Source organism: Phyllobates terribilis, unplaced genomic scaffold (genome assembly GCF_046119375.1).
Source record: "Phyllobates terribilis strain yellow unplaced genomic scaffold, ASM4611937v1 Scaffold_7__3_contigs__length_470593459, whole genome shotgun sequence".
Taxonomy (NCBI): Eukaryota; Metazoa; Chordata; class Amphibia; order Anura; family Dendrobatidae; genus Phyllobates; species Phyllobates terribilis.
This window is the reverse complement of record NW_027362767.1, coordinates 132,730,366-133,018,723: the sequence shown is the minus strand read 5'-3', so window position 1 is coordinate 133,018,723 and position 288,358 is coordinate 132,730,366.

Here is a 288,358-nt window from a genome sequence, read left to right as displayed (position 1 = left end):
CACTGCCTAAAAGTGTGCCCATCAGAAGTCATCCTTGCCGCATCAGAAGATGCAGACTTGCAACTATCCCTGTGCAAGTTCTTGTCCCAGGGCACTGTTCAATTGTACCTCCCCCATTCCTTGCAATGCAAGCGCAAATATGCAGCCTGCCACCCACCCACCCCCAGGCTGCAATGCCATACTGCTAGCTTGCACTTGAAATGGGGCCTTTTAGTTTGGAGGAGGCCAAAGCTGGCCACTACCTCATGGCTGCTTCGGCAGCGAGGTATCCATACTCAGTCCCCAGCCGCCCCTATTTGTCCCGGTGTGCCTTATACATAAGATTAAGCGCGCATACCAAAACATTACCTGTGCCCTCCCCAGTGCATTTAGTGGGAAGGACAGCCTATTCCGCTGTAGTGTGTGCATGCCAAACCCCTGTTCATGATACATGCGAAGATGCCTCCCACCCTGCACCTGTCATTGCAGACTTGCAACTATCCTTGTTCAAGTCCTTGTCCCTGGGCAGTGTTCAATTGTACCTCTCCCATTCCTTGCAATGCAAGCGCAAGTATGCAGCCTGCCACCCACCCACCCACCCCCAGGCTGCAATACCATACTGCTTGCTTGCTTGCACTTGCAATTGGGCCTTTTAGGCATGTGGAGGCGGAATCTGGCCACCAAGTCATGGCTGCCTTGGCGGCCTGGTATCCATACTCAGTCCCCAGCTGACCGGCGGCCGGGTGTCCACACTCGGTCCCCAGCCACCAGGGGGCGGCCGGGTGTCCATACTCGGTCCCCAGCCGCCCCACGGCCAGGTGTCGACACACGGTCCCCTGCCGCCTGGGGGCGGCCGGGTGTCCACAAACGGTCCCCAGTCGCCCCTATTTTTCCTGTCAACTTCCCCCCACACACTTATCTTAGCCCGGCCTGCTTTAGGGCTGCATTGGACGAGCCCACCAGAGAACCAGACTCCTCCGGTGGGCCCTGGCTTCTCCATCAGGGGAGTTGAGAGTGCCAAGGTGAGGAGCATGATGATGATGATAGAAGTTAGCATCTGCTTTGTTTTCTTGGAATGCAAGCGCATGTATGTAGTAGCGGCTAGGCCCGAGGTGGTCAGCGTTTTGGCGCATATCCTACCTCCTCCGAGGATTGCTGGATGTTTTCCTGCTACTATCCCAGTTCTATGACTCCCGTTAAAACCAAGCTGCAGGTGATAAATGATGGATGAGGTAGTGGCAAAGGAGAAAGAGCAGGAGGAACAGGGACCATTCACATCAATATCAGGCCAGTCAACCACATATGTCTTGTAGGATATGTTTCTGTAACAAAAGCAACGGTTCGGCTACACAGTTATAGGGCATAAAGTGAGTGCAATGCCTACCAAAAATTTTGAGGCACTCCAATGCCCCTTGGAAATGACATGGAGGTCAGAGGGCCTTAACTAAACCGTTTTTTCCATTTATAGCAACTGGGTCTCCTGTACACTGTTGGCCTAAGCAGTGAATGGAAGGCTCTCCAAAAATTATGAGGAACTGCAATGCCCCTTGAAACAGACGTGGATTACAGAGTACTAAAAACCTTCTACCCATTATTGGGGAGTGGGTCTCCCTTAGTTTTCACCTTTGCATTGAAAAGCAAAAGCTGACTAAAATTAGGAGGAAATGCAATGCCCGTTGGAAGAGTCGTGGAGGTTAGAGGCAATTAAAAACAACATTTCAATGCCCCTTGGAAGAGCTGTGGAGTTCAGAGTGGCTTAAGAAGACGGTTTTAATGCCCCTCGGAAAAGACGTGGAGGTCCCAGTAGCTTAACAAGACAGTTTGAATGCCCCTTGGAAGAGACGTGGAGGTCACAGTAGCTTAACAAGACGGTTTTAATGCCCCTCGGAAAAGTGGTGGAGGTCGCAGTAGCTTAATAAGACGGTTTTAATGCACCTTACAAGAGCCATACAGTACAGCATCTTAAAAACATTATTCCCATTATTGGGGAGTGGGTCTCCCATAGTCTTTGTTTATGCCTTCCAAGCAAAAGCTGCCAAAAATTAGTACAGAGGAACTTGCAATGCCCCTTACAAGAGCCATGCAGTACAGCATATTACAAACATTATTCCCATCATTGGGGAGGGGGTCTCCCATAGTATTTGCTTATGCCTTCCAAGCAAAAGCTGCCAAAAATTAGGACGGAGGAACTTGCAATGCCCCTTACAAGAGCCATGCAGTACAGCATATTACAAACATTATTCCCATTATAGCTTAACAAGACGCTTTTAATGCCCCTCAGAAGAGACGTGGAGGTCCCAGTAGCTTAACAAGACGGTTTTAATGCCCCTCGGAAAAGTGGTGGAGGTCCCAGTAGCTTAACAAGATGCTTTTAATGCCCCTCAGAAGAGACGTGGAGGTCCCAGTAGCTTAACAAGACGCTTTTAATGCCCCTCGGAAAAGTGGTGGAGGTCACAGTAGCTTAACAAGAAGCTTTAAATGCCCCTTGGAAAAGTGGTGGAGGTCGCAGTAGCTTAACAAGACGCTTTTAATGCCCCTTACAAGAGCCATACAGTACACAGTACAGCATCTTAAAAATATTATTCCCATTATTGGGGAGTGGGTCTCCCACAGTCTTTGCTTATGCCTTCCAAGCAAAAGCTGACAAATATAAGGACGGAGGAACTTTCAATAATGACAACATGGACCACGGTCACCCTGGTGGTATAGTGGTGGTGGAGGCTGAGGATAAGGAGAAGAACATAGAACAGCCGAAATGAGGAAGAGTATACCCATGTGTGGGTGTGAAGCGGTGCATGTGAATACACCTCCCGAAATAACACAGTTGATTTGACTTTATGTTACTCTGCTGTCATTTGGTGGTGATGAGAAGTCTGGCCCAATCCAGCCCTTGTTCATTTTGATAAGGGTCAGCTTGTCAGCATTGTCAGTAGACAGGCGAGTGCGCTTATCAGTTATAATTCCCCCAGCGACACTAAAAACACGCTCCGATAACACGCTAGCGGGAGAGCAGGCCAGGACCTCCAAGGTGTACAGAGCGAGTTCATTCCAAGTGTCCAGCTTGGATACCCAATAATTAAAAGGCACAGAGGAATCACGGAGGATGCTGGTACGGTCGGCAAGGTACTCCCTCACCATCCTTTGAAACTTTCCACTCCTTGTGAGAGTACCCCGCGCCTCAGGGCCTGTAAGCTGGACGGGTGTCAGAAAACTGTCCGAGAACGTTGACAGTGTTCCCCTGACTCTGCTGGATTGAAGTTGCCTCTCTCTCACTTGTATGCCTTGGTTGGTCAACGAACTGTGACCTCTGCCGCTAGCGTGTTCAGATGGGAATTTTTTTAACAGTTCTGCAGCAAGGGCCTTCTGGTACTGCCCCATTTTTGTAGACCTCTCCACCTCAGGAATAAGAGAGTGAAAGTTCTCCTTGTAGCGGGGGTCTAAAAGTGTCACCAACCAGTAATGACTGTCACCCAACATTTTGACAATGCGAGGGTCACGGTTAAGGCAGCGTAACATAAAGTCAGCCATGCGTGCCAGACTGGTAACGGGCAAGACTTCCGTCTCCTCACCAAGATGAAGACTGACCATGCTCTCCTCCTCCTCCTCCCCCCTGTTCTCAGGCCACCCATGCTGAACCGACGGCATGACAGTTGTACAGGTACTACCGTCTACAGCGCATGATACAAGCTCCTGTTCTTCCTCCCCCTCCTGCTCCTCCTCTCCCACATTGTCCCCCAATGCATGTTGGGATGAGATGGGGCTGGGCTGTCTGTAATCGACCGCAACAGCTTCTTGATCCATCTCATCATACTCTGGCTGCAATGTCTCCTCTTTAATTCTCTGCAGAGAAAGTTGCAAAAGACAGACAAGTGGAATGCTGACGCTAATGATGGCGTCATCGCCACTCACCATCTTGGTGGACTCCTCAAAGTTTGTCAAGATGGTACATATGTCAGACATCCAGGTCCACTCCTGAGGTCTTATGTGTGGAGTCTGACCTGAATATCGACGGCTTTGTTGCAGCTGGTACTCCACAACTGCTCTCTTCTGCTCACAAATCCTTGTGTGATCTCGCCTCGCCTCAGAGCCGCCACCAGGTTACGGCCATTGTCACACGATCATGCCTGGATGTAGGTTCAGCGGTCTGATCCACAGATCTGCCTGCTCTTTAACAGCTGTCCACAACTCACAAGCAGTGTGAGGTTTTTCACCTAAGCTTATGAGTTTCAGCACAGCTTGTTGCCGCTTGGCGGAGGCAGTACTACAGTGCTTCCAGCTTGTAACTGATGTGGTGATATCTGAGATGGAGGCTGAACATGAGGAGGAGGAGGATGATGCGCAGGAGCTGTACACTGTGGGGGCAACTCTGACTGACATAGGGCCCGCAATCCTCGGTGTGGGGAGGATGTGTTCCGTCCCAAGGTCCGACTGGGTCCCGGCTTCCACTATGTTTACCCAGTGTGCCGTCAGGGAGATGTACCGTCCCTGGCACAAGCACTTGTCCACGTGTCCGTTGTCAGGTGGACTCTCCCAGTAACTGCGTTGTTGAGGGCTCGGCAGATGTTTTGGGACACGTGCTTGTGTAGTGCGGGGATGGCACACCGGGCAAAATAGTGTCGGCTGGGTACCGAGTACCGAGGGACGGCCACCGCCATAAGGTTGCGGAAGGATTCCGTCTCCACCAGCCTAAAAGGCAGCATTTCCAACGCAAGCAGTCATGAAATGTGAGAATTTAGGACTGTGGCCTCTGGGGCGTTAGCTGCGAATTTCCGCTTTCGTTCAAAAGTCTGGGATATGGACAACTGAACGCTGCGGTGGGACTTGGACCTGCACGTTGATGCTGTTTCTTGAGAAACTGCCATAACAAGTGAAGACTGAGAGGAGGGGGCATCTTTGCATGCAATATGGACAGGGGATTGCCTTGCACACACAACAGGGGGTTCTATTGCACGCACAACAGCGGAAGAAGCAGTGGTGACACCCGCTGACACTGGTCGTGGACCCTGGGGTTCGCCCCACAAAGTCAGGTGCTTTGCTGCCATGTGCCTGATCATGCTGGTGGTGGTCAGGCTGGTAGTTTTGTTACCCCTGCTGATGCTGGCATGGCAGGTGGTACAAATGGCCTTTTTGGGGTTATCAGCAGAGTCTTCAAAAATATTCCAGACCCTGGAAGACCTACAGGTTGTACTGGCAACGTCCCTCGTGTTGGTGTTACGGGGAACTGTTGCCCGCCTTCTGTGTGCGGCCACCACACTGCTTCTTCCTGCCTGTTGGGGTACTCTGCCTCCCTCATCCTGTGTACTGCTGGCCTCGCTCTGTATGTCCTCCTGCCACATTGGGTCAGTTACTAGATCATCCACCACCTCCTCCTCTTCCACTTGTGCACCACGATCCTCCTCCTCACTTCCTGGCAATTGTGTCTCGTCATCGTCCACCTCTTGTGACAAATTGCCAGCGTCAAATTCCTGAGGCCGTGGCTGTTCAAATATTTGGGCATCGCTACATGGGATATCCTCTTCCACCACTTCAAGCGGAGCAGGCAAGGGGCACAAATATGAAAATGGACCAGTGAACAGCTCTTCAGAGTGTCCAAGTGTGGGATCAGTTGCTGTCTGAAGACACTCAGCATGGTGGGAGGAAGGAGCATCAGGGTGAGGAGGAGTATGCGGTTGAGACTCACGGCTACTAAGAGTTGACCGTGTGGAAGACAGACCGGAGATGGTGGTGCCCAGGTAACTGGAAGTATTATCTGCTATCCAATTAATAACCTGTTCATACTGATTAGTTTGCAATACTGGTGTTGTTCTGTGCTTCCCTAGTAATTCGGTCAAGAAGTGGGAGCGAGAAGATGTGGCTGTTGGTTGTGGCACATTTTCACCTTGGCCACGGCCCCATTCTCTGCATGCACCATCACCAGAACGTCCACTTCCACGTCCCTTGCCACGCGCCTTGCCCATTGTAAAGGAAGTAAAATAGCTTACACTCGCACTATCAATGGAAAAAGGGTAATAAAAAGTAGATTAGAACCGTGGAAGAGGAAAACCACAGTTCTATTTCTCTGGCCTACACTCGACTCTTTTAAACAATGTGAACAATCAGGGAGAAACTGTTAGTGTTTTTCTTTACGGAAAAAATACCAAAAGCTGAAAAATAGAGATTTTTTACCATGGAATGGCAAAACCAGAGTTATAGTTTACTGGGGTATATCAGAAAAATTTAAATAGATATATTTGCGGCTGAACAGTGAGCGACACACTCAAACTGTTTTTATAGGTAAAAATGGCCCAAAAGTGGATAATACAGAGGTATGACCTGTGGAACTGCAAAACCACACTTGTAATTCTCGGGCCTACACCAGACTATTTTCAACAGATGTATTTGTGTCTGAGCAATCAGGAGACACTACTGTTTTTCTTTACGGCAAAAAATGCAAAAAAGCAGGATAATACAGAGATTCGACCCGTGGAACTGCAGAACCACACTTGTATTTCTCGGGCCTACACCAGACTATTTTCAACAGATATATTTGTGTCTGAACAATCAGGAGACACTACTGTTTTTCTTTACGGCAAAAAATGCCAAAAGAAGGATAATACAGATATTTGACCCGTGGAACTGCAAAACCACAGTTCTATTAATATGGCCTACACCAGACTATTTTCAACAGATATATTTGTGTCTGAAACATCAGGAGACACTACTGTTTCTCTTTACAGCAAAAAATGCAAAAAAGCAGGATAATACAGATATTCGACCCGTGGAACTGAAAAACCACACTTGTATTTCTCGGGCCTACACCAGACTATTTTCAACAGATATATTTGTGTCCAAACAATCAGGAAACAGTACTGTTTTTCCTTACAGCAAAAATGCAAAAAAGCAGGATAATACAGAAATTTGACCCGTGGAACTGCAAAACCACACTTGTATTTCTCGGGCGTACACCAGACTATTTTCAACAGATATATTTGTGTCTGAACAATCAGGAGACACTACTGTTTTTCTTCACGACAAAAAATGCAAAAAAGCAGGATAATACAGAGACCTTACCAGTGGAACTGCAAAACCATACTTGTATTTGTCAGGCCTACACCAGACTATTTTCAACAGATATATTTGTGTCTGAACAATCAGGAGACACTACTGTTTTTCTTTACAGTAAAAAATGCAAAAAAGCAGGATAATACAGAGATTTGACCCGTGGAACTGAAAAAGCACACTTGTATTTCTCGGGCCTACACCAGACTATTTTCAACAGATATATTTGTGTCTGAACAATCAGGAGACACTACTGTTATTCTTTATGGCAAAAAATGCAAAAAACCAGGATAATACAGAGATTTGACCCGTGGAACTGCAAAACCACACTTGTAATTCTTGGGCCTACACCACACTATTTTCAACAGATATATTTGTGTCTGAACAATCAGGAGACACAACTGTTTTTCTTTACGGCAAAAATTGCAAACAAGCAGGATAATACAGAGATTTGACCTGTGGAACTGCAAAACCACACTTGTATTTCTCAGGCCTACACCAGACTATTTTCAACAGATATATTTGTGTCTGAACCATCAGGAGACACTACTGTTATTCTTTACAGCAAAAAATGCAAAAAAGCAGGATAAAACAGAGATTTGACCCGTAGAACTGCAAAACCACACTTGTATTTATCGGGCCTACACCAGACTATTTTCAACAGATATATTTGTGTCTGAACAATCAGGAGACACTACTGTTTTTCTTTACAGCAAAAAATACAAAAAAGCAGGATAATAAAGAGATTCGACCCGTGGAACTGCAAAACCACATTTGTATTTCTCGGGCCTACCCCAGACTATTTTCAACAGATATATTTGTGTCTGAACAATCAGGAGACACTACTGTTTTTCTTTACGGCAAAAAATGATAAAAGAAGGATAATACAGAGATTTGACCCGTGGAACTGGAAAACCACAGTTCTATTAATATGGCCTACACAAGACTATTTTCAACAGATATATTTGTGTCTGAACAATCAGGAGACACTACTGTTTTTCTTTATGGCAAAAACGCAAAAAAGCAGGATAATACAGAGATTTGACCCGTGGAACTGAAAAACCACACTTGTATTTCTTGGGCCTACACCAGACTATTTTCAACAGATATTTGTGTCTGAACAATCAGGCAACACTACTGTTTTTCTTTACAGCAAAAAATGCAAAAAAGCAGGAAAATACAGAGATTTGACCCGTGGAACTGCAAAACCACACTTGTATTTCTCGGGCCTACACCAGACTATTTTCAACAGATATATTTGTGTCTGAACAATCAGGAGACACTACTGTTTTTCTTTACGGCAAAAAATGCAAAAAAGCAGGATAATACAGAGATTTGACCCGTGGAACTGAAAAACCACACTTGTATTTCTCGGGCCTACACCAGACTATTTTCAACAGATATATTTGTGTCTGAACAATCAGGAGACACTACTGTTTTTCTTCACGACAAAAAATGCAAAAAAGCAGGATAATACAGAGACTTTACCAGTGGAACTGCAAAACCATACTTGTATTTGTCAGGCCTACACCAGACTATTTTCAACAGATATATTTGTGTCTGAACAATCAGGAGACACTACTGTTTTTCTTTACAGTAAAAAATGCAAAAAAGCAGGATAATACAGAGATTTGACCCATGGAACTGCAAAAGCACACTTGTATTTCTCGGGCCTACACCAGACTATTTTCAACAGATATATTTGTGTCTGAACAATCAGGAGACACAACTGTTTTTCTTTACGGCAAAAATTGCAAACAAGCAGGATAATACAGAGATTTGACCTGTGGAACTGCAAAACCACACTTGTATTTCTCAGGCCTACACCGGACTATTTTCAACAGATATATTTGTGTCTGAACAATCAGGAGACACTCCTGTTTTTCTTTACAGCATAAAATGCAAAAAAGCAGGATAACACAGAGATTTGACCCATGGAACTGCAAAACCACACTTGTATTTCTCGAGCCTACACTAGACTATTTTCAACAGATATATTTGTGTCTGAACAATCAGGAGACTCTGCTGTTTTTCTTTATGGCAAAAAAATGCAAAAAAGCAGGATAATACAGAGATTTGAGCCGTGGAACTGCGAAACCACACTTGTATTTCTCAGGCCTACACCGGACTATTTTCAACAGATATATTTGTGTCTGAACAATCAGGAGACACTACTGTTTTTCTTTACAGCAAAAAAAATGCAAAAAAGCAGGATAATACAGAAATTTGACCCGTGGAACTGCAAAACCACATTTGTATTTCTCGGGCCTACACCAGACTATTTTCAACAGATATATTTGTGTCTGAACAATCAGGAGACACTACTGTTTTTCTTTACAGCAAAAAATGCAAAAAAAGCAGGATAAAACAGAGATTTGAACCGTAGAACTGCAAAACCACACTTGTATTTATCGGGCCTACACCAGACTATTTTCAACAGATATATTTGTGTCTGAACAATCAGGAGACACTACTGTTTTTCTTTGCAGCAAAAAATGCAAAAAAGCAGGATAATACAGAGATTCGACCCGTGGAACTGCAAAACCACACTTGTATTTCTCGGGTCTACACCAGACTATTTTCAACAGATATATTTGTGTCTGAACAATCAGGAGACTCTGCTGTTTTTCTTTATGGCAAAAAATGCAAAAAAGCAGGATAATACAGAGATTTGACCCGTGGAACTGCAAAACCACACTTGTATTTCTCCAGCCTACACCAGACTATTTTCAACAGATATATTTGTGTCTGAACCATCAGGAGACACTACTGTTTTTCTTTACAGCAAACAATGCAAAAAAGCAGGATAAAACAGAGATTTGACCCGTAGAACTGCAAAACCACACTTGTATTTACCGGGCCTACACCAGACTATTTTCAACAGATATATTTGTGTCTGAACAATCAGGAGACACTACTGTTTTTCTTTACGGCAAAAAATGCCAAAAGAAGGATAATACAGAGATTTGACCCGTGGATCTGCAAAACCACAGTTCTATTAATATGGCCTACACCAGACTATTTTCAACAGATATATTTGTGTCTGAACAATCAGGAGACACTACTGTTTTTCTTTACAGCAAAAAATGCAAAAAAGCAGGATAATACAGAGATTTGACCCATGGAACTGCAAAACCACATTTGTATTTCTCGGGCCTACACCAGACTATTTTCAACAGATATATTTGTGTCTGAACAATCAGGAGACACTACTGTTTTTCTTTACAGCAAAAAATGCAAAAAAAAGCAGGATAAAACAGAGATATGACCCGTAGATCTGCAAAACCACACTTGTATTTATCGGGCCTACACCAGACTATTTTCAACAGATATATTTGTGTCTGAACAATCAGGAGACACTACTGTTTTTCTTTGCAGCAAAAAATGCAAAAAAGCAGGATAATACAGAGATTCGACCAGTGGAACTGCAGAACCACACTTGTATTTGTCGGGCCTACACCAGACTATTTTCAACAGATATATTTGTGTCTGAAAAATCAGGAGACACTACTGTTTTTCTTTACGGCAAAAAATGCCAAAAGAAGGATAATACAGAGATTTGACCCGTGGAACTGCAAAACCACAGTTTTATTAATATGGCCTACACCAGACTATTTTCAACAGATATATTTGTGTCTGAAACATCAGGAGACACTACTGTTTCTCTTTACAGCAAAAAATGCAAAAAAGCAGGATAATACAGATATTCGACCCGTGGAACTGAAAAACCACACTTGTATTTCTCGGGCCTACACCAGACTATTTTCAACAGATATATTTGTGTCCAAACAATCAGGAAACAGTACTGTTTTTCCTTACAGCAAAAATGCAAAAAAGCAGGATAATACAGAAATTTGACCCGTGGAACTGCAAAACCACACTTGTATTTCTCGGGCGTACACCAGACTATTTTCAACAGATATATTTGTGTCTGAACAATCAGGAGACACTACTGTTTTTCTTTACGGCAAAAAATGCCAAAAGAAGGATAATACAGAGATTTGACCCGTGGAACTGCAAAACCACACTTGTATTTCTCGGGCCTACACCAGACTATTTTCAACAGATATATTTGTGTCTGAACAATCAGGAGACTCTGCTGTTTTTCCTTATGGCAAAAAATGCAAAAAAGCAGGATAATACAGAGATTTGACCCGTGGAACTGCAAAACCACACTTGTATTTCTCCAGCCTACACCAGACTATTTTCAACAGATATATTTGTGTATGAACCATCAGGAGACACTATTGTTATTCTTTACAGCAAAAAATGCAAAAAAGCAGGATAAAACAGAGATTTGACCCGTAGAACTGCAAAACCACACTTGTATTTATCGGGCCTACACCAGACTATTTTCAACAGATATATTTGTGTCTGAACAATCAGGAGACACTACTGTTTTTCTTCACGACAAAAAATGCAAAAAAGCAGGATAATACAGAGACTTTACCAGTGGAACTGCAAAACCATACTTGTATTTGTCAGGCCTACACCAGACTATTTTCAACAGATATATTTGTGTCTGAACAATCAGGAGACACTACTGTTTTTCTTTACAGTAAAAAATGCAAAAAAGCAGGATAATACAGAGATTTGACCCATGGAACTGCAAAAGCACACTTGTATTTCTCGGGCCTACACCAGACTATTTTCAACAGATATATTTGTGTCTGAACAATCAGGAGACACTACTGTTATTCTTTATGGCAAAAAATGCAAAAAACCAGGATAATACAGAGATTTGACCCGTGGAACTGCAAAACCACACTTGTAATTCTTGGGCCTACACCACACTATTTTCAACAGATATATTTGTGTCTGAACAATCAGGAGACACTACTGTTTTTCTTTACAGCATAAAATGCAAAAAAGCAGGATAACACAGAGATTTGACCCATGGAACTGCAAAACCATACTTGTATTTCTCGGGCCTACACCAGACTATTTTCAACAGATATATTTGTGTCTGAACAATCAGGAGACTCTGCTGTTTTTCTTTATGGCAAAAAAATGCAAAAAAGCAGGATAATACAGAGATTTGACCCGTGGAACTGCAAAACCACACTTGTATTTCTCCAGCCTACACCAGACTATTTTCAATAGATATATTTGTGTCTGAACCATCAGGAGACACTACTGTTTTTCTTTACAGCAAAAAATGCAAAAAAGCAGAATAAAACAGAGATTTGACCCGTAGAACTGCAAAACCACACTTGTATTTATCGGGCCTACACCAGACTATTTTCAACAGATATATTTGTGTCTGAACAATCAGGAGACACTACTGTTTTTCTTTACGGCAAAAAAAGCCAAAAGAAGGATAATACAGAGATTTGACCCGTGGAACTGCAAAACCACAGTTCTATTAATATGGCCTACACCAGACTATTTTAAACAGATATATTTGTGTCTGAACAATCAGGAGACACTACTGTTTCTCTTTACAGCAAAAAATGCAAAAAAGCAGGATAATACAGAAATTTGACCCGTGGAACTGCAAAACCACACTTGTATTTCTCGGGCGTACACGAGACTATTTTCAACAGATATATTTGTGTCTGAACAATCAGGAACCACTACTGTTTTTCTTTACAGCAAAATATGCAAAAAAGCAGGATAATACAGAGATTAGACCCGTGGAATTGCAAAACCACATTTCTATTAATATGGCCTACACCAGACTATTTTAAACAGATATATTTGTGTCTGAACAATCAGGAGACTCTGCTGTTTTTCTTTATGGCAAAAAATGCAAAAAAGCAGGATAATACAGAGATTTGACCCGTGGAACTGCAAAACCACACTTGTATTTCTCCAGCCTACACCAGACTATTTTCAACAGATATATTTGTGTCTGAACCATCAGGAGACACTACTGTTTTTCTTTACAGCAAAAAATGCAAAAAAGCAGGATAATACAGAGATTTGACCCGTAGAACTGCAAAACCACACTTGTATTTATCGGGCCTACACCAGACTATTTTCAATAGATATATTTGTGTCTGAACAATCAGGAGACACTACTGTTTTTCTTTACAGCAAAAAATGCAAAAAAGCAGGATAATACAGAGATTCGACCCGTGGAACTGCAAAACCACATTTGTATTTCTCGGGCCTACCCCAGACTATTTTCAACAGATATATTTGTGTCTGAACAATCAGGAGACACTACTGTTTTTCTTTACGGCAAAAAATGCTAAAAGAAGGATAATACAGAGATTTGATCCGTGGAACTGGAAAACCACAGTTCTATTAATATGGCCTACACAAGACTATTTTCAACAGATATATTTGTGTCTGAACAATCAGGAGACACTACTGTTTTTCTTTACGGCAAAAAATGCAAAAAAGCAGGATAATACAGAGTTTTGACCCGTGGAACTGCAAAACCACACTTGTATTTCTCGGGCCTACACCAGACTATTTTCAACAGATATATTTGTGTCTGAACAATCAGGAGACACTACTGTTTTTCTTCACGACAAATAATGCAAAAAAGCAGGATAATACAGAGACTTTACCAGTGGAACTGCAAAACCAAACTTGTATTTGTCAGGCCTACACCAGACTATTTTCAACAGATATTTTTGTGTCTGAACAATCAGGAGACACTACTGTTTTTCTTTACAGTAAAAAATGCAAAAAAGCAGGATAATACAGAGATTTGACCCATGGAATTGCAAAAGCACACTTGTATTTCTCGGGCCTACACCAGACTATTTTCAACAGATATATTTGTGTCTGAACCATCAAGAGACACTACTGTTTTTCTTTACAGCAAAAAATGCAAAAAAGCAGGATAAAACAGTGATTTGACCCGTAGAACTGCAAAACCACACTTGTATTTATCGGGCCTACACCAGACTATTTTCAACAGATATATTTGTGTCTGAACAATCAGGAGACACTACTGTTTTTCTTTATGGCAAAAAATGCCAAAAGAAGGATAATACAGAGATTTGACCCGTGGAACTGCAAAACCACAGTTCTATTAATATGGCCTACACCAGACTATTTTCAACAGATATATTTGTGTCTGAACAATCAGGAGACACTACTGTTTCTCTTTACAGCAAAAAATGCAAAAAAGCAGGATAATACAGAGATTCGACCCGTGGAACTGAAAAACCACACTTCTATTTCTCGAGCCTACACCAGATTATTTTCAACAGATATTATTGTGTCTGAACAATCAGGAGACACTACTGTTTTTCTTTACAGCAAAAAATGCAAAAAAGCAGAATAATACAGAGATTTGACCCGTGGAACTGCAAAACCACATTTGTATTTCTCGGGCCTACACCAGAATATTTTCAACAGATATATTTGTGTCTGAACCATCAGGAGACACTACTGTTTTTCTTTACAGCAAAAAATGCAAAAAAGCAGGATAAAACAGAGATTTGACCCGTAGAACTGCAAAACCACACTTGTATTTATTGGGCCTACACCAGACTATTTTCAACAGATATATTTGTGTCCAAACAATCAGGAAAAACTACTGTTTTTCCTTACAGCAAAAAAATGCAAAAAAGCAGGATAATACAGAAATTTGACCCGTGGAACTACAAAACCACACTTGTATTTCTCGGGCGTACACCAGACTATTTTCAACAGATATATTTGTGTCTGAACAACCAGGAGACACTACTGTTTTTCTTTACGGCAAAAAAAGCCAAAAGAAGGATAATACAGAGATTTGACCCGTGGAACTGCAAAACCACAGTTCTATTAATATGGCCTACACCAGACTATTTTAAACAGATATATTTGTGTCTGAACAATCAGGAGACACTACTGTTTCTCTTTACAGCAAAAAATGCAAAAAAGCAGGATAATACAGAGATTCGACCCGTGGAACTGAAAAACCACACTTGTATTTCTCGGGCCTACACCAGATTATTTACAACAGATATATTTGTGTCCAAACAATCAGGAGACACTACTGTTTCTCTTTACAGCAAAAAATGCAAAAAAGCAGGATAATACAGAAATTTGACCCGTGGAACTGCAAAACCACACTTGTATTTCTCGGGCGTACACGAGACTATTTTCAACAGATATATTTGTGTCTGAACAATCAGGAAACACTAATGTTTTTCTTTACAGCAAAATATGCAAAAAAGCAGGATAATACAGAGATTAGACCCGTGGAATTGCAAAACCACATTTCTATTAATATGGCCTACACCAGACTATTTTAAACAGATATATTTGTGTCTGAACAATCAGGAGACTCTGCTGTTTTTCTTTATGGCAAAAAACGCAAAAAAGCAGGATAATACAGAGATTTGACCCGTGGAACTGCAAAACCACACTTGTATTTCTCCAGCCTACACCAGACTATTTTCAACAGATATATTTGTGTCTGAACCATCAGGAGACACTACTGTTTTTCTTTACAGCAAAAAATGCAAAAAAGCAGGATAAAACAGAGATTTGACCCGTAGAACTGCAAAACCACACTTGTATTTATCGGGCCTACACCAGACTATTTTCAACAGATATATTTGTGTCTGAACAATCAGGAGACACTACTGTTTTTCTTTACAGCAAAAAATGCAAAAAAGCAGGATAATACAGAGATTCGACCCATGGAACTGCAAAACCACATTTGTATTTCTCGGGCCTACCCCAGACTATTTTCAACAGATATATTTGTGTCTGAACAATCAGGAGACACTACTGTTTTTCTTTACGGCAAAAAATGCTAAAAGAAGGATAATACAGAGATTTGATCCGTGGAACTGGAAAACCACAGTTCTATTAATATGGCCTACACAAGACTATTTTCAACAGATATATTTGTGTCTGAACAATCAGGAGACACTACTGTTTTTCTTTACGGCAAAAAACGCAAAAAATCAGGATAATACAGAGATTTGACCCGTGGAACTGAAAAACCACACTTGTATTTCTTGGGACTACACCAGACTATTTTCAACAGATATATTTGTGTCTGAACAATCAGGAGACACTACTGTTTTTCTTTACAGCAAAAAATGCAAAAAAGCAGGATAATACAGAAATTTGACCCGTGGAACTGCAAAACCACACTTGTATTTCTCGGGCCTACACCAGACTATTTTCATCAGATATATTTGTGTCTGAACAATCAGGCAACACTACTGTTTTTCTTTACAGCAAAAAATGCAAAAAAGCAGGATAATACAGAGATTTGACCCGAGGAACTGCAAAACCACACTTGTATTTCTCGGGCCTACACCAGACTATTTTCAACAGATATATTTGTGTCTGAACAATCAGGAGACACTACTGTTTTTCTTTACGGCAAAAAATGCAAAAAAGCAGGATAATACAGAGTTTTGACCCGTGGAACTGCAAAACCACACTTGTATTTCTCGGGCCTACACCAGACTATTTTCAACAGATATATTTGTGTCTGAACAATCAGGAGACACTACTGTTTTTCTTCACGACAAATAATGCAAAAAAGCAGGATAATACAGAGACTTTACCAGTGGAACTGCAAAACCAAACTTGTATTTGTCAGGCCTACACCAGACTATTTTCAACAGATATTTTTGTGTCTGAACAATCAGGAGACACTACTGTTTTTCTTTACAGTAAAAAATGCAAAAAAGCAGGATAATACAGAGATTTGACCCATGGAATTGCAAAAGCACACTTGTATTTCTCGCGCCTACACCAGACTATTTTCAACAGATATATTTGTGTCTGAACAATCAGGAGACACTACTGTTTTTCTTTATGGCATAAAATGCAAAAAAACAGGATAATACAGAGATTTGACCCGTGGAACTGCAAAACCACACTTGTAATTCTTGGGCCTACACCACACTATTTTCAACAGATATATTTGTGTCTGAACAATCAGGAGACACAACTGTTTTACTTTACGGCAAAAAATGCAAAAAAGCAGGATAATACAGAGATTTGACCTGTGGAACTGCAAAACCACACTTGTATTTCTCAGGCCTACACCAGACTATTTTCAACAGATATATTTGTGTCTGAACAATCAGGAGACACTACTGTTTTTCTTTACAGCATAAAATGCAAAAAAGCAGGATAACACAGAGATTTGACCCATGGAACTGCAAAACCACACTTGTATTTCTCGGGCCTACACCAGACTATTTTCAACAGATATATTTGTGTCTGAACCATCAGGAGACACTACTGTTTTTCTTTACAGCAAAAAATGCAAAAAAGCAGGATAAAACAGAGATTTGACCCATAGAACTGCAAAACCACACTTGTATTTATCGGGCCTACACCAGACTATTTTCAACAGATATATTTGTGTCTGAACAATCAGGAGACACTACTGTTTTTCTTTATGGCAAAAAATGCCAAAAGAAGGATAATACAGAGATTTGACCCGTGGAACTGCAAAACCACAGTTCTATTAATATGGCCTACACCAGACTATTTTCAACAGATATATTTGTGTCTGAACAATCAGGAGACACTACTGTTTCTCTTTACAGCAAAAAATGCAAAAAAGCAGGATAATACAGAGATTCGACCCGTGGAACTGAAAAACCACACTTCTATTTCTCGAGCCTACACCAGATTATTTTCAACAGATATTATTGTGTCTGAACAATCAGGAGACACTACTGTTTTTCTTTACAGCAAAAAATGCAAAAAAGCAGAATAATACAGAGATTTGACCCGTGGAACTGCAAAACCACATTTGTATTTCTCGGGCCTACACCAGAATATTTTCAACAGATATATTTGTGTCTGAACAATCAGGAGACACTACTGTTTTTCTTTACAGCAAAAAATGCAAAAAAGAAGGATAAAACAGAGATTTGACCCGTAGAACTGCAAAACCACACTTGTATTTATTGGGCCTACACCAGACTATTTTCAACAGATATATTTGTGTCCAAACAATCAGGAAAAACTACTGTTTTTCCTTACAGCAAAAAATGCAAAAAAGCAGGATAATACAGAAATTTGACCCGTGGAACTGCAAAACCACACTTGTATTTCTCTGGCGTACACCAGACTATTTTCAACAGATATATTTGTGTCTGAACAATCAGGAGACACTACTGTTTTTCTTTACGGCAAAAAATGCCAAAAGAAGGATAATACAGAGATTTGACCCGTGGAACTGCAAAACCACAGTTCTATTAATATGGCCTACACCAGACTATTTTCAACAGATATATTTGTGTCTGAACAATCAGGAGACACTACTGTTTCTCTTTACAGCAAAAAATGCAAAAAAGCAGGATAATACAGAGATTCGACCCATGGAACTGAAAAACCACACTTGTATTTCTCGGGCCTACACCAGTCTATTTTCAACAGATATATTTGTGTCTGAACAATCAGGCAACACTACTGTTTTTCTTTACAGCAAAATATGCAAAAAAGCAGGATAATACAGAGATTAGACCCGTGGAATTGCAAAACCACACATGTATTTCTCGGGCCTACACCAGACTATTTTCAACAGATATATTTGTGTCTGAACAATCAGGAGACTCTGCTGTTTTTCTTTATGGCAAAAAATGCAAAAAAGCAGGATAATACAGAGATTTGACCCGTGGAACTGCAAAACCACACTTGTATTTCTCCAGCCTACACCAGACTATTTTCAACAGATATATTTGTGTCTGAACCATCAGGAGACACTACTGTTTTTCTTTACAGCAAAAAATGCAAAAAAGCAGGATAAAACAGAGATTTGACCGTTAGAACTGCAAAACCACACTTGTATTTATCGGGCCTACACCAGACTATTTTCAACAGATATATTTGTGTCTGAACAATCAGGAGAGACTACTGTTTTTCTTTACAGCAAAAAATGCAAAAAAGCAGGATAATACAGAGATTCGACCCGTGGAACTGCAAAACCACATTTGTATTTCTTGGGCCTACACCAGACTATTTTCAACAGATATATTTGTGTCTGAACAATCAGGAGACACTACTGTTTTTCTTTACGGCAAAAAATGCTAAAAGAAGGATAATACAGAGATTTGACCCGTGGAACTGGAAAACCACAGTTCTATTAATATGGCCTACACAAGAATATTTTCAACAGATATATTTGTGTCTGAACAATCAGGAGACACTACTGTTTTTCTTTACGGCAAAAAATGCAAAAAAGCAGGATAATACAGAGATTTGACCCGTGGAACTGAAAAACCACACTTGTATTTCTTGGGCCTACACCAGACTATTTTCAACAGATATATTTGTGTCTGAACAATCAGGAGACACTACTGTTTTTCTTTACAGCAAAAAATGCAAAAAAGCAGGATAATACAGAAATTTGACCCGTGAAACTGCAAAACCACACTTGTATTTCTCGGGCCTACACCAGACTATTTTCATCAGATATATTTGTGTCTGAACAATCAGGCAACACTACTGTTTTTCTTTACGGCAAAAAATGCAAAAAAACAGGATAATACAGAGATTTGACCCGTGGAACTGCAAAACCACACTTGTATTTCTCGGGCCTACACCAGACTATTTTCAACAGATATATTTGTGTCTGAACAATCAGGAGACACTACTGTTTTTCTTCACGGCAAAAAATGCAAAAAAGCAGGATAATACAGAGACTTTACCAGTGGAACTGCAAAACCACACTTGTATTCCTCGGGCCTACACCAGACTATTTTCAACAGATATATTTGTGTCTGAACAATCAGGAGACACTACTGTTTTTCTTCACGGCAAAAAATGCAAAAAAGCAGGATAATACAGAGACTTTACCAGTGGAACTGCAAAACCACACTTGTATTCCTCGGGCCTACACCAGACTATTTTCAACAGATATATTTGTGTCTGAACAATCAGGAGACACTACTGTTTTTCTTTATGGCAAAAAAGTGCCAAAAGAAGGATAATACAGAGATTTGACCCGTGGAACTGTAAAACCACAGTTCCATTAATATGGCCTACACCAGACTATTTTCAACAGATATATTTGTGTCTGAACAATCAGGAGACACTACTGTTTTTCTTTACGGCAAAAAATGCAAAAAAGCAGGATAATACAGAGATTTGACCCGTGGAACTGAAAAACCACACTTGTATTTCTTGGGCCTACACCAGACTATTTTCAACAGATATATTTGTGTCTGAACAATCAGGAGACACTACTGTTTTTCTTTACAGCAAAAAATGCAAAAAAGCAGGATAATACAGAAATTTGACCCGTGAAACTGCAAAACCACACTTGTATTTCTCGGGCCTACACCAGACTATTTTCATCAGATATATTTGTGTCTGAACAATCAGGCAACACTACTGTTTTTCTTTACAGCAAAAAATGCAAAAAAGCAGGATAATACAGAGATTTGACCGGTGGAACTGCAAAACCACACTTGTATTTCTCGGGCCTACACCAGACTATTTTCAACAGATATATTTGTGTCTGAACAATCAGGAGACACTACTGTTTTTCTTTACGGCAAAAAATGCAAAAAAGCAATATAATACAGAGATTTGACCCGTGGAACTGCAAAACCACACTTGTATTTCTCGGGCCTACACCAGACTATTTTCAACAGATATATTTGTGTCTGAACAATCAGGAGACACTACTGTTTTTCTTTACGGCAAAAAAGCGCCAAAAGAAGGATAATACAGAGATTTGACCCATGGAACTGTAAAACCACAGTTCCATTAATATGGCCTACACCAGACTATTTTCAAGAGATATATTTCTGTCTGAACAATCAGGAGACACTACTGTTTTTCTTTACGGCAAAAAATGCAAAAAAGCAGGATAATGCAGAGATTTGACCCGTGGAACTGAAAAACCACACTTGTATTTCTCGGGCTTACACCAGACTATTTTCAACAGATATATTTGTGTCTGAACAATCAGGGGACACTACTGTTTTTCTTTACCGGAAAAAATGCAAAAAAGCAGGATAATACAGTAGTTTGACCCGTGGAACTGCAAAACCACACTTGTATTTCTTGGGCCTACACCATACTATTTTCAACAGATATATTTGTGTCTGAACAATCAGGAAACACTACTGTTTTTCTTTACAGCAAAAAATGCAAAAAAACAGGTTAATACAGAGATTTGACCTTTGGAACTGCAAAACCACACTTGTATTTCTCGGGCCTACACCAGACTATTTTCAACAGATATATTTGTGTCTGAAAAATCAAGAGACACTACTGTTTTTCTTTACAGCAAAAAATGCAAAAAAGCAGGATAAAACAGAGATTTGACCCGTAGAACTGCAAAACCACACTTGTATTTCTCGGGCCTACACCAGACTATTTTCAACAGATATATTTGTGTCTGAACAATCAGGAGACACTACTGTTTTTCTTTACGGCCAAAAATGCCAAAAGAAGGATAATACAGAGATTTGACCCGTGGAACTGCAAAACCACAGTTCTATTAATATGGCCTACACCAGACTTTTTTCAGCAGATATATTTGTGTCTGAACAATCAGGAGACACTACTGTTTCTCTTTACAGCAAAAAATGCAAAAAAGCAGGATAATACAGAGATTCGACCAGTGGAACTGAAAAACCACACTTGTATTTCTCGAGCCTACACCAGATTATTTTCAACAGATATAATTGTGTCTGAAAAATCAGGAGACACTACTGTTTTTCTTTACAGCAAAAAATGCAAAAAAGCAGGATAACACAGAGATTTGACCCGTGAAACTGCAAAACCACATTTGTATTTCTCGGGCCTACACCAGACTATTTTCAACAGATATATTTGTGTCTGAACAACCAGGAAACACTACTGTTTTTCTTTACAGCAAAAAATGCAAAAAAACAGGTTAATACAGAGATTTGACCTGTGGAACTGCAAAACCACACTTGTATTTCTCGGGCCCACACCAGACTATTTTCAACAGATATATTTGTGTCTGAAAAATCAAGAGACACTACTGTTTTTCTTTACAGCAAAAAATGCAAAAATGCAGGATAATACAGAGATTTGACCCGTGGAACTGCAAAACCACACTTGTATTTCTCGAGCCTACACCAGAATATTTTGAACAGATATAATTGTGTCTGAACAATCAGGAGACACTACTGTTTTTCTTTACAGCAAAAAATGCAAAAAAGCAGGATAATACAGAGATTTGACCCGTGGAACTGCAAAACCACATTTGTATTTCTCGGGCCTACACCAGACTATTTTCAACAGATATATTTGTGTCTGAACAATCAGGAGACACTACTGTTTTTCTTTACGGCAAAAAATGCCAAAAGAAGGATAATACAGAGATTTGACCCGTGGAACTGCAAAACCACAGTTCTATTAATATGGCCTACACCAGACTATTTTCAACAGATATATTTGTGTCTGAACAATCAGGAGACACTACTGTTTTTCTTTACAGCAAAAAATGCAAAAAAATCAGAATAAAACAGAGATTTGACCCGTAGAAATGCAAAACCACACTTGTATTTATCGGGCCTACACCAGACTATTTTCAACAGATATATTTGTGTCTGAACAATCAGGAGACACTACTGTTTTTCTTTACAGCAAAAAATGCAAAAAAGCAGGATAATACAGAGATTCGACCCGTGGAACTGCAAAACCACATTTGTATTTCTCGGGCCTACCCCAGACTATTTTCAACAGATATATTTGTGTCTGAACAATCAGGAGACACTACTGTTTTTCTTTACGGCAAAAAATGCTAAAAGAAGGATCATACAGAGATTTGATCGGTGGAACTGGAAAACCAGAGTTCTATTAATATGGCCTACACAAGACTATTTTCAACAGATATATTTGTGTCTGAACAATCAGGAGACACTACTGTTTTTCTTTACGGCAAAAAACGCAAAAAATCAGGATAATACAGAGATTTGACCCGTGGAACTGAAAAACCACACTTGTATTTCTTGGGACTACACCAGACTATTTTCAACAGATATATTTGTGTCTGAACAATCAGGAGACACTACTGTTTTTCTTTACAGCAAAAAATGCAAAAAAGCAGGATAATACTGAAATTTGACCCGTGGAACTGCAAAACCACACTTGTATTTCTCGGGCCTACACCAGACTATTTTCAACAGATATATTTGTGTCTGAACAATCAGGAGACACTACTGTTTTTCTTCACGACAAATAATGCAAAAAAGCAGGATAATACAGAGACTTTACCAGTGGAACTGCAAAACCAAACTTGTATTTGTCAGGCCTACACCAGACTATTTTCAACAGATATTTTTGTGTCTGAACAATCAGGAGACACTACTGTTTTTCTTTACAGTAAAAAATGCAAAAAAGCAGGATAATACAGAGATTTGACCCATGGAATTGCAAAAGCACACTTGTATTTCTCGGGCCTACACCAGACTATTTTCAACAGATATATTTGTGTCTGAACAATCAGGAGACACTACTGTTTTTCTTTATGGCATAAAATGCAAAAAAACAGGATAATACAGAGATTTGACCCGTGGAACTGCAAAACCACACTTGTAATTCTTGGGCCTACACCACACTATTTTCAACAGATATATTTGTGTCTGAACAATCAGGAGACACAACTGTTTTACTTTACGGCAAAAAATGCAAAAAAGCAGGATAATACAGAGATTTGACCTGTGGAACTGCAAAACCACAATTGTATTTCTCAGGCCTACACCAGACTATTTTCAACAGATATATTTGTGTCTGAACAATCAGGAGACACTACTGTTTTTCTTTACAGCAAAAAATGCAAAAAAGCAGGATAAAACAGAGATTTGACCCGTAGAACTGCAAAACCACACTTGTATTTATCGGGCCTACACCAGACTATTTTCAACAGATATATTTGTGTCTGAACAATCAGGAGACACTACTGTTTTTCTTTATGGCAAAAAATGCCAAAAGAAGGATAATACAGAGATTTGACCCGTGGAACTGCAAAACCACAGTTCTATTAATATGGCCTACACCAGACTATTTTCAACAGATATATTTGTATCTGAACAATCAGGAGACACTACTGTTTCTCTTTACAGCAAAAAATGCAAAAAAGCAGGATAATACAGAGATTCGACCCGTGGAACTGAAAAACCACACTTCTATTTCTCGAGCCTACACCAGATTATTTTCAACAGATATTATTGTGTCTGAACAATCAGGAGACACTACTGTTTTTCTTTACAGCAAAAAATGCAAAAAAGCAGAATAATACAGAGATTTGACCCGTGGAACTGCAAAACCACATTTGTATTTCTCGGGCCTACACCAGAATATTTTCAACAGATATATTTGTGTCTGAACAATCAGGAGACACTACTGTTTTTCTTTACAGCAAAAAATGCAAAAAAGCAGGATAAAACAGAGATTTGACCCGTAGAACTGCAAAACCACACTTGTATTTATTGGGCCTACACCAGACTATTTTCAACAGATATATTTGTGTCCAAACAATCAGGAAAAACTACTGTTTTTCCTTACAGCAAAAAATGCAAAAAAGCAGGATAATACAGAAATTTGACCCGTGGAACTGCAAAACCACACTTGTATTTCTCGGGCGTACACCAGACTATTTTCAACAGATATATTTGTGTCTGAACAATCAGGAGACACTACTGTTTTTCTTTACGGCAAAAAATGCCAAAAGAAGGATAATACAGAGATTTGACCTGTGGAACTGCAAAACCACAGTTCTATTAATATGGCCTACACCAGAATATTTTCAACAGATATATTTGTGTCTGAACAATCAGGAGACACTACTGTTTCTCTTTACAGCAAAAAATGCAAAAAAGCAGGATAATACAGAGATTCCACCCATGGAACTGAAAAACCACACTTGTATTTCTCGGGCCTACACCAGTCTATTTTCAACAGATATATTTGTGTCTGAACAATCAGGCAACACTACTGTTTTTCTTTACAGCAAAATATGCAAAAAAGCAGGATAATACAGAGATTAGACCCGTGGAATTGCGAAACCACGCATGTATTTCTCGGGCCTACACCAGACTATTTTCAACAGATATATTTGTGTCTGAACAATCAGGAGACTCTGCTGTTTTTCTTTATGGCAAAAAATGCAAAAAAGCAGGATAATACAGAGATTTGACCCGTGGAACTGCAAAACCACACTTGTATTTCTCCAGCCTACACCAGACTATTTTCAACAGATATATTTGTGTCTGAACAATCAGGAGACACTACTGTTTTTCTTCACGACAAATAATGCAAAAAAGCAGGATAATACAGAGACTTTACCAGTGGAACTGCAAAACCAAACTTGTATTTGTCAGGCCTACACCAGACTATTTTCAACAGATATTTTTGTGTCTGAACAATCAGGAGACACTACTGTTTTTCTTTACAGTAAAAAATGCAAAAAAGCAGGAAAATACAGAGATTTGACCCATGGAATTGCAAAAGCACACTTGTATTTCTCGGGCCTACACCAGACTATTTTCAACAGATATATTTGTGTCTGAACAATCAGGAGACACTACTGTTTTTCTTTACGGCAAAAAATGCTAAAAGAAGGATAATACAGAGATTTGATCCGTGGAACTGGAAAACCACAGTTCTATTAATATAGCCTACACAAGACTATTTTCAACAGATATATTTGTGTCTGAACAATCAGGAGACACTACTGTTTTTCTTTACGGCAAAAAACGCAAAAAATCAGGATAATACAGAGATTTGACCCGTGGAACTGAAAAACCACACTTGTATTTCTTGGGCCTACACCAGACTATTTTCAACAGATATATTTGTGTCTGAACAATCAGGAGACACTACTGTTTTTCTTCACGACAAATAATGCAAAAAAGCAGGATAATACAGAGACTTTACCAGTGGAACTGCAAAACCAAACTTGTATTTGTCAGGCCTACACCAGACTATTTTCAACAGATATTTTTGTGTCTGAACAATCAGGAGACACTACTGTTTTTCTTTACAGTAAAAAATGCAAAAAAGCAGGAAAATACAGAGATTTGACCCATGGAATTGCAAAAGCACACTTGTATTTCTCGGGCCTACACCAGACTATTTTCAACAGATATATTTGTGTCTGAACAATCAGGAGACACTACTGTTTTTCTTTATGGCATAAAATGCAAAAAAACAGGATAATACAGAGATTTGACCCGTGGAACTGCAAAACCACACTTGTAATTCTTGGGCCTACACCACACTATTTTCAACAGATATATTTGTGTCTGAACAATCAGGAGACACAACTGTTTTACTTTACGGCAAAAAATGCAAAAAAGCAGGATAATACAGAGATTTGACCTGTGGAACTGCAAAACCACACTTGTATTTCTCAGGCCTACACCAGACTATTTTCAACAGATATATTTGTGTCTGAACAATCAGGAGACACTACTGTTTTTCTTTACAGCATAAAATGCAAAAAAGCAGGATAACACAGAGATTTGACCCATGGAACTGCAAAACCACACTGGTATTTCTCGGGCCTACACCAGACTATTTTCAACAGATATATTTGTGTCTGAACCATCAGGAGACACTACTGTTTTTCTTTACAGCAAAAAATGCAAAAAAGCAGGATAATACAGAGATTTGACCCGTAGAACTGCAAAACCACACTTGTATTTATCGGGCCTACACCAGACTATTTTCAACAGATATATTTGTGTCTGAACAATCAGGAGACACTACTGTTTTTCTTTATGGCAAAAAATGCCAAAAGAAGGATAATACAGAGATTTGACCCGTGGAACTGCAAAACCACAGTTCTATTAATATGGCCTACACCAGACTATTTTCAACAGATATATTTGTGTCTGAACAATCAGGAGACACTACTGTTTCTCTTTACAGCAAAAAATGCAAAAAAGCAGGATAATACAGAGATTCGACCCGTGGAACTGAAAAACCACACTTCTATTTCTCGAGCCTACACCAGATTATTTTCAACAGATATTATTGTGTCTGAACAATCAGGAGACACTACTGTTTTTCTTTACAGCAAAAAATGCAAAAAAGCAGAATAATACAGAGATTTGACCCGTGGAACTGCAAAACCACATTTGTATTTCTCGGGCCTACACCAGAATATTTTCAACAGATATATTTGTGTCTGAACAATCAGGAGACACTACTGTTTTTCTTTACAGCAAAAAATGCAAAAAAGCAGGATAAAACAGAGATTTGACCCGTAGAACTGCAAAACCACACTTGTATTTATTGGGCCTACACCAGACTATTTTCAACAGATATATTTGTGTCCAAACAATCAGGAAAAACTACTGTTTTTCCTTACAGCAAAAAATGCAAAAAAGCAGGATAATACAGAAATTTGACCCGTGGAACTGCAAAACCACACTTGTATTTCTCGGGCGTACACCAGACTATTTTCAACAGATATATTTGTGTCTGAACAATCAGGAGACACTACTGTTTTTCTTTACGGCAAAAAATGCCAAAAGAAGGATAATACAGAGATTTGACCCGTGGAACTGCAAAACCACAGTTCTATTAATATGGCCTACACCAGACTATTTTCAACAGATATATTTGTGTCTGAACAATCAGGAGACACTACTGTTTCTCTTTACAGCAAAAAATGCAAAAAAGCAGGATAATACAGAGATTCGACCCATGGAACTGAAAAACCACACTTGTATTTCTCGGGCCTACACCAGTCTATTTTCAACAGATATATTTGTGTCTGAACAATCAGGCAACACTACTGTTTTTCTTTACAGCAAAATATGCAAAAAAGCAGGATAATACAGAGATTAGACCCGTGGAATTGCGAAACCACGCATGTATTTCTCGGGCCTACACCAGACTATTTTCAACAGATATATTTGTGTCTGAACAATCAGGAGACTCTGCTGTTTTTCTTTATGGCAAAAAATGCAAAAAAGCAGGATAATACAGAGATTTGACCCGTGGAACTGCAAAACCACACTTGTATTTCTCCAGCCTACACCAGACTATTTTCAACAGATATATTTGTGTCTGAACCATCAGGAGACACTACTGTTTTTCTTTACAGCAAAAAATGCAAAAAAGCAGGATAAAACAGAGATTTGACCGTTAGAACTGCAAAACCACACTTGTATTTATCGGGCCTACACCAGACTATTTTCAACAGATATATTTGTGTCTGAACAATCAGGAGACACTACTGTTTTTCTTTACGGCAAAAAATGCTAAAAGAAGGATAATACAGAGATTTGACCCGTGGAACTGGAAAACCACAGTTCTATTAATATGGCCTACACAAGAATATTTTCAACAGATATATTTGTGTCTGAACAATCAGGAGACACTACTGTTTTTCTTTACGGCAAAAAATGCAAAAAAGCAGGATAATACAGAGATTTGACCCGTGGAACTGAAAAACCACACTTGTATTTCTTGGGCCTACACCAGACTATTTTCAACAGATATATTTGTGTCTGAACAATCAGGAGACACTACTGTTTTTCTTCACGACAAATAATGCAAAAAAGCAGGATAATACAGAGACTTTACCAGTGGAACTGCAAAACCAAACTTGTATTTGTCAGGCCTACACCAGACTATTTTCAACAGATATTTTTGTGTCTGAACAATCAGGAGACACTACTGTTTTTCTTTACAGTAAAAAATGCAAAAAAGCAGGAAAATACAGAGATTTGACCCATGGAATTGCAAAAGCACACTTGTATTTCTCGGGCCTACACCAGACTATTTTCAACAGATATATTTGTGTCTGAACAATCAGGAGACACTACTGTTTTTCTTTATGGCATAAAATGCAAAAAAACAGGATAATACAGAGATTTGACCCGTGGAACTGCAAAACCACACTTGTAATTCTTGGGCCTACACCACACTATTTTCAACAGATATATTTGTGTCTGAACAATCAGGAGACACAACTGTTTTACTTTACGGCAAAAAATGCAAAAAAGCAGGATAATACAGAGATTTGACCTGTGGAACTGCAAAACCACACTTGTATTTCTCAGGCCTACACCAGACTATTTTCAACAGATATATTTGTGTCTGAACAATCAGGAGACACTACTGTTTTTCTTTACAGCATAAAATGCAAAAAAGCAGGATAACACAGAGATTTGACCCATGGAACTGCAAAACCACACTTGTATTTCTCGGGCCTACACCAGACTATTTTCAACAGATATATTTGTATCTGAACCATCAGGAGACACTACTGTTTTTCTTTACAGCAAAAAATGCAAAAAAGCAGGATAAAACAGAGATTTGACCCGTAGAACTGCAAAACCACACTTGTATTTATCGGGCCTACACCAGACTATTTTCAACAGATATATTTGTGTCTGAACAATCAGGAGACACTACTGTTTTTCTTTATGGCAAAAAATGCCAAAATAAGGATAATACAGAGATTTGACCCGTGGAACTGCAAAACCACAGTTCTATTAATATGGCCTACACCAGACTATTTTCAACAGATATATTTGTGTCTGAACAATCAGGAGACACTACTGTTTCTCTTTACAGCAAAAAATGCAAAAAAGCAGGATAATACAGAAATTCGACCCGTGGAACTGAAAAACCACACTTCTATTTCTCGAGCCTACACCAGATTATTTTCAACAGATATTATTGTGTCTGAACAATCAGGAGACACTACTGTTTTTCTTTACAGCAAAAAATGCAAAAAAGCAGAATAATACAGAGATTTGACCCGTGGAACTGCAAAACCACATTTGTATTTCTCGGGCCTACACCAGAATATTTTCAACAGATATATTTGTGTCTGAACAATCAGGAGACACTACTGTTTTTCTTTACAGCAAAAAATGCAAAAAAGCAGGATAAAACAGAGATTTGACCCGTAGAACTGCAAAACCACACTTGTATTTATTGGGCCTACACCAGACTATTTTCAACAGATATATTTGTGTCCAAACAATCAGGAAAAACTACTGTTTTTCCTTACAGCAAAAAATGCAAAAAAGCAGGATAATACAGAAATTTGACCCGTGGAACTGCAAAACCACACTTGTATTTCTCGGGCGTACACCAGACTATTTTCAACAGATATATTTGTGTCTGAACAATCAGGAGACACTACTGTTTCTCTTTACAGCAAAAAATGCAATAAAGCAGGATAATACAGAGATTCGACCCATGGAACTGAAAAACCACACTTGTATTTCTCGGGCCTACACCAGTCTATTTTCAACAGATATATTTGTGTCTGAACAATCAGGCAACACTACTGTTTTTCTTTACAGCAAAATATGCAAAAAAGCAGGATAATACAGAGATTAGACCCGTGGAATTGCGAAACCACGCATGTATTTCTCGGGCCTACACCAGACTATTTTCAACAGATATATTTGTGTCTGAACAATCAGGAGACTCTGCTGTTTTTCTTTATGGCAAAAAATGCAAAAAAGCAGGATAATACAGAGATTTGACCCGTGGAACTGCAAAACCACACTTGTATTTCTCCAGCCTACACCAGACTATTTTCAACAGATATATTTGTGTCTGAACCATCAGGAGACACTACTGTTTTTCTTTACAGCAAAAAATGCAAAAAAGCAGGATAAAACAGAGATTTGACCGTTAGAACTGCAAAACCACACTTGTATTTATCGGGCCTACACCAGACTATTTTCAACAGATATATTTGTGTCTGAACAATCAGGAGAGACTACTGTTTTTCTTTACAGCAAAAAATGCAAAAAAGCAGGATAATACAGAGATTCGACCCGTGGAACTGCAAAACCACATTTGTATTTCTTGGGCCTACACCAGACTATTTTCAACAGATATATTTGTGTCTGAACAATCAGGAGACACTACTGTTTTTCTTTACGGCAAAAAATGCTAAAAGAAGGATAATACAGAGATTTGACCCGTGGAACTGGAAAACCACAGTTCTATTAATATGGCCTACACAAGAATATTTTCAACAGATATATTTGTGTCTGAACAATCAGGAGACACTACTGTTTTTCTTTACTTCAAAAAATGCAAAAAAGCAGGATAATACAGAGATTTGACCCGTGGAACTGAAAAACCACACTTGTATTTCTTGGGCCTACACCAGACTATTTTCAACAGATATATTTGTGTCTGAACAATCAGGAGACACTACTGTTTTTCTTTACAGCAAAAAATGCAAAAAAGCAGGATAATACAGAAATTTGACCCGTGAAACTGCAAAACCACACTTGTATTTCTCGGGCCTACACCAGACTATTTTCATCAGATATATTTGTGTCTGAACAATCAGGCAACACTACTGTTTTTCTTTACAGCAAAAAATGCAAAAAAGCAGGATAATACAGAGATTTGACCCGTGGAACTGCAAAACCACACTTGTATTTCTCGGGCCTACACCAGACTATTTTCAACAGATATATTTGTGTCTGAACAATCAGGAGACACTACTGTTTTTCTTTACGGCAAAAAATGCAAAAAAACAGGATAATACAGAGATTTGACCCGTGGAACTGCAAAACCACACTTGTATTTCTCGGGCCTACACCAGACTATTTTCAACAGATATATTTGTGTCTGAACAATCAGGAGACACTACTGTTTTTCTTCACGGCAAAAAATGCAAAAAAGCAGGATAATACAGAGACTTTACCAGTGGAACTGCAAAACCACACTTGTATTCCTCGGGCCTACACCAGACTATTTTCAACAGATATATTTGTGTCTGAACAATCAGGAGACACTACTGTTTTTCTTCACGGCAAAAAATGCAAAAAAGCAGGATAATACAGAGACTTTACCAGTGGAACTGCAAAACCACACTTGTATTCCTCGGGCCTACACCAGACTATTTTCAACAGATATATTTGTGTCTGAACAATCAGGAGACACTACTGTTTTTCTTTATGGCAAAAAAGTGCCAAAAGAAGGATAATACAGAGATTTGACCCGTGGAACTGTAAAACCACAGTTCCATTAATATGGCCTACACCAGACTATTTTCAACAGATATATTTGTGTCTGAACAATCAGGAGACACTACTGTTTTTCTTTACGGCAAAAAATGCAAAAAAGCAGGATAATACAGAGATTTGACCCGTGGAACTGAAAAACCACACTTGTATTTCTTGGGCCTACACCAGACTATTTTCAACAGATATATTTGTGTCTGAACAATCAGGAGACACTACTGTTTTTCTTTACAGCAAAAAATGCAAAAAAGCAGGATAATACAGAAATTTGACCCGTGAAACTGCAAAACCACACTTGTATTTCTCGGGCCTACACCAGACTATTTTCATCAGATATATTTGTGTCTGAACAATCAGGCAACACTACTGTTTTTCTTTACAGCAAAAAATGCAAAAAAGCAGGATAATACAGAGATTTGACCGGTGGAACTGCAAAACCACACTTGTATTTCTCGGGCCTACACCAGACTATTTTCAACAGATATATTTGTGTCTGAACAATCAGGAGACACTACTGTTTTTCTTTACGGCAAAAAATGCAAAAAAGCAATATAATACAGAGATTTGACCCGTGGAACTGCAAAACCACACTTGTATTTCTCGGGCCTACACCAGACTATTTTCAACAGATATATTTGTGTCTGAACAATCAGGAGACACTACGGTTTTTCTTCACGGCAAAAAATGCAAAAAAGCAGGATAATATTGAGACTTTACCAGTGGAACTGCAAAACCACACTTGTATTTCTCGGGCCTACACCAGACTATTTTCAACAGATATATTTGTGTCTGAACAATCAGGAGACACTACTGTTTTTCTTTACGGCAAAAAAGCGCCAAAAGAAGGATAATACAGAGATTTGACCCGTGGAACTGTAAAACCACAGTTCCATTAATATGGCCTACACCAGACTATTTTCAACAGATATATTTCTGTCTGAACAATCAGGAGACACTACTGTTTTTCTTTACCGGAAAAAATGCAAAAAAGCAGGATAATACAGTAGTTTGACCCGTGGAACTGCAAAACCACACTTGTATTTCTTGGGCCTACACCATACTATTTTCAACAGATATATTTGTGTCTGAACAATCAGGAAACACTACTGTTTTTCTTTACAGCAAAAAATGCAAAAAAACAGGTTAATACAGAGATTTGACCTGTGGAACTGCAAAACCACACTTGTATTTCTCGGGCCTACACCAGACTATTTTCAACAGATATATTTGTGTCTGAAAAATCAAGAGACACTACTGTTTTTCTTTACAGCAAAAAATGCAAAAAAGCAGGATAAAACAGAGATTTGACCCGTAGAACTGCAAAACCACACTTGTATTTCTCGGGCCTACACCAGACTATTTTCAACAGATATATTTGTGTCTGAACAATCAGGAGACAGTACTGTTTTTCTTTACGGCCAAAAATGCCAAAAGAAGGATAATACAGAGATTTGACCCGTGGAACTGCAAAACCACAGTTCTATTAATATGGCCTACACCAGACTATTTTCAACAGATATATTTGTGTCTGAACAATCAGGAGACACTACTGTTTCTCTTTACAGCAAAAAATGCAAAAAAGCAGGATAATACAGAGATTCGACCAGTGGAACTGAAAAACCACACTTGTATTTCTCGAGCCTACACCAGATTATTTTCAACAGATATAATTGTGTCTGAACAATCAGGAGACACTACTGTTTTTCTTTACAGCAAAAAATGCAAAAAAGCAGGATAACACAGAGATTTGACCCGTGAAACTGCAAAACCACATTTGTATTTCTCGGGCCTACACCAGACTATTTTCAACAGATATATTTGTGTCTGAACAACCAGGAAACACTACTGTTTTTCTTTACAGCAAAAAATGCAAAAAAACAGGTTAATACAGAGATTTGACCTGTGGAACTGCAAAACCACACTTGTATTTCTCGGGCCCACACCAGACTATTTTCAACAGATATATTTGTGTCTGAAAAATCAAGAGACACTACTGTTTTTCTTTACAGCAAAAAATGCAAAAATGCAGGATAATACAGAGATTTGACCCGTGGAACTGCAAAACCACACTTGTATTTCTCGAGCCTACACCAGATTATTTTCAACAGATATAATTGTGTCTGAACAATCAGGAGACACTACTGTTTTTCTTTACAGCAAAAAATGCAAAAAAGCAGGATAATACAGAGATTTGACCCGTGGAACTGCAAAACCACATTTGTATTTCTCGGGCCTACACCAGACTATTTTCAACAGATATATTTGTGTCTGAACAATCAGGGGACACTGCTGTTTTTCTTTACCGGAAAAAATGCAAAAAAGCAGGATAATACAGTAGTTTGACCCGTGGAACTGCAAAACCACACTTGTATTTCTTGGGCCTACACCAGACTATTTTCAACAGATATATTTGTGTCTGAACAATCAGGAAACACTACTGTTTTTCTTTACAGCAAAAAATGCAAAAAAACAGGTTAATACAGAGATTTGACCTGTGGAACTGCAAAACCACACTTGTATTTCTCGGGCCTACACCAGACTATTTTCAACAGATATATTTGTGTCTGAAAAATCAAGAGACACTACTGTTTTTCTTTACAGCAAAAAATGCAAAAAAGCAGGATAATACAGAGATTTGACCCGTGGAACTGCAAAACCACACTTGTATTTCTCCAGCCTACACCAGACTATTTTCAATAGATATATTTGTGTCTGCACCATCAGGAGACACTACTGTTTTTCTTTACAGCAAAAAATGCAAAAAAGCAGGATAAAACAGAGATTTGACCCGTAGAACTGCAAAACCACACTTGTATTTCTCGGGCCTACACCAGACTATTTTCAACAGATATATTTGTGTCTGAACAATCAGAAGACACTACTGTTTTTCTTTACGGCAAAAAATGCCAAAAGAAGGATAATACAGAGATTTGACCCGTGGAACTGCAAAACCACAGTTCTATTAATATGGCCTACACCAGACTATTTTCAACAGATATATTTGTGTCTGAACAATCAGGAGACACTACTGTTTCTCTTTACAGCAAAAAATGCAAAAAAGCAGGATAATACAGAGATTCGACCAGTGGAACTGAAAAACCACACTTGTATTTCTCGAGCCTACACCAGATTATTTTCAACAGATATAATTGTGTCTGAACAATCAGGAGACACTACTGTTTTTCTTTACGGCAAAAAATGCCAAAAGAAGGATAATACAGAGATTTGACCCGTGGAACTGCAAAACCACAGTTCTATTAATATGGCCTACACCAGACTATTTTCAACAGATATATTTGTGTCTGAACAATCAGGAGACACTACTGTTTTTCTTTACAGCAAAAAATGCAAAAAAATCAGAATAAAACAGAGATTTGACCCGTAGAACTGCAAAACCACACTTGTATTTATCGGGCCTACACCAGACTATTTTCAACAGATATATTTGTGTCTGAACAATCAGGAGACACTACTGTTTTTCTTTGCAGCAAAAAATGCAAAAAAGCAGGATAATACAGAGATTCGACCCGTGGAACTGCAAAACCACACGTGTATTTCTCGGGCCTACACCAGACTATTTTTAACAGATATATTTGTGTCTGAACAATCAGGAGACACTACTGTTTTTCTTTACGGCAAAAAATGCCAAAAGAAGGATAATACAGAGATTTGACCCGTGGAACTGCAAAACCACAGTTCTATTAATATGGCCTACACCAGACTATTTTCAACAGATATATTTGTGTCTGAACAATCAGGAGACACTACTGTTTCTCTTTACAGCAAAAAATGCAAAAAAGCAGGATAATACAGAGATTCGACCCGTGGAACTGAAAAACCACACTTGTATTTCTCGGGCCTACACCAGACTATTTTCAACAGATATATTTCTGTCTGAACAATCAGGAGACACTACTGTTTTTCTTTACGGCAAAAAATGCAAAAAAAGCAGGATAATACAGAGATTTGACCCGTGGAACTGCAAAACCACACTTGTATTTCTCGGGCCTACACCAGACTATTTTCAACAGATATATTTGTGTCTGAACAATCAGGAGACACTACTGTTTTTCTTCACGGCAAAAAATGCAAAAAAGCAGGATAATACAGAGACTTTACCAGTGGAACTGCAAAACCACACTTGTATTTCTCGGGCCTACACCAGACTATTTTCAACAGATATATTTGTGTCTGAACAATCAGGAGACACTACTGTTTTTCTTTACGGCAAAAAAGTGCCAAAAGAAGGATAATACAGAGATTTGACCCGTGGAACTGAAAACCACAGTTCCATTAATATGGCCTACACCAGACTATTTTCAACAGATATATTTGTGTCTGAACAATCAGGAGACACTACTGTTTTTCTTTACGGCAAAAAATGCAAAAAGCAGGATAATACAGAGATTTGACCCGTGGAACTGAAAAACCACACTTGTATTTCTCGGGCTTACACCAGACTATTTTCAACAGATATATTTGTGTCTGAACAATCAGGGGACACTGCTGTTTTTCTTTACCGGAAAAAATGCAAAAAAGCAGGATAATACAGTAGTTTGACCCGTGGAACTGCAAAACCACACTTGTATTTCTTGGGCCTACACCAGACTATTTTCAACAGATATATTTGTGTCTGAACAATCAGGAAACACTACTGTTTTTCTTTACAGCAAAAAATGCAAAAAAACAGGTTAATACAGAGATTTGACCTGTGGAACTGCAAAACCACACTTGTATTTCTCGGGCCTACACCAGACTATTTTCAACAGATATATTTGTGTCTGAAAAATCAAGAGACACTACTGTTTTTCTTTACAGCAAAAAATGCAAAAAAGCAGGATAATACAGAGATTTGACCCGTGGAACTGCAAAACCACACTTGTATTTCTCCAGCCTACACCAGACTATTTTCAATAGATATATTTGTGTCTGAACCATCAGGAGACACTACTGTTTTTCTTTACGGCAAAAAATGCCAAAAGAAGGATAATACAGAGATTTGACCCGTGGAACTGCAAAACCACAGTTCTATTAATATGGCCTACACCAGACTATTTTCAACAGATATATTTGTGTCTGAACAATCAGGAGACACTACTGTTTCTCTTTACAGCAAAAAATGCAAAAAAGCAGGATAATACAGAGATTCGACCCGTGGAACTGAAAAACCACACTTGTATTTCTCGGGCCTACACCAGACTATTTTCAACAGATATATTTGTGTCCAAACAATCAGGAAACACTACTGTTTTTCCTTACAGCAAAAAATGCAAAAAAGCAGGATAATACAGAAATTTGACCAGTGGAACTGCAAAACCACACTTGTATTTCTCGGGCGTACACCAGACTATTTTCAACAGATATATTTGTGTCTGAACAATCAGGAAACACTACTGTTTTTCTTTACAGCAAAATATGCAAAAAAGCAGGATAATACAGAGATTAGACCCGTGGAATTGCAAAACCACACTTGTATTTCTTGGGCCTACACCAGACTATTTTCAACAGATATATTTGTGTCTGAACAATCAGGAGACACTACTGTTTTTCTTTACAGCATAAAATGCAAAAAAGCAGGATAACGCAGAGATTTGACCCATGGAACTGCAAAACCACACTTGTATTTCTCGGGCCTACACCAGACTATTTTCAACAGATATATTTATGTCTGAACAATCAGGAGACTGCTGTTTTTCTTTATGGCAAAAAATGCAAAAAAGCAGGATAATACAGAGATTTGACCCGTGGAACTGCAAAAAACCACACTTGTATTTCTCCAGCCTACACCAGACTATTTTCAACAGATATATTTGTGTCTGAACCATCAGGAGACACTACTGTTTTTCTTTACAGCAAAAAATGCAAAAAAGCAGGTTAAAACAGAGATTTGACCCGTAGAACTGCAAAACCACACTTGTGTTTATCGGGCCTACACCAGACTATTTTCAACAGATATATTTGTGTCTGAACAATCAGGAGACACTACTGTTTTTCTTTACAGCAAAAAATGCAAAAAAGCAGGATAATACAGAGATTCGACCCGTGGAACTGCAAAACCACATTTGTATTTCTCGGGCCTACACCAGACTATTTTCAACAGATATATTTGTGTCTGAACAATCAGGAGACACTACTGTTTTTCTTTACGGCAAAAAATGCTAAAAGAAGGATAATACAGAGATTTGACCCGTGGAACTGGAAAACCACAGTTCTATTAATATGGCCTACACAAGACTATTTTCAACAGATATATTTGTGTCTGAACAATCAGGAGACACTATGTAATGGGTCTGGGAGGCGGAACCTCTGAGCTACTATACAAGGGGGCGGTCCTTGTAAGGAAGCGGGTGGTGACCAGGGAAGACGGGCAGGTAGTCACAGCAGGTGACCGGGACAGTCTCCGGGTAAACGGGCAGGTGGTCACGGCAAGTGACCGGGACAGTCTCTGGGTAAACGGGCAGGAGGTCACAGCAAGTGACCGGGGCAGTCTCTGGGTGAACGGGCAGGAGGTCACAGTAAGTGAACGGGGCAGTCTCTGGGTGAATGGGCAGGAGGTCACAGCAAGTGACCGGGACAGTCTCTGGGTATAGGGTAGGTACGACCTGTGACGGCTGAGCCTCCAGGTAGGCTAGCAGGCGGATGACAGATGAGTGCTCCCAGGTGAGCAGGCGAGAGTCTCTGGAAAAGCAGGTGGTCACAGCATGTGACGGCGGAGCCTCCAGGTAGGCAAACAGACAGGTAGCAGATGAGCGCTCCCAGGTGAGCGGGCAAGCTGGTCCATAGACAGACTGACAGGGGTCGGAAGGCAGACCGTCGGACCTCAGGCTAGCAAGCAGGTAGGAGGAATGTCAGGCAGGAAACAGACAGCAAACTGGCAGGTTTCTGGCAGGTAACTGGCAACGGGACCTGAGGGCTGAAGCAGAGTAGTGAACAGTGCAACAATATTGCTCGGGCACCTCCATTTTGGAGGAGGTGCCTTATATATGGTGAAGTCCTCCGGCCATTGGCCGGGGACTCCTTAGGATGGCGCGCGCGGCCCCTTTAAGAGGGAGGGAGCGCGCGCGCGCCCTAAGCACAGTGGCCGGGAAGGAGCGCGCGCTGCCAGCAGAGCGGGAGGAGGACGCCGGGCTCGGAGCAGAAGGATGAGGGGAACAGCGTCCCTGCCTAGCAGAGGGCAGGGACGCCGGCGCTACAGTACCCCCCCCTTTAGGCCCCCCCTTTTTTAGGCCAGAGAGAAATTTAGCTAGGATGAGAGGGGCATGGATGTTCTCCCGGGGCTCCCACGTTCTCTCTTCAGGACCAAACCCCTTCCAATCTACCAGAAAAAAGGTCTTCCCTCTTACCCTTTTGGTGGCCAGAATGTTCTCTACCTCAAATTCGTTTTCAGCGGAAACCGGAGCAGGAGGCGTACCTGTAGACTTGGAAAAAGAGTTAAGAACCACAGGTTTGAGGAGAGATACATGGAAGGAGTTAGGGATCCGCAAGTTGGCCGGGAGTTTTAATTTATAGGCCACCGGGTTGATCTGACTGATGACCTCCAGAGGACCGATGAACCGAGGCCCTAACTTATAGAAAGGAATCTTGAGCCGGACATATTTGGACGAGAGCCAGACCTTATCCCCTGGACGGAATTGAGGAGGATCCAGACGTTTTTTGTCAGCATGTCTTTTCATACGCTCGGATGACAGAAGGAGTGCGGACCGGGTGCTCTCCCATATGGAGGAAAATTTGTTAACAAGAGATTCCGCAGCCGGATTGTCCACCGAGGTGGAGACGGGAAATGGGATCCGAGGATGCTGACCGAAGACAACAAAAAACGGGGATTTGGAGGAAGATTCGCTCTCGTGATTGTTGTAAGAAAATTCGGCCCATGGCAGGAGATCCACCCAGTCTGAATGGTGGGCATTAACGAAGTGCCGGAGGTAACTGGTCAGGTTCTGATTGATCCGCTCCACTTGACCATTAGACTGTGGGTGGTAAGCGGAGGAGAAGTCCAGGGTGACATCTAGCAGTTTACAAGTGGCTCTCCAGAAGCGTGAGGTGAACTGTACCCCACGATCCGACACTATGTGGAGGGGCAGTCCATGAAGACGGAAGATGTGGCGGATAAAGTCTTTAGCCAGCTCGGGTGCAGACGGGAGGCCTGGCAGGGGAACGAAATGAGCCATCTTGGAAAAGCGGTCAGCGACCACCCAAATGACCGTACAACCGGCAGAGACGGGGAGATCAGTTATAAAGTCCATTGCTATATGCTGCCAGGGGGCAGCAGGTACTGGGAGAGGAAGGAGGCGACCGGCTGGCAGATGTCTCGGAACCTTGTTGCGGGCGCAGGACACACAGGCAGAAACAAAGTCTATTACGTCCTTGTGCAGGGTAGGCCACCAGTAGTGCCGGGTAATAAGCTGGAGGGTCTTTTTCTGACCGGCGTGGCCAGCTAGTTTAGACGAGTGACCCCAGTGTAGGATCTTCTCCCGATCAGGTACTGATACGAACGTCTTACCGGGAGGGAGACGATTTAGACTCACGGGAGCCACCTGCATTACTCTGGCGGGATCGATGATGTGTTTCGGTTCTTCCTCGAGATCAGACACCATAAAGGATCGGGATAAGGCGTCCGCCTTGATGTTTTTGTCAGCCGGGCGAAAATGAAGAACAAAATCAAAGCGAGCAAAAAACAAGGACCACCGGGCTTGGCGCGGGTTAAGTCTCTGGGCATGCTGGAGGTAAGCCAAGTTCTTGTGGTCAGTGTAAATTATTACCGGGTGAAGAGCCCCTTCGAGCAGGTAACGCCACTCCTCCAATGCCAGCTTGATGGCCAATAACTCTCGATCTCCTATGGAATAGTTGCGCTCAGAAGAGGAGAAGAGTTTGGAGAAGAAGCCACAAGTTACCATTCTCCCGGAAGTCGATTTTTGGGTAAGTACCGCTCCGGCTCCAGAGGAGGAGGCGTCAACCTCCAGGAAGAACTGCTTGTTGCAATCAGGGCGATGCAGCACCGGGGCGGAAGAGAAGGCCTGTTTTAAGGAAAGAAAGGCCTCCTCTGCTTCGGGCGGCCACTCTCTGGGATTAGTGCCCTTACGGGTGAGCGCGGAAATTGGGGCAGTCCGGGAAGAGAAGTGCGGTATGAAGAGGCGGTAGTAGTTGGCGAAGCCCAGGAACCGCTGAATGGCCTTCAACCCCTCCGGTCGAGGCCACTTCTCGATGGCAGACAGTTTCTCAGGATCCATTCGTAGGCCGGTCTGAGAAATTATGTAGCCCAAAAACGGAAGCGAGGTCTGCTCAAAGAGGCACTTCTCATATTTAGCGAAGAGGTGGTTCTGCCTGAGCCTGAGCAGGACCTGACGAACATCCCTCCGGTGAGTCTGGAGATCCGGAGAGAAGACCAAGATGTCGTCCAGGTACACCACCACGCAGGAGTAGAGAAGGTCCCGGAAGATGTCATTGACCAACTCTTGAAAGACGGCGGGAGCGTTACAGAGACCGAAGGGCATTACCAGATATTCGTAGTGGCCGTCCCGGGTGTTGAACGCCGTCTTCCATTCATCCCCCTGACGGATACGGACCAGGTTGTACGCCCCACGAAGGTCCAGTTTGGTGAAGATTCTAGCCCCCCTCAGACGATCAAATAATTCCGGAATGAGCGGAAGGGGGTACTTATTCTTCACCGTGATCTGGTTTAGGCCTCTATAGTCTATGCAGGGACGGAGAGAGCCGTCCTTCTTTTTAACAAAGAAGAAGCCTGCTCCCGCCGGGGAGGTAGATTTCCGGATAAATCCCCGGGCCAGATTCTCCTCAATATATTCCGACATAGACCGGGTCTCAGCAGCGGACAATGGGTAAATACGCCCACGGGGAGGAGTAGTACCGGGTAACAGGTCGATAGGGCAGTCGTATGGTCTATGAGGGGGTAGTGTCTCTGCCTCCTTTTTATTAAAGACATCAGCATATGACCAATAAGGAATCGGAAGTCCAGGTAGATTAGCTGGGGTAGGAGAAGGACGGACGGGATGGACGGGAACCAGACAAGACTTATGACAGTCCTGTCCCCAGCGAAGGACTTCTCCGGTCTGCCAGTCAAGCACGGGTGCATGTCTCTGGAGCCAAGGTAGGCCTAGCAAGAGGGCGTGAGAGAGTCCAGGCAGAACATGAAAGGAGATACTCTCAGAATGCAGCATTCCCACCTGTAGAGTAATGGATTCGGTGATGAGTTGGATGGGATGTGGTAAGAGGCCCCCATCCACGGCAGCAACAGACAAGGGTACAGCCAGAGGTTTGGTGGGGATGCGGTATTTCTCTACCAGGGACTGTGAAATAAGATTCCCGGCTGCTCCAGAGTCAAGTTGGGCTAGTTCGAAATAACGGTTCTCCCCGCAGACGATTGAGACTGACAGCAGCAGAGATGGAGAGGATTTATTCTTGTCTAGGTCGACCTCTCTGAGCGAACCTAGACACAGGCGTTTCCCGACCTCTCCGGGCAGGTACGGATCCGGTGCTCCTGACTGCCACAGTAGAAGCAGCTCCCCTCGGCACGGCGTAAGTCCTGACGGGTTTTGACCATCTTGGTCTGGTCGACCTGCATAGGCTCAGGAGGGTGTTCCTGGGGAGAAACGGAGGGAGTGACGGGTTTCTGGAAGGAAGGAGCTAGACGTGGAAACCTCCTCTCACGGGTGACCTCTTTGGCACGCTCCTGGAACCGTAGGTCAATCCGGGTGGCAAGAGTTATTAAATCATCGAGAGTGGTAGGAATGTCCCGACCAGCGAGTTCATCTTTAATACGGCCGGACAGACCCTCCCAGAAGACAGATACCAGAGCGTCGTTATCCCAGGCCAGCTCCGAGGCAAGGGTACGGAACCGTATGGCATATTGGCCCACGGTGAGACTTCCCTGACGGAGGCGTAGCAGAGACGATGCGGATGAGGTCTTCCGTCCAGGTTCGTCGAAGACTTTCCGGAAAGCAGTGAGAAAGGCAGGCAAGTCGGACACCAGGGGGTCTCCTCTCTCCCATAGAGGATTCAGCCAAGCCAGTGCCTCCCCCGTGAGATGGGACATGATGAAGGCTACTTTGGCCCGGTCGGAATTAAACTGGTGGGACAGGAGTTCAAAGTGCAGGGTGCACTGGTTTATGAAGCCGCGAGCCTGAGCAGAGTCGCCTCCGAAGCGAGGAGGTGCAGAAAGCCGGGGTCCGGAGCAGGATACCATGGTATTGGTGGGCAGCGGCGCTGCCGGGTTGCGAGTCATGACTCTAGCGGTGGTTGCTGGTGGAGCAGTCAGAGTGTCCAGGCGTGAGTTGACATTCCGCAGGTGACCCAGTATGGACTCCTGTTGGGACCTCTGACGGGACAGTTCATGACATAGGTCCGAGAGCGAGGGAGCTTGGGTACCACCGGGTTCCATGGCCCGAGCAAACTGTAACGGGGCTGGGAGGCGGAACCTCTGAGCTACTATACAAGGGGGCGGTCCTTGTAAGGAAGCGGGTGGTGACCAGGGAAGACGGGCAGGTAGTCACAGCAGGTGACCGGGACAGTCTCCGGGTAAACGGGCAGGTGGTCACGGCAAGTGACCGGGACAGTCTCTGGGTAAACGGGCAGGAGGTCACAGCAAGTGACCGGGGCAGTCTCTGGGTGAACGGGCAGGAGGTCACAGCAAGTGACCGGGGCAGTCTCTGGGTGAACGGGCAGGAGGTCACAGCAAGTGACCGGGACAGTCTCTGGGTATAGGGTAGGTACGACCTGTGACGGCTGAGCCTCCAGGTAGGCTAGCAGGCGGATGACAGATGAGTGCTCCCAGGTGAGCAGGCGAGAGTCTCTGGAAAAGCAGGTGGTCACAGCATGTGACGGCGGAGCCTCCAGGTAGGCTAACAGGCGGATGCAGATGAGTGCTCCCAGGTGAGCAGGCGAGAGTCTCTGGATAAGCAGGTGGTCACAGCATGTGACGGCGGAGCCTCCAGGTAGGCTAACAGGCGGATGCAGATGAGTGCTCCCAGGTGAGCAGGCGAGAGTCTCTGGATAAGCAGGTGGTCACAGCATGTGACGGCGGAGCCTCCAGGTAGGCAAACAGACAGGTAGCAGATGAGCGCTCCCAGGTGAGCGGGCAAGCTGGTCCATAGACAGACTGACAGGGGTAGGAAGGCAGACCGTCGGACCTCAGGCTAGCAAGCAGGTAGGAGGAATGTCAGGCAGGAAACAGACAGCAAACTGGCAGGTTTCTGGCAGGTAACTGGCAGGTAACTGGCAACGGGACCTGAGGGCTGAAGCAGAGTAGTGAACAGTGCAACAATATTGCTCGGGCACCTCCATTTTGGAGGAGGTGCCTTATATATGGTAAAGTCCTCCGGCCATTGGCCGGGGACTCCTTAGGACGACGCGCGCGGCCCCTTTAAGAGGGAGGGAGCGCGCGCGCGCGCCCTAAGCACAGTGGCCGGGAAGGAGCGCGCGCTGCCAGCAGAGCGGGAGGAGGACGCCGGGCTCGGAGCAGAGGGGTGAGGGGAACAGCGTCCCTGCCTAGCAGAGGGCAGGGACGCCGGCGCTACACACTACTGTTTTTCTTTACGGCAAAAAATACAAAAAAGCAGGATAATACAGAGATTTGACCCATGGAACTGAAAAACCACACTTGTATTTCTTGGGCCTACACCAGACTATTTTCAACAGATATATTTGTGTCTGAACAATCAGGAGACACTACTGCTTTTCTTTACAGCAAAAAATGCAAAAAAGCAGGATAATACAGAAATTTGACCCGTGGAACTGCAAAACCACACTTGTATTTCTCGGGCCTACACCAGACTATTTTCATCAGATATATTTGTGTCTGAACAATCAGGCAACACTACTGTTTTTCTTTACAGCAAAAAATGCAAAAAAGCAGGATAATACAGAGATTTGACCCGTGGAACTGCAAAACCACAGTTCTATTAATATGGCCTACACCAGACTATTTTCAACAGATATATTTGTGTCTGAACAATCAGGAGACACTACTGTTTCTCTTTACAGCAAAAAATGCAAAAAAGCAGGATAATACAGAGATTCGACCCGTGGAACTGAAAAACCACACTTGTATTTCTCGGGCCTACACCAGACTATTTTCAACAGATATACTTGTGTCCAAACAATCAGGAAATACTACTGTTTTTCCTTACAGCAAAAAATGCAAAAAAGCAGGACAATACAAAAATTTGACCCGTGGAACTGCAAAACCACACTTGTATTTCTCGGGCGTACACCAGACTATTTTCAACAGATATATTTGTGTCTGAACAATCAGGAGACACTACTGTTTTTCTTTACAGCAAAAAATGCAAATAAATCAGAATAAAACAGAGATTTGACCCGTAGAACTGCAAAACCACACTTGTATTTATCGGGCCTGCACCAGACTATTTTCAACAGATATATTTGTGTCTGAACAATCAGGAGACACTACTGTTTTTCTTTGCAGCAAAAAATGCAAAAAAGCAGGATAATACAGAGATTCGACCCGTGGAACTGCAAAACCACACGTGTATTTCTCGGGCCTACACCAGACTATATTTAACAGATATATTTGTGTCTGAACAATCAGGAGACACTACTGTTTTTCTTTGCGGCAAAAAATGCCAAAAGAAGGATAATACAGAGATTTGACCCGTGGAACTGCAAAACCACAGTTCTATTAATATGGCCTACACCAGACTATTTTCAACAGATATATTTGTGTCTGAACAATCAGGAGACACTACTGTTTCTCTTTACAGCAAAAAATGCAAAAAAGCAGGATAATACAGAGATTCGACCCGTGGAACTGAAAAACCACACTTGTATTTCTCGGGCCTACACCAGACTATTTTCAACAGATATATTTGTGTCCAAACAATCAGGAAACACTACTGTTTTTCCTTATAGCAAAAAATGCAAAAAAGCAGGATAATACAGAAATTTGACCCGTGGAACTGCAAAACCACACTTGTATTTCTCGGGCGTACACCAGATTATTTTCAACAGATATATTTGTGTCTGAACAATCAGGAAACACTACTGTTTTTCTTTACAGCAAAATATCCAAAAAAGCAGGATAATACAGAGATTAGACCCGTGGAATTGCAAAACCACACTTGTATTTCTTGGGCCTACACCAGACTATTTTCAACAGATATATTTGTGTCTGAACAATCAGGAAACACTACTGTTTTTCTTTACAGCAAAATATGCAAAAAAGCAGGATAATACAGAGACTTTACCAGTGGAACTGCAAAACCATACTTGTATTTGTCAGGCCTACACCAGACTATTTTCAACAGATATATTTGTGTCTGAACAATCAGGAGACACTACTGTTTTTCTTTACAGTAAAAAATGCAAAAAAAGCAGGATAATACAGAGATTTGACCCATGAAACTGCAAAAGCACACTTGTATTTCTCGGGCCTACACCAGACTATTTTCAACAGATATATTTGTGTCTGAACAATCAGGAGACACTACTGTTTTTCTTTATGGCAAAAAATGCAAAAAAGCAGGATAATACAGAGATTTGACCCGTGGAACTGCAAAACCACACTTGTATTTCTTGGGCCTACACCAGACTATTTTCAACAGATATATTTGTGTCTGAACAATCAGGAGACACTACTGTTTTTCTTCATGGCAAAAAATGCAAAAAAGCAGGATAATACAGAGACTTTACCAGTGGAACTGCAAAACCACACTTGTATTTCTCGGGCCTACACCAGACTATTTTCAACAGATATATTTGTGTCTGAACAATCAGGAGACACTACTGTTTTTCTTTACGGCAAAAAAGTGCCAAAAGAAGGATAATACAGAGATTTGACCCGTGGAACTGTAAAACCACAGTTCCATTAATATGGCCTACACCAGACTATTTTCAACAGATATATTTGTGTCTGAACAATCAGGAGACACCACTGTTTTTCTTTATGGCAAAAAATGCAAAAAAGCAGGATAATACAGAGATTTGACCCGTGGAACTGAAAAACCACACTTGTATTTCTCGGGCTTACACCAGACTATTTTCAACAGATATATTTGTGTCTGAACAATCAGGAGACACTATTGTTTTTCTTTACAGGAAAAAATGCAAAAAAGCAGGATAATACAGTAGTTTGACCCGTGGAACTGCAAAACCACACTTGTATTTCTCGGGCCTACACCAGACTATTTTCAACAGATATATTTGTGTCTGAACAACCAGGAAACACTACTGTTTTTCTTTACAGCAAAAAATGCAAAAAAGCAGGTTAATACAGAGATTTGACCCGTGGAACTGCAAAACCACACTTGTATTTCTCGGGCCTACACCAGACTATTTTCAACAGATATATTTGTGTCTGAACAATCAAGAGACACTACTGTTTTTCTTTACAGCAAAAAATTCAAAAAAGCAGGATAATACAGAGATTTGACCCGTGGAACTGCAAAACCACACTAGTATTTCTCTGGCCTACACCAGACTATTTTCAACAGATATATTTGTGTCTGAACAATCAAGAGACACTACTGTTTTTCTTTACAGCAAAAAATGCAAAAAAGCAGGATAATACAGAAATTTGACCCGTGGAACTGCAAAACCACATTTGTATTTCTCGGGCCTACACCAGACTATTTTCAACAGATATATTTGTGTCTGAACAATCAGGAGACACTACTGTTTTTCTTTACGGCAAAAAATGCAAAAAAGCAGGATAATACAGAGATTTGACCCGTGGAACTGCAAAACCACACTTGTATTTCTCGGGCCTACACCAGACTATTTTCAACAGATATATTTGTGTCTGAACAATCAGGAACACTACTGTTTTTCTTTACGGCAAAAAATGCCAAAAAAAGGATAATACAGAGATTTGACCCGTGGAACTGTAAAACCACAGTTCCATTAATATGGCCTACACCAGACTATTTTCAACAGATATATTTGTGTCTGAACAATCAGGAGACACTACTGTTTTTCTTTACAGGAAAAAATGCAAAAAAGCAGGATAATACAGAAATTTGACCTGTGGAACTGCAAAACCACACTTGTATTTCTCGTGCCTACACCAGACTATTTTCAACAGATATATTTGTGTCTGAACAACCAGGAAACACTACTGTTTTACTTTACAGCAAAAAATGCAAAAAAGCAGGTTAATACAGAGATTTGACCTGTGGAACTGCAAAACCACACTTGTATTTCTCAGGCCTACACCAGACTATTTTCAACAGATATATTTGTGTCTGAACAATCAAGAGACACTACTGTTTTTCTTTACAGCAAAAAATGCAAAAAAGCAGGATAATACAGAGATTTGACCCGTGGAACTGCAAAACCACACTTTTATTTCTCGGGCCTACACCAGACTATTTTCAACAGATATATTTGTGTCTGAACAATCAGGAGACACTACTGTTTTTCTTTATGGCAAAAGATGCAAAAAAGCAGGATAATACAGAGATTTGACCCTTGGAACTGCAAAACCACACTTGTATTTCTCGGGCCTACACCAGACTATTTTCAACAGATATATTTGTGTCTGAACAATCAGGAGACACTACTGTTTTTCTTCACGGCAAAAAATGCAAAAAAGCAGGATAATACAGAGACTTTACCAGTGGAACTGCAAAACCATACTTGTATTTCTCGGGCCTACACCATACTATTTTCAACAGATATATTTGTGTCTGAACAATCAGGAGACACTACTGTTTTTCTTTACAGCAAAAAATGCAAAAAAGCAGGATAATACAGAGATTTGACCCATGGAACTGCAAAAGCACACTTGTATTTCTCGGGCCTACACCAGACTACTTTCAACAGATATATTTGTGTCTGAACAATCAGGAGACACTACTGTTTTTCTTTATGGCAAAAAATGCAAAAAAGCAGGATAATACAGAGATTTGACGAGTGGAAATGCAAAACCAAACTTGTAATTCTTGGGCCTACACCAGACTATTTTCAAAAGATATATTTGTGTCTGAACAGTCAGGAGACACTACTGTTTTTCTTTACGGCAAAAAATGCAAAAAAGCAGGATAATACAGAGATTTGACCCGTGGAACTGCAAAACCACACTTGTATTTCTCGGGCCTACACCAGACTATTTTCAACAGAAATATTTGTGTCTGAACAATCAGGAGACACTACTGTTTTTCTTCACGGCAAAAAATGCAAAAAAGCAGGATAATACAGAGACTTTACCAGTGGAACTGCAAAACCACACTTGTATTTCTCGGGCCTACACCAGACTATTTTCAACAGATATATTTGTGTCTGAACAATCAGGAGGCACTACTGTTTTTCTTTACGGCAAAAAATGCAAAAAAGCAGGATAATACAGAGATTTGACCCGTGGAACTGTAAAACCACAGTTCCATTAATATGGCCTACACCAGACTATTTTCAACAGATATATTTGTGTCTGAACAATCAGGAGACACTACTGTTTTTCTTTACGGCAAAAAATGCAAAAAAGCAGGATAATACAGAGATTTGACCCGTGGAACTGCAAAACCACACTTGTATTTCTCGGGCCTACACCAGACTATTTTCAACAGATATATTTGTGTCTGAACAATCAGGAGACACTATTGTTTTTCTTTACAGGAAAAAATGCAAAAAAGCAGGATAATACAGCAGTTTGACCCGTGGAACTGCAAAACCACACTTGTATTTCTCGGGCCTACACCGGACTATTTTCAACAGATATATTTGTGTCTGAACAACCAGGAAACACTACTGTTTTTCTTTACAGCAAAAAATGCAAAAAAGCAGGTTAATACAGAGATTTGACCCGTGGAACTGCAAAACCACACTTGTATTTCTCGGGCCTACACCAGACTATTTTCAATAGATATATTTGTGTCTGAACAATCAAGAGACACTACTGTTTTTCTTTACAGCAAAAAATTCAAAAAAGCAGGATAATACAGAGATTTGACCCGTGGAACTGCAAAACCACACTTGTATTTCTCGGGCGTACACCAGATTATTTTCAACGGATATATTTGTGTCTGAACAATCAGGAAACACTACTGTTTTTCTTTACAGCAAAATATGCAAAAAAGCAGGATAATACAGAGATTAGACCCGTGGAATTGCAAAACCACACTTGTATTTCTTGGGCCTACACCAGACTATTTTCAACAGATATATTTGTGTCTGAACAATCAGGAAACACTCCTGTTTTTCTTTGCAGCAAAATATGCAAAAAAGCAGGATAATACAGAGACTTTACCAGTGGAACTGCAAAACCATACTTGTATTTGTCAGGCCTACACCAGACTATTTTCAACAGATATATTTGTGTCTGAACAATCAGGAGACACTACTGTTTTTCTTTACAGTAAAAAATGCAAAAAAAGCAGGATAATACAGAGATTTGACCCATGGAACTGCAAAAGCACACTTGTATTTCTCGGGCCTACACCAGACTATTTTCAACAGATATATTTGTGTCTGAACAATCAGGAGACACTACTGTTTTTCTTTATGGCAAAAAATGCAAAAAAGCAGGATAATACAGAGATTTGACCCGTGGAACTGCAAAACCACACTTGTATTTCTCGGGCCTACACCAGACTATTTTCAACAGATATATTTGTGTCTGAACAATCAGGAGACACTACTGTTTTTCTTCATGGCAAAAAATGCAAAAAAGCAGGATAATACAGAGACTTTACCAGTGGAACTGCAAAACCACACTTGTATTTCTCGGGCCTACACCAGACTATTTTCAACAGATATATTTGTGTCTGAACAATCAGGAGACACTACTGTTTTTCTTTACGGCAAAAAAGTGCCAAAAGAAGGATAATACAGAGATTTGACCCGTGGAACTGTAAAACCACAGTTCCATTAATATGGCCTACACCAGACTATTTTCAACAGATATATTTGTGTCTGAACAATCAGGAGACACCACTGTTTTTCTTTATGGCAAAAAATGCAAAAAAGCAGGATAATACAGAGATTTGACCCGTGGAACTGAAAAACCACACTTGTATTTCTCGGGCTTACACCAGACTATTTTCAACAGATATATTTGTGTCTGAACAATCAGGAGACACTATTGTTTTTCTTTACAGGAAAAAATGCAAAAAAGCAGGATAATACAGTAGTTTGACCCGTGGAACTGCAAAACCACACTTGTATTTCTCGGGCCTACACCAGACTATTTTCAACAGATATATTTGTGTCTGAACAACCAGGAAACACTACTGTTTTTCTTTACAGCAAAAAATGCAAAAAAGCAGGTTAATACAGAGATTTGACCCGTGGAACTGCAAAACCACACTTGTATTTCTCGGGCCTACACCAGACTATTTTCAACAGATATATTTGTGTCTGAACAATCAAGAGACACTACTGTTTTTCTTTACAGCAAAAAATTCAAAAAAGCAGGATAATACAGAGATTTGACCCGTGGAACTGCAAAACCACACTTGTATTTCTCTGGCCTACACCAGACTATTTTCAACAGATATATTTGTGTCTGAACAATCAAGAGACACTACTGTTTTTCCTTACGGCAAAAAATGCAAAAAAGCAGGATAATACAGAGATTTGACCCGTGGAACTGTAAAACCACAGTTCCATTAATATGGCCTACACCAGACTATTTTCAACAGATATATTTGTGTCTGAACAATCAGGAGACACTACTGTTTTTCTTTACGGCAAAAAATGCAAAAAAGCAGGATAATACAGAGATTTGACCCGTGGAACTGCAAAACCACACTTGTATTTCTCGGGCCTACACCAGACTATTTTCAACAGATATATTTGTGTCTGAACAATTAGGAACACTACTGTTTTTCTTTACGGCAAAAAATGCCAATAGAAGGATAATACAGAGATTTGACCCGTGGAACTGTAAAACCACAGTTCCATTAATATGGCCTACACCAGACTATTTTCAACAGAAATATTTGTGTCTGAACAATCAGGAGACACTATTGTTTTTCTTTACGGCAAAAAATGCAAAAAAGCAGGATAATGCAGAGATTTGACCCGTGGAACTGAAAAACCACACTTGTATTTCTCGGGCTTAAACCAGACTATTTTCAACAGATATATTTGTGTCTGAACAATCTGGAGACACTACTGTTTTTCTTTACAGGAAAAAATGCAAAAAAGCAGGATAATACAGAAATTTGACCTGTGGAACTGCAAAACCACACTTGTATTTCTCGTGCCTACACCAGACTATTTTCAACAGATATATTTGTGTCTGAACAACCAGGAAACACTACTGTTTTACTTTACAGCAAAAAATGCAAAAAAGCAGGTTAATACAGAGATTTCACCTGTGGAACTGCAAAACCACACTTGTATTTCTCAGGCCTACACCAGACTATTTTCAACAGATATATTTGTGTCTGAACAATCAAGAGACACTACTGTTTTTCTTTACAGCAAAAAATGCAAAAAAGCAGGATAATACAGAGATTTGACCCGTGGAACTGCAAAACCACACTTTTATTTCTCGGGCCTACACCAGACTATTTTCAACAGATATATTTGTGTCTGAACAATCAGGAGACACTACTGTTTTTCTTTATGGCAAAAAATGCAAAAAAGCAGGATAATACAGAGATTTGACCCTTGGAACTGCAAAACCACACTTGTATTTCTCGGGCCTACACCAGACTATTTTCAACAGATATATTTGTGTCTGAACAATCAGGAGACACTACTGTTTTTCTTCACGGCAAAAAATGCAAAAAAGCAGGATAATACAGAGACTTTACCAGTGGAACTGCAAAACCATACTTGTATTTCTCGGGCCTACACCATACTATTTTCAACAGATATATTTGTGTCTGAACAATCAGGAGACACTACTGTTTTTCTTTACAGCAAAAAATGCAAAAAAGCAGGATAATACAGAGATTTGACCCATGGAACTGCAAAAGCACACTTGTATTTCTCGGGCCTACACCAGACTATTTTCAACAGATATATTTGTGTCTGAACAATCAGGAGACACTACTGTTTTTCTTTATGGCAAAAAATGCAAAAAAGCAGGATAATACAGAGATTTGACGCGTGGAAATGCAAAACCAAACTTGTAATTCTTGGGCCTACACCAGACTATTTTCAACAGATATATTTGTGTCTGAACAATCAGGAGACACTACTGTTTTTCTTTACGGCAAAAAATGCAAAAAAGCAGGATAATACAGAGATTTGACCCGTGGAACTGCAAAACCACACTTGTATTTCTCGGGCCTACACCAGACTATTTTCAACAGATATATTTGTGTCTGAACAATCAGGAACACTACTGTTTTTCTTTACGGCAAAAAATGCCAAAAGAAGGATAATACAGAGATTTGACCCGTGGAACTGTAAAACCACAGTTCCATTAATATGGCCTACACCAGACTATTTTCAACAGATATATTTGTGTCTGAACAATCAGGAGACACGACTGTTACTGTTTTTCTTTACGGCAAAAAATGCAAAAAAGCAGGATAATACAGAGATTTGACCCATGGAACTGAAAAACCACACTTGTATTTCTCGGGCTTACACCAGACTATTTTCAACAGATATATTTGTGTCTGAACAATCTGGAGACACTACTGTTTTTCTTTACAGGAAAACATGCAAAAAAGCAGGATATTACAGAAATTTGACCCGTGGAACTGCAAAACCACACTTGTATTTCTCGGGCCTACACCAGACTATTTTCAACAGATATATTTGTGTCTGAACAACCAGGAAACACTACTGTTTTTCTTTACAGCAAAAAATGCAAAAAAGCAGGTTAATACAGAGATTTGACCTGTGGAACTGCAAAACCACACTTGTATTTCTCGGGCCTACACCAGACTATTTTCAACAGATATATTTGTGTCTGAACAATCAAGAGACACTACTGCTTTTCTTTACAGCAAAAAATGCAAAAAAGCAGGATAATACAGAGATTTGTCCCGTGGAACTGCAAAACCACACTTGTATTTCTCAGGCCTACACCAGACTATTTTCAACAGATATATTTGTGTCTGAACAATCAGGAGACACTACTGTTTTTCTTCACGGCAAAAAATGCAAAAAAGCAGGATAATACAGAGACTTTACCAGTGGAACTGCAAAACCACACTTGTATTTCTTGGGCCTACACCGGACTATTTTCAACAGATATATTTGTGTCTGAACAATCAGGACACACTACTGTTTTTCTTTACAGCAAAAAATGCAAAAAAGCAGGATATTACAGAGATTTGACCCGTGGAACTGCAAAAGCACACTTGTATTTCTCGGGCCTACACCAGACTACTTTCAACAGATATATTTGTGTCTGAACAATCAGGAGACACTACTGTTTTTCTTTATGGCAAAAAATGCAAAAAAGCAGGATAATACAGAGATTTGACGAGTGGAAATGCAAAACCAAACTTGTAATTCTTGGGCCTACACCAGACTATTTTCAACAGATATATTTGTGTCTGAACAATCAGGAGACACTACTGTTTTTCTTTACGGCAAAAAATGCAAAAAAGCAGGATAATACAGAGATTTGACCCGTGGAACTGCAAAACCACACTTGTATTTCTCGGGCCTACACCAGACTATTTTCAACAGAAATATTTGTGTCTGAACAATCAGGAGACACTACTGTTTTTCTTCACGGCAAAAAATGCAAAAAAGCAGGATAATACAGAGACTTTACCAGTGGAACTGCAAAACCACACTTGTATTTCTCGGGCCTACACCAGACTATTTTCAACAGATATATTTGTGTCTGAACAATCAGGAGGCACTACTGTTTTTCTTTACGGCAAAAAATGCAAAAAAGCAGGATAATACAGAGATTTGACCCGTGGAACTGTAAAACCACAGTTCCATTAATATGGCCTACACCAGACTATTTTCAACAGATATATTTGTGTCTGAACAATCAGGAGACACTACTGTTTTTCTTTACGGCAAAAAATGCAAAAAAGCAGGATAATACAGAGATTTGACCCGTGGAACTGCAAAACCACACTTGTATTTCTCGGGCCTACACCAGACTATTTTCAACAGATATATTTGTGTCTGAACAATCAGGAGACACTATTGTTTTTCTTTACAGGAAAAAATGCAAAAAAGCAGGATAATACAGTAGTTTGACCCGTGGAACTGCAAAACCACACTTGTATTTCTCGGGCCTACACCAGACTATTTTCAACAGATATATTTGTGTCTGAACAACCAGGAAACACTACTGTTTTTCTTTACAGCAAAAAATGCAAAAAAGCAGGTTAATACAGAGATTTGACCCGTGGAACTGCAAAACCACACTTGTATTTCTCGGGCCTACACCAGACTATTTTCAACAGATATATTTGTGTCTGAACAATCAAGAGACACTACTGTTTTTCTTTACAGCAAAAAATTCAAAAAAGCAGGATAATACAGAAATTTGACCCGTGGAACTGCAAAACCACATTTGTATTTCTCGGGCCTACACCAGACTATTTTCAACAGATATATTTGTGTCTGAACAATCAGGAGACACTACTGTTTTTCTTTACGGCAAAAAATGCAAAAAAGCAGGATAATACAGAGATTTGACCCGTGGAACTGCAAAACCACACTTGTATTTCTCGGGCCTACACCAGACTATTTTCAACAGATATATTTGTGTCTGAACAATCAGGAACACTACTGTTTTTCTTTACGGCAAAAAATGCCAAAAAAAGGATAATACAGAGATTTGACCCGTGGAACTGTAAAACCACAGTTCCATTAATATGGCCTACACCAGACTATTTTCAACAGATATATTTGTGTCTGAACAATCAGGAGACACTACTGTTTTTCTTTACGGCAAAAAATGCAAAAAAGCAGGATAATACAGAGATTTGACCCGTGGAACTGCAAAACCACACTTGTATTTCTCGGGCCTACACCAGACTATTTTCAACAGATATATTTGTGTCTGAACAATTAGGAACACTACTGTTTTTCTTTACGGCAAAAAATGCCAATAGAAGGATAATATAGAGATTTGACCCGTGGAACTGTAAAACCACAGTTCCATTAATATGGCCTACACCAGACTATTTTCAACAGAAATATTTGTGTCTGAACAATCAGGAGACACTATTGTTTTTCTTTACGGCAAAAAATGCAAAAAAGCAGGATAATACAGAGATTTGACCCGTGGAACTGAAAAACCACACTTGTATTTCTCGGGCTTAAACCAGACTATTTTCAACAGATATATTTGTGTCTGAACAATCTGGAGACACTACTGTTTTTCTTTACAGGAAAAAAATGCAAAAAAGCAGGATAATACAGAAATTTGACCTGTGGAACTGCAAAACCACACTTGTATTTCTCGTGCCTACACCAGACTATTTTCAACAGATATATTTGTGTCTGAACAACCAGGAAACACTACTGTTTTACTTTACAGCAAAAAATGCAAAAAAGCAGGTTAATACAGAGATTTGACCTGTGGAACTGCAAAACCACACTTGTATTTCTCAGGCCTACACCAGACTATTTTCAACAGATATATTTGTGTCTGAACAATCAAGAGACACTACTGTTTTTCTTTACAGCAAAAAATGCAAAAAAGCAGGATAATACAGAGATTTGACCCGTGGAACTGCAAAACCACACTTTTATTTCTCGGGCCTACACCAGACTATTTTCAACAGATATATTTGTGTCTGAACAATCAGGAGACACTACTGTTTTTCTTTATGGCAAAAAATGCAAAAAAGCAGGATAATACAGAGATTTGACCCTTGGAACTGCAAAACCACACTTGTATTTCTCGGGCCTACACCAGACTATTTTCAACAGATATATTTGTGTCTGAAAAATCAGGAGACACTACTGTTTTTCTTCACGGCAAAAAATGCAAAAAAGCAGGATAATACAGAGATTTGACCCGTGGAACTGCAAAACCATACTTGTATTTCTCGGGCCTACACCATACTATTTTCAACAGATATATTTGTGTCTGAACAATCAGGAGACACTACTGTTTTTCTTTACAGCAAAAAATGCAAATAGCAGGATAATACAGAGATTTGACCCATGGAACTGCAAAAGCACACTTGTATTTCTCGGGCCTACACCAGACTATTTTCAACAGATATATTTGTGTCTGAACAATCAGGAGACACTACTGTTTTTCTTTATGGCAAAAAATGCAAAAAAGCAGGATAATACAGAGATTTGACGCGTGGAAATGCAAAACCAAACTTGTAATTCTTGGGCCTACACCAGACTATTTTCAACAGATATATTTGTGTCTGAACAATCAGGAGACACTACTGTTTTTCTTTACGGCAAAAAATGCAAAAAAGCAGGATAATACAGAGATTTGACCCGTGGAACTGCAAAACCACACTTGTATTTCTCGGGCCTACACCAGACTATTTTCAACAGATATATTTGTGTCTGAACAATCAGGAACACTACTGTTTTTCTTTACGGCAAAAAATGCCAAAAGAAGGATAATACAGAGATTTGACCCGTGGAACTGTAAAACCACAGTTCCATTAATATGGCCTACACCAGACTATTTTCAACAGATATATTTGTGTCTGAACAATCAGGAGACACGACTGTTACTGTTTTTCTTTACGGCAAAAAATGCAAAAAAGCAGGATAATACAGAGATTTGACCCATGGAACTGAAAAACCACACTTGTATTTCTCGGGCTTACACCAGACTATTTTCAACAGATATATTTGTGTCTGAACAATCTGGAGACACTACTGTTTTTCTTTACAGGAAAAAATGCAAAAAAGCAGGATATTACAGAAATTTGACCCGTGGAACTGCAAAACCACACTTGTATTTCTCGGGCCTACACCAGACTATTTTCAACAGATATATTTGTGTCTGAACAACCAGGAAACACTACTGTTTTTCTTTACAGCAAAAAATGCAAAAAAGCAGGTTAATACAGAGATTTGACCTGTGGAACTGCAAAACCACACTTGTATTTCTCGGGCCTACACCAGTCTATTTTCAACAGATATATTTGTGTCTGAACAATCAAGAGACACTACTGTTTTTCTTTACAGCAAAAAATGCAAAAAAGCAGGATAATACAGAGATTTGTCCCGTGGAACTGCAAAACCACACTTGTATTTCTCGGGCCTACACCAGACTATTTTCAACAGATATATTTGTGTCTGAACAATCAGGAGACACTACTGTTTTTCTTTACGGCAAAAAATGCAAAAAAGCAGGATAATACAGAGATTTGACCCGTGGAACTTCAAAACCACACTTGTATTTCTCAGGCCTACACCAGACTATTTTCAACAGATATATTTGTGTCTGAACAATCAGGAGACACTACTGTTTTTCTTCACGGCAAAAAATGCAAAAAAGCAGGATAATACAGAGACTTTACCAGTGGAACTGCAAAACCACACTTGTATTTCTTGGGCCTACACCGGACTATTTTCAACAGATATATTTGTGTCTGAACAATCAGGACACACTACTGTTTTTCTTTACAGCAAAAAATGCAAAAAAGCAGGATATTACAGAGATTTGACCCATGGAACTGCAAAAGCACACTTGTATTTCTCGGGCCTACACCAGACTACTTTCAACAGATATATTTGTGTCTGAACAATCAGGAGACACTACTGTTTTTCTTTATGGCAAAAAATACAAAAAAGCAGGATAATACAGAGATTTGACGAGTGGAAATGCAAAACCAAACTTGTAATTCTTGGGCCTACACCAGACTATTTTCAACAGATATATTTGTGTCTGAACAATCAGGAGACACTACTGTTTTTCTTTACGGCAAAAAATGCAAAAAAGCAGGATAATACAGAGATTTGACCCGTGGAACTGCAAAACCACACTTGTATTTCTCGGGCCTACACCAGACTATTTTCAACAGAAATATTTGTGTCTGAACAATCAGGAGACACTACTGTTTTTCTTCACGGCAAAAAATGCAAAAAAGCAGGATAATACAGAGACTTTACCAGTGGAACTGCAAAACCACACTTGTATTTCTCGGGCCTACACCAGACTATTTTCAACAGATATATTTGTGTCTGAACAATCAGGAGGCACTACTGTTTTTCTTTACGGCAAAAAATGCAAAAAAGCAGGATAATACAGAGATTTGACCCGTGGAACTGTAAAACCACAGTTCCATTAATATGGCCTACACCAGACTATTTTCAACAGATATATTTGTGTCTGAACAATCAGGAGACACTACTGTTTTTCTTTACGGCAAAAAATGCAAAAAAGCAGGATAATACAGAGATTTGACCCGTGGAACTGCAAAACCACACTTGCATTTCTCGGGCCTACACCAGACTATTTTCAACAGATATATTTGTGTCTGAACAATCAGGAGACACTACTGTTTTTCTTTATGGCAAAAAATGCAAAAAAGCAGGATAATACAGAGATTTGACCCTTGGAACTGCAAAACCACACTTGTATTTCTCGGGCCTACACCAGACTATTTTCAACAGATATATTTGTGTCTGAACAATCAGGAGACACTACTGATTTTCTTCACGGCAAAAAATGCAAAAAAGCAGGATAATACAGAGACTTTACCAGTGAAACTGCAAAACCATACTTGTATTTCTCGGGCCTACACCATACTATTTTCAACAGATATATTTGTGTCTGAACAATCAGGAGACACTACTGTTTTTCTTTACAGCAAAAAATGCAAAAAAGCAGGATAATACAGAGATTTGACCCATGGAACTGCAAAAGCACACTTGTATTTCTCGGGCCTACACCAGACTATTTTCAACAGATATATTTGTGTCTGAACAATCAGGAGACACTACTGTTTTTCTTTATGGCAAAAAATGCAAAAAAGCAGGATAATACAGAGATTTGACGCGTGGAAATGCAAAACCAAACTTGTAATTCTTGGGCCTACACCAGACTATTTTCAACAGATATATTTGTGTCTGAACAATCAAGAGACACTACTGTTTTTCTTTACGGCAAAAAATGCAAAAAAGCAGGATAATACAGAGATTTGACCCGTGGAACTGCAAAACCACACTTGTATTTCTCGGGCCTACACCAGACTATTTTCAACAGATATATTTGTGTCTGAACAATCAGGAACACTACTGTTTTTCTTTACGGCAAAAAATGCCAAAAGAAGGATAATACAGAGATTTGACCCGTGGAACTGTAAAACCACAGTTCCATTAATATGGCCTACACCAGACTATTTTCAACAGATATATTTGTGTCTGAACAATCAGGAGACATGACTGTTACTGTTTTTCTTTACGGCAAAAAATGCAAAAAAGCAGGATAATACAGAGATTTGACCCATGGAACTGAAAAACCACACTTGTATTTCTCGGGCTTACACCAGACTATTTTCAACAAATATATTTGTGTCTGAACAATCTGGAGACACTACTGTTTTTCTTTACAGGAAAAAATGCAAAAAAGCAGGATATTACAGAAATTTGACCCGTGGAACTGCAAAACCACACTTGTATTTCTCGGGCCTACACCAGACTATTTTCAACAGATATATTTGTGTCTGAACAACCAGGAAACACTACTGTTTTTCTTTACAGCAAAAAATGCAAAAAAGCAGGTTAATACAGAGATTTGACCTGTGGAACTGCAAAACCACACTTGTATTTCTCGGGCCTACACCAGACTATTTTCAACAGATATATTTGTGTCTGAACAATCAAGAGACACTACTGTTTTTCTTTACAGCAAAAAATGCAAAAAAGCAGGATAATACAGAGATTTGTCCCGTGGAACTGCAAAACCACACTTGTATTTCTCGGGCCAACACCAGACTATTTTCAACAGATATATTTGTGTCTGAACAAGCAGGAGACACTACTGTTTTTCTTTACGGCAAAAAATGCAAAAAAGCAGGATAATACAGAGATTTGACCCGTGGAACTGCAAAACCACACTTGTATTTATTGGGCCTACACCAGACTATTTTCAACAGATATATTTGTGTCTGAACAATCAGGAGACACTACTGTTTTTCTTCACGGCAAAAAATGCAAAAAAGCAGGATAATACAGAGACTTTACCAGTGGAACTGCAAAACCACACTTGTATTTCTTGGGCCTACACCGGACTATTTTCAACAGATATATTTGTGTCTGAACAATCAGGACACACTACTGTTTTTCTTTACAGCAAAAAATGCAAAAAAGCAGGATATTACAGAGATTTGACCCATGGAACTGCAAAAGCACACTTGTATTTCTCGGGCCTACACCAGACTACTTTCAACAGATATATTTGTGTCTGAACAATCAGGAGACACTACTGTTTTTCTTTATGGCAAAAAATGCAAAAAAGCAGGATAATACAGAGATTTGACGAGTGGAAATGCAAAACCAAACTTGTAATTCTTGGGCCTACACCAGACTATTTTCAACAGATATATTTGTGTCTGAACAATCAGGAGACACTACTGTTTTTCTTTACGGCAAAAAATGCAAAAAAGCAGGATAATACAGAGATTTGACCCGTGGAACTGCAAAACCACACTTGTATTTCTCGGGCCTACACCAGACTATTTTCAACAGAAATATTTGTGTCTGAACAATCAGGAGACACTACTGTTTTTCTTCACGGCAAAAAATGCAAAAAAGCAGGATAATACAGAGACTTTACCAGTGGAACTGCAAAACCACACTTGTATTTCTCGGGCCTACACCAGACTATTTTCAACAGATATATTTGTGTCTGAACAATCAGGAGGCACTACTGTTTTTCTTTACGGCAAAAAATGCAAAAAAGCAGGATAATACAGAGATTTGACCCGTGGAACTGTAAAACCACACTTGTATTTCTCGGGCCTACACCAGACTATTTTCAACAGATATATTTGTGTCTGAACAATCAGGAACACTACTGTTTTTCTTTACGGCAAAAAATGCCAAAAGAAGGATAATACAGAGATTTTACCCGTGGAACTGTAAAACCACAGTTCCATTAATATGGCCTACACCAGACTATTTTCAACAGATATATTTGTGTCTGAACAATGAGGAGACATGACTGTTACTGTTTTTCTTTACGGCAAAAAATGCAAAAAAGCAGGATAATACAGAGATTTGACCCGTGGAACTGAAAAACCACACTTGTATTTCTCGGGCTTACACCAGACTATTTTCAACAGATATATTTGTGTCTGAACAATCTGGAGACACTACTGTTTTTCTTTACAGGAAAAAATGCAAAAAAGCAGGATATTACAGAAATTTGACCCGAGGAACTGCAAAACCACACTTGTATTTCTCGGGCCTACACCAGACTATTTTCAACAGATATATTTGTGTCTGAACAATCAGGAGGCACTACTGTTTTTCTTTACAGCAAAAATGCAAAAAAGCAGGTTAATACAGAGATTTGACCTGTGGTACTGCAAAACCACACATCTATTTCTCGGGCCTACACCAGACTATTTTCAACAGATATATTTGTGTCTGAACAATCAGGACACACTACTGTTTTTCTTTACAGCAAAAAATGCAAAAAAGCAGGATATTACAGAGATTTGACCCATGGAACTGCAAAAGCACACTTGTATTTCTCGGGCCTACACCAGACTACTTTCAACAGATATATTTGTGTCTGAACAATCAGGAGACACTACTGTTTTTCTTTATGGCAAAAAATGCAAAAAAGCAGGATAATACAGAGATTTGACGCGTGGAAATGCAAAACCAAACTTGTAATTCTTGGGCCTACACCAGACTATTTTCAACAGATATATTTGTGTCTGAACAATCAGGAGACACTACTGTTTTTGTTTACGGCAAAAAATGCAAAAAAGCAGGATAATACAGAGATTTGACCCCTGGAAATGCAAAACCAAACTTTTAATTCTTGGGCCTACACCAGACTATTTTCAACAGATATATTTGTGTCTGAACAATCAGGAGACACTACTGTTTTTCTTTACGGCAAAAAATGCAAAAAAGCAGGATAATACAGAGATTTGACCCGTGGAACTGCAAAACCACACTTGTATTTCTCGGGCCTACACCAGACTATTTTCAACAGATATATTTGTGTCTGAACAATCAGGAGACACTAATGTTTTTCTTCATGGCAAAAAATGCATAAAAGCAGGATAATACAGAGACTTTGCCAGTGGAACTGCAAAACCACACTTGTATTTCTCGGGCCTACACCAGACTATTTTCAACACATATATTTGTGTCTGAACAATCAGGAGACACTACTGTTTTTCTTTACGGCAAAAAATGCAAAAAAGCAGGATAATACAGAGATTTGACCCGTGGAACTGCAAAACCACACTTGTATTTCTCGGGCCTACACCAGACTATTTTCAACAGATATATTTGTGTCTGAACAATCAGGAGACACTACTGTTTTTCTTCACGGCAAATAATGCAAAAAAGCAGGATAATACAGAGACTTTACCAGTGGAACTGCAAAACCACACTTGTATTTCTCGGGCCTACACCAGGCTATTTTCAACAGATATATTTGTGTCTGAACAATCAGGAGACACTACTGTTTTTCGTTACGGCAAAAAATGCAAAAAAGCAGGATAATACAGAGATTTGACCCGTGGAACTGTAAAACCACAGTTCCATTAATATGGCCTACACCAGACTATTTTCAACAGATATATTTGTGTCTGAACAATCAGGAGACACTACTGTTTTTCTTTATGGCAAAAAATGCAAGAAAGCAGGATAATACAGAGATTTGACCCGTGGAACTGAAAAACCACACTTGTATCTCTTGGGCTTACACCAGACTATTTTCAACAGATATATTTGTGTCTGAACAACCAGGAAACACTACTGTTTTTCTTTACAGCAAAAAATGCAAAAAAGCAGGTTAATACAGAGATTTGACCTGTGGAACTGCAAAACCACACTTGCATTTCTCGGGCCTACACCAGACTATTTTCAACAGATATATTTGTGTCTGAACAATCAAGAGACACTACTGTTTTTCTTTACAGCAAAAAAGCAGGATAAAACAGAGATTTGACCCGTGGAACTGCAAAACCACACTTGTATCTCTTGGGCTTACACCAGACTATTTTCAACAGATATATTTGTGTCTGAACAACCAGGAAACACTACTGTTTTTCTTTACAGCAAAAAATGCAAAAAAGCAGGATAATACAGAAATTTGACCCGTGGAACTGTAAAACCACATTTGTATTTCATGGGCCTACACCAGACTATTTTCAACAGATATATTTGTGTCTGAACACTCAGGAGACACTACTGTTTTTCTTTACGGCAAAAAATGCAAAAAAGCAGGATAATACAGACATTTGACCCGTGGAACTGTAAAACCACACTTGTATTTCTCGGGCCTACACCAGACTATTTTCAACAGATATATTTGTGTCTGAACAATCAGGAACACTACTGTTTTTCTTTACGGCAAAAAATGCCAAAAGAAGGATAATACAGAGATTTTACCCGTGGAACTGTAAAACCACAGTTCCATTAATATGGCCTACACCAGACTATTTTCAACAGATATATTTGTGTCTGAACAATCAGGAGACACTACTGTTTTTCTTTACGGCAAAAAATGCAAAAAAGCAGGATAATACAGAGATTTGACCCGTGGAACTGAAAAACCACACTTGTATTTCTCGGGCTTACACCAGACTATTTTCAACAGATATATTTGTGTCTGAACAATCTGGAGACACTACTGTTTTTCTTTACAGCAAAAAATGCAAAAAAGCAGGATAATACAGAAATTTGATCTGTGGAACTGCAAAACCACACTTGTATTTCTCGGGCCTACAGCAGACTATTTTCAACAGATATATTTGTGTCTGAACAACCAGGAAACACTACTGTTTTTCTTTACAGCAAAAAATGCAAAAAAGCAGGTTAATACAGAGATTTGACCTGTGGAACTGCAAAACCACACTTGTATTTCTCGGGCCTACACCAGACTATTTTCAACAGATATATTTGTGTCTGAACAATCAAGAGACACTACTGTTTTTCTTTACAGCAAAAAATGCAAGAAAGCAGGATAATACAGAGATTTGACCCGTGGAACTGCAAAACCACACTTGTATTTCTCGGGCCTACACCAGACTATTTTCAACAGATATATTTGTGTCTGAACAATCAGGAGACACTACTGTTTTTCTTTACGGCAAAAAAAGCAAAAAAGCAGGATAATACAGAGATTTGACCTGTGGAACTGCAAAACCACACTTGTATTTCTCGGGCCTACACCAGACTATTTTCAACAGATATATTTGTGTCTGAACAATCAGGAGACACTACTGTTTTTATTCACGGCAAAAAATGCAAAAAAGCAGGATAATACAGAGACTTTACCAGTGGAACTGCAAAACCACACTTGTATTTCTCGGGCCTACACCAGACTATTTTCAACAGATATATTTGTGTCTGAACAATCAGGAGACACTACTGTTTTTCTTTACAGCAAAAAATGCAAAAAAGCAGGATAATACAGAGATTTGACCCATGGAACTGCAAAAGCACACTTGTATTTCTCGGGCCTACACCAGACTATTTTCAACAGATATATTTGTGTCTGAACAATCAGGAGACACTACTGTTTTTCTTTACGGCAAAAAATGCAAAAAAGCAGGATAATACAGAGATTTGACCCGTGGAACTGCAAAACCACACTTGTATTTCACGGGCCTACACCAGACTATTTTCAACAGAAATATTTGTGTCTGAACAATCAGGAGACACTACTGTTTTTCTTCACGGCAAAAAATGCAAAAAAGCAGGATAATACAGAGACTTTACCAGTGGAACTGCAAAACCACACTTGTATTTCTCGGGCCTACACCAGACTATTTTCAACAGATATATTTGTGTCTGAACAATCAGGAGGCACTACTGTTTTTCTTTACGGCAAAAAATGCAAAAAAGCAGGATAATACAGAGATTTGACCCGTGGAACTGTAAAACCACAGTTCCATTAATATGGCCTACACCAGACTATTTTCAACAGATATATTTGTGTCTGAACAACCAGGAGACACTACTGTTTTTCTTTACGGCAAAAAATGCAAAAAAGCAGGATAATACAGAGATTTGACCCGTGGAACTGCAAAACCACACTTGTATTTCTCGGGCCTACACCAGACTCTTTTCAACAGATATATTTGTGTCTGAACAATCAGGAACACTACTGTTTTTCTTTACGGCAAAAAATGCCAAAAGAAGGATAATACAGAGATTTTACCCGTGGAACTGTAAAACCACAGTTCCATTAATATGGCCTACACCAGACTATTTTCAACAGATATATTTGTGTCTGAACAATGAGGAGACATGACTGTTACTGTTTTTCTTTACGGCAAAAAATGCAAAAAAGCAGGATAATACAGAGATTTGACCCGTGGAACTGAAAAACCACACTTGTATTTCTCGGGCTTACACCAGACTATTTTCAACAGATATATTTGTGTCTGAACAATCTGGAGACACTACTGTTTTTCTTTACAGGAAAAAATGCAAAAAAGCAGGATATTACAGAAATTTGACCCGAGGAACTGCAAAACCACACTTGTATTTCTCGGGCCTACACCAGACTATTTTGAACAGATATATTTGTGTCTGAACAACCAGGAAACACTACTGTTTTTCTTTACAGCAAAAAATGCAAAAAAGCAGGTTAATACAGAGATTTGACCTGTGGTACTGCAAAACCACACTTCTATTTCTCGGGCCTACACCAGACTATTTTCAACAGATATATTTGTGTCTGAACAATCAGGAGACACTACTGTTTTTGCTTACGGCAAAAAATGCAAAAAAGCAGGATAATACAGAGATTTGACCCCTGGAAATGCAAAACCAAACTTTTAATTCTTGGGCCTACACCAGACTATTTTCAACAGATATATTTGTGTCTGAACAATCAGGAGACACTACTGTTTTTCTTCACGGCAAATAATGCAAAAAAGCAGGATAATACAGAGACTTTACCAGTGGAACTGCAAAACCACACTTGTATTTCTCGGGCCTACACCAGGCTATTTTCAACAGATATATTTGTGTCTGAACAATCAGGAGACACTACTGTTTTTCTTTACGGCAAAAAATGCAAAAAAGCAGGATAATACAGAGATTTGACCCGTGGAACTGTAAAACCACAGTTCCATTAATATGGCCTACACCAGACTATTTTCAACAGATATATTTGTGTCTGAACAATCAGGAGACACTACTGTTTTTCTTTACGGCAAAAAATGCAAAAAAGCAGGATAATACAGAGATTTGACCCGTGGAACTGAAAAACCACACTTGTATCTCTTGGGCTTACACCAGACTATTTTCAACAGATATATTTGTGTCTGAACAACCAGGAAACACTACTGTTTTTCTTTACAGCAAAAAATGCAAAAAAGCAGGTTAATACAGAGATTTGACCTGTGGAACTGCAAAACCACACTTGCATTTCTCGGGCCTACACCAGACTATTTTCAACAGATATATTTGTGTCTGAACAATCAAGAGACACTACTGTTTTTCTTTACAGCAAAAAAGCAGGATAAAACAGAGATTTGACCCGTGGAACTGCAAAACCACACTTGTATTTCTCGGGCCTACACCAGACTATTTTCAACAGATATATTTGTGTCTGAACAATCAGGAGACACTACTGTTTTTCTTTACAGCAAAAAATGCAAAAAAGCAGGATAATACAGAAATTTGACCCGTGGAACTGCAAAACCACATTTGTATTTCATGGGCCTACACCAGACTATTTTCAACAGATATATTTGTGTCTGAACACTCAGGAGACACTACTGTTTTTCTTTACGGCAAAAAATGCAAAAAAGCAGGATAATACAGAGATTTGACCCGTGGAACTGTAAAACCACACTTGTATTTCTCGGGCCTACACCAGACTATTTTCAACAGATATATTTGTGTCTGAACAATCAGGAACACTACTGTTTTTCTTTACGGCAAAAAATGCCAAAAGAAGGATAATACAGAGATTTGACCCGTGGAACTGTAAAACCACAGTTCCATTAATATGGCCTACACCAGACTATTTTCAACAGATATATTTGTGTCTGAACAATCAGGAGACACTACTGTTTTTCTTTACGGCAAAAAATGCAAAAAAGCAGGATAATACAGAGATTTGACCCGTGGAACTGAAAAACCACACTTGTATTTCTCGGGCTTACACCAGACTATTTTCAACAGATATATTTGTGTCTGAACAATCTGGAGACACTACTGTTTTTCTTTACAGCAAAAAATGCAAAAAAGCAGGATAATACAGAAATTTGATCTGTGGAACTGCGAAACCACACTTGTATTTCTCGGGCCTACAGCAGACTATTTTCAACAGATATATTTGTGTCTGAACAACCAGGAAACACTACTGTTTTTCTTTACAGCAAAAAATGCAAAAAAGCAGGTTAATACAGAGATTTGACCTGTGGAACTGCAAAACCACACTTGTATTTCTCGGGCCTACACCAGACTATTTTCAACAGATATATTTGTGTCTGAACAATCAAGAGACACTACTGTTTTTCTTTACAGCAAAAAATGCAAGAAAGCAGGATAATACAGAGATTTGACCCGTGGAACTGCAAAACCACACTTGTATTTCTCGGGCCTACACCAGACTATTTTCAACAGATATATTTGTGTCTGAACAATCAGGAGACACTACTGCTTTTCTTTACGGCAAAAAAAGCAAAAAAGCAGGATAATACAGAGATTTGACCCGTGGAACTGCAAAACCACACTTGTATTTCTCGGGCCTACACCAGACTATTTTCAACAGATATATTTGTGTCTGAACAATCAGGAGACACTACTGTTTTTATTCACGGCAAAAAATGCAAAAAAGCAGGATAATACAGAGACTTTACCAGTGGAACTGCAAAACCACACTTGTATTTCTCGGGCCTACACCAGACTATTTTCAACAGATATATTTGTGTCTGAAAAATCAGGAGACACTACTGTTTTTCTTTACAGCAAAAAATGCAAAAAAGCAGGATAATACAGAGATTTCACCCATGGAACTGCAAAAGCACACTTGTATTTCTCGGGCCTACACCAGACTATTTTCAACAGATATATTTGTGTCTGAACAATCAGGAGACACTACTGTTTTTCTTTATGGCAAAAAATGCAAAAAAGCAGGATAATACAGAGATTTGACCCGTGGAACTGTAAAACCACAGTTCCATTAATATGGCCTACACCAGACTATTTTCAACAGATATATTTGTGTCTGAACAATCAGGAACACTACTGTTTTTCTTTACGGCAAAAAATGCCAAAAGAAGGATAATACAGAGATTTGACCCGTGGAACTGTAAAACCACAGTTCCATTAATATGGCCTACACCAGACTATTTTCAACAGATATATTTGTGTCTGAACAATCAGGAGACACTACTGTTTTTCTTTACGGCAAAAAATGCAAAAAAGCAGGATAATACAGAGATTTGACCCGTGGAACTGAAAAACCACACTTGTATTTCTCGGGCCTACACCAGACTATTTTCAACAGATATATTTGTGTCTGAACAATCAAGAGACACTACTGTTTTTCTTTACAGGAAAAAATGCAAAAAAGCAGGATAATACAGAAATTTGATCTGTGGAACTGCAAAACCACACTTGTATTTCTCGGACCTACACCAGACTATTTTCAACAGATATATTTGTGTCTGAACAATCAAGAGACACTACTGTTTTTCTTTACAGTAAAAAATGCAAAAAAGCAGGATAATACAGAAATTTGATCTGTGGAACTGCAAAACCACACTTGTATTTCTCGGGCCTACACCAGACTATTTTCAACAGATATATTTGTGTCTGAACAATCAGGAGACACTACTGTTTTTCTTTACGGCAAAAAAAGCAAAAAAGCAGGATAATACAGAGATTTGACCCGTGGAACTGCAAAACCACACTTGTATTTCTCGGGCCTACACCAGACTATTTTCAACAGATATATTTGTGTCTGAACAATCAGGAGACACTACTGTTTTTCTTTATGGCAAAAAATGCAAAAAAGCAGGATAATACAGAGATTTGACCCGTGGAACTGTAAAACCACAGTTCCATTAATATGGCCTACACCAGACTATTTTCAACAGATATATTTGTGTCTGAACAATCAGGAGACACTACTGTTTTTCTTTACAGCAAAAAATGCAAAAAAGCAGGTTAATACAGAGATTTGACCTGTGGAACTGCAAAACCACACTTGTATTTCTCGGGCCTACACCAGACTATTTTCAACAGATATATTTGTGTCTGAACAATCAAGAGACACTACTGTTTTTCTTTACAGCAAAAAATGCAAAAAAGCAGGATAATACAGAGATTTGACCCGTGGAACTGCAAAACCACACTTGTATTTCTCGGGCCTACACCAGACTATTTTCAACAGATATATTTGTGTCTGAACAATCAGGAGACACTACTGTTTTTCTTTACGGCAAAAAATGCAAAAAAGCAGGATAATACAGAGACTTTACCAGTGGAACTGCAAAACCACACTTGTATTTCTTGGGTCTACACCGGACTATTTTCAACAGATATATTTGTGTCTGAACAATCAGGACACACTACTGTTTTTCTTTACATTAAAAAATGCAAAAAAGCAGGATACTACAGAGATTTGACCCATGGAACTGCAAAAGCACACTTGTATTTCTCGGGCCTACACCAGACTACTTTCAACAGATATATTTGTGTCTGAACAATCATGAGACACTACTGTTTTTCTTTATGGCAAAAAATGCAAAAAAGCAGGATAATACAGAGATTTGACGAGTGGAAATGCAAAACCAAACTTGTAATTTCTTGGGCCTACACCAGACTATATTCAACAGATATATTTGTGTCTGAACAATCAGGAGACACTACTGTTTTTCTTTACGGCAAAAAATGCAAAAAAGCAGGATAATACAGAGATTTGACCCGTGTAACTGCAAAACCACACTTGTATTTCTCGGGCCTACACCAGACTATTTTCAACAGATATATTTGTGTCTGAACAATCAGGAGACACTACTGTTTTTCTTCACGGCAAAAAATGCATAAAAGCAGGATAATAGAGAGACTTTACCAGTGGAACTGCAAAACCACACTTGTATTTCTCGGGCCTACACCAGACTATTTTCAACAGATATATTTGTGTCTGAACAATCAGGAGACACTACTGTTGTTCTTTACGGCAAAAAATGCAAAAAAGCAGGATAATACAGAGATTTGACCCGTGGAACTGCAAAACCACACTTGTATTTCTCGGGCCTACACCAGACTATTTTCAACAGATATATTTGTGTCTGAACAATCAGGAACACTACTGTTTTTCTTTACGGCAAAAAATGCCAAAAGAAGGATAATACAGAGATTTTACCCGTGGAACTGTAAAACCACAGTTCCATTAATATGGCCTACACCAGACTATTTTCAACAGATATATTTGTGTCTGAACAATGAGGAGACATGACTGTTACTGTTTTTCTTTACGGCAAAAAATGCAAAAAAGCAGGATAATACAGAGATTTGACCCGTGGAACTGAAAAACCACACTTGTATTTCTCGGGCTTACACCAGACTATTTTCAACAGATATATTTGTGTCTGAACAATCTGGAGACACTACTGTTTTTCTTTACAGGAAAAAATGCAAAAAAGCAGGATATTACAGAAATTTGACCCGAGGAACTGCAAAACCACACTTGTATTTCTCGGGCCTACACCAGACTATTTTGAACAGATATATTTGTGTCTGAACAACCAGGAAACACTACTGTTTTTCTTTACAGCAAAAAATGCAAAAAAGCAGGTTAATACAGAGATTTGACCTGTGGTACTGCAAAACCACACTTCTATTTCTCGGGCCTACACCAGACTATTTTCAACAGATATATTTGTGTCTGAACAATCAGGAGACACTACTGTTTTTGCTTACGGCAAAAAATGCAAAAAAGCAGGATAATACAGAGATTTGACCCCTGGAAATGCAAAACCAAACTTTTAATTCTTGGGCCTACACCAGACTATTTTCAACAGATATATTTGTGTCTGAACAATCAGGAGACACTACTGTTTTTCTTCACGGCAAATAATGCAAAAAAGCAGGATAATACAGAGACTTTACCAGTGGAACTGCAAAACCACACTTGTATTTCTCGGGCCTACACCAGGCTATTTTCAACAGATATATTTGTGTCTGAACAATCAGGAGACACTACTGTTTTTCTTTACGGCAAAAAATGCAAAAAAGCAGGATAATACAGAGATTTGACCCGTGGAACTGTAAAACCACAGTTCCATTAATATGGCCTACACCAGACTATTTTCAACAGATATATTTGTGTCTGAACAATCAGGAGACACTACTGTTTTTCTTTACGGCAAAAAATGCAAAAAAGCAGGATAATACAGAGATTTGACCCGTGGAACTGAAAAACCACACTTGTATCTCTTGGGCTTACACCAGACTATTTTCAACAGATATATTTGTGTCTGAACAACCAGGAAACACTACTGTTTTTCTTTACAGCAAAAAATGCAAAAAAGCAGGTTAATACAGAGATTTGACCTGTGGAACTGCAAAACCACACTTGCATTTCTCGGGCCTACACCAGACTATTTTCAACAGATATATTTGTGTCTGAACAATCAAGAGACACTACTGTTTTTCTTTACAGCAAAAAAGCAGGATAAAACAGAGATTTGACCCGTGGAACTGCAAAACCACACTTGTATTTCTCGGGCCTACACCAGACTATTTTCAACAGATATATTTGTGTCTGAACAATCAGGAGACACTACTGTTTTTCTTTACAGCAAAAAATGCAAAAAAGCAGGATAATACAGAAATTTGACCCGTGGAACTGCAAAACCACATTTGTATTTCATGGGCCTACACCAGACTATTTTCAACAGATATATTTGTGTCTGAACACTCAGGAGACACTACTGTTTTTCTTTACGGCAAAAAATGCAAAAAAGCAGGATAATACAGAGATTTGACCCGTGGAACTGTAAAACCACACTTGTATTTCTCGGGCCTACACCAGACTATTTTCAACAGATATATTTGTGTCTGAACAATCAGGAACACTACTGTTTTTCTTTACGGCAAAAAATGCCAAAAGAAGGATAATACAGAGATTTGACCCGTGGAACTGTAAAACCACAGTTCCATTAATATGGCCTACACCAGACTATTTTCAACAGATATATTTGTGTCTGAACAATCAGGAGACACTACTGTTTTTCTTTACGGCAAAAAATGCAAAAAAGCAGGATAATACAGAGATTTGACCCGTGGAACTGAAAAACCACACTTGTATTTCTCGGGCTTACACCAGACTATTTTCAACAGATATATTTGTGTCTGAACAATCTGGAGACACTACTGTTTTTCTTTACAGCAAAAAATGCAAAAAAGCAGGATAATACAGAAATTTGATCTGTGGAACTGCGAAACCACACTTGTATTTCTCGGGCCTACAGCAGACTATTTTCAACAGATATATTTGTGTCTGAACAACCAGGAAACACTACTGTTTTTCTTTACAGCAAAAAATGCAAAAAAGCAGGTTAATACAGAGATTTGACCTGTGGAACTGCAAAACCACACTTGTATTTCTCGGGCCTACACCAGACTATTTTCAACAGATATATTTGTGTCTGAACAATCAAGAGACACTACTGTTTTTCTTTACAGCAAAAAATGCAAGAAAGCAGGATAATACAGAGATTTGACCCGTGGAACTGCAAAACCACACTTGTATTTCTCGGGCCTACACCAGACTATTTTCAACAGATATATTTGTGTCTGAACAATCAGGAGACACTACTGCTTTTCTTTACGGCAAAAAAAGCAAAAAAGCAGGATAATACAGAGATTTGACCCGTGGAACTGCAAAACCACACTTGTATTTCTCGGGCCTACACCAGACTATTTTCAACAGATATATTTGTGTCTGAACAATCAGGAGACACTACTGTTTTTATTCACGGCAAAAAATGCAAAAAAGCAGGATAATACAGAGACTTTACCAGTGGAACTGCAAAACCACACTTGTATTTCTCGGGCCTACACCAGACTATTTTCAACAGATATATTTGTGTCTGAAAAATCAGGAGACACTACTGTTTTTCTTTACAGCAAAAAATGCAAAAAAGCAGGATAATACAGAGATTTCACCCATGGAACTGCAAAAGCACACTTGTATTTCTCGGGCCTACACCAGACTATTTTCAACAGATATATTTGTGTCTGAACAATCAGGAGACACTACTGTTTTTCTTTATGGCAAAAAATGCAAAAAAGCAGGATAATACAGAGATTTGACCCGTGGAACTGTAAAACCACAGTTCCATTAATATGGCCTACACCAGACTATTTTCAACAGATATATTTGTGTCTGAACAATCAGGAACACTACTGTTTTTCTTTACGGCAAAAAATGCCAAAAGAAGGATAATACAGAGATTTGACCCGTGGAACTGTAAAACCACAGTTCCATTAATATGGCCTACACCAGACTATTTTCAACAGATATATTTGTGTCTGAACAATCAGGAGACACTACTGTTTTTCTTTACGGCAAAAAATGCAAAAAAGCAGGATAATACAGAGATTTGACCCGTGGAACTGAAAAACCACACTTGTATTTCTCGGGCCTACACCAGACTATTTTCAACAGATATATTTGTGTCTGAACAATCAAGAGACACTACTGTTTTTCTTTACAGGAAAAAATGCAAAAAAGCAGGATAATACAGAAATTTGATCTGTGGAACTGCAAAACCACACTTGTATTTCTCGGACCTACACCAGACTATTTTCAACAGATATATTTGTGTCTGAACAATCAAGAGACACTACTGTTTTTCTTTACAGTAAAAAATGCAAAAAAGCAGGATAATACAGAAATTTGATCTGTGGAACTGCAAAACCACACTTGTATTTCTCGGGCCTACACCAGACTATTTTCAACAGATATATTTGTGTCTGAACAATCAGGAGACACTACTGTTTTTCTTTACGGCAAAAAAAGCAAAAAAGCAGGATAATACAGAGATTTGACCCGTGGAACTGTAAAACCACACTTGTATTTCTCGGGCCTACACCAGACTATTTTCAACAGATATATTTGTGTCTGAACAATCAGGAGACACTACTGTTTTTCTTTATGGCAAAAAATGCAAAAAAGCAGGATAATACAGAGATTTGACCCGTGGAACTGTAAAACCACAGTTCCATTAATATGGCCTACACCAGACTATTTTCAACAGATATATTTGTGTCTGAACAATCAGGAGACACTACTGTTTTTCTTTACAGCAAAAAATGCAAAAAAGCAGGTTAATACAGAGATTTGACCTGTGGAACTGCAAAACCACACTTGTATTTCTCGGGCCTACACCAGACTATTTTCAACAGATATATTTGTGTCTGAACAATCAAGAGACACTACTGTTTTTCTTTACAGCAAAAAATGCAAAAAAGCAGGATAATACAGAGATTTGACCCGTGGAACTGCAAAACCACACTTGTATTTCTCGGGCCTACACCAGACTATTTTCAACAGATATATTTGTGTCTGAACAATCAGGAGACACTACTGTTTTTCTTTACGGCAAAAAATGCAAAAAAGCAGGATAATACAGAGACTTTACCAGTGGAACTGCAAAACCACACTTGTATTTCTTGGGCCTACACCGGACTATTTTCAACAGATATATTTGTGTCTGAACAATCAGGACACACTACTGTTTTTCTTTACATTAAAAAATGCAAAAAAGCAGGATACTACAGAGATTTGACCCATGGAACTGCAAAAGCACACTTGTATTTCTCGGGCCTACACCATACTACTTTCAACAGATATATTTGTGTCTGAACAATCATGAGACACTACTGTTTTTCTTTATGGCAAAAAATGCAAAAAAGCAGGATAATACAGAGATTTGACGAGTGGAAATGCAATACCAAACTTGTAATTTCTTGGGCCTACACCAGACTATTTTCAACAGATATATTTGTGTCTGAACAATCAGGAGACACTACTGTTTTTCTTCACGGCAAAAAATGCATAAAAGCAGGATAATACAGAGACTTTACCAGTGGAACTGCAAAACCACACTTGTATTTCTCGGGCCTACACCAGACTATTTTCAACAGATATATTTGTGTCTGAACAATCAGGAGACACTACTGTTTTTCTTCACGGCAAAAAATGCATAAAAGCAGGATAATACAGAGACTTTACCAGTGGAACTGCAAAACCACACTTGTATTTCTCGGGCCTACACCAGACTATTTTCAACAGATATATTTGTGTCTGAACAATCAGGAGACACTACTGTTTTTCTTTACGGCAAAAAATGCAAAAAAGCAGGATAATACAGAGATTTGACCCGTGGAACTGTAAAACCACAGTTCCATTAATATGGCCTACACCAGACTATATTCAAGAGATATATTTGTGTCTGAACAATCAGGAGACACTACTGTTTTTCTTTACGGCAAAAAATGCAAAAAAGCAGGATAATACAGAGATTTGACCCGTGGAACTGAAAAACCACACTTGTATTTCTCGGGCTTACACCAGACTATTTTCAACAGATATATTTGTGTCTGAACAATCAAGAGACACTACTGTTTTTCTTTACAGCAAAAAACCCAAAAAAGCAGGATAAAACAGAGATTTGACCCGTGGAACTGCAAAACCACACTTGTATTTCTCGGGCCTACACCAGACTATTTTCAACAGATATATTTGTGTCTGAACAATCAGGAGACACTATTGTTTTTCTTTACAGCAAAAAATGCAAAAAAGCAGGATAATACAGAAATTTGACCCGTGGAACTCCAAAACCACATTTGTATTTCTCGGGCCTACACCAGACTATTTTCAACAGATATATTTGTGTCTGAACAATCAGGAGACACTACTGTTGTTCTTTACGGCAAAAAATGCAAAAAAGCAGGATAATATAGAGATTTGACCCGTGGAACTGCAAAACCACACTTGTATTTCTCGGGCCTACACCAGACTATTTTCAACAGATATATTTGTGTCTGAACAATCAGGAGACACTACTGTTTTTCTTTACGGCAAAAAATGCAAAAAAGCAGGATAATACAGAGATTTGACCCGTCGAACTGAAAAACCACACTTGTATTTCTCGGGCCTACACCAGACTATTTTCAACAGATATATTTGTGTCTGAACAATCAAGAGACACTACTGTTTTTCTTTACAGGAAAAAATGCAAAAAAGCAGGATAATACAGAAATTTGATCTGTGGAACTGCAAAACCACACTTGTATTTCTCGGGCCTACACCAGACTATTTTCAACAGATATATTTGTGTCTGAACAATCAGGAGACACTACTGTTTTTCTTTACGGCAAAAAAAGCAAAAAAGCAGGATAATACAGAGATTTGACCCGTGGAACTGCAAAACCACACTTGTATTTCTCGGGCCTACACCAGACTATTTTCAACAGATATATTTGTGTCTGAACATTCAGGAGACACCACTGTTTTTATTCACGGCAAAAAATGCAAAAAAGCAGGATAATACAGAGACTTTACCAGTGGAACTGCAAAACCACACTTGTATTTCTCGGGCCTACACCAGACTATTTTCAACAGATATATTTGTGTCTGAACAATCAGGAGACACTACTGTTTTTCTTTACAGCAAAAAATGCAAAAAAGCAGGATAATACAGAAATTTCACCCATGGAACTGCAAAAGCACACTTGTATTTCTAGGGCCTACACCAGACTATTTTCAACAGATATATTTGTGTCTGAACAATCAGGAGACACTACTGTTTTTCTTTATGGCAAAAATGCAAAAAAGCAGGATAATACAGAGATTTGACCCGTGGAACTGTAAAACCACAGTTCCATTAATATGGCCTACACCAGACTATTTTCAACAGATATATTTGTGTCTGAACAATCAGGAGACACTACTGTTTTTCTTTACAGCAAAAAATGCAAAAAAGCAGGTTAATACAGAGATTTGACCTGTGGAACTGCAAAACCACACTTGTATTTCTCGGGCCTACACCAGACTATTTTCAACAGATATATTTGTGTCTGAACAATCAAGAGACACTACTGTTTTTCTTTACAGCAAAAAATGCAAAAAAGCAGGATAATACAGAGATTTGACCCGTGGAACTGCAAAACCACACTTGTATTTCTCGGGCCTACACCAGACTATTTTCAACAGATATATTTGTGTCTGAACAATCAGGAGACACTACTGTTTTTCTTTACGGCAAAAAATGCAAAAAAGCAGGATAATACAGAGACTTTACCAGTGGAACTGCAAAACCACACTTGTATTTCTTGGGCCTACACCGGACTATTTTCAACAGATATATTTGTGTCTGAACAATCAGGACACACTACTGTTTTTCTTTACATTAAAAAATGCAAAAAAGCAGGATACTACAGAGATTTGACCCATGGAACTGCAAAAGCACACTTGTATTTCTCGGGCCTACACCATACTACTTTCAACAGATATATTTGTGTCTGAACAATCATGAGACACTACTGTTTTTCTTTATGGCAAAAAATGCAAAAAAGCAGGATAATACAGAGATTTGACGAGTGGAAATGCAATACCAAACTTGTAATTTCTTGGGCCTACACCAGACTATTTTCAACAGATATATTTGTGTCTGAACAATCAGGAGACACTACTGTTTTTCTTCACGGCAAAAAATGCATAAAAGCAGGATAATACAGAGACTTTACCAGTGGAACTGCAAAACCACACTTGTATTTCTCGGGCCTACACCAGACTATTTTCAACAGATATATTTGTGTCTGAACAATCAGGAGACACTACTGTTTTTCTTCACGGCAAAAAATGCATAAAAGCAGGATAATACAGAGACTTTACCAGTGGAACTGCAAAACCACACTTGTATTTCTCGGGCCTACACCAGACTATTTTCAACAGATATATTTGTGTCTGAACAATCAGGAGACACTACTGTTTTTCTTTACGGCAAAAAATGCAAAAAAGCAGGATAATACAGAGATTTGACCCGTGGAACTGTAAAACCACAGTTCCATTAATATGGCCTACACCAGACTATATTCAAGAGATATATTTGTGTCTGAACAATCAGGAGACACTACTGTTTTTCTTTACGGCAAAAAATGCAAAAAAGCAGGATAATACAGAGATTTGACCCGTGGAACTGAAAAACCACACTTGTATTTCTCGGGCCTACACCAGACTATTTTCAACAGATATATTTGTGTCTGAACAATCAGGAGACACTATTGTTTTTCTTTACAGCAAAAAATGCAAAAAAGCAGGCTAATACAGAGATTTGACCTGTGGAACTGCAAAACCACACTTGCATTTCTTGGGCCTACACCAGACTATTTTCAACACATATATTTGTGTCTGAACAATCAAGAGACACTACTGTTTTTCTTTACAGCAAAAAACGCAAAAAAGCAGGATAAAACAGAGATTTGACCCGTGGAACTGCAAAACCACACTTGTATTTCTCGGGCCTACACCAGACTATTTTCAACAGATATATTTGTGTCTGAACAATCAGGAGACACTACTGTTTTTCTTTACGGCAAAAAATGCAAAAAAGCAGGATAATACAGAGATTTGACCCGTGGAACTGTAAAACCACACTTGTATTTCTCGGGCCTACACCAGACTATTTTCAACAGATATATTTGTGTCTGAACAATCAGGAGACACTACTGTTTTACTTTACGGCAAAAAATGCCAAAAGAAGGATAATACAGAGATTTGACCCGTGGAACTGTAAAACCACAGTTCCATTAATATGGCCTACACCAGACTATTTTCAACAGATATATTTGTGTCTGAACAATCAGGAGACACTACTGTTTTTCTTTAAGGCAAAAAATGCAAAAAAGCAGGATAATACAGAGATTTGACCCGTGGAACTGTAAAACCACAGTTCCATTAATATGGCCTACACCAGACTATTTTCAACAGATATATTTGTGTCTGAACAATCAGGAGACACTACTGTTTTTCTTTACAGCAAAAAATGCAAAAAAGCAGGTTAATACAGAGATTTGACCTGTGGAACTGCAAAACCACACTTGTATTTCTCGGGCCTACACCAGACTATTTTCAACAGATATATTTGTGTCTGAACAATCAAGAGACACTACTGTTTTTCTTTACAGCAAAAAATGCAAAAAAGCAGGATAATACAGAGATTTGACCCGTGGAACTGCAAAACCACACTTGTATTTCTCGGGTCCTACACCAGACTATTTTCAACAGATATATTTGTGTCTGAACAATCAGGAGACACTACTGTTTTTCTTTACGGCAAAAAATGCAAAAAAGCAGGATAATACAGAGACTTTACCAGTGGAACTGCAAAACCACACTTGTATTTCTTGGGCCTACACCGGACTATTTTCAACAGATATATTTGTGTCTGAACAATCAGGACACACTACTGTTTTTCTTTACATTAAAAAATGCAAAAAAGCAGGATACTACAGAGATTTGACCCATGGAACTGCAAAAGCACACTTGTATTTCTCGGGCCTACACCAGACTACTTTCAACAGATATATTTGTGTCTGAACAATCATGAGACACTACTGTTTTTCTTTATGGCAAAAAATGCAAAAAAGCAGGATAATACAGAGATTTGACGAGTGGAAATGCAAAACCAAACTTGTAATTTCTTGGGCCTACACCAGACTATATTCAACAGATATATTTGTGTCTGAACAGTCAGGAGACACTACTGTTTTTCTTTACGGCAAAAAATGCAAAAAAGCAGGATAATACAGAGATTTGACCCGTGGAACTGCAAAACCACACTTGTATTTCTCGGGCCTACACCAGACTATTTTCAACAGATATATTTGTGTCTGAACAATCAGGAGACACTACTGTTTTTCTTCACGGCAAAAAATGCATAAAAGCAGGATAATACAGAGACTTTACCAGTGGAACTGCAAAACCACACTTGTATTTCTCGGGCCTACACCAGACTATTTTCAACAGTTATATTTGTGTCTGAACAATCAGGAGACACTACTGTTTTTCTTTACGGCAAAAAATGCAAAAAAGCAGGATAATACAGAGATTTGACCCGTGGAACTGCAAAACCACACTTGTATTTCTCGGGCCTACACCAGACTATTTTCAACAGATATATTTGTGTCTGAACAATCAGGAGGCACTACTGTTTTTCTTTACGGCAAAAAATGCAAAAAAGCAGGATAATACAGAGATTTGACCCGTGGAACTGTAAAACCACAGTTCCATTAATATGGCCTACACCAGACTATATTCAAGAGATATATTTGTGTCTGAACAATCAGGAGACACTACTGTTTTTCTTTACGGCAAAAAATGCAAAAAAGCAGGATAATACAGAGATTTGACCCGTGGAACTGAAAAACCACACTTGTATTTCTCGGGCTTACACCAGACTATTTTCAACAGATATATTTGTGTCTGAACAATCAAGAGACACTACTGTTTTTCTTTACAGCAAAAAACCCAAAAAAGCAGGATAAAACAGAGATTTGACCCGTGGAACTGCAAAACCACACTTGTATTTCTCGGGCCTACACCAGACTATTTTCAACAGATATATTTGTGTCTGAACAATCAGGAGACACTATTGTTTTTCTTTACAGCAAAAAATGCAAAAAAGCAGGATAATACAGAAATTTGACCCGTGGAACTCCAAAACCACATTTGTATTTCTCGGGCCTACACCAGACTATTTTCAACAGATATATTTGTGTCTGAACAATCAGGAGACACTACTGTTTTTCTTTACGGCAAAAAATGCAAAAAAGCAGGATAATACAGAGATTTGACCCGTGGAACTGTAAAACCACACTTGTATTTCTCGGGCCTACACCAGACTATTTTCAACAGATATATTTGTGTCTGAACAATCAGGAACACTACTGTTTTTCTTTACGGCAAAAAATGCCAAAAGAAGGATAATACAGAGATTTGACCCGTGGAACTGTAAAACCACAGTTCCATTAATATGGCCTACACCAGACTATTTTCAACAGATATATTTGTGTCTGAACAATCAGGAGACACTACTGTTTTTCTTTACGGCAAAAAATGCAAAAAAGCAGGATAATACAGAGATTTGACCCGTGGAACTGAAAAACCACACTTGTATTTCTCGGGCTTACACCAGACCATTTTCAACAGATATATTTGTGTCTGAACAATCTGGAGACACTACTGTTTTTCTTTACAGCAAAAAATGCAAAAAAGCAGGTTAATACAGAGATTTGACCCGTGGAACTGTAAAACCACACTTGTATTTCTCGGGCCTACACCAGACTATTTTCAACAGATATATTTGTGTCTGAACAATCAGGAGACACTACTGTTTTTCTTTACGGCAAAAAATGCAAAAAAGCAGGATAATACAGAGATTTGACCCGTGGAACTGTAAAACCACACTTGTATTTCTCGGGCCTACACCAGACTATTTTCAACAGATATATTTGTGTCTGAACAATCAGGAGACACTACTGTTTTTCTTTACGGCAAAAAATGCAAAAAAGCAGGATAATACAGAGATTTGACCCATGGAACTGAAAAACCACACTTGTATTTCTCGGGCTTACACCAGACTATTTTCAACAGATATATTTGTGTCTGAACAATCTGGAGACACTACTGTTTTTCTTTACAGGAAAAAATGCAAAAAAGCAGGATAATACAGAGATTTGACCTGTGGAACTGCAAAACCACACTTGTATTTCTCGGGCCTACACCAGACTATTTTCAACAGATATATTTGTGTCTGAACAACCAGGAAACACTACTATTTTTATTTACAGCAAAAAATGCAAAAAAGCAGGTTAATACAGAGATTTGACCTGTGGAACTGCAAAACCACACTTGTATTTCTCGGGCCTACACCAGACTATTTTCAACAGATATATTTGTGTCTGAACAATCAGGAGACACTACTGTTTTTCTTTACGGAAAAAAATGCAAAAAAGCAGGATAATACAGAGATTTGACCCGTGGAACTGCAAAACCACACTTGTATTTCTCGGGCCTACACCAGACTATTTTCAACAGATATATTTGTGTCTGAACAATCAGGAGACACTACTGTTTTTATTCACGGCAAAAAATGCAAAAAAGCAGGATAATACAGAGACTTTACCAGTGGAACTGCAAAACCACACTTGTATTTCTCGGGCCTACACCAGACTATTTTCAACAGATATATTTGTGTCTGAACAATCAGGAGACACTATTGTTTTTCTTTACAGCAAAAAATGCAAAAAAGCAGGATAATACAGAGATTTCACCCATGGAACTGCAAAAGCACACTTGTATTTCTCGGGCCTACACCAGACTATTTTCAACAGATATATTTGTGTCTGAACAATCAGGAGACACTACTGTTTTTCTTTATGGCAAAAAATGCAAAAAAGCAGGATAATACAGAGATTTGACCCGTGGAACTGTAAAACCACAGTTCCATTAATATGGCCTACACCAGACTATTTTCAACAGATATATTTGTGTCTGAACAATCAGGAGACACTACTGTTTTTCTTTACAGCAAAAAATGCAAAAAAGCAGGTTAATACAGAGATTTGACCTGTGGAACTGCAAAACCACACTTGTATTTCTCGGGCCTACACCAGACTATTTTCAACAGATATATTTCTGTCTGAAAAATCAAGAGACACTACTGTTTTTCTTTACAGCAAAAAATGCAAAAAAGCAGGATAATACAGAAATTTGACCCGTGGAACTGCAAAACCACATTTGTAGTTCTTGGGCCTACACCAGACTATTTTCAACAGATATATTTGTGTCTGAACAATCAGGAGACACTACTGTTTTTCTTTACGGCAAAAAATGCAAAAAAGCAGGATAATACAGAGATTTGACCCGTGGAACTGAAAAACCACACTTGTATTTCTCGGGCTTACACCAGACTATTTTCAACAGATATATTTGTGTCTGAACAATCAGGAGACACTACTGTTTTTCTTTACCGCAAAAAATGCAAAAAAGCAGGATAATACAGAGATTTGACCCGTGGAACTGCAAAACCACACTTGTATTTCTCAGGCCTACACCAGACTATTTTCAACAGATATATTTGTGTCTGAACAATCAGGAGACACTACTGTTTTTCTTCACGGCAAAAAATGCAAAAAAGCAGGATAATACAGAGACTTTACCAGTGGAACTGCAAAACCACACTTGTATTTCTTGGGCCTACACCGGACTATTTTCAACAGATATATTTGTGTCTGAACAATCAGGACACACTACTGTTTTTCTTTACAGCAAAAAATGCAAAAAAGCAGGATACTACAGAGATTTGACCCATGGAACTGCAAAAGCACACTTGTATTTCTCGGGCCTACACCAGACTACTTTCAACAGATATATTTGTGTCTGAACAATCAGGAGACACTACTGTTTTTCTTTATGGCAAAAAATGCAAAAAAGCAGGATAATACAGAGATTTGACGAGTGGAAATGCAAAACCAAACTTGTAATTCTTGGGCCTACACCAGACTATTTTCAACAGATATATTTGTGTCTGAACAATCAGGAGACACTACTGTTTTTCTTTACGGCAAAAAATGCAAAAAAGCAGGATAATACAGAGATTTGACCCGTGGAACTGCAAAACCACACTTGTATTTCTCGGGCCTACACCAGACTATTTTCAACAGATATATTTGTGTCTGAACAATCAGGAGACACTACTGTTTTTCTTCACGGCAAAAAATGCATAAAAGCAGGATAATACAGAGACTTTACCAGTGGAACTGCAAAACCACACTTGTATTTCTCGGGCCTACACCAGACTATTTTCAACAGATATATTTGTGTCTGAACAATCAGGAGGCACTACTGTTTTTCTTTACGGCAAAAAATGCAAAAAAGCAGGATAATACAGAGATTTGACCCGTGGAACTGTAAAACCACAGTTCCATTAATATGGCCTACACCAGACTATATTCAACAGATATATTTGTGTCTGAACAATCAGGAGACACTACTGTTTTTCTTTACGGCAAAAAATGCAAAAAAGCAGGATAATACAGAGATTTGACCCGTGGAACTGAAAAACCACACTTGTATTTCTCGGGCTTACACCAGACTATTTTCAACAGATATATTTGTGTCTGAACAATCAAGAGACACTACTGTTTTTCTTTACAGCAAAAAACCCAAAAAAGCAGGATAAAACAGAGATTTGACCCGTGGAACTGCAAAACCACATTTGTATTTCTCGGGCCTACACCAGACTATTTTCAACAATTATATTTGTGTCTGAACAATCAGGAGACACTACTGTTTTTCTTTACGGCAAAAAATGCAAAAAAGCAGGATAATACAGAGATTTGACCCGTGGAACTGTAAAACGACACTTGTATTTCTCGGGCCTACACCAGACTATTTTCAACAGATATATTTGTGTCTGAACAATCAGGAACACTACTGTTTTTCTTTACGGCAAAAAATGCCAAAAGAAGGATAATACAGAGATTTGACCCGTGGAACTGTAAAACCACAGTTCCATTAATATGGCCTACACCAGACTATTTTCAACAGATATATTTGTGTCTGAACAATCAGGAGACACTACTGTTTTTCTTTACGGCAAAAAATGCAAAAAAGCAGGATAATACAGAGATTTGACCCGTGGAACTGAAAAACAACACTTGTATTTCTCGGGCTTACACCAGACTATTTTCAACAGATATATTTGTGTCTGAACAATCTGGAGACACTACTGTTTTTCTTTACAGCAAAAAATGCAAAAAAGCAGGTTAATACAGAGATTTGACCTGTGGAACTGCAAAACCACACTTGCATTTCTCGGGCCTACACCAGACTATTTTCAACAGATATATTTGTGTCTGAACAATCAAGAGACACTACTGTTTTTCTTTACAGCAAAAAACGCAAAAAAGCAGGATAAAACAGAGATTTGACCCGTGGAACTGCAAAACCACACTTGTATTTCTCGGGCCTACACCAGACTATTTTCAACAGATATATTTGTGTCTGAACAATCAGGAGACACTACTGTTTTTCTTTACAGCAAAAAATGCAAAAAAGCAGGATAATACAGAAATTTGACCCGTGGAACTGCAAAACCACATTTGTAGTTCTTGGGCCTACACCAGACTATTTTCAACAGATATATTTGTGTCTGAACAATCAGGAACACTACTGTTTTTCTTTACGGCAAAAAATGCCAAAAGAAGGATAATACAGAGATTTGACCCGTGGAACTGTAAAACCACAGTTCCATTAATATGGCCTACACCAGACTATTTTCAACAGATATATTTGTGTCTGAACAATCAGGAGACACTACTGTTTTTCTTTACGGCAAAAAATGCAAAAAAGCAGGATAATACAGAGATTTTACCCGTGGAACTGAAAAACCACACTTGTATTTCTCGGGCTTACACCAGACTATTTTCAACAGATATATTTGTGTCTGAACAATCTGGAGACACTACTGTTTTTCTTTACAGCAAAAAATGCAAAAAAGCAGGTTAATACAGAGATTTGACCTGTGTAACTGCAAAACCACACTTGCATTTCTCGGGCCTACACCAGACTATTTTCAACAGATATATTTGTGTCTGAACAATCAAGAGACACTACTGTTTTTCTTTACAGCAAAAAACGCAAAAAAGCAGGATAAAACAGAGATTTGACCCGTGGAACTGCAAAACCACACTTGTATTTCTCGGGCCTACACCAGACTATTTTCAACAGATATATTTGTGTCTGAACAATCAGGAGACACTACTGTTTTTCTTTACAGCAAAAAATGCAAAAAAGCAGGATAATACAGAAATTTGACCCGTGGAACTGCAAAACCACATTTGTAGTTCTTGGGCCTACACCAGACTATTTTCAACAGATATATTTGTGTCTGAACAATCAGGAGACACTACTGTTTTTCTTTACAGCAAAAAATGCAAAAAAGCAGGATAATACAGAGATTTGACCCGTGGAACTGTAAAACCACACTTGTATTTCTCGGGCCTACACCAGACTATTTTCAACAGATATATTTGTGTCTGAACAATCAGGAACACTACTGTTTTTCTTTATGGCAAAAAATGCCAAAAGAAGGATAATACAGAGATTTGACCCGTGGAACTGTAAAACCACAGTTCCATTAATATGGCCTACACCAGACTATTTTCAACAGATATATTTGTGTCTGAACAATCAGGAGACACTACTGTTTTTCTTTACGGCAAAAAATGCAAAAAAGCAGGATAATACAGAGATTTGACCCGTGGAACTGAAAAACCACACTTGTATTTCTCGGGCTTACACCAGACTATTTTCAACAGATATATTTGTGTCTGAACAATCAGGAGACACTACTGTTTTTCTTCACGGCAAAAAATGCATAAAAGCAGGATAATACAGAGACTTTACCAGTGGAACTGCAAAACCACACTTGTATTTCTCGGGCCTACACCAGACTATTTTCAACAGATATATTTGTGTCTGAACAATCAGGAGGCACTACTGTTTTTCTTTACGGCAAAAAATGCAAAAAAGCAGGATAATACAGAGATTTGACCCGTGGAACTGTAAAACCACAGTTCCATTAATATGGCCTACACCAGACTATATTCAACAGATATATTTGTGTCTGAACAATCAGGAGACACTACTGTTTTTCTTTACGGCAAAAAATGCAAAAAAGCAGGATAATACAGAGATTTGACCCGTGGAACTGAAAAACCACACTTGTATTTCTCGGGCTTACACCAGACTATTTTCAACAGATATATTTGTGTCTGAACAATCAAGAGACACTACTGTTTTTCTTTACAGCAAAAAACCCAAAAAAGCAGGATAAAACAGAGATTTGACCCGTGGAACTGCAAAACCACATTTGTATTTCTCGGGCCTACACCAGACTATTTTCAACAATTATATTTGTGTCTGAACAATCAGGAGACACTACTGTTTTTCTTTACGGCAAAAAATGCAAAAAAGCAGGATAATACAGAGATTTGACCCGTGGAACTGTAAAACGACACTTGTATTTCTCGGGCCTACACCAGACTATTTTCAACAGATATATTTGTGTCTGAACAATCAGGAACACTACTGTTTTTCTTTACGGCAAAAAATGCCAAAAGAAGGATAATACAGAGATTTGACCCGTGGAACTGTAAAACCACAGTTCCATTAATATGGCCTACACCAGACTATTTTCAACAGATATATTTGTGTCTGAACAATCAGGAGACACTACTGTTTTTCTTTACGGCAAAAAATGCAAAAAAGCAGGATAATACAGAGATTTGACCCGTGGAACTGAAAAACCACACTTGTATTTCTCGGGCTTACACCAGACTATTTTCAACAGATATATTTGTGTCTGAACAATCTGGAGACACTACTGTTTTTCTTTACAGCAAAAAATGCAAAAAAGCAGGTTAATACAGAGATTTGACCTGTGGAACTGCGAAACCACACTTGCATTTCTCGGGCCTACACCAGACTATTTTCAACAGATATATTTGTGTCTGAACAATCAAGAGACACTACTGTTTTTCTTTACAGCAAAAAACGCAAAAAAGCAGGATAAAACAGAGATTTGACCCGTGGAACTGCAAAACCACACTTGTATTTCTCGGGCCTACACCAGACTATTTTCAACAGATATATTTGTGTCTGAACAATCAGGAGACACTACTGTTTTTCTTTACAGCAAAAAATGCAAAAAAGCAGGATAATACAGAAATTTGGCCCGTGGAACTGCAAAACCACATTTGTAGTTCTTGGGCCTACACCAGACTATTTTCAACAGATATATTTGTGTCTGAACAATCAGGAACACTACTGTTTTTCTTTACGGCAAAAAATGCCAAAAGAAGGATAATACAGAGATTTGACCCGTGGAACTGTAAAACCACAGTTCCATTAATATGGCCTACACCAGACTATTTTCAACAGATATATTTGTGTCTGAACAATCAGGAGACACTACTGTTTTTCTTTACGGCAAAAAATGCAAAAAAGTAGGATAATACAGAGATTTGACCCGTGGAACTGAAAAACCACACTTGTATTTCTCGGGCTTACACCAGACTATTTTCAACAGATATATTTGTGTCTGAACAATCTGGAGACACTACTGTTTTTCTTTACAGCAAAAAATGCAAAAAAGCAGGTTAATACAGAGATTTGACCTGTGTAACTGCAAAACCACACTTGCATTTCTCGGGCCTACACCAGACTATTTTCAACAGATATATTTGTGTCTGAACAATCAAGAGACACTACTGTTTTTCTTTACAGCAAAAAACGCAAAAAAGCAGGATAAAACAGAGATTTGACCCGTGGAACTGCAAAACCACACTTGTATTTCTCGGGCCTACACCAGACTATTTTCAACAGATATATTTGTGTCTGAACAATCAGGAGACACTACTGTTTTTCTTTACAGCAAAAAATGCAAAAAAGCAGGATAATACAGAAATTTGACCCGTGGAACTGCAAAACCACATTTGTAGTTCTTGGGCCTACACCAGACTATTTTCAACAGATATATTTGTGTCTGAACAATCAGGAGACACTACTGTTTTTCTTTACAGCAAAAAATGCAAAAAAGCAGGATAATACAGAGATTTGACCCGTGGAACTGTAAAACCACACTTGTATTTCTCGGGCCTACACCAGACTATTTTCAACAGATATATTTGTGTCTGAACAATCAGGAACACTACTGTTTTTCTTTATGGCAAAAAATGCCAAAAGAAGGATAATACAGAGATTTGACCCGTGGAACTGTAAAACCACAGTTCCATTAATATGGCCTACACCAGACTATTTTCAACAGATATATTTGTGTCTGAACAATCAGGAGACACTACTGTTTTTCTTTACGGCAAAAAATGCAAAAAAGCAGGATAATACAGAGATTTGACCCGTGGAACTGAAAAACCACACTTGTATTTCTCGGGCCTACACCAGACTATTTTCAACAGATATATTTGTGTCTGAACAATCAGGAGACACTACTGTTTTCTTTACGGCAAAAAATGCAAAAAAGCAGGATAATACAGAGATTTGACCCGTGGAACTGCAAAACCACACTTGTATTTCTCGGGCCTACACCAGACTATTTTCAACAGATATATTTGTGTCTGAACAATCAGGAGACACTACTGTTTTTATTCACGGCAAAAAATGCAAAAAAGCAGGATAATACAGAGACTTTACCAGTGGAACTGCAAAACCACACTTGTATTTCTCGGGCCTACACCAGACTATTTTCAACAGATATATTTGTGTCTGAACAATCAGGAGACACTACTGTTTTTCTTTACAGCAAAAAATGCAAAAAAGCAGGATAATACAGAGATTTCACCCATGGAACTGCAAAAGCACACTTGTATTTCTCGGGCCTACACCAGACTATTTTCAACAGATATATTTGTGTCTGAACAATCAGGAGACACTACTTTTTTTCTTTATGGCAAAAAATGCAAAAAAGCAGGATAATACAGAGATTTGACCCGTGGAACTGCAAAACCACACTTGTATTTCTCGGGCCTACACCAGACTATTTTCAACAGATATATTTGTGTCTGAACAATCAGGAGACACTACTGTTTTTCTTCACGGCAAAAAATGCAAAAAAGCAGGATAATACAGAGACTTTACCAGTGGAACTGCAAAACCACACTTGTATTTCTCGGGCCTACACCAGACTATTTTCAACAGATATATTTGTGTCTGAACAATCAGGAGGCACTACTGTTTTTCTTTACGGCAAAAAATGCAAAAAAACAGGATAATACAGAGATTTGACCCGTGGAACTGTAAAACCACAGTTCCATTAATATGGCCTACACCAGACTATATTCAACAGATATATTTGTGTCTGAACAATCAGGAGACACTACTGTTTTTCTTTACGGCAAAAAATGCAAAAAAGCAGGATAATACAGAGATTTGACCCGTGGAACTGAAAAACCACACTTGTATTTCTCGGGCTTACACCAGACTATTTTCAACAGATATATTTGTGTCTGAACAACCAGGAAACACTACTGTTTTTCTTTACAGCAAAAAATGCAAAAAAGCAGGTTAATACAGAGATTTGACCTGTGGAACTGCAAAACCACACTTGTATTTCTCGGGCCTACACCAGACTATTTTCAACAGATATATTTGTGTCTGAACAATCAAGAGACACTACTGTTTTTCTTTACAGCAAAAAATGCAAAAAAGCAGGATAATACAGAGATTTGACACGTGGAACTGCAAAACCACACTTGTATTTCTCGGGCCTACACCAGACTATTTTCAACAGATATATTTGTGTCTGAACAATCAGGAGACACTACTGTTTTTCTTTACGGCAAAAAATGCAAAAAAGCAGGATAATACAGAGATTTGACCCGTGGAACTGCAAAACCACACTTGTATTTCTCGGGCCTACACCAGACTATTTTCAACAGATATATTTGTGTCTGAACAATCAGGAGACACTACTGTTTTTCTTTATGGCAAAAAATGCAAAAAAGCAGGATAATACAGAGATTTGACGCGTGGAAATGCAAAACCAAACTTGTAATTCTTGGGCCTACACCAGACTATTTTCAACAGATATATTTGTGTCTGAACAATCAGGAGACACAACTGTTTTTCTTTACAGCAAAAAATGCAAAAAAGCAGGATAATACAGAGATTTGACCTGTGGAACTGCAAAACCACACTTGTATTTCTCGGGCCTACATCAGACTATTTTCAACAGATATATTTGTGTCTGAACAATCAGGAGACACTACTGTTTTTCTTTATGGCAAAAAATGCTAAAAAGCAGGATAAGACAGAGATTTGACCCGTGGAAATGCAAAACCAAATTTGTAATTCTTGGGCCTACACCAGACTATTTTCAACAGATATATTTGTGTCTGAACAATCAGGAGACACTACTGTTTTTCTTTACGGCAAAATATGCAAAAAAGCAGGATAATACAGAGATTTGACCCGTGGAACTGCAAAACCACACTTGTATTTCTCGGGCCTACACCAGACTATTTTCAACAGATATATTTGTGTCTGAACAATCAGGAACACTACTGTTTTTCTTTACTGCAAAAAATGCCAAAAGAAGGATAATACAGAGATTTGACCCGTGGAACTGTAAAACCACAGTTCCATTAGTATGGCCTACACCAGACTATTTTCAACAGATATATTTGTGTCTGAACAATCAGTAGACATGACTGTTACTGTTTTTCTTTTTGGCAAAAAATGCAAAAAAGCAGGATAATACAGAGATTTGACCCGTGGAACTGCAAAACCACACTTGTATTTCTCGGGCCTACACCAGACTATTATCAACAGATATATTTGTGTCTGAACAATCAGGAACACTACTGTTTTTCTTTACGGCAAAAAATACCAAAAGAAGGATAATACAGAGATTTGACCCGTGGAACTGTAAAACCACAGTTCCATTAATATGGCCTACACCAGACTATTTTCAACAGATATATTTGTGTCTGAACAATCTGGAGACACTACTGTTTTTCTTTACAGGAAAAAATGCAAAAAAGCAGGATATTACAGAAATTTGACCCGTGGAACTGCAAAACCACACTTGTATTTCTCGGGCCTACACCAGACTATTTTCAACAGATATATTTGTGTCTGAACATTCAGGAGGCACTACTGTTATTCTTTACGGCAAAAAATGCAAAAAAGCAGGATAATACAGAGATTTGACCGGTGGAACTGCAAAACCACACTTGTATTTCTCAGGCCTACACCAGACTATTTTCAACAGATATATTTGTGTCTGAACAATCAGGAGACACTACTGTTTTTCTTAACGGCAAAAAATGCAAAAAAGCAGGATAATACAGAGACTTTACCAGTGGAACTGCAAAACCACACTTGTATTTCTTGGGCCTACACTGGACTATTTTCAACAGATATATTTGTGTCTGAACAATCAGGACACACTACTGTTTTTCTTTACAGCAAAAAATGCAAAAAAGCAGGATATTACAGAGATTTGACCCATGGAACTGCAAAAGCACACTTGTATTTCTCGGGCCTACACCAGACTACTTTCAACAGATATATTTGTGTCTGAACAATCAGGAGACACTACTGTTTTTCTTTATGGCAAAAAATGCTAAAAAGCAGGATAAGACAGAGATTTGACCCGTGGAAATGCAAAACCAAATTTGTAATTCTTGGGCCTACACCAGACTATTTTCAACAGATATATTTGTGTCTGAACAATCAGGAGACACTACTGTTTTTCTTTACGGCAAAATATGCAAAAAAGCAGGATAATACAGAGATTTGACCCGTGGAACTGCAAAACCACACTTGTATTTCTCGGGCCTACACCAGACTATTTTCAACAGATATATTTGTGTCTGAACAATCAGGAACACTACTGTTTTTCTTTACTGCAAAAAATGCCAAAAGAAGGATAATACAGAGATTTGACCCGTGGAACTGTAAAACCACAGTTCCATTAGTATGGCCTACACCAGACTATTTTCAACAGATATATTTGTGTCTGAACAATCAGTAGACATGACTGTTACTGTTTTTCTTTTTGGCAAAAAATGCAAAAAAGCAGGATAATACAGAGATTTGACCCGTGGAACTGCAAAACCACACTTGTATTTCTCGGGCCTACACCAGACTATTATCAACAGATATATTTGTGTCTGAACAATCAGGAACACTACTGTTTTTCTTTACGGCAAAAAATACCAAAAGAAGGATAATACAGAGATTTGACCCGTGGAACTGTAAAACCACAGTTCCATTAATATGGCCTACACCAGACTATTTTCAACAGATATATTTGTGTCTGAACAATCTGGAGACACTACTGTTTTTCTTTACAGGAAAAAATGCAAAAAAGCAGGATATTACAGAAATTTGACCCGTGGAACTGCAAAACCACACTTGTATTTCTCGGGCCTACACCAGACTATTTTCAACAGATATATTTGTGTCTGAACATTCAGGAGGCACTACTGTTATTCTTTACGGCAAAAAATGCAAAAAAGCAGGATAATACAGAGATTTGACCGGTGGAACTGCAAAACCACACTTGTATTTCTCAGGCCTACACCAGACTATTTTCAACAGATATATTTGTGTCTGAACAATCAGGAGACACTACTGTTTTTCTTAACGGCAAAAAATGCAAAAAAGCAGGATAATACAGAGACTTTACCAGTGGAACTGCAAAACCACACTTGTATTTCTTGGGCCTACACTGGACTATTTTCAACAGATATATTTGTGTCTGAACAATCAGGACACACTACTGTTTTTCTTTACAGCAAAAAATGCAAAAAAGCAGGATATTACAGAGATTTGACCCATGGAACTGCAAAAGCACACTTGTATTTCTCGGGCCTACACCAGACTACTTTCAACAGATATATTTGTGTCTGAACAATCAGGAGACACTACTGTTTTTCTTTATGGCAAAAAATGCAAAAAAGCAGGATAATACAGAGATTTGACGCGTGGAAATGCAAAACCAACCTTGTAATTCTTGGGCCTACACGAGACTATTTTCAACAGATATATTTGTGTCTGAACAATCAGGAGACACTACTGTTTTTCTTTACGGCAAAAAATGCAAAAAAGCAGGATAATACAGAGATTTGACCCCTGGAAATGCAAAACCAAACTTGTAATTCTTGGGCCTACACCAGACTATTTTCAACAGATATATTTGTGTCTGAACAATCAGGAGACACTACTGTTTTTCTTCACGGCAAAAAATGCATAAAAGCAGGATGATACAGAGACTTTACCAGTGGAACTGCAAAACCACACTTGTATTTCTCGGGCTTACACGAGAATATTTTCAACAGATATATTTGTGTCTGAACAACCAGGAAACACTACTGTTTTTCTTTACAGCAAAAAATGCAAAAAAGCAGGTTAATACAGAGGTTTGACCTGTGGAACTGCAAAACCACACTTGTATTTCTCGGGCCTACACCAGACTATTTTCAACAGATATATTTGTGTCTGAACAATCAAGAGACACTACTGTTTTTCTTTACAGCAAAAAATGCAAAAAAGCAGGATAATACAGAGATTTGACCCGTGGAACTGCAAAACCACACTTGTATTTCTCGGGCCTACACCAGACTATTTTCAACAGATATATTTGTGTCTGAACAATCAGGAGACACTACTGTTTTTCTTTACGGCAAAAAATGCAAAAAAGCAGGATAATACAGAGATTTGACCCGTGGAACTGCAAAACCACACTTGTATTTCTCGGGCCTACACCAGACTATTTTCAACAGATATATTTGTGTCTGAACAATCAGGAGACACTACTGTTTTTCTTCACGGCAAAAAATGCAAAAAAGCAGGATAATACAGAGACTTTACCAGTGGAACTGCAAAACCACACTTGTATTTCTCGGGCCTACACCAGACTATTTTCAACAGATATATTTGTGTCTGAACAATCAGGAGACACTACTGTTTTTCTTTACAGCAAAAAATGCAAAAAAGCAGGATAATACAGAGATTTGACCCATGGAACTGCAAAAGCACACTTGTATTTCTCGGGCCTACACCAGACTATTTTCAACAGATATATTTGTGTCTGAACAATCAGGAGACACTACTGTTTTTCTTTATGGCAAAAAATGCAAAAAAGCAGGTTAATACAGAGATTTGACCTGTGGAACTGCAAAACCACACTTGTATTTCTCGGGCCTACACCAGACTATTTTCAACAGATATATTTGTGTCTGAACAATCAAGAGACACTACTGTTTTTCTTTACAGCAAAAAACGCAAAAAAGCAGGATAAAACAGAGATTTGACCCGTGGAACTGCAAAACCACACTTGTATTTCTCGGGCCTACACCAGACTATTTTCAACAGATATATTTGTGTCTGAACAATCAGGAGACACTACTGTTTTTCTTTACGGCAAAAAATGCAAAAAAGCAGGATAATACAGAAATTTGACCCGTGGAACTGCAAAACCACATTTGTATTTCTTGGGCCTACACCAGACTATTTTCAACAGATATATTTGTGTCTGAACAATCAGGAGACACTACTGTTTTTCTTTACGGCAAAAAATGCAAAAAAGCAGGATAATACAGAGATTTGACCCGTGGAACTGCAAAACCACACTTGTATTTCTCGGGCCTACACCAGACTATTTTCAACAGATATATTTGTGTCTGAACAATCAGGAACACTACTGTTTTTCTTTACGGCAAAAAATGCCAAAAGAAGGATAATACAGAGATTTGACCCGTGGAACTGTAAAACCACAGTTCCATTAATATGGCCTACACCAGACTATTTTCAACAGATATATTTGTGTCTGAACAATCAGGAGACACTACTGTTTTTCTTTACGGCAAAAAATGCAAAAAAGCAGGATAATACAGAGATTTGACCCGTGGAACTGCAAAACCACACTTGTATTTCTCGGGCCTACACCAGACTATTATCAACAGATATATTTGTGTCTGAACAATCAGGAACACTACTGTTTTTCTTTACGGAAAAAAATGCCAAAAGAAGGATAATACAGAGATTTGACCCGTGGAACTGTAAAACCACAGTTCCATTAATATGGCCTACACCAGACTATTTTCAACAGATATATTTGTGTCTGAACAATCTAGAGACACTACTGTTTTTCTTTACAGGAAAAAATGCAAAAAAGCAGGATATTACAGAAATTTGACCCGTGGAACTGCAAAATCACACTTGTATTTCTCGGGCCTACACCAGACTATTTTCAACAGATATATTTGTGTCTGAACAACCAGGAAACACTACGGTTTTTCTTTACAGCAAAAAAGCAGGTTAATACAGAGATTTGACCCGTGGAACTGCAAAACCACACTTGTATTTCTCGGGCCTACACCAGACTATTTTCAACAGATACATTTGTGTCTGAACAATCAAGAGACACTACTGTTTTTCTTTACAGCAAAAAATGCAAAAAAGCAGGATAATACAGAGATTTGACCCGTGGAACTGCAAAACCACACTTGTATTTCTCGGGCCTACACCAGACTATTTTCAACAGATATATTTGTGTCTGAACAATCAGGAGACACTACTGTTTTTCTTTACGGCAAAAAATGCAAAAAAGCAGGATAATACAGAGATTTGACCCGTGGAACTGTAAAACCACACTTGTATTTCTCGGGCCTACACCAGACTATTTTCAACAGATATATTTGTGTCTGAACAATCAGGAGACACTACTGTTTTTCTTTACGGCAAAAAATGCAAAAAAGCAGGATAATACAGAGATTTGACCCGTGGAACTGTAAAACCACACTTGTATTTCTCGGGCCTACACCAGACTATTTTCAACAGATATATTTGTGTCTGAACAATCAGGAGACACTACTGTTTTTCTTTACGGCAAAAAATGCAAAAAAGCAGGATAATACAGAGATTTGACCCGTGGAACTGAAAAACCACACTTGTATTTCTCGGGCTTACACCAGACTATTTTCAACAGATATATTTGTGTCTGAACAATCTGGAGACACTACTGTTTTTCTTTACAGGAAAAAATGCAAAAAAGCAGGATAATACAGAGATTTGACCTGTGGAACTGCAAAACCACACTTGTATTTCTCGGGCCTACACCAGACTATTTTCAACAGATATATTTGTGTCTGAACAACCAGGAAACACTACTATTTTTATTTACAGCAAAAAATGCAAAAAAGCAGGTTAATACAGAGATTTGACCTGTGGAACTGCAAAACCACACTTGTATTTCTCGGGCCTACACCAGACTATTTTCAACAGATATATTTGTGTCTGAACAATCAGGAGACACTACTGTTTTTCTTTACGGAAAAAAATGCAAAAAAGCAGGATAATACAGAGATTTGACCCGTGGAACTGCAAAACCACACTTGTATTTCTCGGGCCTACACCAGACTATTTTCAACAGATATATTTGTGTCTGAACAATCAGGAGACACTACTGTTTTTATTCACGGCAAAAAATGCAAAAAAGCAGGATAATACAGAGACTTTACCAGTGGAACTGCAAAACCACACTTGTATTTCTCGGGCCTACACCAGACTATTTTCAACAGATATATTTGTGTCTGAACAATCTGGAGACACTACTGTTTTTCTTTACAGGAAAAAATGCAAAAAAGCAGGATAATACAGAGATTTGACCTGTGGAACTGCAAAACCACACTTGTATTTCTCGGGCCTACACCAGACTATTTTCAACAGATATATTTGTGTCTGAACAACCAGGAAACACTACTATTTTTATTTACAGCAAAAAATGCAAAAAAGCAGGTTAATACAGAGATTTGACCTGTGGAACTGCAAAACCACACTTGTATTTCTCGGGCCTACACCAGACTATTTTCAACAGATATATTTGTGTCTGAACAATCAGGAGACACTACTGTTTTTCTTTACGGAAAAAAATGCAAAAAAGCAGGATAATACAGAGATTTGACCCGTGGAACTGCAAAACCACACTTGTATTTCTCGGGCCTACACCAGACTATTTTCAACAGATATATTTGTGTCTGAACAATCAGGAGACACTACTGTTTTTATTCACGGCAAAAAATGCAAAAAAGCAGGATAATACAGAGACTTTACCAGTGGAACTGCAAAACCACACTTGTATTTCTCGGGCCTACACCAGACTATTTTCAACAGATATATTTGTGTCTGAACAATCAGGAGACACTATTGTTTTTCTTTACAGCAAAAAATGCAAAAAAGCAGGATAATACAGAGATTTCACCCATGGAACTGCAAAAGCACACTTGTATTTCTCGGGCCTACACCAGACTATTTTCAACAGATATATTTGTGTCTGAACAATCAGGAGACACTACTGTTTTTCTTTATGGCAAAAAATTCAAAAAAGCAGGATAATACAGAGATTTGACCCGTGGAACTGTAAAACCACAGTTCCATTAATATGGCCTACACCAGACTATTTTCAACAGATATATTTGTGTCTGAACAATCAGGAGACACTACTGTTTTTCTTTACAGCAAAAAATGCAAAAAAGCAGGTTAATACAGAGATTTGACCTGTGGAACTGCAAAACCACACTTGTATTTCTCGGGCCTACACCAGACTATTTTCAACAGATATATTTGTGTCTGAAAAATCAAGAGACACTACTGTTTTTCTTTACAGCAAAAAATGCAAAAAAGCAGGATAATACAGAAATTTGACCCGTGGAACTGCAAAACCACATTTGTAGTTCTTGGGCCTACACCAGACTATTTTCAACAGATATATTTGTGTCTGAACAATCAGGAGACACTACTGTTTTTCTTTACGGCAAAAAATGCAAAAAAGCAGGATAATACAGAGATTTGACCCGTGGAACTGAAAAACCACACTTGTATTTCTCGGGCTTACACCAGACTATTTTCAACAGATATATTTGTGTCTGAACAATCAAGAGACACTACTGTTTTTCTTTACCGCAAAAAATGCAAAAAAGCAGGATAATACAGAGATTTGACCCGTGGAACTGCAAAACCACACTTGTATTTCTCAGGCCTACACCAGACTATTTTCAACAGATATATTTGTGTCTGAACAATCAGGAGACACTACTGTTTTTCTTCACGGCAAAAAATGCAAAAAAGCAGGATAATACAGCGACTTTACCAGTGGAACTGCAAAACCACACTTGTATTTCTTGGGCCTACACCGGACTATTTTCAACAGATATATTTGTGTCTGAACAATCAGGACACACTACTGTTTTTCTTTACAGCAAAAAATGCAAAAAAGCAGGATACTACAGAGATTTGACCCATGGAACTGCAAAAGCACACTTGTATTTCTCGGGCCTACACCAGACTACTTTCAACAGATATATTTGTGTCTGAACAATCAGGAGACACTACTGTTTTTCTTTATGGCAAAAAATGCAAAAAAGCAGGATAATACAGAGATTTGACGAGTGGAAATGCAAAACCAAACTTGTAATTCTTGGGCCTACACCAGACTATTTTCAACAGATATATTTGTGTCTGAACAATCAGGAGACACTACTGTTTTTCTTTTCGGCAAAAAATGCAAAAAAGCAGGATAATACAGAGATTTGACCCGTGGAACTGCAAAACCACACTTGTATTTCTCGGGCCTACACCAGACTATTTTCAACAGATATATTTGTGTCTGAACAATCAGGAGACACTACTGTTTTTCTTCACGGCAAAAAATGCATAAAAGCAGGATATTACAGAGACTTTACCAGTGGAACTGCAAAACCACACTTGTATTTCTCGGGCCTACACCAGACTATTTTCAACAGATATATTTGTGTCTGAACAATCAGGAGGCACTACTGTTTTTCTTTACGGCAAAAAATGCAAAAAAGCAGGATAATACAGAGATTTGACCCGTGGAACTGTAAAACCACAGTTCCATTAATATGGCCTACACCAGACTATATTCAACAGATATATTTGTGTCTGAACAATCAGGAGACACTACTGTTTTTCTTTACGGCAAAAAATGCAAAAAAGCAGGATAATACAGAGATTTGACCCGTGGAACTGAAAAACCACACTTGTATTTCTCGGGCTTACACCAGACTATTTTCAACAGATATATTTGTGTCTGAACAATCAAGAGACACTACTGTTTTTCTTTACAGCAAAAAACCCAAAAAAGCAGGATAAAACAGAGATTTGACCCGTGGAACTGCAAAACCACATTTGTATTTCTCGGGCCTACACCAGACTATTTTCAACAAATATATTTGTGTCTGAACAATCAGGAGACACTACTGTTTTTCTTTACGGCAAAAAATGCAAAAAAGCAGGATAATACAGAGATTTGACCCGTGGAACTGTAAAACGACACTTGTATTTCTCGGGCCTACACCAGACTATTTTCAACAGATATATTTGTGTCTGAACAATCAGGAACACTACTGTTTTTCTTTACGGCAAAAAATGCCAAAAGAAGGATAATACAGAGATTTGACCCGTGGAACTGTAAAACCACAGTTCCATTAATATGGCCTACACCAGACTATTTTCAACAGATATATTTGTGTCTGAACAATCAGGAGACACTACTGTTTTTCTTTACGGCAAAAAATGCAAAAAAGCAGGATAATACAGAGATTTGACCCGTGGAACTGAAAAACCACACTTGTATTTCTCGGGCTTACACCAGACTATTTTCAACAGATATATTTGTGTCTGAACAATCTGGAGACACTACTGTTTTTCTTTACAGCAAAAAATGCAAAAAAGCAGGTTAATACAGAGATTTGACCTGTGGAACTGCAAAACCACACTTGCATTTCTCGGGCCTACACCAGACTATTTTCAACAGATATATTTGTGTCTGAACAATCAAGAGACACTACTGTTTTTCTTTACAGCAAAAAACGCAAAAAAGCAGGATAAAACAGAGATTTGACCCGTGGAACTGCAAAACCACACTTGTATTTCTCGGGCCTACACCAGACTATTTTCAACAGATATATTTGTGTCTGAACAATCAGGAGACACTACTGTTTTTCTTTACAGCAAAAAATGCAAAAAAGCAGGATAATACAGAAATTTGACCCGTGGAACTGCAAAACCACATTTGTAGTTCTTGGGCCTACACCAGACTATTTTCAACAGATATATTTGTGTCTGAACAATCAGGAACACTACTGTTTTTCTTTACGGCAAAAAATGCCAAAAGAAGGATAATACAGAGATTTGACCCGTGGAACTGTAAAACCACAGTTCCATTAATATGGCCTACACCAGACTATTTTCAACAGATATATTTGTGTCTGAACAATCAGGAGACACTACTGTTTTTCTTTACGGCAAAAAATGCAAAAAAGCAGGATAATACAGAGATTTGACCCGTGGAACTGAAAAACCACACTTGTATTTCTCGGGCTTACACCAGACTATTTTCAACAGATATATTTGTGTCTGAACAATCTGGAGACACTACTGTTTTTCTTTACAGCAAAAAATGCAAAAAAGCAGGTTAATACAGAGATTTGACCTGTGGAACTGCAAAACCACACTTGCATTTCTCGGGCCTACACCAGACTATTTTCAACAGATATATTTGTGTCTGAACAATCAAGAGACACTACTGTTTTTCTTTACAGCAAAAAATGCAAAAAAGCAGGATAAAACAGAGATTTGACCCGTGGAACTGCAAAACCACACTTGTATTTCTCGGGCCTACACCAGACTATTTTCAACAGATATATTTGTGTCTGAACAATCAGGAGACACTACTGTTTTTCTTTACAGCAAAAAATGCAAAAAAGCAGGATAATACAGAAATTTGACCCGTGGAACTGCAAAACCACATTTGTAGTTCTTGGGCCTACACCAGACTATTTTCAACAGATATATTTGTGTCTGAACAATCAGGAGACACTACTGTTTTTCTTTACGGCAAAAAATGCAAAAAAGCAGGATAATACAGAGATTTGACCCGTGGAACTGTAAAACCACACTTGTATTTGTCGGGCCTACACCAGACTATTTTCAACAGATATATTTGTGTCTGAACAATCAGGAACACTACTGTTTTTCTTTATGGCAAAAAATGCCAAAAGAAGGATAATACAGAGATTTGACCCGTGGAACTGTAAAACCACAGTTCCATTAATATGGCCTACACCAGACTATTTTCAACAGATATATTTGTGTCTGAACAATCAGGAGACACTACTGTTTTTCTTTACGGCAAAAAATGCAAAAAAGCAGGATAATACAGAGATTTGACCCGTGGAACTGAAAAACCACACTTGTATTTCTCGGGCTTACACCAGACTATTTTCAACAGATATATTTGTGTCTGAACAATCTGGAGACACTACTGTTTTTCTTTACAGGAAAAAATGCAAAAAAGCAGGATAATACAGAAATTTGATCTGTGGAACTGCAAAACCACACTTGTATTTCTCGGGCCTACACCAGACTATTTTCAACAGATATATTTGTGTCTGAACAACCAGGAAACACTACTGTTTTTCTTTACAGCAAAAAATGCAAAAAAGCAGGTTAATACAGAGATTTGACCTGTGCAACTGCAAAACCACACTTGTATTTCTCGGGCCTACACCAGACTATTTTCAACAGATATATTTGTGTCTGAACAATCAAGAGACACTACTGTTTTTCTTTACAGCAACAAATGCAAAAAAGCAGGATAATACAGAGATTTGACCCGTGGAACTGCAAAACCACACTTGTATTTCTCGGGCCTACACCAGACTATTTTCAACAGATATATTTGTGTCTGAACAATCAGGAGACACTACTGTTTTTCTTTACGGCAAAAAATGCAAAAAAGCAGGATAATACAGAGATTTGACCCGTGGAACTGCAAAACCACACTTGTATTTCTCGGGCCTACACCAGACTATTTTCAACAGATATATTTGTGTCTGAACAATCAGGAGACACTACTGTTTTTATTCACGGCAAAAAATGCAAAAAAGCAGGATAATACAGAGACTTTACCAGTGGAACTGCAAAACCACACTTGTATTTCTCGGGCCTACACCAGACTATTTTCAACAGATATATTTGTGTCTGAACAATCAGGAGACACTACTGTTTTTCTTTACAGCAAAAAATACAAAAAAGCAGGATAATACAGAGATTTCACCCATGGAACTGCAAAAGCACACTTTTATTTCTCGGGCCTACACCAGACTATTTTCAACAGATATATTTGTGTCTGAACAATCAGGAGACACTACTTTTTTTCTTTATGGCAAAAAATGCAAAAAAGCAGGATAATACAGAGATTTGACCCGTGGAACTGCAAAACCACACTTGTATTTCTCGGGCCTACACCAGACTATTTTCAACAGATATATTTGTGTCTGAACAATCAGGAGACACTACTGTTTTTCTTCACGGCAAAAAATGCAAAAAAGCAGGATAATACAGAGACTTTACCAGTGGAACTGCAAAACCACACTTGTATTTCTCGGGCCTACACCAGACTATTTTCAACAGATATATTTGTGTCTGAACAATCAGGAGGCACTACTGTTTTTCTTTACGGCAAAAAATGCAAAAAAGCAGGATAATACAGAGATTTGACCCGTGGAACTGTAAAACCACAGTTCCATTAATATGGCCTACACCAGACTATATTCAACAGATATATTTGTGTCTGAACAATCAGGAGACACTACTGTTTTTCTTTACGGCAAAAAATGCAAAAAAGCAGGATAATACAGAGATTTGACCCGTGGAACTGAAAAACCACACTTGTATTTCTCGGGCTTACACCAGACTATTTTCAACAGATTTATTTGGGTCTGAACAACCAGGAAACACTACTGTTTTTCTTTACAGCAAAAAATGCAAAAAAGCAGGTTAATACAGAGATTTGACCTGTGGAACTGCAAAACCACACTTGTATTTCTCGGGCCTACACCAGACTATTTTCAACAGATATATTTGTGTCTGAACAATCAAGAGACACTACTGTTTTTCTTTACAGCAAAAAATGCAAAAAAGCAGGATAATACAGAGATTTGACACGTGGAACTGCAAAACCACACTTGTATTTCTCGGGCCTACACCAGACTATTTTCAACAGATATATTTGTGTCTGAACAATCAGGAGACACTACTGTTTTTCTTTACGGCAAAAAATGCAAAAAAGCAGGATAATACAGAGATTTGACCCGTGGAACTGCAAAACCACACTTGTATTTCTCGGGCCTACACCAGACTATTTTCAACAGATATATTTGTGTCTGAACAATCAGGAGACACTACTGTTTTTCTTTATGGCAAAAAATGCAAAAAAGCAGGATAATACAGAGATTTGACGCGTGGAAATGCAAAACCAAACTTGTAATTCTTGGGCCTACACCAGACTATTTTTAACAGATATATTTGTGTCTGAACAATCAGGAGACACAACTGTTTTTCTTTACAGCAAAAAATGCAAAAAAGCAGGATAATACAGAGATTTGACCTGTGGAACTGCAAAACCACACTTGTATTTCTCGGGCCTACATCAGACTATTTTCAACAGATATATTTGTGTCTGAACAATCAGGAGACACTACTGTTTTTCTTTATGGCAAAAAATGCTAAAAAGCAGGATAAGACAGAGATTTGACCCTTGGAAATGCAAAACCAAATTTGTAATTCTTGGGCCTACACCAGACTATTTTCAACAGATATATTTGTGTCTGAACAATCAGGAGACACTACTTTTTTTCTTTACGGCAAAATATGCAAAAAAGCAGGATAATACAGAGATTTGACCCGTGGAACTGCAAAACCACACTTGTATTTCTCGGGCCTACACCAGACTATTTTCAACAGATATATTTGTGTCTGAACAATCAGGAACACTACTGTTTTTCTTTACGGCAAAAAATGCCAAAAGAAGGATAATACAGAGATTTGACCCGTGGAACTGTAAAACCACAGTTCCATTAGTATGGCCTACACCAGACTATTTTCAACAGATATATTTGTGTCTGAACAATCAGTAGACATGACTGTTACTGTTTTTCTTTTTGGCAAAAAATGCAAAAAAGCAGGATAATACAGAGATTTGACCCGTGGAACTGCAAAACCACACTTGTATTTCTCGGGCCTACACCAGACTATTATCAACAGATATATTTGTGTCTGAACAATCAGGAACACTACTGTTTTTCTTTACGGCAAAAAATACCAGAAGAAGGATAATACAGAGATTTGACCCGTGGAACTGTAAAACCACAGTTCCATTAATATGGCCTACACCAGACTATTTTCAACAGATATATTTGTGTCTGAACAATCTGGAGACACTACTGTTTTTCTTTACAGGAAAAAATGCAAAAAAGCAGGATATTACAGAAATTTGACCCGTGGAACTGCAAAACCACACTTGTATTTCTCGGGCCTACACCAGACTATTTTCAACAGATATATTTGTGTCTGAACATTCAGGAGGCACTACTGTTATTCTTTACGGCAAAAAATGCAAAAAAGCAGGATAATACAGAGATTTGACCGGTGGAACTGCAAAACCACACTTGTATTTCTCAGGCCTACACCAGACTATTTTCAACAGATATATTTGTGTCTGAACAATCAGGAGACACTACTGTTTTTCTTAACGGCAAAAAATGCAAAAAAGCAGGATAATACAGAGACTTTACCAGTGGAACTGCAAAACCACACTTGTATTTCTTGGGCCTACACTGGACTATTTTCAACAGATATATTTGTGTCTGAACAATCAGGACACACTACTGTTTTTCTTTACAGCAAAAAATGCAAAAAAGCAGGATATTACAGAGATTTGACCCATGGAACTGCAAAAGCACACTTGTATTTCTCGGGCCTACACCAGACTACTTTCAACAGATATATTTGTGTCTGAACAATCAGGAGACACTACTGTTTTTCTTTATGGCAAAAAATGCAAAAAAGCAGGATAATACAGAGATTTGACGCGTGGAAATGCAAAACCAACCTTGTAATTCTTGGGCCTACACGAGACTATTTTCAACAGATATATTTGTGTCTGAACAATCCGGAGACACTACTGTTTTTCTTTACGGCAAAAAATGCAAAAAAGCAGGATAATACAGAGATTTGACCCCTGGAAATGCAAAACCAAACTTGTAATTCTTGGGCCTACACCAGACTATTTTCAACAGATATATTTGTGTCTGAACAATCAGGAGACACTACTGTTTTTCTTTACGGCAAAAAATGCAAAAAAGCAGGATAATACAGAGATTTGACCCGTGGAACTGCAAAACCACACTTGTATTTCTCGGGCCTACACCAGACTATTTTCAACAGATATATTTGTGTCTGAACAATCAGGAGACACTACTGTTTTTCTTCACGGCAAAAAATGCATAAAAGCAGGATGATACAGAGACTTTACCAGTGGAACTGCAAAACCACACTTGTATTTCTCGGGCTTACACGAGAATATTTTCAACAGATATATTTGTGTCTGAACAACCAGGAAACACTACTGTTTTTCTTTACAGCAAAAAATGCAAAAAAGCAGGTTAATACAGAGGTTTGACCTGTGGAACTGCAAAACCACACTTGTATTTCTCGGGCCTACACCAGACTATTTTCAACAGATATATTTGTGTCTGAACAATCAAGAGACACTACTGTTTTTCTTTACAGCAAAAAATGCAAAAAAGCAGGATAATACAGAGATTTGACCCGTGGAACTGCAAAACCACACTTGTATTTCTCGGGCCTACACCAGACTATTTTCAACAGATATATTTGTGTCTGAACAATCAGGAGACACTACTGTTTTTCTTTACGGCAAAAAATGCAAAAAAGCAGGATAATACAGAGATTTGACCCGTGGAACTGCAAAACCACACTTGTATTTCTCGGGCCTACACCAGACTATTTTCAACAGATATATTTGTGTCTGAACAATCAGGAGACACTACTGTTTTTCTTCACGGCAAAAAATGCAAAAAAGCAGGATAATACAGAGACTTTACCAGTGGAACTGCAAAACCACACTTGTATTTCTCGGGCCTACACCAGACTATTTTCAACAGATATATTTGTGTCTGAACAATCAGGAGACACTACTGTTTTTCTTTACAGCAAAAAATGCAAAAAAGCAGGATAATACAGAGATTTGACCCATGGAACTGCAAAAGCACACTTGTATTTCTCGGGCCTACACCAGACTATTTTCAACAGATATATTTGTGTCTGAACAATCAGGAGACACTACTGTTTTTCTTTATGGCAAAAAATGCAAAAAAGCAGGTTAATACAGAGGTTTGACCTGTGGAACTGCAAAACCACACTTGTATTTCTCGGGCCTACACCAGACTATTTTCAACAGATATATTTGTGTCTGAACAATCAAGAGACACTACTGTTTTTCTTTACAGCAAAAAATGCAAAAAAGCAGGATAAAACAGAGATTTGACCCGTGGAACTGCAAAACCACACTTGTATTTCTCGGGCCTACACCAGACTATTTTCAACAGATATATTTGTGTCTGAACAATCAGGAGACACTACTGTTTTTCTTTACGGCAAAAAATGCAAAAAAGCAGGATAATACAGAAATTTGACCCGTGGAACTGCAAAACCACATTTGTATTTCTTGGGCCTACACCAGACTATTTTCAACAGATATATTTGTGTCTGAACAATCAGGAGACACTACTGTTTTTCTTTACAGCAAAAATGCAAAAAAGCAGGATAATACAGAGATTTGACCCGTGGAACTGCAAAACCACACTTGTATTTCTCGGGCCTACACCAGACTATTTTCAACAGATATATTTGTGTCTGAACAATCAGGAACACTACTGTTTTTCTTTACGGCAAAAAATGCCAAAAGAAGGATAATACAGAGATTTGACCCGTGGAACTGTAAAACCACAGTTCCATTAATATGGCCTACACCAGACTATTTTCAACAGATATATTTGTGTCTGAACAATCAGGAGACACTACTGTTTTTCTTTACGGCAAAAAATGCAAAAAAGCAGGATAATACAGAGATTTGACCCGTGGAACTGCAAAACCACACTTGTATTTCTCGGGCCTACACCAGACTATTATCAACAGATATATTTGTGTCTGAACAATCAGGAACACTACTGTTTTTCTTTACGGAAAAAAATGCCAAAAGAAGGATAATACAGAGATTTGACCCGTGGAACTGTAAAACCACAGTTCCATTAATATGGCCTACACCAGACTATTTTCAACAGATATATTTGTGTCTGAACAATCTAGAGACACTACTGTTTTTCTTTACAGGAAAAAATGCAAAAAAGCAGGATATTACAGAAATTTGACCCGTGGAACTGCAAAATCACACTTGTATTTCTCGGGCCTACACCAGACTATTTTCAACAGATATATTTGTGTCTGAACAACCAGGAAACACTACGGTTTTTCTTTACAGCAAAAAAGCAGGTTAATACAGAGATTTGACCCGTGGAACTGCAAAACCACACTTGTATTTCTCGGGCCTACACCAGACTATTTTCAACAGATACATTTGTGTCTGAACAATCAAGAGACACTACTGTTTTTCTTTACAGCAAAAAATGCAAAAAAGCAGGATAATACAGAGATTTGACCCGTGGAACTGCAAAACCACACTTGTATTTCTCGGGCCTACACCAGACTATTTTAAACAGATATATTTGTGTCTGAACAATCAGGAGACACTACTGTTTTTCTTTACGGCAAAAAATGCAAAAAAGCAGGATAATACAGAGATTTGACCCCTGGAAATGCAAAACCAAACTTGTAATTCTTGGGCCTACACCAGACTATTTTCAACAGATATATTTGTGTCTGAACAATCAGGAGACACTACTGTTTTTCTTTACGGCAAAAAATGCAAAAAAGCAGGATAATACAGAGATTTGACCCGTGGAACTGCAAAACCACACTTGTATTTCTCGGGCCTACACCAGACTATTTTCAACAGATATATTTGTGTCTGAACAATCAGGAGACACTACTGTTTTTCTTCACGGCAAAAAATGCATAAAAGCAGGATAATACAGAGACTTTACCAGTGGAACTGCAAAACCACACTTGTATTTCTCGGGCTTACACCAGACTATTTTCAACAGATATATTTGTGTCTGAACAACCAGGAAACACTACTGTTTTTCTTTACAGCAAAAAATGCAAAAAAGCAGGTTAATACAGAGGTTTGACCTGTGGAACTGCAAAACCACACTTGTATTTCTCGGGCCTACACCAGACTATTTTCAACAGATATATTTGTGTCTGAACAATCAAGAGACACTACTGTTTTTCTTTACAGGAAAAAATGCAAAAAAGCAGGATAATACAGAGATTTGACCCGTGGAACTGCAAAACCACACTTGTATTTCTCGGGCCTACACCAGACTATTTTCAACAGATATATTTGTGTCTGAACAATCAGGAGACACTACTGTTTTTCTTTATGGCAAAAAATGCAAAAAAGCAGGATAATACAGAGATTTGACCAGTGGAACTGCAAAACCACACTTGTAATTCTTGGGCCTACACCAGACTATTTTCAACAAATATATTTGTGTCTGAACAATCAGGAGACACAACTGTTTTTCTTTACAGCAAAAAATGCAAAAAAGCAGGATAATACAGAGATTTGACCTGTGGAACTGCAAAACCACAATTGTATTTCTCGGGCCTACATCAGACTATTTTCAACAGATATATTTGTGTCTGAACAATCAGGAGACACTACTGTTTTTCTTTATGGCAAAAAATGCTAAAAAGCAGGATAATACAGAGATTTGACCCCTGGAAATGCAAAACCAAACTTGTAATTCTTGGGCCTACACCAGACTATTTTCAACAGATATATTTGTGTCTGAACAATCAGGAGACACTACTGTTTTTCTTTACGGCAAAAAATGCAAAAAAGCAGGATAATACAGAGATTTGACCCGTGGAACTGTAAAACCACAGTTCCATTAATATGGCCTACACCAGACTATTTTCAACAGATATATTTGTGTCTGAACAATCAGGAGACAATACTGTTTTTCTTTACGGCAAAAAATGCCAAAAGAAGGATAATACAGAGATTTGACCCGTGGAACTGAAAAACCACACTTGTATTTCTCGGGCTTACACCAGACTATTTTCAACAGATATATTTGTGTCTGAACAATCTGGAGACACTACTGTTTTTCTTTACAGGAAAAAATGCAAAAAAGCAGGATATTACAGAAATTTGACCCGTGGAACTGCAAAACCACACTTGTATTTCTCGGGCCTACACCAGACTATTTTCAACAGATATATTTGTGTCTGAACAACCAGGAAACACTACTGTTTTTCTTTACAGAAAAAAATGCAAAAAAGCAGGATAATACAGAGATTTGACCCCTGGAAATGCAAAACCAAACTTGTAATTCTTGGGCCTACACCAGACTATTTTCAACAGATATATTTGTGTCTGAACAATCAGGAGACACTACTGTTTTTCTTTACGGCAAAAAATGCAAAAAAGCAGGATAATACAGAGATTTGACCCGTGGAACTGCAAAACCACACTTGTATTTCTCGGGCCTACACCAGACTATTTTCAACAGATATATTTGTGTCTGAACAATCAGGAGACACTAATGTTTTTCTTCACGGCAAAAAATGCATAAAAGCAGGATAATACAGAGACTTTACCAGTGGAACTGCAAAACCACACTTGTATTTCTCGGGCCTACACCAGACTATTTTCAACAGATATATTTGTGTCTGAACAATCAGGAGACACTACTGTTTTTCTTTACGGCAAAAAATGCAAAAAAGCAGGATAATACAGAGATTTGACCTGTGGAACTGTAAAACCACAGTTCCATTAATATGGCCTACACCAGACTATTTTCAACAGATATATTTGTGTCTGAACAATCAGGAGACACTACTGCTTTTCTTTACGGCAAAAAATGCAAAAAAGCAGGATAATACAGAGATTTGACCCCTGGAAATGCAAAACCAAACTTGTAATTCTTGGCCCTACACCAGACTATTTTCAACAGATATATTTGTGTCTGAACAATCAGGAGACACTACTGTTTTTCTTTACGGCAAAAAATGCAAAAAAGCAGGATAATACAGAGATTTGACCCGTGGAACTGCAAAACCACACTTGTATTTCTCGGGCCTACACCAGACTATTTTCAACAGATATATTTGTGTCTGAACAATCAGGAGACACTACTGTTTTTCTTCACGGCAAAAAATGCATAAAAGCAGGATAATACAGAGACTTTACCAGTGGAACTGCAAAACCACACTTGTATTTCTCGGGCCTACACCAGATTATTTTCAACAGATATATTTGTGTCTGAACAATCAGGAGACACTACTGTTTTTCTTTACGGCAAAAAATGCAAAAAAGCAGGATAATACAGAGATTTGACCCGTGGAACTGCAAAACCACACTTGTATTTCTCGGGCCTACACCAGACTATTTTCAACAGATATATTTGTGTCTGAACAATCAGGAGACACTACTGTTTTTCTTCACGGCAAAAAATGCATAAAAGCAGGATAATACAGAGACTTTACCAGTGGAACTGCAAAACCACACTTGTATTTCTCGGGCTTACACCAGATTATTTTCAACAGATATATTTGTGTCTGAAAAATCAGGAGACACTACTGTTTTTCTTTACGGCAAAAAATGCAAAAAAGCACGATAATACAGAGATTTGACCCGTGGAACTGCAAAACCACACTTGTATTTCTCGGGCCTACACCAGACTATTTTCAACAGATATATTTGTGTCTGAACAATCAGGAGACACTACTGTTTTTCTTCACGGCAAAAAATGCAAAAAAGCAGGATAATACAGAGATTTGACCAGTGGAACTGCAAAACCACACTTGTAATTCTTGGGCCTACACCAGACTATTTTCAACAAATATATTTGTGTCTGAACAATCAGGAGACACAACTGTTTTTCTTTACAGCAAAAAATGCAAAAAAGCAGGATAATACAGAGATTTGACCTGTGGAACTGCAAAACCACAATTGTATTTCTCGGGCCTACATCAGACTATTTTCAACAGATATATTTGTGTCTGAACAATCAGGAGACACTACTGTTTTTCTTTATGGCAAAAAATGCTAAAAAGCAGGATAATACAGAGATTTGACCCCTGGAAATGCAAAACCAAACTTGTAATTCTTGGGCCTACACCAGACTATTTTCAACAGATATATTTGTGTCTGAACAATCAGGAGACACTACTGTTTTTCTTTACGGCAAAAAATGCAAAAAAGCAGGATAATACAGAGATTTGACCCGTGGAACTGTAAAACCACAGTTCCATTAATATGGCCTACACCAGACTATTTTCAACAGATATATTTGTGTCTGAACAATCAGGAGACAATACTGTTTTTCTTTACGGCAAAAAATGCCAAAAGAAGGATAATACAGAGATTTGACCCGTGGAACTGAAAAACCACACTTGTATTTCTCGGGCTTACACCAGACTATTTTCAACAGATATATTTGTGTCTGAACAATCTGGAGACACTACTGTTTTTCTTTACAGGAAAAAATGCAAAAAAGCAGGATATTACAGAAATTTGACCCGTGGAACTGCAAAACCACACTTGTATTTCTCGGGCCTACACCAGACTATTTTCAACAGATATATTTGTGTCTGAACAACCAGGAAACACTACTGTTTTTCTTTACAGAAAAAAATGCAAAAAAGCAGGATAATACAGAGATTTGACCCCTGGAAATGCAAAACCAAACTTGTAATTCTTGGGCCTACACCAGACTATTTTCAACAGATATATTTGTGTCTGAACAATCAGGAGACACTACTGTTTTTCTTTACGGCAAAAAATGCAAAAAAGCAGGATAATACAGAGATTTGACCCGTGGAACTGCAAAACCACACTTGTATTTCTCGGGCCTACACCAGACTATTTTCAACAGATATATTTGTGTCTGAACAATCAGGAGACACTAATGTTTTTCTTCACGGCAAAAAATGCATAAAAGCAGGATAATACAGAGACTTTACCAGTGGAACTGCAAAACCACACTTGTATTTCTCGGGCCTACACCAGACTATTTTCAACAGATATATTTGTGTCTGAACAATCAGGAGACACTACTGTTTTTCTTTACGGCAAAAAATGCAAAAAAGCAGGATAATACAGAGATTTGACCTGTGGAACTGTAAAACCACAGTTCCATTAATATGGCCTACACCAGACTATTTTCAACAGATATATTTGTGTCTGAACAATCAGGAGACACTACTGCTTTTCTTTACGGCAAAAAATGCAAAAAAGCAGGATAATACAGAGATTTGACCCCTGGAAATGCAAAACCAAACTTGTAATTCTTGGCCCTACACCAGACTATTTTCAACAGATATATTTGTGTCTGAACAATCAGGAGACACTACTGTTTTTCTTTACGGCAAAAAATGCAAAAAAGCAGGATAATACAGAGATTTGACCCGTGGAACTGCAAAACCACACTTGTATTTCTCGGGCCTACACCAGACTATTTTCAACAGATATATTTGTGTCTGAACAATCAGGAGACACTACTGTTTTTCTTCACGGCAAAAAATGCATAAAAGCAGGATAATACAGAGACTTTACCAGTGGAACTGCAAAACCACACTTGTATTTCTCGGGCCTACACCAGATTATTTTCAACAGATATATTTGTGTCTGAACAATCAGGAGACACTACTGTTTTTCTTTACGGCAAAAAATGCAAAAAAGCAGGATAATACAGAGATTTGACCCGTGGAACTGCAAAACCACACTTGTATTTCTCGGGCCTACACCAGACTATTTTCAACAGATATATTTGTGTCTGAACAATCAGGAGACACTACTGTTTTTCTTCACGGCAAAAAATGCATAAAAGCAGGATAATACAGAGACTTTACCAGTGGAACTGCAAAACCACACTTGTATTTCTCGGGCTTACACCAGATTATTTTCAACAGATATATTTGTGTCTGAAAAATCAGGAGACACTACTGTTTTTCTTTACGGCAAAAAATGCAAAAAAGCACGATAATACAGAGATTTGACCCGTGGAACTGCAAAACCACACTTGTATTTCTCGGGCCTACACCAGACTATTTTCAACAGATATATTTGTGTCTGAACAATCAGGAGACACTACTGTTTTTCTTCACGGCAAAAAATGCAAAAAAGCAGGATAATACAGAGACTTTACCAGTGGAACTGCAAAACCACACTTGTATTTCTCGGGCCTACAGCAGACTATTTTCAACAGATATATTTGTGTCTGAACAATCAGGAGACACTACTGTTTTTCTTTACGGCAAAAAATGCAAAAAAGCAGGATAATACAGAAATTTGACCCGTGGAACTGCAAAACCACACTTGTATTTCTCGGGCCTACACCAGACTATTTTCAACAGATATATTTGTGTCTGAACAACCAGGAAACACTTCTGTTTTTCTTTACAGCAAAAAATGCAAAAAAGCAGGTTAATGCAGAGATTTGACCTGTGGAACTGCAAAACCACACTTGTATTTCTCGGGCCTACACCAGACTATTTTCAACAGATATATTTGTGTCTGAACAATCAGGAGACACTACTGTTTTTCTTTACAGCAAAAAATGCAAAAAAGCAGGATAATACAGAAATTTGACCCATGGTACTGCAAAACCACATTTGTATTTCTTGGGCCTACACCAGACTATTTTCAACAGATATATTTGTGTCTGAACAATCAGGAGACACTACTGTTTTTCTTTACGGCAAAAAATGCAAAAAAGCAGGATAATACAGAGATTTGACCCGTGGAACTGCAAAACCACATTTGTATTTCTTGGGCCTACACCAGACTATTTTCAACAGATATATTTGTGTCTGAACAATCAGGAACACTACTGTTTTTCTTTACGACAAAAAATCCCAAAAGAAGGATAATACAGAGATTTCACCCGTGGAACTGTAAAACCACAGTTCCATTAATATGGCCTACACCAGACTATTTTCAACAGATATATTTGTGTCTGAACAATCAGGAGACACTACTGTTTTTCTTTACAGCAAAAAATGCAAAAAAGCAGGATAATACAGAGATTTGACCCATGGAACTGAAAAACCACACTTGTATTTCTCGGGCTTACACCAGACTATTTTCAACAGATATATTTGTGTCTGAACAATCAGGAGACACTACTGTTTTTATTTACAGGAAAAAATGCAAAAAAGCAGGATAATACAGAAATTTGACCCGTGGAACTGAAAAACCACACTTGTATTTCTCGGGCCTACACCAGACTATTTTCAACAGATATATTTGTGTCTGAACAACCAGGAAACACTACTGTTTTTCTTTACAGCAAAAAATGCAAAAAAGCAGGTTAATACAGAGATTTGACCTGTGGAACTGCAAAACCACACTTGTATTTCTCGGGCCTACATCAGACTATTTTCAACAGATATATTTGTGTCTGAACAATCAAGAGACACTACTGTTTTTCTTTACAGCAAAAAATGCAAAAAAGCAGGATAATACAGAGGTTTGACCCGTGGAACTGCAAAACCACACTTGTATTTCTCGGGCCTACACCAGACTATTTTCAACAGATATATTTGTGTCTGAACAATCAGGAGACACTACTGTTTTTCTTTACGGCAAAAAATGCAAAAAAGCAGGATAATACAGAGATTTGACCCGTGGAACTGCAAAACCACACTTGTATTTCTCGGGCCTACACCAGACTATTTTCAACAGATATATTTGTGTCTGAACAATCAGGAGACACTACGGTTTTTCTTCACGGCAAAAAATGCAAAAAAGCAGGATAATACAGAGATTTGACCTGTGGAACTGTAAAACCACAGTTCCATTAATATGGCCTACACCAGACTATTTTCAACAGATATATTTGTGTCTGAACAATCAGGAGACACTACTGCTTTTCTTTACGGCAAAAAATGCAAAAAAGCAGGATAATACAGAGATTTGACCCCTGGAAATGCAAAACCAAACTTGTAATTCTTGGCCCTACACCAGACTATTTTCAACAGATATATTTGTGTCTGAACAATCAGGAGACACTACTGTTTTTCTTTACGGCAAAAAATGCAAAAAAGCAGGATAATACAGAGATTTGACCCGTGGAACTGCAAAACCACACTTGTATTTTTCGGGCCTACACCAGACTATTTTCAACAGATATATTTGTGTCTGAACAATCAGGAGACACTACTGTTTTTCTTCACGGCAAAAAATGCATAAAAGCAGGATAATACAGAGACTTTACCAGTGGAACTGCAAAACCACACTTGTATTTCTCGGGCCTACACCAGATTATTTTCAACAGATATATTTGTGTCTGAACAATCAGGAGACACTACTGTTTTTCTTTACGGCAAAAAATGCAAAAAAGCAGGATAATACAGAGATTTGACCCGTGGAACTGCAAAACCACACTTGTATTTCTCGGGCCTACACCAGACTATTTTCAACAGATATATTTGTGTCTGAACAATCAGGAGACACTACTGTTTTTCTTCACGGCAAAAAATGCATAAAAGCAGGATAATACAGAGACTTTACCAGTGGAACTGCAAAACCACACTTGTATTTCTCGGGCCTACACCAGACTATTTTCAACAGATATATTTGTGTCTGAACAACCAGGAAACACTACTGTTTTTCTTTACAGCAAAAAATGCAAAAAAGCAGGTTAATACAGAGATTTGACCTGTGGAACTGCAAAACCACACTTGTATTTCTCGGGCCTACACCAGACTATTTTCAACAGATATATTTGTGTCTGAACAATCAGGAGACACTACTGTTTTTCTTTACAGCAAAAAATGCAAAAAAGCAGGATAATACAGAAATTTGACCCATGGTACTGCAAAACCACATTTGTATTTCTTGGGCCTACACCAGACTATTTTCAACAGATATATTTGTGTCTGAACAATCAGGAGACACTACTGTTTTTCTTTACGGCAAAAAATGCAAAAAAGCAGGATAATACAGAGATTTGACCCGTGGAACTGCAAAACCACATTTGTATTTCTTGGGCCTACACCAGACTATTTTCAACAGATATATTTGTGTCTGAACAATCAGGAACACTACTGTTTTTCTTTACGACAAAAAATCCCAAAAGAAGGATAATACAGAGATTTGACCCGTGGAACTGTAAAACCACAGTTCCATTAATATGGCCTACACCAGACTATTTTCAACAGATATATTTGTGTCTGAACAATCAGGAGACACTACTGTTTTTCTTTACGGCAAAAAATGCAAAAAAGCAGGATAATACAGAGATTTGACCCATGGAACTGAAAAACCACACTTGTATTTCTCGGGCTTACACCAGACTATTTTCAACAGATATATTTGTGTCTGAACAATCAGGAGACACTACTGTTTTTATTTACAGGAAAAAATGCAAAAAAGCAGGATAATACAGAAATTTGACCCGTGGAACTGAAAAACCACACTTGTATTTCTCGGGCCTACACCAGACTATTTTCAACAGATATATTTGTGTCTGAACAACCAAGAAACACTACTGTTATTCTTTACAGTAAAAAATGCAAAAAAGCAGGTTAATACAGAGATTTGACCTGTGGAACTGCAAAACCACACTTGTATTTCTTGGGCCTACATCAGACTATTTTCAACAGATATATTTGTGTCTGAACAATCAAGAGACACTACTGTTTTTCTTTACAGCAAAAAATGCAAAAAAGCAGGATAATACAGAGGTTTGACCCGTGGAACTGCAAAACCACACTTGTATTTCTCGGGCCTACACCAGACTATTTTCAACAGATATATTTGTGTCTGAACAATCAGGAGACACTACTGTTTTTCTTTACGGCAAAAAATGCAAAAAAGCAGGATAATACAGAGATTTGACCCGTGGAACTGCAAAACCACACTTGTATTTCTCGGGCCTACACCAGACTATTTTCAACAGATATATTTGTGTCTGAACAATCAGGAGACACTACGGTTTTTCTTCACGGCAAAAAATGCAAAAAAGCAGGATAATACAGAGACTTTACCAGTGGAACTGCAAAACCACACTTGTATTTCTCGGGCCTACACCAGACTATTTTCAACAGATATATTTGTGTCTGAACACTCAGGAGACACTACTGTTTTTCTTTACAGCAAAAAATGCAAAAAAGCAGGATAATACAGAGATTTGACTCATGGAACTGCAAAAGCACATTTGTATTTCTCGGGCCTACACCAGACTATTTTCAACAGATATATTTGTGTCTGAACAATCAGGAGACACTACTGTTTTTCTTTACGGCAAAAAATGCAAAAAAGCAGGATAATACAGAGATTTGAGCCGTGGAACTGCAAAACCACACTTGTATTTCTCGGGCCTACACCAGACTATTTTCAACAGATATATTTGTATCTGAACAATCAGGAGACACTACTGTTTTTCTTCACGGCAAAAAATGCAAAAAAGCAGGATAATACAGAGACTTTACCAGTGGAACTGCAAAACCACACTTGTATTTCTCGGGCCTACACCAGACTATTTTCAACAGATATATTTGTGTCTGAACAATCAGGAGACACTACTGTTTTTCTTTACAGCAAAAAATGCAAAAAAGCAGGATATTACAGAGATTTGACCCGTGGAACTGCAAAACCACACTTGTATTTCTCGGGCCTACACCAGACTATTTTCAACAGATATATTTGTGTCTGAACAATCAGGAGACACTACTGTTTTTCTTCACAGCAAAAAATGCAAAAAAGCAGGATAATACAGAGATTCGACCAGTGGAACTGCAAAGCCACACTTGTATTTCTTGGGCCTACACCAGACTATTTTCAACAGATATATTTGTGTCTGAACAATCAGGAGACACTACTGTTTTTCTTTACGGCAAACAATGCCAAAAGAAGGATAATACAGAGATTTGACCCGTGGAACTGCAAAACCACAGTTCTATTAATATGGCCTACACCAGACTATTTTCAACAGATATATTTGTGTCTGAACAATCATGAGACACTACTGTTTTTCTTTACAGCAAAATATGCAAAAAAGCAGGATAATACAGAAATTTGACCCATGGAACTACAAAACCACATTTGTATTTCTTGGGCCTACACCAGACTATTTTCAACAGATATATTTGTGTCTGAACAATCAGGAGACACTACTGTTTTTCTTTACGGCAAAAAATGCAAAAAAGCAGGATAATACAGAGATTTGACCCGTGGAACTGCAAAACCACACTTCTATTTCTCGGGCCTACACCAGACTATTTTCAACAGATACATTTGTGTCTGAACAATCAGGAACACTACTGTTTTTCTTTACGACAAAAAATGTCAAAAGAAGGATAATACAGAGATTTGACACGTGGAACTGTAAAACCACAGTTCCATTAATATGGCCTACACCAGACTATTTTCAACAGATATATTTGTGTCTGAACAATCAGGAGACACAACTGTTTTTCTTTATGGCAAAAAATGCAAAAAAGCAGGATAATACAGAGATTTGATGCGTGGAAATGCAAAACCAAACTTGTAAATCTTGGGCCTACACCAGACTATTTTCAACAGATATATTTGTGTCTGAACAATCAGGAGACACAACTGTTTTTCTTTACAGCAAAAAATGCAAAAAAGCAGGATAATACAGAGATTTGACCTGTGGAACAGCAAAACCACACTTGTATTTCTCGGGCCTACACCAGACTATTTTCAACAGATATATTTGTGTCTGAACAATCAGGAGGCACTACTGTTTTTCTTTATGGCAAAAAACGCAAAAAAGCAGGATAATACAGAGATTTGACCCGTGGAAATGCAAAACCAAACTTGTAATTCTTGGGCCTACACTAGACTATTTTCAACAGATATATTTGTGTCTGAACAATCAGGAGACACTACTGTTTTTCTTTACGGCAAAAAATGCAAAAAAGCAGGATAATACAGAGATTTGAGCCGTGGAACTGCAAAACCACACTTGTATTTCTCGGGTCTACACCAGACTATTTTCAACAGATATATTTGTGTCTGAACAATCAGGAGACACTACTGTTTTTCTTCACGGCAAAAAATGCAAAAAAGAAGGATAATACAGAGACTTTACCAGTGGAACTGCAAAACCACACTTGTATTTCTCGGGCCTACACCAGACTATTTTCAACAGATATATTTGTGTCTGAACAATCAGGAGACACTATTGTTTTTCTTTACAGCAAAAAATGCAAAAAAGCAGGATAATACAGAGATTTGACCCGTGGAACTGCAAAATCACACTTGTATTTCTCGGGCCTACACCAGACTATTTTCAACAGATATATTTGTGTCTGAAAAATCAGGAGACACTACTGTTTTTCTTCACGGCAAAAAGTGCAAATAAGCAGGATAATACAGAGACTTTACTAGTGGAACTGCAAAACCACACTTGTATTTCTTGGGCCTACACCAGACTATTTTCAACAGATATATTTGTGTCTGAACAATCAGGAGACACTATTGTTTTTCTTTACGGTAAAAAATGCAAAAAATCAAGATAATATAGAGATTTGACCCGTAGAACTGCAAAACCACACATGTGTTTCTCGGGCCTACACCAGACTATTTTCTTCAAATATAATTGTGTCTGAACAATCAGGAGACACTACTGTTTTTCTTTACAGCAAAAAATGCAAAAAAGCAGGCTAATACAGAGATTTGACCAGTGGAACTGCAAAAACACACTTTTATTTCTTGGGCCTACACCAGACTATTTTCAACAGATATATTTGTGTCTGAACAATCAGGAGACACTACTGTTTTTCTTTACGGCAAACAATGCCAAAAGAAGGATAATACAGAGATTTGACCCGTGGAACTGCAAAACCACAGTTCTATTAACATGGCCTACACCAGACTATTTTCAACAGATATATTTGTGTCTGAACAATCAGGAGACACTACTGTTTTTCTTTACAGCAAAAAATGCAGAAAAGCAGGATAATACAGAGATTCGACCCGTGGAACTGCAAAACCACACTTGTATTTCTCGGGCCTACACCAGACTATTTTCAACAGATATATTTGTGTCTGAACAATCAGGAGACACTACTGTTTTTCTTTACGGCAAAAAATGCCAAAAGAAGGATAATACAGAGATTTGACCCGTTGAACTGCAAAACCACAGTTCTATTAATATGGCCTACACCAGACTATTTTCAACAGATATATTTGTGTCTGAACAATCAGGAGACACTACTGTTTTTCTTTACAGCAAAAAATGCAAAAAAGCAGGATAATACAGAGATTCGACCCATGGAACTGAAAAACCACACTTGTATTTCTCGGGCCTACACCAGACTATTTTCAACAGATATATTTGTGTCCGAACAATCAGGAAACACTACTGTTTTTCTTTACGGCAAAAAATGCAAAAAAGCAGGATAAAACAGAGATTTGACCCGTGGAACTGCAAAACCACACTTGTATTTCTCCAGCCTACACCAGATTATTTTCAACAGATATATTTGTGTCTGAACAATCAGAAGACACGACTGTTTTTCTTTACAGCACAAAATGCAAAAAAGCAGGATAAAACAGAGATTTGATCCGTGGAACTGCAAAACCACACTTGTATTTCTCGGGCCTACACCAGACTATTTTCAACAGATATATTTGTGTCTGAACAATCAGGAGACACTACTGTTTTTTTTTACAGCAAAAAAGCAGGATAATACAGAGATTTGACCTGTGGAACTGCAAAACCACACTTGTATATCTCGGGCCTACACCAGACAATTTTCAACAGATATATTTGTGTCTGAACAATCAGGAGACACTACTGTTTTTCTTTATGGCAAAAAATGCAAAAAAGCAGGATAATACAGAGATTTGACCCGTGGAAATGCAAAACCAAACTTGTAATTCTTGGGCCTACACTAGACTATTTTCAACAGATATATTTGTGTCTGAACAATCAGGAACACTACTGTTTTTCTTTATGACAAAAAATGCCAAAAGAAGGATAATACAGAGATTTGACCCGTGGAACTGTAAAACCACAGTTCCATTAATATGGCCTACACCAGACTATTTTCAACAGATATATTTGTGTCTGAACAATCAGGAGACACAACTGTTTTTCTTTATGGCAAAAAATGCAAAAAAGCAGGATAATACAGAGATTTGACCCGTGGAACTGCAAAACCACACTTGTATTTCTCGGGCCTACACCAGACTATTTTCAACAGATATATTTGTGTCTGAACAATCAGGAGACACTACTGTTTTTCTTCACGGCAAAAAATGCAAAAAAGCAGGATAATACAGAGACTTTACCAGTGGAACTGCAAAACCACACTTGTATTTCTCGGGCCTACACCAGACTATTTTCAACAGATATATTTGTGTCTGAACAATCAGGAGACACTACTGTTTTTCTTTACGGCAAAAAATGCAAAAAAGCAGGATAATACAGAAATTTGACCCGTGGAACTGCAAAACCACACTTGTATTTCTCGGGCCTACACCAGACTATTTTCAACAGATATATTTGTGTCTGAACAACCAGGAAACACTACTGTTTTTCTTTACAGCAAAAAATGCAAAAAAGCAGGTTAATACAGAGATTTGACCTGTGGAACTGCAAAACCACACTTGTATTTCTCGGGCCTACACCAGACTATTTTCAACAGATATATTTGTGTCTGAACAATCAGGAGACACTACTGTTTTTCTTTACAGCAAAAAATGCAAAAAAGCAGGATAATACAGAAATTTGACCCATGGTACTGCAAAACCACATTTGTATTTCTTGGGCCTACACCAGACTATTTTCAACAGATATATTTGTGTCTGAACAATCAGGAGACACTACTGTTTTTCTTTACGGCAAAAAATGCAAAAAAGCAGGATAATACAGAGATTTGACCCGTGGAACTGCAAAACCACATTTGTATTTCTTGGGCCTACACCAGACTATTTTCAACAGATATATTTGTGTCTGAACAATCAGGAACACTACTGTTTTTCTTTACGACAAAAAATCCCAAAAGAAGGATAATACAGAGATTTGACCCGTGGAACTGTAAAACCACAGTTCCATTAATATGGCCTACACCAGACTATTTTCAACAGATATATTTGTGTCTGAACAATCAGGAGACACTACTGTTTTTCTTTACGGCAAAAAATGCAAAAAAGCAGGATAATACAGAGATTTGACCCATGGAACTGAAAAACCACACTTGTATTTCTCGGGCTTACACCAGACTATTTTCAACAGATATATTTGTGTCTGAACAATCAGGAGACACTACTGTTTTTATTTACAGGAAAAAATGCAAAAAAGCAGGATAATACAGAAATTTGACCCGTGGAACTGAAAAACCACACTTGTATTTCTCGGGCCTACACCAGACTATTTTCAACAGATATATTTGTGTCTGAACAACCAAGAAACACTACTGTTTTTCTTTACAGTAAAAAATGCAAAAAAGCAGGTTAATACAGAGATTTGACCTGTGGAACTGCAAAACCACACTTGTATTTCTTGGGCCTACATCAGACTATTTTCAACAGATATATTTGTGTCTGAACAATCAAGAGACACTACTGTTTTTCTTTACAGCAAAAAATGCAAAAAAGCAGGATAATACAGAGGTTTGACCCGTGGAACTGCAAAACCACACTTGTATTTCTCGGGCCTACACCAGACTATTTTCAACAGATATATTTGTGTCTGAACAATCAGGAGACACTACTGTTTTTCTTTACGGCAAAAAATGCAAAAAAGCAGGATAATACAGAGATTTGAGCCGTGGAACTGCAAAACCACACTTGTATTTCTCGGGCCTACACCAGACTATTTTCAACAGATATATTTGTATCTGAACAATCAGGAGACACTACGGTTTTTCTTCACGGCAAAAAATGCAAAAAAGCAGGATAATACAGAGACTTTACCAGTGGAACTGCAAAACCACACTTGTATTTCTCGGGCCTACACCAGACTATTTTCAACAGATATATTTGTGTCTGAACAATCAGGAGACACTACTGTTTTTCTTTACAGCAAAAAATGCAAAAAAGCAGGATATTACAGAGATTTGACCCGTGGAACTGCAAAACCACACTTGTATTTCTCGGGCCTACACCAGACTATTTTCAACAGATATATTTGTGTCTGAACAATCAGGAGACACTACTGTTTTTCTTCACAGCAAAAAATGCAAAAAAGCAGGATAATACAGAGATTCGACCAGTGGAACTGCAAAGCCACACTTGTATTTCTTGGGCCTACACCAGACTATTTTCAACAGATATATTTGTGTCTGAACAATCAGGAGACACTACTGTTTTTCTTTACGGCAAACAATGCCAAAAGAAGGATAATACAGAGATTTGACCCGTGGAACTGCAAACCACAGTTCTATTAATATGGCCTACACCAGACTATTTTCAACAGATATATTTGTGTCTGAACAATCATGAGACACTACTGTTTTTCTTTACAGCAAAATATGCAAAAAAGCAGGATAATACAGAAATTTGACCCATGGAACTACAAAACCACATTTGTATTTCTTGGGCCTACACCAGACTATTTTCAACAGATATATTTGTGTCTGAACAATCAGGAGACACTACTGTTTTTCTTTACGGCAAAAAATGCAAAAAAGCAGGATAATACAGAGATTTGACCCGTGGAACTGCAAAACCACACTTCTATTTCTCGGGCCTACACCAGACTATTTTCAACAGATACATTTGTGTCTGAACAATCAGGAACACTACTGTTTTTCTTTACGACAAAAAATGTCAAAAGAAGGATAATACAGAGATTTGACCCGTGGAACTGTAAAACCACAGTTCCATTAATATGGCCTACACCAGACTATTTTCAACAGATATATTTGTGTCTGAACAATCAGGAGACACAACTGTTTTTCTTTATGGCAAAAAATGCAAAAAAGCAGGATAATACAGAGATTTGATGCGTGGAAATGCAAAACCAAACTTGTAAATCTTGGGCCTACACCAGACTATTTTCAACAGATATATTTGTGTCTGAACAATCAGGAGACACAACTGTTTTTCTTTACAGCAAAAAATGCAAAAAAGCAGGATAATACAGAGATTTGACCTGTGGAACAGCAAAACCACACTTGTATTTCTCGGGCCTACACCAGACTATTTTCAACAGATATATTTGTGTCTGAACAATCAGGAGGCACTACTGTTTTTCTTTATGGCAAAAAACGCAAAAAAGCAGGATAATACAGAGATTTGACCCGTGGAAATGCAAAACCAAACTTGTAATTCTTGGGCCTACACTAGACTATTTTCAACAGATATATTTGTGTCTGAACAATCAGGAGACACTACTGTTTTTCTTTACGGCAAAAAATGCAAAAAAGCAGGATAATACAGAGATTTGAGCCGTGGAACTGCAAAACCACACTTGTATTTCTCGGGTCTACACCAGACTATTTTCAACAGATATATTTGTGTCTGAACAATCAGGAGACACTACTGTTTTTCTTCACGGCAAAAAATGCAAAAAAGAAGGATAATACAGAGACTTTACCAGTGGAACTGCAAAACCACACTTGTATTTCTCGGGCCTACACCAGACTATTTTCAACAGATATATTTGTGTCTGAACAATCAGGAGACACTATTGTTTTTCTTTACAGCAAAAAATGCAAAAAAGCAGGATAATACAGAGATTTGACCCGTGGAACTGCAAAATCACACTTGTATTTCTCGGGCCTACACCAGACTATTTTCAACAGATATATTTGTGTCTGAAAAATCAGGAGACACTACTGTTTTTCTTCACGGCAAAAAGTGCAAATAAGCAGGATAATACAGAGACTTTACTAGTGGAACTGCAAAACCACACTTGTATTTCTTGGGCCTACACCAGACTATTTTCAACAGATATATTTGTGTCTGAACAATCAGGAGACACTATTGTTTTTCTTTACGGTAAAAAATGCAAAAAATCAAGATAATATAGAGATTTGACCCGTAGAACTGCAAAACCACACATGTGTTTCTCGGGCCTACACCAGACTATTTTCTTCAAATATAATTGTGTCTGAACAATCAGGAGACACTACTGTTTTTCTTTACAGCAAAAAATGCAAAAAAGCAGGCTAATACAGAGATTTGACCAGTGGAACTGCAAAAACACACTTTTATTTCTTGGGCCTACACCAGACTATTTTCAACAGATATATTTGTGTCTGAACAATCAGGAGACACTACTGTTTTTCTTTACGGCAAACAATGCCAAAAGAAGGATAATACAGAGATTTGACCCGTGGAACTGCAAAACCACAGTTCTATTAACATGGCCTACACCAGACTATTTTCAACAGATATATTTGTGTCTGAACAATCAGGAGACACTACTGTTTTTCTTTACAGCAAAAAATGCAGAAAAGCAGGATAATACAGAGATTCGACCCGTGGAACTGCAAAACCACACTTGTATTTCTCGGGCCTACACCAGACTATTTTCAACAGATATATTTGTGTCTGAACAATCAGGAGACACTACTGTTTTTCTTTACGGCAAAAAATGCCAAAAGAAGGATAATACAGAGATTTGACCCGTTGAACTGCAAAACCACAGTTCTATTAATATGGCCTACACCAGACTATTTTCAACAGATATATTTGTGTCTGAACAATCAGGAGACACTACTGTTTTTCTTTACAGCAAAAAATGCAAAAAAGCAGGATAATACAGAGATTTGAGCCGTGGAACTGCAAAACCACACTTGTATTTCTCGGGCCTACACCAGACTATTTTCAACAGATATATTTGTATCTGAACAATCAGGAGACACTACGGTTTTTCTTCACGGCAAAAAATGCAAAAAAGCAGGATAATACAGAGACTTTACCAGTGGAACTGCAAAACCACACTTGTATTTCTCGGGCCTACACCAGACTATTTTCAACAGATATATTTGTGTCTGAACAATCAGGAGACACTACTGTTTTTCTTTACAGCAAAAAATGCAAAAAAGCAGGATATTACAGAGATTTGACCCGTGGAACTGCAAAACCACACTTGTATTTCTCGGGCCTACACCAGACTATTTTCAACAGATATATTTGTGTCTGAACAATCAGGAGACACTACTGTTTTTCTTCACAGCAAAAAATGCAAAAAAGCAGGATAATACAGAGATTCGACCAGTGGAACTGCAAAGCCACACTTGTATTTCTTGGGCCTACACCAGACTATTTTCAACAGATATATTTGTGTCTGAACAATCAGGAGACACTACTGTTTTTCTTTACGGCAAACAATGCCAAAAGAAGGATAATACAGAGATTTGACCCGTGGAACTGCAAACCACAGTTCTATTAATATGGCCTACACCAGACTATTTTCAACAGATATATTTGTGTCTGAACAATCATGAGACACTACTGTTTTTCTTTACAGCAAAATATGCAAAAAAGCAGGATAATACAGAAATTTGACCCATGGAACTACAAAACCACATTTGTATTTCTTGGGCCTACACCAGACTATTTTCAACAGATATATTTGTGTCTGAACAATCAGGAGACACTACTGTTTTTCTTTACGGCAAAAAATGCAAAAAAGCAGGATAATACAGAGATTTGACCCGTGGAACTGCAAAACCACACTTCTATTTCTCGGGCCTACACCAGACTATTTTCAACAGATACATTTGTGTCTGAACAATCAGGAACACTACTGTTTTTCTTTACGACAAAAAATGTCAAAAGAAGGATAATACAGAGATTTGACCCGTGGAACTGTAAAACCACAGTTCCATTAATATGGCCTACACCAGACTATTTTCAACAGATATATTTGTGTCTGAACAATCAGGAGACACAACTGTTTTTCTTTATGGCAAAAAATGCAAAAAAGCAGGATAATACAGAGATTTGATGCGTGGAAATGCAAAACCAAACTTGTAAATCTTGGGCCTACACCAGACTATTTTCAACAGATATATTTGTGTCTGAACAATCAGGAGACACAACTGTTTTTCTTTACAGCAAAAAATGCAAAAAAGCAGGATAATACAGAGATTTGACCTGTGGAACAGCAAAACCACACTTGTATTTCTCGGGCCTACACCAGACTATTTTCAACAGATATATTTGTGTCTGAACAATCAGGAGGCACTACTGTTTTTCTTTATGGCAAAAAACGCAAAAAAGCAGGATAATACAGAGATTTGACCCGTGGAAATGCAAAACCAAACTTGTAATTCTTGGGCCTACACTAGACTATTTTCAACAGATATATTTGTGTCTGAACAATCAGGAGACACTACTGTTTTTCTTTACGGCAAAAAATGCAAAAAAGCAGGATAATACAGAGATTTGAGCCGTGGAACTGCAAAACCACACTTGTATTTCTCGGGTCTACACCAGACTATTTTCAACAGATATATTTGTGTCTGAACAATCAGGAGACACTACTGTTTTTCTTCACGGCAAAAAATGCAAAAAAGAAGGATAATACAGAGACTTTACCAGTGGAACTGCAAAACCACACTTGTATTTCTCGGGCCTACACCAGACTATTTTCAACAGATATATTTGTGTCTGAACAATCAGGAGACACTATTGTTTTTCTTTACAGCAAAAAATGCAAAAAAGCAGGATAATACAGAGATTTGACCCGTGGAACTGCAAAATCACACTTGTATTTCTCGGGCCTACACCAGACTATTTTCAACAGATATATTTGTGTCTGAAAAATCAGGAGACACTACTGTTTTTCTTCACGGCAAAAAGTGCAAATAAGCAGGATAATACAGAGACTTTACTAGTGGAACTGCAAAACCACACTTGTATTTCTTGGGCCTACACCAGACTATTTTCAACAGATATATTTGTGTCTGAACAATCAGGAGACACTATTGTTTTTCTTTACGGTAAAAAATGCAAAAAATCAAGATAATATAGAGATTTGACCCGTAGAACTGCAAAACCACACATGTGTTTCTCGGGCCTACACCAGACTATTTTCTTCAAATATAATTGTGTCTGAACAATCAGGAGACACTACTGTTTTTCTTTACAGCAAAAAATGCAAAAAAGCAGGCTAATACAGAGATTTGACCAGTGGAACTGCAAAAACACACTTTTATTTCTTGGGCCTACACCAGACTATTTTCAACAGATATATTTGTGTCTGAACAATCAGGAGACACTACTGTTTTTCTTTACGGCAAACAATGCCAAAAGAAGGATAATACAGAGATTTGACCCGTGGAACTGCAAAACCACAGTTCTATTAACATGGCCTACACCAGACTATTTTCAACAGATATATTTGTGTCTGAACAATCAGGAGACACTACTGTTTTTCTTTACAGCAAAAAATGCAGAAAAGCAGGATAATACAGAGATTCGACCCGTGGAACTGCAAAACCACACTTGTATTTCTCGGGCCTACACCAGACTATTTTCAACAGATATATTTGTGTCTGAACAATCAGGAGACACTACTGTTTTTCTTTACGGCAAAAAATGCCAAAAGAAGGATAATACAGAGATTTGACCCGTTGAACTGCAAAACCACAGTTCTATTAATATGGCCTACACCAGACTATTTTCAACAGATATATTTGTGTCTGAACAATCAGGAGACACTACTGTTTTTCTTTACAGCAAAAAATGCAAAAAAGCAGGATAATACAGAGATTCGACCCATGGAACTGAAAAACCACACTTGTATTTCTCGGGCCTACACCAGACTATTTTCAACAGATATATTTGTGTCCGAACAATCAGGAAACACTACTGTTTTTCTTTACGGCAAAAAATGCAAAAAAGCAGGATAAAACAGAGATTTGACCCGTGGAACTGCAAAACCACACTTGTATTTCTCCAGCCTACACCAGATTATTTTCAACAGATATATTTGTGTCTGAACAATCAGAAGACACGACTGTTTTTCTTTACAGCACAAAATGCAAAAAAGCAGGATAAAACAGAGATTTGATCCGTGGAACTGCAAAACCACACGTGTATTTCTCGGGCCTACACCAGACTATTTTCAACAGATATATTTGTGTCTGAACAATCAGGAGACACTACTGTTTTTTTTTACAGCAAAAAAGCAGGATAATACAGAGATTTGACCTGTGGAACTGCAAAACCACACTTGTATATCTCGGGCCTACGCCAGACAATTTTCAACAGATATATTTGTGTCTGAACAATCAGGAGACACTACTGTTTTTCTTTATGGCAAAAAATGCAAAAAAGCAGGATAATACAGAGATTTGACCCGTGGAAATGCAAAACCAAACTTGTAATTCTTGGGCCTACACTAGACTATTTTCAACAGATATATTTGTGTCTGAACAATCAGGAACACTACTGTTTTTCTTTATGACAAAAAATGCCAAAAGAAGGATAATACAGAGATTTGACCCGTGGAACTGTAAAACCACAGTTCCATTAATATGGCCTACACCAGACTATTTTCAACAGATATATTTGTGTCTGAACAATCAGGAGACACAACTGTTTTTCTTTATGGCAAAAAATGCAAAAAAGTAGGATAATACAGAGATTTGATGCGTGGAAATGCAAAACCAAACTTGTAAATCTTGGGCCTACACCAGACTATTTTCAACAGATATATTTGTGTCTGAACAATCAGGAGACACAACTGTTTTTCTTTACAGCAAAAAATGCAAAAAAGCAGGATAATACAGAGATTTGACCTGTGGAACAGCAAAACCACACTTGTATTTCTCGGGCCTACACCAGACTATTTTCAACAGATATATTTGTGTCTGAACAATCAGGAGACACTACTGTTTTTCTTTATGGCAAAAAATGCAAAAAAGCAGGATAATACAGAGATTTGACCCGTGGAAATGCAAAACCAAACTTGTAATTCTTGGGCCTACACTAGACTATTTTCAACAGATATATTTGTGTCTGAACAATCAGGAGACACTACTGTTTTTCTTTACGGCAAAAAATACAAAAAAGCAGGATAATACAGAGATTTGAGCCGTGGAACTGCAAAACCACACTTGTATTTCTCGGGCCTACACCAGACTATTTTCAACAGATATATTTGTGTCTGAACAATCAGGAGACACTACTGTTTTTCTTCACGGCAAAAAATGCAAAAAAGCAGGATAATACAGAGACTTTACCAGTGGAACTGCAAAACCACACTTGTATTTCTCGGGCCTACACCAGACTATTTTCAACAGATATATTTGTGTCTGAACAATCAGGAGACACTATTGTTTTTCTTTACGGTAAAAAATGCAAAAAATCAAGATAATATAGAGATTTGACCCGTAGAACTGCAAAACCACACATGTGTTTCTCGGGCCTACACCAGACTATTTTCTTCAAATATAATTGTGTCTGAACAATCAGGAGACACTACTGTTTTTCTTTACAGCAAAAAATGCAAAAAAGCAGGCTAATACAGAGATTTGACCAGTGGAAGTGCAAAAACACACTTTTATTTCTTGGGCCTACACCAGACTATTTTCAACAGATATATTTGTGTCTGAACAATCAGGAGACACTACTGTTTTTCTTTACGGCAAACAATGCCAAAAGAAGGATAATACAGAGATTTTACCCGTGGAACTGCAAAACCACAGTTCTATTAACATGGCCTACACCAGACTATTTTCAACAGATATATTTGTGTCTGAACAATCAGGAGACACTACTGTTTTTCTTTACAGCAAAAAATGCAGAAAAGCAGGATAATACAGAGATTCGACCCGTGGAACTGCAAAACCACACTTGTATTTCTCGGGCCTACACCAGACTATTTTCAACAGATATATTTGTGTCTGAACAATCAGGAGACACTACTGTTTTTCTTTACGGCAAAAAATGCCAAAAGAAGGATAATACAGAGATTTGACCCGTTGAACTGCAAAACCACAGTTCTATTAATATGGCCTACACCAGACTATTTTCAACAGATATATTTGTGTCTGAACAATCAGGAGACACGACTGTTTTTCTTTACGGCAAAAAATGCAAAAAAGCAGGATAAAACAGAGATTTGACCCGTGGAACTGCAAAACCACACTTGTATTTCTCCAGCCTACACCAGATTATTTTCAACAGATATATTTGTGTCTGAACAATCAGGAGACACGACTGTTTTTCTTTACAGCACAAAATGCAAAAAAACAGGATAAAACAGAGATTTGATCCGTGGAACTGCAAAACCACACTTGTATTTCTCGGGCCTACACCAGACTATTTTCAACAGATATATTTGTGTCTGAACAATCAGGAGACACTACTGTTTTTCTTTACAGCAAAAAATGCAAAAAAGCAGGATAATACAGAGATTTGACCTGTGGAACTGCAAAACCACACTTGTATATTTCGGGCCTACACCAGACTATTTTCAACAGATATATTTGTGTCTGAACAATCAGGAGACACTACTGTTTTTCTTTATGGCAAAAAATGCAAAAAAGCAGGATAATACAGAGATTTGACCCATGGAAATGCAAAACCAAACTTGTAATTCTTGGGCCTACACTAGACTATTTTCAACAGATATATTTGTGTCTGAACAATCAGGAGACACTACTGTTTTTCTTTACGGCAAAAAATGCAAAAAAGCAGGATAATACAGAGATTTGAGCCGTGGAACTGCAAAACCACACTTGTATTTCTCGGGCCTACACCAGACTATTTTCAACAGATATATTTGTGTCTGAACAATCAGGAGACACTACTGTTTTTCTTCACGGCAAAAAATGCAAAAAAGCAGGATAATACAGAGACTTTACCAGTGGAACTGCAAAACCACACTTGTATTTCTCGGGCCTACACCAGACTATTTTCAACAGATATATTTGTGTCTGAACAATCAGGAGACACTATTGTTTTTCTTTACAGCAAAAAATGCAAAAAAGCAGGATAATACAGAGATTTGACCCGTGGAACTGCAAAACCACACTTGTATTTCTCGGGCCTACACCAGACTATTTTCAACAGATATATTTGTGTCTGAACAATCAGGAGACACTACTGTTTTTCTTCACGGCAAAAAGTGCAAAAAAGCAGGATAATACAGAGACTTTACTAGTGAAACTGCAAAACCACACTTGTATTTCTTGGGCCTACACCAGACTATTTTCAACAGATATATTTGTGTCTGAACAATCAGGAGACACTATTGTTTTTCTTTACGGTAAAAAATGCAAAAAATCAAGATAATATAGAGATTTGACCCGTAGAACTGCAAAACCACACATGTGTTTCTCGGGCCTACACCAGACTATTTTCTTCAAATATAATTGTGTCTGAACAATCAGGAGACACTACTGTTTTTCTTTACAGCAAAAAATGCAAAAAAGCAGGATAATACAGAGATTTGACCAGTGGAACTGCAAAACCACACTTGTATTTCTTGGGCCTACACCAGACTATTTTCAACAGATATATTTGTGTCTGAACAATCAGGAGACACTACTGTTTTTCTTTACGGCAAACAATGCCAAAAGCAGGATAATACAGAGATTTGACCCGTGGAACTGCAAAACCACAGTTCTATTAACATGGCCTACACCAGACTATTTTCAACAGATATATTTGTGTCTGAACAATCAGGAGACACTACTGTTTTTCTTTACAGCAAAAAATGCAGAAAAGCAGGATAATACAGAGATTCGACCCGTGGAACTGCAAAACCACACTTGTATTTCTCGGGCCTACACCAGACTATTTTCAACAGATATATTTGTGTCTGAACAATCAGGAGACACTACTGTTTTTCTTTATGGCAAAAAATGCCAAAAGAAGGATAATACAGAGATTTGACCCGTTGAACTGCAAAACCACAGTTCTATTAATATGGCCTACACCAGACTATTTTCAACAGATATATTTGTGTCTGAACAATCAGGAGACACTACTGTTTTTCTTTACAGCAAAAAATGCAGAAAAGCAGGATAATACAGAGATTCGAACCGTGGAACTGCAAAACCACACTTGTATTTCTCGGGCCTACACCAGACTATTTTCAACAGATATATTTGTGTCTGAACAATCAGGAGACACTACTGTTTTTCTTTACGGCAAAAAATGCCAAAAGAAGGATAATACAGAGATTTGACCCGTTGAACTGCAAAACCACAGTTCTATTAATATGGCCTACACCAGACTATTTTCAACAGATATATTTGTGTCTGAACAATCAGGAGACACGACTGTTTTTCTTTACGGCAAAAAATGCAAAAAAGCAGGATAAAACAGAGATTTGACCCGTGGAACTGCAAAACCACACTTGTATTTCTCCAGCCTACACCAGATTATTTTCAACAGATATATTTGTGTCTGAACAATCAGGAGACACGACTGTTTTTCTTTACAGCACAAAATGCAAAAAAACAGGATAAAACAGAGATTTGATCCGTGGAACTGCAAAACCACACTTGTATTTCTCGGGCCTACACCAGACTATTTTCAACAGATATATTTGTGTCTGAACAATCAGGAGACACTACTGTTTTTCTTTACAGCAAAAAATGCAAAAAAGCAGGATAATACAGAGATTTGACCTGTGGAACTGCAAAACCACACTTGTATATTTCGGGCCTACACCAGACTATTTTCAACAGATATATTTGTGTCTGAACAATCAGGAGACACTACTGTTTTTCTTTATGGCAAAAAATGCAAAAAAGCAGGATAATACAGAGATTTGACCCATGGAAATGCAAAACCAAACTTGTAATTCTTGGGCCTACACTAGACTATTTTCAACAGATATATTTGTGTCTGAACAATCAGGAGACACTACTGTTTTTCTTTACGGCAAAAAATGCAAAAAAGCAGGATAATACAGAGATTTGAGCCGTGGAACTGCAAAACCACACTTGTATTTCTCGGGCCTACACCAGACTATTTTCAACAGATATATTTGTGTCTGAACAATCAGGAGACACTACTGTTTTTCTTCACGGCAAAAAATGCAAAAAAGCAGGATAATACAGAGACTTTACCAGTGGAACTGCAAAACCACACTTGTATTTCTCGGGCCTACACCAGACTATTTTCAACAGATATATTTGTGTCTGAACAATCAGGAGACACTATTGTTTTTCTTTACAGCAAAAAATGCAAAAAAGCAGGATAATACAGAGATTTGACCCGTGGAACTGCAAAACCACACTTGTATTTCTCGGGCCTACACCAGACTATTTTCAACAGATATATTTGTGTCTGAACAATCAGGAGACACTACTGTTTTTCTTCACGGCAAAAAGTGCAAAAAAGCAGGATAATACAGAGACTTTACTAGTGAAACTGCAAAACCACACTTGTATTTCTTGGGCCTACACCAGACTATTTTCAACAGATATATTTGTGTCTGAACAATCAGGAGACACTATTGTTTTTCTTTACGGTAAAAAATGCAAAAAATCAAGATAATATAGAGATTTGACCCGTAGAACTGCAAAACCACACATGTGTTTCTCGGGCCTACACCAGACTATTTTCTTCAAATATAATTGTGTCTGAACAATCAGGAGACACTACTGTTTTTCTTTACAGCAAAAAATGCAAAAAAGCAGGATAATACAGAGATTTGACCAGTGGAACTGCAAAACCACACTTGTATTTCTTGGGCCTACACCAGACTATTTTCAACAGATATATTTGTGTCTGAACAATCAGGAGACACTACTGTTTTTCTTTACGGCAAACAATGCCAAAAGCAGGATAATACAGAGATTTGACCCGTGGAACTGCAAAACCACAGTTCTATTAACATGGCCTACACCAGACTATTTTCAACAGATATATTTGTGTCTGAACAATCAGGAGACACTACTGTTTTTCTTTACAGCAAAAAATGCAGAAAAGCAGGATAATACAGAGATTCGACCCGTGGAACTGCAAAACCACACTTGTATTTCTCGGGCCTACACCAGACTATTTTCAACAGATATATTTGTGTCTGAACAATCAGGAGACACTACTGTTTTTCTTTATGGCAAAAAATGCCAAAAGAAGGATAATACAGAGATTTGACCCGTTGAACTGCAAAACCACAGTTCTATTAATATGGCCTACACCAGACTATTTTCAACAGATATATTTGTGTCTGAACAATCAGGAGACACTACTGTTTTTCTTTACAGCAAAAAATGCAGAAAAGCAGGATAATACAGAGATTCGAACCGTGGAACTGCAAAACCACACTTGTATTTCTCGGGCCTACACCAGACTATTTTCAACAGATATATTTGTGTCTGAACAATCAGGAGACACTACTGTTTTTCTTTACGGCAAAAAATGCCAAAAGAAGGATAATACAGAGATTTGACCCGTTGAACTGCAAAACCACAGTTCTATTAATATGGCCTACACCAGACTATTTTCAACAGATATATTTGTGTCTGAACAATCAGGAGACACGACTGTTTTTCTTTACGGCAAAAAATGCAAAAAAGCAGGATAAAACAGAGATTTGACCCGTGGAACTGCAAAACCACACTTGTATTTCTCCAGCCTACACCAGATTATTTTCAACAGATATATTTGTGTCTGAACAATCAGGAGACACGACTGTTTTTCTTTACAGCACAAAATGCAAAAAAGCAGGATAAAACAGAGATTTGATCCGTGGAACTGCAAAACCACACTTGTATTTCTCGGGCCTACACCAGACTATTTTCAACAGATATATTTGTGTCTGAACAATCAGGAGACACTACTGTTTTTCTTTACAGCAAAAAATGCAAAAAAGCAGGATAATACAGAGATTTGACCTGTGGAACTGCAAAACCACACTTGTATATCTCGGGCCTACACCAGACTATTTTCAACAGATATATTTGTGTCTGAACAATCAGGAGACACTACTGTTTTTCTTTATGGCAAAAAATGCAAAAAAGCAGGATAATACAGAGATTTGACCCATGGAAATGCAAAACCAAACTTGTAATTCTTGGGCCTACACTAGACTATTTTCAACAGATATATTTGTGTCTGAACAATCAGGAGACACTACTGTTTTTCTTTACGGCAAAAAATGCAAAAAAGCAGGATAATACAGAGATTTGAGCCGTGGAACTGCAAAACCACACTTGTATTTCTCGGGCCTACACCAGACTATTTTCAACAGATATATTTGTGTCTGAACAATCAGGAGACACTACTGTTTTTCTTCACGGCAAAAAATGCAAAAAAGCAGGATAATACAGAGACTTTACCAGTGGAACTGCAAAACCACACTTGTATTTCTCGGGCCTACACCAGACTATTTTCAACAGATATATTTGTGTCTGAACAATCAGGAGACACTATTGTTTTTCTTTACAGCAAAAAATGCAAAAAAGCAGGATAATACAGAGATTTGACCCGTGGAACTGCAAAACCACACTTGTATTTCTCGAGCCTACACCAGACTATTTTCAACAGATATATTTGTGTCTGAACAATCAGGAGACACTACTGTTTTTCTTCACGGCAAAAAGTGCAAAAAAGCAGGATAATACAGAGACTTTACTAGTGAAACTGCAAAACCACACTTGTATTTCTTGGGCCTACACCAGACTATTTTCAACAGATATATTTGTGTCTGAACAATCAGGAGACACTATTGTTTTTCTTTACGGTAAAAAATGCAAAAAATCAAGATAATATAGAGATTTGACCCGTAGAACTGCAAAACCACACATGTGTTTCTCGGGCCTACACCAGACTATTTTCTTCAAATATAATTGTGTCTGAACAATCAGGAGACACTACTGTTTTTCTTTACAGCAAAAAATGCAAAAAAGCAGGATAATACAGAGATTTGACCAGTGGAACTGCAAAACCACACTTGTATTTCTTGGGCCTACACCAGACTATTTTCAACAGATATATTTGTGTCTGAACAATCAGGAGACACTACTGTTTTTCTTTACGGCAAACAATGCCAAAAGCAGGATAATACAGAGATTTGACCCGTGGAACTGCAAAACCACAGTTCTATTAACATGGCCTACACCAGACTATTTTCAACAGATATATTTGTGTCTGAACAATCAGGAGACACTACTGTTTTTCTTTACAGCAAAAAATGCAGAAAAGCAGGATAATACAGAGATTCGACCCGTGGAACTGCAAAACCACACTTGTATTTCTTGGGCCTACACCAGACTATTTTCAACAGATATATTTGTGTCTGAACAATCAGGAGACACTACTGTTTTTCTTTATGGCAAAAAATGCCAAAAGAAGGATAATACAGAGATTTGACCCGTTGAACTGCAAAACCACAGTTCTATTAATATGGCCTACACCAGACTATTTTCAACAGATATATTTGTGTCTGAACAATCAGGAGACACTACTGTTTTTCTTTACAGCAAAAAATGCAGAAAAGCAGGATAATACAGAGATTCGACCCGTGGAACTGCAAAACCACACTTGTATTTCTCGGGCCTACACCAGACTATTTTCAACAGATATATTTGTGTCTGAACAATCAGGAGACACTACTGTTTTTCTTTACGGCAAAAAATGCCAAAAGAAGGATAATACAGAGATTTGACCCGTTGAACTGCAAAACCACAGTTCTATTAATATGGCCTACACCAGACTATTTTCAACAGATATATTTGTGTCTGAACAATCAGGAGACACGACTGTTTTTCTTTACGGCAAAAAATGCAAAAAAGCAGGATAAAACAGAGATTTGACCCGTGGAACTGCAAAACCACACTTGTATTTCTCCAGCCTACACCAGATTATTTTCAACAGATATATTTGTGTCTGAACAATCAGGAGACACGACTGTTTTTCTTTACAGCACAAAATGCAAAAAAGCAGGATAAAACAGAGATTTGATCCGTGGAACTGCAAAACCACACTTGTATTTCTCGGGCCTACACCAGACTATTTTCAACAGATATATTTGTGTCTGAACAATCAGGAGACACTACTGTTTTTCTTTACAGCAAAAAATGCAAAAAAGCAGGATAATACAGAGATTTGACCTGTGGAACTGCAAAACCACACTTGTATATCTCGGGCCTACACCAGACTATTTTCAACAGATATATTTGTGTCTGAACAATCAGGAGACACTACTGTTTTTCTTTATGGCAAAAAATGCAAAAAAGCAGGATAATACAGAGATTTGACCCATGGAAATGCAAAACCAAACTTGTAATTCTTGGGCCTACACTAGACTATTTTCAACAGATATATTTGTGTCTGAACAATCAGGAGACACTACTGTTTTTCTTTACGGCAAAAAATGCAAAAAAGCAGGATAATACAGAGATTTGAGCCGTGGAACTGCAAAACCACACTTGTATTTCTCGGGCCTACACCAGACTATTTTCAACAGATATATTTGTGTCTGAACAATCAGGAGACACTACTGTTTTTCTTCACGGCAAAAAATGCAAAAAAGCAGGATAATACAGAGACTTTACCAGTGGAACTGCAAAACCACACTTGTATTTCTCGGGCCTACACCAGACTATTTTCAACAGATATATTTGTGTCTGAACAATCAGGAGACACTATTGTTTTTCTTTACAGCAAAAAATGCAAAAAAGCAGGATAATACAGAGATTTGACCCGTGGAACTGCAAAACCACACTTGTATTTCTCGAGCCTACACCAGACTATTTTCAACAGATATATTTGTGTCTGAACAATCAGGAGACACTACTGTTTTTCTTCACGGCAAAAAGTGCAAAAAAGCAGGATAATACAGAGACTTTACTAGTGAAACTGCAAAACCACACTTGTATTTCTTGGGCCTACACCAGACTATTTTCAACAGATATATTTGTGTCTGAACAATCAGGAGACACTATTGTTTTTCTTTACGGTAAAAAATGCAAAAAATCAAGATAATATAGAGATTTGACCCGTAGAACTGCAAAACCACACATGTGTTTCTCGGGCCTACACCAGACTATTTTCTTCAAATATAATTGTGTCTGAACAATCAGGAGACACTACTGTTTTTCTTTACAGCAAAAAATGCAAAAAAGCAGGATAATACAGAGATTTGACCAGTGGAACTGCAAAACCACACTTGTATTTCTTGGGCCTACACCAGACTATTTTCAACAGATATATTTGTGTCTGAACAATCAGGAGACACTACTGTTTTTCTTTACGGCAAACAATGCCAAAAGCAGGATAATACAGAGATTTGACCCGTGGAACTGCAAAACCACAGTTCTATTAACATGGCCTACACCAGACTATTTTCAACAGATATATTTGTGTCTGAACAATCAGGAGACACTACTGTTTTTCTTTACAGCAAAAAATGCAGAAAAGCAGGATAATACAGAGATTCGACCCGTGGAACTGCAAAACCACACTTGTATTTCTTGGGCCTACACCAGACTATTTTCAACAGATATATTTGTGTCTGAACAATCAGGAGACACTACTGTTTTTCTTTATGGCAAAAAATGCCAAAAGAAGGATAATACAGAGATTTGACCCGTTGAACTGCAAAACCACACTTGTATTTCTCCAGCCTACACCAGATTATTTTCAACAGATATATTTGTGTCTGAACAATCAGGAGACACTACTGTTTTTCTTTACAGCACAAAATGCAAAAAAGCAGGATAAAACAGAGATTTGATCCGTGGAACTGCAAAACCACACTTGTATTTCTCGGGCCTACACCAGACTATTTTCAACAGATATATTTGTGTCTGAACAATCAGGAGACACTACTGTTTTTCTTCACGGCAAAAAGTGCAAAAAAGCAGGATAAAACAGAGATTTGACCCGTAGAACTGCAAAACCACACATGCATTTATCGGGCCTACACCAGACTATTTTCAACAGATATATTTGTGTCTGAACAATCAGGAGACACTACTGTTTTTCTTTACGGCAAAAAATGCAAAAAGAAGGATAATACAGAGATTTGACCCGTGGAACTGCAAAACCACAGTTCTATTAATATGGCCTACACCAGTCTATTTTCAACAGATATATTTGTGTCTGAACAATCAGGAGACACTACTGTTTTCATTTACAGCAAAAAATGCAAAAAAGCAGGATAATACAGAAATTTGACCCGTGGAACTGCAAAACCACATTTGTATTTCTCGGGCCTACACCAGACTATTTTCAACAGATATGTTTGTGTCTGAACAATCAGGAAACACTATTGTTTTTCTTTACAGCAAAAAATGCAAAAATGCAGGATAATACAGAGATTCGACCTGTGGAATTGCAAAACCACACTTGTATTTCTCGGGCCTACACCAGACTATTTTCAACAGATATATTTGTGTCTGAACAATCAGGAGACACTACTGTTTTTCTTTACAGCAAAAAATGCAAAAAAGCAGGATAACACAGAGATTTGACCCGTGGAACTGCAAAACCACACTTGTATTTCTCGGGCCTACACCAGACTATTTTCAACAGATATATTTGTGTCTGAACAATAAGGAGACACTGCTGTTTTTCTTTACGGCAAAAAATGCAAAAAAGCAGGATAAAACAGAGATTTGACCTGTGGAACTGCAAAACCACACTTGTATATCTCGGGCCTACACCAGACTATTTTCAACAGATATATTTGTGTCTGAACAATCAGGAGACACTACTGTTTTTCTTCACGGCAAAAAATGCAAAAAAGCAGGATAATACAGAGACTTTACCAGTGGAACTGCAAAACCACACTTGTATTTCTCGGGCCTACACCAGACTATTTTCAACAGATATATTTGTGTCTGAACAATCAGGAGACACTATTGTTTTTCTTTACAGCAAAAAATGCAAAAAAGCAGGATAATACAGAGATTTGACCCGTGGAACTGCAAAACCACACTTGTATTTCTCGAGCCTACACCAGACTATTTTCAACAGATATATTTGTGTCTGAACAATCAGGAGACACTACTGTTTTTCTTCACGGCAAAAAGTGCAAAAAAGCAGGATAATACAGAGACTTTACTAGTGAAACTGCAAAACCACACTTGTATTTCTTGGGCCTACACCAGACTATTTTCAACAGATATATTTGTGTCTGAACAATCAGGAGACACTATTGTTTTTCTTTACGGTAAAAAATGCAAAAAATCAAGATAATATAGAGATTTGACCCGTAGAACTGCAAAACCACACATGTGTTTCTCGGGCCTACACCAGACTATTTTCTTCAAATATAATTGTGTCTGAACAATCAGGAGACACTACTGTTTTTCTTTACAGCAAAAAATGCAAAAAAGCAGGATAATACAGAGATTTGACCAGTGGAACTGCAAAACCACACTTGTATTTCTTGGGCCTACACCAGACTATTTTCAACAGATATATTTGTGTCTGAACAATCAGGAGACACTACTGTTTTTCTTTACGGCAAACAATGCCAAAAGCAGGATAATACAGAGATTTGACCCGTGGAACTGCAAAACCACAGTTCTATTAACATGGCCTACACCAGACTATTTTCAACAGATATATTTGTGTCTGAACAATCAGGAGACACTACTGTTTTTCTTTACAGCAAAAAATGCAGAAAAGCAGGATAATACAGAGATTCGACCCGTGGAACTGCAAAACCACACTTGTATTTCTTGGGCCTACACCAGACTATTTTCAACAGATATATTTGTGTCTGAACAATCAGGAGACACTACTGTTTTTCTTTATGGCAAAAAATGCCAAAAGAAGGATAATACAGAGATTTGACCCGTTGAACTGCAAAACCACACTTGTATTTCTCCAGCCTACACCAGATTATTTTCAACAGATATATTTGTGTCTGAACAATCAGGAGACACTACTGTTTTTCTTTACAGCACAAAATGCAAAAAAGCAGGATAAAACAGAGATTTGATCCGTGGAACTGCAAAACCACACTTGTATTTCTCGGGCCTACACCAGACTATTTTCAACAGATATATTTGTGTCTGAACAATCAGGAGACACTACTGTTTTTCTTCACGGCAAAAAGTGCAAAAAAGCAGGATAAAACAGAGATTTGACCCGTAGAACTGCAAAACCACACATGCATTTATCGGGCCTACACCAGACTATTTTCAACAGATATATTTGTGTCTGAACAATCAGGAGACACTACTGTTTTTCTTTACGGCAAAAAATGCAAAAAGAAGGATAATACAGAGATTTGACCCGTGGAACTGCAAAACCACAGTTCTATTAATATGGCCTACACCAGTCTATTTTCAACAGATATATTTGTGTCTGAACAATCAGGAGACACTACTGTTTTCATTTACAGCAAAAAATGCAAAAAAGCAGGATAATACAGAAATTTGACCCGTGGAACTGCAAAACCACATTTGTATTTCTCGGGCCTACACCAGACTATTTTCAACAGATATGTTTGTGTCTGAACAATCAGGAAACACTATTGTTTTTCTTTACAGCAAAAAATGCAAAAATGCAGGATAATACAGAGATTCGACCTGTGGAATTGCAAAACCACACTTGTATTTCTCGGGCCTACACCAGACTATTTTCAACAGATATATTTGTGTCTGAACAATCAGGAGACACTACTGTTTTTCTTTACAGCAAAAAATGCAAAAAAGCAGGATAACACAGAGATTTGACCCGTGGAACTGCAAAACCACACTTGTATTTCTCGGGCCTACACCAGACTATTTTCAACAGATATATTTGTGTCTGAACAATAAGGAGACACTGCTGTTTTTCTTTACGGCAAAAAATGCAAAAAAGCAGGATAAAACAGAGATTTGACCCATGGAACTGCAAAACCACACTTTTATTTCTCCAGCCTACACCAGATTATTTTCAACAGATATATTTGTGTCTGAACAATCAGGAGACACTACTGTTTTTCTTTACGGCAAAAAAGCAGGATAATACAGAGATTTGACCCGTGGAACTGCAAAACCACATTTGTATTTCTCGGGCCTACACCAGACTATTTTCAACAGATATATTTGTGTCTGAACAATCAGGAACACTACTGTTTTTCTTTACGACAAAAAATGCCAAAAGAAGGATAATACAGAGATTTGACCCGTGGAACTGTAAAACCACAGTTCCATTAATATGGCCTACACCAGACTATTTTCAACAGATATATTTGTGTCTGAACAATCAGGAGACACTACTGTTTTTCTTTACAGCAAAAAATGCAAAAAAGCAGGATAATACAGAGATTTGACCAGTGGAACTGCAAAACCACACTTGTATTTCTTGGGCCTACACCAGACTATTTTCAACAGATATATTTGTGTCTGAACAATCAGGAGACACTACTGTTTTTCTTTACAGCAAACAATGCCAAAAGAAGGATAATACAGAGATTTGACCCGTGGAACTGCAAAACCACCGTTCTATTAATATGGCCTACACCAGACTATTTTCAACAGATATATTTGTGTCTGAACAATCAGGAGACACTACTGTTTTTCTTTACAGCAAAAAATGCAAAAAAGCAGGATAATACAGAAATTTGACCTGTGGAACTGAAAAACCACATTTGTATTTCTTGGGCCTACACCAGACTATTTTCAACAGATATATTTGTGTCTGAACAATCAGGAGACACTACTGTTTTTCTTTACGGCAAAAAATGCAAAAAAGCAGGATAATACAGAGATTTGACCCGTGGAACTGCAAAACCACACTTGTATTTCTCGGGCCTACACCAGACTATTTTCAACAGATATATTTGTGTCTGAACAATCAGGAACACTACTGTTTTTCTTTACGACAAAAAATGCCAAAAGAAGGATAATACAGAGATTTGACCCGTGGAACTGTAAAACCACAGTTCCATTAATATGGCCTACACCAGACTATTTTCAACAGATATATTTGTGTCTGAACAACCAGGAAACACTACTGTTTTTCTTTACAGCAAAAAATGCAAAAAAGCACTATAATACAGAGATTTGATGCGTGGAACTGCAAAACCAAACTTGTAAATCTTGGGCCTACACCAGACTATTTTCAACAGATATATTTGTGTCTGAACAATCAGGAGACACAACTGTTTTTCTTTACAGCAAAAAATGCAAAAAAGCAGGATAATACAGAGATTTGACTTGTGGAACAGCAAAACCACACTTGTATTTCTCGGGCCTACACCAGACTATTTTCAACAGATATATTTGTGTCTGAACAATCAGGAGACACTATTGTTTTTCTTTACAGCAAAAAATGCAAAAAAGCAGGATAATACAGAGATTTGACCCGTGGAACTGCAAAACCACACTTGTATTTCTCGGGCCTACACCAGACTATTTTCAACAGATATATTTGTGTCTGAACAATCAGGAGACACTACTGTTTTTCTTCACGGCAAAAAGTGCAAAAAAGCAGGATAATACAGAGACTTTACTAGTGGAACTGCAAAACCACACTTTTATTTCTTGGGCCTACACCAGACTATTTTCAACAGATATATTTGTGTCTGAACAATCAGGAGACACTATTGTTTTTCTTTACGGTAAAAAATGCAAAAAATCAAGATAATATAGAGATTTGACCCGTAGAACTGCAAAACCACAGTTCTAATAACATGGCCTACACCAGACTATTTTCAACAGATATATTTGTGTCTGAACAATCAGGAGACACTACTGTTTTTCTTTACAGCAAAAAATGCAGAAAAGCAGGATAATACAGAGATTCGACCCGTGGAACTGCAAAACCACACTTGTATTTCTCGGGCCTACACCAGACTATTTTCAACAGATATATTTGTGTCTGAACAATCAGGAGACACTACTGTTTTTCTTTACGGCAAAAAATGCCAAAAGAAGGATAATACAGAGATTTGACCCGTTGAACTGCAAAACCACAGTTCTATTAATATGGCCTACACCAGACTATTTTCAACAGATATATTTGTGTCTGAACAATCAGGAGACACTACTGTTTTTCTTTACAGCAAAAAATGCAAAAAAGCAGGATAATACAGAGATTCGACCCGTGGAACTGAAAAACCACACTTGTATTTCTCGGGCCTACACCAGACTATTTTCAACAGATATATTTGTGTCCGAACAATCAGGAAACACTACTGTTTTTCTTTACGGCAAAAAATGCAAAAAAGCAGGATAAAACAGAGATTTGACCCGTGGAACTGCAAAACCACACTTGTATTTCTCCAGCCTACACCAGATTATTTTCAACAGATATATTTGTGTCTGAACAATCAGGAGACACTACTGTTTTTCTTTACAGCAAAAAATGCAAAAAAGCAGGATAACACAGAGATTTGACCCGTGGAACTGCAAAACCACACTTGTATTTCTCGGGCCTACACCAGACTATTTTCAACAGATATATTTGTGTCTGAACAATCAGGAGACTCTGCTGTTTTTCTTTACGGCAAAAAATGCAAAAAAGCAGGATAATACAGAGATTTGACCCGTGGAACTGCAAAACCACATTTGTATTTCTCGGGCCTACACCAGACTATTTTCAACAGATATATTTGTGTCTGAACAATCAGGAACACTACTGTTTTTCTTTACGACAAAAAATGCCAAAAGAAGGATAATACAGAGATTTGACCCGTGGAACTGTAAAACCACAGTTCCATTAATATGGCCTACACCAGACTATTTTCAACAGATATATTTGTGTCTGAACAATCAGGAGACACTACTGTTTTTCTTTACAGCAAAAAATGCAAAAAAGCAGGATAATACAGAGATTTGACCCGTGGAACTGAAAAACCACACTTGTATTTCTCGGGCTTACACCAGACTATTTTCAACAGATATATTTGTGTCTGAGCAATTAGGAGACACTACTGTTTTTCTTTACAGGAAAAAATGCAAAAAAGCAGGAAAATACAGAAATTTGACCCGTGGAACTGCAAAACCACACTTGTATTTCTCGGGCCTACACCAGACTATTTTCAACAGATATATTTGTGTCTGAACAACCAGGAAACACTACTGTTTTTCTTTACAACAAAAAATGCAAAAAAGCAGGTTAATACAGAGATTTGACCTGTGGAACTGCAAAACCACACTTGTATTTCTTGGGCCTACACCAGACTATTTTCAACAGATATATTTGTGTCTGAACAATCAAGAGACACTACTGTTTTTCTTTACAGCAAAAAATGCAAAAAAGCAGGATAATACAGAGATTTGACCCGTGGAACTGCAAAACCACACTTGTATTTCTCGGGCCTACACCAGACTATTTTCAACAGATATATTTGTGTCTGAACAATCAGGAGACACTACTGTTTTTCTTTACGGCAAAAAATGCAAAAAAGCAGGATAATACAGAGACTTTACCAGTGGAACTGCAAAACCACACTTGTATTTCTCGGGCCTACACCAGACTATTTTCAACAGATATATTTGTGTCTGAACAATCAGGAGACACTACTGTTTTTCTTTACAGCAAAAAATGCAAAAAAGCAGGATAATACAGAGATTTGACTCATGGAACTGCAAAAGCACATTTGTATTTCTCGGGCCTACACCAGACTATTTTCAACAGATATATTTGTGTCTGAACAATCAGGAGACACTACTGTTTTTCTTTACGGCAAAAAATGCAAAAAAGCAGGATAATACAGAGATTTGACCCGTGGAAATGCAAAACCAAACTTGTAATTCTTGGACCTACACTAGACTATTTTCAACAGATATATTTGTGTCTGAACAATCAGGAGACACTACTGTTTTTCTTTACGGCAAAAAATGCAAAAAAGCAGGATAATACAGAGAATTGAGCCGTGGAACTGCAAAACCACACTTGTATTTCTCGGGCCTACACCAGACTATTTTCAACAGATATATTTGTGTCTGAACAATCAGGAGACACTACTGTTTTTCTTCACGGCAAAAAATGCAAAAAAGCAGGATAATACAGAGACTTTACCAGTGGAACTGCAAAACCACACTTGTATTTCTCGGGCCTACACCAGACTATTTTCAACAGATATATTTGTGTCTGAACAATCAGGAGACACTACTGTTTTTCTTTACAGCAAAAAATGCAAAAAAGCAGGATAATACAGAAATTTGACCCGTGGAACTGCAAAACCACATTTGTATTTCTTGGGCCTACACCAGACTATTTTCAACAGATATATTTGTGTCTGAACAATCAAGAGACACTACTGTTTTTCTTTACAGCAAAAAATGCAAAAAAGCAGGATAATACAGAGATTTGACCCGTGGAACTGCAAAACCACACTTGTATTTCTCGGGCCTACACCAGACTATTTTCAACAGATATATTTGTGTCTGAACAATCAGGAACACTACTGTTTTTCTTTACGACAAAAAATGCCAAAAGAAGGATAATACAGAGATTTGACCCGTGGAACTGTAAAACCACAGTTCCATTAATATGGCCTACACCAGACTATTTTCAACAGATATATTTGTGTCTGAACAACCAGGAAACACTACTGTTTTTCTTTACAGCAAAAAATGCAAAAAAGCAGGTTAATACAGAGATTTGACCTCTGGAACTGCAAAACCACACTTGTATTTCTCGGGCCTACACCAGACTATTTTCAACAGATATATTTGTGTCTGAACAATCAGGAGACACTACTGTTTTTCTTTACGGCAAAAAATGCAAAAAAGCAGGATAATACAGAGATTTGACCCGTGGAACTGCAAAACCACACTTGTATTTCTCGGGACTACACCAGACTCTTTTCAACAGATATATTTGTGTCTGAACAATCAGGAGACACTACTGTTTTTCTTCACGGCAAAAAATGCAAAAAAGCAGGATAATACAGAGACTTTACCAGTGGAACTGCAAAACCACACTTGTATTTCTCGGGCCTACACCAGACTATTTTCAACAGATATATTTGTGTCTGAACAATCAGGAGACACTACTGTTTTTCTTTATGGCAAAAAATGCAAAAAAGCAGGATAATACAGAGATTTGACCCGTGGAAATGCAAAACCAAACTTGTAATTCTTGGGCCTACACTAGACTATTTTCAACAGATATATTTGTGTCTGAACAATCAGGAGACACTACTGTTTTTCTTTACAGCAAAAAATGCAAAAAAGCAGGATAACACAGAGATTTGACCCGTGGAACTGCAAAACCACACTTGTATTTCTCGGGCCTACACCAGACTATTTTCAACAGATATATTTGTGTCTGAACAATAAGGAGACACTGCTGTTTTTCTTTACGGCAAAAAATGCAAAAAACCAGGAAAAAACAGAGATTTGACCCATGGAACTGCAAAACCACACTTTTATTTCTCCAGCCTACACCAGATTATTTTCAACAGATATATTTGTGTCTGAACAATCAGGAGACACTACTGTTTTTCTTTACGGCAAAAAAGCAGGATAATACAGAGATTTGACCCGTGGAACTGCAAAACCACATTTGTATTTCTCGGGCCTACACCAGACTATTTTCAACAGATATATTTGTGTCTGAACAATCAGGAACACTACTGTTTTTCTTTACGACAAAAAATGCCAAAAGAAGGATAATACAGAGATTTGACCCGTGGAACTGTAAAACCACAGTTCCATTAATATGGCCTACACCAGACTATTTTCAACAGATATATTTGTGTCTGAACAATCAGGAGACACTACTGTTTTTCTTTACAGCAAAAAATGCAAAAAAGCAGGATAATACAGAGATTTGACCAGTGGAACTGCAAAACCACACTTGTATTTCTTGGGCCTACACCAGACTATTTTCAACAGATATATTTGTGTCTGAACAATCAGGAGACACTACTGTTTTTCTTTACAGCAAACAATGCCAAAAGAAGGATAATACAGAGATTTGACCCGTGGAACTGCAAAACCACAGTTCTATTAATATGGCCTACACCAGACTATTTTCAACTGATATATTTGTGTCTGAACAATCAGGAGACACTACTGTTTTTCTTTACAGCAAAAAATGCAAAAAAGCAGGATAATACAGAAATTTGACCCGTGGAACTGAAAAACCACATTTGTATTTCTTGGGCCTACACCAGACTATTTTCAACAGATATATTTGTGTCTGAACAATCAGGAGACACTACTGTTTTTCTTTACGGCAAAAAATGCAAAAAAGCAGGATAATACAGAGATTTGACCCGTGGAACTGCAAAACCACACTTGTATTTCTCGGGCCTACACCAGACTATTTTCAACAGATATATTTGTGTCTGAACAATCAGGAACACTACTGTTTTTCTTTACGACAAAAAATGCCAAAAGAAGGATAATACAGAGATTTGACCCGTGGAACTGTAAAACCACAGTTCCATTAATATGGCCTACACCAGACTATTTTCAACAGATATATTTGTGTCTGAACAACCAGGAAACACTACTGTTTTTCTTTACAGCAAAAAATGCAAAAAAGCACTATAATACAGAGATTTGATGCGTGGAAATGCAAAACCAAACTTGTAAATCTTGGGCCTACACCAGACTATTTTCAACAGATATATTTGTGTCTGAACAATCAGGAGACACAACTGTTTTTCTTTACAGCAAAAAATGCAAAAAAGCAGGATAATACAGAGATTTGACTTGTGGAACAGCAAAACCACACTTGTATTTCTCGGGCCTACACCAGACTATTTTCAACAGATATATTTGTGTCTGAACAATCAGGAGACACTACTGTTTTTCTTTATGGCAAAAAATGCAAAAAAGCAGGATAATACAGAGATTTGACCCGTGGAAATGCAAAACCAAACTTGTAATTCTTGGGCCTACACTAGACTATTTTCAACAGATATATTTGTGTCTGAACAATCAGGAGACACTACTGTTTTTCTTTACGGCAAAAAATGCAAAAAAGCAGGATAATACAGAGATTTGAGCCGTGGAACTGCAAAACCACACTTGTATTTCTCGGGCCTACACTAGACTATTTTCAACAGATATATTTGTGTCTGAACAATCAGGAGACACTACTGTTTTTCTTCACGGCAAAAAATTCCAAAAAAGCAGGATAATACAGAGACTTTACCAGTGGAACTGCAAAACCACACTTGTATTTCTCGGGCCTACACCAGACTATTTTCATTAGATATATTTGTGTCTGAACAATCAGGAGACACTATTGTTTTTCTTTACAGCAAAAAATGCAAAAAAGCAGGATAATACAGAGATTTGACCCGTGGAACTGCAAAACCACACTTGTATTTCTCGGGCCTACACCAGACTATTTTCAACAGATATATTTGTGTCTGAACAATCAGGAGACACTACTGTTTTTCTTCACGGCAAAAAGTGCAAAAAAGCAGGATAATACAGAGACTTTACTAGTGGAACTGCAAAACCACACTTTTATTTCTTGGGCCTACACCAGACTATTTTCAACAGATATATTTGTGTCTGAACAATCAGGAGACACTATTGTTTTTCTTTACGGTAAAAAATGCAAAAAATCAAGATAATATAGAGATTTGACCCGTAGAACTGCAAAACCACAGTTCTAATAACATGGCCTACACCAGACTATTTTCAACAGATATATTTGTGTCTGAACAATCAGGAGACACTACTGTTTTTCTTTACAGCAAAAAATGCAGAAAAGCAGGATAATACAGAGATTCGACCCGTGGTACTGCAAAACCACACTTGTATTTCTCGGGCCTACACCAGACTATTTTCAACAGATATATTTGTGTCTGAACAATCAGGAGACACTACTGTTTTTCTTTACGGCAAAAAATGCCAAAAGAAGGATAATACAGAGATTTGACCCGTTGAACTGCAAAACCACAGTTCTATTAATATGGCCTACACCAGACTATTTTCAACAGATATATTTGTGTCTGAACAATCAGGAGACACTACTGTTTTTCTTTACAGCAAAAAATGCAAAAAAGCAGGATAATACAGAGATTCGACCCGTGGAACTGAAAAACCACACTTGTATTTCTCGGGCCTACACCAGACTATTTTCAACAGATATATTTGTGTCCGAACAATCAGGAAACACTACTGTTTTTCTTTACGGCAAAAAATGCAAAAAAGCAGGATAAAACAGAGATTTGACCCGTGGAACTGCAAAACCACACTTGTATTTCTCCAGCCTACACCAGATTATTTTCAACAGATATATTTGTGTCTGAACAATCAGGAGACACTACTGTTTTTCTTTACAGCACAAAATGCAAAAAAGCAGGATAAAACAGAGATTTGATCCGTGGAACTGCAAAACCACACTTGTATTTCTCGGGCCTACACCAGACTATTTTCAACAGATATATTTGTGTCTGAACAATCAGGAGACACTACTGTTTTTCTTTACAGCAAAAAATGCAAAAAAGCAGGATAAAACAGAGATTTGACCCGTAGAACTGCAAAACCACACTTGCATTTTTCGGGCCTACACCAGACTATTTTCAACAGATATATTTGTGTCTGAACAATCAGGAGACACTACTGTTTTTCTTTACGGCAAAAAATGCCAAAAGAAGGATAATACAGAGATTTGACCCATGGAACTGCAATACCACAGTTCTATTAATATGGCCTACACCAGACTATTTTCAACAGATATATTTGTGTCTGAACAATCAGGAGCCACTACTGTTTTTCTTTACAGCAAAAAATGCTAAAAAGCAGGATAATACAGAAATTTGACCCGTGGAACTGCAAAACCACATTTGTATTTCTCGGGCCTACACCAGACTATTTTCAACAGATATGTTTGTGTCTGAACAATCAGGAAACACTATTGTTTTTCTTTACAGCAAAAAATGCAAAAAAGCAGGATAATACAGAGATTCGACCTGTGGAATTGCAAAATCACACTTGTATTTCTCAGGCCTACACCAGACTATTTTCAACAGATATATCTGTGTCTGAACAATCAGGAGACACTACTGTTTTTCTTTACAGCAAAAAATGCAAAAAAGCAGGATAACACAGAGATTTGACCCGTGGAACTGCAAAACCACACTTGTATTTCTCGGGCCTACACCAGACTATTTTCAACAGATATATTTGTGTCTGAACAATCAGGAGACTCTGCTGTTTTTCTTTACGGCAAAAAATGCAAAAAAGCAGGATAATACAGAGATTTGACCCGTGGAACTGCAAAACCACATTTGTATTTCTCGGGCCTACACCAGACTATTTTCAACAGATATATTTGTGTCTGAACAATCAGGAACACTACTGTTTTTCTTTACGACAAAAAATGCCAAAAGAAGGATAATACAGAGATTTGACCCGTGGAACTGTAAAACCACAGTTCCATTAATATGGCCTACACCAGACTATTTTCAACAGATATATTTGTGTCTGAACAATCAGGAGACACTACTGTTTTTCTTTACAGCAAAAAATGCAAAAAAGCAGGATAATACAGAGATTTGACCCGTGGAACTGAAAAACCACACTTGTATTTCTCGGGCTTACACCAGACTATTTTCAACAGATATATTTGTGTCTGAACAATTAGGAGACACTACTGTTTTTCTTTACAGGAAAAAATGCAAAAAAGCAGGAAAATACAGAAATTTGACCCGTGGAACTGCAAAACCACACTTGTATTTCTCGGGCCTACACCAGACTATTTTCAACAGATATATTTGTGTCTGAACAACCAGGAAACACTACTGTTTTTCTTTACAACAAAAAATGCAAAAAAGCAGGTTAATACAGAGATTTGACCTGTGGAACTGCAAAACCACACTTGTATTTCTTGGGCCTACACCAGACTATTTTCAACAGATATATTTGTGTCTGAACAATCAAGAGACACTACTGTTTTTCTTTACAGCAAAAAATGCAAAAAAGCAGGATAATACAGAGATTTGACCCGTGGAACTGCAAAACCACACTTGTATTTCTCGGGCCTACACCAGACTATTTTCAACAGATATATTTGTGTCTGAACAATCAGGAGACACTACTGTTTTTCTTTACGGCAAAAAATGCAAAAAAGCAGGATAATACAGAGACTTTACCAGTGGAACTGCAAAACCACACTTGTATTTCTCGGGCCTACACCAGACTATTTTCAACAGATATATTTGTGTCTGAACAATCAGGAGACACTACTGTTTTTCTTTACAGCAAAAAATGCAAAAAAGCAGGATAATACAGAGATTTGACTCATGGAACTGCAAAAGCACATTTGTATTTCTCGGGCCTACACCAGACTATTTTCAACAGATATATTTCTGTCTGAACAATCAGGAGACACTACTGTTTTTCTTTACGGCAAAAAATGCAAAAAAGCAGGATAATACAGAGATTTGACCCGTGGAAATGCAAAACCAAACTTGTAATTCTTGGGCCTACACTAGACTATTTTCAACAGATATATTTGTGTCTGAACAATCAGGAGACACTACTGTTTTTCTTTACGGCAAAAAATGCAAAAAAGCAGGATAATACAGAGAATTGAGCCGTGGAACTGCAAAACCACACTTGTATTTCTCGGGCCTACACCAGACTATTTTCAACAGATATATTTGTGTCTGAACAATCAGGAGACACTACTGTTTTTCTTCACGGCAAAAAATGCAAAAAAGCAGGATAATACAGAGACTTTACCAGTGGAACTGCAAAACCACACTTGTATTTCTCGGGCCTACACCAGACTATTTTCAACAGATATATTTGTGTCTGAACAATCAGGAGACACTACTGTTTTTCTTTACATCAAAAAATGCAAAAAAGCAGGATAATACAGAAATTTGACCCGTGGAACTGCAAAACCACATTTGTATTTCTTGGGCCTACACCAGACTATTTTCAACAGATATATTTGTGTCTGAACAATCAAGAGACACTACTGTTTTTCTTTACAGCAAAAAATGCAAAAAAGCAGGATAATACAGAGATTTGACCCGTGGAACTGCAAAACCACACTTGTATTTCTCGGGCCTACACCAGACTATTTTCAACAGATATATTTGTGTCTGAACAATCAGGAACACTACTGTTTTTCTTTACGACAAAAAATGCCAAAAGAAGGATAATACAGAGATTTGACCCGTGGAACTGTAAAACCACAGTTCCATTAATATGGCCTACACCAGACTATTTTCAACAGATATATTTGTGTCTGAACAACCAGGAAACACTACTGTTTTTCTTTACAGCAAAAAATGCAAAAAAGCAGGTTAATACAGAGATTTGACCTCTGGAACTGCAAAACCACACTTGTATTTCTCGGGCCTACACCAGACTATTTTCAACAGATATATTTGTGTCTGAACAATCAGGAGACACTACTGTTTTTCTTTACGGCAAAAAATGCAAAAAAGCAGGATAATACAGAGATTTGACCCGTGGAACTGCAAAACCACACTTGTATTTCTCGGGACTACACCAGACTCTTTTCAACAGATATATTTGTGTCTGAACAATCAGGAGACACTACTGTTTTTCTTCACGGCAAAAAATGCAAAAAAGCAGGATAATACAGAGACTTTACCAGTGGAACTGCAAAACCACACTTGTATTTCTCGGGCCTACACCAGACTATTTTCAACAGATATATTTGTGTCTGAACAATCAGGAGACACTACTGTTTTTCTTTATGGCAAAAAATGCAAAAAAGCAGGATAATACAGAGATTTGACCCGTGGAAATGCAAAACCAAACTTGTAATTCTTGGGCCTACACTAGACTATTTTCAACAGATATATTTGTGTCTGAACAATCAGGAGACACTATTGTTTTTCTTTACGGCAAAAAATACAAAAAAGCAGGATAATACAGAGATTTGAGCCGTGGAACTGCAAAACCCCACTTGTATTTCTCGGGCCTACACCAGACTATTTTCAACAGATATATTTGTGTCTGAACAATCAGGAGACACTACTGTTTTTCTTCACGGCAAAAAATGCAAAAAAGCAGGATAATACAGAGACTTTACCAGTTGAACTGCAAAACCACACTTGTATTTCTCGGGCCTACACCAGACTATTTTCAACAGATATATTTGTGTCTGAACAATCAGGAGACAATACTGTTTTTCTTTACAGCAAAAAATGCAAAAAAGCAGGATAATACAGAGATTTGACCCGTGGAACTGCAAAACCACACTTGTATTTCTCGGGCCTACACCAGACTATTTTCAACAGATATATTTGTGTCTGAACAATCAGGAGACACTACTGTTTTTCTTCACGGCAAAAAGTGCAAAAAAGCAGGATAATACAGAGACTTTACTAGTGGAACTGCAAAACCACACTTGTATTTCTTGGGCCCACACCAGACTATTTTCAACAGATAAATTTGTGTCTGAACAATCAGGAGACACTACTGTTTTTCTTTACAGCAAAAATTGCAAAAAAGCAGGATAATACAGAGATTTAACCAGTGGAACTGCAAAACCACACTTGTATTTCTTGGGCCTACACCAGACTATTTTCAACAGATATATTTGTGTCTGAACAATCAGGAGACACTACTGTTTTTCTTTACGGCAAACAATGCCAAAAGAAGGATAATACAGAGATTTGACCAGTGGAACTGCAAAACCACAGTTCTATTAACATGGCCTACACCAGACTATTTTCAACAGATATATTTGTGTCTGAACAATCAGGAGACACTACTGTTTTTCTTTACAGCAAAAAATGCAGAAAAGCAGGATAATACAGAGATTCGACCCGTGGAACTGCAAAACCACACTTGTATTTCTCGGGCCTACACCAGACTATTTTCAACAGATATATTTGTGTCTGAACAATCAGGAGACACTACTGTTTTTCTTTACGGCAAAAAATGCCAAAAGAAGGATAATACAGAGATTTGACCCGTTGAACTGCAAAACCACAGTTCTATTAATATGGCCTACACCAGACTATTTTCAACAGATATATTTGTGTCTGAACAATCAGGAGACACTACTGTTTTTCTTTACAGCAAAAAATGCAAAAAAGCAGGATAATACAGAGATTCGACCCGTGGAACTGCAAAACCACACTTGTATTTCTCGGGCCTACACCAGACTATTTTCAACAGATATATTTGTGTCTGAACAATCAGGAAACACTACTGTTTTTCTTTACGGCAAAAAATGCAAAAAAGCAGGATAAAACAGAGATTTGACCCGTGGAACTGCAAAACCACACTTGTATTTCTCCAGCCTACACCAGATTATTTTCAACAGATATATTTGTGTCTGAACAATCAGGAGACACTACTGTTTTTCTTTACAGCACAAAATGCAAAAAAGCAGGATAAAACAGAGATTTGATCCGTGGAACTGCAAAACCACACTTGTATTTCTCGGGCCTACACCAGATTATTTTCAACAGATATATTTGTGTCTGAACAATCAGAAGACACTACTGTTTTTCTTTACAGCACAAAATGCAAAAAAGCAGGATAAAACAGAGATTTGATCCGTGGAACTGCAAAACCACACTTGTATTTCTCGGGCCTACACCAGACTATTTTCAACAGATATGTTTGTGTCTGAACAATCAGGAAACACTATTGTTTTTCTTTACAGCAAAAAATGCAAAAAAGCAGGATAACACAGAGATTTGACCCGTGGAACTGCAAAACCACACTTGTATTTCTCGGGCCTACACCAGACTATTTTCAACAGATATATTTGTGTCTGAACAATCAGGAGACTCTGCTGTTTTTCTTTACGGCAAAAAATGCAAAAAAGCAGGATAAAACAGAGATTTGACCCGTGGAACTGCAAAACCACACTTTTATTTCTCCAGCCTACACCAGATTATTTTCAACAGATATATTTGTGTCTGAACAATCAGGAGACACTACTGTTTTTCTTTACGGCAAAAAATGCAAAAAAGCAGGATAATACAGAGATTTGACCCGTGGAACTGCAAAACCACATTTGTATTTCTCGGGCCTACACCAGACTATTTTCAACAGATATATTTGTGTCTGAACAATCAGGAACACTACTGTTTTTCTTTACGACAAAAAATGCCAAAAGAAGGATAATACAGAGATTTGACCCGTGGAACTGTAAAACCACAGTTCCATTAATATGGCCTACACCAGACTATTTTCAACAGATATATTTGTGTCTGAACAATCAGGAGACACTACTGTTTTTCTTTACGGCAAAAAATGCAAAAAAGCAGGATAATACAGAGATTTGACCCGTGGAACTGAAAAACCACACTTGTATTTCTCGGGCTTACACCAGACTATTTTCAACAGATATATTTGTGTCTGAACAATTAGGAGACACTACTGTTTTTCTTTACAGGAAAAAATGCAAAAAAGCAGGAAAATACAGAAATTTGACCCGTGGAACTGCAAAACCACACTTGTATTTCTCGGGCCTACACCAGACTATTTTCAACAGATATATTTGTGTCTGAACAACCAGGAAACACTACTGTTTTTCTTTACAACAAAAAATGCAAAAAAGCAGGTTAATACAGAGATTTGACCTGTGGAACTGCAAAACCACACTTGTATTTCTTGGGCCTACACCAGACTATTTTCAACAGATATATTTGTGTCTGAACAATCAAGAGACACTACTGTTTTTCTTTACAGCAAAAAATGCAAAAAAGCAGGATAATACAGAGATTTGACCCGTGGAACTGCAAAACCACACTTGTATTTCTCGGGCCTACACCAGACTATTTTCAACAGATATATTTGTGTCTGAACAATCAGGAGACACTACTGTTTTTCTTTACGGCAAAAAATGCAAAAAAGCAGGATAATACAGAGACTTTACCAGTGGAACTGCAAAACCACACTTGTATTTCTCGGGCCTACACCAGACTATTTTCAACAGATATATTTGTGTCTGAACAATCAGGAGACACTACTGTTTTTCTTTACAGCAAAAAATGCAAAAAAGCAGGATAATACAGAGATTTGACTCATGGAACTGCAAAAGCACATTTGTATTTCTCGGGCCTACACCAGACTATTTTCAACAGATATATTTGTGTCTGAACAATCAGGAGACACTACTGTTTTTCTTTACGGCAAAAAATGCAAAAAAGCAGGATAATACAGAGATTTGACCCGTGGAAATGCAAAACCAAACTTGTAATTCTTGGGCCTACACTAGACTATTTTCAACAGATATATTTGTGTCTGAACAATCAGGAGACACTACTGTTTTTCTTTACGGCAAAAAATGCAAAAAAGCAGGATAATACAGAGAATTGAGCCGTGGAACTGCAAAACCACACTTGTATTTCTCGGGCCTACACCAGACTATTTTCAACAGATATATTTGTGTCTGAACAATCAGGAGACACTACTGTTTTTCTTCACGGCAAAAAATGCAAAAAAGCAGGATAATACAGAGACTTTACCAGTGGAACTGCAAAACCACACTTGTATTTCTCGGGCCTACACCAGACTATTTTCAACAGATATATTTGTGTCTGAACAATCAGGAGACACTACTGTTTTTCTTTACAGCAAAAAATGCAAAAAAGCAGGATAATACAGAAATTTGACCCGTGGAACTGCAAAACCACATTTGTATTTCTTGGGCCTACACCAGACTATTTTCAACAGATATATTTGTGTCTGAACAATCAAGAGACACTACTGTTTTTCTTTACAGCAAAAAATGCAAAAAAGCAGGATAATACAGAGATTTGACCCGTAGAACTGCAAAACCACACTTGTATTTCTCGGGCCTACACCAGACTATTTTCAACAGATATATTTGTGTCTGAACAATCAGGAACACTACTGTTTTTCTTTACGACAAAAAATGCCAAAAGAAGGATAATACAGAGATTTGACCCGTGGAACTGTAAAACCACAGTTCCATTAATATGGCCTACACCAGACTATTTTCAACAGATATATTTGTGTCTGAACAACCAGGAAACACTACTGTTTTTCTTTACAGCAAAAAATGCAAAAAAGCAGGTTAATACAGAGATTTGACCTCTGGAACTGCAAAACCACACTTGTATTTCTCGGGCCTACACCAGACTATTTTCAACAGATATATTTGTGTCTGAACAATCAGGAGACACTACTGTTTTTCTTTACGGCAAAAAATGCAAAAAAGCAGGATAATACAGAGATTTGACCCGTGGAACTGCAAAACCACACTTGTATTTCTCGGGACTACACCAGACTATTTTCAACAGATATATTTGTGTCTGAACAATCAGGAGACACTACTGTTTTTCTTCACGGCAAAAAATGCAAAAAAGCAGGATAATACAGAGACTTTACCAGTGGAACTGCAAAACCACACTTGTATTTCTCGGGCCTACACCAGACTATTTTCAACAGATATATTTGTGTCTGAACAATCAGGAGACACTACTGTTTTTCTTTATGGCAAAAAATGCAAAAAAGCAGGATAATACAGAGATTTGACCCGTGGAAATGCAAAACCAAACTTGTAATTCTTGGGCCTACACTAGACTATTTTCAACAGATATATTTGTGTCTGAACAATCAGGAGACACTACTGTTTTTCTTTACGGCAAAAAATGCAAAAAAGCAGGATAATACAGAGATTTGAGCCGTGGAACTGCAAAACCCCACTTGTATTTCTCGGGCCTACACCAGACTATTTTCAACAGATATATTTGTGTCTGAACAATCAGGAGACACTACTGTTTTTCTTCACGGCAAAAAATGCAAAAAAGCAGGATAATACAGAGACTTTACCAGTTGAACTGCAAAACCACACTTGTATTTCTCGGGCCTACACCAGACTATTTTCAACAGATATATTTGTGTCTGAACAATCAGGAGACAATACTGTTTTTCTTTACAGCAAAAAATGCAAAAAAGCAGGATAATACAGAGATTTGACCCGTGGAACTGCAAAACCACACTTGTATTTCTCGGGCCTACACCAGACTATTTTCAACAGATATATTTGTGTCTGAACAATCAGGAGACACTACTGTTTTTCTTCACGGCAAAAAGTGCAAAAAAGCAGGATAATACAGAGACTTCACTAGTGGAACTGCAAAACCACACTTGTATTTCTTGGGCCCACACCAGACTATTTTCAACAGATAAATTTGTGTCTGAACAATCAGGAGACACTACTGTTTTTCTTTACAGCAAAAATTGCAAAAAAGCAGGATAATACAGAGATTTAACCAGTGGAACTGCAAAACCACACTTGTATTTCTTGGGCCTACACCAGACTATTTTCAACAGATATATTTCTGTCTGAACAATCAGGAGACACTACTGTTTTTCTTTACGGCAAACAATGCCAAAAGAAGGATAATACAGAGATTTGACCAGTGGAACTGCAAAACCACAGTTCTATTAACATGGCCTACACCAGACTATTTTCAACAGATATATTTGTGTCTGAACAATCAGGAGACACTACTGTTTTTCTTTACAGCAAAAAATGCAGAAAAGCAGGATAATACAGAGATTCGACCCGTGGAACTGCAAAACCACACTTGTATTTCTCGGGCCTACACCAGACTATTTTCAACAGATATATTTGTGTCTGAACAATCAGGAGACACTACTGTTTTTCTTTACGGCAAAAAATGCCAAAAGAAGGATAATACAGAGATTTGACCCGTTGAACTGCAAAACCACAGTTCTATTAATATGGCCTACACCAGACTATTTTCAACAGATATATTTGTGTCTGAACAATCAGGAGACACTACTGTTTTTCTTTACAGCAAAAAATGCAAAAAAGCAGGATAATACAGAGATTCGACCCGTGGAACTGCAAAACCACACTTGTATTTCTCGGGCCTACACCAGACTATTTTCAACAGATATATTTGTGTCCGAACAATCAGGAAACACTACTGTTTTTCTTTACGGCAAAAAATGCAAAAAAGCAGGATAAAACGGAGATTTGACCCGTGGAACTGCAAAACCACACTTGTATTTCTCCAGCCTACACCAGATTATTTTCAACAGATATATTTGTGTCTGAACAATCAGGAGACACTACTGTTTTTCTTTACAGCACAAAATGCAAAAAAGCAGGATAAAACAGAGATTTGATCCGTGGAACTGCAAAACCACACTTGTATTTCTCGGGCCTACACCAGACTATTTTCAACAGATATATTTGTGTCTGAACAATCAGGAGACACTACTGTTTTTCTTTACAGCAAAAAATGCAAAAAAGCAGGATAAAACAGAGATTTGACCCGTAGAACTGCAAAACCACACTTGCATTTATGGGGCCTACACCAGACTATTTTCAACAGATATATTTGTGTTTGAACAATCAGGAGACACTACTGTTTTTCTTTACGGCAAAAGATGCCAAAAGAAGGATAATACAGAGATTTGACCCGTGGAACTGCAAAACCACAGTTCTATTAATATGGCCTACACCAGACTATTTTCAACAGATATATTTGTGTCTGAACAATCAGGAGACACTACTGTTTTTCTTTACAGCAAAAAATGCAAAAAAGCAGGATAATACAGAAATTTGACCCGTGGAACTGCAAAACCACATTTCCATTTCTCGGGCCTACACCAGACTATTTTCAACAGATATGTTTGTGTCTGAACAATCAGGAAACACTATTGTTTTTCTTTACAGCAAAAAATGCAAAAAAGCAGGATAATACAGAGATTCGACCTGTGGAATTGCAAAACCACACTTGTATTTCTCGGGCCTACACCAGACTATTTTCAACAGATATATTTGTGTCTGAACAATCAGGAGACACTACTGTTTTTCTTTACAGCAAAAAATGCAAAAAAGCAGGATAACACAGAGATTTGACCCGTGGAACTGCAAAACCACACTTGTATTTCTCGGGCCTACACCAGACTATTTTCAACAGATATATTTGTGTCTGAACAATCAGGAGACACTGCTGTTCTTCTTTACGGCAAAAAATGCAAAAAAGCAGGATAAAACAGAGATTTGACCAGTGAAACTGCAAAACCACACTTGTATTTCTCAGGCCTACACCAGACTATTTTCAACAGATATATCTGTGTCTGAACAATCAGGAGACACTACTGTTTTTCTTTACAGCAAAAAATGCAAAAAAGCAGGATAACACAGAGATTTGACCCGTGGAACTGCAAAACCACACTTGTATTTCTCGGGCCTACACCAGACTATTTTCAACAGATATATTTGTGTCTGAACAATCAGGAGACTCTGCTGTTTTTCTTTACGGCAAAAAATGCAAAAAAGCAGGATAAAACAGAGATTTGACCCGTGGAACTGCAAAACCACACTTTTATTTCTCCAGCCTACACCAGATTATTTTCAACAGATATATTTGTGTCTGAACAATCAGGAGACACTACTGTTTTTCTTTACGGCAAAAAATGCAAAAAAGCAGGATAATACAGAGATTTGACCCGTGGAACTGCAAAACCACATTTGTATTTCTCGGGCCTACACCAGACTATTTTCAACAGATATATTTGTGTCTGAACAATCAGGAACACTACTGTTTTTCTTTACGACAAAAAATGCCAAAAGAAGGATAATACAGAGATTTGACCCGTGGAACTGTAAAACCACAGTTCCATTAATATGGCCTACACCAGACTATTTTCAACAGATATATTTGTGTCTGAACAATCAGGAGACACTACTGTTTTTCTTTACGGCAAAAAATGCAAAAAAGCAGGATAATACAGAGATTTGACCCGTGGAACTGAAAAACCACACTTGTATTTCTCGGGCTTACACCAGACTATTTTCAACAGATATATTTGTGTCTGAACAATTAGGAGACACTACTGTTTTTCTTTACAGGAAAAAATGCAAAAAAGCAGGAAAATACAGAAATTTGACCCGTGGAACTGCAAAACCACACTTGTATTTCTCGGGCCTACACCAGACTATTTTCAACAGATATATTTGTGTCTGAACAACCAGGAAACACTACTGTTTTTCTTTACAACAAAAAATGCAAAAAAGCAGGTTAATACAGAGATTTGACCTGTGGAACTGCAAAACCACACTTGTATTTCTTGGGCCTACACCAGACTATTTTCAACAGATATATTTGTGTCTGAACAATCAAGAGACACTACTGTTTTTCTTTACAGCAAAAAATGCAAAAAAGCAGGATAATACAGAGATTTGACCCGTGGAACTGCAAAACCACACTTGTATTTCTCGGGCCTACACCAGACTATTTTCAACAGATATATTTGTGTCTGAACAATCAGGAGACACTACTGTTTTTCTTTACGGCAAAAAATGCAAAAAAGCAGGATAATACAGAGACTTTACCAGTGGAACTGCAAAACCACACTTGTATTTCTCGGGCCTACACCAGACTATTTTCAACAGATATATTTGTGTCTGAACAATCAGGAGACACTACTGTTTTTCTTTACAGCAAAAAATGCAAAAAAGCAGGATAATACAGAGATTTGACTCATGGAACTGCAAAAGCACATTTGTATTTCTCGGGCCTACACCAGACTATTTTCAACAGATATATTTGTGTCTGAACAATCAGGAGACACTACTGTTTTTCTTTACGGCAAAAAATGCAAAAAAGCAGGATAATACAGAGATTTGACCCGTGGAAATGCAAAACCAAACTTGTAATTCTTGGGCCTACACTAGACTATTTTCAACAGATATATTTGTGTCTGAACAATCAGGAGACACTACTGTTTTTCTTTACGGCAAAAAATGCAAAAAAGCAGGATAATACAGAGAATTGAGCCGTGGAACTGCAAAACCACACTTGTATTTCTCGGGCCTACACCAGACTATTTTCAACAGATATATTTGTGTCTGAACAATCAGGAGACACTACTGTTTTTCTTCACGGCAAAAAATGCAAAAAAGCAGGATAATACAGAGACTTTACCAGTGGAACTGCAAAACCACACTTGTATTTCTCGGGCCTACACCAGACTATTTTCAACAGATATATTTGTGTCTGAACAATCAGGAGACACTACTGTTTTTCTTTACAGCAAAAAATGCAAAAAAGCAGGATAATACAGAAATTTGACCCGTGGAACTGCAAAACCACATTTGTATTTCTTGGGCCTACACCAGACTATTTTCAACAGATATATTTGTGTCTGAACAATCAAGAGACACTACTGTTTTTCTTTACAGCAAAAAATGCAAAAAAGCAGGATAATACAGAGATTTGACCCGTAGAACTGCAAAACCACACTTGTATTTCTCGGGCCTACACCAGACTATTTTCAACAGATATATTTGTGTCTGAACAATCAGGAACACTACTGTTTTTCTTTACGACAAAAAATGCCAAAAGAAGGATAATACAGAGATTTGACCCGTGGAACTGTAAAACCACAGTTCCATTAATATGGCCTACACCAGACTATTTTCAACAGATATATTTGTGTCTGAACAACCAGGAAACACTACTGTTTTTCTTTACAGCAAAAAATGCAAAAAAGCAGGTTAATACAGAGATTTGACCTCTGGAACTGCAAAACCACACTTGTATTTCTCGGGCCTACACCAGACTATTTTCAACAGATATATTTGTGTCTGAACAATCAGGAGACACTACTGTTTTTCTTTACGGCAAAAAATGCAAAAAAGCAGGATAATACAGAGATTTGACCCGTGGAACTGCAAAACCACACTTGTATTTCTCGGGACTACACCAGACTATTTTCAACAGATATATTTGTGTCTGAACAATCAGGAGACACTACTGTTTTTCTTCACGGCAAAAAATGCAAAAAAGCAGGATAATACAGAGACTTTACCAGTGGAACTGCAAAACCACACTTGTATTTCTCGGGCCTACACCAGACTATTTTCAACAGATATATTTGTGTCTGAACAATCAGGAGACACTACTGTTTTTCTTTATGGCAAAAAATGCAAAAAAGCAGGATAATACAGAGATTTGACCCGTGGAAATGCAAAACCAAACTTGTAATTCTTGGGCCTACACTAGACTATTTTCAACAGATATATTTGTGTCTGAACAATCAGGAGACACTACTGTTTTTCTTTACGGCAAAAAATGCAAAAAAGCAGGATAATACAGAGATTTGAGCCGTGGAACTGCAAAACCCCACTTGTATTTCTCGGGCCTACACCAGACTATTTTCAACAGATATATTTGTGTCTGAACAATCAGGAGACACTACTGTTTTTCTTCACGGCAAAAAATGCAAAAAAGCAGGATAATACAGAGACTTTACCAGTTGAACTGCAAAACCACACTTGTATTTCTCGGGCCTACACCAGACTATTTTCAACAGATATATTTGTGTCTGAACAATCAGGAGACAATACTGTTTTTCTTTACAGCAAAAAATGCAAAAAAGCAGGATAATACAGAGATTTGACCCGTGGAACTGCAAAACCACACTTGTATTTCTCGGGCCTACACCAGACTATTTTCAACAGATATATTTGTGTCTGAACAATCAGGAGACACTACTGTTTTTCTTCACAGCAAAAAGTGCAAAAAAGCAGGATAATACAGAGACTTCACTAGTGGAACTGCAAAACCACACTTGTATTTCTTGGGCCCACACCAGACTATTTTCAACAGATAAATTTGTGTCTGAACAATCAGGAGACACTACTGTTTTTCTTTACAGCAAAAATTGCAAAAAAGCAGGATAATACAGAGATTTAACCAGTGGAACTGCAAAACCACACTTGTATTTCTTGGGCCTACACCAGACTATTTTCAACAGATATATTTGTGTCTGAACAATCAGGAGACACTACTGTTTTTCTTTACGGCAAACAATGCCAAAAGAAGGATAATACAGAGATTTGACCAGTGGAACTGCAAAACCACAGTTCTATTAACATGGCCTACACCAGACTATTTTCAACAGATATATTTGTGTCTGAACAATCAGGAGACACTACTGTTTTTCTTTACAGCAAAAAATGCAGAAAAGCAGGATAATACAGAGATTCGACCCGTGGAACTGCAAAACCACACTTGTATTTCTCGGGCCTACACCAGACTATTTTCAACAGATATATTTGTGTCTGAACAATCAGGAGACACTACTGTTTTTCTTTACGGCAAAAAATGCCAAAAGAAGGATAATACAGAGATTTGACCCGTTGAACTGCAAAACCACAGTTCTATTAATATGGCCTACACCAGACTATTTTCAACAGATATATTTGTGTCTGAACAATCAGGAGACACTACTGTTTTTCTTTACAGCAAAAAATGCAAAAAAGCAGGATAATACAGAGATTCGACCCGTGGAACTGCAAAACCACACTTGTATTTCTCGGGCCTACACCAGACTATTTTCAACAGATATATTTGTGTCCGAACAATCAGGAAACACTACTGTTTTTCTTTACGGCAAAAAATGCAAAAAAGCTGGATAAAACGGAGATTTGACCCGTGGAACTGCAAAACCACACTTGTATTTCTCCAGCCTACACCAGATTATTTTCAACAGATATATTTGTGTCTGAACAATCAGGAGACACTACTGTTTTTCTTTACAGCACAAAATGCAAAAAAGCAGGATAAAACAGAGATTTGATCCGTGGAACTGCAAAACCACACTTGTATTTCTCGGGCCTACACCAGACTATTTTCAACAGATATATTTGTGTCTGAACAATCAGGAGACACTACTGTTTTTCTTTACAGCAAAAAATGCAAAAAAGCAGGATAAAACAGAGATTTGACCCGTAGAACTGCAAAACCACACTTGCATTTATGGGGCCTACACCAGACTATTTTCAACAGATATATTTGTGTTTGAACAATCAGGAGACACTACTGTTTTTCTTTACGGCAAAAGATGCCAAAAGAAGGATAATACAGAGATTTGACCCGTGGAACTGCAAAACCACAGTTCTATTAATATGGCCTACACCAGACTATTTTCAACAGATATATTTGTGTCTGAACAATCAGGAGACACTACTGTTTTTCTTTACAGCAAAAAATGCAAAAAAGCAGGATAATACAGAAATTTGACCCGTGGAACTGCAAAACCACATTTCCATTTCTCGGGCCTACACCAGACTATTTTCAACAGATATGTTTGTGTCTGAACAATCAGGAAACACTATTGTTTTTCTTTACAGCAAAAAATGCAAAAAAGCAGGATAATACAGAGATTCGACCTGTGGAATTGCAAAACCACACTTGTATTTCTCGGGCCTACACCAGACTATTTTCAACAGATATATTTGTGTCTGAACAATCAGGAGACACTACTGTTTTTCTTTACAGCAAAAAATGCAAAAAAGCAGGATAACACAGAGATTTGACCCGTGGAACTGCAAAACCACACTTGTATTTCTCGGGCCTACACCAGACTATTTTCAACAGATATATTTGTGTCTGAACAATCAGGAGACACTGCTGTTCTTCTTTACGGCAAAAAATGCAAAAAAGCAGGATAAAACAGAGATTTGACCAGTGAAACTGCAAAACCACACTTGTATTTCTTGGGCCTACACCAGACTATTTTCAACAGATATATTTGTGTCTGAACAATCAGGAAACACTATTGTTTTTCTTTACAGCAAAAAATGCAAAAAAGCAGGATAATACAGAGATTCGACCTGTGGAATTGCAAAACCACACTTGTATTTCTCGGGCCTACACCAGACTATTTTCAACAGATATATTTGTGTCTGAACAATCAGGAGACAATACTGTTTTTCTTTACAGCAGAAAATGCAAAAAAGCAGGATAACACAGAGATTTGACCCGTGGAACTGCAAAACCACACTTGTATTTCTCGGGCCTACACCAGACTATTTTCAACAGATATATTTGTGTCTGAACAATCAGGAGACACTGCTGTTTTTCTTTACGACAAAAAATGCAAAAAAGCAGGATAAAACAGAGATTTGACCCGTAGAACTGCAAAACCACACTTGCATTTATCGGGCCTACACCAGACTATTTTCAACAGATATATTTGTGTTTGAACAATCAGGAGACACTACTGTTTTTCTTTACAGCAAAAAATGCAAAAAAGCAGGATAATACAGAGATTCGACCCGTGGAACTGCAAAACCACACTTGTATTTCTCGGGCCCACACCAGACTATTTTCAATAGATATATTTGTGTCTGAATAATCAGGAGACACTACTGTTTTTCTTTACGGCAAAAAATGCCAAAAGAAGGATAATACAGAGATTTGACCCGTGGAACTGCAAAACCACAGTTCTATTAATATGGCCTACACCAGACTATTTTCAACAGATATATTTGTGTCTGAACAATCAGGAGACACTACTGTTTTTCTTTACAGCAAAAAATGCAAAAAAGCAGGATAATACAGAAATTTGACCCGTGGAACTGCAAAACCACATTTGTATTTCTCGGGCCTACACCAGACTATTTTCAACAGATATATTTGTGTCTGAACAATCAGGAAACACTACTGTTTTTCTTTACAGCAAAAAATGCAAAAAAGCAGGATAATACAGAGATTTGACCTGTGGAACTGCAAAACCACACTTGTATTTCTCGGGCCTACACCAGACTATTTTCAACAGATATATTTGTGTCTGAACAATCAGGAGACACTACTGTTTTCCTTTACAGCAAAAAATGCAAAACAGCAAGATAATACAGAGATTTGACCCGTGGAACTGCAAAACCACACTTAGAATCAAAGAATCATAGAATGGTAGAGTTGGAAGGGACCTCCTGTGTCATCTGGTCCAACCCCCTGCTCAAAGCAGGATTCACTAAATCATCTCAGACAGATGTCTGTCCAGCCTCTGTTTGAAGACGTCCATTGAAGGGGAACTCACCACCTCTCGTGGCAGCCTGTTCCACTCATTAATCACCCTAACTGTCAAAAAGTTTTTTCTAATATCTAATCTGTCTCTCCTCCCATTTAGTTTCATCCCATTGCTTCTAGTCTTTCCTTTTGCAAATGAGAATAAAGATGATCCTTCTACAATGTGACAGCCCTTGACATATTTGTATACAGCTATTAAGTCTCCTCTCAGTCTTCTTTTTTGCAAGCTAAACATTCCCAAATCCTGCAACTGTTCCTCATAGGACATGGTTTGCAGACCAGTCACCATTCTGGTCGCTCTTCTCTGAACTTGCTCCAGTTTGTCTATGTCTTTTTTAAAATGTGGTGCCCAAAACTGTACACAGTATTCCCGATGAGGTCTGACCAAAGAGGAGTAAAGACCGATAATGACTTCACGTGATCTAGACTGTATGCTTCTGTTAATACATCCCAGAATTGTATTTGCCTTTTTTGCTGCTGCATCACACTGTTGACTCATGTTCAGTCTATGATCTATTAGTATACCTAAGTCTTTTTCACATGTACTGTTGCTTAGCTCTATTCCTCTCATTCTGTATATGCTTTTTTCATTTTTATTGCCCAGATGTGGTACTTTGCATTTTTCCCTGTTATAAACCATTCTGTTGGTTGCTGCCCACTGCTCCAGTTTATTTAGGTCTTTTTGAATCCTCTCTCTCTCTTCTCTAGTATTAGCTATCCCTCCTAGCTTTGTGTCATCAGCAAATTTAATCAGTTTACCCTCAATTCCTACATCTAAGTCATTGATAAAGATGTTGAACAATACAGGTCCCAGGATGGAGCCCTGTGGTACCCCACTTGAGACATTCATCCAGCTGGATGTGAAGCCATTTACAACCACCCTTTGAGTCCGATCACTAAGCCAGTTATGAATCCACCTAACAGTTGCCTGGTCCATTGCATTCTTGGTCATTTTTTCAATAAGGATGGTGTGAGATACTTTGTCAAATGCTTTGCTGAAGTCAAGATATACTATATCTACAGCATTTCCCTGATCCACCCAGTCAGTGATTCTGTCATAGAAGAAAATTAAGTTAGTCTGACATGACTTGTTAGTTACAAACCCACTTCATTCTTATCCAGGTACTTACATACATGTTGTTTAATAATTTGTTCAAAGATCTTTCCTGGTATAGAAGTCAGACTCACCGGCCTATAGTTCCCTGGGTCCACCTTCTTCCCCTTTTTGAAGATAGGAACAACATTTGCTCTTCTCCAGTCTTCTGGGACTTCTCCTGTTCTCCAAGAATTTTCAAAGATTATGGAGAGTGGTTCTAAAATTTCTTCTACGATCTCCTTCAGTACTCTGGGGTGTAATTCATCTGGACCTGGAGACTTGAACTGATTTATGTTAGCTAAATATTCCCTCACAATCTTTCTGTTTACAGATAACTTGGATTCCTCTATTCCTTTAAAAGGACAGTGAAGATCAGTTGATGTTCCATTTTTTTTCTGAGAGAAAACAGATGCAAAATAGGAATTAAAAAGTTCGGCCTTCTCAACATCCTCTCTTACCATTTCTCCATTTTCATCCTGTAAAAATCCTATAGCATCTTTGACTTTTCTTTTACTTTTGACATACCCCCAAAATCCTTTTTTATTGCTTTTGACATCTCTTGCAAGCCTTAATTCATTGTCAGCTTTAGCTAACCTGATACGTGCCCTACAGGATCTGCAGACTGCATTATAATCTTCTTTAGATATGCCTTTCTCTTTCCATTTAATAAACATTTCTTTCTTTCTTTTTAGCATGTGTTTAAGTTCTGTGTTCATCCATCCTGGTTTCCTTAAATGCTTCCCATTCTTCCTACTTTTCGGGATTGTTAACGATTGTGCTTTGAATATCTCATTTTTAAAAATTTCCCATCCTTCCTGGACATTTTTGTCCTTAAGGACATCCAGCCATTGGATCCCTCCTATTCTCTTTCTGAGTCTCTTAAAATCTGCCTTTCTAAAATCTAACCTTGAAGTTTGAGTCTTCACATGTCTTCCTCCTCTAGTTATCCAAAATTCTATAATAGCATGATCCCTGCCTCCTAGGGTCCCAGCCACCTTTACCTCCTCAACCATTTCCTCCCTGTTTATAAGGATTAGATCCAAAGTAGCAGATCCCCTTGTTTTCTCCCCTACCTTTTTGAAGATAAAGTTGTCAGCAAGAGAGGATAAGAATTTGCTTGACCTGTTAGTTTTACTTGAGAGAGATTCCCAACAAATGTCTGGATAGTTGAAATCTCCCATGACCACTACGTCATATTTTTTGGAGAACTTGGTCATTTGATACATAAAGAGTTCATCCATATCTTCAGCTTGCCCAGGTGGCCTGTAGTAAATGCCTACAATGGTGTCCTTTCCGTTGTTCTCTCCTTGTATTCTTACCCAAACAGTTTCCACAGAACTCCCAGTCTCTGAAGCTTCAATCTCTGTGCAGATATACGCTTTTCTAACATACAATGCAACACCTCCTCCTCGTTTATCAAGTCTGTTTCTTGCAAATAAGTTGTATCCTTTTAGCCTTTTATTCCAATCATGTGTATCGTCCCACCAAGTTTCAGTGATTCCAATGACATCATATTTCTTTTCCTGCATTAGTAGTTCCAATTCTCCTTGTTTGTTGCCCATGCTTTGTGCATTTGTATAAAAACATTTTAGTTTGTGATTGGTTTCTCTTCCTCCCATATTTTTATTATTTAAATTGTTTTGTCTTTGTTCTTCCTTTCCACTTCCAGTAGCAGAGATCTCAATGGTATTTGTCAGCTGTATGGCTTTTTCTGGCCTTTTGCTTCCCTTCCCACATTGTTCTAGTTTAAAGCTCTCCGATTGAGTGTAGCAAGGCGACTTCCAAATACATGTTTTCCAGTCTTCGTAAGGTGCACCCCATCTCTAGCAAGTAGTCCATCGTATAGGTAATTCATTCCGTGATCCAGAAATCCAAATCCTTGTTGACGGCACCATCGACGTAGCCAGTTGTTCACCTGTAGAATCTTATTTCACCTCATTGTTCCATGGCCATCCACTGGGAGGATGGATGAGAAGACCACCTGCGCTCCCAATTCTTTCACTTTCTTGCCTAAGTCTTCAAAGTCACTGCAGATGGTTTCCAGGTCCTTTCTTGCGGTGTCATTTGTCCCCACATGTATTAGCAGGAATGGGTAGTGATCTGTAGGTCTGAAGAGTCTTGATATCCTGTCAGACACATCTTTAATTTTTGCTCCTGGAAGACAGCACATTTCTCTTGAGGTTATGTCTGGTCTGCAGATAGCGGCCTCAGTTCCTCTTAACAGGGAATCCCCCATGACCACCACTCTCCGTTTTTTCTTCACAACATTCTTCTTTCTCCATCCAGGAGAATTCTGAGGGCTTACAAGGTTATTCATTGCTGGCAAAGTCTTATTTTGCTGTATTTCTTCATGGTTCTCCTGCGTGATAGCCTGGTACTGGTTCCTGAGCAGTATGGGTGCTGACTGCCTCTCGATCCTCCTGCTTCTGTGGGTCACATGCTTCCATTCCTCTGTTTCCTCAGGTGCAGCGAGAATTTCTTGTCTTTCTGAATCATGAAGAGATAATTCTGCTCTGTCTAAGAACTCTTCACCTTCCTTAATGATTTTCAAGGTAGTTAACCTCTCTTCTAGATTTCGCAACTTTTCCTCCAACAGGGACACAAGCTTGCATTTCTGGCATGTGAAGTTTGGCTTTTCCACTGGCAAGTCTGTGAACATGTAGCAGGATACGCAGCTCACCAAATGGCTCCTGGACTCTTCCATGTTCTTACTGTTAATGTTCTGAAAACAGTGAAACAAAGCTTCAAAAAAAAGTTTCAAAATGCGCGTGCCGGTAGGCGCACGGTTTACTTGTATTTCTCGGGCCTACACCAGACTATTTTCAACAGATATATTTGTGTCTGAACAATCAGGAGACACTACTGTTTTTCTTTACAGCAAAAAATGCAAAAAAGCAGGATAACACAGAGATTTGACCCATGGAACTGCAAAACCACACTTGTATTTCTCGGGCCTACACCAGATTATTTTCAACAGATATAACTGTGTCTGAACAATCAGGAGACACTACTGTTTTTCTTTACAGCAAAAAATGCAAAAAAGCAGGATAATACAGAGATTTGACCAGTGGAACTGCAAAACCACATTTGTATTTCTCAGTCTACACCAGACTATTTTCAACAGATATATTTGTGTCTCAACAATCAGGAGACACTACTGTTTTTCTTTACAGCAAAAAATGCAAAAAAGCAGGATAATACAGAGATTCGACCCGTGGAACTGCAAAACCACAGTTCTATTAACATGGCCTACACCAGACTATTTTCAACAGATATATTTGTGTCTGAACAATCAGGAGACACTACTGTTTTTCTTTACAGCAAAAAATGCAAAAAGGCAGGATAATACAGAGATTCGACCCGTGGAACTGCAAAACCACACTTGTATTTCTCGGGTCTACACCAGACTATTTTCAACAGATATATTTGTGTCTGAACAATCAGGAGACACTACTGTTTTTCTTTACGTCAAAAAATGCAAAAAGGCAGGATAATACAGAGATTCGACCCGTGGAACTGCAAAACCACACTTGTATTTCTCGGGTCTACACCAGACTATTTTCAACAGATATATTTGTGTCTGAACAATCAGGAGACACTACTGTTTTTCTTTACGTCAAAAAATGCCAAAAGAAGGATAATACAGAGATTTGACCCGTGGAACTGCAAAACCACAGTTCTATTAATATGGCCTACACCAGACTATTTTCAACAGATATATTTGTCTCTGAACAATCAGGAGACACTACTGTTTTTCTTTACAGCAAAAAATGCAAAAAAGCAGGATAATACAGAGATTCGACCCGTGGAACTGAAAAACCACACTTGTATTTCTCGGGCCTACACCAGACTATTTTCAACAAATATATTTGTGTCCGAACAATCAGGAAACACTACTGTTTTTACTTACAGCAAAAAATGCAAAACAGCAGGATAATACAGAAATTTGACAAGTGGAACTGCAAAACCACACTTGTATTTCTCGGGCCTACACCAGACTATTTTCAACAGATATATTTGAGTCTGAACAATCAGGAGACACTGCTGTTTTTCTTTACAGCAAAAAATGCAAAAAAGCAGGATAAAACAGAGATTTGACCCGTGGAACTGCAAAACCACACTTGTATTTCTCGGGCCTACACCAGACTATTTTCAACAGATATATTTGTGTCTGAACAATCAGGAGACACTACTGTTTTTCTTTACAGCAAAAAATGCAAAAAAGCAGGATAATACAGAGATTCGACCCGTGGAACTGAAAAACCACACTTGTATTTCTCGGGCCTACACCAGACTATTTTCAACAGATATATTTGTGTCCGAACAATCAGGAAACACTACTATTTTTCCTTACAGCAAAAAAGCAGGATAATACAGAAATTTGACCCGTGGAACTGCAAAACCACACTTGTACTTCTTGGGCCTACACCAGACTATTTTCAACAGATATATTTGTGTCTGAACAATCAGGAGACACTACTGTTTTTCTTTACGGCAAAAAATGCCAAAAGAAGGATAATACAGAGATTTGAGCCATGGAACTGCAAAACCACAGTTCTATTAACATGGCCTACACCAGACTATTTTCAACAGATATATTTGTGTCTGAACAATCAGGAGACACTACTGTTTTTCCTTACAGCAAAAAATGCAAAAAAGCAGGATAATACAGAAATTTGACAAGTGGAACTGCAAAACCACACTTTTATTTCTCCAGTCTACGCCAGATTATTTTCAACAGATATATTTGTGTCTGAACAATCAGGAGACACTACTGTTTTTCTTTACAGCAAAAAATGCAAAACAGCAGAATAAAACAGAGATTTGACCCGTGGAACTGCAAAACCACACTTGTATTTCTCGGGCCTACACCAGACTATTTTCAACAGATATATTTGTGTCTGAACAATCAGGAGACACTACTGTTTTTCTTTACAGCAAAAAATGCAAAAAAGCAGGATAAAACAGAGATTTGACCCATAGAACTGCAAAACCACACTTGCATTTATCGGGCCTACACCAGACTATTTTCAACAGATATATTTGTGTCTGAACAATCAGGAGACACTACTGTTTTTCTTTACAGCAAAAAATGCAAAAAAGCAGGATAAAACAGAGATTTGACCCGTAGAACTGCAAAACCACACTTGTATTTATCGGGCCTACACCAGACTATTTTCAACAGATATATTTGTGTCTGAACAATCAGGAGACACTACTGTTTTTCTTTACAGCAAAAAATGCAAAAAAGCAGGATAATACAGAGATTCGACCCGTGGAACTGCAAAACCACACTTGTATTTCTCGGGCCTACACCAGACTATTTTCAACAGATATATTTGTGTCTGAACAATCAGGAGACACTACTGTTTTTCTTTACGGCAAAAAATGCCAAAAGAAGGATAATACAGAGATTTGAGCCGTGGAACTGCAAAACCACAGTTCTATTAACATGGCCTACACCAGACTATTTTCAACAGATATATTTGTGTCTGAACAATCAGGAGACACTGCTGTTTTTCTTTACTTCAAAAAATGCAAAAAAGCAGGATAATACAGAGATTTGACCCGTGGAACTGCAAAACCACACGTGTATTTCTCGGGCCTACACCAGATTATTTTCAACAGATATATTTGTGTCTGAACAATCAGGAGACACTACTGTTTTTCTTTACAGCAAAAAATGCAAAAAAGCAGGATAATACAGAGATTCGACCCGTGGAACTGCAAAACCACACTTGTATTTCTCGGGCCTACCCCAGACCATTTTCAACAGATATATTTGTGTCTGAACAATCAGGAGACACTACTGTTTTTCTTTACGGCAAAAAATCCCAAAAGAAGGATAATACAGAGATTTGACCCGTGGAACTGCAAAACCACAGTTCTATTAATATGGCATACACCAGACTATTTTCAACAGATATATTTGTGTCTGAACAATCAGGAGACACTACTGTTTTTCTTTAGAGCAAAAAATGCAAAAAAGCAGGATAAAACAGAGATTTGACCCGTAGAACTGCAAAACCACACTTGTATTTATCGGGCCAACACCAGACTATTTTCAACAGAGATATTTGTGTCTGAACAATCAGGAGACACTGCTGTTTTTCTTTACAGCAAAAAATGCAAAAAAGCAGGATAATACAGAGATTCGACCCGTGGAACTGCAAAACCACACTTGTGTTTCTCGGGCCTACACCAGACTATTTTCATCAGATATATTTGTGTCCGAACAATCAGGAGACACTACTGTTTTTGTTTATGGCAAAAAATGCCAAAAGAAGGATAATACAGAGAATTGACCTGTGGAACTGGAAAACCACAGTTCTATTAATATGGCCTACACCAGACTATTTTCAACAAATATATTTGTGTCTGAACAATCAGGAGACACTATTGTTTTTCTTTACGGCAAAAAATGCAAAAAAGCAGGATAATACAGAGATTTGACCCGTGGAACTGCAAAACCACACTTGTATTTCTCGGGCCTACACCAGACTATTTTCAACAGATATATTTGTGTCTGAACAATAAGGAGACACAACTGTTTTTCTTTACAGCAAAAAATACAAAAAAGCAGGATAATACAGAAATTTGACCCGTGGAACTGCAAAACCACACTTTTATTTCTCGGGCCTACACCAGACTATTTTCAACAGATATATTTGTGTCTGAACAATCATGAAACACTACTGCTTTTCTTTACAGCAAAAAATGCAAAAAAGCAGGATAATACAGAGATTTGACCCGTGGAACTGCAAAACCACACTTGTATTTCTCGGGCTTACACCAGACTATTTTCAACAGATATATTTGTGTCTGAACAATCAGCAGACACTACTGTTTTTCTTTACAGCAAAAAATGCCAAAAAGCAGGATAATACAGAAATTTGACCCGTGGAACTGCAAAACCACACTTGTATTTCTCGGGCCTACACCCGACTATTTTCAACAGATATATTTGTGTCTGAACAATCAGGAAACACTACTGTTTTTCTTTACAGCAAAAAATGCAAAAAAAGGCAGGATAATACAGAGATTCGACCCGTGGAACTGCAAAACCACACTTGTATTTCTCGGGCCTACACCAGACTATTTTCAACAGATATATTTGTGTCTGAACAATCAGGAGACACTGCTGTTTTTCTTTACGTCAAAAAATGCAAAAAAGCAGGATAATACAGAGATTTGACCCGTGGAACTGCAAAACCACACGTGTATTTCTCGGGCCTACACCAGATTATTTTCAACAGATATATTTGTGTCTGAACAATCAGGAGACACTACTGTTTTTCTTTACAGCAAAAAATGCAAAAAAGCAGGATAACACAGGGATATGACCAGTGGAACTGCAAAACCACACTTGTATTTCTCGGGCCTACCCGGGACCATTTTCAACAGATATATTTGTGTCTGAACAATCAGGAGGCACTACTGTTTTTCTTTACGGCAAAAAATCCCAAAAGAAGGATAATACAGAGATTTGACCCGTGGAACTGCAAAACCACAGTTCTATTAATATGGCATACACCAGACTATTTTCAACAGATATATTTGTGTCTGAACAATCAGGAGACACTGCTGTTTTTCTTTACAGCAAAAAATGCAAAAAAGCAGGATAATACAGAGATTCAACCCGTGGAACTGCAAAACCACACTTGTATTTCTCGGGCCTACACCAGACTATTTTCATCAGATATATTTGTGTCTGAACAATCAGGAGACACTACTGTTTTTCTTTACGGCAAAAAATGCCAAAAGAAGGATAATACAGAGAATTGACCTGTGGAACTGGAAAACCACAGTTCTATTAATATGGCCTACACCAGACTATTTTCAACAGATATATTTGTGTCTGAACAATCAGGAGACACTATTGTTTTTCTTTACAGCAAAAAATGCAAAAAAGCAGGATAATACAGAGATTTGACCCGTGGAACTGAAAAACCACACTTGTATTTCTCGGGCCTACACCAGACTATTTTCAACAGATATATTTGTGTCTGAACAATAAGGAGACACTGCTGTTTTTCTTTACAGCAAAAAATGCAAAAAAGCAGGATAATACAGAAATTTGACCCGTGGAACTGCAAAACCACACTTTTATTTCTCGGGCCTACACCAGACTATTTTCAACACATATATTTGTGTCTGAACAATCATGAAACACTACTGCTTTTCTTTACAGCAAAAAATGCAAAAAAGCAGGATAATACAGAGATTTGACCCGTGGAACTGCAAAACCACACTTGTATTTCTCGGGCTTACACCAGACTATTTTCAACAGATATATTTGTGTCTGAACAATCAGGAGACAAAACTGTTTTTCTTTATGGCGAAAAAATGCAGAAAAGCAGGATAATACAGAGATTTGACCCGTGGAACTGCAAAACCACACTTGTATTTCTCGGGCCTACACCAGACTATTTTCAACAGATATATTTGTGTTTGAACAATCAGGAGACACTACTGTTTTTCTTTACGGCAAAAAATGCAAAAAAGCAGGATAATACAGAGATTTGACCCGTGGAACTGCAAAACCACACTTGTATTTCTCGGGCCTACACCAGATTATTTTCAACAGATATATTTGTGTCTGAACAATCAGGAGACACTACTGTTTTTCTTTACAGCAAAAAATGCAAAAAAGCAGGATAATACAGAGATTTGACCCGTGGAACTGCAAAACCACACTTGTATTTCTCGGGCCTACACCAGACTATTTTCAAATGATATATTTGAGTCTGAACAATTAGGAGACACTGCTGTTTTTCTTTACGGCAAAAAAAGCAAAAAAGCAGGATAATACAGAGATTTGACCCGTGAAACTGCAAAACCACACTTGTATTTCTCGGGCCTATACCAGATTATTTTCAACAGATATATTTGTGTCTGAACAATCTGGAGACACTACTGTTTTTCTTTAAAGCAAAAAATGCAAAAAGCAGGATAATACAGAGATTCGACCCGTGGAACTGCAAAACCACACTTGTGTTTCTCGGGCCTACACCAGACTATTTTCAACAGATATATTTGTGTCTGAACAATCAGGAGACACTACTGTTTTTCTTTACAGCAAAAATGCAAAAAAGCAGGATAACACAGAGATTTGACCCGTGGAACTGCAAAACCACACTTGTATTTCTCGGGCCTACACAAGAATATTTTCAACAGATATTTTTGTGTCTGAACAATCAGGAGACACTGCTGTTTTTCTTTACGGTAAAAAATGCAAAAAAGCAGGATAATACAGAGATTTGACCCGTGGAACTGCAAAACCACACTTGTATTTCTCGGGCCTACACCAGACTATTTTCAACAGATATATTTGTGTCTGAACATTCAGGAGACACTACTGTTTTTCTTTACAGCAAAAAATGCAAAAAAGCAGGATAAAACAGAGATTTGACCCGTAGAACTGCAAAACCACACTTGTTTTTCTCGGGCCTACACCAGACTATTTTCAACAGATATTTTTGTGTCTGAAAAATCTGGAGACACTACTGTTTTTCTTTACAGCAAAAAATGCAAAATAGCAGGATAATATAGAGATTTGACCCGTGGAACTGCAAAACCACACTTGTATTTCTCGGGCTTACACCAGACTATTTTCAACAGATATATTTGTGTCTGAACAATCAGGAGACACTACTGTTTTTCTTTACAGCAAAAAAAAAGGATAATACAGAGATTTGACCCGTGGAACTGCAAAACCACACTTGAATTTCAATGGCCTAAACCAGACTATTTTCAACAGATATATTTGTGTCTGAACAATCAAGAGACGCTAATATTTTTCTTTACAGCAAAAAATGCAAAAAAGCAGAATAATACAGAGATTTGACCCGTGGAACTGCAAAACCACACTTGTATTTCTCGAGCCTACACCAGACAATTTTAAACAGATATATTTGTCTGAACAATCAGGAGTCACTACTGTTTTTCTTTGCGGCAAAAAATACAAAAAAGCAGGAAAATACAGAGATTTGACCCGTGGAACTGCAAAACCACACTTGTATTTCTCGGGCCTACACCAGACTATTTTCAACAGATATATATATATCTGAACAATCAGGAGACACTACTGTTTTTCTTTACAGCAAAAAATGCCAAAAGAAGGATAATACAGAGATTTGACCCATGGAACTGCAAAACAACAGTTCTATTAATCTGGCCTGCACCAGACTATTTTCAACAGATATATATGCGTCTGAACAGTCAGTAGACACTACTATTTTTCTTTACGGCAAAAAAGCAGGATAATACAGAGATTTGACCCGTGGAACTCCAAAACCACACTTGTATTTCTCGGGCCTACACCAGTCTATTTTCAACAGATCTATTTGTGTCTGAACAATCAGGAGACATTACAGTATTTCTTTACAGCAAAAAATGCAAAAAAGCAGGATAATACAGAGATTTGACCCGTAGAACTGCAAAACCACACTTGTATTTCTTGGTCCTACACCAGACTATTTTCAACAGATATATTTGTGTCTGAACAATCAGGAGACACTACTGTTTTTCTGTACAGCAAAAAATGCTAAAAGAAGGATAATACAGAGATTTGACCCATGGAACTGCAAAACCACAGTTCTATTAATCTGGCCTACACCAGACTATTTTCAACAGATATATTTGTGTCTGAACAATCAGGAGACACTACTGTTTTTCTTTACGGCAAAAAATGCCAAAAGAAGGATAATACAGAGATTTGACCCATGGAACTGCAAAACCACAGTTCTATTAATATGGCCTACTGTACACCAGACTATTTTCAACAGATATATTTATGTCTGAACAATCAGGAGACACTACTGTTTTTCTTTATGGCAAAAAATGCAAAAAAGCAGGATAATACAGAGATTTGACCCGTGGAACTGCAAAACCACACTTGTATTTCTCGAGCCTACACCAGACAATTTTCAACAGATATATTTGTCTGAACAATCAGGAGACACTACTGTTTTTCTTTACAGCAAAAAATGCAAAAGAGCAGGCTAATACAGAGATTTGACCCGTGGAACTGCAAAACCACACATGTATTTCTCGGGCCTACACCAGACTATATTCAACAGCTATATTTGTGTCTGAACAATCAGGAGTCACTACTGTTTTTCTTTGCGGCAAAAAATACAAAAAAGCAGGAAAATACAGAGATTTGACCCGTGGAACTGCAAAACCACACTTGTATTTCTCGGGCCTACACCAGACTATTTTCAACAGATATATATATATCTGAACAATCAGGAGACACTACTGTTTTTCTTTACAGCAAAAAATGCCAAAAGAAGGATAATACAGAGATTTGACCCATGGAACTGCAAAACAACAGTTCTATTAATCTGGCCTGCACCAGACTATTTTCAACAGATATATTTGCGTCTGAACAGTCAGGAGACACTACTATTTTTCTTTACGGCAAAAAAGCAGGATAATACAGAGATTTGACCCGTGGAACTCCAAAACCACACTTGTATTTCTCGGGCCTACACCAGTCTATTTTCAACAGATCTATTTGTGTCTGAACAATCAGGAGACACTACAGTATTTCTTTACAGCAAAAAATGCAAAAAAGCAGGATAATACAGAGATTTGACCCGTAGAACTGCAAAACCACACTTGTATTTCTTGGTCCTACACCAGACTATTTTCAACAGATATATTTGTGTCTGAACAATCAGGAGACACTACTGTTTTTCTGTACAGCAAAAAATGCTAAAAGAAGGATAATACAGAGATTTGACCCATGGAACTGCAAAACCACAGTTCTATTAATCTGGCCTACACCAGACTATTTTCAACAGATATATTTGTGTCTGAACAATCAGGAGACACTACTGTTTTTCTTTACGGCAAAAAATGCCAAAAGAAGGATAATACAGAGATTTGACCCATGGAACTGCAAAACCACAGTTCTATAAATATGGCCTACAGTCATGGCCAAAAGAATTGAGAATGACACCAAAATTATATTTTCACATGATCTGCTGGCCTCTGGTTTTTATTAGTGTTTGTCTGATGTTTATATCACATACAGAAATATAATTGCAATCATATTATGAGTACCAATAGGTTATATTGACAGTTAGAATGAGTTAATGCAGCAAGTCAATATTTGTAGTGTTGCCCCTTCTTCTTCAAGACCTCTGTAATTCTCCCTGGCATGCTCTCAATCAACTTTTGGACCAAATCCTGACTGATAGCAGTCCATTCTTGCATAATCAATGCTTGCATTTTGCCAGAATTTGTTGGTTTTTGTTTGTCCACCTGCCTCTTGATGATTGACCACAAGTTCTCAATGGGATTAAGATCTGGGGAGTTTCCAGGCCATGGACTCAAAATCTCTATGTTTTGTTCCATGAGCCATTTAGTTATCACCTTTGCTTTATGGCAAGGTGCTCCATCATGCTGGAAAAGGCATTGTTGGGCGCCAAACTGCTCTTGGACGGTTGGGAGAAGTTGCTCTTGGAGGATATTCTGGTACCATTCTTTATTCATGGCTGTGTTTTTAGGCAAGACTGTGAGTGAGCCGATTCCCTTGGCTGAGAAGCAACCCCACACATGAATGGTTTCAGGATGCTTTACAGTTGGCATGAGACAAGACTGGTGGTAGCGCTCACCTCTTCTTCTCCGAATAAGCTGTTTTCCAGATGTCCCAAACAATCGAAAAGGGGATTCATCAGAGAAAATGACTTTGCCCCAGTCCTCAGCAGTCCACTCCCTGTACCTTTTGCAGAATATCAGTCGGTCCCTGATGTTTTTTCTGGAGAGAAGTGGCTTCTTTGCTGCCCTCCTTGAAACCAGCCCTTGCTCAAAGAGTCTCCGCCTCACAGTGCGTGCAGAAGCACTCACACCAGCCTGCTGCCATTCCTGAGCAAGCTCAGAACTGCTGGTAGTCCGATCCCGAAGCTGAAACAGTTTTAGGATACGGTCCTGGCGCTTGCTGGTCTTTCTTGGGCGCCCTGGAGCCTTTTTGACAACAATGGAAGCTCTCTCCTTGAAGTTCTTGATGATGCGATAGATTGTTGACTGAGGTGCAATCTTTGTAGCTGCAATACTCTTCCCTGTTAGGCCATTTTTGTGCAGTGCAATGATGGCTGCACGTGTTTCTTTAGAGATAACCATGGTTAACTGAAGAGAAACAATGATACAAAGAACCAGCCTCCTTTTAAAGTGTCCAGTGATGTCATTCTTACTTAATCATGACTGATTGATCGCCAGCCCTGTCCTCATCAACACCCACACCTGTGTTAATGGATCAATCACTAAAATGATGTTAGCTGCTCCTTTAAAGGCAGGACTGCAATGATGTTGAAATGTGATTTGGGGGTTAAAGTTCATTTTCTGGGCAAATATTGACTTTGCAAGTACAGTAATTGCTGTTAAGATGATCACTCTTTGACATTCAGGAGTATATGCAAATTGCCATTACAAAAAATGAAACAGTAAACTTTGGAAAAATTACTATTTGTCTCATTCTCAATACTTTTGGCCATGACTGTACACCAGACTATTTTCAACAGATATATTTATGTCTGAACAATCAGGAGACACTACTGTTTTGCTTTATGGCAAAAAATGCAAAAAAGCAGGATAATACAGAGATTTGACCCGTGGAACTGAAAAACCACACTTGTATTTCTCGGGCCTACACCAGACTATTTTCAACAGATATATTTGTGTCTGAACAATCAGGAGACACTACTGTTTTTCTTTACAGCAAAAAATGCAAAAAAGCAGGATGATACAGAAATTTGACGAGTGGAGCTGCAAAACCACACATGTATTTCTCGGGCCTACACCAGACTATTTTCAACAGATATATTTGTGTCTGAAAAATCTGGAGACACTACTGTTTTTCTTTACGGCAAAAAATGCAAAATAGCAGGATAATACAGAGATTAGACCCGTGGAACTGCAAAACCACACTTGTATTTCTCGGGCTTACACCAAACTATTTTCAACAGATATATTTGTGTCTGAACAATCAGGAGACACTACTGTTTTTCTTTACAGCAAAAAAAAGGATAATACAGAGATTTGACCCGTGGAACTGCAAAACCACACTTGAATTTCAATGGCCTAAACCAGACTATTTTCAATAGATATATTTGTGTCTGAACAATCAAGAGACACTAATATTTTTCTTTACAGCAAAAAATGCAAAAAAGCAGGATAATACAGAGATTTGACCCGTGGAACTGCAAAACCACACTTGTATTTCTCGAGCCTACACCAGACAATTTTCAACAGATATATTTGTCTGAACAATCAGGAGACACTACTGTTTTTCTTTACAGCAAAAAATGCAAAAGAGCAGGCTAATACAGAGATTTGACCCGTGGAACTGCAAAACCACACATGTATTTCTCGGGCCTACACCAGACTATATTCAACAGCTATATTTGTGTCTGAACAATCAGGAGTCACTACTGTTTTTCTTTGCGGCAAAAAATACAAAAAAGAAGGATAATACAGAGATTTGACCCGTAGAACTGCAAAACCACACTTGTATTTCTCGGGCCTACACCAGACTATTTTCAACAGATATATTTGTGTCTGAACAATCAGGAGACACTACTGTTTTTCTGTACAGCAAAAAATGCTAAAAGAAGGATAATAAAGAGATTTGACCCATGGAACTGCAAAACCACAGTTCTATTAATCTGGCCTACACCAGACTATTTTCAACAGATATATTTGTGTCTGAACAATCAGGAGACACTACTGTTTTTCTTTACGGCAAAAAATGCCAAAAGAAGGATAATACAGAGATTTGACCCATGGAACTGCAAAACCACAGTTCTATTAATATGGCCTACAGTCATGGCCAAAAGTATTGAGAATGACACCAAAATTATATTTTCACATGATCTGCTGGCCTCTGGTTTTTATTAGTGTTTGTCTGATGTTTATATCTCATACAGAAATATAATTGCAATCATATTATGAGTACCAATAGGTTATATTGACAGTTAGAATGAGTTAATGCAGCAAGTCAATATTTGTAGTGTTGCCCCTTCTTCTTCAAGACCTCTGTAATTCTCCCTGGCATGCTCTCAATCAACTTTTGGACCAAATCCTGACTGATAGCAGTCCATTCTTGCATAATCAATGCTTGCATTTTGCCAGAATTTGTTGGTTTTTGTTTGTCCACCTGCCTCTTGATGATTGACCACAAGTTCTCAATGGGATTAAGATCTGGGGAGTTTCCAGGCCATGGACTCAAAATCTCTATGTTTTGTTCCATGAGCCATTTAGTTATCACCTTTGCTTTATGGCAAGGTGCTCCATCATGCTGGAAAAGGCATTGTTGGGCGCCAAACTGCTCTTGGACGGTTGGGAGAAGTTGCTCTTGGAGGATATTCTGGTACCATTCTTTATTCATGGCTGTGTTTTTAGGCAAGACTGTGAGTGAGCCGATTCCCTTGGCTGAGAAGCAACCCCACACATGAATGGTTTCAGGATGCTTTACAGTTGGCATGAGACAAGACTGGTGGTAGCGCTCACCTCTTCTTCTCCGAATAAGCTGTTTTCCAGATGTCCCAAACAATCGAAAAGGGGATTCATCAGAGAAAATGACTTTGCCCCAGTCCTCAGCAGTCCACTCCCTGTACCTTTTGCAGAATATCAGTCGGTCCCTGATGTTTTTTCTGGAGAGAAGTGGCTTCTTTGCTGCCCTCCTTGAAACCAGCCCTTGCTCAAAGAGTCTCCGCCTCACAGTGCATGCAGAAGCACTCACACCAGCCTGCTGCCATTCCTGAGCAAGCTCAGAACTGCTGGTAGTCCGATCCCGAAGCTGAAACAGTTTTAGGATACGGTCCTGGCGCTTGCTGGTCTTTCTTGGGCGCCCTGGAGCCTTTTTGACAACAATGGAAGCTCTCTCCTTGAAGTTCTTGATGATGCGATAGATTGTTGACTGAGGTGCAATCTTTGTAGCTGCAATACTCTTCCCTGTTAGGCCATTTTTGTGCAGTGCAATGATGGCTGCACGTGTTTCTTTAGAGATAACCATGGTTAACTGAAGAGAAACAATGATACAAAGAACCAGCCTCCTTTTAAAGTGTCCAGTGATGTCATTCTTACTTAATCATGACTGATTGATCGCCAGCCCTGTCCTCATCAACACCCACACCTGTGTTAATGGATCAATCGCTAAAATGATGTTAGCTGCTCCTTTTAAGGCAGGACTGCAATGATGTTGAAATGTGATTTGGGGGTTAAAGTTCATTTTCTGGGCAAATATTGACTTTGCAAGTACAGTAATTGCTGTAAAGATGATCACTCTTTGACATTCAGGAGTATATGCAAATTGCCATTACAAAAAATGAAACAGTAAACTTTGGAAAAATTACTATTTGTCTCATTCTCAATACTTTTGGCCATGACTGTACACCAGACTATTTTCAACAGATATATTTATGTCTGAACAATCAGGAGACACTACTGTTTTTCTTTACAGCAAAAAATGCAAAAAAGCAGGATAATACAGAGATTTGACCCGTGGAACTGAAAAACCACACTTGTATTTCTCGGACCTACACCAGACGATTTTCAACAGATATATTTGTGTCTGAACAATCAGGAGACACTGCTGTTTTTCTTTACGGCAAAAAAGAAAGATAATACAGAGATTTGACCCGTGGAACTGCAAAACCACACTTGTATTTTTCGAGCCTACACCAGATTATTTTCAACAGATATATTTGTGTCTGAACAATCAGGAGACACTACTGTTTTTCTTTACAGCAAAAAATGCAAAAAAGCAGGATAATACAGAGATTTGACCCGTGGAACTGAAAAACCACACTTGTATTTCTCGGGCCTACACCAGACTATTTTCAACAGATATATTTGTGTCTGAACAATCAGGAGACACTACTGTTTTTCTTTACAGCAAAAAATGCAAAAAAAGCAGGATAATACAGAAATTTGACCCGTGGAGCTGCAAAACCACACATGTATTTCTCGGGCCTACACCATACTATTTTCAACAGATATATTTGTGTCTAAACAATCAGGAAACACTACTGTTTTTCTTTACAGCAAAAAATTCAAAAAAGCAGGATAATATAGAGATTCGACCCGTGGAACTGCAAAATCACACTTGTATTTCTCGGGCCTACACCAGACTATTTTCAACAGATATATTTGTGTCTGAACAATCAGGAGACACTACTGTTTTTCTTTACAGCAAAAAATGCAAAAAAGCAGGATAATACAGAGATTTGACCCGTGGAACTGAAAAACCACACTTGTATTTCTCGGACCTACACCAGACTATTTTCAACAGATATATTTGTGTCTGAACAATCAGGGACACTGCTGTTTTTCTTTACGGCAAAAAAGAAAGATAATACAGAGATTTGACCCGTGGAACTGCAAAACCACACTTGTATTTTTCGAGCCTACACCAGATTATTTTCAACAGATATATTTGTGTCTGAACAATCAGGAGACACTACTGTTTTTCTTTACAGCAAAAAATGCAAAAAAGCAGGATAATACAGAGATATGACCCGTGGAACTGCAAAACCACACTTGTATTTCTCGGGCCTACACCAGACAATTTTCAACAGATATATTTGTGTCTGAACAATCAGGAGACACTACTGTTTTTCTTTACAGCAAAAAATGCAAAAAAGCAGGATAATACAGAGATTCGACCCATGGAACTGCAAAACCACACTTGTATTTCTCGGGCCTACACCAGACTATTTTCAAATGATATATTTGAGTCTGAACAATTAGGAGACACTGCTGTTTTTCTTTATGGCAAAAAATGCAAAAGAGCTGGATAATGCAGAGATTTGACCCGTGGAACTGCAAAACCACACTTGTATTTCTCGGGCCTACACCAGATTATTTTCAACAGATATATTTGTGTCTGAACAATCAGGAGACACTACTGTTTTTCTTTAAAGCAAAAAATGCAAAAAGCAGGATAATACAGAGATTCGACCTGTGGAACTGCAAAAACCACACTTGTATTTCTCGGGCATACACCAGACTATTTTCAACAGATATATTTGTGTCTGAACAATCAGGAGACACTACTGCTTTTCTTTACAGCAAAAAATGCAAAAAAGCAGGATAAAACAGAGATTTGACCGATAGAACTGCAAAACCACACTTGTATTTCTCGGGCCTACACCAGACTGTTTTCAACAGATATATTTGTGTCTGAAAAATCTGGAGACACTACTGTTTTTCTTTACGGCAAAAAATGCAAAATAGAAGGATAATACAGAGATTTGACCCATGGAACTTCAAAACCACACTTGTATTTCTCGGGCCTACACCAGACTATTTTCAACAGATATATTTGTGTCTGAACAATCAGGAGACACTACTGTTTTTCTTTACAGCAAAAAAAAAAGGATAATACAGAGATTTGACCCATGGAACTGCAAAACCACACTTGAATTTCTCGGGCCTACACCAGACTATTTTCAACAGATATATTTGTGTCTGAACAATCAAGAGACACTAATATTTTTCTTTACAGCAAAAAATGCAAAAGAGCAGGCTAATACAGAGATTTGACCCGTGGAACTGCAAAACCACACATGTATTTCTCGGGCCTACACCAGACTATATTCAACAGCTATATTTGTGTCTGAACAATCAGGAGTCACTACTGTTTTTCTTTGCGGCAAAAAATACAAAAAAGAAGGATAATACAGAGATTTGACCCGTAGAACTGCAAAACCACACTTGTATTTCTCGGGCCTACACCAGACTATTTTCAACAGATATATTTGTGTCTGAACAATCAGGAGACACTACTGTTTTTCTGTACAGCAAAAAATGCTAAAAGAAGGATAATAAAGAGATTTGACCCATGGAACTGCAAAACCACAGTTCTATTAATCTGGCCTACACCAGACTATTTTCAACAGATATATTTGTGTCTGAACAATCAGGAGACACTACTGTTTTTCTTTACGGCAAAAAATGCCAAAAGAAGGATAATACAGAGATTTGACCCATGGAACTGCAAAACCACAGTTCTATTAATATGGCCTACAGTCATGGCCAAAAGTATTGAGAATGACACCAAAATTATATTTTCACATGATCTGCTGGCCTCTGGTTTTTATTAGTGTTTGTCTGATGTTTATATCTCATACAGAAATATAATTGCAATCATATTATGAGTACCAATAGGTTATATTGACAGTTAGAATGAGTTAATGCAGCAAGTCAATATTTGTAGTGTTGCCCCTTCTTCTTCAAGACCTCTGTAATTCTCCCTGGCATGCTCTCAATCAACTTTTGGACCAAATCCTGACTGATAGCAGTCCATTCTTGCATAATCAATGCTTGCATTTTGCCAGAATTTGTTGGTTTTTGTTTGTCCACCTGCCTCTTGATGATTGACCACAAGTTCTCAATGGGATTAAGATCTGGGGAGTTTCCAGGCCATGGACTCAAAATCTCTATGTTTTGTTCCATGAGCCATTTAGTTATCACCTTTGCTTTATGGCAAGGTGCTCCATCATGCTGGAAAAGGCATTGTTGGGCGCCAAACTGCTCTTGGACGGTTGGGAGAAGTTGCTCTTGGAGGATATTCTGGTACCATTCTTTATTCATGGCTGTGTTTTTAGGCAAGACTGTGAGTGAGCCGATTCCCTTGGCTGAGAAGCAACCCCACACATGAATGGTTTCAGGATGCTTTACAGTTGGCATGAGACAAGACTGGTGGTAGCGCTCACCTCTTCTTCTCCGAATAAGCTGTTTTCCAGATGTCCCAAACAATCGAAAAGGGGATTCATCAGAGAAAATGACTTTGCCCCAGTCCTCAGCAGTCCACTCCCTGTACCTTTTGCAGAATATCAGTCGGTCCCTGATGTTTTTTCTGGAGAGAAGTGGCTTCTTTGCTGCCCTCCTTGAAACCAGCCCTTGCTCAAAGAGTCTCCGCCTCACAGTGCGTGCAGAAGCACTCACACCAGCCTGCTGCCATTCCTGAGCAAGCTCAGAACTGCTGGTAGTCCGATCCCGAAGCTGAAACAGTTTTAGGATACGGTCCTGGCGCTTGCTGGTCTTTCTTGGGCGCCCTGGAGCCTTTTTGACAACAATGGAAGCTCTCTCCTTGAAGTTCTTGATGATGCGATAGATTGTTGACTGAGGTGCAATCTTTGTAGCTGCAATACTCTTCCCTGTTAGGCCATTTTTGTGCAGTGCAATGATGGCTGCACGTGTTTCTTTAGAGATAACCATGGTTAACTGAAGAGAAACAATGATACAAAGAACCAGCCTCCTTTTAAAGTGTCCAGTGATGTCATTCTTACTTAATCATGACTGATTGATCGCCAGCCCTGTCCTCATCAACACCCACACCTGTGTTAATGGATCAATCGCTAAAATGATGTTAGCTGCTCCTTTTAAGGCAGGACTGCAATGATGTTGAAATGTGATTTGGGGGTTAAAGTTCATTTTCTGGGCAAATATTGACTTTGCAAGTACAGTAATTGCTGTAAAGATGATCACTCTTTGACATTCAGGAGTATATGCAAATTGCCATTACAAAAAATGAAACAGTAAACTTTGGAAAAATTACTATTTGTCTCATTCTCAATACTTTTGGCCATGACTGTACACCAGACTATTTTCAACAGATATATTTATGTCTGAACAATCAGGAGACACTACTGTTTTTCTTTACAGCAAAAAATGCAAAAAAGCAGGATAATACAGAGATTTGACCCGTGGAACTGAAAAACCACACTTGTATTTCTCGGACCTACACCAGACGATTTTCAACAGATATATTTGTGTCTGAACAATCAGGAGACACTGCTGTTTTTCTTTACGGCAAAAAAGAAAGATAATACAGAGATTTGACCCGTGGAACTGCAAAACCACACTTGTATTTTTCGAGCCTACACCAGATTATTTTCAACAGATATATTTGTGTCTGAACAATCAGGAGACACTACTGTTTTTCTTTACAGCAAAAAATGCAAAAAAGCAGGATAATACAGAGATTTGACCCGTGGAACTGAAAAACCACACTTGTATTTCTCGGGCCTACACCAGACTATTTTCAACAGATATATTTGTGTCTGAACAATCAGGAGACACTACTGTTTTTCTTTACAGCAAAAAATGCAAAAAAAGCAGGATAATACAGAAATTTGACCCGTGGAGCTGCAAAACCACACATGTATTTCTCGGGCCTACACCATACTATTTTCAACAGATATATTTGTGTCTAAACAATCAGGAAACAATACTGTTTTTCTTTACAGCAAAAAATTCAAAAAAGCAGGATAATATAGAGATTCGACCCGTGGAACTGCAAAATCACACTTGTATTTCTCGGGCCTACACCAGACTATTTTCAACAGATATATTTGTGTCTGAACAATCAGGAGACACTACTGTTTTTCTTTACAGCAAAAAATGCAAAAAAGCAGGATAATACAGAGATTTGACCCGTGGAACTGAAAAACCACACTTGTATTTCTCGGACCTACACCAGACGATTTTCAACAGATATATTTGTGTCTGAACAATCAGGAGACACTGCTGTTTTTCTTTACGGCAAAAAAGAAAGATAATACAGAGATTTGACCCGTGGAACTGCAAATCCACACTTGTATTTTTCGAGCCTACACCAGATTATTTTCAACAGATATATTTGTGTCTGAACAATCAGGAGACACTACTGTTTTTCTTTACAGCAAAAAATGCAAAAAAGCAGGATAATACAGAGATTTGACCCGTGGAACTGAAAAACCACACTTGTATTTCTCGGGCCTACACCAGACTATTTTCAACAGATATATTTGTGTCTGAACAATCAGGAGACACTACTGTTTTTCTTTACAGCAAAAAATGCAAAAAAAGCAGGATAATACAGAAATTTGACCCGTGGAGCTGCAAAACCACACATGTATTTCTCGGGCCTACACCATACTATTTTCAACAGATATATTTGTGTCTAAACAATCAGGAAACAATACTGTTTTTCTTTACAGCAAAAAATTCAAAAAAGCAGGATAATATAGAGATTCGACCCGTGGAACTGCAAAATCACACTTGTATTTCTCGGGCCTACACCAGACTATTTTCAACAGATATATTTGTGTCTGAACAATCAGGAGACACTACTGTTTTTCTTTACAGCAAAAAATGCAAAAAAGCAGGATAATACAGAGATTTGACCCGTGGAACTGAAAAACCACACTTGTATTTCTCGGACCTACACCAGACTATTTTCAACAGATATATTTGTGTCTGAACAATCAGGGACACTGCTGTTTTTCTTTACGGCAAAAAAGAAAGATAATACAGAGATTTGACCCGTGGAACTGCAAAACCACACTTGTATTTTTCGAGCCTACACCAGATTATTTTCAACAGATATATTTGTGTCTGAACAATCAGGAGACACTACTGTTTTTCTTTACAGCAAAAAATGCAAAAAAGCAGGATAATACAGAGATATGACCCGTGGAACTGCAAAACCACACTTGTATTTCTCGGGCCTACACCAGACAATTTTCAACAGATATATTTGTGTCTGAACAATCAGGAGACACTACTGTTTTTCTTTACAGCAAAAAATGTAAAAAAGCAGGATAATACAGAGATTCGACCCATGGAACTGCAAAACCACACTTGTATTTCTCGGGCCTACACCAGACTATTTTCAAATGATATATTTGAGTCTGAACAATTAGGAGACACTGCTGTTTTTCTTTATGGCAAAAAATGCAAAAGAGCTGGATAATGCAGAGATTTGACCCGTGGAACTGCAAAACCACACTTGTATTTCTCGGGCCTACACCAGATTATTTTCAACAGATATATTTGTGTCTGAACAATCAGGAGACACTACTGTTTTTCTTTAAAGCAAAAAATGCAAAAAGCAGGATAATACAGAGATTCGACCTGTGGAACTGCAAAAACCACACTTGTATTTCTCGGGCATACACCAGACTATTTTCAACAGATATATTTGTGTCTGAACAATCAGGAGACACTACTGCTTTTCTTTACAGCAAAAAATGCAAAAAAGCAGGATAAAACAGAGATTTGACCGATAGAACTGCAAAACCACACTTGTATTTCTCGGGCCTACACCAGACTGTTTTCAACAGATATATTTGTGTCTGAAAAATCTGGAGACACTACTGTTTTTCTTTACGGCAAAAAATGCAAAATAGAAGGATAATACAGAGATTTGACCCATGGAACTTCAAAACCACACTTGTATTTCTCGGGCCTACACCAGACTATTTTCAACAGATATATTTGTGTCTGAACAATCAGGAGACACTACTGTTTTTCTTTACAGCAAAAAAAAAAGGATAATACAGAGATTTGACCCATGGAACTGCAAAACCACACTTGAATTTCTCGGGCCTACACCAGACTATTTTCAACAGATATATTTGTGTCTGAACAATCAAGAGACACTAATATTTTTCTTTACAGCAAAAAATGCAAAAAAGCAGGATAATACAGAGATTTGACCTGTGGAACTGCAAAACCACACTTGTATTTCTCGGGCCTACACCAGACTATTTTCAACAGATATATTTGTGTCTGAACAATCAGGAGACACTACTCTTTTTCTGTACAGCAAAAAATGCTAAAAGAAGGATAATACAGAGATTTGACCCATGGAACTGCAAAACCACACTTGTATTTCTCGCCCTACACCGGACTATTTTCAACAGATATATTTGTGTCTGAACAATCAGGAGACACTACTGTTTTTCTTTACAGCAAAAAATGCAAAAAAGCAGGATAATACAGAGATTAGACCCATGGAACTGCAGAACCACACTTGTATTTCTCGGGCCTACACCAGACTATTTTCAACAGATATATTTGTGTATGAACAATCAGGAGACACTACTGTTTTTCTCTACGGCAAAAAATGCAAAAAAACAGGATAATACAGAGATTTGACCCGTGGAACTGCAAAAACAAACATGTATTTCTTGGGCCTACACCAGACTATTTAACAGATATATTTGTGTCTGAACAATCAGGAGATACTACTGTTCAATGCAAAAAAGCAGAATAATACAGAGATTTGACCCGTGGAACTGCAAAACCACACTTGTATTTCTCGGGCCTACACCAGACTATTTTCAACAGAAATGTTTGTGTCTGAACAATCAGCAGACACTACTGTTTTTCTCTACAGCAAAAAATGCAAAAAAACAGGATAATACAGAGATTTGACCCGTGGAACTGCAAAAACACACTTGTATTTCTCGGGCCTACAAAAGACTATTTTCAACAGATATATTTGTGTCTGAACAATCAGGAGATACTACTGTTAAATGCAAAAAAGAAGAATAATGCAGAGATTTGACCCGTGGAACTGCAAAACCACACTTGTATTTCTCGCCCTACACCAGACAATTTTCAACAGATATATTTGTGTCTGAACAATCAGGAGACACTACTGTTTTTCTTTACAGCAAAAAATGCAAAAAAGCAGGATAATACAGAGATTAGACCCATGGAACTGCAGAACCACACTTGTAATTCTCGGGCCTACACCAGACTATTTTCAACAGATATATCTGTGTCTGAACAATCAGGAGACACTATTGTTTTTCTTTACGGCAAAAAATGCAAAAAATCAAGATAATACAGAGATTTGACCCGTTGAACTGCAAACCACACTTGTATTTCTCGGGCCGGCACCAGACTATTGTCAACAGATATATTTGTGTCTGAACAACCAGGAGACGCTACTGTTTTTCTTTACGGCAAAAAATCAACATAATACAGATATTTGACCCGTGGAACTGCAAAACCACACTTGTATTTCTCGGGCCTACATCAGACTATTTTCAACAGATATATTTGTGTCTGAACAATCAGGAGACACTACTGTTTTTCTCTACGGCAAAAAATGCAAAAAAACAGGATAATACAGAGATTTGACCCGTGGAACTGCAAAACCACACTTGTATTTCTCGGGCCTACACCACACTATTTTCAACAGATGTATTTGTGTCTGAACAATCAGGAGACACTACTGTTTTTCTTTATGGCAAAAAATGCAAGAAATCAAGATAATACAGAGATTTGACCCGTAGAACTGCAAAACCACACTTGTATTTCTCGGGCCTACACCAGACTATTTTCAACAGATATATTCGTGTCTGAACAATCAGGAGATACTGCTGTTTTTCTTTATGGCAAAAAATGCAAAAAAGCAGAATAATACAGAGATTTGACCCGTGGAGCTGCAAAACCACACTTGTATTTCTCGAGCCTACACCAGACTATTTTCAACAGATATATTTGTGTCTGAACAATCAGGAGACACTACTGTTTCTCTTTACGGCAAAAAATGCAAAAAAGCAGGATAAGAGAGAGATTTGACCCGTGGAACTGCAAAACCACACTTGTATTTCTCGGGCCTACACCAGACTATTTTCTTCAAATATAATTGTGTCTGAACAATCAGGAGAAACTACTGTTTTTCTTTACGTCAAAAAATGCAAAAAAGCAGAATAATACAGAGATTTGACCCATGAAACTGCAAAACGACACTTGTATTTCTCGGGCCTACACCAGACTATTTTCAACAGATGTATTTGTGTCTGAACAATCAGGATATACTACTGTTCAATGCAAAAAAGCAGAATAATACAGAGATTTGACCCGTGGAACTGCAAAACCACACTTGTATTTCTCGGGCCTACACCAGACTATTTTCAACAGATGTATTTGTGTCTGAACAATCAGGATATACTACTGTTCAATGCAAAAAAGCAGAATAATACAGAGATTTGACCCGTGGAACTGCAAAACCACACTTGTATTTCTCGGGCCTACACCAGACTATTTTCAACAGATATATTTGTGTCTGAACAATCAGGAGACACTACTGTTTTTCTTTACAGCAAAAAATGCAAAAAAGCAGGATAATACAGAGATTTGACCCGTGGAACTGCAAAACCACATTTGTATTTCTCGGGCCTACACCAGACTATTTTCAACAGATATATTTGTGTCTGAACAATCAGGAGACACTACTGTTTTTCTTTACGGCAAAAATACAAAAAAGCAGGATAATACAGAGATTTGACCCGTGGAACTGCAAAACCACACTTGTATTTCTCGGGCCTACACCAGACTATTTTCAACAGATATATTTGTGTCTGAACAATCAGGAGACACTACTGTTTTTCTTTACAGCAAAAAATGCCAAATAAGGATAATACAGAGATTTGACCCGTGGAACTGCAAAACCACACTTGTATTTCTCGTGCCTACACCACTTTTTTCAGCAGATATATTTGTGTCTGAACAATCAGAAGATACTACTGTGCAATGCAAAAAAGCAGAATAATACAGAGATTTGACCCGTGGAACTGCATAACCACACTTGTATTTCTCGGGCCTACACCAGACTATTTTCAACAGATATATTTGTGTCTGAACAATCAGAAGACACTACTATTTTTCTTTACGGCAAAAAATGAAAAAAAGCAGGATAATATAGAGATTTGAACCGTGGAACTGCAAAACCACATTTGTATTTCTCGGGCCTACACCAGACTATTTTCAACAGATATATTTGTGTTTGAACAATCAGGAGATACTACTGTTTATCTTTACGACAAAAAATGTAAGAAAGCAGAATAATACAGAGATTTGACCCGTGGAACTGCAAAACCACACTTGTATTTCTCGGGCCTACACTAGACTATTTTCAACAGATATATTTGTGTCTGAACAATCAGGAGACACTACTGTTTTTCTTTACAGCAAAAATTGCAAAAACACAGGATAATACAGAGATTTGACCCGTGGAACTGCAAAACCACACTTGTATTTCTCGGGCCTACACCAGACTATTTTCAACAGATATATTTGTGTCTGAACAATCAGGAGATACTACTGTTTATCTTTACGGCAAAAAATGCAAAAAAGCAGGATAATAGAGAGATATGACCCGTGGAACTGAAAAACCACACTTTTATTTCTCGGGCCTACACCAGACTATTTTCAACTGATATATTTGTGTCTGAACAATCAGGACACACTACTGTTTTTCCTTACAGCAAAAAATGCCAAAAGAAGGATAATACAGAGATTTGACCTATGGAGCTGCAAAACCACACTTGTATTTCTTGGGCCTACACCAGACTTTTTTCAGCAGATATATTTGTGTCTGAACAATAAGGACACACTACTGTTTTTCTTAACAGCAAAAAATGCAAAAAGCAGGATAATACAGAGATTTGACCCGTGGAACTGCAAAACCATGCTTCTATTTCTCGGGCCTACATCAGACTATTTTCAACAGATATATTTGTGTCTAAACAATCAGGAGACACTACTGTTTTTCTTTACGGCAAAAAAGTAGGATAATAAATAGATTTGTCCCGTGGAACTGCAAAACCACACTGGTATTTCTCGTGCCTACACTAGACTATTTTCAACAGATATATTTGTGTCTGAACAATCAGGAGATACTACTGTTTTTCTTTACAGCAAAAATTGAAAAAACACAGGATAATACAGAGATTTGACCCGTGGAACTGCAAAACCACGCTTGTATTTCTCGGGCCTACACCAAACTATTTTCAACAGATATATTTGTGTCTGAACAATCAGGAGACACTACTATTTTTCTTTACAGCAAAACTTGCAAAAAAGCAGGATAATACAGAGATTTGACCTGTGGAACTGCAAAACCACACTTGTATTTCTCGGGCCTACACCAGACTATTTTCAACAGATATATTTGTCTCTGAACAATCAGAAGACACTACTATTTTTCTTTACGGCAAAAAATGAAAAAAAGCAGGATAATATAGAGATTTGAACCGTGGAACTGCAAAACCACATTTGTATTTCTCGGGCCTACACCAGACTATTTTCAACAGATATATTTGTGTTTGAACAATCAGGAGATACTACTGTTTATCTTTACGACAAAAAATGTAAGAAAGCAGAATAATACAGAGATTTGACCCGTGGAACTGCAAAACCACACTTGTATTTCTCGGGCCTACACTAGACTATTTTCAACAGATATATTTGTGTCTGAACAATCAGGAGACACTACTGTTTTTCTTTACAGCAAAAATTGCAAAAACACAGGATAATACAGAGATTTGACCCGTGGAACTGCAAAACCACACTTGTATTTCTCGGGCCTACACCAGACTATTTTCAACAGATATATTTGTGTCTGAACAATCAGGAGATACTACTGTTTATCTTTACGGCAAAAAATGCAAAAAAGCAGGATAATAGAGAGATATGACCCGTGGAACTGAAAAACCACACTTTTATTTCTCGGGCCTACACCAGACTATTTTCAACTGATATATTTGTGTCTGAACAATCAGGACACACTACTGTTTTTCCTTACAGCAAAAAATGCCAAAAGAAGGATAATACAGAGATTTGACCCATGGAGCTGCAAAACCACACTTGTATTTCTCGGGCCTACACCAGACTTTTTTCAGCAGATATATTTGTGTCTGAACAATAAGGACACACTACTGTTTTTCTTAACAGCAAAAAATGCAAAAAGCAGGATAATACAGAGATTTGACCCGTGGAACTGCAAAACCATGCTTCTATTTCTCGGGCCTACATCAGACTATTTTCAACAGATATATTTGTGTCTAAACAATCAGGAGACACTACTGTTTTTCTTTACGGCAAAAAAGTAGGATAATAAAGAGATTTGTCCCGTGGAACTGCAAAACCACACTGGTATTTCTCGTGCCTACACTAGACTATTTTCAACAGATATATTTGTGTCTGAACAATCAGGAGATACTACTGTTTTTCTTTACAGCAAAAATTGAAAAAACACAGGAGAATACAGAGATTTGACCCGTGGAACTGCAAAACCACGCTTGTATTTCTCGGGCCTACACCAAACTATTTTCAAAAGATATATTTGTGTCTGAACAATCAGGAGACACTACTATTTTTCTTTACAGCAAAACTTGCAAAAAAGCAGGATAATACAGAGATTTGACCTGTGGAACTGCAAAACCACACTTGTATTTCTCGGGCCTACACCAGACTATTTTCAACAGATATATTTGTGTCTGAACAATCAGGAGACACTACTGTTTTTGTTTACAGCAAAAAATGCAAAAAAGCAGGATAATACAGAGATTTGACCTGTGGAACTGCAAAACCACACTTGTATTTCTCAAGCCTACACCAGACTATTTTCAACAGATATATTTGTGTCTGAACAATGAGGAGACACTACTGTTTTTCTTTATGGCAAAAAATGAAAAAAAGCAGGATAATATAGAGATTTGATCCGTGGAACTGCAAAACCACATTTGGATTTCTCTGGCCTACACCAGACTATTTTCAACAGATATATTTGTGTTTGAACAATCAGGAGATACTATTGTTTTTCTTTACAGCAAAAATTGCAAAAACACAGGATAATACAGAGATTTGACCCGTGGAACTGCAAAACCACACTTGTATTTCTCGGGCCTACACCAGACTATTTTCAACAGATATATTTGTGTCTGAACAATCAGGAGACACTATTGTTTTTCTTTACGGTAAAAAATGCAAAAAATCAAGATAATATAGAGATTTGACCCGTAGAACTGCAAAACCACACATGTGTTTCTCGGGCCTACACCAGACTATTTTCTTCAAATATAATTGTGTCTGAACAATCAGGAGAAACTACTGTTTTTCTTTACGTCAAAAAATGCAAAAAAGCAGAATAATACAGAGATTTGACCCATGAAACTGCAAAACCACACTTATATTTCTCGGGCTTACACCAGACTATTTTCAACAGATGTATTTGTGTCTGAACAATCAGGATATACTACTGTTCAATGCAAAAAAGCAGAATAATACAGAGATTTGACCCGTGGAACTGCATAACCACACTTGTATTTCTCGGGCCTACACCAGACTGTTTTCAACAGATATATTTGTGTCTGAACAATCAGGAGACACTATTGTTTTTCTTTACGGTAAAAAATGCAAAAAATCAAGATAATATAGAGATTTGACCCGTAGAACTGCAAAACCACACATGTGTTTCTCGGGCCTACACCAGACTATTTTCTTCAAATATAATTGTGTCTGAACAATCAGGAGACACAAGTGTTTTTGTTTACAGCAAAAAATGCAAAAAAGCAGGATAATACAGAGATTTGACCTGTGGAACTGCAAAACCACACTTGTATTTCTCGGGACTACACCAGACTATTTTCAACAGATATATTTGTGTCTGAACAATCAGGAGACACTACTGTTTTTCTTTATGGCAAAAAATGAAAAAAAGCAGGATAATATAGAGATTTGACCCATGGAACTGCAAAACCACATTTGGATTTCTCGGGCCTACACCAGACTCTTTTCAACAGATATATTTGTGTCTGAACAATCAGGAGACACTATTGTTTTTCTTTACGGTAAAAAATGAAAAAAATCAAGATAATATAGAGATTTGACCCGTAGAACTGCAAAACCACACATGTGTTTCTCGGGCCTACACTAGACTATTTTCTTCAAAAATAATTGTGTCTGAACAATCAGGAGACACAAGTGTTTTTGTTTACAGCAAAAAATGTAAAAAAGCAGGATAATACAGAGATTTGACCTGTGGAACTGCAAAACCACACTTGTATTTCTCGGGCCTACACCAGACTATTTTCAACAGATATATTTGTGTCTGAACAATCAGGAGACACTACTGTTTATCTTTACAGCAAAAAATACAAAAAAGCAGGATAATACAGAGATTTGACCCGTGGAACTGCAAAACCACACTTGTATTTCTCAGGCCTACACCAGACTATTTTCAACAGATATATTTGTGTCTGAACAATCAGGAGACACTATTGTTTTTCTTTACGTCAAAAAATGCAAAAAAGCAGAATAATACAGAGATTTGACCCATGAAAATGCAAAACCACACTTGTATTTCTCGGGCCTACACCAGACTATTTCCAACAGATGTATTTGTGTCTGAACAATCAGGATATCCTACTGTTCAATGCAAAAAAGCAGAATAATACAGAGATTTGACCCGTGGAACTGCATAACCACACTTGTATTTCTCGGGCCTACACCAGACTATTTTCAACAGATATATTTGTGTCTGAACAATCAGGAGACACTATTGTTTTTCTTTACGGTAAAAAATGCAAAAAATCAAGATAATATAGAGATTTGACCCGTAGAACTGCAAAACCACACATGTGTTTCTCGGGCCTACACCAGACTATTTTCTTCAAATATAATTGTGTCTGAACAATTAGGAGACACAAGTGTTTCTGTTTACAGCAAAAAATGCAAAAAAGCAGGATAATACAGAGATTTGACCTGTGGAACTGCAAAACCACACTTGTATTTCTCGGGCCTACACCAGACTATTTTCAACAGATATATTTGTGTCTGAACAATCAGGAGACACTACTGTTTTTCTTTATGGCAAAAAATGAAAAAAAGCAGGATAATATAGAGATTTGACCCATGGAACTGCAAAACCACATTTGGATTTCTCGGGCCTACACCAGACTATTTTTAACAGATATATTTGTGTTTGAACAATCAGGAGATACTACTGTTTTTCTTTACAGCAAAAATTGCAAAAACACAGGATAATACAGAGATTTGACCCTTGAAACTGAAAAACCACACTTGTATTTCTCAGGCCTACACCAGACTATTTTCAACAGATATATTTGTGTCTGAACAATCAGGAGACACTATTGTTTTTCTTTACGGTAAAAAATGCAAAAAATCAAGATAATATAGAGATTTGACCTGTAGAACTGCAAAACCACACATGTGTTTCTCGGGCCTACACCAGACTATTTTCTTCAAATATAATTGTGTCTGAACAATCAGGAGAAACTACTGTTTTTCTTTACGTCAAAAAATGCAAAAAAGCAGAATAATACAGAGATTTGACCCATGAAAATGCAAAACCACACTTGTATTTCTCGGGCCTACACCAGACTATTTTCAACAGATGTATTTGTGTCTGAACAATCAGGATATACTACTGTTCAATGCAAAAAAGCAGAATAATACAGAGATTTTACCCGTGGAACTGCATAACCACACTTGTATTTCTCGGGCCTACACCAGACTCTTTTCAACAGATATATTTGTGTCTGAACAATCAGGAGACACTATTGTTTTTCTTTACGGTAAAAAATGCAAAAAATCAAGATAATATAGAGATTTGACCCGTAGAACTGCAAAACCACACATGTGTTTCTCGGGCCTACACCAGACTATTTTCTTCAAATATAATTGTGTCTGAACAATCAGGAGACACAAGTGTTTTTGTTTACAGCAAAAAATGCAAAAAAGCAGGATAATACAGAGATTTAACCTGTGGAACTGCAAAACCACACTTGTATTTTTCGGGCCTACACCAGACTATTTTCAACAGATATATTTGTGTCTGAACAATCAGGAGACACTACTGTTTATCTTTACAGCAAAAAATACAAAAAAGCAGGATAATACAGAGATTTGACCCGTGGAACTGCAAAACCACACTTGTATTTCTCAGGCCTACACCAGACTATTTTCAACAGATATATTTGTGTCTGAACAATCAGGAGACACTACTGTTTTTCTTTATGGCAAAAAATGAAAAAAAGCAGGATAATATAGAGATTTGACCCGTGGAACTACAAAACCACATTTGGATTTCTCGGGCCTACACCAGACTATTTTCAACAGATATATTTGTGTTTGAACAATCAGGAGATACTACTGCTTTTCTTTACAGCAAAAATTGCAAAAACACAGGATAATACAGAGATTTGACCCTTGGAACTGAAAAACCACACTTGTATTTCTCGGGCCTACACCAGACTATTTTCAACAGATATATTTGTGTCTGAACAATCAGGAGACACTATTGTTTTTCTTTACGGTAAAAAATGCAAAAAATCAAGATAATATAGAGATTTGACCCGTAGAACTGCAAAACCACACATGTGTTTCTCGGGCCTACACCAGACTGTTTTCTTCAAATATAATTGTGTCTGAACAATCAGGAGAAACTACTGTTTTTCTTTACGTCAAAAAATGCTAAAAAGCAGAATAATACAGAGATTTGACCGATGAAAATGCAAAACCACACTTGTATTTCTCGTTCCTACACCAGACTATTTTCAACAGATGTATTTGTGTCTGAACAATCAGGATATACTACTGTTCAATGCAAAAAAGCAGAATAATACAGAGATTTGACCCGTGGAACTGCATAACCACACTTGTATTTCTCGGGCCTACACCAGACTGTTTTCAACAGATATATTTGTGTCTGAACAATCAGGAGACACTATTGTTTTTCTTTACGGTAAAAAATGCAAAAAATCAAGATAATATAGAAATTTGACCCGTAGAACTGCAAAACCACACATGTGTTTCTCGGGCCTACACCAGACTATTTTCTTCAAATATAATTGTGTCTGAACAATCAGGAGACACAAGTGTTTTTGTTTACAGCAAAAAATGCAAAAAAGCAGGATAATACAGAGATTTGACCTGTGGAACTGCAAAACCACACTTGTATTTCTCGGGACTACACCAGACTATTTTCAACAGATATATTTGTGTCTGAACAATCAGGAGACACTACTGTTTTTCTTTATGGCAAAAAATGAAAAAAAGCAGGATAATATAGAGATTTGACCCATGGAACTGCAAAACCACGTTTGGATTTCTCGGGCCTACACCAGACTCTTTTCAACAGATATATTTGTGTCTGAACAATCAGGAGACACTATTGTTTTTCTTTACGGTAAAAAATGAAAAAAATCAAGATAATATAGAGATTTGACCCGTAGAACTGCAAAACCACACATGTGTTTCTCGGGCCTACACCAGACTATTTTCTTCAAATATAATTGTGTCTGAACAATCAGGAGACACAAGTGTTTTTGTTTACAGCAAAAAATGCAAAAAAGCAGGATAATACAGAGATTTGACCTGTGGAACTGCAAAACCACACTTGTATTTCTCGGGCCTACACCAGACTATTTTCAACAGATATATTTGTGTCTGAACAATCAGGAGACACTACTGTTTATCTTTACAGCAAAAAATACGAAAAAGCAGGATAATACAGAGATTTGACCCGTGGAACTGCAAAACCACACTTGTATTTCTCAGGCCTACACCAGACTATTTTCAACAGATATATTTGTGTCTGAACAATCAGGAGACACTATTGTTTTTCTTTACGTCAAAAAATGCAAAAAAGCAGAATAATACAGAGATTTGACCCATGAAAATGCAAAACCACACTTGTATTTCTCGGGCCTACACCAGACTATTTCCAACAGATGTATTTGTGTCTGAACAATCAGGATATCCTACTGTTCAATGCAAAAAAGCAGAATAATACAGAGATTTGACCCGTGGAACTGCATAACCACACTTGTATTTCTCGGGCCTACACCAGACTATTTTCAACAGATATATTTGTGTCTGAACAATCAGGAGACACTATTGTTTTTCTTTACGGTAAAAAATGCAAAAAATCAAGATAATATAGAGATTTGACCCGTAGAACTGCAAAACCACACATGTGTTTCTCGGGCCTACACCAGACTATTTTCTTCAAATATAATTGTGTCTGAACAATTAGGAGACACAAGTGTTTTTGTTTACAGCAAAAAATGCAAAAAAGCAGGATAATACAGAGATTTGACCTGTGGAACTGCAAAACCACACTTGTATTTCTCGGGCCTACACCAGACTATTTTCAACAGATATATTTGTGTCTGAACAATCAGGAGACACTACTGTTTTTCTTTATGGCAAAAAATGAAAAAAAGCAGGATAATATAGAGATTTGACCCGTGGAACTGCAAAACCACATTTGGATTTCTCGGGCCTACACCAGACTATTTTCAACAGATATATTTGTGTTTGAACAATCAGGAGATACTACTGCTTTTCTTTACAGCAAAAATTGCAAAAACACAGGATAATACAGAGATTTGACCCTTGGAACTGAAAAACCACACTTGTATTTCTCGGGCCTACACCAGACTATTTTCAACAGATATATTTGTGTCTGAACAATCAGGAGACACTATTGTTTTTCTTTACGGTAAAAAATGCAAAAAATCAAGATAATATAGAGATTTGACCCGTAGAACTGCAAAACCACACATGTGTTTCTCGGGCCTACACCAGACTGTTTTCTTCAAATATAATTGTGTCTGAACAATCAGGAGAAACTACTGTTTTTCTTTACGTCAAAAAATGCTAAAAAGCAGAATAATACAGAGATTTGACCGATGAAAATGCAAAACCACACTTGTATTTCTCGGGCCTACACCAGACTATTTTCAACAGATGTATTTGTGTCTGAACAATCAGGATATACTACTGTTCAATGCAAAAAAGCAGAATAATACAGAGATTTGACCCGTGGAACTGCATAACCACACTTGTATTTCTCGGGCCTACACCAGACTATTTTCAACAGATATATTTGTGTCTGAACAATCAGGAGACACTATTGTTTTTCTTTACGGTAAAAAATGCAAAAAATCAAGATAATATAGAGATTTGACCCGTAGAACTGCAAAACCACACATGTGTTTCTCGGGCCTACACCAGACTATTTTCTTCAAATATAATTGTGTCTGAACAATCAGGAGACACAAGTGTTTTTGTTTACAGCAAAAAATGCAAAAAAGCAGGATAATACAGAGATTTGACCTGTGGAACTGCAAAACCACACTTGTATTTCTCGGGCCTACACCAGACTATTTTCAACAGATATATTTGTGTCTGAACAATCAGGAGACACTACTGTTTATCTTTACAGCAAAAAATACAAAAAAGCAGGATAATACAGAGATTTGACCCGTGGAACTGCAAAACCACACTTGTATTTCTCAGGCCTACACCAGACTATTTTCAACAGATATATTTGTGTCTGAACAATCAGGAGAGACTACTGTTTTTCTTTACGGCAAAAAATGAAAAAATCAAGATAATACAAAGATTTTACCCATGGAACTGCAAAACCACACTTGTATTTCTCGGGCCTACACCAGACTATTTTCAACAGATATATTTGTGTCTGAACAATCAGGAGATACTACTGTTCAATGCAAAAAAGCTTTATAATACAGAGATTTGACCCGTGGAACTGCATAACCACACTTGTATTTCTCAGGCCTACACCAGACTATTTTCAACAGATATATTTGTGTCTGAACAATCAGGAGACACTACTGTTTATCTTTACAGCAAAAAATACAAAAAAGCAGGATAATACAGAGATTTGACCCGTGGAACTGCAAAACCACACTTGTATTTCTCAGGCCTACACCAGACTATTTTCAACAGATATATTTGTGTCTGAACAATCAGGAGACACTACTGTTTTTCTTTATGGCAAAAAATGAAAAAAAGCAGGATAATATAGAGATTTGACCCGTGGAACTACAAAACCACATTTGGATTTCTCGGGCCTACACCAGACTATTTTCAACAGATATATTTGTGTTTGAACAATCAGGAGATACTACTGCTTTTCTTTACAGCAAAAATTGCAAAAACACAGGATAATACAGAGATTTGACCCTTGGAACTGAAAAACCACACTTGTATTTCTCGGGCCTACACCAGACTATTTTCAACAGATATATTTGTGTCTGAACAATCAGGAGACACTATTGTTTTTCTTTACGGTAAAAAATGCAAAAAATCAAGATAATATAGAGATTTGACCCGTAGAACTGCAAAACCACACATGTGTTTCTCGGGCCTACACCAGACTGTTTTCTTCAAATATAATTGTGTCTGAACAATCAGGAGAAACTACTGTTTTTCTTTACGTCAAAAAATGCTAAAAAGCAGAATAATACAGAGATTTGACCGATGAAAATGCAAAACCACACTTGTATTTCTCGTTCCTACACCAGACTATTTTCAACAGATGTATTTGTGTCTGAACAATCAGGATATACTACTGTTCAATGCAAAAAAGCAGAATAATACAGAGATTTGACCCGTGGAACTGCATAACCACACTTGTATTTCTCGGGCCTACACCAGACTGTTTTCAACAGATATATTTGTGTCTGAACAATCAGGAGACACTATTGTTTTTCTTTACGGTAAAAAATGCAAAAAATCAAGATAATATAGAGATTTGACCCGTAGAACTGCAAAACCACACATGTGTTTCTCGGGCCTACACCAGACTATTTTCTTCAAATATAATTGTGTCTGAACAATCAGGAGACACAAGTGTTTTTGTTTACAGCAAAAAATGCAAAAAAGCAGGATAATACAGAGATTTGACCTGTGGAACTGCAAAACCACACTTGTATTTCTCGGGACTACACCAGACTATTTTCAACAGATATATTTGTGTCTGAACAATCAGGAGACACTACTGTTTTTCTTTATGGCAAAAAATGAAAAAAAGCAGGATAATATAGAGATTTGACCCATGGAACTGCAAAACCACGTTTGGATTTCTCGGGCCTACACCAGACTCTTTTCAACAGATATATTTGTGTCTGAACAATCAGGAGACACTATTGTTTTTCTTTACGGTAAAAAATGAAAAAAATCAAGATAATATAGAGATTTGACCCGTAGAACTGCAAAACCACACATGTGTTTCTCGGGCCTACACCAGACTATTTTCTTCAAATATAATTGTGTCTGAACAATCAGGAGACACAAGTGTTTTTGTTTACAGCAAAAAATGCAAAAAAGCAGGATAATACAGAGATTTGACCTGTGGAACTGCAAAACCACACTTGTATTTCTCGGGCCTACACCAGACTATTTTCAACAGATATATTTGTGTCTGAACAATCAGGAGACACTACTGTTTATCTTTACAGCAAAAAATACGAAAAAGCAGGATAATACAGAGATTTGACCCGTGGAACTGCAAAACCACACTTGTATTTCTCAGGCCTACACCAGACTATTTTCAACAGATATATTTGTGTCTGAACAATCAGGAGACACTATTGTTTTTCTTTACGTCAAAAAATGCAAAAAAGCAGAATAATACAGAGATTTGACCCATGAAAATGCAAAACCACACTTGTATTTCTCGGGCCTACACCAGACTATTTCCAACAGATGTATTTGTGTCTGAACAATCAGGATATCCTACTGTTCAATGCAAAAAAGCAGAATAATACAGAGATTTGACCCGTGGAACTGCATAACCACACTTGTATTTCTCGGGCCTACACCAGACTATTTTCAACAGATATATTTGTGTCTGAACAATCAGGAGACACTATTGTTTTTCTTTACGGTAAAAAATGCAAAAAATCAAGATAATATAGAGATTTGACCCGTAGAACTGCAAAACCACACATGTGTTTCTCGGGCCTACACCAGACTATTTTCTTCAAATATAATTGTGTCTGAACAATTAGGAGACACAAGTGTTTTTGTTTACAGCAAAAAATGCAAAAAAGCAGGATAATACAGAGATTTGACCTGTGGAACTGCAAAACCACACTTGTATTTCTCGGGCCTACACCAGACTATTTTCAACAGATATATTTGTGTCTGAACAATCAGGAGACACTACTGTTTTTCTTTATGGCAAAAAATGAAAAAAAGCAGGATAATATAGAGATTTGACCCGTGGAACTGCAAAACCACATTTGGATTTCTCGGGCCTACACCAGACTATTTTCAACAGATATATTTGTGTTTGAACAATCAGGAGATACTACTGCTTTTCTTTACAGCAAAAATTGCAAAAACACAGGATAATACAGAGATTTGACCCTTGGAACTGAAAAACCACACTTGTATTTCTCGGGCCTACACCAGACTATTTTCAACAGATATATTTGTGTCTGAACAATCAGGAGACACTATTGTTTTTCTTTACGGTAAAAAATGCAAAAAATCAAGATAATATAGAGATTTGACCCGTAGAACTGCAAAACCACACATGTGTTTCTCGGGCCTACACCAGACTGTTTTCTTCAAATATAATTGTGTCTGAACAATCAGGAGAAACTACTGTTTTTCTTTACGTCAAAAAATGCTAAAAAGCAGAATAATACAGAGATTTGACCGATGAAAATGCAAAACCACACTTGTATTTCTCGGGCCTACACCAGACTATTTTCAACAGATGTATTTGTGTCTGAACAATCAGGATATACTACTGTTCAATGCAAAAAAGCAGAATAATACAGAGATTTGACCCGTGGAACTGCATAACCACACTTGTATTTCTCGGGCCTACACCAGACTATTTTCAACAGATATATTTGTGTCTGAACAATCAGGAGACACTATTGTTTTTCTTTACGGTAAAAAATGCAAAAAATCAAGATAATATAGAGATTTGACCCGTAGAACTGCAAAACCACACATGTGTTTCTCGGGCCTACACCAGACTATTTTCTTCAAATATAATTGTGTCTGAACAATCAGGAGACACAAGTGTTTTTGTTTACAGCAAAAAATGCAAAAAAGCAGGATAATACAGAGATTTGACCTGTGGAACTGCAAAACCACACTTGTATTTCTCGGGCCTACACCAGACTATTTTCAACAGATATATTTGTGTCTGAACAATCAGGAGACACTACTGTTTATCTTTACAGCAAAAAATACAAAAAAGCAGGATAATACAGAGATTTGACCCGTGGAACTGCAAAACCACACTTGTATTTCTCAGGCCTACACCAGACTATTTTCAACAGATATATTTGTGTCTGAACAATCAGGAGAGACTACTGTTTTTCTTTACGGCAAAAAATGAAAAAATCAAGATAATACAAAGATTTTACCCATGGAACTGCAAAACCACACTTGTATTTCTCGGGCCTACACCAGACTATTTTCAACAGATATATTTGTGTCTGAACAATCAGGAGATACTACTGTTCAATGCAAAAAAGCTTTATAATACAGAGATTTGACCCGTGGAACTGCATAACCACACTTGTATTTCTCGGGCCTACACCAGACTATTTTCAACAGATATATTTGTGTCTGAACAATCAGGAGACACTATTGTTTTTCTTTACGGTAAAAAATGCAAAAAATCAAGATAATATAGAGATTTGACCCGTAGAACTGCAAAACCACACATGTGTTTCTCGGGCCTACACCAGACTATTTTCTTCAAATATAATTGTGTCTGAACAATCAGGAGAAACTACTGTTTTTCTTTACGTCAAAAAATGCAAAAAAGCAGAATAATACAGAGATTTGACCCATGAAACTGCAAAACCACACTTGTATTTCTCGGGCCTACACCAGACTATTTTCAACAGATGTATCTGTGTCTGAACAATCAGGATATACTACTGTTCAATGCAAAAAAGCAGAATAATACAGAGATTTGACCCATGGAACTGCAAAACCACACTTGTATTTCTCGGGCCTACACCAGACTATTTTCAACAGATATATTTGTGTCTGAACAATCAGGAGACACTACTGTTTTTCTTTACAGAAAAAAATGCAAAAAAGCAGGATAATACAGAGATTTGACCTGTGGAACTGCAAAACCACATTTGTATTTCTCGGGCCTACACCAGACTATTTTCAACAGATATATTTGTGTCTGAACAATCAGGAGACACTACTGTTTTTCTTTACGGCAAAAAATGCAAAAAAGAAGGATAATACAGAGGTTTGACCGGTGGAACAGCAAAACCACACTTGTATTTCTCGGGCCTACACCAGACTATTTTCAACAGATATATTTGTGTCTGAACAATCAGGAGACACTACTGTTTTTCTTTACAGCAAAAATGCAAAAAAGCAGGATAATACAGAGATTTGACCTGTGGAACTGCAAAACCACATTTGTATTTCTCGGGCCTACACCAGACTATTTTCAACAGATATATTTGTGTCTGAACAATCAGGAGACACTACTGTTTTTCTTTACGGCAAAAATACAAAAAAGCAGGATAATACAGAGATTTGACCCGTGGAACTGCAAAACCACACTTGTATTTCTCGGGCCTACACCAGACTATTTTCAACAGATTTATTTGTGTCTGAACAATCAGGAGACACTACTGTTTTTCTTTACAGCAAAAAATGCCAAAAGAAGGATAATACAGAGATTTGACCCGTGGAACTGCAAAACCACACTTGTATTTCTCGTGCCTACACCACTTTTTTCAGCAGATATATTTGTGTCTGAACAATCAGAAGATACTACTGTGCAATGCAAAAAAGCAGAATAATACAGAGGTTTGACCCGTGGAACTGCATAACCACACTTGTATTTCTCGGGCCTACACCAGACTATTTTCAACAGATATATTTGTGTCTGAACAATCAGGAGACACTACTATTTTTCTTTATGGCAAAAAATGAAAAAAAGCAGGATAATATAGAGATTTGAACCGTGGAACTGCAAAACCACATTTGTATTTCTCGGGCCTACACCAGACTATTTTCAACAGATATATTTGTGTTTGAACAATCAGGAGATACTACTGTTTATCTTTACGGCAAAAAATGTAAGAAAGCAGAATAATACAGAGATTTGACCCGTGGAACTGCAAAACCACACTTGTATTTCTCGGGCCTACACTAGACTATTTTCAACAGATATATTTGTGTCTGAACAATCAGGAGACACTACTGTTTTTCTTTACGGCAAAAATTGCAAAAACACAGGATAATACAGAGATTTGACCCGTGGAACTGAAAAACCACACTTGTATTTCTCGGGCCTACACCAGACTATTTTCAACTGATATATTTGTGTCTGAACAATCAGGACACACTACTGTTTTTCCTTACAGCAAAAAAATGCCAAAAGAAGGATAATACAGAGATTTGACCCGTGGAGCTGCAAAACCACACTTGTATTTCTCGGGCCTACACCAGACTTTTTTCAGCAGATATATTTGTGTCTGAACAATCAGGACACACTACTGTTTTTCTTTACAGCAAAAAATGCAAAAAAGCAGGATAATACAGAGATTTGAACCGTGGAACTGCAAAACCATGCTTCTATTTCTCGGGCCTACATCAGGCTATTTTCAACAGATATATTTGTGTCTGAACAATCAGGAGACACTACTGTTTTTCTTTATGGCAAAAAAGTAGGATAATACAGGGATCTGTCCCGTGGAACTGCAAAACCACACTGGTATTTCTCGTGCCTACACCAGACTGTTTTCAACAGAAATATTTGTGTTTGAACAATCAGGAGATACTGTTTTTCTTTACAGCAAAAATTGCAAAAACACAGGATAATACAGAGATTTGACCCGTGGAACTGAAAAACCACACTTGTATTTCTCGGGCCTACACCAGACTATTTTCAACAGATATATTTGTGTCTGAACAATCAGGAGACACTATTGTTTTTCTTTACGGTAAAAAATGCAAAAAATCAAGATAATATAGAGATTTGACCCGTAGAAGTGCAAAACCACACATGTGTTTCTCGGGCCTACACCAGACTATTTTCTTCAAATATAATTGTGTCTGAACAATCAGGAGACACAAGTGTTTTTGTTTACAGCAAAAAATGCAAAAAAGCAGGATAATACAGAGATTTGACCTGTGGAACTGCAAAACCACACTTGTATTTCTCGGGCCTACACCAGACTATTTTAAACAGATATATTTGTGTCTGAACAATCAGGAGACACTACTGTTTATCTTTACAGCAAAAAATACAAAAAAGCAGGATAATACAGAGATTTGACCCGTGGAACTGCAAAAGCACACTTGTATTTCTCAGGCCTACACCAGACTATTTTCAACAGATATATTTGTGTCTGAACAATCAGGAGAGACTACTGTTTTCTTTACGGCAAAAAATGCAAAAATCAAGATAATACAAAGATTTTACCCATGGAACTGCAAAACCACACTTGTATTTCTCGGGCCTACACCAGACTATTTTCAACAGATATATTTGTGTTTGAACAATCAGGAGATACTACTGTTTATCTTTACGGCAAAAAATGCAAAAAAGCAGGATAATAGAGAGATTTGACCCGTGGCACTGAAAAACCACACTTGTATTTCTCGGGCCTACACCAGACTATTTTCAACTGATATATTTGTGTCTGAACAATCAGGACACACTACTGTTTTTCCTTACAGCAAAAAATGCCAAAAGAAGGATAATATAGAGATTTGACCCGTGGAGCTGCAAAACCACACTTGTATTTCTCGGGCCTACACCAGACTTTTTTCAGCAGATATATTTGTGTCTGAACAATCAGGACACACTACTGTTTTTCTTTACAGCAAAAAATGCAAAAAAGCAGGATAATACAGAGATTTGACCCGTGGAACTGCAAAACCATGCTTCTATTTCTCGGGCCTACATCAGACTATTTTCAACAGATATATTTGTGTCTGAACAATCAGGAGACACTACTGTTTTTCTTTACGGCAAAAAAGTAGGATAATACAGGGATCTGTCCCGTGGAACTGCAAAACCACACTGGTATTTCTCGTGCCTACACCAGACTGTTTTCAACAGAAATATTTGTGTCTGAACAATCAGGAGACACTACTGTTTATCTTTACAGCAAAAAATACAAAAAAGCAGGATAAGACAGAGATTTGACCCGTGGAACTGCAAAACCACACTTGTATTTCTCAGGCCTACACCAGACTATTTTCAACAGATATATTTGTGTCTGAACAATCAGGAGACACTACTGTTTTTCTTTATGGCAAAAAATGAAAAAAAGCAGGATAATATAGAGATTTGACCCGTGGAACTGCAAAACCACAGTTGAATTTCTCGGGCCTACACCAGACTATTTTCAACAGATATATTTGTGTTTGAACAATCAGGAGATACTGTTTTTCTTTACAGCAAAAATTGCAAAAACACAGGATAATACAGAGATTTGACCCGTGGAACTGAAAAACCACACTTGTATTTCTCGGGCCTACACCAGACTATTTTCAACAGATATATTTGTGTCTGAACAATCAGGAGACACTATTGTTTTTCTTTACGGGAAAAAATGCAAAAAATCAAGATAATATAGAGATTTGACCCGTAGAACTGCAAAACCACACATGTGTTTCTCGGGCCTACACCAGACTATTTTCTTCAAATATAATTGTGTCTGAACAATCAGGAGACACAAGTGTTTTTGTTTACAGCAAAAAATGCAAAAAAGCAGGATAATACAGAGATTTGACCCGTGGAACTGCAAAACCACACTTGTATTTCTCGGGCCTACACCAGACTGTTTTCAACAGATATATTTGTGTCTGAACAATCAGGAGACACTACTGTTTATCTTTACAGCAAAAAATACAAACAAGCAGGATAATACAGAGATTTGACCCGTGGAACTGCAAAACCACACTTGTATTTCTCAGGCCTACACCAGACTGTTTTCAACAGATATATTTGTGTCTGAACAATCAGGAGACACTACTGTTTATCTTTACAGCAAAAAATACAAACAAGCAGGATAATACAGAGATTTGACCCGTGGAACTGCAAAACCACACTTGTATTTCTCAGGCCTACACCAGACTACTTTCAACAGATATATTTGTGTCTGAACAATCAGGAGAGACTACTGTTTTTCTTTACGGCAAAAAATGCAAAAATTAAGATAATACAAAGATTTTACCCATGGAACTGCAAAACCACACTTGTATTTCTCGGGCCTACACCAGACTATTTTTAACAGATATATTTGTGTCTGAACAATCAGGAGATACTACTGTTCAATGCAAAAAAGCAGAATAATACAGAGATTTGACCCGTTGAACTGCATAACCACACTTGTATTTCTCGGGCCTACACCAGACTATTTTCAACAGATATATTTGTGTCTGAACAATCAGGAGACACTATTGTTTTTCTTTACGGTAAAAAATGCAAAAAATCAAGATAATATAGAGATTTGACCCGTAGAACTGCAAAACCACACATGTGTTTCTCGGGCCTACACCAGACTATTTTCTTCAAATATAATTGTGTCTGAACAATCAGGAGAAACTACTGTTTTTCTTTACGTCAAAAAATGCAAAAAAGCAGAATAATACAGAGATTTGACCCATGAAACTGCAAAACCACACTTGTATTTCTCGGGCCTACACCAGACTATTTTCAACAGATGTATTTGTGTCTGAACAATCAGGATATACTACTGTTCAATGCAAAAAAGCAGAATAATACAGAGATTTGACCCGTGGAACTGCAAAACCACACTTGTATTTCTCGGGCCTACACCAGACTATTTTCAACAGATATATTTGTGTGTAAACAATCAGGAGATACTACTGTTTTTCTTTACGGCAAAAAATGCAAAAAAGAAGGATAATACAGAGATTTGACTGGTGGAACAGCAAAACCACACTTGTATTTCTCGGGCCTACACCAGACTATTTTCAACAGATATATTTGTGTCTGAACAATCAGGAGGCACTACTGTTTTTCTTTACAGCAAAAAATGCAAAAAAGCAGGATAATACAGAGATTTGACCCGTGGAACTGCAAAACCACATTTGTATTTCTCGGGCCTACACCAGACTATTTTCAACAGATATATTAGTGTCTGAACAATCAGGAGACACTACTGTTTTTCTTTACGGCAAAAATACAAAAAAGCAGGATAATACAGAGATTTGACCCGTGGAACTGCAAAACCACACTTGTATTTCTCGGGCCTACACCAAACTATTTTCAACAGATATATTTGTGTCTGAACAATCAGGAGACACTACTGTTTTTCTTTACAGCAAAAAATGCCAAAAGAAGGATAATACAGAGATTTGACCCGTGGAACTGCAAAACCACACTTGTATTTCTCGTCCCTACACCACTTTTTTCAGCAGATATATTTGTGTCTGAACAATCAGAAGATACTACTGTGCAATGCAAAAAAGCAGAATAATACAGAGATTTGACCCGTGGAACTGCATAACCACACTTGTATTTCTCGGGCCTACACCAGACTATTTTCAACAGATATATTTGTGTCTGAACAATCAGGAGACACTACTATTTTTCTTTATGGCAAAAAATGAAAAAAAGCAGGATAATATAGAGATTTGAACCGTGGAACTGCAAAACTACATTTGTATTTCTCGGGCCTACACCAGACTATTTTCAACAGATATATTTGTGTTTGAACAATCAGGAGATACTACTGTTTATCTTTACGGCAAAAAATGTAAGAAAGCAGAATAATACACAGATTTGACCCGTGGAACTGCAAAACCACACTTGTATTTCTCGGGCCTACACTAGACTATTTTCAACAGATATATTTGTGTCTGAACAATCAGGAGACACTACTGTTTTTCTTTACAGCAAAAATTGCAAAAACACAGGATAATACAGAGATTTGACCCGTGGAACTGCAAAACCACACTTGTATTTCTCGGGCCTACACCAGACTATTTTCAACAGATATATTTGTGTTTGAACAATCAGGAGATACTACTGTTTATCTTTACGGCAAAAAATACAAAAAAGCAGGATAATAGAGAGATTTGACCCGTGGAGCTGCAAAACCACACTTGTATTTCTCGGGCCTACACCAGACTTTTTTCAGCAGATATATTTGTGTCTGAACAATCAGGACACACTACTGTTTTTCTTTACAGCAAAAAATGCAAAAAAGCAGGATAATACAGAGATTTGACCCGTGGAACTGCAAAACCATGCTTCTATTTCTCGGGCCTACATCAGACTATTTTCAACAGATATATTTGTGTCTGAACAATCAGGAGACACTACTGTTTTTCTTTACGGCAAAAAAGTAGGATAATACAGGGATCTGTCCCGTGGAACTGCAAAACCACACTGGTATTTCTCGTGCCTACACCAGACTGTTTTCAACAGAAATATTTGTGTCTGAACAATCAGGAGACACTACTGTTTATCTTTACAGCAAAAAATACAAAAAAGCAGGATAATACAGAGATTTGACCCGTGGAACTGCAAAACCACACTTGTATTTCTCAGGCCTACACCAGACTATTTTCAACAGATATATTTGTGTCTGAACAATCAGGAGACACTACTGTTTTTCTTTATGGCAAAAAATGAAAAAAAGCAGGATAATATAGAGATTTGACCCGTGGAACTGCAAAACCACACTTGTATTTCTCGGGCCTACACCAGACTATTTTCAACAGATATATTTGTGTTTGAACAATCAGGAGATACTACTGTTTATCTTTACGGCAAAAAATGCAAAAAAGCAGGATAATAGAGAGATTTGACCCGTGGAACTGAAAAACCACACTTGTATTTCTCGGGCCTACACCAGACTATTTTCAACTGATATATTTGTGTCTGAACAATCAGGACACACTACTGTTTTTCCTTACAGCAAAAAATGCCAAAAGAAGGATAATACAGAGATTTGACCCATGGAGCTGCAAAACCACACTTGTATTTCTCAGGCCTACACCAGACTATTTTCAACAGATATATTTGTGTCTGAACAATCAGGAGACACTATTGTTTTTCTTTACGGTAAAAAATGCAAAAAATCAAGATAATATAGAGATTTGACCCGTAGAACTGCAAAACCACACATGTGTTTCTCGGGCCTACACCAGACTATTTTCTTCAAATATAATTGTGTCTGAACAATCAGGAGACACAACTGTTTTTGTTTACAGCAAAAAATGCAAAAAAGCAGGATAATACAGAGATTTGACCCGTGGAACTGCAAAACCACACTTGTATTTCTCGGGCCTACACCAGACTATTTTCAACAGATATATTTGTGTCTGAACAATCAGGAGACACTACTGTTTATCTTTACAGCAAAAAATACAAAAAAGCAGAATAATACAGAGATTTGACCCGTGGAACTGCAAAACCACACTTGTATTTCTCAGGCCTACACCAGACTATTTTCAACAGATATATTTGTGTCTGAACAATCAGGAGACACTATTGTTTTTCTTTACAGTAAAAAATGCAAAAAATCAAGATAATATAGAGATTTGACCCGTAGAACTGCAAAACCACACATGTGTTTCTCGGGCCTACACCAGACTATTTTCTTCAAATATAATTGTGTCTGAACAATCAGGAGAAACTACTGTTTTTCTTTACGGCAAAAAATGCAAAAAAGCAGAATAATACAGAGATTTGACCCATGAAACTGCAAAACCACACTTGTATTTCTCGGGCCTACACCAGACTCTTTTCAACAGATATATTTGTGTCTGAACAATCAGGAGACACTACTGTTTATCTTTACAGCAAAAAATACAAAAAAGCAGGATAATACAGAGATTTGACCCGTGGAACTGCAAAACCACACTTGTATTTCTCGGGCCTACACCAGACTATTTTCAACAGATATATTTGTGTCTAAACAATCAGGAGATACTACTGTTTTTCTTTACAGCAAAAAATGCAAAAAAGCAGGATAATACAGAGATTTGACCCGTGGAACTGCAAAACCACATTTGTATTTCTCGGGCCTACACCAGACTATTTTCAACAGATATATTAGTGTCTGAACAATCAGGAGACACTACTGTTTTTCTTTACGGCAAAAATACAAAAAAGCAGGATAATACAGAGATTTGACCCGTGGAACTGCAAAACCACACTTGTATTTCTCGGGCCTACACCAGACTATTTTCAACAGATATATTTGTGTCTGAACAATCAGGAGACACTACTGTTTTTCTTTACAGCAAAAAATGCCAAAAGAAGGATAATACAGAGATTTGACCCGTGGAACTGCAAAACCACACTTGTATTTCTCGTGCCTACACCACTTTTTTCAGCAGATATATTTCTGTCTGAACAATCAGAAGATACTACCGTGCAATGCAAAAAAGCAGAATAATACAGAGATTTGACCCGTGGAACTGCATAACCACACTTGTATTTCTCGGGCCTACACCAGACTATTTTCAACAGATATATTTGTGTCTGAACAATCAGGAGACACTACTATTTTTCTTTATGGCAAAAAATGACAAAAAGCAGGATAATATAGAGATTTGAACCGTGGAACTGCAAAACCACATTTGTATTTCTCGGGCCTACACCAGACTATTTTCAACAGATATATTTGTGTTTGAACAATCAGGAGATACTACTGTTTATCTTTACGGCAAAAAATCTAAGAAAGCAGAATAATACACAGATTTGACCCGTGGAACTGCAAAACCACACTTGTATTTCTCGGGCCTACACTAGCCTATTTTCAACAGATATATTTGTGTCTGAACAATCAGGAGACACTACTGTTTTTCTTTACAGCAAAAATTGCAAAAACACAGGATAATACAGAGATTTGACCCATGAAACTGCAAAACCACACTTGTATTTCTCGGGCCTACACCAGACTATTTTCAACAGATGTATTTGTGTCTGAACAATCAGGATATACTACTGTTCAATGCAAAAAAGCAGAATAATACAGAGATTTGACCCGTGGAACTGCAAAACCACACTTGTATTTCTCGGGCCTACACCAGACTATTTTCAACAGATATATTTGTGTGTAAACAATCAGGAGATACTACTGTTTTTCTTTACGGCAAAAAATGCAAAAAAGAAGGATAATACAGAGATTTGACTGGTGGAACAGCAAAACCACACTTGTATTTCTCGGGCCTACACCAGACTATTTTCAACAGATATATTTGTGTCTGAACAATCAGGAGGCACTACTGTTTTTCTTTACAGCAAAAAATGCAAAAAAGCAGGATAATACAGAGATTTGACCCGTGGAACTGCAAAACCACATTTGTATTTCTCGGGCCTACACCAGACTATTTTCAACAGATATATTAGTGTCTGAACAATCAGGAGACACTACTGTTTTTCTTTACGGCAAAAATACAAAAAAGCAGGATAATACAGAGATTTGACCCGTGGAACTGCAAAACCACACTTGTATTTCTCGGGCCTACACCAAACTATTTTCAACAGATATATTTGTGTCTGAACAATCAGGAGACACTACTGTTTTTCTTTACAGCAAAAAATGCCAAAAGAAGGATAATACAGAGATTTGACCCGTGGAACTGCAAAACCACACTTGTATTTCTCGTCCCTACACCACTTTTTTCAGCAGATATATTTGTGTCTGAACAATCAGAAGATACTACTGTGCAATGCAAAAAAGCAGAATAATACAGAGATTTGACCCGTGGAACTGCATAACCACACTTGTATTTCTCGGGCCTACACCAGACTATTTTCAACAGATATATTTGTGTCTGAACAATCAGGAGACACTACTATTTTTCTTTATGGCAAAAAATGAAAAAAAGCAGGATAATATAGAGATTTGAACCGTGGAACTGCAAAACTACATTTGTATTTCTCGGGCCTACACCAGACTATTTTCAACAGATATATTTGTGTTTGAACAATCAGGAGATACTACTGTTTATCTTTACGGCAAAAAATGTAAGAAAGCAGAATAATACACAGATTTGACCCGTGGAACTGCAAAACCACACTTGTATTTCTCGGGCCTACACTAGACTATTTTCAACAGATATATTTGTGTCTGAACAATCAGGAGACACTACTGTTTTTCTTTACAGCAAAAATTGCAAAAACACAGGATAATACAGAGATTTGACCCGTGGAACTGCAAAACCACACTTGTATTTCTCGGGCCTACACCAGACTATTTTCAACAGATATATTTGTGTTTGAACAATCAGGAGATACTACTGTTTATCTTTACGGCAAAAAATGCAAAAAAGCAGGATAATAGAGAGATTTGACCCGTGGAGCTGCAAAACCACACTTGTATTTCTCGGGCCTACACCAGACTTTTTTCAGCAGATATATTTGTGTCTGAACAATCAGGACACACTACTGTTTTTCTTTACAGCAAAAAATGCAAAAAAGCAGGATAATACAGAGATTTGACCCGTGGAACTGCAAAACCATGCTTCTATTTCTCGGGCCTACATCAGACTATTTTCAACAGATATATTTGTGTCTGAACAATCAGGAGACACTACTGTTTTTCTTTACGGCAAAAAAGTAGGATAATACAGGGATCTGTCCCGTGGAACTGCAAAACCACACTGGTATTTCTCGTGCCTACACCAGACTGTTTTCAACAGAAATATTTGTGTCTGAACAATCAGGAGACACTACTGTTTATCTTTACAGCAAAAAATACAAAAAAGCAGGATAATACAGAGATTTGACCCGTGGAACTGCAAAACCACACTTGTATTTCTCAGGCCTACACCAGACTATTTTCAACAGATATATTTGTGTCTGAACAATCAGGAGACACTACTGTTTTTCTTTATGGCAAAAAATGAAAAAAAGCAGGATAATATAGAGATTTGACCCGTGGAACTGCAAAACCACACTTGTATTTCTCGGGCCTACACCAGACTATTTTCAACAGATATATTTGTGTTTGAACAATCAGGAGATACTACTGTTTATCTTTACGGCAAAAAATGCAAAAAAGCAGGATAATAGAGAGATTTGACCCGTGGAACTGAAAAACCACACTTGTATTTCTCGGGCCTACACCAGACTATTTTCAACTGATATATTTGTGTCTGAACAATCAGGACACACTACTGTTTTTCCTTACAGCAAAAAATGCCAAAAGAAGGATAATACAGAGATTTGACCCATGGAGCTGCAAAACCACACTTGTATTTCTCAGGCCTACACCAGACTATTTTCAACAGATATATTTGTGTCTGAACAATCAGGAGACACTATTGTTTTTCTTTACGGTAAAAAATGCAAAAAATCAAGATAATATAGAGATTTGACCCGTAGAACTGCAAAACCACACATGTGTTTCTCGGGCCTACACCAGACTATTTTCTTCAAATATAATTGTGTCTGAACAATCAGGAGACACAACTGTTTTTGTTTACAGCAAAAAATGCAAAAAAGCAGGATAATACAGAGATTTGACCCGTGGAACTGCAAAACCACACTTGTATTTCTCGGGCCTACACCAGACTATTTTCAACAGATATATTTGTGTCTGAACAATCAGGAGACACTACTGTTTATCTTTACAGCAAAAAATACAAAAAAGCAGAATAATACAGAGATTTGACCCGTGGAACTGCAAAACCACACTTGTATTTCTCAGGCCTACACCAGACTATTTTCAACAGATATATTTGTGTCTGAACAATCAGGAGACACTATTGTTTTTCTTTACAGTAAAAAATGCAAAAAATCAAGATAATATAGAGATTTGACCCGTAGAACTGCAAAACCACACATGTGTTTCTCGGGCCTACACCAGACTATTTTCTTCAAATATAATTGTGTCTGAACAATCAGGAGAAACTACTGTTTTTCTTTACGGCAAAAAATGCAAAAAAGCAGAATAATACAGAGATTTGACCCATGAAACTGCAAAACCACACTTGTATTTCTCGGGCCTACACCAGACTCTTTTCAACAGATATATTTGTGTCTGAACAATCAGGAGACACTACTGTTTATCTTTACAGCAAAAAATACAAAAAAGCAGGATAATACAGAGATTTGACCCGTGGAACTGCAAAACCACACTTGTATTTCTCGGGCCTACACCAGACTATTTTCAACAGATATATTTGTGTCTAAACAATCAGGAGATACTACTGTTTTTCTTTACAGCAAAAAATGCAAAAAAGCAGGATAATACAGAGATTTGACCCGTGGAACTGCAAAACCACATTTGTATTTCTCGGGCCTACACCAGACTATTTTCAACAGATATATTAGTGTCTGAACAATCAGGAGACACTACTGTTTTTCTTTACGGCAAAAATACAAAAAAGCAGGATAATACAGAGATTTGACCCGTGGAACTGCAAAACCACACTTGTATTTCTCGGGCCTACACCAGACTATTTTCAACAGATATATTTGTGTCTGAACAATCAGGAGACACTACTGTTTTTCTTTACAGCAAAAAATGCCAAAAGAAGGATAATACAGAGATTTGACCCGTGGAACTGCAAAACCACACTTGTATTTCTCGTGCCTACACCACTTTTTTCAGCAGATATATTTCTGTCTGAACAATCAGAAGATACTACCGTGCAATGCAAAAAAGCAGAATAATACAGAGATTTGACCCGTGGAACTGCATAACCACACTTGTATTTCTCGGGCCTACACCAGACTATTTTCAACAGATATATTTGTGTCTGAACAATCAGGAGACACTACTATTTTTCTTTATGGCAAAAAATGACAAAAAGCAGGATAATATAGAGATTTGAACCGTGGAACTGCAAAACCACATTTGTATTTCTCGGGCCTACACCAGACTATTTTCAACAGATATATTTGTGTTTGAACAATCAGGAGATACTACTGTTTATCTTTACGGCAAAAAATCTAAGAAAGCAGAATAATACACAGATTTGACCCGTGGAACTGCAAAACCACACTTGTATTTCTCGGGCCTACACTAGCCTATTTTCAACAGATATATTTGTGTCTGAACAATCAGGAGACACTACTGTTTTTCTTTACAGCAAAAATTGCAAAAACACAGGATAATACAGAGATTTGACCCGTGGAACTGCAAAACCACACTTGTATTTCTCGGGCCTACACCAGACTATTTTCAACAGATATATTTGTGTTTGAACAATCAGGAGATACTACTGTTTATCTTTACGGCAAAAAATTCAAAAAAGCAGGATAATAGAGAGATTTGACCCGTGGAACTGAAAAACCACACTTGTATTTCTCGGGCCTACACCAGACTATTTTCAACTGATATATTTGTGTCTGAACAATCAGGACACACTACTGTTTTTCCTTACAGCAAAAAATGCCAAAAGAAGGATAATACAGAGATTTGACCCGTGGAGCTGCAAAACCACACTTGTATTTCTCGGGCCTACACCAGACTATTTTCTTCAAATATAATTGTGTCTGAACAATCAGGAGAAACTACTGTTTATCTTTACGTCAAAAAATGCAAAAAAGCAGAATAATACAGAGATTTGACTCATGAAACTGCAAAACCACACTTGTATTTCTCGGGCCTACACCAGACTATTTTCAACAGATGTATTTGTGTCTGAACAATCAGGATATACTACTGTTCAATGCAAAAAAGCAGAATAATACAGAGATTTGACCCGTGGAACTGCAAAACCACACTTGTATTTCTCGGGCCTACACCAGACTATTTTCAACAGATATATTTGTGTCTAAACAATCAGGAGATACTACTGTTTTTCTTTACGGCAAAAAATGCAAAAAAGAAGGATAATACAGAGATTTGACCGGTGGAACAGCAAAACCACACTCGTATTTCTCGGGCCTACACCAGACTATTTTCAACAGATATATTTGTGTCTGAACAATCAGGAGACACTATTGTTTTTCTTTACGGTAAAAAATGCAAAAAATCAAGATAATATAGAGATTTGACCCGTAGAACTGCAAAACCACACATGTGTTTCTCGGGCCTACACCAGACTATTTTCTTCAAATATAATTGTGTCTGAACAATCAGGAGACACAAGTGTTTTTGTTTACAGCAAAAAATGCAAAAAAGCAGGATAATACAGAGATTTGACCTGTGGAACTGCAAAACCACACTTGTATTTCTCGGGCCTACACCAGACTATTTTCAACAGATATATTTGTGTCTGAACAATCAGGAGACACTACTGTTTATCTTTACAGCAAAAAATACAAAACACAGGATAATACAGAGATTTGACCCATGGAACTGCAAAACCACACTTGTATTTCTCAGGCCTACACCAGACTATTTTCAACAGATATATTTGTGTCTGAACAATCAGGAGACACTACTGTTTTTCTTTACGGCAAAAAATGCAAAAATCAAGATAATACAAAGATTTTACACATGGAACTGCAAAACCACACTTGTATTTCTCGGGCCTACACCAGACTATTTTCAACAGATATATTTGTGTCTGAACAATCAGGAGATACTACTGTTCAATGCAAAAAAGCAGAATAATACAGAGATTTGACCCGTGGAACTGCATAACCACACTTGTATTTCTCGGGCCTACACCAGACTTTTTTCAGCAGATATATTTGTGTCTGAACAATCAGGACACACGTCTGTTTTTCTTTACAGCAAAAAATGCAAAAAAGCAGGATAATACAGAGATTTGACCCGTGGAACTGCAAAACCATGCTTCTATTTCTCGGGCCTACATCAGACTATTTTCAACAGATATATTTGTGTCTGAACAATCAGGAGACACTACTGTTTTTCTTTACGGCAAAAAAGTAGGATAATACAGGGATCTGTCCCGTGGAACTGAAAAACCACACTGGTATTTCTCGTGCCTACACCAGACTGTTTTCAACAGAAATATTTGTGTCTGAACAATCAGGAGACACTACTGTTTATCTTTACAGCAAAAAATACAAAAAAGCAGGATAATACAGAGATTTGACCCGTGGAACTGCAAAACCACACTTGTATTTCTCAGGCCTACACCAGACTATTTTCAACAGATATATTTGTGTCTGAACAATCAGGAGACACTATTGTTTTTCTTTACGGTAAAAAATGCAAAAAATCAAGATAATATAGAGATTTGACCCGTAGAACTGCAAAACCACACATGTGTTTCTCGGGCCTACACCAGACTATTTTCTTCAAATATAATTGTGTCTGAACAATCAGGAGACACAAGTGTTTTTGTTTACAGCAAAAAATGCAAAAAAAGCAGGATAATACAGAGATTTGACCTGTGGAACTGCAAAACCACACTTGTATTTCTCGGGCCTACACCAGACTATTTTCAACAGATATATTTGTGTCTGAACAATCAGGAGACACTACTGTTTATCTTTACAGCAAAATATACAAAAAAGCAGGATAATACAGAGATTTGACCCGTGGAACTGCAAAACCACACTTGTATTTCTCAGGCCTACACCAGACTATTTTCAACAGATATATTTGTGTCTGAACAATCAGGAGACACTATTGTTTTTCTTTACGGTAAAAAATGCAAAAAATCAAGATAATATAGAGATTTGACCGGTAGAACTGCAAAACCACACATGTGTTTCTCGGGCCTACACCAGACTATTTTCTTCAAATATAATTGTGTCTGAACAATCAGGAGAAACTACTGTTTTTCTTTACGTCAAAAAATGCAAAAAAGCAGAATAATACAGAGATTTGACTCATGAAACTGCAAAACCACACTTGTATTTCTCGGGCCTACACCAGACTATTTTCAACAGATGTATTTGTGTCTGAACAATCAGGATATACTACTGTTCAATGCAAAAAAGCAGAATAATACAGAGATTTGACCCGTGGAACTGCAAAACCACACTTTTATTTCTCGGGCCTACACCAGACTATTTTCAACAGATATATTTGTGTCTAAACAATCAGGAGATACTACTGTTTTTCTTTACGGCAAAAAATGCAAAAAAGAAGGATAATACAGAGATTTGACCGGTGGAACAGCAAAACCACACTCGTATTTCTCGGGCCTACACCAGACTATTTTCAACAGATATATTTATGTCTGAACAATCAGGAGACACTACTGTTTTTCTTTACGGCAAAAATACAAAAAAGCAGGATAATACAGAGATTTGACCCGTGGAACTGCAAAACCACACTTGTATTTCTCGGGCCTACACCAGACTATTTTCAACAGATATATTTGTGTCTGAACAATCAGGAGACACTATTGTTTTTCTTTACGGTAAAAAATGCAAAAAATCAAGATAATATAGAGATTTGAACCGTAGAACTGCAAAACCACACATGTGTTTCTCGGGCCTACACCAGACTATTTTCTTCAAATATAATTGTGTCTGAACAATCAGGAGACACAAGTGTTTTTGTTTACAGCAAAAAATGCAAAAAAGCAGGATAATACAGAGATTTGACCTGTGGAACTGCAAAACCACACTTGTATTTCTCAGGCCTACACCAGACTATTTTCAACAGATATATTTGTGTCTGAACAATCAGGAGACACTACTGTTTTTCTTTACGGCAAAAAATGCAAAAATCAAGATAATACAAAGATTTTACACATGGAACTGCAAAACCACACTTGTATTTCTCGGGCCTACACCAGACTATTTTCAACAGATATATTTGTGTCTGAACAATCAGGAGATACTACTGTTCAATGCAAAAAAGCAGAATAATACAGAGATTTGACCCGTGGAACTGCATAACCACACTTGTATTTCTCGGGCCTACACCAGACTTTTTTCAGCAGATATATTTGTGTCTGAACAATCAGGACACACTTCTGTTTTTCTTTACAGCAAAAAATGCAAAAAAGCAGGATAATACAGAGATTTGACCCGTGGAACTGCAAAACCATGCTTCTATTTCTCGGGCCTACATCAGACTATTTTCAACAGATATATTTGTGTCTGAACAATCAGGAGACACTACTGTTTTTCTTTACGGCAAAAAAGTAGGATAATACAGGGATCTGTCCCGTGGAACTGAAAAACCACACTGGTATTTCTCGTGCCTACACCAGACTGTTTTCAACAGAAATATTTGTGTCTGAACAATCAGGAGACACTACTGTTTATCTTTACAGCAAAAAATACAAAAAAGCAGGATAATACAGAGATTTGACCCGTGGAACTGCAAAACCACACTTGTATTTCTCAGGCCTACACCAGACTATTTTCAACAGATATATTTGTGTCTGAACAATCAGGAGACACTATTGTTTTTCTTTACGGTAAAAAATGCAAAAAATCAAGATAATATAGAGACTTGACCCGTAGAACTGCAAAACCACACATGTGTTTCTCGGGCCTACACCAGACTATTTTCTTCAAATATAATTGTGTCTGAACAATCAGGAGACACAAGTGTTTTTGTTTACAGCAAAAAATGCAAAAAAGCAGGATAATACAGAGATTTGACCTGTGGAACTGCAAAACCACACTTGTATTTCTCGGGCCTACACCAGACTATTTTTAACAGATATATTTGTGTCTGAACAATCAGGAGACACTACTGTTTATCTTTACAGCAAAAAATACAAAAAAGCAGGATAATATAGAGATTTGACCCGTGGAACTGCAAAACCACATTTGGATTTCTCGGGCTTACACCAGACTATTTTCAACAGATATATTTGTGTTTGAACAATCAGGAGATACTACTGTTTTTCTTTACAGCAAAAATTGCAAAAACACAGGATAATACAGAGATTTGACCCGTGGAACTGAAAAACCACACTTGTATTTCTCGGGCCTACACCAGACTATTTTCAACAGATATATTTGTGTCTGAACAATCAGGAGACACTATTGTTTTTCTTTACGGTAAAAAATGCAAAAAATCAAGATAATATAGAGATTTGACCCGTAGAACTGCAAAACCACACATGTGTTTCTCGGGCCTACACCAGACTATTTTCTTCAAATATAATTGTGTCTGAACAATCAGGAGAAACTACTGTTTTTCTTTACGTCAAAAAATGCAAAAAAGCAGAATAATACAGAGATTTGACTCATGAAACTGCAAAACCACACTTGTATTTCTCGGGCCTACACCAGACTATTTTCAACAGATATATTTGTGTCTAAACAATCAGGAGATACTACTGTTTTTCTTTACGGCAAAAAATGCAAAAAAGAAGGATAATACAGAGATTTGACCGGTGGAACAGCAAAACCACACTCGTATTTCTCGGGCCTACACCCGACTATTTTCAACAGATATATTTATGTCTGAACAATCAGGAGACACTACTGTTTTTCTTTACAGCAAAAAATGCAAAAAAGCAGGATAATACAGAGATTTGACCCGTGGAACTGCAAAACCACATTTGTATTTCTCGGGCCTACACCAGACTATTTTCAACAGATATATTTGTGTCTGAACAATCAGGAGACACTACTGTTTTTCTTTACGGCAAAAATACAAAAAAGCAGGATAATACAGAGATTTGACCCGTGGAACTGCAAAACCACACTTGTATTTCTCGGGCCTACACCAGACTATTTTCAACAGATATATTTGTGTCTGAACAATCAGGAGACACTATTGTTTTTCTTTACGGTAAAAAATGCAAAAAATCAAGATAATATAGAGATTTGACCCGTAGAACTGCAAAACCACACATGTGTTTCTCGGGCCTACACCAGACTATTTTCTTCAAATATAATTGTGTCTGAACAATCAGGAGACACAAGTGTTTTTGTTTACAGCAAAAAATGCAAAAAAGCAGGATAATACAGAGATTTGACCTGTGGAACTGCAAAACCACACTTGTATTTCTCGGGCCTACACCAGACTATTTTCAACAGATATATTTGTGTCTGAACAATCAGGAGACACTACTGTTTATCTTTACAGCAAAAAATACAAAACACAGGATAATACAGAGATTTGACCCGTGGAACTGCAAAACCACACTTGTATTTCTCAGGCCTACACCAGACTATTTTCAACAGATATATTTGTGTCTGAACAATCAGGAGACACTACTGTTTTTCTTTACGGCAAAAAATGCAAAAATCAAGATAATACAAAGATTTTACCCATGGAACTGCAAAACCACACTTGTATTTCTCGGGCCTACACCAGACTATTTTCAACATATATATTTGTGTCTGAACAATCAGGAGATACTACTGTTCAATGCAAAAAAGCAGAATAATACAGAGATTTGACCCGTGGAACTGCATAACCACACTTGTATTTCTCAGGCCTACACCAGACTATTTTCTTCAAATATAATTGTGTCTGAACAATCAGGAGAAACTACTGTTTTTCTTTACATCAAAAAATGCAAAAAAGCAGAATAATACAGAGATTTGACCCATGAAACTGCAAAACCACACTTGTATTTCTCGGGCCTACACCAGACTATTTTCAACAGATGTATTTGTGTCTGAACAATCAGGATATACTACTGTTCAATGCAAAAAAGCAGAATAATACAGAGATTTGACCCGTGGAACTGCAAAACCACACTTGTATTTCTCGGGCCTACACCAGACTATTTTCAACAGATATATTTGTGTCTAAACAATCAGGAGATACTACTGTTTTTCTTTACGGCAAAAAATGCAAAAAAGAAGGATAATACAGAGATTTGACTGGTGGAACAGCAAAACCACACTCGTATTTCTCGGGCCTACACCAGACTATTTTCAACAGATATATTTGTGTCTGAACAATCAGGAGACACTACTATTTTTCTTTACAGCAAAAAATGCAAAAAAGCAGGATAATACAGAGATTTGACCCGTGGAACTGCAAAACCACATTTGTATTTCTCGGGCCTACACCAGACTATTTTCAACAGATATATTTGTGTCTGAACAATCAGGAGACACTACTGTTTTTCTTTACGGCAAAAATACAAAAAAGCAGGATAATACAGAGATTTGACCCGTGGAACTGCAAAACCACACTTGTATTTCTCGGGCCTACACCAGACTATTTTCAACAGATATATTTGTGTCTGAACAATCAGGAGACACTATTGTTTTTCTTTACGGTAAAAAATGCAAAAAATCAAGATAATATAGAGATTTGACCCGTAGAACTGCAAAACCACACATGTGTTTCTCGGGCCTACACCAGACTATTTTCTTCAAATATAATTGTGTCTGAACAATCAGGAGACACAAGTGTTTTTGTTTACAGCAAAAAATGCAAAAAAGCAGGATAATACAGAGATTTGACCTGTGGAACTGCAAAACCACACTTGTATTTCTCGGGCCTACACCAGACTATTTTCAACAGATATATTTGTGTCTGAACAATCAGGAGACACTACTGTTTATCTTTACAGCAAAAAATACAAAACACAGGATAATACAGAGATTTGACCCGTGGAACTGCAAAACCACACTTGTATTTCTCAGGCCTACACCAGACTATTTTCAACAGATATATTTGTGTCTGAACAATCAGGAGACACTACTGTTTTTCTTTACGGCAAAAAATGCAAAAATCAAGATAATACAAAGATTTTACCCATGGAACTGCAAAACCACACTTGTATTTCTCGGGCCTACACCAGACTATTTTCAACAGATATATTTGTGTCTGAACAATCAGGAGATACTACTGTTCAATGCAAAAAAGCAGAATAATACAGAGATTTGACCCGTGGAACTGCATAACCACACTTGTATTTCTCAGGCCTACACCAGACTATTTTCTTCAAACATAATTGTGTCTGAACAATCAGGAGAAACTACTGTTTTTCTTTACATCAAAAAATGCAAAAAAGCAGAATAATACAGAGATTTGACCCATGAAACTGCAAAACCACACTTGTATTTCTCGGGCCTACACCAGACTATTTTCAACAGATGTATTTGTGTCTGAACAATCAGGATATACTACTGTTCAATGCAAAAAAGCAGAATAATACAGAGATTTGACCCGTGGAACTGCAAAACCACACTTGTATTTCTCGGGCCTACACCAGACTATTTTCAACAGATATATTTGTGTCTAAACAATCAGGAGATACTACTGTTTTTCTTTACGGCAAAAAATGCAAAAAAGAAGGATAATACAGAGATTTGACTGGTGGAACAGCAAAACCACACTCGTATTTCTCGGGCCTACACCAGACTATTTTCAACAGATATATTTGTGTCTGAACAATCAGGAGACACTACTATTTTTCTTTACAGCAAAAAATGCAAAAAAGCAGGATAATACAGAGATTTGACCCGTGGAACTGCAAAACCACATTTGTATTTCTCGGGCCTACACCAGACTATTTTCAACAGATATATTTGTGTCTGAACAATCAGGAGACACTACTGTTTTTCTTTACGGCAAAAATACAAAAAAGCAGGATAATACAGAGATTTGACCCGTGGAACTGCAAAACCACACTTGTATTTCTCGGGCCTACACCAGACTATTTTCAACAGATATATTTGTGTCTGAACAATCAGGAGACACTACTGTTTTTCTTTACAGCAAAAAATGCCAAAAGAAGGATAATACAGAGATTTGACCCGTGGAACTGCAAAACCACACTTGTATTTCTCGTGCCTACACCACTTTTTTCAGCAAATATATTTGTGTCTGAACAATCAGAAGATACTACTGTGCAATGCAAAAAAGCAGAATAATACAGAGATTTGACCCGTGGAACTGCATAACCACACTTGTATTTCTTAGGCCTACACCAGACTATTTTCAACAGATATATTTGTGTCTGAACAATCAGGAGACACTACTATTTTTCTTTATGGCAAAAAATGAAAAAAAGCAGGATAATATAGAGATTTGAACCGTGGAACTGCAAAACCACATTTGTATTTCTCGGGCCTACACCAGACTATTTTCAACAGATATATTTGTGTTTGAACAATCAGGAGATTCTACTGTTTATCTTTATGGCAAAAAATGTAAGAAAGCAGAATAATACAGAGATTTGACCCGTGGAACTGCAAAACCACACTTGTATTTCTCGGGCCTACACTAGACTATTTTCAACAGATATATTTGTGTCTGAACAATCAGGAGACACTACTGTTTTTCTTTACAGCAAAAATTGCAAAAACACAGGATAATACAGAGATTTGACCCGTGGAACTGCAAAACCACACTTGTATTTCTCGGGCCTACACCAGACTATTTTCAACAGATATATTTGTGTTTGAACAATCAGGAGATACTACTGTTTATCTTTACGGCAAAAAATGCAAAAAAGCAGGATAATAGAGAGATTTGACCAGTGGAACTGAAAAACCACACTTGTATTTCTCGGGCCTACACCAGACTATTTTCAACTGATATATTTGTGTCTGAACAATCAGGACACACTACTGTTTTTCCATACAGCAAAAAATGCCAAAAGAAGGATAATACAGAGATTTGACCCGTGGAGCTGCAAAACCACACTTGTATTTCTCGGGCCTACACCAGACTTTTTTCAGCAGATATATTTGTGTCTGAACAATCAGGACACACTACTGTTTTTCTTTACAGCAAAAAATGCAAAAAAGCAGGATAATACAGAGATTTGACCCGTGGAACTGCAAAACCATACTTCTATTTCTCGGGCCTACATCAGACTATTTTCAACAGATATATTTGTGTCTGAACAATCAGGAGACACTACTGTTTTTCTTTACGGCAAAAAAGTAGGATAATACAGGGATCTGTCCCGTGGAACTGCAAAACCACACTGGTATTTCTCGTGCCTACACCAGACTGTTTTCAACAGAAATATTTGTGTCTGAACAATCAGGAGACACTACTGTTTATCTTTACAGCAAAAAAAAGCAGGATAATACAGAGATTTGACCCGTGGAACTGCAAAACCACACTTGTATTTCTCAGGCCTACACCAGACTATTTTCAACAGATATATTTGTGTCTGAACAATCAGGAGACACTACTGTTTTTCTTTATGGCAAAAAATGAAAAAAAGCAGGATAATATAGAGATTTGACCCGTGGAACTGCAAAACCACATTTGGATTTCTCGGGCTTACACCAGACTATTTTCAACAGATATATTTGTGTTTGAACAATCAGGAGATACTACTGTTTTTCTTTACAGCAAAAATTGCAAAAACACAGGATAATACAGAGATTTGACCCGTGGAACTGAAAAACCACACTTGTATTTCTCGGGCCTACACCAGACAATTTTCAACAGATATATTTGTGTCTGAACAATCAGGAGACACTACTATTTTTCTTTACGTCAAAAAATGCAACAGATATATTTGTGTCTGAACAATCAGTAGACACTATTGTTTTTCTTTACGGTAAAAAATGCAAAAAATCAAGATAATATAGAGATTTGACCCGTAGAACTGCAAAACCACACATGTGTTTCTCGGGCCTTCACCAGACTATTTTCTTCAAATATAATTGTGTCTGAACAATCAGGAGACACAAGTGTTTTTGTTTACAGCAAAAAATGCAAAAAAGCAGGATAATACAGAGATTTGACCCGTGGAACTGCAAAACCACACTTGTATTTCTCAGGCCTACACCAGACTATTTTCAACAGATATATTTGTGTCTGAACAATCAGGAGACACTACTGTTTTTCTTTATGGCAAAAAATGAAAAAAAGCAGGATAATATAGAGATTTGACCCGTGGAACTGCAAAACCACATTTGGATTTCTCGGGCCTACACCAGACTATTTTCAACAGATATATTTGTGTTTGAACAATCAGGAGATACTACTGTTTTTCTTTACAGCAAAAATTGCAAAAACACAGGATAATACAGAGATTTGACCCGTGGAACTGAAAAACCACACTTGTATTTCTCGGGCCTACACCAGACTATTTTCAACAGATATATTTGTGTCTGAACAATCAGGAGACACTATTGTTTTTCTTTACGGTAAAAAATGCAAAAAATCAAGATAATATAGAGATTTTACACGTAGACCTGCAAAACCACACATGTGCTTCTCGGGCCTACACCAGACTATTTTCTTCAAATATAATTGTGTCTGAACAATCAGGAGAAACTACTGTTTTTCTTTACGTCAAAAAATGCAACAGATATATTTGTGTCTGAACAATCAGGAGACACTATTGTTTTTCTTTACGGTAAAAAATGCAAAAAATCAAGATAATATAGAGATTTGACCCGTAGAACTGCAAAACCACACATGTGTTTCTCGGGCCTACACCAGACTATTTTCAACAGATATATTTGTGTCTGAACAATCAGGAGACACAAGTGTTTTTGTTTACAGCAAAAAATACAAAAAAGCAGGATAATACAGAGATTTGACCCATGGAACTGCAAAACCACACTTGTATTTCTCAGGCCTACACCAGACTATTTTGAACAGATATATTTGTGTCTGAACAATCAGGAGACACTACTGTTTTTCTTTACGGCAAAAAATGCAAAAAATCAAGATAATACAAAGATTTTACCCATGGAACTGCAAAACCACACTTGTATTTCTCGGGCCTACACCAGACTATTTTCAACAGATATATTTGTGTCTGAACAATCAGGAGATACTACTGTTCAATGCAAAAAAGCAGAATAATACAGAGATTTGACCCGTGGAACTGCATAACCACACTTGTATTTCTCGGGCCTACACCAGACTATTTTCAACAGATATATTTGTGTCTGAACAATCAGGAGACACTATTGTTTTTCTTTACGGTAAAAAATGCAAAAAATCAAGATAATATAGAGATTTTACACGTAGAACTGCAAAACCACACATGTGTTTCTCGGGCCTACACCAGACTATTTTCTTCAAATATAATTGTGTCTGAACAATCAGGAGAAACTACTGTTTTTCTTTACGTCAAAAAATGCAAAAAAGCAGAATAATACAGAGATTTGACCCATGAAACTGCAAAACCACACTTGTATTTCTCGGGCCTACACCAGACTATTTTCAACAGATGTATTTGTGTCTGAACAATCAGGATATACTACTGTTCAATGCAAAAAAGCAGAATAATACAGAGATTTGACCCGTGGAACTGCAAAACCACACTTGTATTTCTCGGGCCTACACCAGACTATTTTCAACAGATATATTTGTGTCTGAACAATCAGGAGACACTACTGTTTTTCTTTACAGCAAAAAATGCAAAAAAGCAGGATAATACAGAGATTTGACCCGTGGAACTGCAAAACCACATTTGTATTTCTCGGGCCTACACCAGACTATTTTCAACAGATATATTTGTGTCTGAACAATCAGGAGACACTACTGTTTTTCTTTACGGCAAAAATACAAAAAAGCAGGATAATACAGAGATTTGACCCGTGGAACTGCAAAACCACACTTGTATTTCTCGGGCCTACACCAGACTATTTTCAACAGATATATTTGTGTCTGAACAATCAGGAGACACTACTGTTTTTCTTTACAGCAAAAAATGCCAAAAGAAGGATAATACAGAGATTTGACCCGTGGAACTGCAAAACCACCCTTGTATTTCTCGTGCCTACACCACTTTTTTCAGCATATATATTTGTGTCTGAACAATCAGAAGATACTACTGTGCAATGCAAAAAAGCAGAATAATACAGAGATTGGACCCGTGGAACTGCATAACCACACTTGTATTTCTCGGGCCTACACCAGACTATTTTCAACAGATATATTTGTGTCTGAACAATCAGGAGACACTACTATTTTTCTTTATGGCAAAAAATGAAAAAAAGCAGGATAATATGGAGATTTGACCCGTGGAACTGCAAAACCACATTTGGATTTCTCGGGCCTACACCACACTATTTTCAACAGATATATTTGTGTTTGAACAATCAGGAGATACTACTGTTTTTCTTTACAGCAAAAATTTCAAAAACACAGGATAATACAGAGATTTGACAAGTGGAACTGAAAAACCACACTTGTATTTCTCGGGCCTACACCAGACAATTTTCAACAGATATATTTGTGTCTGAACAATCAGGAGACACTACTGTTTTTCTTTACGGCAAAAAAGTAGGATAATACAGGGATCTGTCCCGTGGAACTGCAAAACCACACTGGTATTTCTCGTGCCTACACCAGACTGTTTTCAACAGAAATATTTGTGTCTGAACAATCAGGAGACACTACTGTTTATCTTTACAGCAAAAAATAAAAAAAAGCAGGATAATACTGAGATTTGACCCGTGGAACTGCAAAACCACACTTGTATTTCTCAGGCCTACACCAGACTATTTTCAACAGATATATTTGTGTCTGAACAATCAGGAGACACTACTGTTTTTCTTTATGGCAAAAAATGAAAAAAAGCAGGATAATATAGAGATTTGACCCGTGGAACTGCAAAACCACATTTGGATTTCTCGGGCCTACACCAGACTATTTTCAACAGATATATTTGTGTTTGAACAATCAGGAGATACTACTGTTTTTCTTTACAGCAAAAATTGCAAAAACACAGGATAATACAGAGATTTGACCCGTGGAACTGAAAAACCACACTTGTATTTCTCGGGCCTACACCAGACTATTTTCAACAGATATATTTGTGTCTGAACAATCAGGAGACACTATTGTTTTTCTTTACGGTAAAAAATGCAAAAAATCAAGATAATATAGAGATTTTACACGTAGAACTGCAAAACCACACATGTGTTTCTCGGGCCTACACCAGACTATTTTCTTCAAATATAATTGTGTCTGAACAATCAGGAGAAACTACTGTTTTTCTTTACGTCAAAAAATGCAACAGATATATTTGTGTCTGAACAATCAGGAGACACTATTGTTTTTCTTTACGGTAAAAAATGCAAAAAATCAAGATAATATAGAGATTTGACCCGTAGAACTGCAAAACCACACATGTGTTTCTCGGGCCTACACCAGACTATTTTCTTCAAATATAATTGTGTCTGAACAATCAGGAGACACAAGTGTTTTTGTTTACAGCAAAAAATGCAAAAAAGCAGGATAATACAGAGATTTGACCCGTGGAACTGCAAAACCACACTTGTATTTCTCAGGCCTACACCAGACTATTTTCAACAGATATATTTGTGTCTGAACAATCAGGAGACACTACTGTTTTTCTTTATGGCAAAAAATGAAAAAAAGCAGGATAATATAGAGATTTGACCCGTGGAACTGCAAAACCACATTTGGATTTCTCGGGCCTACACCAGACTATTTTCAACAGATATATTTGTGTTTGAACAATCAGGAGATACTACTGTTTTTCTTTACAGCAAAAATTGCAAAAACACAGGATAATACAGAGATTTGACCCGTGGAACTGAAAAACCACACTTGTATTTCTCGGGCCTACACCAGACTATTTTCAACAGATATATTTGTGTCTGAACAATCAGGAGACACTAATGTTTTTCTTTACGGTAAAAAATGCAAAAAATCAAGATAATATAGAGATTTTACACGTAGAACTGCAAAACCACACATGTGTTTCTCGGGCCTACACCAGACTATTTTCTTCAAATATAATTGTGTCTGAACAATCAGGAGAAACTACTGTTTTTCTTTACGTCAAAAAATGCAACAGATATATTTGTGTCTGAACAATCAGGAGACACTATTGTTTTTCTTTACGGTAAAAAATGCAAAAAATCAAGATAATATAGAGATTTGACCCGTAGAACTGCAAAACCACACATGTGTTTCTCGGGCCTACACCAGACTATTTTCAACAGATATATTTGTGTCTGAACAATCAGGAGACACAAGTGTTTTTGTTTACAGCAAAAAATACAAAAAAGCAGGATAATACAGAGATTTGACCCATGGAACTGCAAAACCACACTTGTATTTCTCAGGCCTACACCAGACTATTTTGAACAGATATATTTGTGTCTGAACAATCAGGAGACACTACTGTTTTTCTTTACGGCAAAAAATGCAAAAAATCAAGATAATACAAAGATTTTACCCATGGAACTGCAAAACCACACTTGTATTTCTCGGGCCTACACCAGACTATTTTCAACAGATATATTTGTGTCTGAACAATCAGGAGATACTACTGTTCAATGCAAAAAAGCAGAATAATACAGAGATTTGACCCGTGGAACTGCATAACCACACTTGTATTTCTCGGGCCTACACCAGACTATTTTCAACAGATATATTTGTGTCTGAACAATCAGGAGACACTATTGTTTTTCTTTACGGTAAAAAATGCAAAAAATCAAGATAATATAGAGATTTTACACGTAGAACTGCAAAACCACACATGTGTTTCTCGGGCCTACACCAGACTATTTTCTTCAAATATAATTGTGTCTGAACAATCAGGAGAAACTACTGTTTTTCTTTACATCAAAAAATGCAAAAAAGCAGAATAATACAGAGATTTGACCCATGAAACTGCAAAACCACACTTGTATTTCTCGGGCCTACACCAGACTATTTTCAACAGATGTATTTGTGTCTGAACAATCAGGATATACTACTGTTCAATGCAAAAAAGCAGAATAATACAGAGATTTGACCCGTGGAACTGCAAAACCACACTTGTATTTCTCGGGCCTACACCAGACTATTTTCAACAGATATATTTGTGTCTGAACAATCAGGAGACACTACTGTTTTTCTTTACAGCAAAAAATGCAAAAAAGCAGGATAATACAGAGATTTGACCCGTGGAACTGCAAAACCTCATTTGTATTTCTCGGGCCTACACCAGACTATTTTCAACAGATATATTTGTGTCTGAACAATCAGGAGACACTACTGTTTTTCTTTACGGCAAAAATACAAAAAAGCAGGATAATACAGAGATTTGACCCGTGGAACTGCAAAACCACACTTGTATTTCTCGGGCCTACACCAGACTATTTTCAACAGATATATTTGTGTCTGAACAATCAGGAGACACTACTGTTTTTCTTTACAGCAAAAAATGCCAAAAGAAGGATAATACAGAGATTTGACCCGTGGAACTGCAAAACCACCCTTGTATTTCTCGTGCCTACACCACTTTTTTCAGCATATATATTTGTGTCTGAACAATCAGAAGATACTACTGTGCAATGCAAAAAAGCAGAATAATACAGAGATTGGACCCGTGGAACTGCATAACCACACTTGTATTTCTCGGGCCTACACCAGACTATTTTCAACAGATATATTTGTGTCTGAACAATCAGGAGACACTACTATTTTTCTTTATGGCAAAAAATGAAAAAAAGCAGGATAATATAGAGATTTGACCCGTGGAACTGCAAAACCACATTTGGATTTCTCGGGCCTACACCACACTATTTTCAACAGATATATTTGTGTTTGAACAATCAGGAGATACTACTGTTTTTCTTTACAGCAAAAATTGCAAAAACACAGGATAATACAGAGATTTGACAAGTGGAACTGAAAAACCACACTTGTATTTCTCGGGCCTACACCAGACAATTTTCAACAGATATATTTGTGTCTGAACAATCAGGAGACACTACTGTTTTTCTTTACGGCAAAAAAGTAGGATAATACAGGGATCTGTCCCGTGGAACTGCAAAACCACACTGGTATTTCTCGTGCCTACACCAGACTGTTTTCAACAGAAATATTTGTGTCTGAACAATCAGGAGACACTACTGTTTATCTTTACAGCAAAAAATACAAAAAAGCAGGATAATACAGAGATTTGACCCGTGGAACTGCAAAACCACACTTGTATTTCTCAGGCCTACACCAGATTATTTTCAACAGATATATTTGTGTCTGAACAATCAGGAGACACTATTGTTTTTCTTTACGGTAAAAAATGCAAAAAATCAAGATAATATAGAGATTTGACCCGTAGAACTGCAAAACCACACATGTGTTTCTCGGGCCTACACCAGACTATTTTCTTCAAATATAATTGTGTCTGAACAATCAGGAGACACAAGTGTTTTTGTTTACAGCAAAAAATGCAAAAAAGCAGGATAATACAGAGATTTGACCTGTGGAACTGCAAAACCACACTTGTATTTCTCGGGCCTACACCAGACTATTTTCAACAGATATATTTGTGTCTGAACAATCAGGAGACACAAGTGTTTTTGTTTACAGCAAAAAATACAAAAAAGCAGGATAATACAGAGATTTGACCCATGGAACTGCAAAACCACACTTGTATTTCTCAGGCCTACACCAGACTATTTTCAACAGATATATTTGTGTCTGAACAATCAGGAGACACTACTGTTTTTCTTTACGGCAAAAAATGCAAAAAATCAAGATAATACAAAGATTTTACCCATGGAACTGCAAAACCACACTTGTATTTCTCGGGCCTACACCAGACTATTTTCAACAGATATATTTGTGTCTGAACAATCAGGAGACACTATTGTTTTTCTTTACGGTAAAAAATGCAAAAAATCAAGATAATATAGAGATTTTACACGTAGAACTGCAAAACCACACATGTGTTTCTCGGGCCTACACCAGACTATTTTCTTCAAATATAATTGTGTCTGAACAATCAGGAGAAACTACTGTTTTTCTTTACGTCAAAAAATGCAAAAAAGCAGAATAATACAGAGATTTGACCCATGAAACTGCAAAACCACACTTGTATTTCTCGGGCCTACACCAGACTATTTTCAACAGATGTATTTGTGTCTGAACAATCAGGATATACTACTGTTCAATGCAAAAAAGCAGAATAATACAGAGATTTGACCCGTGGAACTGCAAAACCACACTTGTATTTCTCGGGCCTACACCAGACTATTTTCAACAGATATATTTGTGTCTGAACAATCAGGAGACACTACTGTTTTTCTTTACAGCAAAAAATGCAAAAAAGCAGGATAATACAGAGATTTGACCCGTGGAACTGCAAAACCACATTTGTATTTCTCGGGCCTACACCAGACTATTTTCAACAGATATATTTGTGTCTGAACAATCAGGAGACACTACTGTTTTTCTTTACGGCAAAAATACAAAAAAGCAGGATAATACAGAGATTTGACCCGTGGAACTGCAAAACCACACTTGTATTTCTCGGGCCTACACCAGACTATTTTCAACAGATATATTTGTGTCTGAACAATCAGGAGACACTACTGTTTTTCTTTACAGCAAAAAATGCCAAAAGAAGGATAATACAGAGATTTGACCCGTGGAACTGCAAAACCACCCTTGTATTTCTCGTGCCTACACCACTTTTTTCAGCATATATATTTGTGTCTGAACAATCAGAAGATACTACTGTGCAATGCAAAAAAGCAGAATAATACAGAGATTGGACCCGTGGAACTGCATAACCACACTTGTATTTCTCGGGCCTACACCAGACTATTTTCAACAGATATATTTGTGTCTGAACAATCAGGAGACACTACTATTTTTCTTTATGGCAAAAAATGAAAAAAAGCAGGATAATACAGAGATTTGACCCGTGGAACTGCAAAACCACATTTGGATTTCTCGGGCCTACACCAGACTATTTTCAACAGATATATTTGTGTCTGAACAATCAGGAGACACTACTGTTTTTCTTTACGGCAAAAAAGTAGGATAATACAGGGATCTGTCCCGTGGAACTGCAAAACCACACTGGTATTTCTCGTGCCTACACCAGACTGTTTTCAACAGAAATATTTGTGTCTGAACAATCAGGAGACACTACTGTTTATCTTTACAGCAAAAAATACAAAAAAGCAGGATAATACAGAGATTTGACCCGTGGAACTGCAAAACCACACTTGTATTTCTCAGGCCTACACCAGATTATTTTCAACAGATATATTTGTGTCTGAACAATCAGGAGACACTATTGTTTTTCTTTACGGTAAAAAATGCAAAAAATCAAGATAATATAGAGATTTGACCCGTAGAACTGCAAAACCACACATGTGTTTCTCGGGCCTACACCAGACTATTTTCTTCAAATATAATTGTGTCTGAACAATCAGGAGACACAAGTGTTTTTGTTTACAGCAAAAAATGCAAAAAAGCAGGATAATACAGAGATTTGACCCGTGGAACTGCAAAACCACACTTGTATTTCTCAGGCCTACACCAGACTATTTTCAACAGATATATTGTTGTCTGAACAATCAGGAGACACTATTGTTTTTCTTTACGGTAAAAAATGCAAAAAATCAAGATAATATAGAGATTTGACCCGTAGAACTGCAAAACCACACATGTGTTTCTCGGGCCTACACCAGACTATTTTCTTCAAATATAATTGTGTCTGAACAATCAGGAGAAACTACTGTTTTTCTTTACGTCAAAAAATGCAAAAAAGCAGAATAATACAGAGATTTGACTCATGAAACTGCAAAACCACACTTGTATTTCTCGGGCCTACACCAGACTATTTTCAACAGATGTATTTGTGTCTGAACTACTGTTCAATGCAAAAAAGCAGAATAATACAGAGATTTGACCGGTGGAACAGCAAAACCACACTCGTATTTCTCGGGCCTACACCAGACTATTTTCAACAGATATATTTATGTCTGAACAATCAGGAGACACTACTGTTTTTCTTTACAGCAAAAAATGCAAAAAAGCAGGATAATATAGAGATTTGACCCGTGGAACTGCAAAACCACATTTGTATTTCTCGGGCCTACACCAGACTATTTTCAACAGATATATTTGTGTCTGAACAATCAGGAGACACTACTGCTTTTCTTTACGGCAAAAATACAAAAAAGCAGGATAATACAGAGATTTGACCCGTGGAACTGCAAAACCACACTTGTATTTCTCGGGCCTACACCAGACTATTTTCAACAGATATATTTGTGTCTGAACAATCAGGAGACACTATTGTTTTTCTTTACGGTAAAAAATGCAAAAAATCAAGATAATATAGAGATTTGACCCGTAGAACTGCAAAACCACACATGTGTTTCTCGGGCCTACACCAGACTATTTTCTTCAAATATAATTGTGTCTGAACAATCAGGAGACACAAGTGTTTTTGTTTACAGCAAAAAATGCAAAAAAGCAGGATAATACAGAGATTTGACCTGTGGAACTGCAAAACCACACTTGTATTTCTCAGGCCTACACCAGACTATTTTCAACAGATATATTTGTGTCTGAACAATCAGGAGACACTACTGTTTATCTTTACAGCAAAAAATACAAAACACAGGATAATACAGAGATTTGACCCGTGGAACTGCAAAACCACACTTGTATTTCTCAAGCCTACACCAGACTATTTTCAACAGATATATTTGTGTCTGAACAATCAGGAGACACTACTGTTTTTCTTTACGGCAAAAAATGCAAAAATCAAGATAATACAAAGATTTTACCCATGGAACTGCAAAACCACACTTGTATTTCTCGGGCCTACACCAGACTATTTTCAACAGATATATTTGTGTCTGAACAATCAGGAGATACTACTGTTCAATGCAAAAAAGCAGAATAAGACAGAGATTTGACCCGTGGAACTGCAAAACCACACTTGTATTTCTCGGGCCTACACCAGACTATTTTCAACAGATATATTTGTGTCTAAACAATCAGGAGATACTACTGTTTTTCTTTACGGCAAAAAATGCAAAAAAGAAGGATAATACAGAGATTTGACCGGTGGAACAGCAAAACCACACTTGTATTTCTCGGGCCTACACCAGACTATTTTCAACAGATATATTTGTGTCTGAACAATCAGGAGACACTACTATTTTTCTTTACAGCAAAAAATGCAAAAAAGCAGGATAATACAGAGATTTGACCCGTGGAACTGCAAAACCACATTTGTATTTCTCGGGCCTACACCAGACTATTTTCAACAGATATATTTGTGTCTGAACAATCAGGAGACACTACTGTTTTTCCTTACGGCAAAAATACAAAAAAGCAGGATAATACAGAGATTTGACCCGTGGAACTGCAAAACCACACTTGTATTTCTCGGGCCTACACCAGACTATTTTCAACAGATATATTTGTGTCTGAACAATCAGGAGACACTACTGTTTTTCTTTACAGCAAAAAATGCCAAAAGAAGGATAATACAGAGATTTGACCCGTGGAACTGCAAAACCACACTTGTATTTCTCGTGCCTACACCACTTTTTTCAGCAAATATATTTGTGTCTGAACAATCAGAAGATACTACTGTGCAATGCAAAAAAGCAGAATAATACAGAGATTTGACCCGTGGAACTGCATAACCACACTTGTATTTCTTGGGCCTACACCAGACTATTTTCAACAGATATATTTGTGTCTGAACAATCAGGAGACACTACTATTTTTCTTTATGGCAAAAAATGAAAAAAAGCAGGATAATATAGAGATTTGAACCGTGGAACTGCAAAACCACATTTGTATTTCTCGGTCCTACACCAGACTATTTTCAACAGATATATTTGTGTTTGAACAATCAGGAGATTCTACTGTTTATCTTTATGGCAAAAAATGTAAGAAAGCAGAATAATACAGAGATTTGACCCGTGGAACTGCAAAACCACACTTGTATTTCTCGGGCCTACACTAGACTATTTTCAACAGATATATTTGTGTCTGAACAATCAGGAGACACTACTGTTTTTCTTTACAGCAAAAATTTCAAAAACACAGGATAATACAGAGATTTGACCCGTGGAACTGCAAAACCACACTTGTATTTCTCGGGCCTACACCAGACTATTTTCAACAGATATATTTGTGTTTGAACAATCAGGAGATACTACTGTTTATCTTTACGGCAAAAAATGCAAAAAAGCAGGATAATAGAGAGATTTGACCCGTGGAACTGAAAAACCACACTTGTATTTCTCGGGCCTACACCAGACTATTTTCAACTGATATATTTGTGTCTGAACAATCAGGACACACTACTGTTTTTCTTTACAGCAAAAAATGCAAAAAAGCAGGATAATACAGAGATTTGACCCGTGGAACTGCAAAACCATACTTCTATTTTTCGGGCCTACATCAGACTATTTTCAACAGATATATTTGTGTCTGAACAATCAGGAGACACTACTGTTTTTCTTTACGGCAAAAAAGTAGGATAATACAGGGATCTGTCCCGTGGAACTGCAAAACCACACTGGTATTTCTCGTGCCTACACCAGACTGTTTTCAACAGAAATATTTGTGTCTGAACAATCAGGAGACACTACTGTTTATCTTTACAGCAAAAAATAAAAAAAAGCAGGATAATACTGAGATTTGACCCGTGGAACTGCAAAACCACACTTGTATTTCTCAGGCCTACACCAGACTATTTTCAACAGATATATTTGTGTCTGAACAATCAGGAGATACTACTGTTTTTCTTTACAGCAAAAATTGCAAAAACACAGGATAATACAGAGATTTGACCCGTGGAACTGAAAAACCACACTTGTATTTCTCGGGCCTACACCAGACAATTTTCAACAGATATATTTGTGTCTGAACAATCAGGAGACACTATTGTTTTTCTTTACGGTAAAAAATGCAAAAAATCAAGTTAATATAGAGATTTGACCCGTAGAACTGCAAAACCACACATGTGTTTCTCGGGTCTACACCAGACTATTTTCTTCAAATATAATTGTGTCTGAACAATCAGGAGAAACTACTGTTTTTCTTTACATCAAAAAAAGCAAAAAAGCAGAATAATACAGAGATTTGACCCATGAAACTGCAAAACCACACTTGTATTTCTCGGGCCTACACCAGACTATTTTCAACAGATGTATTTGTGTCTGAACAATCAGGATATACTACTGTTCAATGCAAAAAAGCAGAATAATACAGAGATTTGACCCGTGGAACTGCATAACCACACTTGTATTTCTCGGGCCTACACCAGACTATTTTCAACAGATATATTTGTGTCTGAACAATCAGGAGACACTATTGTTTTTCTTTACGGTAAAAAATGCAAAAAATCAAGATAATATAGAGATTTGACCCGTAGAACTGCAAAACCACACATGTGTTTCTCGGGCCTACACCAGACTATTTTCTTCAAATATAATTGTGTCTGAACAATCAGAAGACACAAGTGTTTTTGTTTACAGCAAAAAATGCAAAAAAGCAGGATAATACAGAGATTTGACCTGTGGAACTGCAAAACCACACTTGTATTTCTCGGGCCTACACCAGACTATTTTCAACAGATATATTTGTGTCTGAACAATCAGGAGACACTACTGTTTATCTTTACAGCAAAAAATACAAAAAAGCAGGATAATACAGAGATTTGACCCGTGGAACTGCAAAACCACACTTGTATTTCTCAGGCCTACACCAGACTATTTTCAACAGATATATTTGTGTCTGAACAATCAGGAGACACTACTGTTTTTCTTTACGGCAAAAAATGCAAAAAATCAAGATAATACAAAGATTTTACCCATGGAACTGCAAAACCACACTTGTATTTCTCGGGCCTACACCAGACTATTTTCAACAGATATATTTGTGTCTGAACAATCAGGAGACACTATTGTTTTTCTTTACGGTAAAAAATGCAAAAAATCAAGTTAATATAGAGATTTGACCCGTAGAACTGCAAAACCACACATGTGTTTCTCGGGTCTACACCAGACTATTTTCTTCAAATATAATTGTGTCTGAACAATCAGGAGAAACTACTGTTTTTCTTTACATCAAAAAAAGCAAAAAAGCAGAATAATACAGAGATTTGACCCATGAAACTGCAAAACCACACTTGTATTTCTCGGGCCTACACCAGACTATTTTCAACAGATGTATTTGTGTCTGAACAATCAGGATATACTACTGTTCAATGCAAAAAAGCAGAATAATACAGAGATTTGACCCGTGGAACTGCATAACCACACTTGTATTTCTCGGGCCTACACCAGACTATTTTCAACAGATATATTTGTGTCTGAACAATCAGGAGACACTATTGTTTTTCTTTACGGTAAAAAATGCAAAAAATCAAGATAATATAGAGATTTGACCCGTAGAACTGCAAAACCACACATGTGTTTCTCGGGCCTACACCAGACTATTTTCTTCAAATATAATTGTGTCTGAACAATCAGAAGACACAAGTGTTTTTGTTTACAGCAAAAAATGCAAAAAAGCAGGATAATACAGAGATTTGACCTGTGGAACTGCAAAACCACACTTGTATTTCTCGGGCCTACACCAGACTATTTTCAACAGATATATTTGTGTCTGAACAATCAGGAGACACTACTGTTTATCTTTACAGCAAAAAATACAAAAAAGCAGGATAATACTGAGATTTGACCCGTGGAACTGCAAAACCACACTTGTATTTCTCAGGCCTACACCAGACTATTTTCAACAGATATATTTGTGTCTGAACAATCAGGAGATACTACTGTTTTTCTTTACAGCAAAAATTGCAAAAACACAGGATAATACAGAGATTTGACCCGTGGAACTGAAAAACCACACTTGTATTTCTCGGGCCTACACCAGACAATTTTCAACAGATATATTTGTGTCTGAACAATCAGGAGACACTATTGTTTTTCTTTACGGTAAAAAATGCAAAAAATCAAGTTAATATAGAGATTTGACCCGTAGAACTGCAAAACCACACATGTGTTTCTCGGGTCTACACCAGACTATTTTCTTCAAATATAATTGTGTCTGAACAATCAGGAGAAACTACTGTTTTTCTTTACATCAAAAAAAGCAAAAAAGCAGAATAATACAGAGATTTGACCCATGAAACTGCAAAACCACACTTGTATTTCTCGGGCCTACACCAGACTATTTTCAACAGATGTATTTGTGTCTGAACAATCAGGATATACTACTGTTCAATGCAAAAAAGCAGAATAATACAGAGATTTGACCCGTGGAACTGCATAACCACACTTGTATTTCTCGGGCCTACACCAGACTATTTTCAACAGATATATTTGTGTCTGAACAATCAGGAGACACTATTGTTTTTCTTTACGGTAAAAAATGCAAAAAATCAAGATAATATAGAGATTTGACCCGTAGAACTGCAAAACCACACATGTGTTTCTCGGGCCTACACCAGACTATTTTCTTCAAATATAATTGTGTCTGAACAATCAGAAGACACAAGTGTTTTTGTTTACAGCAAAAAATGCAAAAAAGCAGGATAATACAGAGATTTGACCTGTGGAACTGCAAAACCACACTTGTATTTCTCGGGCCTACACCAGACTATTTTCAACAGATATATTTGTGTCTGAACAATCAGGAGACACTACTGTTTATCTTTACAGCAAAAAATACAAAAAAGCAGGATAATACAGAGATTTGACCCGTGGAACTGCAAAACCACACTTGTATTTCTCAGGCCTACACCAGACTATTTTCAACAGATATATTTGTGTCTGAACAATCAGGAGACACTACTGTTTTTCTTTACGGCAAAAAATGCAAAAAATCAAGATAATACAAAGATTTTACCCATGGAACTGCAAAACCACACTTGTATTTCTCGGGCCTACACCAGACTATTTTCAACAGATATATTTGTGTCTGAACAATCAGGAGACACTATTGTTTTTCTTTACGGTAAAAAATGCAAAAAATCAAGTTAATATAGAGATTTGACCCGTAGAACTGCAAAACCACACATGTGTTTCTCGGGTCTACACCAGACTATTTTCTTCAAATATAATTGTGTCTGAACAATCAGGAGAAACTACTGTTTTTCTTTACATCAAAAAAAGCAAAAAAGCAGAATAATACAGAGATTTGACCCATGAAACTGCAAAACCACACTTGTATTTCTCGGGCCTACACCAGACTATTTTCAACAGATGTATTTGTGTCTGAACAATCAGGATATACTACTGTTCAATGCAAAAAAGCAGAATAATACAGAGATTTGACCCGTGGAACTGCATAACCACACTTGTATTTCTCGGGCCTACACCAGACTATTTTCAACAGATATATTTGTGTCTGAACAATCAGGAGACACTATTGTTTTTCTTTACGGTAAAAAATGCAAAAAATCAAGATAATATAGAGATTTGACCCGTAGAACTGCAAAACCACACATGTGTTTCTCGGGCCTACACCAGACTATTTTCTTCAAATATAATTGTGTCTGAACAATCAGAAGACACAAGTGTTTTTGTTTACAGCAAAAAATGCAAAAAAGCAGGATAATACAGAGATTTGACCTGTGGAACTGCAAAACCACACTTGTATTTCTCGGGCCTACACCAGACTATTTTCAACAGATATATTTGTGTCTGAACAATCAGGAGACACTACTGTTTATCTTTACAGCAAAAAATACAAAAAAGCAGGATAATACAGAGATTTGACCCGTGGAACTGCAAAACCACACTTGTATTTCTCAGGCCTACACCAGACTATTTTCAACAGATATATTTGTGTCTGAACAATCAGGAGACACTACTGTTTTTCTTTACGGCAAAAAATGCAAAAAATCAAGATAATACAAAGATTTTACCCATGGAACTGCAAAACCACACTTGTATTTCTCGGGCCTACACCAGACTATTTTCAACAGATATATTTGTGTCTGAACAATCAGGAGACACTATTGTTTTTCTTTACGGTAAAAAATGCAAAAAATCAAGTTAATATAGAGATTTGACCCGTAGAACTGCAAAACCACACATGTGTTTCTCGGGTCTACACCAGACTATTTTCTTCAAATATAATTGTGTCTGAACAATCAGGAGAAACTACTGTTTTTCTTTACATCAAAAAATGCAAAAAAGCAGAATAATACAGAGATTTGACCCATGAAACTGCAAAACCACACTTGTATTTCTCGGGCCTACACCAGACTATTTTCAACAGATGTATTTGTGTCTGAACAATCAGGATATACTACTGTTCAATGCAAAAAAGCAGAATAATACAGAGATGTGACCCGTGGAACTGCATAACCACACTTGTATTTCTCGGGCCTACACCAGACTATTTTCAACAGATATATTTGTGTCTGAACAATCAGGAGACACTATTGTTTTTCTTTACGGTAAAAAATGCAAAAAATCAAGATAATATAGAGATTTGACCCGTAGAACTGCAAAACCACACATGTGTTTCTCGGGCCTACACCAGACTATTTTCTTCAAATATAATTGTGTCTGAACAATCAGGAGACACAAGTGTTTTTGTTTACAGCAAAAAATGCAAAAAAGCAGGATAATACAGAGATTTGACCTGTGGAACTGCAAAACCACACTTGTATTTCTCGGGCCTACACCAGACTATTTTCAACAGATATATTTGTGTCTGAACAATCAGGAGACACTACTGTTTATCTTTACAGCAAAAAATACAAAAAAGCAGGATAATACAGAGATTTGACCCGTGGAACTGCAAAACCACACTTGTATTTCTCAGGCCTACACCAGACTATTTTCTTCAGATATATTTGTGTCTGAACAATCAGGAGACACTACTGTTTTTCTTTACGGCAAAAAATGCAAAAAATCAAGATAATACAAAGATTTTACCCATGGAACTGCAAAACCACACTTGTATTTCTCGGGCCTACACCAGACTATTTTCAACAGATATATTTGTGTCTGAACAATCAGGAGATACTACTGTTCAATGCAAAAAAGCAGAATAATACAGAGATTTGACCCGTGGAACTGCATAACCACACTTGTATTTCTCGGGCCTACACCAGACTATTTTCAACAGATATATTTGTGTCTGAACAATCAGGAGACACTATTGTTTTTCTTTACGGTAAAAAATGCAAAAAATCAAGATAATATAGAGATTTTACACGTAGAACTGCAAAACCACACATGTGTTTCTCGGGCCTACACCAGACTATTTTCTTCAAATATAATTGTGTCTGAACAATCAGGAGAAACTACTGTTTTTCTTTACGTCAAAAAATGCAAAAAAGCAGAATAATACAGAGATTTGACCCATGAAACTGCAAAACCACACTTGTATTTCTCGGGCCTACACCAGACTATTTTCAACAGATGTATTTGTGTCTGAACAATCAGGATATACTACTGTTCAATGCAAAAAAGCAGAATAATACAGAGATTTTACCCGTGGAACTGCAAAACCACACTTGTATTTCTCGGGCCTACACCAGACTATTTTCAACAGATATATTTGTGTCTAAACAATCAGGAGATACTACTGTTTTTCTTTACGGCAAAAAATGCAAAAAAGAAGGATAATACAGAGATTTGACCGGTGGAACAGCAAAACCACACTTGTATTTCTCGGGCCTACACCAGACTATTTTCAACAGATATATTTGTGTCTGAACAATCAGGAGACACTACTGTTTTTCTTTACAGCAAAAAATGCAAAAAAGCAGGATAATACAGAGATTTGACCCGTGGAACTGCAAAACCACATTTGTATTTCTCGGGCCTACACCAGACTATTTTCAACAGATATATTTGTGTCTGAACAATCAGGAGACACTACTGTTTTTCTTTACGGCAAAAATACAAAAAAGCAGGATAATACAGAGATTTGACCCGTGGAACTGCAAAACCAAACTTGTATTTCTCGGGCCTACACCAGACTATTTTCAACAGATATATTTGTGTCTGAACAATCAGGAGACACTACTGTTTTTCTTTACAGCAAAAAATGCCAAAAGAAGGATAATACAGAGATTTGACCCGTGGAACTGCAAAACCACCCTTGTATTTCTCGTGCCTACACCACTTTTTTCAGCATATATATTTGTGTCTGAACAATCAGAAGATACTACTGTGCAATGCAAAAAAGCAGAATAATACAGAGATTGGACCCGTGGAACTGCATAACCACACTTGTATTTCTCGGGCCTACACCAGACTATTTTCAACAGATATATTTGTGTCTGAACAATCAGGAGACACTACTATTTTTCTTTATGGCAAAAAATGAAAAAAAGCAGGATAATATAGAGATTTGAACCGTGGAACTGCAAAACCACATTTGTATTTCTCGGGCCTACACCAGACTATTTTCAACAGATATATAACCAAAAAGAAAAGAACCAAGGATGGAGGAGTGAAACCAATATCCACAAAAATATTATGAAGGACACTACTCACAATCGTAAGAAAAACAAAAGAATACTATTAAGAGTGAAGCAAATAATAATATTTTATTAAATAACAAACAATATTCCAGAGTAGATAAACGTAAAAAATATATGTAATTATAAATGACTAAAAAGGTACGATCAGGGGTGAGCACAAGCAAACCCCAACAGAAAGAAGAGAAGACTCATACCCAACTGCAGGCAAATATCTGTCTTGTGTACTTAAGTGTAAGTCCTGGGGCTCATGCCCAAATCTCAGACTACACAAGGACACAGAGAAGTAAAATGACTAGGTTAGAACAGATAGGTGACCAATCTGGTCGGTGGGACCAGATAATAACAAAAATCACACACAATATATGGTCACACATTACCTTGAGTCATATTGGAGTATAAAGGTATACAGTCTGCAGAACGGGAAACAAGCAGCGCGCCTCGACGCGCGTTACACCTGAGTGGCTTCGTCAGGAGGCGTGGCCAGACAGGGCAGGTGAATATATTTATCTAAAATGATCATCAGAGGCGTCCAATAGGTGTGCCTCCTGCTGCAGCGTCCCGCTCATTCCGGCGTGCGGCTCTGGAGAATTATCTCCATAAAGAAATCTTGCCAAGAGGTCTCCATATTCAATTATTTCCAACACTGGATATTGATGACTCTGTCTTCACCAGTAAATGGGAAGACACACTTACTAAATGTTCTCGAACTCTTTTGGAGTTACTTATAGGTCTTGATAAAAAGGCGCTTGAACCGCTAGAAAAAGAGATTGACAGTATTAGAGAGAAATTACATAACTCCTTAACTTCTGAGGAGTGCAAAGCTTTTGACAAAACTCTGGAGGAAGATCTTAATAAATGGGAGAGCGAAATTCAAAAAATTAAGTCTAAGAAATATATACGTGACCTTGCTGACTACCAGTCGAATAATATTTATCGGTGGAAGCACAGAGGTAAAGCAAGATCCCGTATACACTCAATTTCATCTATTTCCACTAACTCAGAGGAAGAATGTGGCAGCGGCACTGGGCGTTTTTTAGGCAAACGCCCTCTTTCCATTTTGGAAGATATCCCTGTACAACCGCACATCTATACAAGAACACCCCCTGCGCATCTCAGAGGTCGTCCTTACAATTTCAGGGAGAAAAAAGGAAAGAAACCTTAGAGGTAATAAATCTTTCTAATAAACCGTTATCTACAGCTCAAATTGATGTATTGTCAAAGGGACTCTCCTTTTCCCCTGTAGAAAGATTTGACTATTTTACAGCTGTCAAAGACTTGGAATTATTTGCGAGACCCTTAGTGTATAAAAAATATTTTAATTCAACAGTGGCCATGGACCTATCCCTACCAGAGGCACAGGCTCTGAGGGATTTGGAGTCGCTGGAAGAGGAACAATCGTCATTATCGGCCATCAACAGCCCCGTGCATCTCCACCGCCGTTCCCGTTCCTTCCCTCCCTTGTCTGCATGTCCACAGATTGATATATGTGTTAAACTTGTCCGTGAGGATTTTAGCAAACTTAATCCACGGATTCAACGAGATAATCTCTCTTTTTCATCTAGGCGTGCAATACGCGAATTGCAACGGATGAAAAATATAGTAATCAAACGAGCAGATAAGGGCGGGAACGTGGTGGTGTGGCCGGTGGAGATGTACGAGGCTGAGGCATTTAAACAACTCTACTGTACTCAGAAGTATAGAAAATTAGATGGTATCCCTTTGAATTCCTTTAAGCGAGAACTAAAAAACCTTATCGATGATGGCATGGAAAACCATGTCATCACACCCAAGATGGGTGAGGCACTACTACCGGAGTTTCCCATTAACCCTACATTTTATCTCTTGCCTAAGGTTCACAAGGACCCCCTATGCCCTACAGGCAGACCTATTGTCTCCGGCATCGGGGGCCTTTGTGAACCAATATGCAAATTTGTAGACTTCTTTCTACAACAATGCGTGGACACTCTACCTTCCTTTGTAAAGGACACCACTGATGTCCTTAAGAGATTAGACGGGGTGTTTTTAGAGAATGACATGTGGTTGGTCACTTGCGACGTGGAGTCCCTGTACACGTCGATACGGCATGACCAGGGAATCCATGCAGTGGAATTCTTTCTCAACATGACTAACTTAGAATCTGAGAATATAGAGTTCATACTGAAACTGCTTAACTTCATTTTGACTCACAACTATTTTGTGTTCAAGGACCGCCCCTTCCTTCAGCTCCAGGGTACTGCGATGGGGGCATGCTGTGCGCCCTCGTACGCTAACTTATTCCTGGGGCTGTGGGAGAGGGATGTTGTCATGAGCACCTTGGGTATGGAGGCGGTGGCTCTCTGGTTACGCTATATCGACGATATTTTGTTTATCTGGCAGGGCTCCACGTCGCAACTGGAAAACTTCTTGGCCCGTCTTAATGTTAACGATTTAAATATTGGTTTGACTTGGAAGTTTAGTCAGAGTCATATTGAGTTTCTGGACTTGCTTATTTTTAAGAACCCAGATGGCAGCCTTGATACAGATATATTTCGCAAAGAGACCTCGACGAACTCTCTCTTGCATTATAGTTCATCTCATCCCCCGAATTTAAAGAACTCTATACCAGTGGGGCAGTTCCTGCGGGCCCGCAGGATCTGCTCCTCTGAAGGTAGATTCCTAGATCAGGCACAGGAACTATCCTCACGTTTTTCAGAAAGAGGTTACAGGAATCAAGATATAGAGAGGGGATTTGTCAGAGCTTTGCAGTCTGATAGGCAATTACTATTGAACAAACCACGACGACGAGATCATAGAAAGAAATATATACAACGGAATACAACCCCTCATTTTATTTCTACGTTTAATACAAATTGGTCAGCTATTAAATCAATTTTATCCAAACATTGGCCTATTCTCCTTACGGACAAAGATCTGCGCTATAACTTAACAGCATATCCATCAATTACATGGCGTAAAAGTAGGACATTAGGAGACCTTCTGTCCAGGAGCCACTATATTCCTCCAGGAAACAAATTTATCTTTAATATTAAGGGCCCATCATGGGGAAGTCATTCTTGTGGTAAATGCTCAATTTGCAAATTTGTTCCCAGGGTCACGGAATTTTGTAACTCTGGTAATAACAAGCAATACCAAATAGTGCATCATATTTCCTGTGAAACTGAGGCAGTGGTATATCATCTAACATGCCCTTGTAAACTGATTTACATAGGGATGACGACTAGACCACTAAAAGTTCGTATTCAGGAGCACATCCGCGATATAAAAAATTCCAATACATGCCACGATCCCCAAGCACTTAAAACCATCCCAAGACATTACCGGGAAGCTCATGAAGGCGACCCAAAAGGTACAAGTATCTGTGGGATTGATCATGTTTATCTGGGGATCAGGGGTGGCGATGTGAAACAAAAGCTTTTACAAAAGGAAACTCGTTGGATTATGCTCCTGAATACAATAGCTCCCCATGGGCTTAATGAGTACGTTAGCTTCAAATCCTTTTTGACCTAAGACTTTGGCGGGTGGTACTACCTAATTTTCTCTTTTTTTTTTTTTGCCTTTTAATTGTGTGTTGTTTTTAACTGTTGGTAATTAGTACATTTGTTTTCTAGATATTCACTTATATTCTTTCATATGTGGTGTCCATACTGGGGAGAGTATCGAACATGCTTGTCCACTGGCTACCTTGGAAATTTATGAACATCTTGGATATACGAACGATTGATGAAGAAAAGGATCGATATATTATTCACATCGACCGTTATTATTATTGTATACTATGTTAGCTAAGATGATGCTCACTGTATACAGAGTTTGATATTAGTCATTTAGATATTATTGAGATTAGTCTAATATATGTATCTTATGGAAATCTTTATGTTGTTATTATTTTGGGTAATTATTACATGCGGCAAATATGTGCTGTAAGAAGATTTCTCTTTTTAAGTAGGACGGCCATATATGTGTTAATAGTATTTGTTTAAATTGTCCGGTATTTGTAATACTGTCTTTCGGACGGCAAACTAGCTTATATTACAACTGATGTGGATCAAAATCACTCTCTGGGGGTTTGTGGACTGGCCACCCACTTACTGACCGATGATTGATGTTTGTTTGCATATCATGTTCTCCTCTCTCCTGGATGTGCTTCCGGCTTCTGTTGTTCTCCGCTCGCGTGTTGCGGTCCGAGCGTTGGGGGCGTGACCTTGGTCGCCCGGACGACGGGGAGGTGACGTGTATCCTCTTCCTATGTTGCCGGGTGGCGGGGGTATCATCCGCACGCCGGAATGAGCGGGACGCTGCAGCAGGAGGCACACCTATTGGACGCCTCTGATGATCATTTTAGATAAATATATTCACCTGCAGTGTCTGGCCACGCCTCCTGACGAAGCCACTCAGGTGAAACGCGCGTCGAGGCGCGCTGCTTGTTTCCCGTTCTGCAGACTGTATACCTTTATACTCCAATATGACTCAAGGTAAAGTGTGACCATATATTGTGTGTGATTTTTGTTTTGGTCACCTATCTGCTCTAACCTAGTCATTTTACTTCTCTGTGTCCTTGTGTAGTCTGAGATTTGGGCATGAGCCCCAGGACTTACACTTAAGTACACAAGACGGATATTTGCCTGCAGTTGGGTATGAGTCTTCTCTTCTTTCTGTTGGGGTTGCTTGTGCTCACCCCTGATCGTACCTTTTTAGTCATTTATAATTACATATATTTTTTACGTTTATCTACTCTGGAATATTGTTTGTTATTTAATAAAATATTATTATTTGCTTCACTCTTAATAGTATTCTTTTGTTTTTCTTACGATTGTGAGTAGTGTCCTTCATAATATTTTTGTGGATATTGGTTTCACTCCTCCATCCTTGGTTCTTTTCTTTTTGGTTATATTTACTTTGGCTGGTTAGCTATTGTTGTAGGTTTATATTTTCAACAGATATATTTGTGTTTGAACAATCAGGAGATACTACTGTTTATCTTTACGGCAAAAAATGTAAGAAAGCAGAATAATACAGAGATTTGACCCGTGGAACTGCAAAACCACACTTGTATTTCTCGGGCCTACACTAGACTATTTTCAACAGATATATTTGTGTCTGAACAATCAGGAGACACTACTTTTTTTCTTTACAGCAAAAATTGCAAAAACACAGGATAATACAGAGATTTGACCCGTGGAACTGCAAAACCACACTTGTATTTCTCGGGCCTACACCAAACTATTTTCAACAGATATATTTGTGTCTGAACAATCAGGAGACACTACTGTTTTTCTTTACAGCAAAACTTGCAAAAATGCAGGATAATACAGAGATTTGACCTGTGGAACTGCAAAACCACACTTGTATTTCTCAAGCCTACACCAGACTATTTTCAACAGATATATTTGTGTCTGAACAATCAGGAGACACTACTGTTTTTCTTTATGGCAAAAAATGAAAAAAAGCAGGATAATATAGAGATTTGACCCGTGGAACTGCAAAACCACATTTGGATTTATCGGGCCTACACCAAACTATTTTCAACAGATATATTTGTGTTTGAACAATCAGGAGATACTACTATTTTTCTTTACAGCAAAAATTGCAAAAACACAGGATAATACAGAGATTTGACCCGTGGAACTGCAAAACCACACTTGTATTTCTCGGGCCTACACCAGACTATTTTCAACAGATATATTTGTGTCTGAACAGTCAGGAGACACTACTGTTTTTCTTTACGGCAAAAATACAAAAAAGCAGGATAATACAGAAATTTGACCCGTGGAACTGCAAAACCACACTTGTATTTCTCGGGCCTACACCAGACTATTTTCAACTGATATATTTGTGTCTGAACAATCAGGAGACACTACTGTTTTTCCTTACAGCAAAAAATGCCAAAAGAAGGATAATACAGAGATTTGATCCGTGGAACTGCAAAACCACACGTGTATTTCTCGGGCCTACATCAGACTATTTTCAACAGATATATTTGTCTCTGAACAAACAGGAGACACTACTGTTTTTATTTAAAGCAAAAAATGCAAAAAAGCAGGATAATACAGAGATTTGACCCGTGGAACTGCAAAACCACACTTGTATTTCTCGGGCCTACACTAGACTATTTTCAATAGATATATTTGTGTCTGAACAATCAGGAGACACTACTGTTTTTCTTTACGGCAAAAAAGTAGGATAATACAGGGATTTGACCCGTGGAACTGCAAAACCACACTTGTATTTCTCGTGCCTACACCAGACTATTTTCAACAGATATATATGTGTCTGAACAATCAGGAGACCCTACTGTTTTTGTTTACAGCAAAAAATGCAAAAAAGCAGGATAATACAGAGATTTGACCTGTGGTACTGCAAAACCACACTTGTATTTCTCAGGCCTATACCAGATTATTTTCAACAGATATGTTTGTGTCTGAACAATCAGGAGACACTACTAGTTTTCTTTATGGCAAAAAAATGAAAAAAAGCAGGATAATATAGAGATTTGAACCGTGGAACTGCAAAACCACATTTGTATTTCTCGGGCCTACACCAGACTATTTTCAACAGATATATTTGTGTTTGAACAATCAGGAGATACTACTGTTTATCTTTACGGCAAAAAATGTAAGAAAGCAGAATAATACAGAGATTTGACCCGTGGAACTGCAAAACCATACTTGTATTTCTCGGGCCTACATCAGACTATTTTCAACAGATATATTTGTGTCTGAACAATCAGGAGACACTACTGTTTTTCTTTACAGCAAAAAATGCAAAAAAGCAGGATAATACAGAGATTTGACCTGTGGAACTGCAAAACCACACTTGTATTTCTCGGGCCTACACCAGACTATTTTCAACAGATATATTTGTGTCTGAACAATCAGGACACACTACTGTTTTTCCTTACAGCAAAAAATGCCAAAAGAAGGATAATACAGAGATTTGACCCGTGGAGCTGCAAAACCACACTTGTATTTCTCGGGCCTACACCAGACTTTTTTCAGCAGATATATTTGTGTCTGAAAAATCAGGACACACTACTGTTTTTCTTTACAGCAAAAAATGCAAAAAAGCAGGATAATACAGAGATTTGACCCGTGGAACTTCAAAACCATGCTTCTATTTCTCGGGCCTACATCAGACTATTTTCAACAGATATATTTGTGTCTGAACAATCAGGAGACACTACTGTTTTTCTTTACAGCAAAAAATGCAAAAAAGCAGGATAATACAGAGATTTGACCTGTGGAACTGCAAAACCACACTTGTATTTCTCGGGCCTACACCAGACTATTTTCAACAGATATATTTGTGTCTGAACAATCAGGAGACTCTACTGTTTTTCTTTACGGCAAAAAAGTAGGATAATACAGGTATTTGTCCCGTGGAACTGCAAAACCACACTGGTATTTCTCGTGCCTACACCAGACTGTTTTCAACAGAAATATTTGTGTCTGAACAATCAGGAGACACTACTGTTTTTCTTTACGGCAAAAAATGTAAAAATGCTGGATAATATAGAGATTTGACCCGTGGAACTACAAATCCACACTTGTATTTCTCGGGTCTAAACAAGACTATTTTCAACAGATATATTTGTGTTTGAACAATCAGGAGATACTACTGTTTATCTTTACGGCAAAAAATGCAAGAAAGCAGAATAATACAGAGATTTGACCCGCGGAACTGCAAAACCACACTTGTATTTCTCGGGCCTACACTAGACTATTTTCAACAGATATATTTGTGTCTGAACAATCAGGAGATACTACTGTTTTTCTTTACAGCAAAAATTGCAAAAACACAGGATAATACAGAGATTTGACCTGTGGAACTGCAAAACCACACTTGTATTTCTCGGGCCTACACCAGACTATTTTCAACAGAAATATTTGTGTCTGAACAATCAGGAGACACTACTGTTTTTCTTTACGGCAAAAAATGCAAAAAAGCAGGATAATAGAGAGATTTGACCCGTGGAACTGCAAAACCACACTGGTATTTCTCGTGCCGACACCAGACTGTTTTCAACAGAAATATTTGTGTCTGAACAATCAGGAGACACTACTGTTTATCTTTACGGCAAAAAATGTAAGAAAGAAGAATAATACAGAGATTTGACCCGTGGAACTTCAAAACCACACTTGTATTTCTCGGGCCTACACTAGACTATTTTCAACAGATATATTTGTGTCTGAACAATCAGGAGACACTACTGTTTTTCTTTACAGCAAAAATTGCAAAAACACAGGATAATACAGAGATATGACCCGTGGAACTGCAAAACCACACTTGTATTTCTCGGGCCTACACCAGACTATTTTCAACAGATATATTTGTGTCTGAACAATCAGGAGACACTACTGTTTATCTTTACGGCAAAAAAGCAGGATAATAGAGAGATTTGACCCGTGGAACTGCAAAACCACACTGGTATTTCTCGTGCCTACACCAGACTGTTTTCAACAGAAATACTTGTGTCTGAACAATCAGGAGACAGTACTGTTTTTCTTTACGGCAAAAAATGCAAAAATGCAGGATAATATAGAGATTTGAACCGTGGAACTGCAAAACCACATTTGTATTTCTCGGGCCTACACCAGACTATTTTCAACAGATATATTTGTGTTTGAACAATCAGGAGATACTACTGTTTATCTTTACGGCAAAAAATGTAAGAAAGAAGAATAATACAGAGATTTGACCCGTGGAACTGCAAAACCACACTTGTATTTCTCGGGCCTACACTAGACTATTTTCAACAGATATATTTGTGTCTGAACAATCAGGAGACACTACTGTTTTTCTTTACAGCAAAAATTGCAAAAACACAGGATAATACAGAGATATGACCCGTGGAACTGCAAAACCACACTTGTATTTCTCGGGCCTACACCAAACTATTTTCAACAGATATATTTGTGTATGAACAATCAGGAGACACTACTGCTTTTCTTTACAGCAAAACATGCAAAAAAGCAGGATAATACAGAGATTTGACCTGTGGAACTGCAAAACCACACTTGTATTTCTCGGGCCTACACCAGACTATTTTCAACAGATATATTTGTGTCTGAACAGTCAGGAGACACTACTGTTTTTCTTTACGGCAAAAATACAAAAAAGCAGGATAATACAGAAATTTGACCCGTGGAACTGTAAAACCACACTTGTATTTCTCGGGCCTACACCAGACTATTTTCAAGAAATATACTTGTGTCTGAACAATCAGGAGATACTACTGTTTTTCTTTACGGCAAAAAATGCAAAAAAGCAGAATAATACAGGGATTCGACCCGTGGAACTGCAAAACCACACTTGTATTTCTCGAGCCTACACCAGACTATTTTCAAAAGATATATTTGTGTCTGAACAATCAGGAGACACTACTGTTTTTCTTTATGGCAAAAAATGAAAAAAAGCAGGATAATATAGAGATTTGACCCGTGGAACTGCAAAACCACATTTGTATTTCTCAGACCTACACCAGACTATTTTCAACAGATATATTTGTGTTTGAACAATCAGGAGATACTACTGTTTATCTTTGCGGCAAAAAATGCAAGAAAGCAGAATAATACAGAGATTTGACCCGTGGAACTGCAAAACCACACTTGTATTTCTCGGGCCTACACCAGACTATTTTCAACAGATATATTTGTGTCCAAACAATCAGGAAACACTACCGTTTTTCCTTACAGCAAAAAATGCAAAAAAGCAGGATAATACAGAAATTTGACCCGTGGAACTGCAAAACCACACTTGTATTTCTGGGGCCTACACCAGACTATTTTCAACAGATATATTTGTGTCTGAACAATCAGGAGACACTACTGTTTTTCTTTACAGCATAAAATGCAAAAAAGCAGCTTAACACAGAGATTTGACCCATGGAACTGCAAAACCACACTTGTATTTCTCGGGCCTAGACCAGACTATTTTCAACAGATATATTTGTGTCTGAACAATCAGGAGACACTGCTGTTTTTCTTTATGGCAAAAAATGCAAAAAAGCAGGATAATACAGAGATTTGACCCGTGGATGTTATGTTCTGCTACCAGAGCTAAGGAAAGAGAGGAGATCTGTCCCTACGATAGAACTCAGCTTAATCCCTACGATGTAACAGGGGACCTGATCCTGCGATCAGACCTGCTAAAGTCCTAAGCTAGTCTGTACGGAGACCTATAGATGTGGGGAGGGAATCCCTACAAGTACTAAGGACTGGGAGGAATATGGGACACCTCCTAACAGAAATAGTAGCAGACAGACGAACAAACAAAATATATAGAACATAGAGGTCAGTAGACCAAGCAAACTATACAATGAAGTCCAGCAAAGCCAGAAGGGCGGAGCAGGATTAAATAGGCCAACAAGGTCATGTGACCAGCAAAGGAAAAAAAAACCTAACAGCAAGGTTCTAACAGCACCCCCCCTTCTAAGAGGATCCTCCGGATCCCCTAGGACCAGGCTTAGCAGGAAATCTCCTGTGAAACGCTCTGATAAGTCTGGACGCGGAAACATCATCTGACCTCACCCAAGAGTTATCCTCGGGTCCGAAACCTTTCCAGGCCACAAGATACTGCAAACTACCTCTATACCGTCTAGAGTCAAGGATGCGAGAAATTTCATATTCCCCGTCCTCCACCACCGGAGGAACAGAGGCAGAGGCGTCACCATCCGACACAACAGCTTTTTTTAACAGAGAGACATGAAAGACCGGATTAATTCTCCAGGAGGTAGGAACCTCCAACCTAACAGCAGATTGGTTGACAACCTGAAGCACCTTAAAGGGCCCTACAAACTTGGGACCCAATTTCTTAGAAGGAATCCTCAACCGCAGATTCCTAGAGGACAACCAAACCATGTCACCAACAGTGAACAAAACCTCCTGTCGTTTCCTATCAAAGTAGTCTTTAGATTTTCTGTTGGCCTCCTGAAGATTACCACGCACATCCGTCCAAACTCTTTCCAAATCACCGGAAAAATTCTCCTCCTCAGGCACGGCAGATCCCAACTTGGAGAACGACCCAAACGACGGATGTCTCCCAGAACAACAAAAAAAAGGCGAACAACCAGCAGAAGAAGATGTATGATTGTTCAGAGCAAATTCGGCAAGTGACAGAAACTCAGACCACCCCTCTTAATTGTCTGCCACAAAACAACGCAAGAACTGCTCAACATCCTGGTTTTTCCTTTCTGTCTGGCCATTAGATTCAGGATGATATCCGGACGAAAACGACAAATGAATTCCCAACCTGTCACAAAAGGCACGCCAAAAACGAGCCACGAACTGAGGACCCCTATCAGAAACAATGTCAGTAGGAACGCCATGAAGTCTGACAATTTCCTTGACAAAGGCCTTAGCGAGAGTTTTAGCGCAGGGCAGTTTGACGAAGGGAACCAAGTGACACATCTTGCTAAAACGGTCCACGACCACCCAGATGACAGTAAAACCCTCAGAGGGGGGAAGGTCAGTTATAAAGTCCATAGCCAAATGTGTCCAAGGAGCACTGGGGACCTCCAAAGGACAAAGCAACCCTGCAGCAGGAGTATGTGAGGACTTAGATCTAGCACATATAGTACATTGGCGCACCCACTTAATGACTTCCTTCTGCCATCCAGGCCACCAAAAACTGCGACCCACCAGTCTCTTGGTCTCAGAGATTCCGGGATGACCTGCCAACCGAGATTCGTGACACTCAACAAACAAATCTCTCCTAAAGGTCCCAGGCACAAACAACCTCCCATGAGGAGTGTTAGATGGGGCATTCTCCTGAGCTTTAAGAATCTCATCTTCCAAAACGGAGTCTAAAGCAGCTATCACAACACCTTCTTGTAAAATGTTTTCCTCTTTCTCAGCACCGACTATGGGAGAAAAACTGCGAGACAAGGCATCCGCCTTAACATTCTTAGTACCAGGGATGTAAGTAACGGAGAAATTAAACCGCGAGAAAAACAGTGCCCACCTAGCCTGACGGGCATTCAGGCGCTTGGCAGCATCAAGATATATCAGATTTTTATGATCCGTAAGAACCTGAACGGGAAATTCCGCACCTTCCAAGAAGTGGCGCCAGTGTTCAAATGCGAGTTTAATAGCCAATAATTCCCGATTACCAATATCGTAATTCAATTCAGTCTCCGAAAATTTTTTTGAAAAAAAGGCACAGGGATGTAATCCATCCCCGTTATCCTGAGACAATACTGCGCCAACCCCCACAGAGGAAGCATCAACCTCAACCAAAAACGGCCTAGTAACATCAGGCTGCATAAGGATGGGAGCAGAGGTGAACCTCTCCTTGAGATACACAAAAGCTTCAATGGCCTCAGAAGACCACTGAACCGCATCAGCACCTTTCCTGGTGAGATCAGTCAGAGGTTTGACAATACTAGAAAAATTTTTTATGAATTTTCTATAGTAATTGGCGAAACCCAAAAACCTCTGTATCGATTTCAAACCAATAGGCCTAGGCCATTCCTGCACAGCCTGAACCTTAACCGGATCCATCTCAAAACCTTTGCTGGAGATAATGTAGCCCAAAAAACTAATTCTCTGTACAGCGAACTCACATTTCTCCAGCTTAGCAAAAAGCGAATTGTCCATTAATAACTGTAATACCTCACGCACGCTCCACCAATGAGACTCCAGATCTGGCGAATAAATCAAAATGTCATCCAAATACACAACCACATTTTTACCGATCAAAGGTCTAAGGATGGCATTAATCAGATTCTGAAAAAATGCAGGAGCATTAGTAAGACCAAAAGGCATAACCAGATTCTCAAAATGACCCACAGGAGTGTTAAAAGCAGTCTTCCATTCATCACCCTCCTTCATGCGCAACAGATTGTATGCCCCCTTAAGGTCAATTTTAGAGAACCACTTGGCCCCCAATAACTGGTTAAACAGATCAGGAATCAATGGCAGTGGGTAAGGATTGCGTACCGTAATTTTGTTAATCTCACGAAAATCCAGACAAGGACGTAAACTGCCGTCCTTTTTTTTTACAAAAAAAAATCCAACCGCCACAGGAGACTTAGAGGGCCTAATGTGACCGGCGGCCAAACTTGTCTGTATGTATTCCTCCAAAGCCTTCCTCTCAGGAATAGTAAGGTTAAATAAACGACTTTTAGGAAGAGTCGCTCCAGGGACAAATTCAATAGAACAATCATAGTCTCTATGGGGAGGCAAAACCTGCGATTCTTTCTCAGAAAAAACTCTCCAAAAATCCTGAATAGGAACAGGCAATTCTCCCCTATCCAAAGCTGCAATACGCCCGTTACAACACTTGTCATAACATTTATGGCTCCAGGATTTAATTTCACTGGTAGACCAATCCAGTACAGGATTGTGAAATTTTAACCAGGGCAAACCCAATATTACTGGAGAAGGCAAGTTATTCAACAAGGTCATGTGACCAGCAAAGGAAAAAAAAACCTAACAGCAAGGTTCTAACAGCACCCCCCCTTCTAAGAGGATCCTCCGGATCCCCTAGGACCAGGCTTAGCAGGAAATCTCCTGTGAAACGCTCTGATAAGTCTGGACGCGGAAACATCATCTGACCTCACCCAAGAGTTATCCTCGGGTCCGAAACCTTTCCAGGCCACAAGATACTGCAAACTACCTCTATACCGTCTAGAGTCAAGGATGCGAGAAATTTCATATTCCCCGTCCTCCACCACCGGAGGAACAGAGGCAGAGGCGTCACCATCCGACACAACAGCTTTTTTTAACAGAGAGACATGAAAGACCGGATTAATTCTCCAGGAGGTAGGAACCTCCAACCTAACAGCAGATTGGTTGACAACCTGAAGCACCTTAAAGGGCCCTACAAACTTGGGACCCAATTTCTTAGAAGGAATCCTCAACCGCAGATTCCTAGAGGACAACCAAACCATGTCACCAACAGCGAACAAAACCTCCTGTCGTTTCCTATCAAAGTAGTCTTTAGATTTTCTGTTGGCCTCCTGAAGATTACCACGCACATCCGTCCAAACTCTTTCCAAATCACCGGAAAAATTCTCCTCCTCAGGCACGGCAGATCCCAACTTGGAGAACGACCCAAACGACGGATGTCTCCCAGAACAACAAAAAAAAGGCGAACAACCAGCAGAAGAAGATGTATGATTGTTCAGAGCAAATTCGGCAAGTGACAGAAACTCAGACCACCCCTCTTAATTGTCTGCCACAAAACAACGCAAGAACTGCTCAACATCCTGGTTTTTCCTTTCTGTCTGGCCATTAGATTCAGGATGATATCCGGACGAAAACGACAAATGAATTCCCAACCTGTCACAAAAGGCACGCCAAAAACGAGCCACGAACTGAGGACCCCTATCAGAAACAATGTCAGTAGGAACGCCATGAAGTCTGACAATTTCCTTGACAAAGGCCTTAGCGAGAGTTTTAGCGCAGGGCAGTTTGACGAAGGGAACCAAGTGACACATCTTGCTAAAACGGTCCACGACCACCCAGATGACAGTAAAACCCTCAGAGGGGGGAAGGTCAGTTATAAAGTCCATAGCCAAATGTGTCCAAGGAGCACTGGGGACCTCCAAAGGACAAAGCAACCCTGCAGCAGGAGTATGTGAGGACTTAGATCTAGCACATATAGTACATTGGCGCACCCACTTAATGACTTCCTTCTGCCATCCAGGCCACCAAAAACTGCGACCCACCAGTCTCTTGGTCTCAGAGATTCCGGGATGACCTGCCAACCGAGATTCGTGACCTGTGGAACTTCCAAGAAGTGGCGCCAGTGTTCAAATGCGAGTTTAATAGCCAATAATTCCCGATTACCAATATCGTAATTCAATTCAGTCTCCGAAAATTTTTTTGAAAAAAAGGCACAGGGATGTAATCCATCCCCGTTATCCTGAGACAATACTGCGCCAACCCCCACAGAGGAAGCATCAACCTCAACCAAAAACGGCCTAGTAACATCAGGCTGCATAAGGATGGGAGCAGAGGTGAACCTCTCCTTGAGATACACAAAAGCTTCAATGGCCTCAGAAGACCACTGAACCGCATCAGCACCTTTCCTGGTGAGATCAGTCAGAGGTTTGACAATACTAGAAAAATTTTTTATGAATTTTCTATAGTAATTGGCGAAACCCAAAAACCTCTGTATCGATTTCAAACCAATAGGCCTAGGCCATTCCTGCACAGCCTGAACCTTAACCGGATCCATCTCAAAACCTTTGCTGGAGATAATGTAGCCCAAAAAACTAATTCTCTGTACAGCGAACTCACATTTCTCCAGCTTAGCAAAAAGCGAATTGTCCATTAATAACTGTAATACCTCACGCACGCTCCGCCAATGAGACTCCAGATCTGGCGAATAAATCAAAATGTCATCCAAATACACAACCACATTTTTACCGATCAAAGGTCTAAGGATGGCATTAATCAGATTCTGAAAAAATGCAGGAGCATTAGTAAGACCAAAAGGCATAACCAGATTCTCAAAATGACCCACAGGAGTGTTAAAAGCAGTCTTCCATTCATCACCCTCCTTCATGCGCAACAGATTGTATGCCCCCTTAAGGTCAATTTTAGAGAACCACTTGGCCCCCAATAACTGGTTAAACAGATCAGGAATCAATGGCAGTGGGTAAGGATTGCGTACCGTAATTTTGTTAATCTCACGAAAATCCAGACAAGGACGTAAACCGCCGTCCTTTTTTTTTACAAAAAAAAATCCAACCGCCACAGGAGACTTAGAGGGCCTAATGTGACCGGCGGCCAAACTTGTCTGTATGTATTCCTCCAAAGCCTTCCTCTCAGGAATAGTAAGGTTAAATAAACGACTTTTAGGAAGAGTCGCTCCAGGGACAAATTCAATAGAACAATCATAGTCTCTATGGGGAGGCAAAACCTGCGATTCTTTCTCAGAAAAAACTCTCCAAAAATCCTGAATAGGAACAGGCAATTCTCCCCTATCCAAAGCTGCAATACGCCCGTTACAACACTTGTCATAACATTTATGGCTCCAGGATTTAATTTCACTGGTAGACCAATCCAGTACAGGATTGTGAAATTTTAACCAGGGCAAACCCAATATTACTGGAGAAGGCAAGTTATTCAACACTACCAAATCCAATTTCTCATGGTGAACACCATTAATAGTGAGAGGAAATTCACTGACCTTGAGAGTAATATTCTTCAAAGGGGAGCCATCCACAGAAACCACAGCAATGGGGGATGATAAAGGTTCAGGTTTTAAATTGAGTTTTTCCACGAATCCCCCATCAATTACATTCAGTGTAGACCCGCAATCAACAAACACCCGAAATTCCATTAATTTTTCCTGAGCAATCGTGGAAGCAGCTAAAAATATACCCTTGGAATTTAAACAGGCAATACAGGCGTGACTGACCATTTTTTTTTCTTTCTTCATACGAAGCTCACAGCCTTTAATCAAATGACCAGATTTTCCGCAATAGAAACACAAGCCTTCCGAAAAACGACGGTCTTTTTCTTGAGAGCGAGGTGCCACCGATCCAATCTCCATCGGTTCACCACTGTTAGTACACACATTATCATAACCAGAAACTGACATAGCAGAGGATTTGCTCTCATTAACCCTAGCACGCAGTCTTCTATCCACCCGTATAGCTAATTGCATAGCCTGTTGCAAATCCTCAGGTGTAGGATAAGCAATTAGCAGGTCTTTAACCCTTTCACTGAGCCCAGCAAGAAATAGACTTTTCAGAGCAGAATCGTTCCACCCTGTTTGAGTCGACCAACGACGGAAATGAGTACAATATTTTTCAACATTACCTGATCCTTGTTTTAAACGTCTCAACTCAGTCTCAGCTGATGCGACACGGTCAGGATCATCATATAATAGTCCCAAAGCAGAAAAAAAACTATCCACTGATCTGAAGCATGAATCACTAGGTTGCAAAGAAAAGGCCCACTCCTGAGGCTCTTTGCGCAAAAGTGACATTATGAACCCTACGCTCTGGCATTCATCCCCAGAGGACTTAGGTCTCAAACGAAAATACAATAAGCAAGCATTTTTAAATGAAAAAAATTCTCGGTGTTCACCAAAAAATAAATCCGGCAAACATACCTTAGGCTCCAAGAAATGTGCTCCAGGACAGTTACTCACGTGCTGACGGAGCTCGGCCACCTCCAGAGAGAGTCCCTGCAGGCGATGAACCAAATCCTGAACCGACACCATGATGGAACAGAAAAATCTTTCCTTAGAGAATTTGCTGGCTGGACTTACTGTTATGTTCTGCTACCAGAGCTAAGGAAAGAGAGGAGATCTGTCCCTACGATAGAACTCAGCTTAATCCCTACGATGTAACAGGGGACCTGATCCTGCGATCAGACCTGCTAAAGTCCTAAGCTAGTCTGTACGGAGACCTATAGATGTGGGGAGGGAATCCCTACAAGTACTAAGGACTGGGAGGAATATGGGACACCTCCTAACAGAAATAGTAGCAGACAGACGAACAAACAAAATATATAGAACATAGAGGTCAGTAGACCAAGCAAACTAACAGAGTTAGATACAGAGCACAGGCTAGCTAGAAAGTAGATATACAATGAAGTCCAGCAAAGCCAGAAGGGCGGAGCAGGATTAAATAGGCCAACAAGGTCATGTGACCAGCAAAGGAAAAAAAAACCTAACAGCAAGGTTCTAACAGTGGAACTGCAAAACCACACTTGTATTTCTCCAGTCTACACCAGACTATTTTCAACAGATATATTTGTGTCTGAACCATCAGGAGACACTACTGTTTTTCTTTACAGCAAAAAATGCAAAAAAGCAGGATAAAACAGAGATTTGACCCGTAGAACTGAAAAACCACACTTGTATTTATCGGGCCTACACCAGACTATTTTCAACAGATATATTTGTGTCTGAACAATCAGGAGACACTACTGTTTTTCTTTACAGCAAAAAATGCAAAAAAGCAGGATAATACAGAGATTCGACCCGTGGAACTGCAAAACCACACTTGTATTTCTCGGGCCTACACCAGACTATTTTCAACAGATATATTTGTGTCTGAACAATCAGGAGACACAACTGTTTTTCTTTACGGCAAAAAATGCAAAAAAGCAGGATAATACAGAGATTTGACCCGTGGAACTGCAAAACCACACTTGTATTTCTCGAGCCTACACCAGACTATTTTCAACAGATATATTTGTGTCTGAACAATCAGGAGACACTACTGTTTTTCTTTACGGCAAAAAATGCCAAAAGAAGGATAATACAGAGATTTGACCCGTGGAACTGCTAAACCACAGTTCTATTAATATGGCCTACACCAGACTATTTTCAACAGATATATTTGTGTCTGAACAATCAGGAGACACTACTGTTTTTCTTTACATCAAAAAATGCAAAAAAGCAGGATAATACAGAAATTTGACCGGTGGAACTGCAAAACCACATTTGTATTTCTCGGGCCTACACCAGACTATTTTCAACAGATATATTTGTGTCTGAACAATGAGGCAACACTACTGTTTTTCTTTACAGCAAAAAATGCAAAAAATCAGGATTATACAGCGATTTGACCTGTGGAACTGCAAAACCACACTTGTATTTCTCGGGCCTACACCAGACTATTTTCAACAGATATATTTGTGTCTGAACAATCAAGAGACACTACTGTTTTCCTTTACAGCAAAAAATGCAAAAAAGCAGGATAATAGAGAGATTTGACCTGTGGAACTGCAAAACCACACTTGTATTTCTCGGGCCTACACCAGACTACTTTCAACAGATATATTTGTGTCTGAACAATCAGGAGACACTACTGTTTTTCTTTACAGCAAAAAATGACAAAAGAAGGACAGTATAGAGATTTGACCCGTGGAGCTGCAAAACCACACTTGAATTTCTTGGACCTACACCAGACTTTTTTCAACAGATATATTTGTGTCTGAACAATCAGGACACACTACTGTTTTTCTTTACAGCAAAAAATGAAAAAAGCAGGATAATACAGAGATTTGACCCGTGGAACTGCAAAACCACGCTTGCATTTCTCGGGCCTACATCAGACTATTTTCAACAGATATATTTGTGTTTGAACAATCAGGAGACACTACTGATTTTCTTTGCGGCAAAAAAGTAGGATAATACAGGGATTTGACCCGTGGAACTGCAAAACCACACTGGTATTTCTCGTGCCTACACCAGACTATTTTCATCAGATATATTTGTGTCTGAACAATCAGGAGACACTACTGTTTTTCTTTACAGCAAAAATTGCAAAAACACAGGATAATACAGAGATTTGACCCGTGGAACTGCAAAACCACACTTGTATTTCTCGGGCCTACACCAGACTATTTTCAACAGATATATTTGTGTCTGTACAATCAGGAGACACTACTGTTTCTCTTTACGACAAAAAATGCAAAAAATGCAGGATAATACAGAGATTTGACCCGTGGAACTACAAAACCACACTTGTATTTCTCGGGCCTACACCAGACTATTTTCAACAGATATATTTGTGTCTGAACAATCAGGAGACACTACTGTTTTTCTTTACAGCAAAAAATGCCAAAAGAAGGATAATACAGAGATTTGACCCATGGAACTGCAAAACCACAGTTCTATTAATCTGGCCTAAACCAGACTTTTTTCAACAGATATATTTGTGTCTGAACAATCAGGAGACACTACAGTTTTTCTTTACAGTAAAAAAGCAGGATAATACAGACATTTGATCCGTGGAACTGCAAAACCACACTTGTATTTCTCGGGCCTACACCAGACTATTTTCAACAGATATATTTGTGTCTGAACAATCAAGAGACACTACTGTTTCTCTTTACGACAAAAAATGCAAAAAATGCAGGATAATACAGAGATTTGACCCGTGGAACTACAAAACCACACTTGTATTTCTCAGGCCTACACCAGACTATTTTCAACAGATATATTTGTGTCTGAACAATCAGGAGACTCTACTGTTTTTCTTTACAGCAAAAAATGCAAGAAATCAAGATAATACAGAGATTTGACCCGTGGAACTGCAAAACCACACTTGTATTTCTCGGGCCTACGCCAGACTATTTTCAACAGATATATTTGTGTCTGAACAATCAGGAGACACTATTGTTTCTCTTTACGGCAAAAAATGCAAGAAATCAAGATAATAAAGGGATTTGACCCGTGGAACTGCAAAACCACACTTGAATTTCTCGTGCCTACACCAGACTATTTTCAACAGATATATTTGTGTCTGAACAATCAGGAGACACTACTGTTTTTGTTTACAGCAAAAAATGCAAAAAAGCAGGATAATACAGAGATTTGACCCGTGGAACTGCAAAACCACACTTGTATTTCTCAGGCCTACACCAGACTATTTTCAACAGATATATTTGTGTCTGAACAATCAAAAGACACTACTGTTTCTCTTTACGGCAAAAAATGCAAAAACTGCAGGATAATACAGAGATTTGACCCTTGGAACTGCAAAACCACACTTGTATTTCTCGGACCTACACCAGACTATTTTCAACAGATATATTTGTGTCTGAACAATCAGGAGACACTACTGTTTTTCTTTACGGCAAAAAATGCAAAAAGAAGGATAATACAGAGATTTGACCCGTGGAACTGCAAAAACACAGTTCTATTCATATGGCCTACACCAGACTATTTTCAACAGATATATTTGTGTCTGAACAATCAGGAGACACTACTGTTTTTCTTTACATCAAAAAATGCAAAAAAGCAGGATAATACAGAAATTTAACCCGTGGAACTGCAAAACCACATTTGTGTTTCTCGGGCCTACACCAGACTATTTTCAACAGATATATTTGTGTCTGAACAATGAGGCAACACTACTGTTTTTCTTTACAGCAAAAAATGCAAAAAAGCAGGATAATACAGAGATTTGACCCGTGGAGCTGCAAAACCACACTTGAATTTCTCGGACCTACACCAGACTTTTTTCAGCAGATATATTTGTGTCTGAACAATCAGGACACACTACTGTTTTTCTTTACAGCAAAAATTTCAAAAACACAGGATAACACAGAGATTTGACCCGTGGAACTGCAAAACCACGCTTGTATTTCTCGGGCCTACATCAGACTATTTTCAACAGATATATTTGTGTCTGAACAATCAGGAGACACTACTGATTTTCTTTACGGCAAAAAAGTAGGATAATACAGGGATTTGACCCGTGGAACTGCAAAACCACACTGGTATTTCTCGTGCCTACACCAGACTATTTTCAACAGAAATATTTGTGTCTGAACAATCAGGAGACACTGCTGATTTTCTTTATGGCAAAAAATGAAAAAAAGCAGGATAATATAGAGATTTGACCCATGGAACTGCAAAACCACACTTGTATTTCTCGGGCCTACACTAGACTATTTTCATCAGATATATTTGTGTCTGAACAATCAGGAGACACTACTGTTTTTCTTTACAGCAAAAATTTCAAAAACACAGGATAACACAGAGATTTGACCCGTGGAACTGCAAAACCACACTTGTATTTCTCGGGCCTACACCAAACTATTTTCAACAGATATATTTGTGTCTGTACAATCAGGAGACACTACTGTTTTTCTTTACAGCAAAACATGCAAAAAAGCAGGATAATACAGAGATTTGACCTATGGAACTGCAAAACCACACTTGTATTTCTCGGCCCTACACCAGACTATTTTCAACAGATATATTTGTGTATTTACAATTAGGAGGCACCACTGTTTTTGTTTACAGCAAAAAATGCAAAAAAGCAGGATAATACAGAGATTTGACCCGTTTAACTGAAAAAACACACTTGTATTTCTCAGGCCTACACCTGACTATTTTCAACAGATATATTTGTGTCTGAACAATCAAGAGACACTACTGTTTCTCTTTACGACAAAAAATGCAAAAAATGCAGGATAATACAGAGATTTGATCCGTGGAACTGCAAAACCACACTTGTATTTCTCGGGCCTACACCAGACAATTTTCAACAGATATATTTGTGTCTGAACAATCAGGAGACACTACTGTTTTTCTTTACAGCAGAAAATGCAAAAAAGCAGGATAATACAGAGATTTGACCTGTGGAACTGCAAAACCACACTTGTATTTCTCAGGCCTACACCAGACTATTTTCAACAGATATATTAGTGTCTGAACAATCAGGAGACACTACTATTTTTCTTTAAGGCAAAAAATGCAAAAAAGCAGGATAATAGAGAGATTTGACCCGTGGAACTTCAAAACCACACTTGTATTTCTCGGGCCTACACCAGACTATTTTCAACAGATATATGTGTGTCTGAACAATCAGGAGACACTACTGTTTTTCTTTACAGCAAAAAATGCAAAAAAGCAGGATAATACAGAGATTTTACCTGTGGAACTACAAAACCACACTTGTATTTCTCTGGCCTACACCAGACTATTTTCAACAAATATATTTGTGTCTGAACAATCAGGAGACACTACTGTTTTTCTTTATGGCAAAAAATGCAAAAAAGCAGGATAATATAGAGATTTGACATGGGGAACTGCAAAACCACACTTGTATTTCTCGAGCCTACACCAGACTATTTTCAACAGATATATTTGTGTCTGAACAATCAGGAGACACTACTGTTTTTCTTTACGACAAAAAATGCAAAAAATCAAGATAATAGAGAGATTTGACCCGTGGAACTGCAAAACCACACTTTTATTTCTCGGGCCTACACCAGACTATTTTCAACAGATATATTTGTGTTTGAACAATCAGGAGATACTACTGTTTTTTATTACGGCAAAAAATGCAAGAAAGCAGAATAATACAGAGATTTGACCAGTGGAACTGCAAAACCACACTTGTATTTCTCAGGCCTACACCAGACTATTTTCAACAGATATATTTGTGTCTGAACAATCAAAAGACACTACTGTTTCTCTTTACGGCAAAAAATGCAAAAACTGCAGGATAATACAGAGATTTGACCCTTGGAACTGCAAAACCACACTTGTATTTCTCGGACCTACACCAGACTATTTTCAACAGATATATTTGTGTCTGAACAATCAGGAGACACTACTGTTTTTCTTTACGGCAAAAAATGCAAAAAGAAGGATAATACAGAGATTTGACCCGTGGAACTGCAAAAACACAGTTCTATTCATATGGCCTACACCAGACTATTTTCAACAGATATATTTGTGTCTGAACAATCAGGAGACACTACTGTTTTTCTTTACATCAAAAAATGCAAAAAAGCAGGATAATACAGAAATTTAACCCGTGGAACTGCAAAACCACATTTGTGTTTCTCGGGCCTACACCAGACTATTTTCAACAGATATATTTGTGTCTGAACAATGAGGCAACACTACTGTTTTTCTTTACAGCAAAAAATGCAAAAAAGCAGGATAATACAGAGATTTGACCCGTGGAGCTGCAAAACCACACTTGAATTTCTCGGACCTACACCAGACTTTTTTCAGCAGATATATTTGTGTCTGAACAATCAGGACACACTACTGTTTTTCTTTACAGCAAAAATTTCAAAAACACAGGATAACACAGAGATTTGACCCGTGGAACTGCAAAACCACGCTTGTATTTCTCGGGCCTACATCAGACTATTTTCAACAGATATATTTGTGTCTGAACAATCAGGAGACACTACTGATTTTCTTTACGGCAAAAAAGTAGGATAATACAGGGATTTGACCCGTGGAACTGCAAAACCACACTGGTATTTCTCGTGCCTACACCAGACTATTTTCAACAGAAATATTTGTGTCTGAACAATCAGGAGACACTGCTGATTTTCTTTATGGCAAAAAATGAAAAAAAGCAGGATAATATAGAGATTTGACCCATGGAACTGCAAAACCACACTTGTATTTCTCGGGCCTACACTAGACTATTTTCATCAGATATATTTGTGTCTGAACAATCAGGAGACACTACTGTTTTTCTTTACAGCAAAAATTTCAAAAACACAGGATAACACAGAGATTTGACCCGTGGAACTGCAAAACCACACTTGTATTTCTCGGGCCTACACCAAACTATTTTCAACAGATATATTTGTGTCTGTACAATCAGGAGACACTACTGTTTTTCTTTACAGCAAAACATGCAAAAAAGCAGGATAATACAGAGATTTGACCTATGGAACTGCAAAACCACACTTGTATTTCTCGGCCCTACACCAGACTATTTTCAACAGATATATTTGTGTATTTACAATTAGGAGGCACCACTGTTTTTGTTTACAGCAAAAAATGCAAAAAAGCAGGATAATACAGAGATTTGACCCGTTTAACTGAAAAAACACACTTGTATTTCTCAGGCCTACACCTGACTATTTTCAACAGATATATTTGTGTCTGAACAATCAAGAGACACTACTGTTTCTCTTTACGACAAAAAATGCAAAAAATGCAGGATAATACAGAGATTTGATCCGTGGAACTGCAAAACCACACTTGTATTTCTCGGGCCTACACCAGACAATTTTCAACAGATATATTTGTGTCTGAACAATCAGGAGACACTACTGTTTTTCTTTACAGCAGAAAATGCAAAAAAGCAGGATAATACAGAGATTTGACCTGTGGAACTGCAAAACCACACTTGTATTTCTCAGGCCTACACCAGACTATTTTCAACAGATATATTAGTGTCTGAACAATCAGGAGACACTACTATTTTTCTTTAAGGCAAAAAATGCAAAAAAGCAGGATAATACAGAGATTTGACCCGTGGAACTTCAAAACCACACTTGTATTTCTCGGGCCTACACCAGACTATTTTCAACAGATATATGTGTGTCTGAACAATCAGGAGACACTACTGTTTTTCTTTACAGCAAAAAATGCAAAAAAGCAGGATAATACAGAGATTTTACCTGTGGAACTACAAAACCACACTTGTATTTCTCTGGCCTACACCAGACTATTTTCAACAAATATATTTGTGTCTGAACAATCAGGAGACACTACTGTTTTTCTTTATGGCAAAAAATGCAAAAAAGCAGGATAATATAGAGATTTGACATGGGGAACTGCAAAACCACACTTGTATTTCTCGAGCCTACACCAGACTATTTTCAACAGATATATTTGTGTCTGAACAATCAGGAGACACTACTGTTTTTCTTTACGACAAAAAATGCAAAAAATCAAGATAATAGAGAGATTTGACCCGTGGAACTGCAAAACCACACTTTTATTTCTCGGGCCTACACCAGACTATTTTCAACAGATATATTTGTGTTTGAACAATCAGGAGATACTACTGTTTTTTATTACGGCAAAAAATGCAAGAAAGCAGAATAATACAGAGATTTGACCAGTGGAACTGCAAAACCACACTTGTATTTCTCGGGCCTACACTAGACTATTTTCAACAGATATATTTGTGACTGAACAATCAGGAGACACTACTGTTTTTCTTTACAGCAAAAATTGCAAAAACACAGGATAATACAGAGATTTTACCCGTGGAACTGCAAAACCACACTTGTATTTCTCGGGCCTACACCAGACTATTTTCAACAGATATATTTGTGTCTGAACAATCAGGAGACACTATGTTTTTCTTTACTGCAAAAAAGTAGGATAATACAGGGATTTGACCCGTGGAACTGCAAAACCACACTTGTATTTCTCGTGACTTCACCAGACTATTTTCAACAGATATATTTGTGTCTGAACAATCAGGAGACACTACAGTTCTTCTTAACAGCAAAAAATGCAAAAAAGCAGGATAATACAGAGATTTGACCCGTGGAACTGCAAAACCACACTTGTATTTCTCGGGCCTACACCAGACTATTTTCAACATATATATTTGTGTCTGAACAATCAGGAGACACTACTGCTTTTCTTTGCAGCAAAAAATACAAAAAAGCAGGATAATACAGAGATTTGACCCGTGGAACTGCAAAACCACACTTGTATTTCTCAGGCCTACACCAGACTATTCAACAGATATATTTAACATAGTAACATAGTTTTTAAGGTTGAATGAAGACTAAAAAAACCCATGTGGCAAATACTAAGCTCCACATTGGGGAAAAAAATTCCTTCCCGACTCCATACGACAATCAGACTAGTTCCCTGGATCAACGCCCTATCAAGGAATCTAGTATTTATAACCTGTAATATTATACTTTTCAAGAAAGGCATCTATGCCCTTCTTAAATTTTAATAGTGAATCACTCATTACAACATCATGCGACAGAGAGTTCCATAGTCTCACTGCTCTTACAGTAAAGAATCCCCGTCTGTGATTATGATTAAACCTTCTTTCTTCCAGACGTAGAAGATGCCCCCTTGTCCCCGTCTCAGGCCTCAGAGTAAAAAGATCAGTAGAAAGGTCTCTGTACTGTCCCCTCATATACTTGTACATAGTAATAAGATCACCCCTAAGCCTTCTTTTTTCCACAGTAAATTACCCCAAGTGTAATAACCTGTCTTGGTATTGCAGACCCCCCAGTCCTCTAATAACCTTGGTCGCTCTTCTCTGCACCCGCTCTAGTTCAGCTATGTCTTTCTTATACACCGGAGACCAGAACTGTACACAGTATTCTAAGTGTGGTCGCACTAATGACTTGTATAGAGGTAAAATTATGTTCTCCTCATGAGCATCTATGCCTCTTTTAATGCAGCCCATTATTTTATTTGCCTTTGCAGCAGCTGCCTGACACTGGCCACTAAACGTGAGCTTGTCGTCCACCAATACACCCAGGTCTTTTTCAGTTACAGTTTTGCCCAGTGTTTTACAATTAAGGATATAATTATACATTTTATTTCCTCTGCCCAAGTGCATTACCTTACATTTATCCCCATTAAAGCTCATTTGCCATTTATCAGCCCAAGCTTCGAGTTTACATAGATCCTCCTGTAATATAAAATTGTCCTCCTCTGTATTGATTACCCTGCAGAGTTTAGTGTCATCTGCAAATATTGAAATATTACTCTGTATGCCCCCTACAAGGTCATTAATAAATATGTTAAAAAGAAGGGGGCCCAATACTGACCCCTGTGGTACCCCACTGTTAACTGAGAGCCAGTCTGAGTGTTTTCCATTAATAACCACCCTTTGTTTCCTATCACTGAGCCAATTCTTAACTCACATACATATATTTTCCCCTATCCCCATTGTTCTCATTTTATGTATCAACCTTTTGTGTGGAACCGTATCAAAAGCTTTTGAAAAGTCCATATACACAACATCCACTGCATTTCCTTGGTCCAGTCCAGAACTAACCTCCTCATATAAACTGATCAGATTAGTTTGACAGGAACGGTCCCTCATAAACCCATGTTGATATTGGGTCATGAGGTTATTCTTCTTCAGATACTCTATTATAGCATCTCTTAGGAAACCCTCCAGGATTTTACCCACAGTAGAGGTTAAGCTTACCGGCCTATAATTTCCAAGTTCAGTTTTTGTCCCCTTTTTGAATATTGGCACCACATTTGCTATACGCCAGTCCTGTGGTACAGACCCTGTTATTATGGAATCTTTAAAGATTAAAAATAATGGTCTATCTATGACGTTACTTAATTCCTGCAGTACTCGCGGGTGTATCCCATCCGGGCCCGGGGATTTGTCAACTTTAGTGATTTTTAGACGCCGCCGTACTTCCTGCTGGGTTAAGCAAGTGACATTTACTGGAGAATTTTTGTTATCACTAATCATGTTTTCTGTCATGCGATTTTCTTGTGTAAATACGGTTGAAAAAAAATCATTTAGCATATTGGCTTTTTCCTCATCCTCATCCACCTTTTCACCCAGACTATTTTTAAGGGGGCCAACACTATCATTTTTTAGTTTTTTACTATTTATGTAGTTAAAGAATATTTTAGGGTTATTTTTACTTTCTCTGGCAATGATTCTCTCTGCCTCAATCTTTGCTGCCTTGATTTGTTTTTTACATAATTTATTTAATTTTCTATATTTATTTAATGCCTCATCACTACCTACTTGCTTTAGTTCTCTAAATGCTTTCTTTTTGTCACTTATTGCACCCCTTACAGCTCTATTTAGCCATAGTGGTTTCCTCCTATTTCTAGCATGTTTATTCCCAAGGGGTATATATTGTGCACAGGTCCTATTCAGGATGTTAATAAATGTCTCCCATTTGCTTTGTGTAGCTTTATGTCTCAGGAAATCGTCCCAGTTTATGGCACTAAGATCATCTCTTAACCGTTGGAAATTTGCCTTCCTGAAGCTTAGTGTCCTTGTAACCCCTCTACTACACATCTTATTAAAGGTTACATGAAAACGTATTATTTTGTGATCACTATTACCCAAGTGACCCCCAACTCGTATATTTGATATGCGGTCTGGACTATTGGTTAATATTAGGTCTAGCAGTGCCCCCCTTCTTGTTGGGTCCTGAACCAGTTGTGAAAGGTAATTGTCTCTCATAGAAGTCAAAAACCTATTTCCTTTGCTTGAACTACATGTTTCTGTCCCCCAATGTATATCAGGGTAGTTGAAGTCTCCCATAATAATGACTTCTCCTTGAGTCGCTGCTTCATCTATTTGCTTTACGAGGATATTCTCCGCTACTTCCATTATTTTTGGAGACTTATAACAAACCCATATCAGTAATTTATTATTTTTTCCCCTTATCTCCACCCACAGGGACTCTACATTTTCATTAGATTCACATATATCCTCCCGCAAGATAGGTTTAAAGGATGATTTTACATATAAACACCCCCCCCACCTCGCTTGTTTGTACGGTCATTTCTGAACAGGCTAAAGCCCTGTAAATTAACTGCCCAGTCATGGCTCTCGTCCAGCCACGTCTCAGATATCCCTACCATGTCATAATTATTTTCCAACAAAATTAATTCTAATTCCTCCATTTTGTTGGTGAGGCTTCTGGCATTAGTGTACATGCATTTTATGTATCTCTCTGTACCTCTATTCCTTCTTACTTTATTGACTGTTCTAACCCCACCCCCAATTTCTTTATTTGTGCCCAGGTCACTATCTGCACTATCTTCCCCACCTATAAAATGAATACCCTCCCCCCCAATTCCTAGTTTAAACACTCCTCCAACCTTCTAGCCATTTTCTCCCCCAGCACAGCTGCACCCTCCCCATTAAGGTGCAGCCGGTCCCTAGCGTAGAGTCTGTAGCCAACTGAGAAGTCGGCCCAGTTCTCCAGGAACCCAAATCCCTCCTTCCTACACCAGTTCTTGAGCCACTTATTTATCTCCCTAATCTCCCATTGCCTCTCTGGCTTGGCACGTGGTACCGGAAGTATTTCAGAGAATACCACCTTGGAGGTCCTTGCTTTCAGCTTGCAGCCTAATTCCCTGAAATCATCTTTAAGGACCTTCCACCTACCTCTAACTTTGTCATTTGTAGTGTTGAGCCACCCCCGTAGTGTTCAAGTTCGGTTCGGTTCGTCGAACACCCGTGTGTTCGCCGAACTGTTCGTCGAACACCTTCGAACACCGTTAAAACCAATGGCAGGCAAACAAAAACACATAGAAACACATAGAAAACACCTTCAAAGGTGTCCAAAAGCTGACAAACTGCTCAGAAGACACAACTAACACATGGAAAAGTGACAAGTACATATAGTCATGTGAAAAGAAAAGAGGTGGAGGAGTAAAAGGAGGGGGAGACACAGATATAGGCATGTCATGCCCTTCTAAAATCCAAAAAGTGAGAAGCCGACACGGCCAGTCCGTTCCTGCCTGTGCCACCTCTGTGTCGCCGGGTTTGTGCCAGAGCCGCGGTGGACCCTGACGGCCAGCCCCCCTATCCCAATACTGGTGCCTGTCCGCCGGTGGGTCGAGGCCCCCCACGGTGGGGGGGGGAGTAACATCTGTAGAAGAAAGACCATCTTCCAGCCAAACTAAGATGTCGACTTCTTTTCGTGGACAATGTGATACGATCCCATTCTTACGGACACGCCCATCGCTACAAATTCTAGATGAGGCACAAAAACAGCAGGTGCTTCAACGGATATCAAGTGCTCCTTCAAGTGGGCTCTCCATCACCTCAATTTCAACATCACAAATACTCCAGTCCTCAGAGGTGTCACCCCAATCGCACTTGCTTCCTCACAGCTCCCAAGTCTCCAGCTGCCCGTCTGAGTATGGGGTAACACAGATGGCTGAGTCTGCCCAGCTGTTTACTCATACTATAGCCTGGGAAACGGAGGTCTGCTCCAGAGCTTCTGTTAATCCAGATGAGGAAATGATCTGATCCGATGCCCAGAATCTTTATAAGTTGGATCCAGGACCAGATGAAGAAGGTTCTGAGCATAATGTAGACCCTTGTTCCCAAACTGTAACTCCTGTTGGTGGAGACAATGATGAAGACGATGATGAGACTCAAATACCTGATTGGAGCGACAACTTGACTTTTCGGTCAGGGCAGGAAGAGGTTGGCTCTGAGGGCGACGGGTGTGATAACACACAGGGTGATGATGACGAGGATGGAGATCCCACTTACTGTCAACCCACAGTCAGACAGTCGATGAGGTCAGCAGAGGAGGTGGAGGAGGATGTGACTAGCCCTGGGGATGGGGATGACTCGGTACCCGGGCATTTGCCTGGCCTTGGGGATGTCGCGGTGGTCGGCTCCCTGGCCCGTACCCTGGGGTCTCTCTTTAAAAGGGTGGATAATTGTTAATTTTATAAGAGTTCATGACGCCACCTGTGGTATCTGGTGACAAGCACCAGCGCTGCAGTAGTCCACTGAGGCCGGTGATAAGGCAGCTCGATGGTATAGCTCCCCACAGGTGGAGCTAGGTCTCAGGGCAGCGTATGCAGGGGGAATGCAGGACAGGCGAGACCCAGCTGGGTCAGAGCAAGAACGGGAACGGACACGGTAGTCACTTCAGTACCTTTTACTGGTGGAAATTCAGGCACATCCCGGAGCACTGTAGGGTGAAGGGTGCATATCAGGATCCTCCCCAATGAGCGGGTGTAGGGCCTCCTGTTTCTTGCCTCTGCGTAGTAAGTTTCTGACCTGCCTGGAGCTAGGCCTAACTTTGTCTCTGTCCTGCGCTGGCTGACCTTGTGGTAGGGCCTTCTCTTGGAGTTCACGCTCCCAGTATGCGGGGCCTAAGCGTCTCCTGGCTCTGTTACATATCAGCACCTTAGCGATCCTGGGACTTGTAGTTCTCCAGGGATTCCGGTTATGCCTTACTGGGTCATAGAGATACCAGTAAGCTCGGATCCTGTGTCCGGTAAATGCTTCGGGGTGAGCTGGTTAAGCTCCTCTGCCCCTTATGTACTAACTCGCCACTCGCCTTCGGCCTACTCGGGCCCTCACTAGGCTATACACACTAACGACAGCTTGCCGCGCTTCACTGATCTTACGGCACCGGCACACCTTAAGCTCTATCTGGGCTCCCTGAATCTAGCAAGCAGGAGCCTCGTGCTCCACTGCTGAATTATTAACTGCGTTCTCTAGACTAGACTGAGCTCCACTGCAGACTGACCTCTCTTAGGCTTCTCTACTGCAGGAACTCTTCAGAGGAACTGAACTGCCTAGCTCCACCTTCCCTATTTATATCCCTAACGGGCTCCCTCTGCTGGTCTGAGGTGGAAGGTGGAGATGTGTGAATGTTTATGGGGGCCTCTTGTGGAGGATTCCATCAATGCACTCTTGTAGGATCTGTGATACCAAGCGCAGCGGGGCATCACAGATGCTATTGATGACGAGGTTAGGTTGCGCCTTCCTGAACAGAGACGGAGTACTGGAAGCACGTCAACAACTGCATCCTCAACCACAACTCTGCCTCTGACCACAAGTCATAGTGGCTCTTCAGGTCACATGGGCTCTAAGCCTAGCATAGCCTGGGCATTTATTCAGATCGATAAGGATGACCCAACTCGTGTTATCTGTAATATTTGTCAGCAAAAGCTAAGTAGAGGCCAAAAAATACATAGTTTGAGTACTTCATGCATGTACCGTCACATGGATATGAAGCATAAGTTGCAGTGGGAAGCTCACTGTGCTACAATGCGGCCTAGCCGGCTGGGCCAACCACCGTCTGCCCCATCTTGTGCATCCGCAGCCTCTTCATCCTCTGTGACTGGGGGGACAGCAGTCACACATGTTTTTGGACGCAGACCTGCCACCTCTTTACCCGCAACAGCCAGTGTGATTGGCAGGTCGTCAGTTCATTGGGAAGTGGAAACACCTGCTAGTGTTGAGCGCTCTCCGACATCGAGAGCACCACCTTTGGATCAAGGCAACCTAACATGTCCGCCTGCATCTTCCTCACAGACCGGCAGTTGCCGGGGACACCCTACTCAACACCGTCTAAGCACAACAGTCAGCCCTCGGTCCCTCAGATGTGGAAAAGTAAAAGACCATTTCCTCCTAGCCATGAGAAAGCTAAGAGGTTGAATTTCACCATCTGCAAGCTGTTGGCTACAGAAATGCTGCCTTTCCACCTGGAGGACACAGAGGATTTTCAAGACCTTATGTCCGTCACAGTGCCCCAGTACCAGATGCCCAGTCGGCACTACTTCTCAAAGAAAGGTGTGCCTGCGCTCCACTAGCATGTCGCACACAACATCACCGCTTCTTTGAGAAACTCTGTGTGTGACAGGGTGCACTTCACCACAGACACTTGGACGAGAAGGCATGGACAGGGGCGTTACATGTCGCTGACTGGGCACTGGGTAACTATGGTGACAGCAGGACAAGGGGCTGCTGTCCAAGTCTTACCATCCCCACGAGTTGTGTGTTAATCCTCTTTATCTCGAACTTCCTCCACTGCTTCTGCCTCCTCAACCTCCTCTCGGTCCTCCACCTGCACCCAAAGCCTGTCTGGTAATGCCACCTGCTTTCTAACTGCGCAGAAGGAATCCTGCACACCTCCTTACTATGCTGGCAGCAGGGCTCAACGCATCAGTGTTTACTTTGAAATGTCTGGGAAATGTGAGTCACACAGCTGAGGAGTTTTGGTCAGCTCTGGAGACCCAGTTTCATGAAAGGTTGTCTCCACAGGACCTGCAACCAGGGAAGGCCATGTGCGACAATGCTGCAAACCTGGGTGCGGCACTTCGCCGGGGCAATGTCACACACGTGCCTTGTATGGCTCACGTGTTGAACCTGGTTGTCCAGCAATTTTTAGCCCACTATCCCGGACTAGATGGCCTTCTGCAGAGTGCACGGTCGCTGTGTGCTCACTTCCGCCGTTCGCATCCCGCAGTTCAACGACTTATATCTCTACAGAAGTCGTTGGGCCTGCCAGTTCACCGGCTGAAATGCGATGTGCCGACACGGTGGAATTCAACTCTGCACATGTTGCAGCGACTGTGGCAGCACCGACAAGCCCTGGTGCAATACGTTCTGACGTATAGCCTGGGCCAACGAGATCCAGAGGTGGGGCAAATCACGCTGGAGGAGTGGTCTCAGATCAGGGACCTATGCACCCTTCTGCACAGTCTTGAAATGGCGACGAAGATGTTTAGTGCTGACGATGCCATTATCAGCATGACTATTACGGTGATTTACATGCTGGAGCACATGTTAAACAGAATTCGGAGTCAGGTGGTGGGACAAGAGGAGGTGGAGGAAGTAGAGGAGGAGTCGTATGCGGAAGGGATAACATCTCCAAGGTCCAGACAGTTGGCAGCACCAAGGCGGCAGGCATGGGAGGGTGGGGGAGAGGGATTAACCAGGGCGCATGGTAGCAGCCAAACTGTTGAGGAAGGTGCAGGAGCCAAGGAAGAAGTGGAGGACGAACTGGCAATGGGCATGGAAGACTCATCAGATGAGGGAGACCTTGATCACATTTCTGTTGTGCGAGGTTGGAGGGAGAGGGCAGAGGAAGGAAGCATGATTCTTACCTCGCTACCAACACAACAAGGACTTGGTCCTTCTGGATGCGCAAGACACATGAGTGCCTTCTTGCTGCACTACCTGCAACATGACCCCCGGATTGTCAGAATTCGAAGTAATCCCGACTACTGGGTTGCCACACTCTTAGATCCCCGGTACAAAAGTATATTTGCCGAAATAATTCCTGCCATAAAAAGGTATTGACGAATGCAGGAGTATCTGTTGCAGAATCTTACATGTGCTTTTCCACAAAACACCAGTGGTGCACATAGTGAATCTCACAGTTCTAACTTGCCAACGGTGGGACTGTCGAGTCTTCATCACTCAAACAGTAACAGTAACACAGTATCTGCTGGTAACAGCAATTTTGTGGAATCGTTTCACCACTTTTTTAGACCATCCTTTGCAAGGCCACAGGAGACAAGAAGTCTGACACATAGTCAATGCCTAGAGAGGATGGTACAGGAGAATCTCCAAGTGAACATCGAAGCCATGACTGTGTCACTGGACCCTTGCTCATTTTGGTATTCCAATCTTGAAAAATCGCCGGAGCTCGCCACTCACGCCTTGGAGATCTTGTCATGCCATGCAGCCAGCGTTCTCTCTGAACGTGTGTTCAGCGCTGCTGGTGGTGTGCTGACAGATAAGCGCACGCGGCTGTCCACTGAGAATGTAGACAGACTCACGTTCATAAAGATGATCAAATCATGGATTCGCAAGGACATTTCTACCCCTGTGTCATCCTTGGGAGACTAAAAGCTTGGGGATTTGGTAAAATCACCTCACCAACCATTTTAAGCAACAGTGGGGCAATTGATGCCACTTAACCCTAGAACGCATGACCATAAAAATCTACACTTTCACATACCTGGGGCCCTTTAGGCCCGTGTGCAAATAACATGGAATAACTCAAACTCAAATGACAAACAACTATATACATGAAGAATACCTAGAGTTTAAAAATTCTAACTAAAGCAATCTTGCAGAAAATAG